This window comes from Mastigoproctus giganteus, chromosome 6 (genome assembly GCF_048544385.1).
Source record: "Mastigoproctus giganteus isolate SK-2022 chromosome 6, ASM4854438v1, whole genome shotgun sequence".
Classification (NCBI taxonomy): Eukaryota; Metazoa; Arthropoda; class Arachnida; order Uropygi; family Thelyphonidae; genus Mastigoproctus; species Mastigoproctus giganteus.
This window is the reverse complement of record NC_143580.1, coordinates 47322184-47610541: the sequence shown is the minus strand read 5'-3', so window position 1 is coordinate 47610541 and position 288358 is coordinate 47322184. Positions and strand designations below refer to the sequence as shown.

General features: G+C 39.7%; 1 protein-coding gene and 1 long non-coding RNA gene across 3 annotated transcripts; one reads left to right on the top strand and one right to left on the bottom strand.

The window, feature by feature from the left end:
• Nucleotides 1–86630: 86630 nt before the first annotated feature.
• LOC150084224 (uncharacterized) lies at nt 86631–211916 on the bottom strand. Its single transcript, XR_016547098.1, has 3 exons — nt 211803–211916; nt 151838–151892; nt 86631–86713 (listed from the first exon to the last, which is right to left on the bottom strand). It is a non-coding gene; the product is annotated as an uncharacterized LOC150084224 (long non-coding RNA).
• LOC150084223 (transcription factor Sox-2-like) lies at nt 151628–246418 on the top strand. 2 transcript variants are annotated; one of them, XR_016547097.1, is made up of 2 exons: nt 151628–151697; nt 246289–246418. XR_016547097.1 is itself a non-coding variant. In XM_090375947.1 (2 exons), exon 1 carries the CDS (start codon nt 214945–214947, stop codon nt 216058–216060), a length of 1116 nt encoding a protein of 371 aa, XP_090232073.1. In that variant the 5' UTR covers nt 214418–214944; the 3' UTR covers nt 216061–216325; nt 246289–246418. The 2 variants fall into 2 exon arrangements, 1 of the variants encoding a protein (XP_090232073.1); XM_090375947.1 differs by lacking the exon at nt 151628–151697 and adding an exon at nt 214418–216325.
• Nucleotides 246419–288358: the final 41940 nt, after the last annotated feature.

Genomic DNA, 288358 nt, shown 5'->3' with positions numbered 1-288358 from the left:
AAATTACATTTTTGATAAAGAACTCCCTCTAAATAGTTTTCTCTATTAAAAAAAGATCATAATATCGGATGCCGGCCGTGGTCTTGTGGCAATGTTAGTCAACTCACAGATCCCGACCAAAAATAATAAGACGGTAAGCTACCTTACCCTCTCTGCGTGTTTTTGGATTTGTGTCTACTGTCCTATCCCCTAAATTAGATAGAAATGGCCGACTGATTAAAACCTTATTATACTTAAAACTGGTATACATACATGTACAATTGCCAACTGGACAAATCTGTCTCTCAATTTGTTCCCCGATTCAGTTTCTGATCTTAGAATAGATCGTTATGGAAGATCAAATGAGTAGTGACCATTTTCAAACTCTGTGAAATCTGCTAATGACACGCCCTCCATTAGCCCAACCTTGCGGTAAATGGAAATTGTCTCGAGCCAATTAGGTTAAATTTCGGTCAGTTTATCTCCTTGGATGAGAAACTCTACTCTTGTAGACCATCAACGAAGTCACCGTCTCTATAACGCAAAGAATTTCGCAGACAAATGCTTAACTGAATCTATTGAATCTTCCCCCTCGAAGACATTTTAATTATTGTTGGAATAAAGAATGCACAAAAGCGAAGAAGTAAAAAATCAAAGCTTGAAATTTATTTCGTCGAATCCCAACCACAGTTAATCTTATTAACTACAAGAAGCTAAGGGAAAAGGTGCATCTCATTCGAAAACAAGCCAAGTAGGAATCTTGGACTCGGTTTGTTTCTTGCATTAATAAAAACGCCCACTCCATGCGAGAAAATTAGGCAAGTTTCCAATCATCCCTTCCTAGTTCTCTCCTGGAATGGACAAGAACTTTCATTTCATCTGGAGAAAATGCCTTGGGTAACATTTTTGCTCAAGTCTCAGTAACATCAGCCTATTTTCAGACATTTTAGAAAATTAAGACCACCACTGAACAAACCAAAAAAATCCAGACCTTTCTACTCTTTCCATATAACTAATCCAGCATCCTGAACTTCTAAAAATCATTAGAACAACACGCACGTCTGGTTTCTAGATGCTGCCAGATGAACTATTACATCATGCTACAACATCTATATGACAAAACTTTACACCTGCTGCTGATATTTTATAACTGAATCTTCCTGAAAAACCTTTATACCACTTCTTGCCCAGTCATTTCACAGTCCTGGCCTCTTTGAAAAGATTCCATCAGTCTTCATAGCAAAAGACCGACTTCCTCTCCAAGTGCCTAAAAATCCTTGAAAACATTACCCATAGTCTCCTTGTCTGGATCACTGCGATTCAATGATCCAGCCAAGTCGACATGTTGAACACGTTGTTATGGTTTCCATAAATATAGGGATGACATTTGTTACTTCTTGGCGGCATAGTATTCTTAGTGACCTTCATGTTACGAAGTGGACCTCCCTATATTCATCAAGAATTTCTTCCGCAGTCGTTCTTTTCAAGTTCAATACCAGATCTACCTTTCTACAACATTCTTGTGGGAAAGTGCTGCAAGGATTTGTTCTGAGCGCCAACCTTGTCGTCCTTGTAATAGATTCCATTACAAAAGAACTCTCAAATATTTGTGAGGCTTACCTTTACGTCGAGGAGCTCTCTATTTGTTGCTATTCATCGAACAAGAGTCTGTTCAATGGTAACTGCAGATATCCCTGAATAAAGTACAGGAGTGAGCATTGCTCAACAGAAAACAATTGCAATTCACTTTTACAGGTAAAATGAATCGAATAAAAACCCTGAACTTCTGTTGTTTAACCTATCATCCAATCGCCAACAGCACGAGATTGTTGGGATTCCTTCGAGCACATTAAATTTATACTTACTAGTTGTCTCAAAAAGTTGAAAATATTTAGAGTTTTGCTCGCCCAGGCTTTAGGAGTAGACTGCTACTCCTTTAGGAGTAGACCTCCCTACTCAAAATGCCCAACTTCACTCTGTTTCTCCACAGAAAAACAGTTACTCGAGTAGCTGCCAAAATACAAAGTTTACATCCTATTGAGCCCTGACTCTTTAACCCACTCTTACAAAATCTTTCTAGAAATGAACCCAATAAAATGAGACCAGCAGGATTTCGCTTTCTTGAGATAACAAAGAGTTGGAATATTTTTTGTTTTCAATAGGTAACGACTTATTCTCTCTCTCCCACCATGGATTCCGCCTACTGAGCTGACTTATGACACTGATTTTTGTCAATGGAGAAAGAACTCACTGGTGACACTTAACGTGAAACAATCCCATGCGTATCATATTCAGAACTATGTCGATTTATTGCCAATGTATTCTGACGACTCAAAATGCCATTCAGTTGTTGGAGCAGCGCCAGTGTGTCCCTCTGCTATCTTATTGGTTCCCTTCCATCCGAATATAACAAGTTTTCCGTGGAAATAAATGCAATCAAATTAGCTTTAGAAATTCTGAATCCTTACCACCTCTTCAGTTTACTCTGGTTCACCCTGTTTTTAACCTAATCGGAAGTCTGCTACTGAAAATTGAAGACCACCATCAAGTGGGCAATTTTTTATATATTTTTGCACAGTCTAGATGTCTCGGGTGGAGAAATTTATTGTTTTATCTCTCAGGTGGGATTGTAATATCCGATGAATCGAATTAATCAGGCTGGGAATGAGCCTCCAGAGAGGGTGAAGTCGGTGGTTTTAAAGGAGTATTAGAAGGGTGGCAGATTGAGCAGCAGTCGAGGAACGCTAAAGGAGTTGCGTGGAGAACTGATTTAGTTGCCATGGAAACAGCTTTACTCTGGTTTGGTAGGAGTTTAGTACCCTCACGTTTTTGCTTGTCCTTTTTTGCAATTTATAAGTTGGATAACCTTCTCGGCGCAGATCGGATTGGTTATCGATGGGTGATCCTAGTTCCACAGCGTTGAAACGGTCTCTTACAATAATTTTGAAGTTCTTGATCTGGGAACGAAGAATATTGACACTAACTGGGATCTCATACTACACTGATGATGTTTAAAATTCCTTTCGGAATTCGTTATCATGTCTAAGAAAAGAAAGAAAGTGTTACTGAAACGTGTACCTTTTGGGAAAAAACCATAGTGCACTAGTAAAAGTTGTTTAATTCTAAATAAGAAAAAGATAGTAGAAACCTTGGATTCTACGATAAGTTTGTGTGAGAACTGATCATGGAATGCCTTGATCAGTTTGCTTGTTGAGTTGGGAAAAGGGTGTCATTATCCGTTTGTATAAGACAATGGCAAGACCGCATAAGAATATTGTGTTGAAGAGATACAGAACGTCTAGGAAAGGTATCGGAGAACGAAAACTAGGTTGGTGGGGGTTGTTTATGCCCATGTTAAGAACGGCTTAGAGAGTGTGCTTACTTTCGGGCAGCGTATTGTATATCTTGGAATGAATTGCCTGCTTCGAGGTTGAGAGTTCGGTAAAGTTCAAAGGGTTTTTGTTCTTGCGGATGTAGTAAAAGCCTGCTTCTTTGCATTATTTAGCAATTATAATACTAAATACAAACAACATAGAGACAAATACAGGGGGCACTCAATTGGTATGTGTGGAGGGGAGGTTCTCTGCTCCCCTGAGATGAGATCATTCTCGTAGTTTACCGTTCTTCTTGTCCTGGCTTGTAGCACAGTGGATATAATCACTGTCCACCTCACTGCATTAAAAAGGTCTCAGTTGGAATCTCGCCAAAAACAACAGGAATTTCTGTGACCTTTTTTTTTCACAACGTGGTTGAGTTAGTCAGTCTCAAAGAAAGGTTGCATGGTTTTCCTTCCCGGAAACTGGTTTTTCATCCAGTAAACAGAAACCGACCGAAGACTACACACAATTATTGACTATATATACTGATGCCTCATAGTCTTAGTTGTTTTAGCAGCGCGCACACACACACACACACACACACACACACACACACACACACACACACACATCATTGCTTCTTCTATACGAAACTCAAAGGTTCAGCAGATATACAATCCACCCATTTTTGTCGATTTGTATTTTCGGAATTTAGATGTTTATCCAGTGATTGTAATCATCATGCAAATCAGCAAGACTAAATTTTCATATGATGATCTCTAATGTCATGGTATATTAATGAAGGTTCCTTACAGTTTTGTTGCAGGGTTTGAACAATATTCAGAAGACAAAATAATTCTTTTTGGAAGAAAGATAACCCTTAGCTTTTAGAAGACTAGTATATGTGATCAATATCAAAGAACCTTGCTAAAAGTTGGGGAGCGTGGGAAAGTCAGCCAAGTTCTTGCACCTTTGGTTCAGTAGTGCAAACTTTATTAGAAATGTGACAGGGAATTTTGATCCTTTGGTCAAAATGATTCTTTGGTCCAAAGACCAAAGAATCATTTTGACTTCGTCAAAAGAATTTTGATTCTTTGATTAACTTTGAATAGTTTAACTGAATGAATTTAGCGCTTGAAACATTTTTAATATTTAACTTATTTTGACCATAAATTGTCTCATAAGATTAAAATCACTTTCTTGGACGTTTACAGGAGAAATCGTTAGGTTAAGATTCTCATGAAACAGTATTACCATTTGTTTTTTTTACCCATCACAGCAAAGATGATTATGGACGAATAACAACATATCTGTGGAACTAAACTCGGTCTTCATCCCCTCCGAACTCAATGAACATAAATCATCTGTTGGTGAGAATATCCAACTGCCAGTGCAATTAATATTGTCTTTTTACGCTTAATCCAGTCATACACCAATTTAAATATTCTAATTTTGGTATTTTCAACCAGCAAAGACTGTTTCTGGTTTCAGTTTAATAGATGGCAAAAGAGGGTGGTCTGACTGACACAATAACAAGATGTCCGATGAATCGTGATTTATACTGTTTCAAAGAGGGAAAGAAACATTGTGTAGAATGTCAGGCAATTGTGAGGGAAGACAGCCATGTAATTGATTGGGGATTTTTCATGTGTCATTCACTCGGTGACATTGCTTGAGCTAGAGGGGAATAAAGCGATTTTTCATATCATTTCATCTAGTGATTTACAATTCCTGCTGGCATCCAGTCTGTAGATTTAAACGTGGGGAAACGATTGGAATCATCAGCTGTAAAAAAAGTGTTTATCAGAACCCTTAGCGATACCAACGCAAGTACACAAAAGTTCTTTTTAAGAATAACGGGACAGTGTTCTGAGGGAATTAATGTTATGTATTTTTCGAAAGAAAGAATTTATAAAGAAATGTACGCAAATCTCGACACCATCGAAGCAATTGGTGGTAAAAAAAAAGGTGAAAATCTCTTCCGATGTCAACGTTGAATGCATCATTTCCATCTAGAAATTCTGAGTCCTTTCTCTCTGTTTTCCATACATTTTCAACAAGGCCAAAAGACAAAAGGCCCTCTAGCGACGAATTTTGCATTAAAATGGGAGTCCGTAATTAAATTAGCGGCAAGGAGACAAAGGGTAAAGAAAAGATAGTGGTTGAGGACAAAGACGTAAAGAAAATATAAAGAAGCCGAGGAAAAAACCGTTTGATGTTAAAGAAAGCGAATGAATAGGAATAAGGCTGGTATATACACCGCTGAGGACTTGCTAGGCAAAGTAAAGAAAAGAAGGATTTGCTGAATAGAAATTTAGGAGGTTTAAAGGATTTATAGCGAAAGTTTTTAAAAGGAAGGAAGTTCATAGAAGAATCGCTGGCATAATTTCTGTTTTTGTTATTGAAAAAACAAAACCCAAAAAAAAAGAAAACTATACTTCGTATGGGGGGAAAGGTAATTCGTTAATCCCCTAGGGATAATGCTGGATTGATTCTGGTGTTCTTTCTGGATAACGCAGATTTCCATTGGGGTTGGCATAGTTTGATCTGATCATTATTTGTATGACAGCTACGTACCTGTGGGGGGTTAAGGTGATAGATGGCGCTGCAGGTAGCGCTGTTCAGTGATTTGTATGGCAGGTATTGTTTAGATTTCAGAAAAGCAAAAAAAGAAACATTATTCAATACACACTGCCTTCCAGAAGTATCTGAACATTTTTGTTTTCGTGGTCCATTGGACCGTCTCGGATAAGCAAGCGCTTATTGGTAAGGTGTCGTCAAGGAAAGACCTTAGCGATTTCGAAAGGGGGATGGTTGTTGGAGCTCTTTTGGCAGAAGCTTCGGTCACTAAGACAGTGGAACCCGCTAACGTTCCACGAGGAACAGGTTCCAAAGTTATGGGAAGGACCTTGGGAGTCGAAAGGGAAGACATTATTTCAGGATGACAGTGATCCAATCCACAGAGCACAGGCTGTCACCCAGTGATTTGAGGAGCATGAAACTGAACTTTTTTTCACATACCATGACCATCACAATCACTAGATCTAAACCCGATAGAAGCCAAAGTCGACTGTTGATGATGTTAGCATGAAATGGAAGCTGACGATACCAGAAACTCAAAGGAAGACCACCGAAGGTCACCACGCAGTAAAACAACCTCGTCAGACAGCTCTGCGAAACATCATTCAAGAGTTTAAGGCGTCAACACGGAACGACTGAAGTCTGTACGAACATATTAATATGGAGCTCCATAGTCTTGGTTTTCATGGCGCATTACCCCCAAAACATCTGTTCTGTTTGCTGGAGGAAAAATCCGAGCTTCCGGGAGAAAAAACCATGCCATCCTTGCCTGAGACCGACTAACTCAGCCACGCCGTGAAAAGGCCCATAAGAATTCCTTGCTTCATCGACGGCACTCGAACTAAGGTCTTTTCCGCCCGATGTGAAGGGGGATAGCGATTCTAGCAACTGTGCTACCCACGAGGACAGCAGATGAGGGAAGGAGTTCTGGGGCCATCATTCAGTTGTGTGTATGTAAGCGTTTCTAGTAAATTTATTTACGTAAGTTGCGTTTGAAAAAAAATTAAAAACCCGACCGACTAACTTGGCCACAGTGTGGAAAATAGTTGACAAACATTTCTTCCATCTATACAGAAAGTACTCCTAAAATGGCAGCGAACTCGTCCTTTATTTATTATCAGTTTACTATATGAGGGCTGTTCAAAGAAGTCATCATAAATTTAAAAACAATAATAATATAAATTGGAAAAAATATTACTAAATGAGTGGGGGTATATAACTATCGTTTTACACAGGGGTGAACAAATGCACTGTATTTTTTTTTTTTTTTTTTTTTTTTTTGTGCACGCATGCTCAGAACGGTACGTTACTCTTAAATTTTGCTACCTTTTTTAAAAAAAAATTGTACAGAAATTTGCTCCATGATCGAGATGTATGTGAACCCTCGTGGGTTCACAGTTGGTAGAATCGCTGTCCTCCCTAAACAAAAGTAGTAAAGACCCGAGTTCGAGACCCATCGATGACGCGAGGCATTTTTATGGGCTTTTTCACAACGTGGCTGAGTTAGTCGGCAGGCGACAGTAGTCTGGTTTTTCCTCCCAGAAATTCTGGTTCTCTAGATGGTGTTTGCTGTATGATTGAGGTCGTGAGGTTATGCTAGCCATGCTATGAGGATAATGGTGAACACATCCGGATAAAGCAATTGTCATTCTAGCGTATTTTAATTGGGTATCATTGTCACGTTAGGTGAAATTCCTCCCTGTAGTGTCAACATAAGATCTTCCATAAAGGTAGAATTTCTCTAAACATCTGTGCAATCATTTGTCCTCGAAACTCCATGGAAGTCGGACATTCAACTATCCTAACTAGTATACTGTAGCCCCTACAGGTGTCTCTTTCGAATAATGGCATTGGGGAATGCCATGTCTCTGCTGCGAAGAAAGTTTTCTCTTGGACCTCTAGGAATGCATTCACCGCGGCCATGACGTCCCTGTCGGCGAGAAAAATTAATGCCCACCAGGTATTTTTCCAAATTAGGAAATAGATGAAAATCCGATGGTGCTAAATTTAATGAATATGGAGGATGATCCAAGTTTTCGAAGCCGCATTCAAGCAGTGCAGCTATGGCAATGATAGACTTATGAGCATGCGCTGTCCTGGTGGGACAAGACTCCTTTTCTAAGTTTTCCCCGGAATTTGTCGTTGCTTTCACGCAAATGCCTCACAAGGTCTGCGTAATATGCCCCTGTGACTCTTTGATCATTCTGAAGGTCATCCACCAGTAATACTTTATCAGCATTCCAAAAACTGATGCTGCCACCTCGCCAGCAGAAGGAATCAACTTGACTTTCTGTGGAAAGGGGGGGGGGGTGAAAGAGCTGCGTTTCCACTTTTAGGACTGCTCCTTTGTTTCTGGTTGAAAATGATGACCAACGTCTCATACATCACAAACCTTAGAAGGAAATTTGCTGTATCTACTTGAAAAATGATGCTAATGTTCACTCGACTTGATCAGTCTAGTACGTTTTTGATCTGCCCTCAAAAACTTTGAGTCCCATCTTGCTGGCACCCTTCTTTATATTGAAAACCTGTTGTGTGGTACACACGTTCAAATGAGATTCCCAAGACTCTAATGTACCGAACTGTCACTCACCATATCATGCACACAAGTTCTGGAGTGAGGGACGTTGCAGGTCTTCCACAGCCTGGGTTATCTTCCAGGCTCTTCCTCCTTGGTTTAAATTCTGCTGCCCACTTCTTAACCATGGATTAGGAAGGGACATCCTCTCCCAGTGTTGTGACCTCATGAATTGCCTCTAGCGCTAGTCTCTTTTGATTCAAATATTAATGACTGCACGGTGATTGATTTTATCCGTTTTTTCTTATTCACAAAACTTTGTTTGTAATATGGGAGGTATGGCAATGCAGTTCTCAGACTGGTGCAGTAAATAAAACAAAATTAATAGCTCAAAAATGGATTTATTTTTATTCCTGGTAATCACCATTTGATGGAATGCACTTATTACACGGTTCTAAAAGTTTCTTGAGAGAGTTGGCGAAGGCCTCCAAACAGATGCTGTTCAGTTCTTTGTTTTCAACATCCTGAAGTCTCTTTTCTTTGAGAGCAATTTTTACCTTGGGAAAAATGGAAGAAGTCCGTTAATGAAACATCAGTAGAGTAGGGTGGATAGTTGATCTGTACAGTGCTATATTTCACCAGAAATGTCTTCACAACAAGTGCGGAACGGGCAGGGTACTGTTATGCAACAAGAAACAGCTGCCTTTCTGTCGAAAATGCAGCCTCACTCTGGAAATGCGCTTCAATAGCCATTGAAGCACCTCTACGTAGAACGCAGTATTGAGTCCCTCCCCTCTAGGTACAAATGCTTTATGAATCATACCCAGCTTGTTGAAAACAGCATCGCTTTGATCCTGGACTTCAGTAAACTAAATTTTGGGCCTTGGTAATGATTTTTGAAGTCCACTGCAAGATCTGACGTTTCTTCTGTGGGTCGTACTGAGACATCCAAATGGCAGTATAGTGCAAGAAATTAGGATTGCCTTGGCAAGACAAGACGGGATTAAATCTGGCATGATGACTCTTCGTTGATTTTGCTCATCCATGCAGCTGTGTGGCACAAATTTTACACAGACTTTCATTTTCGCCTAAATCTTCATGCAGAATTTGACGAATCGTCTACATATTCATATCCAACTTAGCCATCATTCTGAGAATCAAACGACGATCTTTTGCCAAGGTTGACGGACGTTACTTCTTGGGTGGGTTTTTGCGTGTGTTAGTTGTTGACGCATCGGCTTCTGTGGCCATAATGTACTTCCCAAAGATTTTGCGTTATACTGTGATCCAAGCCCGAGGCGGGATTCGAACCCGCGATCTTTGGGTTGCCAGGCAGGCACTTTACCCACCTGGCTAGCCCGGTCGGCCCACTTCTTGGATCATCGCGAACATCCTCACTTCTGTCTTTGAACCGCTTATCCCATTCAAACACACTAGTGCCACTTAACGTTTCGGTTGGAGATTTTCCCAGTTGAAGCAAAATTTGATATTCTTTCGTTGCCCCATTGCAGAATCGCCACACAGAAAGTTAACGCTACTAACAAAACTGGTTATTACTTGTAACCTGACAGCCGGTGGACAATCTCTGTATCATCACCACCACTTAGAGGAAGTTTGAGCTACAGTACACAACTTTCGTGTATTTTCAAACTCATCCAACATGACTGCAACAGCACCAATCGGTGAACTTTATTGCTACACCTCGTATACGGCGCAATATAGCCTAAGTTGCTGATGCGCCTCAAATCCTACAAACAAACTACCCTTTTATACTCGGGCCACAAATATTTCAACTCCCCCCTTACTTTTTGGAACCTTCCCCAAAGTCTAGACAATCACATATGAACACGAGTCCTTTTGCTATATCCGTTTGAGCCTATCGAGCCTCAAGCGTTTCTCGAGCACTTAAGAAAGCGGTTTGTCAGCAATTTCCCAACGTTTGATTAAATCGGTGGTAATTTTAATGTATCAGCGCTTGCATCATCAGATTGAGTTCTCCCCCTATATTTGTCTTGTGAGATACTCTTCATAATCTTGATTCGCCACCTGATGAATCATGAGCGTTTCAAGAATTTAGCTAACGATTTTTCGTATTGCCCAACAGATTCTGGCATTCCATTGGGATGTTTATGGAATTCATTAACAATTTTCTGACACTATTGTCTAAATGTGAGGAGAGGGCTGAGTTCGAACTCCATCGGCAAATAAAGAATTCTCAAAAGCCTCTTCATTTGAGGGTATGATGGACAGCTTGTGCAATGTAGGCCTGTTCTTCCTAATTGTTTTAATGCAGTGAGTGCGGGTGCAGGAAACCCTGGCTTTGATAGAGATATAAAACTACTTCAGGTTTGGTAAGAGGAGCGAGTTGTTCAGACATACGTGATTTGTTCTCTTCTGGAGCTTATTCATTCAATTATAAGGTGATCGGTCCACGATTTCTATTGACTGCCAAAGAGGGAATGTATTTTAGGATAAATGATATTTAATATTCTCCACGGTCCGGTGAATTGATCAACGCTTTCAAGAATCGGATAACCAAGAGGGTTTCGCAAACCCATGAAGACGATCAGTTGAGGATACAAAGGTGATAATCAAAACAGGGAATCCTCAGGGTAAGTTTTAAATTGCCTTTGTGAAATAGTTGCTAAGTCTAAGTTTGAAGTTTAACAAATCGTTGGATGGACCGAATTGCTTCTAATACCGCTCACTCGACCAAAGTTGAATATAAACACCGGCAGGGATGGGTGATGTTCTTGGAGTGTTCAACGTACCTGGTTTATTATCTTAAGCATCTCTGCAAACCGCATACGGCCAGTTTCTTTACTTGATTCCATAAAAGCATGCGTGTCTTCTTCGTTTCCTTCCCCCCTCCTGATATTTCTCGTTAGACTTCCACTTCAAAAGTGCCTGTGGCTGTCTCCAAGAATTTTATATACTTTTGTGTAGTCTGGTCTTGTAAAGATCATTTCATCTACTTGTGTGCGTTAGCTGTCCATTGTACGCATCAGAACCGGACAATTTACAGCGTGTGTGGCCCGCCTTTGCACGTTTATGGATGCGCAACACGTTCTCTCAGTGCTAGAAGAACACGACAGCTTTCCGCTTCCGTGTAGCAGGAAAATGATTGGCGATGGGGAAGGGACGGACAAGAGAACTTGACTTTGACGAAACTTCCAACGATTGCTGCTTCAGAATCAGAAATATTGAAAGTTGTTGGTTGCATGATGTTGAGGACAGTATCTTAAGAATTAGGCTAGTTGCTGATGTCGTCCATTGTGTGTATTTCTTGTTATCATTATCACTCCTGAGAATCGAAAAATTCCGGTCTTTTTGAGCATGGTTCCATGTTAAACGACATCTCGCCCATTCTCTCTTTACGTTCCACTTGTCCAGTTTTTCCTTTTATTACCTTGTTTGTGTCAGAGGGAGAAAGTGAGGGGGGGGGGATTGCTTCATCCCTTCCTCTAGACACGTATTGGGAGAATAAAACTGACCGGACAAATATTCACAAGCTGCCCATTAAGTTACGTTCAAATGCAATTTTATACACAATCCAGCCCAGTGGGGTAATGTGGTGGCGGTCCAATCCGCCCCTGCCTCCCTCACAACTGAGATTATCTCTCAATACCTCATTTGTGGGAGATGTGGGAACTAACAAGCGTTTCAAACAGGAACTCTCTCGATTTCTTCGTATCAGGGAGATGTAACATCATTCAACCAATTTCATTTGCAATTGAGGGAAGACCATCCTATTAATGAAAGAATGGGAATGGAATGACATTTTTTTTTCTTCTTCTCATAAGTCTTTTTAGGCGCGATTAAAAAACAAATGCATCTGTTTCCTGCTGTTTGTCTTTTCGTCCACTTAAAGGGCTTTCCAATCGGTGGCCCACTTATTCGGTTTCGGGAACAGGCGTTGTGGATTTTTTTACATCAGTTCACATATAGGCAAGTTGTGAACGAGATTGGCCTGTGCGGACTTGCTTTTTGCCGCTCCTGGAACAGAGAAGTTTTTTCTGATTTATTTTCTGTTTTATTAGCTTAAATTGGCATAGTAACTTATTTTCTAGAGTAGCTTTATATTCCTATTTACGATACTTAGTTTAAAGTAACTGATTTTGCAGGTATTACTTAGTATCGGTGAGGGTATCAAATCCACGTGTTTACCGTTCGTAAATTGCCGCCATTGTTACGCGATACAAAATATCTCGAACTAGATAGCATAAGCTTAGCCCAGCGGTCAGGCGCGCGGGTGAATAAGTACACGTGCCTTGAGTGACCGGGGTTCAAGCCCGTGACTGCTAAATACGGTGCTGTTTCTTGTATTCTATCTTGTGAACTCCTCTGACCGTTTGGTCGTCCCGGAGTATAAACAGAAAAATTATTATTATTATTATAGTATAGTACGTAATATTGTCAATTAATCAGCAAAATCCTTGTCAATTAAATTGTACTTTTAATACATATAACAACTTAGGTTACGTAACCAATAATTAGTGAAAATAAATAATTAATACGGAAGTTATATAAAGGGATTTCGTAGATAACACTCGGCACTGAAACATAAATATAGCGTTATAACTGTGTTGGGATAAAAGTCTAGGGTTTTTAATTTTGTACTGAAATTGGAATTTTATTGAAATTAAATCGAAATCATGACTCAAACCAGAGCAGCAAAGCAAAGGACTCAGGCTAATTGGAGTGCTGTGGCTCAAGGGAGAACTGAGGGGGGCAGTTGCCCTTTGAATCACAGCCTCTTAAAATGCACTACTTGCTTGATGTTTGTGGAGCAGTCAGGTACGGGACATAATACTGCCATGGGGGATGTCTTTGTGTGCACGCGATGCAAGGAGTGTAAGGAAATCAGGCGAGAACTCAGCGTTGTTATGGGCCTATATCAGAGCTTGAAGGAGAGGGTGGATGCCCTCGAAGGATTAAAAGTGAGGGCCCATCAAGCTCTCAGCTGCCCACACCAATGCCAGAGCTTGCACTTGGCCATCGTGCAACAGAGCGGCAGCCCCCAAGGAAGAATGCGCTGGTCCCAAAGGAACTAGTAGTTGTTGGTGACTCTATTGTCAGGGAAACGGGGAACATGCTTTGTAAAAAGGATAGGTGGAACAGGACCAGGGTATGTCTGCCAGGGGCAAAGGTTGATGACGTTGTAGAGCGAATATCATCTTTTAAGGGCACAAAAGGTGATATAGTTATACACGTTGGCACTAATGATATTAAGAGTAGGAGACCGGCAGAATTGCTTAACAAGTACAGGTCACTGTTGAAAAAAAGCCGTGAATTAGGGTTGAATTTGTAAGTGTCTGCAATTCTGCTCAGACACGATAGGAGGGAGTATATGATGAGAGCCTTGTCGATCAATTCGGCCCTGGAAAGATCGTGCAAGGCTCAAGGGGTAGAATTTTTTTCAGCCTGGACTGTACTTGTTAACAGGAGAGACTGCTTCTACAGGGACGGGATACACTTAAATAGAAAGGGTGCAAGAATATTTGCTGATGCTATCGAGGCAGTGTTAGGTGGGTCGGAAAACTGCTAGCTTGTTGGGAGACAAAGATTAATGGATTAACAGTAGCCACTGGCAGAGGTGAAAGAGATTCTTGCACTGCTTCTATTGGAATGAGCAGCAGCCTGGGAAATAAGATGCAGGGTATTTCAGAGACTGCTGGGAGCCATTGTGGTACAAATAAACACATGGGTTGTGTTAGGGAAGTTAAGAAAAATAACAGGTGCATGTATATTCGCGTGTACACCAATGCTAGGAGTTTAGTAAATAAATTTGATGAATTTGAGGTATTGCTCAAAGCATCAAAGGCAGATATTGTGGGGATTTCAGAGACGTGGTGTCACACAGATATAAGGAATGCAGAACTGGAATTTGGGGAGTACAACGTCTACAGAAAGGATAGACAGGACAGGACAGGACAGGACAGGATAGGATAGGAAGGGAGGAGGGATTATGCTATTAGTTAAGAAACACATAAAATCCAAGGAAGTGAAGCCAGTCGACATCACTGGACAGTGCAGTGTCGAGTCAGTTTGGTGTGACATAAGCATTGGGAGATCAAAATTGAGAGTAGGAGTGTGCTATAGGCCTAATGACTCTGATGAGTATAATAAGGAACTGTACAGGGAAATAGAGTGGGCCAGTAAAACAGAGAGTCTTATAATGGGAGATTTTAATTTCCCAGATATTGATTGGAATTTGGGGGCTGGTTACTCACACACTAGCAGGGCTTTTGTGGATTTATTGGATGATTGTTTTTTACATCAGCATGTTCGGGAGGCAACAAGAGGGAGTAATACTCTTGATTTGATTATCAGCAGTGATTCTTCATGCATTAAGAATCTGCAGGTAAATGAACCACTAGGTGGCAGTGATCACAGTGTGCTGAAGTGGGATTTACTCAAAGAGTTAACTACCATTAGGTAGTTAACTCTTTGAGTTTAGGGAAGGGTTATTGCTTCCGTAAAGGCGACTACGATGGACTGAGACAGTATTTAAATTCTATACAGTGGGACCAACTGATGATGTTACCAACAGCAAATTCAAAATGGGAAGCATTCAAAGAACTTATCTTGGAAGCTACTAGGCTTTACATACCAACTAAGAAATATTGTTCAAGGTTTAGGCCAAAATGGATGTCAGATGAACTAATGAGGCATATGGCAGAGAAGAAAAATGCATGGGATACATACAAATTAACACATGACACAGAAGCCTATGATAGATACAAGTTGATCTGTAACCAAGTTACAAAGGAAGTTAGGCAGGCGAAGGTAGATTACGAGAAATCTTTGGCAAAAGATGCAAAGAAAAACAGCAAAGAGTTCTTTACTTATGTAAACTCTAGAAGCAAAGGGATGAATCAGATTGGTCCACTGGACATTGATGGGTCAATTGTTGATGATCCTGCTCAGGTAGCTAACAAACTAAATCAATATTTTGCATCGACATTCAAACATGAGGAGTTATTCAGCGAGGGGAATTCCAGAGGTGTATTGAACTCTGGCAGTAACCTAGAGAATCTTGTCATAACTGAGAGTAAAGTGGAGGAGAAACTATTGAAGATAAACACAAGAAAGGCACCCGGGGTGGATGGGATCTATCCAGTTATATTAAAGGAGGCAGCAAAGGAAGTAAGCAAACCCTTAATCGTAATTATGAGAGCTTCCTTGGACTCAGGGGAGGTAACCATGGACTGGAGATGTGCCAATGTGACCCCAATTCAAGGGAGGATCAAAGGCTGACACAAGTAATTATAGACCTGTGAGCTTAACTTCTGTTCCAGGAAAATTAATGGAAGCACTGCAGGATCATTTAGACAAGACTTCTGTTATAGCTCGGACACAGCATGGTTTTGTTAAGGGGAAGTCTTGCCTGAACAATTTGATGGGATACTATGATGCAGTCACAAAAGAACTGGATGCAGGGAATAACTTTGATATTATATATTTGGATCTTAGAAAGGCCTTTGATACTGTTGCACATGGAATACTGCTGCACAAATTGGAGCAGTGTGGCATTGGAGGCAAATTGCTGCTATGGATACAGGAGTGGTTGGGGGGGAGAAGACAGAGAGTGGTAATCAATGGACACTGCTCATCGTGGACTAATGTTATTAGTGGAGTCCCTCAGGGGTCAGTATTGGGTCCATTATTGTTTTCTGTATTTATAAATGATAGTGATGATGGTATATCAAGCTTAATGTCCAAGTTTGCTGACGATACGAAGTTGGCAGGTTTGTCAAGGACACTACTGACACTATGCTGCTGCAACAGTATCTGGAAAGGTTGAGCAGATGGGCTGAGAGGTGGCAAATGAAGTTTAACATTGACAAATGTAAAGTACTACACATGGGGAAACAGCAACCCCAGAGCAACGTATCAACTCTGTGGTACTACACTGACAGTGGTAGAGAATGAAAAGGACCTGGGGGTGGTTGTGCAGGCAGATATGAAGTTCTCTGAGCAGTGCAGACGGGCTGCAAGAGTAGCTCATGGTGTATTGTCAATGATATATAGGAATTTTTCTAGCAGGGATATGGAGGTGATTATTCCCTTGTATAAGGCAATGGTCAGGCCACACCTTGAGTACTGTATACAGGCCTGGAGGCCTGAATTCAGGAAGATTGTAGAGCTGTTGGAGCGAGTACAGAGAAGGGAAACAACATTAGTAAATGGAACAAAGGGGTGCTCTTACGAAGAAAGGCTTAAGTTTTGCAAATTACAGTGTCTGGAGACTAGGCACCAGCGAGGTGATCTGATTGAGGTGTATAAAGCCTTGAATGGTTTCAGCATGCTCAGTGCTGATGGGATTCTTCCTCTCGCTCAGAATAATCACCTGAGAGGGCATAAATTCAAATTGAGGAAAGACAGATGTAGGATAGACGTGCGGAAATTTGCCTTTAGCCAGCGGGTGGTTGGTTGGTGGAACAGACTTCCATCCCTTGTGGTGGAGGTTGATAGCCTAAATAAGTTTAAGGCTCAGCTGGACAGGTATTTCGAGCGAACGGAGGGGTGAAATGGGAGTGGTGTTTTTTTTTTTTTTTTGGCTGATGCTGCATAAGCTTGCTTTCTTGCATCAAATGCCTCTACTAATGCTAATGCAGGCAGTGACATGCTGTAACTGCCTCGGTGTTTATCTAAGATATCAGAATACAAATAAACAACATTATTACTCTTTATTGAAGTACTGGTTATTTTATAATGTTAGCATTGATACAAAATTCGTGGCTGCAACTTCAGTTTTAAAAAATCATCTGTCTTTTCTCGCAAAAGTAAATTTCTGTATAAAATATATTTATACATATCCCTCTTTAAACTTGAGTTCTTTCTTATATCCCCAGACAGGTGGAAAATATCTAAGTTCGAGTCCCCTCTATCACTTGACTAATTTTTTTCTCTTCATTAAATATCAGTGTCTTGATATCGAACTTGTGGTTCACTCTGGCCTTGTATATTTTCCTCCTAAGCACCGACTCCACCTTACCAGTTTGTCAACCACCTCATTAAATGATCGTCCTTCAAGGGCCAATTCATTTTTCTCCCTAAATCATGAAGTTCTTAGTGCGTTTCTAGGCACATAAATGAATAACATCAAAGTCACTGTTCAATCTTCTTGAGGAATCGATTTTCCTCTAACGAAACCAGTTTAATGTACTCGCTGCCGATAATGTTCTGAATTCTGTGTCTAAGTGATTTACTGTACCCATCTGTATCCTGGATTTCTCTTCTTCTGCAAAGTAGGTCTTTAGTATGAACCACCTGATCTGAAAAACTCTTCCAATTTTACGTTATTTCACCATCACAGAAAGAAACTAAACAGGTAAATGAACTCTGTTACCCCTTTCCTTTTATTTAGTACAGTCCTTCGTTATTCTTTCGATGTTTTTTTTCTCTTAAGGAACTCTAGCTTTTCGTTACAGAAAACAGATAAATTGATTAGAACATACACTTAGTTTGCAGACACCGCATATGGATACCTCATAGCCTTAGCTTCTTCGGTATCTCCGGTATGTTCCTGGTTTCTTCAGTGATTGAAGTAGTATGAGGATGACTAAATGATTCAAGGAGGTGGACTTTTCTTGCATTTGTCATAAGAGATTCCAATCTTTCGTTGTTTTTCAGCCCAGCTTGTACGTGACTACAAGATTTCTGTTTCCAGAATGCGCATGACTTTACATTTTTTGGATCATATGTCCAAGTCTTTTTGAAGCAACATAACCTCGGTCGAATTGTTAACCATCCATCCCACCTTGAAATCATCCGCAGAGTTATAGTTTCCCTGGATAACCTCTTCACTATCATTTATGAAAATTAGAAATAGGAGGGCATCCAACAGCGTCCAGAGGGAAACCCCTAGTTACGTTGATCCACATTTGAAGACTGACCATTTATGATAGTCCTCTTTCTCCTATCTTTCAACCAGCCTGCGACCTAGCGTAGGATTCCTTATCTATCAATGACTCAAACTTCTTCCAATTTATATTGCAGCCTTCCATAGGGGGTCTGGTAAAAATAGTTTTACTAAAGACTGGATAAATAATGTAAAGGTTACTTGCATACAGCTGTTAATGATTACATAATAGTTATTAAAAGATTAATCTTGCATGATCCTCCCCTTAAAGAAACAATGCTGGCGTTATTCAAGATGCCAATCTTCTCCAGAATCGCATCCTTGTCCACAGACTCAAGATCTTCCCTATTAAAGAAGTCGGACTCACTGGCCTATAGTTACTCAGCTTCCCTTTTGCATCACCTTTTTGGGTTGGGGAGAGATTAACACTTCTCCAGTCCAGAGGATTTTCCCTTGGATTGGAAAAGGAGTGTATTGACTCTCTCATTAACATTCATCCCCAACTCATGCCATTCCCTCCTCGATCCTTGTTCTCCTTTAGCTTTAGTATCTTTTCTAGAAAACACTTCTCTGAGATCGTTATACCATTTACTTTAGGGCTATCTGACCTCTTAACGTTTCCCAGAGAGTAGAGTTTGCTTTCGACTTTACATATCGTTGAGAAAAAAATTTTAAACTTTACTAATGCGTCCCAAATTTATTTTACAAACTTTGACAACTTTTCCAATAATCTCTTGTTAAAATAAGATTAGGAACAGGATGGAATTAATTCTTATGGATTCGTACTGCATTGGTCGTCCTTGAAGAATATCTGTTTATGACTGTCCTCTGTTTCCTTGTCTTTCAGCTAACCCTATGATCAACGAAGGATCTTACCAGTAATCCCAATTTGCTCCAGTTTATATAAGAACTTTTCTTGCGTAACTGTACCGAAATTTTTACTGAAGTCAATGTAAATAATCTCCGAATTGTTTCTGCATCCAGCTGTTTTGACTTCATTATAAGGATTAACCAGATTGGTTAGATAAGACCTCTCCTTCGTCAACCCTTGTTGTGATACATTAAGAATACCATTCTTGTTGATGTTCCTTACCACAGATTTCATCATTTTAGCTGCCACTGAAGTTACACTCTTCCGTCTTTTGTGGTTTCCTCAATCGGGACTCTAGGACCTCATGACTTACCACCAGTCCTCTGCGTCCATCCATTGCATTCTTGGCACCAACGCAAGTGTGTTTTATTTTCCGGCTGGTGTCCAAGTTCAGTGGCTTCTGTGAAGCTCTACACCTCCCGTAGTGCATTCTTTATAGAATTCTTTGCAAAATGCGGGTATTGCTGGCGTGAGATGTTTCCATTAAATGCAATGGTTAATTGTTTCGTTGAGATATCTTGACACGCTGTGCCATGGTCGTCTCAAGCACAAGTTCTAAACAACTCGCAGTCCAATCCGAAATCGGTTCGAAATTGGTCTGTAGCTTGAGGAACCTCTACAAGTTCTCGACAGTTGAAGCCTTATTTAGTTCCATAATATTGCAATTTTATCGGGAACCATTAAAACTTGAAGCCCTTAAAGAAACTCATGGTAGTATTGTAAGGTTTTAAGATCCATGTGCTCTCTGATTTACTCCTCACCGTCCAGATAAAGTTAAAACCATGGGAATGATAAACAAATATTTCAAGATTTGTTTAATATGAGTCGCAGCAACTGAACCCAATCTTTGACCCAGCGTACTAAGGAGAATCGGTGCAACAAATATCGATGTTTGTTTGGACTGGGATAATTAACCTTGTTAGCATGTGTGTGTGCGTTTTGGAATCTTTAAGAAGTATATGGCACGAGGTCACTGCTAAAGGTATGAAGTTTGATCAAAAAAGTTCAGACCGTTCAGTTATTCTTAAAGTTTAAATGATGGCAGTGTCTGTCGAAGATGATTCTCGCTCGAAGATGATTGGTATGTCTTGTGATACACAAGACATACCAATCTTCATTTTTCCTCCGTGTGTGTATTCTAAGATGTAAAACAGAAGTGGAAAGATGAAATATGAAAATGACTAGAAAAATCAATCAGAGACAGAAAGTGAAAGTGCGTTTAGGGTCCAACGGCACCAGGGGTTTCCCCTATCTCCGCGTAGTTTACATTGTGGGTGAACCAGTTGACTGGAAAAGCCAGAGATTTAAAAGTGTGTGGGTTTTGTATTTGTGTGGTGTCGTGTACCGTTGTTCATCTGGTCATTTAGCCGCTGGACCCCTGCTGAGGCCCAATGTTGCCCCACTTTCGCCCCGTGGAGGCAGACCAGGAACTCACTTGACTTAAGTTACTCTGGCAGGTCCTGCAGCTTAATTTGTTTTATTGCTGTTGGTCCCGGGTTGATTGTTGTACGATGAGGGTACGTCTCTTCTTGTAGAGGTCTTCTGCGAATTTGGAGAATGCCAGCTACTGCTCTTTACTGTCGAGTAGGTGCTTTTCCCTGTCTCTGGGCAAGAAGGTGATCTTGGAGATCAGCTGGCAGCGAAGGCCATCGTAGAGCCGGCAATCGTACATGAGGTGCTGCCAGCTCTCGGACTCTCCACACCAGCAGGCAGGGTCCTCTGTGATGCCCAGGGCTGTGAGTTTTGCCTTGAATTCTCCGTATCCGGTAAGTAAAAAGGTTGTATAGAGGCCCGGTGAGAACCACAGCGAGGCCTTCGGATGTAATTTCTCCACGTTGGGGAGAAATTTCCTAGTGATCTCTCCCTTGGAAGAGTTGTCCCATCTAGATTGCCATATTCTTTTCGGTCGCTCGGTTAGCAGTGGGATCTGCATTGAAGCCCATGAAGGTGTAGGCGTTCCCCTTAGAAAATTCATAGAGGATTCCGATTCTGGCCACTTCCAGGTCGAGTGGAAGGGTTCCAGCCAGCACCTGCAGCGCATGTGTGCTTACTGTGCTGCAGGCCCGTGTGATGGCTAATAGCATGGCTCTGTGGATGGAGTCGAGCAGCCTGTGGTTAACTGCCATGGTGACTTTAGAGTACCATGCTCCCGATGCACAGGTTGCTATCGGTATAAAAGCTGCTTTGTATATGAGCTTGAGGGTTTTGCTGTTTAGCCCCCAGTCCCTTTTTGCGACCCTGGTGATGAGGGCCGTGTAGCCCCTAATTTTCTTCCTGGTGTAGTTGAGATGCGCTTTAAAGGAGAGGGTGGCGTCAAGTATTACACCCAGGTACTTGTGCTCTTTTGATAGTCTGTGTGGTGGTACCAATCTTGATCTGAGGGGAGGGTCTCCTCGGATCAAGGGAATCCCTTAGGAGGATAGAATTAGTTTATTCTTTGGTAGTTCCGGCGGCTTGTTAGCATTTTTGATAATTAGTTTTACGTTGGCCCTCTTCCACTCTTGGAGAAAGTTCCAGTCCTGAGGCATAGATTATAGAGGTTTAGGAGAATGTCTGGGGCTATCTCAACAACCTTCAGCACGATCTCCGGCTCCAGGAGATCCGGACCAGGGCATTTTTTCCCTTTGACGGTATGCGGCTGCTTGGAGTTCTTTCAGAGCAGAAGCCCGTTCCTTTTCATCCATTTGGTATTGGTCGTTCTCCTGGCACATCCGGAATTGTTCTGGCGTTTGCGGGTCAGCATTTGGGTGAAAGGTTACGCCTAAGATGTTGTTAACTGACGCCTCCCATGAGTTTGTGACTCTGCCTTGTGGAGTCCTGGTAGCTGCCAACACCTCCCCTCTGGGGAATTTGTTTGTAGTCACCTTGTAGACCACTCCCCAGGGGTCAGAGTTCCCTGTAGTTGTGACTAGATTCTCCCAAGATTGCTGTTTACTACGGCAGATAAGTGAGGTGTATAGGTTCCTTGCCTCTTTGTAAATTTCGCGTAGCGCATTTACCTCTGGGGCAGGCCATGAGCGTCTGCCCCTCTGGAAGGCCTTCCTTTTATTTTGGACATCCTTTCGAAGGCTCTGGAGCTGAGAATTCCACCATGGCACTGTAGCTGGGGTGGGATTTTTCCTTTTGATTGCTTTGGTATTAACTGCAGTGACGGTTTTTTGCAGAAGGTCCGGGTCTAGTTGCGAGTCCATTTCAGATTGTTTGGCATTTTTTTCCATAGCTAGAGTGTCTCTGAATACATTCCAATCAGCAGTGTGGAGTGCATATCTGTGGAGCATTCTTGTTGCTAGGTCGGGTCTCCGGTGGTCTCTGTTTAGTTGGAAGGTCAGGGCCCTGTGATCGGAGGTTGTCCAGGCGCAGAGAGAGGGAGGGGGGGAATAAAAATAGAGAAAAGCTAAATATGCAGGATGCATGGGCGGGCCATCCCAAGAGTGGAAGGGTGCACTGCGCCCGATCACCGACGTTCAAGGGACGCCTGAAAACCTGAAACTTTCATTCACATATGAAGAAAATTTTAAAGGGAGCTCCAAATTTCAATTGGCACCCGGGCTCCACATACCCTATGAACACCCCCCAAAGGATGATCAAAAGTCAGAGCACGCTTTTAAATTCTCTGGAGAAGAATATAAACATTAATAATAGAAATTAAACTTTTATTATTTAACAAATCAAATTGAGAGAAACAGAGGAGGTGGATCGAAATCCTCCACATCGTGACCTGCGTCTTGGGAGACTGAACAAAGGAAAGAGAAATATTAATCGAGGAGAAAAAAATAGAGTGAAATATACCTGAGAAAATAGTCTACAGATTGAGGGACATGCATGGGGAGAAAAAAAATTAGAACACTTTTATTAGTTCTTTAATTGAATTTTCTAGTTTCATTGTAGTGTTCTGGTTTTGAAGTCTGCTTTGGTGCTGAGCTCAGTAACAACTGTAGTAGTCTTTTGTAGATAAACACGCCGGTGACCAATTCACTTCTATTACTAGACTTAATATAATGAGCAATACACAAAGTTTAAAGCGCACGAGCTGTGATTTCTATTGTGGTAGTCAGGAAACACTAGATAAATTTAGCATCTCTGTAATGATACAGAGCTATGTGGGGATGCTGCTATTACAGGCGCAATGCAAACGGAGCTTGCTGCTGACGTAATGACTATTGCATAATTAAATTTAAATGACAGAATAACCGCTGTTCATAGCACTATATTAGTTTGCTTTCTCTGCCAGAAGTACAATTATGCTTTCCACGCAACTCTTATTGATTCAGAAACTTCCAGAATAATTTTCACTCTAATTACTCCGAAGTATTAAACTGGAGAATACAGTATTACGACTTGAGTTGCAGTAAAATGGATGTCCTTAGAAATTATTATTTGTATCAGATGATTCGGGTTTTATTCTTGACATATAAATCCACTTATAAAAGACCACTTCGGTCTTATTCCCATTTTGGTCTTATTGATTATATATTATCGTTCTTGATAGGTACGAAGGGGTGTCAAAGAGTTCGTACCCTGACCTAGCAGTAGGAATATGCCATTTTTAATATAAGTTGTCTTACATATTCAATAAGCAACGTGTGAAATTTTATTCCCTTAGGTGATCGTACACTAGAGGTGGAGTCTGGAAGGATGCTGTGGTTGACAAAGTGGAGTATCGAGCAGTGATCAAGTTCCTGTATTTGCAGAGCAAGAAAGCTCAGGAAATTGACGAAGAAATGAAAGCTGTGTTGGGCACAATTGTCCATCCTATGGCATTGTAAAAAAGTGGAAACGGGAGGAGTTACAGTGAGGTCCTACAAGTAGTAATAGTAGTTTGTCTAATTCTGCCTTGAATTTATTTAAGCTATCAACTTCCGACAGGTGGAAGTTTGTTCCAGCAATTAACCACCCCCTGGCTAAAGGCAAATTTCCTCACATCTATTCTACAACTGTCTTTACTCAATTTGAATTTATGCCACCTCGGGTTCGTAATCTGAGCAAGCGGAAGAATCCCATCAGAATTCAGCGTGCTCAACCCATTCAAGGCTTTATACACCTCGCAGGTACCTACTCTCTAGGCGCTGCAATTTGCTAAACTTAAGCCTTTTATGGTAAGAGGACCACCTTCGTTCCCCGCACCAATTTTGTAGACCTTCTCTGTACTCGTGCAAGCAACTCTACATCCTTCCTAAAATGAGGCCTCCAGACCTGAACACATTACTGAAGGCGTGGCCTGACAATTGCCTTTTCAAAAGGATAATTCCAGTATATCATTGACAAAAGCCCATTACCTGCTCTGGCAGCCTGTCTGTATTGCTCTTCATATCTGATTGCATAATCACTCCCAGGTCTTTTTCATTCTCCACCTCCCTGAGTGTAGTACCACACAGTTGGTACATTTCTCTGGGGTTACTTCTACCCATATGCAGTACTTTGCATTTGTCAATGTTAGAGTTCAGTTGCCACTTCTTAGCCCATCTGCCCAAATTATCTAGATCCTGTTGCAGTAGGACACTGCCATTACTGTCATTAACAACCCTGCCAACCTTTGTGTCATCTGCAAACTTCGACATTAAGCCTGATATACCTTCATCAATATCATTGATAAATACACAAAACAACAGTGGACCCAACACCGAACCCTGTGGGACTCCACTAATAACATTAGTCCACGAAGAGCAGCACCCATTGATTACCACCCTCTGTCTTCTCCCACTTAACCATCCTTTTATCCATTGTAGCAACTTACCCTTAATACCATTCTGCTCCAATTTGTACATTAGTCTTCCATGCGCAACAGTGTCAAAAGCTTTCCTGAAATCCAAATATATGATATCAAAATTATTTTTTGCATCCAGTTCCTTTGTAACCACATCATAGTATCTTTGATGAGCCAAGTGAAGGAAGGTCATCCACAGACAGTGAGACGGTTGTAAAGCATGAGCAGCTGGTGCTGACTGACAGATATGCCACAATTTATTTAATCGCAAATGCAGTGGGAATTAGTTATGGGTCTGCCCACAGCTTTTTACATGACCATGTCTAAAAAAGGTCTCCTTACGATGGTTTCCAAGATTTTCTGACGCCTTTGCAGAAGCAATGTCGAATGCAGTGTTCTCGCCAAATGCTGCTGGATTTGTGTAATGCAGATGTTGAGAGCTTTTTTGTGACGAATGCTGGGTATATGAATATGATCCGGAGACTAAAGACATGTCAAAGCGGTGGAACCGCGCCTCCTTCCCACTTTCCAAAAAGGCAAAGACCACTCCATCTGCGAAGAAAGTGATGATGTACGTGTTTTGGGACAGAAAAGGGGTTATCCTGACAGATTTCCTACCTTGTGGTTCCACACTTACCGGAGAATACTACAGAAATCTTTCGAAAAAGTTACGCGATGCTTTAAAGGTGAAAAGGTGTGGAATGTTAACCAAAGGTGTCTGTCTTCTCTCAGACAATGCACCTGCTTAAACGGCCGTTGTCACCACCAACTTTGTTGCCCAGTGCGGTTTCGAACTACTGCAGCACCCACCCTATTTGATTCGTCTCAGGAATTCATCAATGAAGTGGAATCGTGGTTTAATGCAGAAAGTGTGGATTCTATGATCAAAACAACTGACGGGAGAAATGTGTTACTACACATGGAGAGTACACAGAAAAGGATTGAAGTTCCTGTGAAGCTTCACCTTTCTGGGGCTATTATTCCTAGGTAAGGGTACGAACTTTTGATACCCCCCTCATTTGTCAATTGTGGGCCGTGTGTAGATTTTCAATAGCAATATTTTAAATGGGCATAAAATATATCAACCGAACCGCTGTTTATTGTGAAGAATTTGATGGAAGATGAAGACGCCAGCACCAGCTGTTAAATTAAGACGTATTTTTCCTTCGGCCATCAGTAGGAATTGCATTAAATGTTTTCTACAATTTTGCCCTCACTTGTTCTCTGCATTATATAGAAATCACAACTGCTTATTTGAGAAAGCTCGTATTTTAAAGAAGAATTCCAAATATGCTGGAAAACTCCACTCTCATTTGAACTTGAGGTTGTACTCAATTCTGGTTCAGATGTACCTTCTGACTTCCACGCTTCCCAACATTGGCCTGGTAGCTTCTCACAATTTTAATCAATAGCTGCGTTAATATTTTATTGAACAAAAACGTAAAACACAAGCACTTTTATCCACGAACTTTGAAAAATGTAGATTTTAAAAAGAGAACCTTCCATTTGAAGGTGCATCTTTCTGCCGATAGATGGCGCCACTAGATCGCCTTGCATTGAGCGAATTGTTTCGGCTTAACCTACACATAATGGTTTGGATTAAAATCAAATTTTGCAAATAAATACCTGTTTTAATATTTGCCTTAATAATTAGAGATTCATATTTAAATTTAATTTAAGGATATTATTTTAAAATATTTACTGGAAATAATCGATTATTTAAAGGTTCTTTGGATATCTTAATTTATAATATGCTTGGTCCAAACTGTTCACTGGAAGTGGTAAAAAAGTTGTTCTGAAGAATTATTTCTTAATATTGCATGTTGTTTCGTTTTAAGTAAAATCCAGAGAACTAGATAAAGTTAAATAATGATATAATAATTAAATTTGTATTAAGCAACGCTCTCTTTTTCTTCATTATATTCGATTCCATGGTTTTTATTTTTTATTACATTATTTTCTGTTATTATTATTTATAATATTTATTTATTTTATTTATTTATTTTATTTATAATATTTATTATTTTTTATTTATATTTATTTATTTATAAGTTGCATTACAAATAATTCATAAATTGTTAAAAATATAATTTATACATTTATAAATACAGTTTATAAATTGTAATTTATAATTAAAATTAAAATACATAATTATTTATAATATTTTATGTATTTATAATATATATTTATTTATTATTATTTTATTTCTATGACATCGGTGCAGAATATTTAGATACTAAGGTGGTCAGGGGAGGGGAGGGGAGATCTTACTGGCTGCTAACTTAAGGTGTCAGTATATTGTTTCTGTAATTGTGTGTATTCTTCAGTCTGTTTGCATGTTCATTGAACAAAAAATCCAAATTTCTAAAAAATAAAAACAATGTACAGTTTGCCCGAGACCGACTAACTCGGAATTATTACATACCATATAATTCCAAAAAAGATTCCCTATCAATAAAAAGCCTAGAGTTAATCTATACTGTACTTGTATTAATTTTGAAAATAAAAGTATAATGGAAAGTTAATAACTCTAATAACTTATCCGCACAGTTCATGACAACATTGCGAACGTTTATGGATAGTTTAATTTCTTTCTCTCTTTCCTAAGATGCCTACATGAAGGTATTTACTAAATGAAGAATAAAATATGTTTTTGTATTTCTTTTGTGCGTTTAGCAAATAACCATCCAAAAAAGTAAACGGATCGATACGTCATCATGAAATTTTTATACTTCTCACTGCTGCCGATAGATGGCAGCACATGCTGGATGCATGACGCTCGTCGTTCATTGGATGTTCTGAGAGGATGGAAATCTTGAAATTTTAAAAATACTTTATCACTTTAAATTTTTAGGCCACTTTTTAGTTTCACACCATACGCTGCAGTAGAACGCAAAAACGCTGCCCAAATGGACTTTAAATTCTGTACAGTGGGATCAACTGACGATGTTACAAACTAAAATTCTAAGTGGGAAGCATTCAAGGAATTAATCGTGGAAGCGACTAAAAGTTTCATACCGATGAAGAAATATTGTTCAAGTTTTAGGCCTAAATGGTTATCAAATGAACTAATGAGACTCGTGACAGAGAAGAAAAATACATGGGATGCATATAAATTATCAAGCGACTCAGAAGCCTATGGCAGATATAAGCTAGTCTGTAATCAGGTCACAAAGGAGGTTCGGCAGGCGAAGGCAGATTACGAGAAATCCTTGGCAAAAGATGCTAAGAAAAACAGCAAGGATTTCTTTACTCATATAAACTCTAAAAGGAAGGGGATGAATCTGATTGGTCCACTTGACATCGATGGTTCGACTGTTGATGATCCTGCTCAGATAGCAAACAAACTGAATGAGTATTTTGCATCTACATTCACACATGAGGAATTATTACAATTTGAAAATGGAAGAAGGTTATCAAATTGTAGCAGGGTGCTTAATGATTTTGTAATAACTGAGAGCAAAGTGGAGGAGAAATTGTTGAAGTTAAACGTAAGAAAGGCACCTGGGGTGGATGGGATCTATCCAGTTATATTAAAGGAGGCGGCAAAGCAACTAAGCAAACCCTTAGCCATAATTATGAGAGCATCCTCGGACTCAGGGGAGGTCCCCACGGACTGGAGATGTGCAAATGTATCCCCAATTCACAAAGGGGGATCGAAGGGTGACACGAGTAATTACAGACCAGTTAGTTTAACTTCTGTTCCGGGTAAAATAATGGAGTCACTGGTTAAAGATGCATTGCAGGATCATCAAGACAAGACTGTGGCAATAATTCAGACACAGCATGGGTTTGTTAAAGGAAAGTCTTGTCTTACAAATTTGATAGGATATTTTGATGTGGTTATAAACGAACTGGATGCAAAAAATAATTCTGATATCATATATTTGGATTTCAGGAAAGCTTTTGACACTGTTGCGCATGGAAGACTATTGTACAAATTGGAGCAGAATGGTATTAAGGGTAAGTTGCTACAATGGATAAAAGGATGGTTAAGTGGGAGAAGACAGAGGGTGGTAATCAATGGGTGCTGCTCTTCTTGGACTAATGTTATTAGTGGAGTCCCACAGGGTGCGGTGTTGGGTCCACTGTTGTTTTGTATATTTATCAATGATATTGACAAAGGTATATCAGGCTTAATGTCGAAGTTTGTAGATGATACAAAGGTTGGCAGGGTTGTTAATGACAGTAATGGCAGTGTGCTACTGCAACAGGATCTAGATAATTTGGGCAGATGGGCTATGAAGTGGCAACTGAAGTTTAACCTTGACAAATGCAAAGTACTGCATATGGGTAGAAGTAACCCCAGAGAAACGTACCAACTGTGTGGTACTACACTTAAGGTGGTAGAAAATGAAAAAGACCAGGGAGTAATTGTGCAGTCAGATATGAAGTTTTCTGAGCAATGCAGACAGGCTGCCAGGGCAGGTCATGGGGTTTTGTCATGGATATATAGGAATTTTTCTAGCAGGGAAAAGGAGGTGATTGTCCCTCTGTTAAGGCTCAGGCTACGCCTTGAGTACTGCGTATAGGTCTGGAGGTCTCATTTTAGGAAGGATGTAGATTTACTTGAGCGTGTACAGAGAAGGGCAACAAGATTGGTGAGGGGAATGAAGGGATCCTCTTACCAAGAGAGGCTTAAGTTCTGCAAATTGCAGTGGCTGGAGACTAGGCACCTGCGCGGTGATCTGATTGAGGTGTATAAGGCCTTGAATGGGTTCAGCAAGCTGAATTCTGATGGGATCCTTCCACTTGTTCAGATTACGAACCTAAGGGAGCATAAATTCAAATTAAGAAAAGACAGATGTAGAATAGATGTGCGGAAATTTTCCTTTAGCCAACGGGTGGTTAATTGCTGGAACAAACTTCCATCTGTCGTTGTGGAAGTTGATAGGTTGAACAAATTTAAGGAGGAACTGGACAGGCATTTGGAGGGAATGGTGTGTTTTTTTTTTTTTTTTGGCTGATGCTGCATAGGCTCATACACTTGCTTTCTTGCGTCACATGCCACTACTACTACCTCAAACCACCGCAGAGCTCGTCAAAACTGATGCCATGAAAATGTAATTTGACGCCCTGACAAATGGAATACAGTTCAATTCTTTAATGAATCCCGTTTTAGCCTACAAAAAGATTATAGACTTCATTTCATCTGGGACAGTGAGGAATGCTGTACCATCCCTCCAACATCAGAGAAAGGGAAACTTACGGTGGAGGTGGTGTGGGACGGAATAATGATCAACGAGAGCACCCCATTGTTTTTGATAGGGGCTACCGTAGCTGCGCAGAAATACCGAGAACAAATCCTTGAACCCTATGTGCGACTTTTTTAGGAGTGCGGTTGGACCAGATTTTTTCATGCACGACAACGCCATATACAGTTCAAGTGGTAGAGGAATATCTTGAAACTGAAGATATCCAACGACTGCCTTGGCCAGCGCGATCAGCAAAGTGAAATCCGATCGAACATGTGTGGGCATCGCATTGCACGCCGACGGTCAACTCCTTGGTCACTTCGTGAGCTAAGGTCTGCTCTGGTGGAAGAATGGGATTTGTTGCCACACAATCATATAGATACCCTTATATCGAGCACGGTTTACCACTGTCAGGCCTTTTTAGTCGTTGGGGGGGAACATACCCGTACTGATGTCACGTGACCATATTTTAAAAATCATCTACTTTGCAAAATAGTAGTAGTAGTGGTGGCATTTGATGCAAGAAAGCAAGTGTATGAGCTTATGCAGCATCAGCCAAAAAAAAAAAAAAAAAAAAAAAAATCACACCATTCCCTCCAAATGCCTGTCCAGTTCCTCCTTAAATTTATTTAACCTATCAACTTCCACAACGACAGGTGGAAGTTTGTTCCAGCAATTAACTACCTGCTGGCTAAAGGCAAATTTCCGCACTTCTGTTCTACATCTGTCTTTTCTTAATTTGAATTTATGCTCCCTTAGGTTCGTAATCTGAACAAGTGGAAGGATCCCATCAGAATTCAGCTTGCTGAACCCATTCAAGGCCTTATACACCTCAATCAGATCACCGCGCAGGTGCCTAGTCTCCAGCCACTGCAATTTGCAGAACTTAAGCCTCTCTTGGTAAGAGGATCCCTTCATTCCCCTCACCAATCTTGTTGCCCTTCTCTGTACACGCTCAAGTAAATCGACATCCTTCCTAAAATGAGGCCTCCAGACCTGTACGCAGTACTCAAGGCGTGGCCTGACCATTGCCTTATACAGAGGGACAATCACCTCCTTTTCCCTGCTAGCAGAATTCCTATATATCCATGACAAAACCCCATGACCTGCCCTGGCAGCCTGTCTGCATTGCTCAGAAAACTTCATATCTGCCTACACAATTACTCCCAAGCCTTTTTCATTTTCTACCACCTTAAGTGTAGTACCACACAGTTGGTACGTTTCTCTGGGGTTACTTCTACCCATATGCAGTACTTTGCATTTGTAAAGGTTAAACTTCAGTTGCCACTTCTTAGCCCATCTGCCCAAATTATCTAGATGCTGTTGCAGTAGCACACTGCCATTAATGTCATTAACAACCCTGCCAACCTTTGTATCATCTGCAAACTTCGACATTAAGCTGATATATCTTCATCAATAACATTGATAAATACACAAAACAACAGTGGACCCAACGCCAAACCCTGTGGGACTCCACTAATAACATTAGTCCACGAAGAGCAGCACCCATTGATTACCACCCTCTGTCTTCTCGCACTTAACCATCCTTTTATCCATTGTAGCAACTTATCATTAATACCATTCTGCTCCAATTTGTACAATAGTCTTCCATGCGCAACAGTGTCAAAAGCTTTCCTGAAATCCAAATATATGATATCAAAATTATTTTTTGCATCCAGTTCCTTTGTAACCACATCATAATATCCTATCAAATTTGTCAGACAAGACTTTCCCTTAACAAACCCATGCTGTGTCTGAATTATTGCTGCAGTCTTGTCTAGATGAACCTGCAATGCATCTTTAACCAGTGACTCCATTATTTTACCCGGAACTGAAATTAAACTAACTGGTCTGTAATTACTCGTGTCATCCTTTGATCCCCCTTTGTGAATTGGGGATACATTTGCACATCTGCAGTCCGTGGGGACCTCCCCTGAGTCCAAGGATGCTCTCATAATTATGGCTGAGGGCTAAGTGGTTAGTGGGATACAAACCACTAACTTCGTTGCGTAGAGTCCACTTGAATTGAGCCTTCTTAACACAGTCAGGTTGGAATTCTGGCCGCAGCAACTTCAAGGGAAAGTTGATGACAGGACATCGTAGGGTTCCGTCTTGCTGTTAGAGCCCGATAGCGGTCTGTTCTGTTGATGTAGCCCTCAGGCGACCTTGGCCAGATCCTCTTGTAATGGTTCCTGTCTTCCTGAAACTTTTTCCATGTGTCACGACACTGCGCGATTTTTTTTCTCTATATAACATGCCAGTTGTTTGGACGTCCCTTGTAGAAGAAGAACTCTCCATGATCGATGTTCAAGTTTGGAAGGGCAGGTGTTAACAAGCTCCGAAATCCATAATACGTTAACTCCTATTCTATGGTGATACCTGTCAATGCTGAAATTCGCGGGGCCCCCTTTCCTTATGGAATATCGAATTTGAAAATGGCACCTTTGCAGCTTCATTTATACCTCTATATTACGTCACTGCTCCCTGCAGTATTTATATAACGAGCGATTTGTATGAGCTTATTTGTTAGTATCCCAATACTTTTGGTAGGCTAGTGTACAAAAAGATGTGTTCGATAATCTTGTTTTGCACGTGATCAATTTATTAATATTAATAAATAATATTAATATTATTAATAATAATAGTAATTTAAATAATATTAATATTATTAATAATAATAGTAATTTAAATAATATTATTTTAATAATAATAATAATAATTTAAATAATAAATTTAATGATAATAATATTAATAAATTAATATTTGTTGGGTACAATATATATTTTTATTATTTTTTATGAAGTATTTTTTCTATTATTTTTTGTTCTAAAGGATATAATAGTCTTCAGATCGTTTAGTGTTTATTAATTGTATTAAAATTATTCCTCTGCCATAAAATATAAATCAGGGTTTCTGAACCTATGGGGTGTAAAATAAGTTTTGGTGTGTCCCCAAAAGTTTTCTGTTTAAAATATGTTTAATATACCTTTTTAATAATTAAGGTACATAAGTAATTTTACTGTATATGAGGCTGGAGTAATTTCTTCATTTCATTGCACAGATTCCTGAAATTATGACAATTCAGCTTGGAATTTTGTTGGATTAAGTCGTAGGTTGTTAGCCTTGGCTTCTGCTGCCATTGACTGTTGCTGCCATCTACCGTGTGACATCGAAACTAAGTAATCGTAACGCTGTGGTATAAATCATTTGAGTTTAAGCTTAGGTGTGCATACAGGAATGGTTTGAGGGATAAAGCTCCACAAGAAGGTTCTGTTTTATTATATAATTATACTGTTACGTGTTTATGCCTCTAAATTCCACTAGTATGGATCATTTGAGTTCTCCCTTCCAAACAAAATTTCTGGGCGTTGCTCCACTAAACCAGTGGAGGAAAAGTGGTTCAAACTTCGTGAAATTAATAATTGAGTTGCTTTTTTGTTATTGTTTTTGGAATCGTAATTGATATTTTGTATTATTTTATGATATTTTGTATTTTTGTAGCTTTTTTACCACGTTTTTAAACCTCAATTGCCATGGTCTTCAGCCTTTCCGGATAAAGGCCGAAGACCATGATATTGAGTCCATAAGTCTTGAAGACCATGATATGAAATTTGTCTGTATATAAATAACCTTATTTTACCACAATCATATTAAAAAATTTAGATCTACGGTAGAAACAAACTCTGCTGACGAGGTACTAGTGACGGTCGTGTTCCAAGCCGCTGAGTGGATTTTTCTTATTTATTGATTTGAAATTATTGTTTTTCTAAAACTTTTGATTTAAATTTAGTAGTATAACATTATTTTGTGATTTTTTGATTAATTTGGTGTATTTATTCTTTACTCGGCCTTGTAAAAGTATCGGTAAGGGTTTCCACGTGTTCGTAACTACCGCTACCGTTTAGTAACTTTCCCGCCATTGTGATACCGTACTAGATAGCGTTAGTTGAACTTCGTTAGCAGTTAAATTGTACGTTTAAATAAATACATATAACGACTTAGATTACAAACGTAATATAATTAATAACATAACATAATTAATTAATAAATTAATAGAATCATGACTCAGACCAGAGCAGCAAAGCAAAAGGCTCAAACTAATGGAAGTGCTGTGGCTCAGAGCAGAACTGAGGGGGGCAGTTGTCCTCTGACTCACAGCCTTATAAAATGCACTGTTTGCTTGATGTTTGCAGAGCAATCGGGTACGGGACATGATACTGCCAAGGGGGATGTCTTTGTGTGCGCGATGCAAGGAGTGTATCGATATCAGGCAACAACTCGGCGTTCTTTTGGGCCTATATGAGAGCTTGAAGGACAGGGTGGATGCCGTCGAAGAAACTAAATTGAGGGGCCCATCAAGCTCTCAGCTGCCCACATCAACGCCAGAGCTTCCACTTGGGCATCGCGTGACACAGAGACAACCCCAAGGCAGAATACGCTGGTCCCGAAGGAACTAGTAGTTGTTGGTGACTCTATTGTCAGGGAAACGAGGAACATGCTTTGTAAAAAAGAAAGGTGGAACAGGACCAGGGTATGTCTGCCAGGGGCAAAGGTTGATGAGGTTGTAGAGCGAATATCATCTTTTAAGGGCACAAAAGGTGATATAGTTGTACACGTTGGCACTAATAATATTAAGAGTAGGAGACCGGCAGAATTACTTAACAAGTACAGGTCACTGTTGAACAAAAGCCGAAAATTAGGGTTGAATTTGAAAGTGTCTGCAATTCTGCCCAGACACGATAGGAGGGAGTATATGATGAGAGCCTTGTCGATCAATTCGGCCCTGGAAAGATTGTGCAAGGCTCAAGGGGTAGAATTTTTTTCAGCCTGGACTGTACTTGTTAACAGGAGAGACTGCTTCTACAGGGATGGGATACACTTAAATAGAAAGGGTGCAAGAATATTTGCTGATGCTATCGAGGCAGTGTTAGGTGGGTCGAAAAACTGCTAGCTTGGGGGGAGACAAAGACCAATAGATTGACAGTAGCCACTGGCAGAGGTGAAAGAGATTCTTGCACTGCTTCTATTAGAATGAGCAGAAGCCTGAAAAACAAGATGCATGGTATTTCAGAGACTGCTGGGAGCCATTGTGGTACAAGTAAACACATGGGTTGTGTTAGGGTAGCTAAGAATAGAAACAGGTGCAGGTATACTTGCGTGTACACCAATGCTACGAGTTTGGTAAATAAATTTGATGAAGTTGAGGTATTGCTCAAAACATCAAAGGCAGATATTGTTGGGATATCAGAGACGTGGTGTCACACAGATATAAGGGATGCAGAAGTGGAATTTGGGGAGTACAACGTCTACAAAAAGGATATACAGGATAGGAAGGGGGGAGGGGTTATGCTATTAGTTAAGAAACACATAAAAACCAAGAAAGTGAAGCCAGTCGACATCGCTGGACAGTGCAGTGTCGAGTCAGTTTGGTGTGACATAAACATTGGGAGATCAAAATTGAGAGTAGAAGTGTGCTATTGGCCTAATGACTCTGATGAGTATAATAAGAAACTGTACAGGGAAATAGAGTGGGCCAGTAAATCAGAGTGTCTTATAATGGGAGATTTTAATTTCCCAGATATTGATTGGAATTTGGGGGCTGGTTACTCACACACTAGCAGGGCTTTTGTGGATTTATTGGATGATTGTTTTCTACATCAGCATGTTCGGGAGGCAACTAGAGGGAGTAATACTCTTGATTTGATTATTAGCAGTGATTCTTCATGCATTAAGAATCTGCAGATAAATGAACCACTAGGTGGCAGTGATCACAGTGTGCTGAAGTGGGATTTACTCAAAGAGGTAACTACCATTAGGGGTAAAGGGAAGGGTTATTGCTTCCGTAAAGGCGACTACGATGGACTGAGACAGTATTTAAATTCTATACAGTGGGACCAACTGATAATGTTACCAACAGCAAATTCAAAATGGGAAGCATTCAAGGAACTTATCTTGGAAGCTACTAGGCTTTACATACCAACTAAGAAATATTGTTCAAGGTTTAGGCCTAAATGGTTGTCAGATGGACTAATGAGACATGTGGCAGAGAAGAAAAATGCATGGGATACTTACAAATTAACACGTGATACAGAAGCCTATGATAGATACAAGTTGATATGCAACCAAGTTACAAAGGAGGTTAGGCAGGCGAAGGCAGATTACGAGAAATCCTTGGCAAGGGATGCAAAGAAAAACAGCAAAGAGTTCTTTACTTATGTAAACTCTAGAAGGAAAGGGATGAATCAGATTGGTCCACTTGATATTGATGGGTCAACTGTTGATGATCCTGCTCAGGTGGCTAACAAACTAAATGAATATTTTGCATCGACATTCACACATGAGGAGTTATTCAGCGAGGGGAATGCCAGAGGTGTATTCAACTCTAGCAGTAAGCTACAGAATCTTGAAATAACTGGGAGTAAAGTGGAGGAGAAACTGTTGAAGATAAACACAAGAAAGGCACCCGGGGTGGATGGGATCTATCCAGTTATATTAAAGGAGGCAGCAAAGGAAGTAAGCAAACCCTTAGCCATAATTATGAGAGCTTCCTTGGACTCAGGGGAGGTACCCATAGACTAGAAATGTGCAAATGTGACCCCAATTCACAAAGGAGGATCAAAGGCTGACACAAGTAATTATAGACCTGTGAGCTTGACTTCTGTTCCAGGAAAATTAATGGAGGCACTGGTTAAAGACGCACTGCAGGATCATTTAGACAAGACTTCAGTTATAGCTCAGACACAGCATGGTTTTGTTAAGGGGAAGTCTTGCCTGACCAACTTGATTGGATACTATGATGCAGTCACAAAAGAACTGGATGCAGGGAATAACTTTGATATTATATTCTTGGATCTTAGAAAGGCTTTTGATACTGTTGCACATGGAAGACTGCTACACAAATTGGAGCAGTGTGACATTGGAGGCAAATTGCTGCTATGGATAAAGGGGTGGTTGAGGGGGAGAAGACAGAGTGTGGTAATCAATGGACACTGCTCATCGTGGACTGATGTTATTAGTGGAGTCCCTCAGGGCTCAGTGTTGTGTCCATTATTGTTTTCTGTATTTATAAATGATATTGATGATGGTATATCGGGATTAATGTCCAAGTTTGCAGACGATACAAAGGTTGGCAGGGTTGTCAAGGACACTACTGACACTATGCTTCTGCAACAGGATCTGGAAAGGTTGAGCAGATGGGCTGAGAGGTGGCAAATGAAGTTTAACATTGACAAATGTAAAGTACTACACATGGGAAACAGCAACCCCAGAGCAACGTATCAACTCTATGGTACAACACTAACAGTGGTAGAGAATGAAAGGGACTTGGGGGTGGTTGTGCAGGCAGATATGAAGTTCTCTGAGCAGTGCAGACGGGCTGCAAGAGTAGCTCATGGAGTATTGTCAATGATATACAGGAATTTTTCCAGCAGGGATAAGGAGGTGATTATTCCATTGTATAAGGCGATGGTCAGGCCACACCTAGAGTACTGTATACAGGTCTGGAGGCCTCATTTCAAGAAGGATGTAGAGCTGCTGGAACGAGTACAGAGAAGGGCAACAAGATTAGTGAATGGAACAAAGGGGTGCTCTTACGAAGAAAGGCTTAAGTTTTGCAAATTACAGTGTCTGGAGACTAGGCACCAGCGAGGTGATCTGATAGAGGTGTATAAAGCCTTGAATGGTTTAAGCATGCTCAATGCTGATGGGATTCTTCCTCTAGCTCAGAATAATCACCTAAGAGGGCATAAATTCAAATTGAGGAAAGACAGATGTAGGATAGACGTGCGGAAATTTGCCTTTAGCCAGCGGGTGGTTGGTTGGTGGAACAGACTTCCATCCCTTGTGGTGGAGGTTGATAGCCTAAATAAGTTTAAGGCTCAGCTGGACAGGTATTTTGAACGAACAGAGGGGTGAAGTGGAAGTGGTTTTTTTTTTTTTTTGGCTGATGCTGCATAAGCTTGCTTTCTTGCATCAAATGTCTCTACTAATGCTAATGCTAACTCTACCAATCTGCAATGCCTTAGAACTGAGTCTTCAAAGTACAGCCCGTGGGCCGGATTCGGTTGTCAACAAGGTTTTACCTGGCCCTCGGTAGAATTTTTATCATTATTGCTAATCAGAATAGACATCCTAGAGGGGGAAATACGCAACTATAGTTCTGCACGACATCAGTAAACTTCAGGACTATTTATTGAGTCATAAGGATGACCCCATCATTTTGACACCCATGACACATTGCAAGTTCTTCGAGATTAATAAATATAACTTTAAATTTATACTAAAAATAGTTTATACATACCAGTTATTTTTGTTTTATTGGTACCTTTCCTTGGCCCGCCCACGGAGTCTCAGAAAATCTTCTAGGACACTCTTCAACATAAAAGGGTTGAGCAACTCCTTTAGAATACCAGAAATCAAAAATGAAATTCTCAAAAATCCAATACAAATGATACTTTCTCTTCTGCTTTTGGACTTTCATTACGAATTCTTCTCATCCACTGGTCTAAGAATTTCTCTCAAAGTGAATCGTACGTTATGTAAGTGTAATGGTTTTAACAAAATCTTGGTGACATTTTTAAAAGAAACTGTAGACACATCCTTGATTTATTATGGCTGTGACAGCAGTAATCTTTAATATTCTGTCGAAAGACTGTTGCATTTCATTTGCTGCTCATATAAGGCTTTCTTAGTTGGAATGCTGGACATAAATTTTTGCACACGTAAAGTATCTATTTCCTTCTTCGGGTCATCACTCATACAGATGGGTACAGCCGACAAGGACGTCAAAAGAAGCTATTCTCAAATAAGTTTTTACATTACACCAGTGGTTCTAAAGATTCTCGCTTAACATCTATTTGCTTTCATAAAGTCTTCACGAATGCTCAGCCAGTTTGGCACAGATGACAAAGACAAATTCAGAATAGAATACAGTAGCTTCGTAAGTGAAGGTCTTCTAGTAAGGAATGCATCAAAGTGGTTCCAAATTCTCAGAAAACTGAGAAATTGTCGGCAAAGTGGGAGTCATGAGGAAAAAAATTGAGACCCATAAAAGGTTAAAAAATAAAAGGTAAAGTGCAACTATTATCAATCCACTGCAGGATGGAAGCTTCCTCAACAATTCATAATGAGGGAAATGGACATTAATCTGCGAAGCTGGTCCAGTACGGGTTGGCAGATGGACCATTTAACCGTTTAACTGATCATCTATTGAGAATATTATTAGTTCAAGATATCTTCCACCATGGCCGGCACTCTCTAGAATATTGTTTGTTCTTATTGCATCCTATACGGTGGCCCTTGAGACCCATAAATTGTGCCTTATTTAGTACCACCTACCTTAATTATTTATATTATGGAAGTATTATTATTAACACGGATTTGGATAGATTTGCCAAGAAGATAAAATAAAATTGGGCTTTTATGGTTTAAATAAAATGAGTAATCAATTTACTGATAATCAGTGTATGGATTACAAATTAAGAAATACTGTACTCCATTGGAGACCTCAGACTACAGTCTAACACTGAAGGAGGGTCCCCACTAGTGTTAATCCGAACCCCCACTCCAGAAAGGTTTCTAGTCTCCACTGTGGAGTCTCGATTATCTGAATTTCTGTTTAACTGACCATTTATTGACAGTATTATTGGTTCAAGGTATCTTCCACCACGGCACTCTCTGGCATATTGTTTGTTTTAGCCCGTGTTGATCAAAGTGTCCAATAATTTATGGAAATATAGAAGTAATTAGCTCGATGAAAGAAGTTTCTAATTACAAATTTGGACATACTCCACTGTAAAATCTTATCACTGGTGTAGTACTCTAACTGGTGTTACCAGTCGGATTTTCGTCTTTTCTTTAGAACCATAACAAAATTCCACATTTCATAAATCAAAATCTAATCGAAGATGCAAAATAAATAAATTAGTAATAATAAAAAAAGAAGCAAATATAATAATTTTGTAAAATCTGCTGCTTTAAAATCGGGAATATTCGACAAAAATATTAAATTTTACAATTTTTAGATTTTAAGAAATCAATCTGGCACTCGTATAAAGGATTGCATTTAAAAATCCACGTAAAAAAATGGCATTTGTCTTTAAGAATCCCTGCAAAAAGAATGAAATTTATTTTTTTATAAGATGCTTGCAGGATCATCTCGTCCTTTAGTATTATCTTCTTGGAACCAGCTGGATTTAAATGCAATCTATACAGATTGCATTATCTGCTTAGATAATAGCATTTTGTTGTCAAGACTTTCATAAATCTTGGGAGGTGGGGGTGGACATCTTGCTACATCTCGGGATCCTTCGGGGATCTTGAGATTGATTTAAATGGACGTGTTTGATCCATGTCCACTTTTTTTTTTTGTCTTCATCTCTTGTGTTGAGTCATTTGTCCAAGTGATCTCCATTAAGGGAGGACGAGCGGTGTATAGAACAGCCACCATCGCTGAGTGAAGCTGTTCTATTGATTTCTCCCCTTTTGAATAATAAAAATTGAGAATTAATTGGGTTAGAGAGAGGGAAAGGATGAATGGGGGGATTCATTAGGAAATGGCCGCTCACATTGAATACCTAAATTGACAAACAACCTCAAACGGAGCAATTAAAATAGACCTCATTTATGAAGGAAATACCGCCTGCCTTCTTGACCTTATTCTGAAGGAAACGTGCATAGAGAAAATCCTTGTACTCCGAGCAGTTGTCAACCTCTTGCATCTCCTAAAAGTTGGCTGTTGGTTGGTTACTGTGGGTTTTATTGGCACAGCGGCAACTAAAACCATAATGCGCCCTCCTTGAAGTGCTCGAATACATTCCTCTCCCCCTCCCCCCTCCAATGTAGCCTCTCCTTTCTGACAAGTAGGACGACGACCTGTGGCCAAAACCTCGCAGGTGCCGCCAGTTAGTACATTTCTTCTGCGTTCTAATGCCCTCTCTTTTTGCCCTCCCGTGTCGTTCTAACGACCTCTTGCGGAGAAGATCCGCGTGCTTCGCGTAGTTCGCATCAGCGTCTCCTGCTCGTAATTACAGGTGCTTCGCTCGCTTTCGACTTATTTTTACGGCGTCGGGCTCGGCACAGGGCCCACCATAGCTGCAGGCCGTTGGGCCCCGCCTGCGTTGTAAACGGGTGACACATCGCCGACGGACTGACCCCTGCTTGGGGGCTCTGTACGCACGTGCGAAACTCTCGGAGACAGGGTCATGGTGTAGATGGTGAGCCAGATAGAACAAACGGGTGGCTGAAAGTGCTACCACGCTTTTCCGTGAAGATGCAACCCCCAGATGATTGTCCTTCCCCCACTCCGTGGTCAATAAGATAGATAGTATAAGTTTACTGCGTTGCCTTTAGGTGGTTCGAAGTGGTGACACCTTGAGGCAGTTTGATTACTATCGCCAGAGATGGTGAAGTTTAAAAGATAAGAAAGTTTGCTCATAGATTCTTATTGACAAAGTTTTCGTTTTTAGAATGTGAACAAACTGGTATAAGAATCAACTGGAGGCTCTGTAATGTTCATTATGAACGTAGTCAGCCATCAGGCAATTAATAAGTAACAGCACGATTCGTATTTGCCTTTCTGTCATCCGTATTGCAGTACAAGGTGGATGGATTCATCTGCAATAAATTCTAGAACCTTAGCCATAATCTGCTTGTTGCGAAGAATCGTAATTCAAATGTTTTATTTTTAAAGTACGAATCTATTATATCATCAGAGTATGAAATCACTTATGGTATATCAGAAATCGATTTGGAATTCGTTTTCCTCCTTTTTGATTTCAATAAATCACAATTCATATTAAAAGCCACCTGGAAATCGATGTCCTCATCATTTAATCTTTAAATCACACGAAGTGAAATCTCATTGGTAAAAATTGATCTTCGTTCTAAATAATTTCGTGTTCAGATTAGTCCAGGAGTCCATCTGGCCGACTAACATTTCCCGGATGGAACTCATGATGAAAGAATGCTCCTGTGTGTCCTCATTTGTCGAACTTTTAACCTTTGACACTGGAGGTAGACTATATTTTCTTTTTCTCACATGTTACTCTACAATGAAGGGGGGGGGGGTGGAGAGGGAGATCGTGTATATGTATGTAATATGAACTACGAGACACATGAGATAGTTGGGGGAATGTTACCTGCACACACCGGAAGTTGATCATGAACGTCTGTTTCCACCTAGGGGCCAACACAGACAGAGAGGAAAGTGATAGAAATTCTGAGGGAGGTTGTTGAAGTACTTGGTTGCCTGGAACACCCCGCCATACGAGACATGGTGTAATTGCGTGGGTGGGGAATGGCAGCAAAGGAAATTACTTGACGTACTAGTGCGTTTCGGGAGGGGGAATCGTTGTCAACAGTTTCCTGTAAAATTAAGCGGTGTCTGTTCCCAACTACAGCTGTTTTCTGTTTCTCAGCTGCTTCCCCCTCTTCCGGTAGGGAGGGGAAACTCGTAGATAGAGGGGGTGAAAGAGAGCGTGGTTATTGTAGGTGGTCTAGCATGACATAAAAAAAAGTCAAACAACCTGCACGCCATACAGGTGTGTTCAAGAGGAGTAAGGGACAACGACCGGCTTCTAAGGGACATTCAGTCTCCCATGGGGGGGAGACATTGATTATGGGGTGCACACCAACTAACTATTTGGTTAATGACAGCAATTCTGACAACTAATACGAAACGAGGGTAAACCCTGGTGTACTAATGGAAAACGAACTATTCCTTTGAGTTGTCAGCATAATGGGAAGGCACACAATCGAGTTCGATCTTGTGTACAGCAGTAATGTCTTGATTCCTGGCCACATATGTGGTAAATACATTTCATTTAGTGTCTTAGTGCGTGACCTTGATGGTGTTGTTTAACCTCTGTCTAGCCACGCGGGGAGGGAGTATCTGGAAAGGGGAGGACGAGAATCTGTGACGGTTGAAAGAAGAGAACCGTGAATTTAAATAAAATTCTTGTTTAGACTCCCAGATGGCCACTTAGTCAGAGATACTTAATACTTCAACACTTGGCTACAGTCGCATAGTTTCCAAAGTGGTTTCCAGTTAAATATTATGAAACTGGCGAGAGAGATAGAGAGAGGACAAAAATTATGATGGTCCCCCTTTGTCTTGAAGGTTTTACAGTCCTTGAAGTATTAAAAGTAATTGAAAACCAGCCTCAATAAATCCATTAACATCCTGCCTGTCAAACTATCATTTCCTTATATTGTGTTTCCGTTTTGGGCAAATTTTTCTCCCGACTCTGGAAACTTCTGCATGGATCATTAGTTAATCATTCTAAAGGATCAAAAACGCGCGGTTCACACCAATATCCATGAATCCTACGAGAATTATTCCAACTCCAATCATCAGTTCAAGAAACTCAGAGAAGTAATAGTCCAGATATCTGTTAAATACGAATTATTACAAAAGTCCATTGTCTAACACATTGGGAATCTTCCCAGTTGCATATGGATGGTTCCTTTATCTTCGATCTCTCAAGAAAACAGCAAAGGAATTCTCCGATTCCTTTCTATTTTGTATTTATTTACTTATTTGTGATCACCAAGTGTTCAAAGTAAAAATAATTCGAAATCACTCTGCGCCTAACTCTGGTTAGTTAGCTTTATCTCTTTTAAAAGGTCCCAAAGGACCTTTTGCAAGAATAAATGTATTTTATTTCCGAATACAAGAATCAGGTTTTTCAACAGTCATTTGGCTGTGGTTTTGATCTTCTAAATGCTATCAAAGTCGATAAAGAGGAAGTCATTGATCTGCATCTTCAATCGGGGAGAAAAATGGTACCGTATTTTCACTCAATGACTCATCCAAATCTGTCTCATGTCTTGCATATATAGAATAGTTCCACAAACATACTTTGTATAATTCATTGAGTGAAAATACGGTAATATTTTCATTTTTCTCACTGGATGTAGATGAAGATCAAAGTTCCTCCCTCTCTATCGGTCTTCATTGCATTTAAAAGTATACTGAGTGGCCACTTTATTAGGTGATCTAACTTAATAGCGAGTAGGTCCCCTTTAGCCTTCAGAACACACTGCATTTTTCGTGCCATGAATTCAAGGAGATATTGAAAGCGTTCCGCAAAGATGCTGGTTCATGTTGACTCTTACTTGCAACAGTTGTTACAAATTGGGTAGTTGCAGATCATTACTTATGAAGAGCTCGTTCCACCTCATCCTACAAGTGCTTAATTGAATTGAGATCTGGTGACTGAAAAGGCCAACGTAGTTAGCTGAATTCACCCTTGTGTTCCTGGAACCAGTGATATTTTGTTGTAAAGAACTATTCTCAGATCGATACACTGCGCTGGATCTGAAACAATATCCAGATAACCTGTGGAATCCAAGTGTTGCTCCACTAGTATCATGGAGCCGATTATGCACCGCGGAAACACTCTGCTCGCCATTACACCAGCCTGCATTGTTGACACCTGGCAGATTGTGTACATGGACTCGTGCTGTTTTCTACATATTCTTCTTGACCCTTTCATCAACATGGAACAGCAGGAACCGGGATGCTTCAGATGAAACACTGTGTTTGCAATCCTCCACTGTCCGGCGCTGGTATTTCAGAGCCACTGTAACTGTACCATCTTGTTTTTTACTGACAAGAGTGGAACATTTTCGGCTGATCCCTGCGATAAGCCATCCTGAGACTAGATGTCTCTAAAATGCCCCTTTGGTTTCAACTGTTTGTACTGGTATTGATTGTGAGCCCTCTCTCTCTAGTAGGAGATTACTAGGTTTCATGGTTCCAGGCATATCATCTAATATACTGAATGATGAGTATTCGGTATGATTGCTCTCTTCAGTATCGGATCCTTAGTTGTATCCTCACTCCTGAAACACCAACTGGAATTAGAATACTAATACGACTGAACGAATAATCTCCAGAACGGAACCTGAGCCAGTGTCAGTTAGACCTCAACGATATCAGCGGAATATCAAGAATATTAGACCTCAAGAATATCCCAATCTTGCTTTCACCTCATGCATGTTCCCCACTTAGCTCATCTCCCTTCAGACCATCTCCATATGCTATGTATGGACTCAAGGTATAAGATCCAATTCTTATCCGAAACGTTTGCGTAAGTCAGATTTAACCATAGAAATCCTAAACTAGAGATTCATACTACATCAATCCTTTCTTGATGTATGGCTTTCTTCTCAATTGGTCGTACCTGACCAGCCATTAGACCACCCCTATTTTCTTCACCTGTACGCTACGGTCTGTAAGTCTTACATCCTTCTTATTTGTTGGGTGCATTTTTAATTAACTGTTTAACCTCACCAGTCCCTTGCTCTCCAGAGATGACACCACAATCTCCATCCAAATAAATAAATAAATACTCTAGAAACAGAACAAACAAGATTTCTTCTCCATTACTTCGCCAAATTCGTCCAAGCTCATCTTTTCCCTTAGATTTTATTCGTGCACTTGGAAAGATTAATCACAGCTTGTATTTTAATTCGCAAACTAAATTAAGATGGCTTCTCTTCTCCTTTGCTGACTTGGAGTAGTAAAACAAGGTTTCCGTAGGTGAACCTGCGGATGGGTTCATCCCAGTTCCAACACAATAATGCTCCATCCCCTACAAGCAGAAGTGCAAAAATCTGGTTTGATTGGCCTGCTCTGAATGGAGATTCAATCTAATCGAACACCTCCGAGATGAAATTGAACGTTGAACTAGGGCACGGCCAATACACCTTCCTTCTCCAGCTGAACTGGTGACTGCACTGAAGGAAGAAAGAACATAAATCCTCGGTGGAAGTCATTTTTGAGTCTTTCACACCAAGGCTGTTCAAGTGGGACGAGAGTCTCCACACTCCTCTGGAAAACTCGGGTTTTTCCATTCCCTTAAACAGGAAAATCAACCGTAGAATACAGGCAACCCTCAACAAAAGTACACTGATGCCTCATGCCCTTTTGTTTCTTTGGTGCAAAAACAGAAGTCACGAACCACCTGTGGCATGAAGTGATGGCTCACTTTTATGACGCAACCGCTTTGCGCATTTCCACATCCATCTAATAAAAACATTAGCCTTTTTTATAGCCTCTAGTTCCCGTGCAGCACTCTCAATGAGTTTATTAATTTATTTATTTGTTTTTTGTAAATGTCCTCCGGTATTTTCCCGCCATGTGTCCTTCAAAACCAATACTATACTGGTGCCTACACCTGTTCCAATTGTCTCACGGAGAGCCTATGTGTGTGTGCTGCGACAGCGTTGACTTGTCTTCTAAACGGACAAGTCTGCACCAGCCAGCTTGGTTTTGCAGATCAAATCGCCATCTGTTTATGCGCACCCTATTATCATTCTACGCTCAAAGTCTAACTCCATCTTGCATTCACAATCGAACTACTGTTTCCTGAATACCTACGAGCATAGTTATATATGTATTAATGGTAGGGCTGTACGTGCCTCGCGCATGCGTGCAGAGATATCTGCTGATCCTATAGAGCCAAAGAAGCCAAATTATATAGTTTTTTTCCCCCCGCATAATATTAAGTAGGGCAGCCGTAGCCTAGTGGTCAAGCGCGTGTGCATAAGTACACGTGCCTTGAGTGACCGGGGTTCAAGCCCGTGACTGCTGAATACGGTGCTGTTTCTTGTATTCTGTCTATCTTGTGAACTCCTCTGACTCTTTGGTCGTCCCGGAGTATAAATAGAAAATTTATTTATTTATTTTAATTTTTAACTGTTTTTCTTCAGGACTAGATGGGTCCTTTTCAATGGGGGCCCCTTCTCTGCCTAATACCACGATAATTTAAAAATATGCGATTGGATAATACCGAGGACCGAACTCAATCTAAAAAAAAATAATCCTTGTTTTCTATTTAAAATAAAATTATTTAATAGATTTTTTCCTGATGTCATGATTTATATTTAAATTTCATTCGGTGTTTCTATTTGTTATGACGTCATTCAATTGAAACGTGATTGGTCAAAAAACTCTTGATTCCGGCCAATGAAAATAAATACATCATTTTTAATGTATTTTCGATTAAAATTGAAAAAAGAACATGAAAATTTAATATTTTAAAACATTTTTGAACTGTAAAGTTTGTCGAAGATTATTTTTGTTTTCCATGCTGTTTATTAAGCTTTAAAACCGATTCAGAAACCGTTCTAACAATTGGTCGATATTCTCAGCGAATAGTTCCTTTGTGTGCGGATAGATGGCGCCACGTGGGCCATTTGGAGGCTCGCGAGAGAAAGCGGTCGTAGAAAAGTTAAATTTTTTTAATCGTTCGTTCAGACATCCACGAATCTGTTATCGTACACTCTTCTGTCACTGAAACGACTTTTATGTTAATATTAACTGCCTCGTGCATCTTTAACGCGCATCCTGTTTATCAGATGCAGTTCAAGGTGCGCTTCGCAACATCCTTTCAAGGGTGGGATTTCCGGATTACCGAACGACGTCAAACGCAATAAATCAATCACAAAAGGAGGCAAATGGCGACACGAACATTGATACGCATATACGAGTGACCTCGAACCATCACGCGAAACCTGCCCATCTTACTTGACAAGCGCACCATGTGAGCGATAAACTCAAATTACCCCAAGAAGGTCAAAATAAAGTAGGACGCAGCACTTATCGCCCACTTGGATGTCCTAAACGTCACCCTGACCAACCCTCCTTGGAAGATTTCTCTTTTTTGTACGATGGTATTGAGTTCTATAGGGAGGAACACGAGTAGAAGCAACCCACCCACCCACAGGATCCATTTATTCATTTTAAAATTTTACTTTTGATGGTAGATATTCGCAGATGGATCCACTCTTTCTTTGGAAAGCAAGAAGTGAATTTTCTCTCTCTCTCTATCCATCCTTTTTTTCTTGTTCCAATGTATCTGTCATCTTACCGCTTCAGCGGTTGTTCCTGGCTGTATTTTAGGTTGTCCAGTCCAGTGTGACAGACATGAGATGTTGCTATGACGACCGAGACTCCGCCTTTACGCCTGATTGGTCAGTGTGAAAAGGCTTAGAGCATCCCTCTCATAGTACGCGGTTCTACTGAGGAAACCAGTGTCTTGGTTTGGACGAAACAGAAATCTTTAATCTTATAGAGTTTCCCGCGTCACTGCTCTCTGTCGCCATTCGCTTACTGGACCCCACTGTCTCTTCCGTCCGCTCGGCAGGGCTCGCTTAAAGGTCATTTTAGGTCAGCGTTGCCAAACAAACTTCCAAAGGGAAAAAAAAGAAAAAGAAAAATTGTTTTCATTGAACTGCTAAGCCAAGCTTTGACTGGACTTTGGTTTATTTTTGCTGAGGCTGAATTACTATCGAATTAAACGAATGAGAGAGAGAGAGAGAGAGAGAGATATGGGGGCAGGGGCACCCCATGGGAGTTAAAGAAATAAAATTATTTCTTTTTAAAGAGTTACCAAAAACTGTTTTTGGTAATTCTTACTACAGTGGTGCTTGTAAAATAAGTTAATTAACCTTATATTAATTTTCGTGTAACAATTAAAAAGAAGAAAAGAAAATAAAACCTTTTTTTATTATAAGTGAATATTAATATCCATTTTTAACTCAATATTCAGGTTTAGAATTTTGAGGATAGATGGCGCCTCTGTGCACTTCAAGTTGAATGGTTAGTGCAATTTCAAATAGAAGCGACTGTTTTTTGGGACGTGGACAATCTGAACTTAATCGTGTTCCAGATAATTAATTAATTTTAAATATTAGTGTAATTGAACAGCAAGATTAAGGGAAAAATTGGACTGATGGAAAAATAGTAAAACTTTAGAGTCAAAAAGATTAGTTGTTTACCATCCATAATTTGAATCTTCCTCATCTTGAATCATTTGCTGTCCCATCTAGATATCAAAATATAGTTCTCTTATTTTATATCCCTACACAAATGTAATTAAAGCGTTTTAATATTAAAAAAAAATAGTTATATCTAAATAATACATTCTTTGACTCAATCTGTTCAATGTTTAAACATGTTATAACACGTTTAATCATGCTTAATTCTTGTTTAATCATGTTATAACACGATTACTGGTCTTTCACACCTACTGATTATTCTCTTAGCTTTCTGAGGGCACTTTAAACATCAGTCAACAACTTTGGACTGCCAATGTGACTTTTAATTAATTTTCAATAAAAAAAAACAAATATTTTTCGAAATATTAAAATTAATTCCAATAATTTATTGTTGATCAGGGTTCTCTGTTCTATATTTGATTGACCCTTTTCTTATTTATGCAATTCCAAGAATTACCAGTATTTGTTCTTTCATTCTGACATCTGTCCCCCTTTTCTTTAAAACAAAAATTGGCCCACTGGGTTTTAAATTTTACGTTATTCTTTAAACTGACGAGTGCTGTTTATTTTTAATGAAAGAAAATGCAACGCCGATGGTGACATTCTAAGGATAAATATTAAGACATCGATGCGTAGTGTTGGGATGGAATACAAATAAACACAGATAAGATCCTTTAAAAAAGAAAAGTTTTTTCGTTTTGGAAAATAGACTGTGTATTTTACTCCCTTTCTTTCTATCTGTCTATCTTTCAAAGCTCGTGCCAATCCAATCGACGGGAGGCCAGTGTCCACAACAAGCCGTCTCATTTCATCCTATGCTAGTCCTGTAGCTTCACTTCCACTCCAACGATCCTGCCAGAAGGGGACAGCTTAATATGGCCCGCTGACTGAGATTCTCCAGGAACGTATCGCAAAGCGGCACAGGCCTGGCGACCCGGAAAGCATATTGCACTCATGACTAGTGCAGCGTCGCCAAGGGATTATTAAGACGTCAGCGAAAAATAAGAGCTCGTGCGCCTCTAGCTTCTTTCCCTCCTCCTATTTCATCCCCCATCCTTGCATCTCCACACAGGCACAAAGATACAGCAACAGACAGAGAGAGAGGCGCTCGCAGATGCTACTTTTTTTTGTCTCCCCCACCCCCTACCCCCGTGTATCCTAAGTTTTGCCTCTTCACTCTAAAAACAGCGGCGTTTATACCATGTTGTCATGGTTACCGGATATAAATTCTACGTTGTTCGATGAGTGAAAACCTTAAGCACTGTTCACCCAACAAGAGAAAGTTTTCAGAGAAATTCTATAAGGGGTCAGAAGATAGCTGACTTTGGAGAAAGAACGGTTGGGGGGGGGTGGGAGCGTTTTTACTGGAAAGTTGAGTAGGGAAGACTTTCCTTTATGTTTCTATTCTTTGTAAGTAGGCTTCAATGGAGCTTCGTCGTCCTCTGGGTTCTTCTACAACAGACATTTGGATGTTGATCGTGGTATAATCGCAATTTTTCTACGCTCGTGTACAGATGTATTTGCCAGCTTTCGTGGCTTCCTAATTTCTCATCTCAAATGTTTTAAGATTTATTACACCCACCCACATAAACCTTGAGCAATTTTAGAGTATTCGATTAACGTGTTAATTGGGCACAACTCCCAGTTGTTTTCTTTTGGTACATCCGTGTCAGATTATGCAAAGAAAATAAAGATTCAAGAGTAGTGCTTCACATGGTCACTAGATGGAGTCAGGCGTCAAATACTTCCTTGATGTGTAATGGCAAATGGAGTTGAGCCCTTGTTGCTATAAGCTAACCCCAAACCGAAGTTTGGGAAGATTTTTCTAATTCATCGCACATGTGGTCCCTTGGCCTTGAATATGTATATGTACAGCGTACCCTTCACTGAATCAAAGAGTGGAGAAAGATGGTAAACGTTAGCGACAAAGCTCTTGGAGATTATGGGCAGTCTGTTGGACTAAGTACGTATAAACCTTAAAAGAACAGTTCAAATGACCTTCACACAAAGTGACGATATACATACATGGAACCACCCTTGTTAAAGTTGACTCCCATACCGATCTAGGTCTCTCGTGGGACGAGGTACTCGCATTCAAACAACATTTCCCAAAGACCAAAACGTCATTCTGATTTATGTGGTTTTTATTATTTGCACTAGCAAAGAGAAGTCACCTAGGCCATGAATTGATTGAATTGAACAGATACTTCTCAACAACAGTCGAAAGCAAGCTCGAGATTCTGGAGGGGCCATTAAGGCGTCAGACTGCTGTAAAATGATTGATATAATAATCTCACAGAAGAGTTTATTAGAAAAGCTACTAAGGTGAAAGGAGGAGGAGGAGGACAAGGCTCCAACTCAGGTTGGTATATATTCAATTATAATTAAGAAGGCTGCATATGAGTGTATGGGTTTGGTGGGAATGTTACTGAGGGCATTTTTAAACACCGAAAAGATCCCCTTGGACTGGAGAAGTGCTAATGTGTCTCCAGTACACAGAGGTTGTGCTAAAGAGGAGTTGGATAACTATAGGCCAGTGAGTTTAGCGTCTGTGGTTAAGGATGCGATTCATCTTAACGAAAATGGTAACTTGAATTGATTCCAGCATGGGTTCGTTAAGGGGCAGTCATATCTAACTGGTCTGGTAAATTACTATGATTTTAATCATTAAGCCGTTGGATGCTGGTCTGTGTTTCAGTAGGATAATGCCCCAATGAATATGTCCAGTGATGTTTGAGAACGGTACATGGACGCGAATGTACATAACTTGGGATGACCGACTCAGAGTTAATTTGGCCTCTATGGGGTGAGCACGAAGATGACATGATTCTAATGTCATCTTCTTGCCATAAGAAGCACAATTAGAAGCTGATCCGTCTCGACTTCCAGTATGGTTCATTTTCTGACGAGTTTGCTCTGCGTGGGAATTTTCTCAGTGCAGTAGCATTTAGAGTGGATGCTGTGATATCAAAGTAAATGGTAGTTATTCTGTTTGCGCATATGAAGGGTAATTACTTCTGCAGTTTACTGATTCCCCATTCATCTACAAGAAGTTGGACTTAACTAATTTGCATATTAAATTGAACTAAGGCTCCCTCTCCGAATTAGATGTATGTCTCTTGTTAGCAACATTCAATGTTTGTAATAGTAATAATAACAAAGGTCTGTGATGATGTTATTGAGTTAAATATTTGATCTTTATATACCAATTCCTGAATTCTAATTCCATAAATAGTATCCAATTTTTCGCTATAATTTCTTCTGCAACAATTACGATGTCTGGATCATCCCTGGCTTAGTCATTTCCCACCAGGACTGTAGTGGAGGGTATATGGTGGTCTGCGCTGAGTTAAACAGCATGTCCAATGAATTTATTGGCATGCTGTTGACCCAAAAAGATCCAGTTATCTCCACCACACGCAACTGGGCTTGATGAGGTAGTTCAAATATATGCGTGGTACATTCCTTGCTCTTTCAAATCTTAAGAAAAATTTATGGGTTTCCGATAGTATGAAGACTGTTGAAAAAGAAGCATGTATGCCTATAAGGACGCTTATAGGCATACCTAGTTTCCTATAAGGTCACTTTGGAAAGGCGTTACCTGGGCAGATTGACCAGCAGCAGTGTGATGACTAATTCCTGTCGGATGGTACAACAGGATGCTCCAGAAGTTATACAGAAAAGAACGCACTGCTACATTAACTAACTTGTTTGTATTTGCTTTTTTTTTTTTTTTTGGCCAGTGCAGCAAAACCTGTGGCTTCTTTGCACTATATGGCTATACTAATACTCATGATGTTCAGGTAGCTGTGCTCAACATCCTGAAATCTCTTTCCGTTGAGGGAAGATATTTGAGGATATAAAGGATTTCAGGATGTTGAGGACTCTCTCCTATTCAGGTACAAATTCCTTGTGAATCACCTCCTGTTTGTCGGAAACTATGAAGGGTATCATCTTGACATCCTGAACTTTTGTAAACTAAACTTTTTTGTTCCCTGATGATGATTTTGAAGTCCACTACATGCTCTGACGCTTCGTCTCTGTGTCCTACTGAAACACCCACCACTCATATCCAGTGACAATACAGTCGAGGAAATTAGGACTGTCTTGACAAGTCTGGATGAAGTCTTCCTCTGATGACATTCTTCGTTGCTTATTTCAGGCTGTGCGGGCAAACTTTCCAGACCTTGCTTTTTATCTAAATCTTCATGCAGAATTTGAAATCGCATCCATATTCATATCCAACAAATCAACCATCATTCTGAGAATCAAACAAAGATCTCTTGCGACAATTTCCCGAACTTTTACAACTCTGTCCTCATTTGGAGACATTGGCGGATTCCTCCACTTCCCTTTATTTTCAAACTCATCGAACATGACCCTGACAGCACCAGTCCATGAGCTGGACTGGTCCAGCTGAAACAGCTCCATTCCCGGAATTTACATAAAATTTTATACATGGATGTTTTAGAAATATTTGTTGAGATATCTTCAATTTCATTAAAATTTAACCAATAGAAATTCGGCAACTTTTTTTTTTTTCTTCTTATATTTCCCAAGTATATCTATAAAATTGAAAGTATATTTCATGCGTTCAGGTATTACTCGATTAAAGAAAAGTCACATCGGGCTCAACTTTTCCGTGTTTGATTTATTAATCCTTTGCGAAGGTTTTAGGTACAGTTTCTGATTCATTAGTCCACCAGCTCCTGCCTACAGAGCATCGGGTGGAAACGGACTGAATTCGAATCCGTTAATGATGCGCAGAATATTTATGGACTTTTTCAGCAATATAGTTAATCGGTCTCAAACATTGAGAAATGTAAAAATCTGGTTTCAGGAAAACCAAGCCCAACAACTCAATTGGCTGACCTAAAGTCCAGACCTGAATCTAATTAAACATTTTTGGGACCAAGTAGAACACCCGATCAGGGTGCAGTTCTTCTCTTCTACAGCCGAACTGGCGATACTGAGTTTATTTTTGCAATTTGAAGAGAAAGGAAAACGACCTCACGCGGCCAGTGTTAGTTCTGTAGAAGATGTTGAAGCTGCCCGACTTTCAATGCAACATAGTCCAAGAAAGTCAACAAGTCCTCATGAACTTCGAATATCTCGGCATCCTGTTCATTGAATGCTTCAATTGGATTTGAAAATGTTCCCGATACAAAATTTCAGTGCTGCATAAACTTTTCGAAAATGATGAGTAGAGAAGACTTCAAGAACCACACCTATGGTTCAGGGGCCATGATTATTCGGTTGGATGTGTTGCGAGATTGATTAAAATTCTAGTCGGTTTTTGTTGTTGTAGGGTTTTAGGAGCATCAGCGACTAAGGCCCTATTGCTCCGTCTGTAAATTGCATGTGATCTGTGGTCGGTTTTCTGTTTGAGGAAGGAAAAACCCATGCTGGCCTTGCTTGAGACCGACTAATTCAACCACGTTGTGAAAAAGGTCAATCAAAATTCCTCACTTCATCGATGGCACTCGAACTCAGGTCTTTTCCAATCGGTGTGGGGAGGACGGCGATTCTACAAACTCTGATAGGCACATGTGTCATTACAAACTTTGGTGTATACGTTGGGAAACGCGTTCCTCAAAATGGAGGTCACGTTGAACATGTGGTAAAATAACATTTCCCAAAAATCAGAGTTTAAATTTTTAACATCTGTAACCATTAATGAATAAATGAATAAATAAGTATATTAAGAAACATTTAAAACATGTCAGAATTTCATGTACCATCCTTGGCTGAGACATAGCAGTATGAATCTCGTCATCCTGCATGCGTATCAGAAATACATTTGTGCTTGTGTGTACATTACTTGTCATCGAATTGCCTCAGAAAGAGTGGTCGCATTTACCTGAACATTTGTGTGCATAACTGTGACATATATGAACTCAAAGAACTAACATTTCAACCTGATTGGAGCAGTAGAACGTAGTAGTAGTAGTGGCAAGTGTATTAGCTTATGCAGCATCAGCCAAAAAAAAAAAAAAAATCACACCATTCCCTCCAAATGCCTGTCCAATTCCTCTTTAAATTTATTTAACCTATCAACTTCCACAACGACAGATGGAAGTTTGTTCCAGCAATTAACCACCCGCTGGCTAAAGGCAAATTTCCGCACATCTATTCTACATCTGTCTTTTCTTAATTTAAACTTATGTCCCCTTAGGTCCGTAATCTGAACAAGCGGAAGAACCCCATCAGAATTCAGCGTGCTCAACCCATTCAAGGCCTTATAGACCTCAATCAGATCACCGCGCAGGTGCCTAGTCTCCAGCCACTGCAATTTGCAGAACTTAAGCCTCTCTTGATAAGAGGATCCCTTCATTCCCCTCACCAATCTTGTTGCCCTTCTCTGTACACGCTCAAGTAAATCTACATCCTTCCTAAAATGAGGCCTCCAGACCTGTACGCAGTACTCAAGGTGGGGCCTGACCATTGCCTTATACAGAGGGATAATCACTTCCTTTTCCCTGTTAGCAAAATTCCTATATATCATTGACAAAACCCCATGACCTGCCCTGGCAGCCTGTCTGCATTGCTCAGAAAACTTCATATCTGACTGCACAATTACTCCCAGGTCTTTTTCATTTTCTACCACCTTAAGTGTAGTAGCACAAAGTTGGTACGTTTCTCTGGGGTTACTTCTACCCATATGCAGTACTTTGCATTTGTCAAGGTTAAACTTCAGTTGCCACTTCTTAGCCCATCTGTTCAACCTTTCCAGATCCTGTTGCAGCAGCATAGCGTCAGTAGTGTCCTTAACAACCCTGCCAACCTTTGTATCATCTGCAAACTTCGACATTAAGCCTGATATACCTTCATCAATATCATTGATAAATATACAAAACAACAGAGGACCCAACACCAAACCCTGTGGGACTCCACTAATAACATTAGTCCACGAAGAGCAGCACCCATTGATTACCACTCTCTGTCTTCTCCCACTTAACCATCCTTTTATCCATTGTAGCAACTTACCCTTAATACCATTCTGCTGCAATTTGTACAATAGTCTTCCATGCGCAACAGTGTCAAAAGCTTTCCTGAAATCCAAATATATGATATCAAAATTATTTTTTGCATCCAGTTCCTCCTTTGTAACCACATCATAATAACAATCAAATTGGCCAGTCAAGACTTCCCCTTAGCAAACCCAGGCTCTGTCTGAATTATTGCTGCAGTCTTGTCTAGATGATCCTGCAATGCATCTTTAACCAGTGACTCCATTATTTTACCCGGAACAGAAGTTAAACTCACAGGTCTATAATTACTTGTGTCACCGTTAGATCTCCCTTTGTGAATTGGGGATACATTTGCACATCTCCAGTCCATGGGAACCTCCCCTGAGTCCAAGGATTCTCTCATAATTATGGCTAAGGGTTTGCTTATTGCTTTGCCGCCTCCTTTAATATAACTGGATAGATCCCATCCACCCCAGATGCTTTTCTTATGTTTAACTTCAACAATTTCTCCTCCAGTTTGCTCTCAGTTATTACAAATTCATTAAGCACCCTGTTACAATTTGATAACCTTGTGGCATTTTCAAACCTTAATAATTCCTCACGTGTGACTGTAGATGCAAAATACTCATTCAGTTTGTTTGCTATCTGAGAAGGATCATCAACAGTCGAACCATCGATGTCAAGTGGACCAATCAGATTCATCCCCTTCCTTTTAGAGTTTATATAAGTAAAGAAATCCTTGCTGTTTTTCTTAGCATCTTTTGCCAAAGATTTCTCGTAATCTGCCTTCGCCTGCCTAACCTCCTTTGTGACCTGATTACAGACTATCTTATATCTGCAGCTCTTATATCTTACGTCCAATAATTTGTGTCTGTTACCGCCCTGTCTTAAAAATCTGAAGGTACTATGAACAGTTGTGTAACCATTACCACGCAAACAAAACGCTGTGTGAATATCCGTCTAAGAGTGTCCAATACTTTAAGCACACATAAAGCGACGTTATATACAGCTGACAGACTTTGAAAGGGATCATTGGACTATTAGACACAAGACGATCAACACGGCAACTTTGTTTCGTGTGGGTCCTGATGCCCGAATCGTTGGAAGCTGTTGGAAGAAATGAACCTATAAGGTACTCGGACACATTTCCAGGATTCTGGTTCATGAGAACAACCTCAGATCTGCAGAATTGACTGAGCCACCGAAAGAAAAATACAGAGGTATTTGATTGAAAATAAAGTCACATATCAAATCAAGTCAGCTGTGCAAAAACGCACTTATGCTTCCTCTGCCCAAAACTATCATGTAGCACATCCATCGCAGAATGGGCACGATCTGTACTCTCGACACTCAACCTACTTCCAAACCTGCTTTAGTTGACGAAGCAAATAATACCCCTATAACATCCACCCCTAAAATTACCAAGTGATCAAATGCCAAAGAGATCACTTAGGCAAAATGCCATTGAATTGTCATAATGAAATTCAAGGAGCATGGACACTGAAGATACAACTACACAAGACGAAACAGGACTTCTTCTTCATGCAGAAGATGATCAGATGTTCACCTATTCGAACCGATGATGTAGAAGAGAGTACGGATTCTGGACGTCCTATTTTTCCCAAAAAGGATAAAACCAAATATGATGGTTAACAATAAACCACTGACAAGAGGCAGACAGACTCATCTTTCATCTTCAAAACCAAATAATGGCGCATATTGTGCAATGGAATTGCAGAAGTATACGCAGCAATTACGATGACATCTACGATTTAATCTTCTGATATAATCCTGTAGCCTTTTGTTCGCAAGAGACTAATCAAATTCCTCAAGTAACTTCATCAATTAAAATTTTCACAATGTACAGAAAAAGATAAATTCTTCAAATTCCACACAGAGGCGTTGCGATTTCAGTTGGCTGTAAAATACCTTCTAGAATCATTCAGATTCACCCCACTTAGAAGCTGTTGCAGTACGTGTAGTAGTTGGATCAACGCTCTAGTCTCGTTGTACCTTCCACCTAATACAGCGTGTATCAAAGTGTGGTACGCGTACTGCCGAGGTACACGAAAGGATTTTTATTTTATTTTACCATAGCTTCCTTTAGCTGCAGAAAACAATTCAGTAAAATGTAGTAGAGTGGGTTCAACTTATAGGCATCATTGGTTAATTGCATCAGCAGCTTTATGGAATCAAAACTTAACTTGAACCCTTTTGGTACCTTAATTTAAGACTGGTCTGGTTCGAATCCACTATATATATTAAATGAATACCATATTCATTACCTTCGCTCGAGAAGGGGTACGCTGGAAGGACTGAACTCCATAAGGGGTACGCGATTATGTAAGTTTGAGAAACAATGACCTAATAATATCTATCCTTGGAGATTCAACGGACATCAGCCACTATGGATCATAGAGAACATTTGATAGAGAAGCTACTAGACCAGATGAATCTAACAATACTAAACACTGGTCATAACATTTATACTCGCCTTTCCATGGAATATATGTCAGCAACTGACTTATCTATTCCTCCATATTGTTTCCCAGGATAGATTGGAGAGTTTAAACGATCTGTACAGTAGTGATCATTTCCCAATTATATGCGAAATTGAAACACTACAAACCCCGTCCCCTGATCATCGGGGCACGGGGTTTGTATGGAAATTCCCAAAGCAGATTGGGAAACGTATTCAGCCTACATTCTTTTGATGGCCAATTATTAGACTACAGCCCATTGATGACGTTACTGAGTACATTAGCGAGAAAATACTGACCGCAGCTTCTGAAGCTGTGGCTTCTGCCTCCAAAAAGCTTTAAAACCCAAAAACAAAGACACAACCTTGAACGCTGGTGGAAAGAAGTTCGTACCAAGCCAAAACGAGAAAAAATAGAGCCTGGAACCTGTTCTATAAGTTTCCAACCGCCAACAGTATAATTCTATACAAAAGTCTTAAAGCAAACGCACGAAAAATTATAAGAAAGCCAAAAAATAAAGATCAATGGATACTGTTCGCCTCCACTATCATAAAGGATACTAGTAGTAGAATTATCTGGAAAAAATTCGACAACTAAATAATAAACATCTACAGATTTCTGCTCAAATCTTAACCAAAGATGGAGAGTAAATAGCTAACTAACTTCTTTGCAGAGATTTTCTCTCAAACGTCTGCCACTTCTACAAATCAAAGTTTTATCAGAAAGATACAAGATAAACTTCCATACTACCCAATCGTTTGCCTACAATCAACCATTTAATCTATCTGAATTCTAAACAGCATTAAATAGATCACCCACCAGCGCAGTTTGACCTGATGGAATCTTTTATGTAATACTGAAACATCTAAACAGTGCAGCTTTGAATTTACCATTAACATTCTATGACCAGATTTTTCTTGAAGGTACCCATCCTTCTTCCTGGCATCACTCCGATCCCAGGAAGAAAGATGGGATGGAAGAAGGAAGGAAGGCAGGCTCACAAAATTACCGGCCTCATCAGCCGCCTAAGTAATACTCTAGAAAGAATGATACACAGTGGTCTTCTTGAAACTAAAACAATGATGAACAATAATCAGTTTTGATTCTGCAGAGACTAAAATCAGTAATGGCTACAACAAAAATGAACATCTTGCAATGGTAAGTCTTGATATTGAAAGGCTTTTGACGCTACATGGAGGTATGGAATATTGAAAGAATTTTACCCTCTAGGATTGCGAGGACACTTACCAAAATTCATTCAAAATTTTCTTCAACATAGAACGTTTCAAGTCCGTTATCAAACTACTTTCTTGGCTTAATGCTCGGGAACACTTCTGGAGACAGTGGTATTCCAGGCTGCATCAGGGACAGGCATGCTGGGCCATTAATTGGAATCATGGAATGGGGGCGTCAGTTGCAATAGCCGTTCACTTCTGGTCGGCAGGTCCTCTCAGTCCTCTACCACTGTCATTCAGTTCAGTACAAATGCAAGATGCATGGTTCAGTGTTCGTCAAGATTGCATTTGCCATCTTCTCGATTCCCTACTGTGCCCTCTGCCGCTGCCACTTATACCAGTGTTGATGGAGACTGTACTTCATATTGATGCGCATTGAGTTGTGTCAAGTGAATACTGATGAAATGATACACAAACTGAATAATTTCTTGTTCTCATTTGTTTTCTATCACTCCACTTATTTTGAGTTCAGACATGCATACCTTTTAGTTGGGGAAGCTTCAGTGACAAGTATTGTATATGAAAATTGTTTCGTTTGTGCGGTCATTGCTACACATAAGAAATTCGGATGGATCCCGAATTTTCAACATATTCGTCTTAATCCCTGGAATGTTCGACCAAATTAATTTGGTATTCGCTTTTGATTGAAACTTAACACTCTTTTGAACCTCGCAATTTATCCAAAAGTAATGAATGGGTTTTAAATTGAGCCATTAATATAGGATCAGTGTGATTCGAAGAATTAGCTTGTGTATTTTGTTGTGGTCTGTAAGTTCTCAATCTTTTGTCACTTGAGTTACTCATAGGATTCAACTTTATTTATTATTTTTTTTTATGGCGAGAACATTATAGAGACTAATTACATTGAATGGGAACATCTTGGACCATACTTTGTTGACAGTAGTCTGGATTGGAAATCTCGTTCGACTTTGTTGTCGGCCCCTGAAGTTTGAGATTCTAATGATATTTGAAATCGTTGGGGCGTCTATGTTTCCTATGATAGGTTTGTTGGCAAGTGGATATTTGCAGTGTAATCTGTATTTTCCATGGGGTTCGACCGAGGTTACAATGAAGAACCAGTCTTGAGATAGTAAAGGGTCATCCAGTTAGTCGGTTTACCCACCTCGGGACCCAACATTCGCGCCCATAGTATCTGCTGAGCTGTGTTTGTGGAGCTGAGGACCAAATAACAGAGCATAGAGTGAGATCTGAAAGCGATATCTTTGGAGGTACTGTATCATTAATGTTCGTCTTCGTGCTAACAAAGTTCCATCCAAAAGGCAGGCCTTCGTCTCACATAAGGTCTGCGTGGGAGGAAACTTTCGAATAGGGATGTCTCCTATTCGGATATTGGTGTTATTATTATTTCTCTCTCTCTCTCTCTCTTTTAGTTACTACCGATTGGGATGGTATGATTGAGTTAAGCTCAAGACTAGTTGAGATTAAATAAATAAGTAACTTTAGAAAAATCTGTATTCAGCGATTTACTCTATTCTGTAAGTAGGGAATCTGTTAAGTATCATTTAGAAATTATAAAGAATTTAATGTTGTCTGCTTAAGAAACAAAGTCTGAAGATGGTCCAAGAAAGCTTTCAACAGTGCCGCAAATAAGGTCGCTGATTCCCACCCTGGAGTACCCATCTATTAACTTTACGATGCCTAAAGATTTTTGAGGGTAAACAAGAGGTGCTTGGGCTTGATGATCGCCAGTGACTCCAGTAGGTTCCAGTCTGTGTTCAAATATCTTCTGAAAATATGTAGTAGCGCAAGTAATGTTAACCTATCAAAAGCTGCTTTATGTCCAAGAAGAGGATGTCGAGCTGTATTGTTCCATTGAGTACATGCTGAATTCCTAGTAAGGTGTCGGAATTCCTATCAAGCTGCTGGTCATGATCTACTTTTGACTACTGTGTGCAATTGGTGGGGGCCTATTCTGGAAGTAGTGATGAGTATAATCGGATTCTTTTACCATTTCAAATATTTTTTAAGAGGGTGTAGAATTTGGTTATTGGTCTGAAGTCCTTGGACTATATTTGGCTCTTCGGTTTGGGAACTGGTCTCACGTGTAGTTACATATTCTTAACATGGTTGCCTCGTCCGGTAGAGGGTTAAACAGATGCAAGAGAGGGTGAAGGATGAACTTGCAGCATACCTTTTATCAAAAATTGTGAAAAACCTTCTGGCCTTATTCCCTTCAAGACCAAACAGAAAACCCCCTTTACTTTCCGCATTTACAATCAAAGAAGGGTGACCTGTTGAACCAGATTCTCCTCAGGCTGAATAACGTACATTAAGCTCTCGGCCAATTGAGAAACGCCGATGGACCCTGACAGTATCCAACGCATATCTTTTGGAAGAAAAATACTCATCTTGTTACTGAGTAAAGGAGTTTTCCCCAATCTTTAAGGATCCAAGAATCAAATCAGTAATTACAGATCTGTGTCTCCCACGAAAACAGCGTTAGAAAGATTTTCTGAAATCATCATTCATCGACGATTCCCCAACTATTTCAAGCATTTCATTGCTGAATTAGTTTCACCACCATCGCCACTATTTTCAGTTGTCGATCAGTTTCGATGCGGCTTCACTGAAATCAGATGATGTATCGTCCTGTGGTACAAGAGATGCAGCTACATCATGATCCTCAGCTCGGGGATAAGTGTCAATAAAGAAGCGCTGCACCAGGAGTCAAGCTCGTAATGATGCGCCAATTCCGACATCACAAACTCTTTTGATCATGTTCCCTTGGTATCCCAATACAAAAGTTGCAAATCCAGTCAAGCGGGTTCGGACGCAAAGGTTATGCTACTGCACTCCGTACCAACACCACATCTCCTTCTTTAGCCGAAATTCCAAAACAAACTGGGGGTGTCATGTACTACATGGCATATATTGAATGGGTTGACCAGATGAAGGATTTCAGTATAATTTTCTTCCAAACTGCTGAATTGAGAGTAACTTATTTTACATCATTGGTCAGATCCGTTAGTTTCATCAAGGAACACAAGGGGAACTCTTACTAATTTAAGGATTATAGATATCCAATTCAGTTGCTTAAAGCTCTTGTCCTGCCTTGTGTTGACTTTGGGTCTACTGTATGGAACCCCAAGAATAAAATGATCTTTCACAGGATCAGAACCATCCAACACGATCATACAATATTGCTTCTGGAAGCCCTGTAATTTATCGTTCGTACTATTACGAATCTTTCTCTGTGTGTATCACGGCTTAAAACATCTAGTTTCCTGGAGAGTTCAAGCAGACTTCAGGATAAGGTACTGTGTGAAGGAAACACGTGGTTGGTTTGTTGCTAACACAATTTTGAAACAAGGCTTAGAAATGTATGGTACTAGTAGAAGAATAATTGCATGTCCCATCTACTAGGAGAATAACCCTCATGTAGGGTAAATGTTTCTGGCATAACTTTGCAATGATCAGTCCAAAAAAAAAGGACCACGCGACTTCTTTTTAGCTTCACAGGCAGTAACTACGTCATTGAGCAGTCACTTTTATTTGCCACTCCTCAATAGACACATTCAACTGGCGAATTGTTGTGGCCCATCTTTCTTTTTTCTGTTAATTTTTGTTTTTATATTCCCTCTATTCATTTAACCGACTCCCCCAATCCGAGTTCATTATTATTATTCTTTCCCATTGACTCGCAATTCCAGTTGTGTTCCAAAATAATAAATGACATCTCAATGATATACCTGGACGACGTCACATCCAGAGATATCATTGAGATAATCGAAATTACCTAAAAGCACGATGTTGGGGATATTTGGTGAAATAAGAACACTCCCCTAAGTGAAAGGGGGAGATTCATTATCAAGGTCTGGTGTTTCAATTAGACGCTGATTATTAGTTCTGAGAAGATTCACGGTAAATTTAACATAAACACTTAAGGTACCTTGATGTACTGCTTCCAGTGGAATCGATACATCCATCCTCCACGTACAACTTCTTCAGCCAATGTGTATCGCGATACGGACTTTGTACAACCGGAAGAATGAAGAGAGGACCTCATCCCTGCCAAAGCCATTACGGATAAACAAGAGCAGTGACGAGTTAAAAATTAGAAATTGTGGGTGGCCTGGCAATTTCCTCGCTCATTAATGGGAGACCCCATGAATACTGGAGTATCTAGAAGTATGCAAGGGGTGACTACAGGAACGTGAATGCGGCTTCTCTAGCGTACTAACAAGGGAGTTCACAGTTCAACCAACGATGGAGCCTGAATTGCTTTTCCCCTATAATAACTAAGCGGTCATTTTTCATCTTCTCCTCTTTCCCCTCTGCTGCTCCCCCTCCCAGTCTTCCCACCTCAGTACGTCTCTCTCTTTCCGCGCCAGCATCCGTTTGTGGAGGCTCTCTCTCTCTCTCTCTGAGCGCGCGCGCTCCAACATACCCGCGATCCGAATATGAGAGCCATTTATTATTCATGCTACGCAGATTCGGGAAGGCCTGTTGTCAGCTCCAACCTTGATATATGATTTGCATGCTCACGACCTAAGCCTATGTGCTGATGAGCTATAACGGAGACTACGGACCGTACAGTCCTAATCCACCCCCCCTTTTGCCGCTCCTCCTTCCCCCCTCTCTCTGCTTTCCGCCCCAAGCTCGTCATCCCCCCCAACCTTTTCTGTCCCTCCCCCCCGTCGGTCGTCACCGTCTCCGACCGACGGTGTCGTCGTTCTGCTGTGTTCGGCGGAAATTCCTCTCCCTGCTAGCCGGGATACTGTCAGGAGCGATGTGGTGTATCGATCCCCTCATCCCTCATGGAGACATGGCTAAATGAGCTTTTACAAGGGATTCGCCGTAATTCTGCGGTGGAACTAAATATTGCACTTATATTTGTCAAAGTTCCTCATCAGCAAACCTCCCCACCCCCCTCTCTCGCTCTCTCTCTCTCTCTCTGATGTTTGGTATTTCTTTCCCTCTCCTCCTCTTTCTCCATTTTGGCATGCGAAGTCGGTGATTTTCTTCTGTCGATGGAAGTAGACGTAGTTCCTAATCGGTCTTTTTTTGATTTCTTCTTTCTGTGCGAATAAACTGATGAAGAATGGTCTGTTTGTCCTTCTGTCAATCCATAGGATGGTTTAGTGAACATAGCTGTCACATTGCATTCGCGAGTAAAATGGTTTAAAAGATGCAAGCGTTGCTGTATTGTGCTTGAATGCCAGTTCAGGAGACATCCATCTATATTTTGAATCTTAACGTATTCTGATGAATATTACTGAACGTGTTTTTAAAGTAGTTTTTTGTTATTGGGTATAAACTAATGACGATTTTTAATTAATTGGAGTCCATCCATCAGTAATCTAAACTGGTCTTCAAGGTCTGCTCAGCTGGAACCTGCTAAAATGCATACTCGATGGTTTTGATCTTCTTAAACCTCTTATGAGTTAAGAAATGCAAAGGGAGTTTGATTAGCGTTCTGTCAAATCTGTTTTTAAACTTCATGAACTCTAGGTCCAGTCTAGTCTGATCGAGTTGGAATTATCATAAGAATCTTTCCTTTTACTTTCTCGCTACTGGAATTTGGAAATATATACAAGTTGTAACGTGTTTAGGAATTATGGGTTATTGGCAGGCGTGGTCCATGTTCCTTCAAAATCTTATTTTGTTATGCTCTTCAAAGCCTCCCTCTAAAACGTATCCCTTGGACTCCACGAAACGTGGTTAAGTATGCGAGGGCATAATCAGAAGTTGTTGTAAAGAACCCTTTAAAGATGGCCTTCTTGATTCGAGATGGTCTTCTTGATTATTTCCAACAATTTTACAATCTCTGGCCTAAATGGATTGCTGCTTTGGCTGCCTGCGTGGTATTCTCCAATTTAATTTTAATCTAATGTTTTATTTGTAATTCTTGATTAAATATGTTGTCTTTCGTGAGAGTACAGCCATTTGTTTCTCGTTTGAAGAGGATTGGGTTCGAATCCAAGATTGGAGATATTCTTCATGGTCTGCTCAATCAGGACTGTAGTTAGTTGATGTCAGGCTTAGGATTAGGGTCTCCGTGAGCTAATCAGCCTTTTTTTTTTTCTTTAAGCTCAGATTCTATATTTTCAGATGCGTCCACATAAAGAATATTAATGAAAGAAAGAAAAGAAAATAGAGTGAAAATAAAGAGGGAAAAAAATAATGTATAAATTGAAAGAGAAATCGAAAAGAAATTGGAAATTTGAAAAGAGATCAGCCGGATATAGCCATGGCCTTGCATTTCTTAACTCAAAAGAGGTTTAAGATGATCTTACCCATCGAGTATGCATTTTAGCAGGTTCCAGCAGACCTTGAAGACCAGTTTAGATTACTGGTGGATGGACCCTAATTAATTTATACCCAATAAAAAAACTACTTTAAGCCATGGCTTAGGGCCTCACTATCAGAAGGGACCTCACCATTTCTTTTTGTGAATAAAAATCTATAATTACATATTTTGGAAGCCCTTCACATGCCATTCTTTTGAGGTCCTTATAGCGTCTAAATCCGGTCCTGAGACCAGTATCTGTTATATACACTAACAAAATGAAAAAGCGAGAGTGTAAATTCTGAATAAATGCTACTTATAGATGTATAGACAGAAGAATGAATTTGTTTTACGATTTTTAAACACAAGAGATAAAGAGGGGGGAAAAGAAAGCAAATGTATGTGGATTTTCATCCCAGAAACAACAGCACGTTTTGTATCGAGATATTCTCAAACCATAGCATAAACTTCGATCTTCTATATAGAAGAATAAATGATAGAAATAACATCAAAAGAAACGATAGAAATAATATCAAAATAAATATATATCTGGAGTAAAAATTGTTTGTATCAAAATTATTTTCATTCAGTTTTAATGTCAAAAGCGTAACCTTTTGATAAGCAAAGTTTAATAACATTTTGAGTTGACAGTAGTCGTTGGACCCTCACCATTCTTGGTGGAAGAAACAGAAAGTGTCGTTCTCCGTATAATGGGGATAGCACTTGAGCAAGATCCGGTTTGATACTCCCAGAGAGAGAGATAAATAAATAAATTGATAGTTGAGACTAGATCTGAACGAATCCTTTGAACATAGAGGTGCAAATAACGCGGAAGTCTGTTTTCTCATTCGAAATGAAGGTAGGGGGGGGAGAGGTAGAGGATGTGTACGAAGTATTACAACATTTCGTCCCTACTATAAAGCTGTCAGGAGATCCGTCTTTGCCAGATTTATTTTCTCTATAAAATCCACACTAGCATAACCAAATGCCGGCAGGCGGCGAAGCATGTCACGACACAGTTTTGGAATGCACACCGACTACCCCATGAGTCACTAAAAATAGGTTTCGTACCTAGTGCTAAAGAACAGGGGGGGAAGAAGAGTAGACGTGTTCACATCTAGTAAGAAAGCCACAGCGGCCTCTAGTGACTACCGTTTCTGTTGATTTTTTTCCCCCTATCCTTGTGCCATGTTTGGTGACTCTTTTTCTCGGTATTGCAAACCACGTGATTCATTGCTTTGTAGCATGTGACGGAAGGATTTTGAACACGTGTTGGTGAGGCAACATCAAACTGCGTAATGTCATCAAGGGCACACATCAATAGATAATGAAAAGATACTATGGAACTGTTTCTTTCTTTTGTGTGTGTTTTATGTTTTGCTAAATTTGCTAAATGTTATATATATAAGGGCTCCTCCTTGCTTAAACTGAGCATGCGCCACAGTCTAATAAAAAAAAAAAAAAAAAACTGTGCTATATTTTTCTAAAGATAAGCATGGTAATACTCGTCAGCTCAGGATCGCTTTATAAAACACACACACACACACACGATCTGCTGAATTTATACACATCGAGTCTTAGTGATGAAAAGAAACCCGAAATATTTCTATGATGTTTGTAAAGCTCTCTCTCTCTCCTTCTCTCTCTCGCTCGCTATAGAAGTCGGTTCCCGTTGCTAGGGAGAATAGCTCGTGAGAGAGAAGTCAATTAGAGCGAAGAGTGGCAGCAGCTATTCCTTTCAGAAACGCTCGAGGGAGTGGAAATGAGGGGAATGTGTGGGGGGGGCGACGACATAGGTCTGATAATGGCAGACGGATTTGGTTGCTATTGTCTTCGTGTAGGGTGCATTTTTATCCCTCCCGACTGGGTGCATGACTACTGTGTGTGTGTGTGTGTGTGCGTGTGCGCGCGTGCTTGTTACCATTTTGGACGAATCACCACTTTTGACCACCATTCCCTTCACAATGTAGCGGACAACAATATTGCTGAGAGAGATTGGAGATGAAAAGAAAAAGGGGGAGGTCAAAGAGATGCTGGAAGAGCATTTCATGGAAAGGACTATTGTCCTCCATTTATGGAAGGATGCGGATGTTGAGGATGAACAGCTTTCATTTGCACCGGGCATCAAAAGAAGGGTAGCTCATTGTTCGCACCTCTTATATATAAAAGCTCGCATCGCAACTGCGCCATTCCCTTGTGCCGGTCCTAAAAGGTAGCGACGCGGACTCGAGTCATTGGAAAGGGGGCGTTCGTTTTGCGGAGCAATGCAAGGGATCGCAGTGGCGAGGATTTTTCGTATCTGGATGTGCTTTCGTATTCGTGTTGTCCGGCATGTTTTATCGTTTTTATCGTTCGAAGGGCCGGGCGGCCCTTCGACTCTCGCCGCCACCGCCCGCCATGTTTGTCGATTTGCGAAGTCGATTCCAAGTGCGTTCGCCTTAACGTGTTGCGGCTGCTGAGAGGAGGGTGCCGTGTGCAACGACCCAGTAGACGCCAGGCTTCTAGTTTGCGGAGGGTGTTGTTATGCCACATTTATGTGTTGCCGTGTCCAATGAGAAGACGGGATTGTTTCGGAGATATTAGGATTATGCGCGGACTATACTCGCCGTCAACGGCACTTTTAGGGTCGTTGATGGTGACTTCCACGAAGAGGAATATGCAAGATTTCCTTTATTGTTGACTTGTGTTGCTTTTTGACCCCTGTCTCGAAAATTATGGCCTCAAATATCTTTAATTCGTTCTGCGAAATAATTCATTAAATTTATAATGTGCTCAATGGATCTCCTTCTTGGTAACTCTTTAGATTGTGCTTAGAACTCCTTAAGATGTTCATAATTGGGCTTTCAGTCGATTTAGATAAGAAATATTTAATAAGACACCTTATAGTGACTGTTAAAGATAAACGATTAAAATTTAAATACGTTCTGTGACACGCATACTTTTTTGTTACTGTTATTAATGAAATATTGGTGGTTTCCTATTCATGTCTAGGTGAGAATAGAAATAAATGAAGATGTGTGATGGGTTTGGCTAGAACCAAGTAATTTGAGTTGGAGGAATGCATCGGTTATTGTTTGTAATCGTCATTAATAACATCGATAATGTTAAATTACATAAATCAAATTAAGGATTGGAAACCCTGATTTGCCTTATAATAATATTGTCCGATTCACTTCTATAATATTCATTATTAGTATATATATATATATCCTAAAGTTTGTTTAATAAAATCATCACATCAAATACAGTACCTGTACTTGAGTTTTATATTTCCCAGCAGAAGATATACTGTAGCTGTGAGGTCCCACTCCAAAGGGGGCGGTCTCCTTTGGAAGATTCAGTGTTGTTTTTATTGCTTTTAACTCCATGTTATTTTTAATTTTATCTATTTATCATTTTTTATCGTTTTTCATTCCATAGTTTTGTCAGTGTGTTCTGTTTTTATATTAAATATTATTGAGACAAATTCCTCAAGTTCTGCAATCAGTCATTGGAGAAAATGTCATTCTTTAAGTAATTAATCCAAGCTCTTTTTATTGGAAGAAGCGCAGCAACTTACTACGCACGCGCGCACACTAGGCCTATAAATAACTACAGTACAGACACGATAAAAACCCCTTTATAAAACTTGAGTGAGTGAAGGAAATTCTGATGTTATTCGATCAATCATTTGAAAGCGTTATAATTGCGCGGGCTTCGAGGTTATTTCAAAGAGAGAACACGCAGTGTCAGTATTCTTCATTTCATGGTCAGTTGGATCTTATGGACCTATCGAAGTTTGTTGAATCGTCTCGGCCATTGTCTTTGTCCACGTTAAATCTTTTTGACTTTTCAAAGAAAGTCCTTTCGCTAATCTGTGCGCTGGACGTGTTTTGTTTGGTTTCTTTTGGCCTCGTTTAAAATTATGAAATCTGTGCCCACAACTTTCCTTTCTAATCCAGCATGCAACAGTAGGCATTTGGTTTGGGTCTTCTTTTTATTAGAATGGTAACATAAGTGTTTGAAGATTTGGCTCGATTGATTGTTTGTGTCGTTAAACTCTCATCAAACAAAAAGGATGTTATTGGCTGAAGCTGCAAAGTGAGGTGGCAGAACCTTAGGCATTTCAAGAATAGTAGTTTCAAAATTATCTCAACAACATCAAAACTCAAGAGAGGCGTCTAGAAGGCAAGATAAAGATTTTCAACAACCCCAACGATCGCTATCTGTCCCTAACAGAGAGACATCATACGAATGTGACAGCTAGGCGTCGTGATCAAACTCTCTCTCCCTTTACTGATGAGTCCAGATTCAGTGTTCAAACTGATACGCGACTTTTATTCCCATCTCTCCAGATGAGAACACGCTCCTATCTCTCTACCATCAGGGGAAATGATGGGAGAGAGATAGGAGCAAAGACAAAGGACAAGATACTTGTGTTTTTGGAGGTGCCATATAGTTTCAGTTCATTTTCATGGACGATTTTTCAAAAACCATATAACAACACTGAGGTCTAGATGCAGGCATCCAAGTTGCACCTTTATGTCCAAGCCCTCTGTGTTATATCTTGAAAATGGAGTCCAATGAGGTTCCGAATCATTGATTGCTATGTGCTTGAGTTACTTAGTTTGAGGAATTAATTTTAAGTATAATTTACCTCATTTTGTGTGTTCATTTACACATTAAGATATTATTGGAACTCTTCCTCAGCCCTCTCTGATTGTCTTGTACTCTCTGAAGAGTGTCTGAAGAATCCTGTCGTTTTACTTCATGATGTGATTCATGATAGAGGGTAATTTTGCAAGAACACCAATAACACCTGCAAATCCGATTTTATTTAATAATTATTTGTGTTTCAACTGCAACAGTAAAGTCTTCGTGCCTGGAATATTTTCAAAAGACATCTTTTCAATATAAAGACGTGACCTATAATATTTTCTTGTGATTGGGAATTGGTCTGGAGAGAACTTATTGATATTGAGCATCTGTGGGATGATGGCATGTTCTTCAGCACAGTTCTCTCTGCCCAAGTCACTCCAGGAATTGAGAACAGTTTTGTTACTCGATTGGTCCAATATTCTCGTGCCCAATTGGTCCAAAGCTCAGCACTGTTCACAAACTTCCGTACACAGCGTCAGGGCAGTGCTTCTGGCTAACGTGCTGTCCAAGATATTAACACATAAGTCCTAATAACGTGTCCAATCAATGCATCGGACGGGTAGGAAGCCGATTGAGTTGGCACGAGAGGTGCTGGGATTATTAATTAATCTAATTTCTCTTTAGAATTGAGTCGAGCAATTTCGAGATTTTGGACCCACCACTCCAGATGTAGAAGCAAAATCTTCTATTGGGCCTATCTCGGATTTGTACACAATTGTTTTAAAGTGATGTTGAAAAATATTCCAGAGATCAGGGACTAGTGGGTACAACGCACCCAGGACTCCGATTGAAAATGGCCGAAATCCAGTTAAAAGGGTTTCTCAATTCCAACTAAGAAAACTGGGTGTCCTTAACATTAATTCCAGCATCCGGGTTCACTGAGATGAAGGCCCAGTCCCGCTGGAGCTCGTAACTAATGGTTTGTATTCTACAAGTTCAATTATCTTTTAGCCTAAAGTTCGTTAAATGAAAAAGGTAGTGCTGCATGTCATCATTGTTGTACAGAACCCAGGACTTTGTGGTATCCAGCATTAATCTCGAATAATAATTCATCCCCATCTCACTTAATGAGCCAGACATAAAATTAGCCATCTCAATAATATGAACAAATGGGGATAAAAAACAGGTTTTTATTTAAATATAATTTATTACTGGTATTTATCATAAAAAAGTAAAACTAATTACATTGCTTAAATGGTTAATAATTGCTTCTTGTTATGGACCTTCAGACCTTGCTCAGATAAATTGGAAACGTCTTTTGAAATCGAGATATTATTCAGTGATCCAGGAAATGGAACTTCTTTAAATAATGCTGGAATATTACCACTATTTCAACAGTTTGGTCTCATCAGCAATGACTACTGCCAGTATTGGTGTGATAACACATGTTTGGGATATACACTACCCTACCATTAATATCCGGACACTCCTCCATTGATAGTTGATCACTCCTACCAAAGCATCACTTGTCAGACACAATCATAAAAATGCTTGTAGGCCTGCGAGGAGATAATAGGGAGCTACATAAGCAGTCAGCCTGTATGTGATATTTCAAGGGTACTGAAGATCTCTAGCTGGATTGAAAATGTGATCTGCAAAGGAAGAGGACTGGTGCTAAAAACCGCCACGAAACAACCCAAGAAAACTCTGAAGGGGACAGAACGTGACAGGTGAGCCCCGCAAAGAATCGCCCTCTAAGAACTCAATTCCACGAATCTGTATCGCAGCACCCACACAGGCCCTCAACAAGAGGATTAGGACACATATTAGCACCAGTACAGTGTACAGGACGCTGCACGATTTTCGTTATCGCGGTTGTGCAGCAGTCCACAGGCCACTGATCATCTCGTGTACTACCAGACGCCGTCTAGCTTGGTGTAAGGCTCATCTTTCTTGGGTCACAGACCAATGAAAAGCTGCGCTTTGGAGTGAAGCGTCATGGTACAAGGTCTACCAGTCTGACGATCGTGCCTGGGTGGGGCGGATACTCGGAGAGAGTTACCTGCCGAACTGTATTGTCCCAACAATAAAGAATAGGGTAGGCAGCTTAATGGTTTGAGACCGTCTTTCATGTTTTGGCCTGGAACCACTGGTTGTTTTGGATAAAACCGTGAGTGCTGAGATGTCCTGGATTTCTACAGAAGTGCGTTATCTACGTTGTGCAGCACGTCGGGGAAGGCGTTGGTTTCAGGATTCGGGCATCAAAAACTTGGACTGGTCAGTCCAAACTCTGATCATAATCCTATAGAGAACTTCTGGGCAATGTCTTTTTTTCAGATGAGGTCTCTATACTTGAATACAGTATTCCAAATGTGGTCTCCCAATTGCCTTATACAGTGGCATTATAACTTCCCTAAATCATCGACAGGACACCATGGGCTATCCTGGCTACCTGTTTACACTGTTCAGAAAACTCCCAGATGCCTTTCTTCCTCTACTGTTTTTAATTCAATTCCACCAAGAGTGTCTTCGTGGGTAGCACAGTTGATAGAATCGCTGTCCTCCCCACACCTGGTGGAAAAGACTTTAATTCGAGTGCCATCGATGGCGTGAGGAATTTTTATGGGCCTTTTTCAAAATGTGGCTGAGTTAGTCGATCTTAGGCAAGAGTTTTTTTCTCCGGGACCTTCGGGTTTTTCGTCCAGCAAACAGAAAATCGACCACAGAACACGTGCAATTTACAGAAAATATGCACGGAGCAATACGGCCTTAGTCGCTGACAGTGGCGCGTTATACCTTTATGGGGACCAAGACAAAATGGAATTTGTGGGCCCCCATCTAAAAAAAAACTAATAAAGAACGTTTTCAATTTCATTTTATTGTGACAATGAAACAAACAATTTATATGACATAAAAACTAAATATAAAATTTCATCAAAATCGGTAAAACAATTTTCGAAAAAAAAAACGCAATTTTCAAATTAATCTTCAAGTGAAGTTCATTGACCTTGGAAGGTACAAAGTTCAGTTTCGTATAAAAATCACTTAACAGCGATTTTGGGGCCCTAAGCAGATGTTTTTTTTTTTTTTTTTTTTTTTTTGCCTATAGAATAACGTGCCACTGGTCGCTGATGCTCCTAAAACCCTACAACAACAACAACAAAAATGTATAATTTATTTTGGGGTTGTTCTTCTCCAAATGTAAGACCTTAAATTTTGCTGTATTAAAACTTAGCTGCCACTTTTATGGTCATTCCTGAAGCCTGTTCAAGTCATCCTGAAAGAGCGCTGCTTGGCCCTGATTATTAACTACTCTACCAATCTTTACGTCATCTGCAAATTTTGACATCACGGAATCTATCCCTTCGTCGATATAATTTATGAAAATGAGAAACAACAGTAGTCCAAGATCCAATTCTTGAGGGAACCCAATGCTGACGTTACACCAATCTGAAGAATATCCATTAATCACAACCTTCTGCCCTGCAGCCACCCAGCAATCAATCTTAGACGCTTACCAGCAATCCCAACTTGTTCAAGCTTATGTAGTAACCTCTCATGAGGGACAGATTCAAATGCCTCGCTAAAATCCAAATAAACAATGTCGAAATTGTTCCCTATCCAGCTCAAGGGTAACCGGGTCAAAATAGGTTGTTAAACATGCTTTTCCCTTAATAAAACCATGTTGTTGTGCCCTTCGGAATGCCATATCTATCTAAATATCTCTGGACTGCTTTCTTAATCATTGCTTCTTAGATTTTTCCTACCACTGAAGTCCGACTAAGTGGTCTGTAGTTACTAACTTCACTCTTCATGTACTGGCGATACATTGGCACTTCTCCAATCCAAAGGAATTTCCCCCGAGTTCCAAGATGCCCTCCTAATTAACCTCAGTGGTTCAATACACTCCTTGGCGGTCTCCCTCAACACTACCGGATATATTCCATGAACTCCTTACTTGAGTATAACCTCAAAAGTTTTTGTAATAAACAATCGTGTCTAATTATGACATCACTAATTTCATATGGCTCAGCCTCAATTGCACAGCCTCTTCTCAGTATAAGTGTCTTTCGACAGTAAAGACGGATGCAAATTACTCAATTCATCAACAACATTAGCTGGGTTATCTAAGAATATCGCACATCCAGTGCGCAAGGGTCCGATCTGAATAGCTTTCATCTTCATTGTATTCACATACTGTACATGAAAAATTCTTTGTTCTCTTAACCAATGTTTTCTCATATGCAGCCTTGGCCTCCCTAACCTTATTGTAGTTCTATTACGGATCAAATTTTACTGGTTGTAGGCTTCATAGTCTGCTAGTTAATGAAAGCGTTCCACAGGTATTTCCATCCATGCTTGGTGCACTGCTGTCCATAATTCCGTCGCATTCCTGGGTGGAAGATCCAAAGCTCGAAAGGACCTTTCCACAGCATCCTAAAGATACTCCACAGGGTTCGTGTCTGGTGAACGGGGATGCCACTCCATGGTTGTGAAATCTGAGGAATGTTCTTCGAACCATGTTCTAGTCATCATGGCTTTGTGGGAGGCGCATTGTCCTGCTGGAAGAGTCCATAGCCCTGTGGGTGCACGATGACCATGAAGGGATGCAGATGGTCTGCAAGGATGGACACGTAACCTGGACCTTTCAGAGATGCGTGTAGACGTACCAGAAAATTTAAAATCGAAAATCTTTTATAAACAAACTTGTGAAAGAAAAGAAATAAACAAAGAAACAATTTATAAAAGTAGAATAGAAAAAATAGTTCTTTGTGGTTGGGATTCGTAATGAAGCTCCATCCGAACATTTATTTCATGGAGAGTAAAGAATACAGTAAAATAATTTAATCAATTCATCGAGTACAAAAGAACATACTAAGGTAGTCTTTATATTTTGTCAAGTTTAAATTACTTGAACTTCAGAGAAGTTGTTGTTGTGTCCTGCAAAATGTCCAATTGTCTTTTATTAAGGGTCTAGAAGACCACTTCCATTTGAGTATGGAGCAAGTTTTTCACTTATGGTGGACTTGTTGAGGGCTTTAGCGAGGGCAAAAAAACAGAAGCTGGAGATTTTTGTATGAGCTAGTTGAGATGATAGTTGATGGAATAATAATTTACCACAGCTTATTAATCAAATTATGGAAAAATAATTATAATAACATTCGATTGATCTAAAGGTTATTAAACTAGACCTTTGGGAGGTCCACCTGATTCAGAGAAATATTCATCTTTCTCAGGACATACAAATCGACGAAAGTTAAGGCGAATTTGTGTAGGGGCAAGATTACTGTTCAATGATTGATTTACTCCAACCCTCATGAAATCTGACCTCATTATCTCAGTCGATTTACGTATTTATAATTAATTATCGCTCATTAGTAAATATAAATGATGATTTCAATGTTTTAAGAATTGAAAGATCGTCCTTAAGTCCAGCAGTTTTCTACGATGGTTTCTTCTTGTACCTGGAGTTGCTTACCACACTATTATTTTCTAAGATCACTCAAACAAGTGTCTGTGCTTTAAATAACTGTATCGTCTACTCTCTGTGTTTCTCTATACTTTCCAACTATTCCGCTCTCTTCTTCTTCCACTGTGTGAGTGTTGTGTCGAGTCTTACTCCTTAGCAGGGGGTTGATTACGGGTGCTCGGAGTTGAGAAGAACGGCCAAAGATATCTTTAAAGAGCGAAGCTGTTGGTTGCGACTTGAAAATATACAGTTGTTCCTTGTTGGAGGGAGATGTGTTGGTGACAGTCGTTTGCAACATGATGGATGGACGGTCGTCTTGGTAACGATCCTTGGGCATCTTTAGCATTGCCTTTTCTGGCAAGGCGATGCACACCAACTCTGCGCGAGGAAAGTTGGTAAGCGCTGTATAAAAAAATTGATTTTTTTTTCCATCTTCTCCTTAAGGGAGAGTTAACAGGGGATGAGAGTTAGGCTGTGAAACTTGTCACTGAAGGATTCGTTGGACTGTCCTTTTAGCCTTACATGTTCCGGCTTTCACCTTACATTTTGTTTAGGTAACGAGATCTCCACATTCAGCTTCTCGTTGCTGTGGTAACGAATAAATAGCTTTGCTGTTGTTGGACTCGCGTTGGCAGCAGGGAGAAGTATTTTAGAGTCTTTCTGGAGATAAAGTGAGCGAGTAAGGCTTCGCGTGAAAAAGGAAATTATTATTTTTGGATCATTTGAAATTGCGAAAGAATTATCTTTCTTTAAAATGAGCTTTCTTTTCTTAAATAGCTGCTTTGAAAACAATTCAAAAATGTCTAGAAAACGTTAAACTTGTTTTTTTTAATACTCTATCCTTAAATAATTCCAAGATGGATAGTTAAGATCAATCTGGAGACTCGAGAACAGACTTGGAGCCTCTACATTTGAGGAAAGGTAACAAATCAAGATTGAAAGTTTACAAAAAGAGCAATTCGTATTTTTACTTGAACATATTTTGCATAAATGGATACGTTTGTATTCCTTTTTTTGTTGATTGGTCTGCATCGAGATTAAGGTTATTATAAATGAATATTCGAGCAAATAAGAAGTTTGTCCAGTTCTTCCTTGAATTTATTTAAGCTATCAACTTCCAAAACTACAGTTTTTTCACATCTATTCTGCAACTGCATTGAGCAAGCTCATTGCTGATGGAATCCACCGAGATCAGAACATCGAGGACCTAAATCAGATTACCCTCGGTAATCTGATTTCAACCAGCTCCATCTGCTGCTGCTGCCATTTTGATCAATGAAGTGGGTTGCATTAATTGTGGATAAAAGTAATTTTCATGTTATGTGATCTCACTGTATATGGTACATTTAAGTAGACCTTTCATTTAATCTTTCGAGAGTCTCTCTCTCTTTGGTCCCCATCTATGATTCCATATTCCATTATAAAATATGAATAGCAGGATTTAATAAATAACTCACCCCTTGACGATACAGTGAGTTCTCCACTTGTCACTCATTGGAATTCCCTCCCTGACTTGGAAGTATTCGTAAAGATTTCTTCAATCAAAGCTAGTTAAGATCTGAAGAGGAAGGAATAGGGTTCATCCATGAGTTAATTCCACGTGTTTCAGCCTGCCCAACATACAAACCTCTGAACAACTTGCTCTTGTATAACTTGCACATCTTCTTTCTAAATTTTATTCTTCATCGAGTTCAATACAGTTACAGATGAAAAAGATTTAGTGGAACGATAGAATCTCATATGGTGTTCTTCCAGGAGTATAGACAAGTTGATAGGACAGTACAAAAAGCCCTCTCAGGAGCATACAATTTAACAGTAGAAATAGAGAGATGACCATTCCATTGCACAAGTATAAAGCGGTGATTAGGAGGAAGAATACAGAGAAGGGCAAGAATGTTATTCATGGATTAGAAACCTCTAAATTGTTTCTGACCAAACGAATCCCTTCATGGCTGAAGTGAGTTCTTCCAGCAGGGTAATGCGCTACGTCACAACGACAGAATTGTATAGATGTTTAAATTATAATATGTCTAATTACCACTCTTATACCACGTGGAGTTTTTAATATACACTGAGTGATCGCTGAATTATGATCACCCCTATTAAAACTGAATGCGACCACACGAAATACGAGAGTGCGCAGTTAGTCGACCTACGTAGCATAGATAAGGTTTCAGTGGGTAGTAAAATTCCGAGCGTGATGGGTAAAAGAAAGGATTTTTCGGACTTTGATAAAGGACAGATTGTGTGTGCTCGACGAGCTGGTGCCTCGATTTCGCAAACGGCTGAACTGGTGTGGTGTTCGAGAACCGCCATAGTAAAGTGCACCAGGACTGGCGTCAAAATGGTCAAACAACGACCCAACGGCGACACTGCAAAGGTCAGCGAAAGGTTGATGTTAGAGGTGAGCATCGGGTCCGACGACTCGTACAGGCAAACATGCGCAGCACTGTTGAAGAGTTGACTACCCAATACAACATGGGCCAACCTGGAACAATATCTGGAATGACCATGCGGCGTACGCTCGCACGTATGGGCTATACCAGCAGACGACCCCTACTGCATCCTCTCCTAACCAAGGTTCATCGGCGTTCAAGACTCGCCTGGTGCAAAGAGTATGCAGTTGGACGTTAGAAGACTGGAAGAAGGTGTGCTGGTCGGATGAGTCATGTTATTTATTACACACCCACCGTGGGTGGTCGTGTACGGATTTGGTGTCAACAACGTGAGGCTCTTGATCCATCATGCATGGTATCAAAAGTGCTGGCCGGTGGAGGCGGTTGTGAGGTGTGGGGCAAGTTTCACTGGCAGGAACTTGGATCCCTGGTGCATGTGGAACAACGTATCAGTGGTCTCCACTATCGTCAACTGCTTGCTGACTGTGTACACCCCGCTATGTTACACTTTTTCCCGAATGGCGATGGTGTCTTCCAAGATGCCCCGAGCCATCGGGCACTTTTTGTGCAGGAATGGTTAGAGGAACACAGTTCTGACTTCCAGCATATCGATTGGCCTCCGAACCGCGCTGATATCAATTCCATAGAACACTTGTGGGACACTATGGAAAGGCATATCAGGCGTCTGGATACACCAATCACCTCCATTACTGATCGCATTACACACAGTTGGATTGGCCATACCTCCCGAAGTCTTGTTGAATCAATGCCACATCAAATAGCTTTTTTGAGGGATCGGCTGGGACCTACTCTCTATTAGGAGGGCGTACCTAATAAAGTGGCCACTCAGTGTATATACAGTATACTGGTTAAATTTAAAAAAGGCAATTACAATTAACAAAATTCAGTAGATTAATTCTTATATGACAAAGATGCATGAAGAAAGAATTAAAATGCATGGATTATAGGATACTCAGTGTGTTCATTTAGTATTTTATTTTATTACGTCACTGTTTTTTTTAGTTTTGATGCTATTTAAACTTTGCTGTCTTGCATCATACTAGAAAGGGTTGTTTAAGGCGATATTATCTGTTCTTAATGGCCACCAATTTTTTTGTTCTTTTATTTTGTTATCGTGAAATACGATATAAGTAGTAGAAGAAGCATTTCTTTCCACTACTACTAATACCCTTCTTCCCCAAACGATAATTTAAAAAAACAAAAAAACAACAACAACAAAAGATCGTTTTTTAATTTTCACCTTTCTGTATTAGCCGCCATCTTGGATTTTAAATATGATCAATCGTTTGGTTCCACATTTATGTAACCAAACGAGTCATTGATATATTTTTAAGCGTTATACGGGCAACACGTTTGTCTTAACATCCCCAACAGTGTGTATAGGGGGGAAGAAAAAAAACTATACGTTTATTTTTCGAGCGTTCTGCGGGTATCTCTTATGGCTGCTCATGGCGAACGGACATTTGCTATCGGCTGTATACAGAATGTCGCTAGCGCCGTGCCTTTTGTATGTGTGTGCGTGTGTATGTGCTAGCGTTTCTCTCTTCGCGCCGTGTCAGTCGTAAACATGGTGGTAGACACGGAACACGGTGAATACGACGGTCCCGTGCGAGATATCGCACTTTGCCGCCGGCACACTGACAGGGTCCCTATCTCCAACACCTAGTTAACGGGCCTACCGTCCGTGGCTGTCTGTGGCATACCGCGTTCCTGGCGTCCACTGAGAAGTTGTCAGCAAATGTCAGTGGGTTCGCGAGGCGCGGGTCCTTATCTCTTGTCCAGACCCCCGTCACTGGCTATGCGAGTGATGTGTTTATCGTTAGAGTTGGGATAACAAGATGAAGTTTGCGGAAATGTATTTCCTGGTCGTAGTTTCGGAGGGGGTGGAAAGTGAGAACAGAGGGTAGGTTGGGGGGGAGGGGGAGGGAGATGTGTGCTGAACCCTCGGACGGCGTGGGTTTCTTGCTCTGACCCTGCGGGCCTTTACCACTGAGCGAGCTCCATTAAGTCGAGATAGATATCGCGTGGTAGGTTGGGAGTGTGTTGCCAGGCCTAATGGGGGGAAAGAGAGAAAGATGCGCTGTTTTATGCACTAATAAACGCTGAATGGCTATAAAAATACGTTTGATGTCCGCGGATTCTTTAAATTTGTAGCATATGTCCGCGCACTTACTGCTGTTTTGTCCACTTAGATGTGGCGCAAGTTGATCTGATGGTTTATGGTTTTGGGATTTTTATCCCGGCAATTGCCTGTAAATTTTTTTTTTTTTACCATAATCATTTGTGGTTTCAAAAAATTGCTTAGATAATTTAACTGTGCCATTAAAGATTATTGTAGATGTGGTGACTGTTCAGAACAATGGGGGTGAGGGGGATAAGTTCCTCTAAATTAGTAGGGGTAAGGTGGATTGAGTCTGTACGAATTAAAGATTTCAGGCGTTGAAATCGTTCTTGTTTTAATCCGATGCAGAATGTTCACCGATGAAAAATAAGTTAGATTAAAGAAAGTGGTTCCACCAGGATGGTGAACGATTGTCATTCGCAAAGTATCTTTTGAAAATGATGTAATGAATTTAATGATGGCCATTGTACGTAAGGTCACCAGTCGTCTTCTAAATGCTCTCTGGTGATCAACTATCTTAATCGCCCGGTTAATATGAAACTGTTTATACTTTAGATCATATCTGTTCAGTAAGAGCAAATAGAATTCGGAGTTTAGGAGTGCCAAGTTGAATTGATAATGTTTTTATTTATTTCTTTTGATGGGCAAAACATACAGACTAGCTTTATTCAATAATAGAAGTATTTTGCTACTGCCCTGGAAAATGAAGTCCGGACCATTCCCCCTCTTGGCAAAATGGTCACTTACCTTGCTTTCACGTATTTTTCCACATTATCTCTTCCCAGTTTCTTCCCCCAACCTGTTCACTCTCTTGATTAGGACTTCTATCTTACAATTGGTTGTAAATTTTCTGTCTTAGTGATTTATCCTTTAAGTCCAACTATCAATCGGTTGGACACTAAAATATTTAGTCCAGAGTTCTTATTGGAGTCAATATTATATAGTATTTAATAATTTCTTTGATACAGAAAGGGGGAACCCATGTCAAAAGAGTGGGGGAGATGAGGATATCCGCTATCATCTAGATGGTCTCATTCTCGAGGGCAACATTGTTTGGTATTGAGTTTGGTGGTTGTCATCCTGATCTTTACGCTTCTAGTATCACAAAATGGCAGGTTATTTGTCCAATTATCATTTATGATATTGGGCGAGAGTGTTTATATTAATTGAATTAAATAAGCCAACTTTAATCCAGTTGGAAAACCTTCGGAAGGTCCATCAAAAGCAGAGAAAATGCAAAACTCTTTAGATTAAACAACGCATTCCAAGAGATTGGACAAACAATAAAGTAAGTTTTTGGAAACACATAACACTAGCTAAGAGGTAGAGCTCAAAGAAATATTCGTTTATTGGTATCATCCCGAGACGGTTCCTTCAGCTGCTCTGTCGTGCGGCACAGTTCGTATAAGAACCGTCCTCCCCACACCGGGTGGAAAGGGTTCGAATCCCGTCAATGATGCGAGGAATTTTTATGAGCGGCCATTTTACACAACGTGACTGAGTTTGTTGGTCTCAGGAGGCAGTTGCATGGTTTTTTCTCCAGAAAAAGGTTGAAAGCATCTAAATTGCAGACGCCATACCATATTAACTTGTAACAAGAGCTAACGTGTACTGACAAGCCTACATTGCCCCGATTATTTCTGTGGCAGATTTGTATCAACTCAACCGGTGTCGGTTCCTTCCTGCATATCTTATAATTTCTGCCATTGGCTCTTGACCGGCAACATCTTGTTCAAGTTATGATGGGAGGGGTGGAGGAATCAAATTGTGATCTTACTGCTAATCTTCCTGGAAGGCAGTTACGATACTCTCTAGGAAGAGGTGATTCATCCTTGTGTAAAGATCGGTTGGAGTGTTTATATTCTTTGGGATTGTTTGTTGCCTTGGGAGTGGTATTAAGGTTTAAGTGGAGGTTGGTTCTGAATATGATGAGAGAATTACCCGCTGTTCCTTTGATCCAAGGTAGCAGCCAGGATTTTTTTTCTTCGATTCTTTGCGAATAAAATGGCCGATGCCCATAACGAAAGCGATATTTTGATATGCATGGGATGGTCGAATTTGGGAATCATAATCCCACGAGTCTCCTTCTCCATGTCATTGTCTCTTTGTTAGAGTACGTGATCTGAGAAAATTTCTCTAATTTTTATTTTAATTCTCAATTAAGACATTAAGTTACTTTTCTAATCTACTCATCTGGATCTTGATCTCTTAGTTAATGGTAAACGAGTCATCCAGCTCTCTTAACGTGAAGAAATAGTTGAGGTCATCAAATAAAAACGTACCCTTTACTCGCTTTCGATCATGGGGATAATTCTACGCCCATTGAAGCCCGACGACTGTCCCCTCCCCCACTCAAAGTCTTGGGCTTACGTTCATGGGGAGGAAAAACCAAAATATCGCAATAAAAACCAGAAAGAAACAAAGAAACCAGATATCAAGTAAATTACGCGAAAATTAATAAAATTTCACCATTAACGAAAGTCATTAGTCCCAGCATGCATTCTAAGTGGGAGGAGAAAAACTTTAAAAAAAAAAAAAACAACTCAAAAGAAACAAAATATTTAAAAAAAAAAAAATTTTACTCATCACTTCCGCCGCCACGTCCTCTGTCACGGGGGTCAGTGGACAAGCGGACTGAGGCAGCTAGAAGCGCCCCTCTGTCGCGGCACAGTGCGGCGCCAGGCGTGCAACGGGTCAAGCGTGTATACGGAACCCCAGCACGGGACAGAGGCAGAGCTCTCCCCTCCCTCCCCGCAAACTTCTCCCACCCCCCTCCTCTCGCATCCTCCTCCTCGGTCGCTCATCCGTCATGCGGGAGTGTGCACGGCTACAGGGAGCAGGCTGGAGGCACCCACATGGAACGCTGCCCACTGGAGCGAAGATGATCCGCCGTGTCTCCTCCTACACATCACAGTTCTGGATGGCGGATGCGACGTCGTCTCCCGTGCGTGATCCGCCGACGGTCTCTGGATGGAGTGTCGCTCTGGCATCGTTCTTCCGTCGGAGTCTTTCCGTGGAAAACATGATAGACAGATAGAATGATAGATAGATAGATTTCTGAGCGCTTGAGAGAGAGAGAGATATTTTGGTAGGTAGATGTATAATGATGGTGGAAAGATAGATGGAAGGTGATGGATAAATATAGTGAAGAGACAGAAAGATGGATAATGGGAGAGAGAGAGAGATTTACACTAATAAACTAAGATAATCCAATTCAGAAGAACAGTGCTCATGGAACTATCCATAGACGCATGGGACAGAGTGGAGAGACTTTGAAAAAGATTGGTCATTGAGGAACCTAAGTACCCTATTTTGAATGGAGTCTAGAAGCCTGAGAGTGGTTAAGGGGGCATAGTATGTTTAGGGGTGAGCGCACCGGTGGTTTTCCTCAAATGGAGGCACCGCCCCAATTGTGAATCCAATATTCCATGGTAGATAGCCAGTCAGCATCCTTTTACTCTCCAGCTTCAGACTCACAGAACCAACTTTTCTTCTTCATTTATTCCTTCAACTTCCGTTTTCTTCTGGCGCATCCTCCCTTCATTATTTCCTGAAAATTCCATCTACAGAAATTCAAGTATCTTCTCAATCCTCTTTGTTGATATTACAGAAAATCAAAATTATATAATGAAAGCGAATGGGGTAGGAGGGGTTGGATGAGATTGGTAAAAGTTTTTTTTTTCTTTCTTATAAAGATAAAAATAATATTAAGATGTTTCTATGGTTTGCTACTAGCAGAAATTAAAGTTTAAGCAAAGTGAAAGCCATTTAAATCCAGCTTTTTAACATTTTTAAAGATGGCCGCTCTCTTTATACAATATTCATGTTTTCCGTCGTCTGATTGCGTAGATAATTGCCCGATATTGTTATTTATGCTAATAAACAAACAAACAAACGAACGAACTTTCGTGTCAGACGCCAGTAATGTCGTTTTGCTCTGTTACCATAGTAAAGGAAAAGAAGTGGCATGGACGTCACACCACGTGGCTCGGTGGCAACAATGAATTCAGAATGTGTTAATTTCAGTCACTGACAGGAACCAAACGAAGCGGGTAGCCAACAATGAGGCTAACGCCAAGAGATGAAATGATGTTTTAAGGCGCCATACTGTTAACACAGCGACACCCGGTGAGCCCACATGAAAAATGTTATTTATGAAGAAAATAAAGGAAATGAGCGTAATTACAAGAGGAAATACAGTAAGTGCAACAACAGCCCCATACTTAGATTAAATAAACATTACCTTAAGCGTAGTTGTTTAGAAAATCGTTTGGGAAAAGCAAACTGCCCAATTTTTATTAAGCCATTCTTTCTCTCCCCCCCCGGCCCCTTATCTATACAGGTTAATTGGATGTGTGTACAGTCATGGCCAAAGCGTGAATATAACGAGAACGCCGGGTAATTAAATAAAACAAATAGAGTTTTTCCATTGAGCCTTCCTCATCCCATCTAGCACTCCAATGAGTAGTTGTTATCGGGGATTAAGCCTGGAAGGTCATCGAACTCAATTTTAACCGGGCAACTTCGATTCATACTCCTCAACACCTTTAAGTACAGCGAAGGGCAAGCACCACTCAGTCAATTGTAGATGACCCCACCCTCTCGCTGTCAATCTCCTTTTCTTTTTCTCCTTATTGTTTATGAACTCTCCTAAAGAATGGCCGAGCCAGTTTCTTAGAATGGCCGGGACTAATTGTCACAGAAGCTCGTCAATGGGTAAGATAACGATTATATAGCGAAGTTAATGTATAGGGAGGAGAGGCGAGCACTTGGACAGAGCGATTTAATTAAAATTTTACACCCCCTACCTTCGTTTGTCACTCTAAATATTCTCCTTTATGTGGCTCCTAATTTGCCGGACTTGCTGACACCCAGCCGCAGTTCCGTAGTTGGGTCACGTTTGGCGAACGCGGACGTGCGGTTGCCGTCATCGGTGAGCCCACCACGGCAACAGTAGCCATGGGGGTTGAGCATGGGAAACGAGGCGATTTAATAGGTAATAAAAATCCACAGTGGAAAGCGTTGAGTCAATATGATGTAATGTTAATGGCGTGTTCCCCAGCCTGGAATAATGGGGCGGAATCTATTGGCTTTGTAAGTCCTAATTCTGTTACACAGGGCCCTGCCCATCGCCGATTGGCACTTGCACTGCGTCAACGGCGGAACGGAACCAAAATTTGAACTTTAAAGGTCGCCGTCTACTGTGGTGCATATTTAATTCTAATCGCCGGATTGTTTTGTACAAAATTATTTGTAAACATCAAAACACATTTGCATTGCAAATAAAATTGATCAACAGTTATATAATTAAAACAGTTCCGAATTAAAAAAAAAAAAAGAAAAGAAAACACGAAAGATGTTTTATTTTATGTGAAAACAACTTTGACAGCATCTACTAAATTTTTCGGACTCAGCGTCATTTAGGAAGTGACGTCCATTATTAAGTGACGTCATTTGCGTCATTTCCGTCTCGCATTTTCGTTACTAATCGGTTTTACTTCACTCCGAAAACTTTAGCGTGAACGATGTAACGTTTTATGCTCACGCCCGCTACTTACTGTTCCGAATCAACATTAGTGACTCAGTTTATTATTGTATATGTCTAAGGTGGCCCCTGGACTGATGTCAATCTCCACCTGTATCTTCTGTATTCAAGTAGAACCTCTACAAATGGACCTGCAGCGTAATATGTGTGTAATGTGTTGTTTAAAAACAAAACAAAAAAAAAAAGACTTCTTTTCCACCAGAGAGCAGGCGCCACCTGGGTATCTGCCTCCTGGTGCTCGTCCCAAGGTACGTGGATGGAGCTGGGGCTGTCTCTTTTTCACTGTCAGTGTAACTTGTACAAATCTCCAGCACTCACTGGATGTAGTACAATACTGGGTGCCAGTGACTGGCTTTAGGATGTGACGTCATTTCCGTTTCGCATTTTCGTTACCACTCGATTTTACTTCAGTCCGAAAAAAAATTACTACGTGCGCCAAAGATGTTTTCGCATCAAAAAGAAAGACTGTTCTAGACAGTGTTTGCACTGAAAACAGAAACAGTTGATAATATAAACAAAAATATTTTGAATAAACATAAGTGTTCTAAACACAACGCGAACAATAAGTCAAAAACAATCAATTGTCTAAATAAATTGCATTAACCAAACATTTCCACCGGAAATCATTCAATGAGCAAACAAAAAAATTGTTTAAAATTCTGCTGAACGAAAAATTTCAATAAATTTTCAATAACAATTTATTTTCACTAATTTTGTTTAATTTTGTATCCATTTCTACATATTCTCCTCTTCTGTGTCTTTTATCTATCCTACGAATGTACATTTGTCCTTTACGGATGATTCTGTCCAATCATAAACGAAAACTGCTGAAAGATAAAAGAAAGACATTCAACACGATCATATATACATTTTTAATTAAAACTAACATCCATAAACTGAAACTAAACCATTACATTTAATTTCTTTCATAAACACAGAAAAAAGAAAAGAAAAGAGATAAAGAAGGAATTAAAACACACGGTAAAGTGAACATAATTCGCAAACACGTCTTAATAAAAATCGACTAAGTTTACGAGGCATAAACATCAACAAAACAGTGAGCAATCTCCAAACGTGTGTGAAAAGAAGTAAATGCAAACTGACGAGCTCTATGCGATGCGAAACAAACATTTCAAAACGTGTGCCTTATTCCCAACATCCTACACTTTGCTCCGTCAATTTTTACAGACATCTTTAAGCCATCAAAATGGGCTTTTGAAGTCATAAACTCCCATTCACCCTCTAGAAACTGCTGCTGCTGCACGAGAGGGTTGTTCATCCTTTAACAATCGATGTGAATATCTGTAAAATCAATTACGCCGGTATATCTTGCTAGGCCGGGCACACTGTAGGAGGAAAAACGTTTGTTGACCGTTGCCATGGTACCAGCTGACAGAGTGTGATGCCTTGTTTGTTCTCTTGTTTGTTGGAGTTGCGTGCAAACCATATGAGCTGCAGTTTCTTCGTTTTTTTCTTCTTCTTCTTCTTCTTTTTTCCTTTTCGAAAAATGTTGGACTTTTGTATTTATTGAACATCATGGATTCTTAGTGATAATCTTTTCACAGATGCTGGTTAACGAGAAAGTTAAAAGCGATAAAAGATGCTGTACGTTGCCGGTATTTCCCCCTCACACAACCAAAAACACGTGACCAATGCAGTTGTATATTAGTTGCTTAAGCTAACGCCGGAACGCCTTATGATGATGGTTGATGCATTCCTAGCTTCATTGTTAAAAGGTGCGTAGGTTGTAGTCTTAATGAATATGAATTATGGGTGGTAAATCAATTTCCACGTTGGAAGCGTATACTTAGAGGCATGGACAATGACAGAATTTTAGAGATATTACAATTCTCCAGTTGTAGTTGGATTTTAGGCTCATGGCAGCTTAGGCCATACTGTTCCTCGTTTATTGTCTGTAAATTGGGTGTGTTCTGCGCTCGATTTTCTGTTTTCTGGATGAAAAACCCAATTTCTGGGAGATAAATCCATGCTACCATCTCCTGAGACCGACTAATTCGGCCACGTTGTGTAATAAGCTCATAAATTCCTCCCACCATCGATGAGACTCGAACTCGGGTCTTTTCCACCCTTTGTAGGCAGACGGCGATTCTACCAACTGTTCTCAGCCGAGGGTACCATGGATTTTTCTCCCGGAAACTGAAGTTTTTCGACTATGAAACAGAAAATCGACCTCAGAACACACGTTAATCGTATTTAGCATTCATGCAGCCTTGAGTCACAATCCGCTCAAACATTTTGTGCTACTTCACTCTTGGTTCCTCTTAAAAATTAAATAATTTAAAAGAATTCAGCAACAGAACGCAGTAATGTTATCATTTAGGGTTAGCAGATGATGGCGTTGCGCTTTAAAATGATTTGGGGCGATTAATTTGTAATTCAGTGTGGTATACACCAGTTTTTGTAGTTATAGCGCGTGCCATTTGGACGTTAAAGAAAATAGTGTACATCGAGTGCACCAGTGCGCGTCAATTTATGTAACAGCGTATGGCAATTAGTATAACGGCACAATACTAGTTTGGTGTAGCAGACGAAGTAATTCGGTACAAGGGCCGTTGAAGAAGGGGATCGTTAATGCATGTAACGCGATTTGCAGATCTCCTTTGAAGGAATGTAAGGCATTAAATGTCATCGGAGGTCGTGCGTGGTTTTGCCAAATCGGCAAAAACGCCGGTTTAAAGAAAAACAAGAAAGGTGGGTTTTGTACGCTCACAATGCACCCCCGTTTCCCCCCTTATTTTACCTTCTTCCTTCCTTAATGCACACCGTTTGAAATAACCAAGTCTAATGGCCCTAGTCATGCCTCAACCTTTACAGCGCTTCTCAGTTTATTGTCTTCCTAAAATGGCTCTCTTATAGCCTGTTCCTTTTCTGCTCACCAGGGGGCTAAAGCCAGCGAGACGCGGTGTAGGCAAATACCATAATAAAGAACCATCATAAACTGCTAATATTTTCAGACACCCTACAGCCCCACCTACCTGGCTGTCTTATTTGGCCGTCACCATGTAAGGCAACGTCTGTGTTCGCGCAATACGCGCCGGTGTCAGCGTCCGTAATTTATCGTTGCCAGCGTCACAGTTGACTAGCGTCTGCTTTTGACAGCTAACCAATCGGGTCACGGCAGACGGCGTGGCTTCGGCTATCCCGCACCTCCTTGGTGGCGGGATCTCACATCAGTCGACAGTGCAGACAAGATGGTGGGAGCTTTTGCAGCGATGCTTGGGTGGATAGGTGGAGCAAGGGTCGCAGTCCTAGAAAGACAGGCTGGATGGGAAGACATTTGCGAGTCGATGCAACTGAGAGAGAAAGAGAGAGAGAGAGCTCAGCTAAACAGAAAAGAATCTTGGGATATGAATGGAAAGAAAGATTCAAACGAGTTGAAGTTAGACATGGTAGACCCTTGCACTTCCGTGTTTGCACACATTTACAAGAAAAAGAGCATAATAATGGTCATTGATTGGTACTACATATTACACCAGTTGAGGTCCTTATCCTCTTTTTTATCTCTTAATTAAGGTGGTAGATCCGTTAAATCGTGTCCTTTTTATCCAGATGTTTATGAATATCGAGGATTATTGAAGAAAGGTCTTCTCTGTAATGCAAATTTCGCTTGGTAAGGCAAGATGTTTGGAACCGGAAGTTGTATTCCAATAATGAACGCTTTACGATTGCAATTGAGTAGCAATTCCAGAATCAAATAAGAAAAGAAAATGCAGGTATCTGGAGGCCATGATTATGTCACTAAACAACCATTATTTAGGAATAAAGAATGCCATTCGAATAGGATGTATCGATGGCATAAGAAGCCTCCAGATGTTCGGTCCTGCATCTTTGAACTGAGTTGGTCTGTTTCAGTGATGGCGAGTCTTTTCTAGTTAACTTGCCAAAAATAAGCTCGAATAGAAACAGAAGAAAACAAAAACTGAATTTAAGTTGATAAATAAATTTTATTGATCCTCTAAAATAGTAACAGTAGTTGATAGCTTATAATGAAGACTTCGATACATTTACCAGGATTTTCACCACCAGATGTACCTAATAGATCAGAAAACTAATTTGTATCCAAATAAAACACATTTTTATAAAATATTTATGAATGGCTGCGTGTTGGTATATTTTACGATGTGTTGCCATCGCGGTATGACTGCCATTGGTTTAGTTTTCTACTATTGTTCTAGTTCTCCCATCTTGATGGGATTTGATGAGTCAAATCACATCAAGATGGGAAGAAACACGCCTACCAGTGGCGTGTTGCGATATTGAATCCATAACAAAATTTGTAAGGACCATCGTTAAACTATGGCGCTAATTTTGAAATAATTGCGAAGAAGATGCAAACTCTTTGGCCAGTTGATAGCTGAATCTTAATAGACTTCTTCAAAGTGCTCAAGGGTTTTGATTTCTAATAGGAATAGCCAAATTGTTTGTTTCAAAATAATACTTTGTATTAACAAAAAAAAAACAAGGGTGCCTAATATTTCATACCTAGTTAACTTCTTTTAAGGGATTCTCGCACATCTGTCTTTCAAGCATAGAAAGATAAGTATCCCGCAATCAAAAAAGTATCCGGACATGACCCGCTTTGAAACACTCCACCCAGTGGGTGCTTATAAGCTACTATACGTGTCTTCATATCCATCCTCCTGGGTATTCCACCAATGAACGGTGGACTGGAGCGGGTATAGTCCTCTATGTCTTCTGCAGGACGTCATCGTGGGTAGCGCAGTTAGTATAATCACTGTCCTCCCACACCGGATGATAAAGAGCTGAGTTCGAATCGTGTCAATGAGGTGAGGAATTTTTATGGGCCTTTTGCACAACGTGACTGAGTTTGTCTCAGGCGAGGGTTGTGCAGTTTTTCATCCGGAAAACAGCAAACACAGAACACGTGCAATTTTATATTATAATACGGCGCAATATTGCCTACGTTGCTGGTGCTCCTAAAACCCTACAACCAACCAACCAACATAGTGCAGAACAATGACCAGTTGAACTACCTATGTGTAATGTGTTGATCTGGCCTCGCCCGACTTTGCACTTCATCCCATAAGTGTTCCTCAGGGTTCAAAATGGGACTCCACCCCGGCCTTTCCAACTTTTGTGCATTCGTGTTCCATGAACTGTTATTGAGCATCGTCGTACAGCATGGAGCATTATCCTGTTGAAACAAACAAGGGTCTGTACGAAGGAACCTGGAGCATGGAATTGTCCAAACTATTGTAGTATTCCTGTGTGCGTGGCTGCACAATTGTAATACTGTCACGCTACCCATTCATGATAAAGTTGGTACAGTAAATCCTGTGTAAAATCGTCCTTTGGACATGCGCCGCGCCTAGGTTTGTCCACCCGATACCTGAACCGTTGCTCAGAATTTTCCCCAGTAGCTAACAGGCTCGATGAAACAGGGCATCTGACAGTGTCCATGAAGCGGGAGACCATTAATATCCATCCACTGCAGTTATTACTGGAGTAAATGTTGATGAACATTCCACTTCATCAACCAATGGAACAGTCAGTACTCGTGCACTTTCACTTCAGTCAGATGTGACAGTGTGGAGAGTGATGAAGAATAAATACGTTATATCAGCATCCTTGTAAAATCCAGCATGTGCAGCAACTGTTACTACAGTATATGATTTAAGCAAGCGATGGGTATTCACTAGGGGAGCTCTACGAATGTCGAGTCCTAAATACTACGGTATCTGAGCAGATCTCCCCAAATGCAACATATTTACTGCAGAGCTGCACGCAATTGAGGTAGCCTTGGTTCATCTACAAACTATTCACCATAAAAATGTATTAAATACATCGATTCTCTCAGTTAATTGCAGGCCTTATCATCGACGAGGTTTAATCCTCATCCAGTCCTGTTCCGGGTACAGCAGAAGCTATACATCCTTTCAATCTGAATTTGATGTTCGTTTCTACCTGATCCCCAGCCGCATTGCGATCCATAAGAAACGAACCACCAGGTTCTCCACCAGAACTGCCAAATGGGATATGTTTGAGAACACTATCTGAGATTCTCTTCGCGACCATTCAAGAGAGCGCGTTCAAACCCTGAATAGCCAGCCACCAGAAAACGAATTTCCACTGTCCAATCACGACGTTCTCGGCACCACTGCAAGCGGATTTGTCTGTTTTTCTCAGATGTTTGGTGGCTTCCAAATAGGCAGGCAACTGCCAATTCCCAATTTCTTCAATTCCCTACTCATTGTACGGGTTAAAATAGAGCAGTTCTGGGCTTGGTTGAAATCAGATGTTTCTAGTTGCACACTGGATGTCCTATTTTTCTTTACAGTCCTCCTTAGAGTACGACGGCTTCGCCCTTGAAGTATTGTTTTTCTGTCACATTTACGATTTTGAGATGTAGAAGAACCGCTTGCTTTACAATCATTAAAAGCCTTTGAGATGGATGCATTTGAGAAACCAGTTGTCTTTCGTTTCTTGAATCGTGGTTCCTGCTAAACTTGCACTCACGATAAGACCTTTTTCAAAGTCTGATAAATCACGCCGTTTTCCCCATTCTGGCTTTAGATTAGTCGAACAGTTTATGCAGTCTTTATACTCAATAAGGCAACACTCATCAACCCCAAATCAGAGTTTTCTTTGCATCTATTTGCGTTTAATCTGTCTTTGACTCTTAGTACAAAGATTCGTAATTTTTTGGCCAGTGTGTATATTGATAGTATAGATTTTGTTAAAGTTGTGAATGGTGAAAATTAAGAACTGGAGGAACGGAGTATTCATTCTTGGTTCAAATGTTTACTCCTTTGGTGGAACCATGCGGGCCATCAACCACCGAAGTTCATAAACGCCAAACTTAAGATTTTCATGAAAATATGAATGGTTGTTTGATAATAATGTAAATATTTCTGAAGAGATGGAATAATAATCCTTAAGCAATACTTCCTCTTAAAACGAATAACAGACAACACTGCACGATATTGAACAAAAAATAATGGAATACTGGAATCCCTGCGTGATATTTCAAGAGGCTTCTCCTTGCCCTAGCTGGTTTCTTATCCAATGGAAATGTTGCCTTGGAAACCAATCTTTATTTCAGCATCGAGTGACTTAAGCTTTTCAAACGTTACCGGGCACTGTGTTGATATTGAGTTGGTTGGTATGACTATTTTATCAGCGTGCGATTGCCTGTGTTGCCAATCTTGGTAATATTTAGAGATACAGTGGCCCCCCTTGAAAAAATACGAATTGAAAGAAATGTAAGATGAAAACTTCTTTATTTTGATCGTTTAGAATATAATAATCAGGAAATATCATCAATAAATGCCAATGTGGACATCAAAGTAGGTCAGAGCACGTGGTAATATACTTTGAACTTGGATTTAGTGGTTTCAAATATTTATTTTACCATTCGGATGAATTTTCACTGTTTGATATTTTTTGTCCAGAGCAGATAAAATCTCCGTTTTAACACCAGCTCTGGTCCGTCATCATTGTCTCATTCCATCTGTCCTGGATTGCTTTTCCACGTTCTTGATGTCTTTTCTGAAGCCTTTCACCCCTTTCCTCTCTAACGGTTCCTCAAATAATTAATCAAGATGGCTACATAGAAAATGAAGCTTTAAATTCTTATAAAAGGGTTACAGAACTATTTATGATGCTCTCGAGAGTTTTCTTGTATTTCTTTGTCCCATTATTACCCAAAACGTTTCCCACAACGTCTTTGAATTATATCTAAGCTGCTAGTTCTCTCTAAGATATGTATGTTCGGAAATCTTCCATCTGCAACAATTGGCCGATCAAAAACTCCAGCTCTTAATGGACCGAGGTCTCAAAAGTTCATCATTAGCTTTTTTTTTCCCTATACAAAATGAACAGTATCCTAAACATTTCTGATACAATAATTCCATAACCACAGGATTGCACTGTTCAAGTCACGTAGGTGGAATTCATGACCAAGTTTTACATTGCATTAGTACAGAAAGATATGAAAAGGACCATTTTTCCGAACATAATCCATTGAGGGTGATCTTCGCGCAATTCCAGTCTTTCTCTTCTGTTCATGGTTCCAATGAGAACTTGCAGATTGTCCGAAAAGTTCTTGTCCCGACATCTTATTCGAACACGGGTATGGTTCAGCTGTTCTCAATTCATGATGTTCTGCAGCTGCATTCTGAAAAATGTGTCCGTTCGCTTACATGGCATCGACCAAAAAAATCCCATTTCACTGTCTGTCCCTCCAGTAGTCTGTCTAGTAATTTCTTGAACTTATTTAAGTTATCCACTTCCACAACAACAGGTGGAAGTAGTTTGTTCCAGAAATCAACCACCCGCTGGCTGAAGGCAATCTTCCGAACATCTATTCTGCAACCATCCTTCCTAGTTTGAGTTAATTCCCCTCATTGTGTGCAGTCTGAGCAAGAGAAAGAATACCACCAGCATTAAGCTTGCTCAATCCATTCAAAGCCTTAACTACTCCAATCAGATCACCTCGAAGGTGCCTATTCTCCAGACGCTGCGATTTGTGTAACTGAAGCCTGTCTTGGAAAGAGAACCCCTTTGTTTCCCTCACCAATCTCTTTGCCCCTCTCTATACCTGTTCCAAGAACGCTACATCCTTCCTGGATTGAGACCTCCAGAATGTTTATGTGTTACGCACCAAAGCAACCGAGGCGTGCGTTTAATCCTGTGTGTAAATCGTGTGAATTCTGTGGTCGGTTTACTTGTTTGGGCTACAAAATACCTATTTCTGGGAGATAATACCATGCACAACTCGCCGAGAACTAACTTGGCCACGTTGTGAAATGCGCTCGGGCTGTAATAATTGGAGATATAACTATGTGCTGCAGGATACAAATACATTGTGGGAAGAATTGAATGGATTTATCCTAAAACGTTTGCGAGTAATTGAGATAAATAAAAAAAGTATGGTACGGTTAGACTATTGCGAGATATCGTTTCGTATTCCAGTTATAAACATATTTGTAACAACACAATTGTTTGGATAAGACAAGAGAATGAGGTGTTCAAGAAGTTCTACTTGTATGTGGATAAGAAAAGAAAGAAGAAGAGAAGGAGAGTAAATCAGATAGACCCTCTTAAGATATGGTGGCGGTGGAGTCATGGACAACCCACACATTGAGGAAGATGAGTTGAACAGGCATTTTGTAACAATCTTTACAATTGAAAATTCATTTGAACCAAGAGAAGATAGTTAAGAGGAACCAGCCTGCTGTAAAATTAGTGATAATAATTATCTCTGGATTTCTGATAAAGGTACTGAGATTGAAGTAGGTCAAGGTACCAAGAGTAGATGGGCCACTAAAATATACTTCAATTGCATTAAAGAAACCACATATATATGTATCAATCTGCTGCTGACAATGTCAGCAAAATCATCATTAGAAATCTGGATAATTCTTGAACTCGAGACGCATCAGTGTTTCTTCAGTCCTTTTCTCTTTGGTCCTCACTGAGAACCAAAGAGAAAACCTAATCTCCAGACGCCGCAATTTGCAGAATTAAAGCCTCGGTAAGAGCACCATTTGTTCCCTTTACCAACCTGATTACCCTTCTCTGCCCTCGTTCCAGTAGATCTATAGCCTTCCTAAAATGAGTCCTCCAGACCTGTATACAATACTCAAGATGCGGCCTAACCATGGCCTTTTACAAAGGGATAATCACCTCCTTATCTTTGCTTGCAAAGTTTCTGTATATCACTGGGAAAACCCCATGAGCCGTCCTGGCAGTATGCCTGCATTGCTCAGAGAATTTCATGTCTGATTGCACAATTACACCCAGGTCTTTTTCATTTTCCCAGTAATGAAAAACTGTGTGGTACTACTGAGCGTAGTACCACCAGTTTATAAATTACTTTGGGATTACTGCTACCCTGTGCAGTACCTTGCATTTGTCAATGCTACACTTCAACTGCCATTTCTCATCCCATCGACCCAAATTTTCCTAGATCTTGTTGCAGTAGCTCATCCTGATTATTGTCGTTAACTACCTTGCCAGCCTTTGTATCATCCACAAACTTGGACATTAAGCCTGATATACCTTCATCAATATCATTAATAAATATTGAAAACAACAGTGGGCCCAGGACTGAACCCTGGGGGACTCCACTAATAATATTAGTCCAAGAAGAGCAGTGTCCATTGATAACCACTCTCCGTTTTCTTCCACTTAACCATCCCTTTATCCATTTGTCAATTTTTAAACTTCAGAATTTTTTATCCAAAACAGTGGATGCTTTTGGTATCATCCACAGATTCATTTGGAAGATCAGTTGCGAGTTGCTTGTGCCAATATTGCATTTGAGTATTAAAAACATTGAGCCACCCACAGAAAATAAATTTATTAAAATAAATTTGCCCTTGAGAGAAAAAATCGTTTTTTTTTTCTCTCAAGGTCCTTGAAAATATTTATTTTTCTCAATGGAAACAGAAGAACAAAGAGATTTAACTTCATATCTAATTTAAATAAATATATATATCTACATTTAAAAAGAAAGAAAGAAAAAAAAGTGGTTTCTGTTTTTACGCCCACTTGAAGAAACTTCGCGACACAAACTTTCTTGTTTAGAGAGGAGACGAGAGAGAGAGATGGAGGGGGTTGTTGATTTGGAGAAATTGTCTATGGTGAACCCACCGACTGTTATACAGACATTGTTGGCCATCATGAACATGTGCAGTAAACAAATTTCAAATTTTCTACTCGAGAAGAAACTAAAGTACCCCCCCATATACATTTTTTTATCTTTATCTTCCCGCATACCATCTGCCAGAGAATCTCAGAGATGTATAGATGGTATCATCCATAAGAGAAGTACCTGAAAACAAACTGAAAGAATAATAATAAAAAAAAAAAATTCTCTGACACCCAATTCACCTTAACGCTGCATCCGAGAAGAGCGATGCGATGGATGTGCGGGGAAAAAAGGTAAACACTGAAGACCCCGTAACAATCCATGCATACATGCGAAAAGTGCCACAGAAAGCGGGTTGACAAGAACTTCGGTATCCTTTGTTGTCGGCTAACACAGTGAGTCTCCATATTTGCCGTGTTCTACAGAAGCCCTCGTAACCAAATCAATAATGATTCCCATAACGTAAAATCATAACCCGGAGAGACGGTGTGCACAAGTTCCACGTGTGCTCATTGGGAGCCCAAGGCAGCCCCGCAAATCTTCAGCGTCGTGCGTTCTATCCACTTCAACATCTCCTCGTTAGTTGCAGCGTGGCCTGCCGCCTCTACTGGCTGCAGTGTCTGCTACACCCCACTATCAATGACCCTTGAGTGCAACCGTTGATGATGCTTCAACGGTTGTCGGGAAACCGACGGCCGACTTCATTATGGACGGTTTTCTGCTGCCGAAACTCTTGTCGAAGATGCTGTAACGGCATATCTGGCCTGGCTACTTTCTCCCTCATTACTGGTGTGTTTGGGGGATTGGTGGGGGGGAGGGGGTGAGAGGGGAGAACCACAAAGATGGCACGAGAAGCGCACTATGTGTCGACTACAATCACAGCATGGTTGATCGGCTATTTGTCATCTGTCCCCGGTGTTGTGCGTTTGTTTTCCATAATTTCATATTGGAGTGAAAAGGGAGTGGAACACAGCGAATGGGTATTCATGACAGAAGTACACGGAGGGGAGAAGGGTTCATTTAAGAGAAGCATTTCGTGGTATATTATCGTGTACGTTAATTTTCGTCTTTCGTCAAGTATGATTCGAGTGACAAAAGTTTGGGAACCACTGGGGTAGAGCGAAAACCAATGCTCTCCTACACTACCCATTAGACTAGTCCCCGTAATCTTCTGGAGGAAGGATCAATAATATTTTGGTAAACAAATATAAAACTGTGTTATCTCAAATCTTCGATTGTCAAACCCCCGGTTTGAGAGAGGGAGGGTTGAGAAGTCATTAATTGATATGAAATGTCAATCCAAAAGACCACAGATGTGTATTATAACCAAATTACCATGGAGAGGTGTTAGAATTTAATAAAGCGGGCATTGGTAAGGCCTTCTGGTATTGTGCAGGACCAAAGTTTGACCTGCTCCATTCAGGTCTGTGAACTTAATGAAGGTGGGAGACAATGAGAGTAAAAAAATTACCTTTTCTTTGATACTCGGTGACTGCTTTCCTTCTTGTAATCTTCAAAATTAAGTACAGCAAAATCCGAATATTTTGAATTTGTCACCTGACTATTTAGGCCATTGTGAACGCGAGGCGAAGTTCAAACAAGATCTTCGAATTCCAAAAAGCACAACGCACGATTTTCAGTTTTTCAACTGTCTAATTACCATACCTTTCGAACTTTCTTCAGATCACTCTCCTATTCAAGTTACTCAAGTTAGAAATTATAATCCAGATACCACTCTCAACTGATATTTTCTACAAAATTCTTGAAACCAGAAAGAGTCATCAACCACTTCTTCACCATTAATTGGAATCATTTATTTTCGTTATCTACTGAAGAGGCAATCCAATCCTTAGCTGAGCAGATGAGACATATGGCCATGATTGGTGCATCTAAACATCTGGACATGAAAACTGCCTTTAGACATAAGCAGAGGGCATATAGAAAATGGATAAGATCCAGAAACAGTACAGACCACGAAATCTTTAAAAGGGGGAGAGCTCACTTCCTGCGCCTCAAGAGAGGAGCACAGCTATTTGAGGAGTAGGCGCGCATATCTTTTGATCATCCAGATGCGACCACAGAAACCGCAATCCTGCCTAGTCTAACTGAGAAAACATAAATGCTGTGGATGATATAATAGTTACTTAGCAACAGCTTATTGACGTGATAAATGGCCTTCCCAACAAGGCTACAACAGGACCTGACGGTTTTCCACTGTTTATGGTCAAGGTGTGCTGTGTACATTGTTGGATCTCCTCCTTAACATCTTCCGGAAGATTCTAAAGACATGCGCCATTCCTGAACTCTGGAAATCTTATTATGTCAAACCAGTCCCTAAAATTGGAAACCCCAAGACTGCTAAAGTTATTTCAAAAGACCCAAAACAGATTCAAGAAATTAATAATCAAACCTCCAATCAAATTCAACAATTAATAGATTATTTACAGCTAGCTGGACTCCAACTAAACAATGCGAAGTCAGCCCACATGACAATTACGAAGAGGAAGTTCAGGAATGACATCCGAGTTGTAGTTAATGGCGAGACGATTCCAAAAGTATCATCGCATACTGACCTAGGGTTAATGTGGGATGAAGATTTAAATTTCAAAGATCAATTCCTGAAGACAAAGAAGAAGACCTATGCTGCATTCTGGGCTATCCGCCAGGAGCTCGTAGGCTGCCACAACATCAATCTGCTTTGCCAATACATTGATCGGTGTCCCACTTCTATACCTTTATATGCATCTGAAATCTGGTCCTCAGCACCTGCCTCTCTGCGTAACAGATTCTTGGCGACGGAACACTAGATTCTGCGGTGGTTGAACCGTCTGAGAGGGAACCCGTTTACCATCTCCAAATCTATTCTTCTAGTCAATCTAGGAGTGAACCCTGGAAGCTCACTGTTCTTTAAGAAAATCTGTCCACATTCTCTAAGCTGCTAACCCGTCAGATTGACGCCCCATCGATCTTTGGACTCACTATCCTGGACTCCCTAAAAGTCATGTTACACGGGAACATTCCCGTGTAACATGACTCAACACTTCAGCACCTTCTCCATAGATCCAAATAAGTTTGGAGAAAATAGAAGATACAGAAGCCAAATGATCGAAGAAATCTAGACCAAATCACCAGAACTATCAGGACCAAATCACCAAAAATTTGTTTAAAATTGTACGCTGTATTAAAAAATATATATTTGTACACCCTCCTAACCCATTGGCTGTTCAGGGAGTGAATCTATGGTTAATAAACAGATGATGATAATAATAATAATAAAATAATAATAATAATAATAATACCTAACGACGTAGACCAAAAAGCTAATGTCCAAGAGGCAATCGGTTTATCAGTGCCAAGTATTTTACATCTAAGAAAGTGACTAGGCTTTTAGCGCATTGGGTTTTTAGCTTATGGTGGAAGTCACCAACCTCTCCTAATAATAAGAGAAGGCTATTTGGGTTTGTACTGCAAAGTAAAGCAAAGCATTTGGCCCAGCTCGTATTTTCGTTTTTTACGTATCTGCAAAGAAAGGACAGAAAATTGAACTAGATTAAATGTATAGTGAAGATGTGTAGTTTTGATTATTCAATAGACTCTTCTTTATTGCTGAAATCTAAGTCCGATAGCAAAAGGAATCCAAAGCGAGTTGGGGACCATTCAAAAGAACCTTGTTACAGCAAGCCTGCACCAGCACACACAATTATTCCCTTCATATAGAAGACAAGCAGAAGTCAAAGAAAAGAAGAAGAAAATAGCATAAGGGGGGAAAGGTGGAGTACGATAAAGGATGCTGCTCGACCATGTCTTTATCCAGTGCTGCCCAATGTAGTTCATATGGAATAGGAGTCTTCAGTTTAGCAGCTGTAAAGTTATCCAAAAACAGTTCTAGATGGAAATCTCTTAATCTGGAGTGATATCAGAAGTCACTAGTTGATGATGGTTTTATTGTGCAGACGAGGGATTGAGTTGCGGAGAATCTTAATAAAGGATGAGCCAGAAAAGTGCAACATCTGTTGAAACCTTGCGGTGTTCTTGAAAATTCTACAATTATTTTTTCATCTGGACGACAGAATACGCAACAGGTTGTATTTTCATTTATGATGTGTTTTCAGTTTGATTGCTTGCATTAACACTGAAGTTGAAAGTCTTCCTACGGTTAAAAGCAGCATTGCAGAAGGTTTGAAGGACCCGGAAATTATTGATAGATACGAGTAGCAACTCACATCCAGGAGACAGGCTTGGAACTGTTCTCTTTACCGTATTAAAAATTCTAAATTGGTAAAGTTTTGGGTTAAGAGAACCATGTCCAATTAGCATGTAGGAGGTAAACAGTGAGGGTGAAAACCATTTTCTGGTGGATGATGGAAGTAGTATAATTGCATTAGGAACGCATTTTTTGGTAATGGCTCCTTTTTCTGTAGAATTCCATCTATTCTGTGAATTGTTAAGTAATAAATTTTGGCCTGCAGTTCGTTCAGGTTTAGGATCAGCCTGAGGATTAGCAATTAGCAACCCTACTCTTCTAAATTCGGATTGGGTTGCTTTCCCGACAAAGCAACTAAGGTGTCAGTATATTGCGTCTATGAATTGTTTGCCTTTACTGGATGAAAAACATAGTTTCAAGAGGACTGCAACCATGAAATCCTTTCCAGAGACCATTAAAAGTGGACCAAGGTGGAAAAAAGCCCATAGAAATTCCTCTTTGATGGATTGAAATCTTGGTCGTTTCCATGTACATTCCGGAAGGACATCGATCACTGGGAAGGATAGAAAAATTTCCAGGAAGGAAATTTTTCAACCAACGAATGTAATCTTTATTATCTTGGGCAAGTAAGAATTATAAATAATTTTAATGTTAACCCTTAGCTTTGCATCCTGTTGTAAAGAACTACTCAAAATTGCTTTTCTTTTTTTTGCGGACTCAAGTGATTATTTTGCTACGGTTTCGGTATTAGCATTCGATCCTTTAAATTTACTGATGGATGGGGCGAGACAGTGGGCAGGGAAACTGGCGAATTCAATTTTACAGTTCTTAACGGGTGCCTTGCGTGACGCTCGGCTTAAACAAAGGCCAGCCCAAAGTCGGGCCAGACCCCTAGAGACGCCCAAACGGCTAGATTAATTTGCGAACTCTCACAAGTTATTCGATATCAGTGGTCAGGGAGAGACTTTGGTAATCTAGTCAAATCAATCTTCGCAAATATCCGCTAATGCGACAACCTAATCGTGTTAATGGCCTATCACACCACCATCATAGCCCGCGGGACCGAGGGAACGCTCACTGTAACAGCCACGCAGTTGTGGCAGCCACCAACACTAGCCGATCGTATATTAGACACTAGCCTCTCTCTCTCTCTCTCTCTCTCTCTCTCTCTCTCTCTCTCTCTCTCTCTCTCTGTCCTTTCGCAAGGCATTACCTTTAATAAGAACGACTGACTAAAGGTGACAAAGATTTAGTTATAATGATTTAATCCCCCGCGCCATGTTCTTAGGATGATGGGATTATCTTAACTTGTTGGTTAAAAATCAGCAAGCAGGGAATGCTGGCAGTTGGTATTCTTACCATAAACAAATAATAAAGCAGTAGATGCGATGGTACACGATGAATTCAAAACCCTTTCTCATGCATTGTTGATAATGGAAAAGTTTTAAATCTTTATAAAGACCAATCATTGAAAATCTAGTGGACTGATTAATTGCAAAATATTAATAAAGGAAATATAAAATGAAATAATGATCGCTCTTAAATGTGGTCTTCCTTGGGTTCTTGTTTTCTTGGCCTCCAGATCGTGGCAGGTATGCGTTGTATATGCCTTCATCTTTGCCAGTCTTTAAAACACCTCTTCTCGCCGATTCATTTTCAGCTCCTCACACCACCAACAATCTCTCTTTGTGATTAGTTGACAAGGAGACTTGGGTGGCTAAGAACCCTGAAGTGATTCCAGGGATGAGCTTAACAACGCAGCATAGACTGCTGGTAATGGATCCTTACTTATGGGCAAGCAGATCCAGAAAAAAATGATGTCGTGTCCAAAGATTAAATGGTACAAACTGATTGGGGAAAGGAAGATGTCGTTCAGGGATAAGATATTGGAAGAAGAAAATTGGGACCGTAATTTGGGTGTTAATGATATATGGATCACAACTAGAGTCTTCTTTTTAATGTGGATAATTGAAATGCGGATACAATTAGCTGAATGCATAAAATCGATAGCCAAAGTAGTGGAGGAGTCCAAATGACAAAGACATTCATAAAGAGAGACTTGATGGTGGTGTGAGGAGATGCAAAAATGGATCAACGAGAAGGAAGTGTTTTTTAAAGATTTGTAAAAATAAAGGGAAGCAGAGGGTTTGTAGAGGTATAGGAGGACTAAGAAGAAAACAAAGACAGTAGTGAGTGACAAGAAATATAAAAAATATGACAAGCTGTATAATAAGTCGGAGATACTGGAGGTGGCGAAGCAGGTATATAAACTTTCTTGCAGAGACAAGAGAAAGAAAAAATAGAAATCTGGAACCCATTATACTGGTGAAAAGTGTGGGAATTCGACAAGACAAGATTCTTTAATGAATCTTGTCTTGGCAATTTTTATGCTGAGGCAATTGAGGGAGAAGATTAGAGAAAAGAGGATTGATATTCATATGATCTTTATTGATTTAGACAAGTCCTCTGATAAAGTTCCAAGGGAAGTAATATGTTGGGCAGTGGAAAGAAAGACTAGATCTATCCAGGATATGCATGGGAAACCGTTACGCGTGTAAGAAGTGTTTGCGGGGAAAAGAAACGTTTCCAGTAAGCGTAGTCTGCACCAAAGTGGCATTAAGCCCATACCTGTTTATTATGATTTTGGATAAGTTAAAAGGGAAGATATAGGAGGGAAGTCCTGTGGTGTTTGATATTTGCTGGTGATATTGTACTAATGAATAATAGCAGAGAGGGAGTAAATATGAAGTTGGAGAACTGGAAGAAGGATCCCGGAGTTCTATTGGTTTGAAGATTAGCAGAACAAAATCAGAGTAAACGGAGAGTAGTTCTAGTGGAAATAGGAGTATGAAGGAGATTGGGATGAAAATAGATCCGCTCACATAGAATAATAAACTTCTGTATCTAGGGTCAGTGGCACAGCGAAGTGGAGAGATTGATGAGGATGTAACGAGTAGAATAGATTTAGGTGGATCAAGTGGAGGCAGGCAAGTGAAGTGCTCCGAGATTGGCAAGCACCAGTGAGGCCAGCGCTGATGTATGGAGAGGAATGTTGGCAAGAAAAAAGCGAACGGAAATAGAGGCTACGTGTTGCAAAGATGAAAACTCTGAGCTTTATGTGTGGCGTTACAAGGAAGAACAATGTGAGGAATGAGGATATGAGGGGAAGTCTAGATGTGAGGTCGATTGTAGAAAAAAATAATGGTAAGTTGGCTGTAATAGTTTGACCACATAAAGCCACGACCACAGGCAGTCATTGATGAAGCAATTTAAGACCTTTCTTTTTTTAGAAGTCGATTTTGAATATAATCGAGCTGAGCCTTCAATTACCAATGAAATTGCCCCTATTTCCTCCCGAATTTGTTTATTTATTTCATTAGTATACACGCATTGGAGAAGCCCAATAACAACGCATGTATTAATTAACCCGCGTAATAATTAATAACCAATCTTCTTTGTAGCGGTACACTCGGTAGTAATGAATAATTATAGAAGCAAATACTGGTTTATTCTTATGGTAATTCCATACAGAAACGGTTGGAGAAATCTGTAGTGCCCTTGTACATCGATGGGTTGAATGCAGACAGAGGAAGCGTGTTGACAGTGATCTTGAATTTCTGTAGTTGGTAATTATCTTCCGAGACTGCACATGCGGGAAGATTGTTCCAGTGACTGCAAAAGAGAGAATGAAGAAAGGAAATTTGGAGTTGAACCTCAACCGGTTGCTGCGTGTTTTTTTTTTTAAAGTAAATGGAGGAATTATCATTCCTCCATTTTCTTAATATCTATAATACCACTTCTTGTTTTGGTTATTTCCTCAAGGTGAACTTGATATTGAATGGCTCGTTCATTTAACTCTTAATATAGTCCCACCTGGTTCCTTTTTTTTCATAATCGTTGAGTTAATTTTAAAAATAAAGAGAAATTATTGTACAGTAAAACATGATCCACCTTTCTTCATCTGCTTCTTTCTACAATATTCATAAACTATGGACATTGCCCATACTTTCTTCTTGTGATGCCAATAGTTGTGGATCTTATGCCTTTTCACCATTCAGTTTGAAGAGTTCAGGATGAACATTGCTGATTTCTAAGACCTCCAGGGATAATGGGTTTCATGCGTGGATTACATGGCTTTGTCCTGCCCCTCGGAAACTCTGGTTTTTCATCTAGCAAAATAAAAACAAACCGGTCACAGAAAGCACCCAACTTACTCCTCATAGACTTTGTTGCTTTGGGGGCAACAACGAAACCCTAAACGAAAGTCATATTGCATTTCTGTACATTTATTATGAAATTGCTGATTTTAGCCCATTCAGGAAGTTTTTTTAAAAAAAAAGACTGAAGATTACTGAAAATTATTGATAATTTTAACGGACATAAAGAATTTGGTTGAATAATTTAAGCTCCTCACGCTTGAGTACGGGAATTTAAAGTCAAATCATGGATATATAATTTGAAAAAGAACCTTGAGGAATGCCTCTGAGATAAGTAAATCGTCTAGATTCAGACCTAGAGTGAAACCATTGTGTAGTCTGCTTGCATCAGTCAATGAGGGAGCCTAAAAGCCATATAATAATAATTGATCAACAGTTATCCAGTGGTCCATGGAATCAAAACAACTACATGGACCACATATACCCGTATAAATGACACGTATATCACTCAATTCTCCTGCACGTGAGGAGTAATTCATTTCTGAGAATTTATAATCCGCATTTCCATATTTGACCATTCTTAGAATTGACTCAGGGGGAGGGGAGGGGGAATAGAGTCAATTCCCCGACATCTAGTAACACAAACTTTAACACCCAGTTAATGCAGTGACCTTATTGGCTTTGCATATTAACCTTTTGGTGATGCAATTACATTTCCAAATGATTATTCTCCAAGTTGAGTTTCTGCGTAGTGATAATGATGAATCTCTTTTGATATTGCGCGACAATGGAGTCTAATATCCAGTAGTCTGTAAGGCCCTTACAGGTTGTTTGGTATTGTGTCCCGGATTTTCTTCTAACTTTCATCAAAGCCTCGAACCTGTAGCTCTCGAGACCCGCATGACCGACGAAGGACCTTACGTATCTGTGCGCCCTATTCTTGTTGTTCCGCTGTCCCAGCGCTGGGCATTCTTTTCTTCTGTTTACGATCCAGCGACCGCATAAATTGTGCCTCTTTTCCTCACGTGCCAAAAAACCGCTCCCCTAGCCCTGCTTAGCGTTAGAATGCAGTCCTTTGCAGTACGGCGGAACTGGTCCATAATAGCCTCCCAGGGTTGCTTGTTGTGCAGAGGATGAATGGGTGGGATTGGTAGAGTCGGAAGCCATAATCGGCTGCTTGTTGTTGGAATAAGGGGCACGCATTTGGATCTTTTAAAAATATTTATTGGACGTTCAATGTCGACCTTATCGCCCTACTGTTGAGCGAGGGTGCGCAGCTTCGTCTCCACCCCTCCTTCCCCCTCAAAGCACTTTTGGTAGTGAACTTTAGATATGTGACTGAAAAGGATTATCTTTCACCTTTCACAAGGGGGTATCGCCTACTTTCGAAAGGTATCAATAGTCGGATTGAGAGGAGGATTGTGGAAAACGACTTCTCGCTCTCTTTCTGTGTGTAAGCTAGTCAAACATAATAAGTATGGTAATGTCGAGTTCCCCTAGTTCGTTGTACTATTCAAATATCTGTCCCTCGTTGATCAACGGTGTCGGTGTGACGTACTCCCACAGGCGTTGTTGTCATGGCGATATCAGATACATACCTGAGGACATACTTCGGTATAAGGACGCGTACTAAAAAGTACAGTAGCATATTAAAGTGTCAGATTAAATGCTTTTTTTTTTAACTTACAGTTAAAAAAAATTTTGTAAGGAGACAGGAATTCTCTTTGATTGCAGAATCAAGAATCCACCTTGAACTTGATGCCCCTCACCGAGACCAGTAAATGCCTTGAGATAACTTCATTTCAAAAATCCCTCAGCCTCTTTGAACTGTTTTATCTTATTATACTGTACAAGGGGCTTGGCATCTATTCCAATATTTTCTAACTCCTCTTGGCGTGAAACCATGGATTACTGTTGTGGTAGCGTGTATCTTTGAGCCCAGTTTGGTGCCAACCCTACTCTTCTAGCTTGCTTCAGCTAGCTCCCTTGTATGGTCGTGCCGAACGCCCACCCCTAACGATTTCTGTATTTTACTAAGATGATTAATCTGAAGAAAGAACAGATTTGAACGTATTTCACGAGTTAGTCAGCTAATTGAGTTAAACAGACGTCTGGAAGTTCAGCTATGTAGGAATAAAGATTATTTAAGGTAACTCATTGAAGAAGTAGAACAAAGTGTGCAAGGCTCCCATTCATTTTGGACTTTAACATTGAGAACAATGTACCAACTGTTGAGAACGGTCTTTCTGATTGGAGGAACAGACATTAAATTTCTAAAGCCGGTGACATTAGAAACAGCCACTTCTCGTTGGAGTTTGAGTTTTGCAGAATTCCAGTTGGAAGGATATTGGACTAGAGATTTCATCTGTACTCAAGTTTGAATGGTAATGTCTGGTTCTTCGAAGAGTATAAATGTGGTTAGTAATCGTTCCATTAGTAAAATCATAGCTCAATAATTTTGGCAACCAGATAACTCAATTTTTCAAAAAGAAAGCCAAATATTGTACTAGCGTAGTAAATTTTTTAATAGTGTCATGCAAATTTAAAATCCAGCGGGATTCCAAATCCCCGGGATTGTAATCCCTACCCACAGCCCACTAGTTGTGAAATACTGCTCTAGACCAAACTATTTAATGTCCTTACAAGATATTGAACTAACTGTTGCTGGAAGTGGCCAAACTCCATCTTGTAAACCTGTTTTGTTTTCAGTTGGACGTCCATAAAGAAATAACTTAGACTGATAAATTACAATGATTAAAATGAAAAATATCCAAAGTCAATTAGGATGCAGCTTTCTGTGTATCTTGGTTCTTTGATTAAAAAGATGAATTCCCCGATAGGCACAATTAAAAATACTTATCCTTTTAATCAACAAACCAAAGTACACAAAGCTCCATCTTGGTTTCCTTGGAGATCTAAGATTTCTGAGATGATGGAGGGAGTGGAGCATTAAAGGAACGCTTAATGGTATAATAATAATGCGTGTTTATATGCTAGCATCTGTATATATGATGATGAACAAATTGAAGAACTATATGAAACTATAGAAGTGTTGAAGATGGTTAATGAGTATTGTAGTGAAACATGGTTTAGAAATCAAACAAAAGCAGTCCAAAAGCTATCCTGGAGAGATATTGATTGTTACCATACTATGGTTATAAAGGAAAGTAATCTTAAATATGAAAAGATGGCCAAAAAAAATACAACCACCAACCATAATCATATAGCCAAGCTGGAACCTTGAAAAATTGAAGAATCCAACAGAAAAACCAAATTATGCCCAAGTAGCAGATGAGAGTATAAAAGATATCAGAACTATATTAAAGATGGATGGTATTATATGGAATTATATAATTCCATGGTATTATATAATTATATGGAACTTTTTCTAAAAGAAAAAAAAGTAGCTTCATGAAAATCCATCCATTAGGAGTCGAGTTATTACATGCTAACAGACGGACGGACATATATTCTAAGGCGCCTAAAAAAAAAAAAAAGATGAAATTATGGAAGAATCAATAGGAAAAGATGTAAAGCAAGGATATGTCCTTTCTCCAATGCCTTTTGACATGTACACTGAAAGGCGATCAAGGAATTGAGGAAAAAGATGGACGGTGGCATAAAAAATTAAAATTAAAATCCGGTCCGATACTAAACAAGAATAAAGGTGATGAGGGTGTAGCAGGAACTCTGACAGAGCAGTAAATATTGTGATAGAGGATAGGAAGGCAGAACAAGTGAAATCCTATAAGTGCATAGGAAGCAAGATAAAAAGATGGAAAAAGCAGGGGAGAAATTATCAACAGAATAAACCAAGAAAGACATCGATTTTAATATTTTTTGTTTTGATAAACTGTGGGTGTGGCAATTCCGCTGCAATAAAAAATGATAAATCATCCTTTATGTACTCTTTCCGCTCTTCTCTACCACCAGGAATAATATTCTATGGGGGCCCCGAATGAACCTTTCTAGGAGTAACAGCGATCACCAAATTTTTATGCTGTTTTAAATTGCTTCCATCGCAATTTGAAATCGCACAGGGTAGGATAGCGGTTGTCATATGTCAACCATTTCGAAAGGTTACGAATATGGTTATAAGGAACTTAGTGGGGCATTTTAACAGGGGCTGAGGTAGCTGGTCCTATGCAGAAGTGTACAATTTCTTGCTTTTTTAAAGTAAAAACATCTATAGCGGCACCCAACAATTGAATGTAACGAAAATGCGTGACGAAAAAAGTAATTGTTGACAAATATTTGCATTGTTGCAGTCATATGACAAATATTTGCATTGTTGCAGTCATATGACAAATATTTGCCATATGACTGCAACACTGCGTTGTGAATTGCGTTTAATAATGCTCCATGCTTTTTATTACATAAATGATGCTAAAAAGTTTCTCTTTTGGCCCGCGATGAAGCTATTAGCTTACATAAAAGGAATATTTTGGTTTTCTACTCATTCTGCAACTTCCCTCTTTGTAGAAACTTCTGCATTTAGCAGAAATCGAATATTTCTATCGATACACTCTTGGAAGGGGGGGGAATAAAATAAAATCACCCTCACTGACTCGCGCATGATTTAAATGAAAACAAGTTCTCGCGGCATTGAAAGAATTGAAAATTTCACATTCTTACTCGCACCTGCGTTTTGCAGATCGAAAAATGAAAACATAGCGCGTGACAAGCTTCTCGTGCTAACTCGAATTCCAATAATAAAATTGCCCTTCATATCGTGAACTACCTGAAAATGTGGGCGGGCAGCTATCTCTCTAAACGTTGAATGTGCAGTCTGATAAATATGCACGTTTTCATTATTAAAGGTTTTGTTCGTGTGTTATTTTTCTCGGGGGGGGGAGGAGAAGGGGTAGACTAAAAATAAGAAATATAGGATGGAAGAGGGATAAACACACGTGAAAAATCGATTTGAACATTTTTTTCCATCAGAACATCCTCGTTCGAACTTGATCACATGTACCCCTTGCGTGTGTGTGTGTGTGTGTGAGTTTCTTGTAGAATAACAAGTCTGCTTTCTTCATCTCGTAATTTATTCATGCATACCATTAAAAAGAAAATCAGCGTGTGTACCCTGTACGCACAAAAAGTTGCTTTATTTTATGTGAAAACATCCTTAGGAAATTTAACAGTTTCCAAAATTCGAAAGTAGACGAAGAAAGAAAATCAAAATCGTTTAAATTTTTAAAATCGAACAGCTAGAATAGAAGTTATGAACGATGTAACGTTTTATGCTCAAACCCGCTACTTACTCTACCGAATCAACGTTAGTGACTGAGTTAGCGTTATTGAGGAAGTGACGTCATTTCCGTCTCGCATTTTCGTTACCAATCGGTTTTACTTTCAGTCTGAAAAATTTAGTAGGTGCCCTTGATGATGTTTTCACATCAAAAATATTATAACTACTAAAAAAAAAAGGAGCTAAACATACTAAAACAAAAAAAAAAGCTAAACATACTTGAAATTCTGAAAATATGCTTGGCTAATTTAGCAATATTCAAAAATAGTTTTTCAAATTTTAATTCATGAAATGTCTTCATTTTAGTCCCAAGAAATGGGGAACTTTAACAGTTGGGGTACATCCCCCCCCTTACATTTTCAAACCCTCAAGTTGTAAACACTTCATGACAAAAGTATGTCCGATATGCTTGTGTGGTTCCAAACAAACAAGCAAACAAAAAACATCTCGAAACTTTTCAATTGGACATCTTGACTTGTTCTGCATTGTATCTGGATGTTTCCTTAATCTCTATAAGAAGTCAAACGGTTTCTGAAAGAAACTGCACACTGAACTCGGGTAGACCGCAAACAGCAAATGAAGAGAAACCTTTGGTGCTTCTCCTCCATCAGTTATTTAAACTCGCGAGGGCTAATCGACAAGAATCATTTCCTGTTCATTACTCTGACACCTTTACGAGTTCGAACACCTGGCCGTAAAGCAGGCTCGCGACGGTTTATGCGCACGTGTTAGTTGGCGAAAGTGAACGTTTCACAATAACCTACTCCTCCCCCTTTGAGGTCCTGTCGGAGAAGGAAGGGATGGACACAAGAGGAGGTTACGATGGGGAGTTCGGTAAGTGTTGGTCATCTACCTGCACCGCCCTCATCCCGGTTTCGAACGAAACCCAACTCAGCGGGATTCTGTAGCGTGCACGTGCGACAAACCGACCCACCGTAGCTACGACTGCCGTTGTACGCATTGTTGAATGGGACGGTGTAGATTTTTGGAAAGGTTTAGGGGGAGGAAACAGGGTAGGGGTGATTGATGCAGGTCTATCCATCAATGATACAGTCAAGTTGTCAGTTTAGGGATCGCAAAGACTTTCCCCTTGTTCCGAAGGTGCGGGCCGGCCACCTCTTCCCCTTCTCCTCCTTTCTTACTATTTCCTAACTCTCAAATCCAAAAGGTCTCTTGTACGGAAGAAACAACAAAGATGGGGATCTCAGTTATACAAGAACTAGAGGGGTGGGAAGGGAGAAGGGATAGGGCTTCCATTCAGATGTCATACCTGGGCTTCGAGATGTGGAGCGCTCATACAAACTCGACATGGTTTCTTCAGTCGACCGTGAGCTGCAGTGGAGATTGAAAAGAAAGAGAAACCAAGGAAGGAAACCTTATACAGAAGCATAGAAGAGCTCTATGAAAAGGACCGCCATAAATAATGAATTGGGGGAACGTAGTGAAAGCAGCCTTTGAAGTGAAGGCCTGTCTGTATCTACAGCACACCCTTATTTCTCCAACCCCCAGTACGCTACTGGAAACTACCGTTGCTGTTGGAGAGAGAGAGACGATGGTAGGATGGGGGAAGAGGATAACTGAAGCAAAGGGAGGGCAAAAGAACCTCCACCATTCTTTGTTGAAAGATTTCAGTGGCTGTCAAAGAAGAAATCATAGGCAGCCATCTTTATTCATCACATTATAGTGGTCGGAAAGAATCCTACACTAGATTAAAAAAAGAAAGAAAGAAATGACTCGAAGAATTCAGAAGTAGAAAAATATTATCTAATCCAGTACATAAATGGACTTAAATTATCTAAAAACTAGGCCACGATAAAATATTTCTCAGGTGGCCTCGATATATATTGATAAATCTTCTTATTTATTATTTTTAGTAAACAAAACAGACATTTGATTTTCTAATTGGCACCAAAAGATTTAGATATTGACTTCTGATTAGTCTGATGCGGCTCATTTTCTAATACTGCGACTTTTATTCACCTAATAGACTTGTTTTATATGTTTGATTACTCGATGTTATCTCCTCATCTTTTACACTGGCTTTAAACGCTTATTTTGCGTCCACAGACCAAGACATAAATCAGTGTTGTGAAGTAAAATTTTAATGATCCTAATTAACGCTACTGAATTCCCTCTTTTCATGGCTTATCCTTTAGTGAATTAGATATGAAAGGACTTTCAACTCCATAGTCTTTTCTCCACGAACAATGTACCGCATGATTAGGCAAAGGTTTAAGGGAAAGAATAGTCAAGTTTGCAACTCGATCGTCGTCTGCTCTTGTAATGTGATTTTTAGCCATAGTAACACGCAACAATAGTTAACACAAGAACGCGCAAGAGCGTGCATCAACCATTAGGCAACAATTGACATACTCGGGCAACAATTGACACCCTCACGCGGCTTTTGGCTAAAGAACATAATGGAACGCATTTGTTTCTATTTATAGATTATGAAATCTGTTGGTTTTGTTTTTTTTTAACGTCTTATTGGAATAAGACTGATAGGAATTTATCTATAAGAAAAAATAAATAAACAAAAATCAGATGCGCATCCATACACACACTGAGTGGGTAATTGAATCCATCACGGTTAGGAATCTTAATAAGTTAAGAATAGTTAGAATAGAAAGACCACAGGAGGACAGAATTAAAGAATAGCACAGGAGCATATAAATTACTGGGAATGATAGGAGGTGGTTTATCAAGATCATCAATACACGAGTTAGAAGAAAAGCAGGATGCTAGCAGGTTAGCTTTATCTTTGGCTGAAGTGGCAAAAGAACCATCCAGTTTTGAGAGAGGTGGGAGTGCAGATGAGCAAAATTTGCGCCCAAAAGCGTTGTCAAGAGACCAGAATGCTCGACTACGATTTGGACAAGAAGCAAGCTTTCTACTCTTGGAATGTTTGAAGTCTAGTTGGGACTGATTAATAACTGCTTTGCATAAACCATAGCAGTGTTTATAGATTACAATTGTGATAATGGAAGACTAATATAGACCAATCTACTCTAGTTGAGTTGCCCAGTTTCAGCTTGCATAATTTTGGACTACTGGGTACACAGATCCCAGAAAATTGGGAACCAAATTACAGTAGTTAGAAATGTACTAGCAGGTGTGCCCATTACGTTTCTTAGTGGTAGGATTCGAACCCAGGCCTTTTCTACACTTGTTTAGGTCGGTGATCGTGACTACTTGCTGCTACCCATGAGGTGCCGTCTTTGTGGTCCGTATTGGTGGAGTATTGTGAAGGATCCATTTCAGTGGCCAGTACTCTTTGGGATACTTTCGCTTCTTTGTTTTGGGTCATTTGCATACAGAAGCTTTTGTTTAATGGGCCATCTAAGCGTACACCCAATTTTATATTTGGAATCTCAGCTTTGGGTTGAAAATTACCCCCAGATTTTGTGTGAATATTCACTGTTGTGATATGGACTCAATAGAAAGTGGGTAGAATTTTAGAGATTAGCTTAAAGAAGATTATAACCTCTGGTTTATTAGAATTTAGGCGTAACTCAAATTAGGCGAAGGAAAGAGCTGACTTAGTAACCCTGTTGTATATAGATGCAGTACGGGCGACCTAGTTGGTACTCGTTAGGATGGAGATCTATATCTTGATGGCACTGCGTACTTAAATCAAAATATCTTCTCCATTGATGAAAGGTATTAATGCAACTGTGAAAAGCAATCCACACAAAAGTCCTCCCTGCTCCTGCCCAGCAGTCATTTTTCTAGTGTGGACTGATTTGTTGTATCTGAAGCAAACAGGTCTGCAGGAGAGTAAGGGACTTCTATTGCTTTGAGTGCAATGCTGGATATTGCCAACAGAATTGTCAGCGTGAACTGTTTTTTCCATGATTTGGAGCGAGGTCGATCGCGATGACATTGACCTTTAGTTCTTAGGTTTATTTAATGATTACTTTTAAGAATAAACGGGATGCTCGTATAAACTATAAAAGAAACTTTTCTGTTGAGTCTCCAACGAATTTTGTGGAAAAGAGAAATTATACCAGACAGCCTGCTTTAGACGTTTATATAAACCGTAACTCTCTGAACAAATCAAAAAGATTTACTTTAGATCTCTCTGCTCGGGTTGGTCACATTTAAAGATTGTCTAATTTAAATAATGATCCCACTTGCTAACCCATTTGGGTGGACCATAGAACAATATCTTCTCGTTAAATAAGGAAAGTTTAATTATATTATGCTTTAAGTATTTCTTCATATTTTTTATTTACTCTTAAGTTTGTCTAATTCTCTTGGTGTAGATCTTTTTCCACATATTCGAGCAAAATTTCAACTTTCTGTTATATTGCTAGGTTGAGTTACTGAACAGGATGTGTATTGAAAACTGGTTTTGCCCCCACTCCCCATAATGCTCTCTTGCGGGTGGCATAGTGACTACGATCACTTTTTCACATCACAAAAAAGGCCCTGGTTCGAACCCTTGTGTGGATACAAAGGAATTTATTTTTATATCTTTATTTTTACACTATGGCCCATTTAATCGGTGTCTGGAAACAAGTACGTGGTCTTTTCTTTCGGAAAATCGAAAAAATTCTTAGAGTTTCATGGTCTTAGTTGCTTATTCTAAAATAAAGCAAAGCGATCCCCCACCCCCAGCAGTAGATTGCACATAAAGTTGTACCTATGTCGAAAAATAAGCTTCCATCGACTACCTTTGAATATAGACTGATATTAGTTTCGTTTCTCAAGCTGCAAACTCTTAGAAAAATCTTTAACAAAATACTTTTCAGCTCAAATATGCATACATATACATTATGTATGCATCCTGCGCATACATATTAGTTCGAAGAGGCTCTCTATCGTTACTTGTTTACATTCCTTCAACTTTATTCGAGAATTGGAAAACCAACGTAAAAATCATCTAATTTCCATAGATGTATCTGCTGCCTTTGACTCACTTTGTGTCGATGCCCTCCCGATGATGACTTACCACTTTTATTGCAGCACATTTATTTAAATAATCGCATTTGTTTTTCAGAATTAATTTCAAGCAATACCTACTTAATTTCTATTGATCTCCATTAGAAAAATAATAATTTTATTTCATACGTAGATGAAGATACCAGTTCCCAAACCTTTTCTGTCCCCCTTGGTTCCATAAACTCATCTAAATGAGTCTATGGAAGAACAATGGAAGTGACAATGGAAGAACAAAGCGCTTAAAATGGAAATGGGTATGCCACATATCAAGAAGAACTGACAATATGTCATTGTCCAAATTTTGGAATGGATACCGCTTGACCCCAAACGCCCGAGGAAAAAACCAAAGACGAGAGGTGGATTGGTGAAATTTGCTGGTATACAATGGCAACAGAAAGCACAAGACCGCAGTTCATCCTACAGTGGATCGACAATGGCTGAAGATGATGATGATGACCACTTACTATTAATCAATAGCTATTACCAATAATTGGCTATCTTGCGACAACTCTGAATCATAAATAAAAACAACGTTCTTTTCTTCAAGGTCTTCGATACCCTTTACTGGATCTGCTTGATTCACTGCTCAGTAATCGTTCAACAATTATCTGTAATAATAGTTAAATGAAATTGATAAACATCGTTGACTGTTCCACAGGGTGTTCCTCAAAGCTCACCCTTAGGCCCACTTTTCTTTATTGTTTATATTAATGATCTGTAAACTGTATTTCTCTCTGCTAATAATGAGCGGCAACTCTATGCAGATGACCTTGAACTTTACAAGTGATCTATTTTCCGATTGACAGTGATGAACTCCAGTCCTGTGTCAGTTCCATCCCATTCTATCTCAACAACAACATGTTTCTAAATCCTTTGAAATGTAAATTCTGTTATTCTCAGCATTCTTACCCGAGTTTAGGAGTCTTCACTTCTGTTATATAAATAACCAGATAAATAAATAAAAGAGATCTAACTGAGAAGTTTAAATAACCATCTTTATTTTGTTTTTATGTTGATACTTTTAAAGAAGTATAATTAAGACAAAATTAATCCTAAATCCTAATTAAGCATTGCAGTTGGCAAAGTAGAAGTAAATCGAAGCACCTTTCACTTTTGACACGCCATATTGGTGTGCCCTGTTATGAAAACCTAGAAGATCTATATCAGCATTTCTTTTCACAACTACTTCCTTCTTTTGTGATCCAGAAGACAGCTCATTTTTAGAACCAGAATGCTCCTGACCTTCTGACAGTACAATTTTGCCCTTTGACCCGCAAATATTTTGAAGGAAAAGGGGATAAAAAAAAAAGTGCTGGAGAGCTTAAAATCTAGGGAAAAAACTCAGCTAATGTGAGTCTGTGTACAGATATTCCAGGGGAAGTTGAAGGAGTTAAATTTTTATAGCCTCTTGCCATTCCATTGCCCAGTACCTGGTGGGTTCTCCTTTCAAATCCGATAAAGGTGGGCATATATTAACATATATTAATAGCCATAAAATATAATTTATTATCCGTTCTTTCTATTAAAAATTTCACCCTTTGTAATGTTGAAGTTTAGTTCTATTATGATGGTTAGCAAACCTACAGGTAGAGATCGTTGTAAATAAGGTGCCATTGTTCAATGTAGTCATGTTTGAGGGACCGTTTCACCAGCATAACGATTTATATGCTTTAGCTTGCCCCATGGGTGCCCCCTGCTGGTGCTATCATTCATAACCCCCAACTGTTTTCAGTTGCCTCCGACAAGCATTAAGTTGGCCGTGATTGGAGAAGTATTTTATCTTTGAAGTCTTCAGAGATATGTGAAGGGAAGAGTGTCCTCACTCGGTATTTTTGGTTATAAAACTATTTTATCGATATAATTTACAGAAGAGGGCGCCACGTGTCGAACTATTGTTTTAAGCGATAGTTGTTGGGCAGAACGATAATTAAAATACGAATTTAAACAAGAATAACGCATTCAAAAGCAGAAATTAAACGAACAATTGCGAAAACCATTAACAAAATCCAATAAATGTTCAAAAATGATACATTTAAAGAGAGTTATGGAAAGAAAAGTACAATCGGTGGTAAAAAATAATAGCGAGAGTGGAAAGAAGAGTAAAGAATCGAACGAAGTGGTTTCAGTGCGAAGTTACAGTTAAATGCTATTATATAACTTTTAATGGTAAACAACCAATAAGACGGTGAACATCTTGTAGATATTTTTATAGAAATTCAAGTTACATAACTACTTATTGTTCCGTTTTCAAAACGCGTGGAAAATCCACATTTCTCTCAAAATACTTTTGATAACAAAGTCCTTCATGGTTAGATTTCCTTAGATAGACATTAAAGGGTCGAAAAAAATGTTTGATAAATTCACTCCTGAGATTTCTGAGTGCGTTGGCAGTCGTAATGTATTTTTGCAACAGCAGCAACACTCCGCCATCTTTTGTTCTAAAAACAAAAGATGGTATTTACTTTCGAAGCCACTGTTTAATGACAATGGGAACAGGCAATGGGTGAAAATTTTCTCTTCTGTCAGGACAAACAGTCCCGCAATCTTTAATGTTGACACAGGAACGAAGTCTCATTTTCTTGGAGTGGTCTGCGGTGGTCTTTGAAGTGTGAAAATCCACCTTGAAGCATTCTTCGTGGCAGCCTGACCACATACAACGCTGACAGTTGTCAGGTACTCGGCAACTGTTATTAGATCTTTGTATGGAGACTTGATTTTTCTTGTTAATTCTGTCTCTATAACGAATGCAATGTTGCTAAGCTGTAAAAATAAGTGGGTACATTGGCGACTTAACACACATGCGCAAAAATTAAATAGACAATAGAAGAACTGCTCCACGAATGAAAAAAAAAGGCCAAAAATGAAAGGGACTGAAATGGATTTTCTCCACTTAATTATTGATCTAATTCTTTTTGAATAGGATGGTAATCATATATACAGAGAATCTATAAACTGAAAATTGCTGGAACTGTATATGTAATATAGTAAAATATTTCGAATTTTCTTCTTGGGCGAGGGTATTTAGAGAATTGGGAGCTCCCGAGGTCTCCTGAATGAAATCCCATTGAGCTCGTATGAGATTCAACATGGAAACAACTTTCAATTCATCGATTAAACATATATACACCTTTGGTAACTTAGACGAGCTTCCAGGCTACCAAGAATCTTTAATATTCTCATTAATAGCATAAGAGCCACGAGAGAAGAGTTGTTTGCCTTCCAGTGGTAATAATTCCTCCTCTTCTGGATACGCAGTTTTAGATGTAGAGGAGCTAATTTTTATATTCCAGAAATGGCATGTTTTTGGTAGGGGGGTTAAGGGGCATCAGCGACTGAGGCCATGTTGCTCCGTGTATGTTGTCTGTATACTCTTGCCTTATACCGATTAACTCAGCCACGTTGTCAAAAAAAAACCCATCATCGATGGGATTCGAGCTCAGGTCTTTACCACCAGGTGTGGGGAGGATGGCGATCCTACCAACTGTGTTGCCCACTAGGACAGAAATGTTATGCTCTGCTCAATTTCAAATATGGTTCTGCTGAAACCTAATGATGGCTGAATCTTTGTGCAGTGCATGATTGAGGTACTAAAGAAGGTCTTATAATGGATCCCCATAAACCTGCTTATACTGTTAACGAGTCCATTATGCAGCTGCTGAAATCTGTTTTTATGTATAAAATCAATCTCCAGAAGAAAAAATAATGAACTCTTGCCCGAGACCGACTAACTCGGACATAAATATCCTGTAAGTTCCTCCGTCTTGACGAAAAGAGCATAAGACTGGTTGTCAAGACAGAAGGAAGGAAAAGCCCAAAAGGAACTCCAGAATTGGTCGAGGATTTGGATGACAGAAAACTGTCTTCTGTTCCAAATAGGGCAGGAAACTGGTTGCTTAGCAGGAAATACAGAAGATGGAGCTCAGAATTCAAGTTTGCTTAGGAAAAAAACACGACTGTAATTACTACACTGCTGGAATCCATATTAGCGATCATTAATAAAATGGAAAGTGTCAAGATAGTATGATGGTTGGCAGCTGATGGCAAATTTTATTGAATTATAAAGGGTTGTGGTAAATAAAGGTAATTGGATGGCAGTGATTTGTATTCTTTCATAGAAATCGGCTTTGGTAAATTTCCATGCGTTTTTCTAAACGTGCCAGTGGCATGAGGGTTACAAAAAGGCGGCCCAAAACAGGAGTTAACTCTGGCCTCCAGATTTTTAAGAACAAATATGAGGAAATCCCATTAGATGCTAAATATTGAATACTTTCTCGGAAGAAAGTTTGAAATTCTTCTGCATCCTTTCTTGAGGAAAATCAAAGAAGTCATTGAATACATGCATCAATAAAGGAAGGTGAGGGCAAGTAGGACAGTAGTAAATCAGATTTATCTTCGGTCTCTTTCAGTTTCTGTAGCACTCATACCACGTCGAATACAAATGGCCACTTCACAACTACCAGGAATCTCAGAACATGCATTTGTGTCAATATTCTTGGGTTTGCTCTCGTGCAGGTACTCCGCCGAAATTTATATCTAACTTAATTTAAATAGGACCCAATACAATGTGAAAAGGGTTGAATATCATATATCTATAGGATTATCTGGGAAAAATGTGGCTCTATTGAGCAAGTGACTCCATAAAACTGAAGTGAATCAAAAATCGGAGGTTAAATGAAGTCCGCAGACCTGGGAGCTGTTTTTAAAGCTATTTCAACTTGCCTGTTATTAAGAATACATTCGTAAAAACTTAATCATTAAAGCAGTTTCCGAACCACTTGTGCATTGTCCTACTGGTCCTTGAGCGGGCCCTCAAGTCAAAGATTTGGAAAAAATCTGGAACTCTGTTCTCATGCATTTAAAGCTAGCACAATCTCTAAATGCTGTTAATAATTACATTCCTGTTAAAATAAATAGTTGTAAACCTCTTTGAGCTCGTGATCATGCCGGACTATAAACAATCGTTTTGTTTTTTATTATTATTTTTTTTTTTTTATCTAAAATCGTTGGGTCTGATGCGATGTCTTTATCCAGGTAAACCAAGCTAGCTGCCTTTTCTAAGATCAAAACTATCCAGCCGTTATAACTAAATAAGGAGGCTGCCTTTCCAAAGTATAAAGGCAGCGCTAAATAAATAACAATTAAAAACAAAACGATTGTTTATACTGGCTATGAACAATCGTTTTGTTTTTAATTATTATTTATCTAAAATCGTTGGGTCTAATGCGCTGCCTTTATTCCGTGGAAAGGCAGCAGCCTTTAGCTATAACGTCTGGACATTTTCGAACTTAGAAAAGGCAGCCAGCTCGATTTACCTCCAGTAAAATCACCAAATAACCTTCAACGCCCGGACAATTATGGTTTTCACTTCTTCACCACACAATTCTTCACCGATAGAGCGTAGGGCAAAATTTCATTTCCTCTACGATCTCTCTTTCTTTGAAGTTGGCGTCATATTTTATGATAAAATATCACAAAGCCTCGCGGTTGTCGGAGTCTATCTAACCAAGCGTTTATACGAGTTGTCGAGACGTTTTTGTCCAAGACAAACCATAATTTATGTTGGTATTAAGCAGTTTGCAAAATATTGCTTCTTCTTCTTCTTCAATCGTCATGTACACCTCTGGTGCAAAGAATGGGTGGAGATAGGTGGGGAGGATGCGTTCATAAATAACATGAATATTTGATAAGTCTCTATAGAGGTGTCCCGATTCAGGTACAACACGTGTATGAGTGACAATGAATTTTAAAATGCACTGTTCCGTGACCATTTATGGGGGCTGTCGCTCAGCTCAAGTTGACAAGTCATATATATTCATACGGTGGCGCTGCTTTGCCGAGAACAACTTTATCTAGTGCATCCCAGGTAAACAATGCAAAGGTGTGTGTGCGGCTGATCGAAGAGAGAGAGAGAGAGAGAGAGAGAGAGAGATGCGGCGCTTTTTTCTTTCATCATATTCAGGTTGTTGCCTATCAATTTCTGTGTAAAACTGTGAAGCTGTTATCCATTCCTCCACCCCCCTTTCCATCCCACCCCCCAGACATTTCCTCTCCCCGTCTCCTTTCCCTCGCTTTGCCGCACTATCAGGTAGCGTCCTCCCAGGCCTCGGCGTGGGGAAATCTATTTCCGCCGAGCTCGGTGCGATGTGCTATCACGGAGGAAGTTCGCTCGCTGTCAATCTGCTCGAGCTCGGCTTTCCCCGCGGGATTAGCTGTACAAACGCGAGCGAAAATTGAAAATTCCACCGAAATGAGATGCCATTCTTCTCAGCTCGTGCGTCGACGGCGCCCGTATTGCCGGTCGCTGTAATCCCCGCGAACGCCAGGGAACGCCGGCTACTGACCACATGAATAGGAATGTTTATTCTCGACCGGTACATCCCCCTGGTGGAAGCCGCCGGGGCTCGCTAGCTAGCTCGTGACTTTGAAGAGTTTTCATCTAACACTGCCTACTGTGCCTTGTAGAGCCCGGGTGAGAAGCAGAATAAAACAAGTCTCCTCCAATCTCTACATATATCAGCGTTTTGTTTGACGGCGTGGATGTTGTGGAGGGAGGAGTGTTTCCGTCTCACCCCTCCCCCCAGTAGTGGAATCATTTTCCCCCCGAATGTTGCCGTTGATTTGCAAATATTTATTTTCAATTCTAAGCATTAAGAGGAGGGGGAGGAAACTGGAAAACGTCTCGCCCACCTCTCATTCAAGATCCCTTCCCTACTCATATTTATCGTGCAAAATGTGCCAACACAGGGACAAGCTGTGTTATCGGAAAGAGGAAGGGAGGGAGTGTAAAGTAAATGTTTTGGCAGGGGAAGTGTACCCTCGAAGAATTTCAGTACAGAAATCTGTAGCTTTCGTCCGAGATTCCACTTAGACAAGAATCCAACGGCCCTTGAATGGAAAGGAAAGGACCCGGTTTGAAGGGAAGAAATGGTAGAACAAGCACTTCGTTTTTTATACGTTTTCAGCAACCTTCTGGTTGCTGGAACCTTCAGCAATCTTCTGTCAGTCATTCTGTTTATGTCTCCTTTTGAGACAGAAAAGCAGAGAAGAGATAAAGGTTGAACCTTGTTTGCATCCTAAACCTCTACCACAAGAGAATAAAATAAATACAAGAGTCTGCAATTTAAGAAAAGTTCTCTGAGATAACCTGGACTGCATTTTTAATGGATATTTTGGAAATTATTCTATCACTTCAGGTTTTTTTTACAAATAGAAAGAAAAATGAAAATATTGGTGGAGGTACTGCTGGTTTGTTTTGTAATTTTACAGATTTCACAAATGTTTGTCCACGCAAATGTTCACTTCTTTCTCGATTGTTCCACTCTTACAGAAAGGGCCATAAGTGTGCTTCATTTTTGGGCTGCATTTTGTTTCTATTACGAATGAGAACTCCTTTGAGGCCTTGCTTCCATGAGTCAGTAGGCAACCTCTACTCTGTTGGTTGGTAGAAAATTCCATAAAAGTTCATAACTCCAGGAATGTTGTTGCAATGTATCATTAAGCTTTATTCTGCAAAATAGGAATCCAATTAATTTTTTGTCAATGTCTGTACTGTTAAAAGGCTATTCATGGACTGGCAGATACTTGGATTTCAGTTTTGACCCTAAAATCTCTGCGTTCTGCTTGGGAAAATTTAAATCTCTCACGAGATCGTTGAGTTCACTTTTTTTAAACAGCTATGGTCCAGAGTTTTGGATTTCTCTGTCACAATCTTTTATATCATCCTCTAGATCACAAATGTTCAAGAGCAACTGATGGAGGTGGTTCGAAGCCATGGAATACTGAATTTTTAGAATTAGTACTAAAAGATCATCCCAATACACCATATATTTTTGGAAACATCGAAATCTATTCAAATCAGTATAATATAAATAACTATATAAGTCAGAGGATACAACTAATGGCTAGGGATACAACCATTACTCCATTTAGCAACTACATGAGACTCGAGCCACGGTCAACTAAAAAGCATGTACTATTGCACTCCCCCGATCCATCATTTGGCAACATCAGGAAGTATAAATAAAGAATAAAGATGACCCTCTTCAATCTACCTTGGTTTTTTGACAGGCATTTGCTAGTCTACAAAAATAAGTCAGAAAGAAAGATCTCATTGACATAAATTATCTTGACAAACTCGCATCGCTGAATTCAAATTTGGTAAATCCAGTTTGAATTATTCGTTCAGATTTCGAATCTTTGCAGCCATACTTACACCTGTATATCTGAAACACGAACACTTGCGAGAATATGACAACGAACAAGATCGACAAAAAGTCATCCTCCATAGAGAACCTTTCCATTCCAGGATGTAGAAGTAAAGCAGAATAATGGGATTGAGTTTCACCATACAAGACAAATGTCTTCAGAATGACCAGTTGCACTAGAATTTAATGCACAATATCCAAAGAAGTCTTAGGAAGTCTCCAGCATCCAGGAGACTAGATCCAGAGAAGTCTCCAGCATCCTGATTATTCAGGATGCTGGAGAATAATATGGACCGCTGAGGTCCACTCAAGAGTTTTTAAAATAATTCCAACAGCAACTCAACCCTTGGATCATATGTACCGATAAGTTGATATATCCACCTCATTTCGATAAGGGAACAGACATAATTGACTGACGATAACCCGTACTGGAAGGAGGACACTCACGTTCAAAATGATTCATGCGTTTTTATATAATTATGGAGAGAAAACGTATCTGGAAATTTTGTAGGCAACTGTATTGCCAATTTTGGATGACATTCCATTGGTACAAACGCATCCCGTCATAAGTATATCACAAATATCGAAAAATAAAATCCAGGCTTTCTTTTTCGCTCTCGGCGTTACCTTTCCTCTGAACTCGCTGTGTACAAATCTAAAATCCGCTCTACTGTACAATATTTTTCCACATCTTGGGTAGTGCCACCTCAAAGACCCTCCAGCTTCTAGACTTCATTCAAAAGAGGGTAGTTAGGTTAATTAAGGACCCGACTCAAAGGTCTCACAATTCTCTGTCCCATAGATGTTCAGTTTCTGATGTATGCCTTTTTTTTTTTTGGTAGACACTGTACTTGCATGGGTACAGTTCTTCCTGTACCCATGGAAGACAAGGTATGTTGTCTGTAAGTGCATTAAATACCAGTATCTCATGGTACCTGGGATCTTAAGTTGTTATCCGGTATGGTGTACTTTTGTGAGTTTGTTAAACTAACCACACTTTTGTTTTACTGTTTGATCTTTTGAAGGCCGCGTACTATGCCCTCGTTGGTAGCACAGTTGATGGAATCGCAGTCCTCCCCACTCCTAGTTCGAGTCCCGTCGATGACGCGAAGAAGTTTTATGGGCCTTTTTCACAACGTGGCTGAGTTAGTCGATCTCAGACGACGGTTGCGTGGTTTTTTCTCCCGGAAACTCGGGTTTTTCATCCAGAAAACAGAAAATCGACCATAGAACACGCAATTTACAGACAGTACACACTGAGCAATATGGCCATAATTGCTGATGCTCCTAAAACCCTACAACAAAAACAACAATAACAACAATAGCCTACTATTTTAATGACTTTTTTTTTTAATCCAAAGAGTTCATCAGTTGATACCAATTGAATATTTACAGCTTTGAAAACAAAAGCAAACAAAAAAATTGCCAAAAATTGGACAGCTTGAACTTATGTTCAATATTAAACCGTTCGTGTTTAGAAATTACGAAATTTGATCTAACTTTAGCGCAAAAAGCATTGGGACAGTCGACAAGACTTCACGCCTTAAACAAAAATACTGTGGCCAACTTTGAAAGGTCATAACGAGCCACATTTTTGCAACGCACTCAGAATTCAGATTATTAACAACTGGAATTAACCTGCTAGCGTACATCTCCATGGCAACGCATTAATGAGGAATCTGGTTAATAATAAACATTTCATTGCAGTGTTCTGCAACTCTTTTTTCCATTGGCACTCCATCTCCTCTTCACTATCAGTCATAGGGTTTACAAATGGATTTGTTCTCTCAATCGAGTCGTGCAGGTTGAATTTTGATTTATTGTTCTGCTATAGATATTGGAACATGGCCACATTTTTACTCAACATTGTCCCTGAGACTGTTCATGCACACAGTTGGAAAGACTATGCTTTTTAATGTAAGTTTGAATCCTTTGATCCTGTTTAGATCGGTCTGTGTAGAATGTCCAGATTCTGAATTGAGTTTATGTGATTAATATATGAATCAAAGTTAAAATTAAAAAAATAGGAGTATTGCGATGAATTTTACTTTAGAAATCAGGGCCCTTGACACACTCATTTCAAAAAGGGTGTAATTAACATCTGATCTTGATGCAGTTTGTCCCATGAAATTTGGATCTAAAGATCGATGGCTTTCATGATGTCTTAATCTAGTCACATAAAGACTTCAAGTACAGATAATTTCTTAACATTTCATTTAAATTAAATTGAACTAAGTAATTTGTCTGCCTTTAGATATCATTTTTAAATACATAAAATATTTATATCAACAAATAAGAAAATGTGCTCATCAATCTTAACAAAAAATCTTAATCTCAAAGCTCTCGTGATTAAAAATTGTAAAATAAATAGATGGACAGTCGGAATTGGCACATCCGGCAAGCAGGAGACTGACAGCAGCCTATGTATGGTCTGAGGATGGGTTCTAGCAAGGTTCCCAAAACGTTACCTTAATGTTTATGTTGGTTGGTTTGTCGATTTGGTGTTTAATGTTCGGGTATTTATCTTAATATTCACGTGTTATAAGAATGGTAATTATATAACTAGATTTCTTGGAAAAGCACCACATAACGTCCTTCTCCAACTATATTAAAATAGTACGCTATTTGAACAATTTATTTCAATCTATTTTTAATAAATAAACCACGGGTCATAAAACCAGTTACTGCAGCTAAATCGGAATCTTCAGCAAAGTATTTTGTACAGAATGTTTATTCATTGTGTCTTTAACATTGCATTGACGAAGAACTTATGCTAACAGTCTCGTGCAATCTCATAATGTGCCTTAAATTTCCGTTCCTAACTTTGTGCACAGCGTCGTTCTTATTGTCCAGTATTTCTCGGTTAGCTTCGATCTAATTAAATTAATGCATTCCACACGTCCATCCTGCAAATCTAGCCATCCTAAATTAATTAATAACACTGCTCGCTGTTATATCTTCTAAGCACCACCAGAGAAAGGGTGAAGGTGCTCGAATTGCGCTCAATAATTGTTAGAGTTAGGAGAATAAACTTGCATTTCATCCAACGTTCAGAATTGACTTAAATCCAAACTTTTTTGTATAAAAAGTGGCAAATGGGATGAAGTACGAATATGGTATGTCATGATTAGCACAGCTGCTGGTTTTTAGGATTGCCAAAAATTTGAATCGACAAGTTCCAGCTGTATTTATGTTTTCTAACCATTCTTTTGTTTATGATTCGTGTAATTTTGTTTGCTGAGACTTTATTTAATGTTACCATTAGACATGAGCACATTTTTTACCTTATTTTACCTCTGCGAACATATTTACGATTTATATCCTTGATTTTTCTTGTCCCTCTTGAGTGAACTCAACGTTTCTTTTCTTTTTTCTTCGGTTATCCATTCTGTTTTCCTCAATCTTCGTTCTCTTCTTCCTTTTCTAACCGTGTACCTTTTACAAGCCGCGCATGTTGCTCTCCGTTTGACTTCCTTGCAGCGTCTCTCCCATCTGCCAACTCCTCTACCTGTTGTTGATTGTGGATGCTTCCCTTCTTCCGACACATTCTGTTTATTCTTTTTATCCTCGCCTACTTCTTCTCTTCATCCGCCTCCCCTTACCGCTCAACGGTATAATGCATTTTTGCCATGGTAATATGTATGGAGATGGAAAAGGCTTCTCGATGCGGTATGGATCACTAAAACATATGTCGTCTACCTCATTGTGAGTACCTTCATAAAAGGGATCTAATGCAGCAGCTACTGAATATACCACTCGCAATAGGCTGCAAAGCCAGGCGAGCCAACCCTTAATGTAGGCTTCGGCATCCATGTAATGAATGCCTCTTCAGTCCGACGGTCGGCAGTGCACTTGAAAGGCCATTAACATCCTAATGCAACGCCAGACGGTCACCGTAGTCGGGCAAGCCGTGTAGAGGAGTGAGTGCATCTAATGCTCCGTCGCTTTTGGCTGAAGGTGCTGCAAACCATTCAAGAGCTATGGCCTCTCTCTCGCTACCGGCATTGCCTATAAAGTCTAGGGGATAGCGGAAGACAATTAACACTACATCTTCGTTCATGTTCCGCTCCTCAGCTTCCCTGATATGTGATGTCTACCATTAAAGGCATCTGAAGCCACAGTCATCCCACGAATCACGGCAATAGCCATCGTATTGACCGTACTCGCCCCCACACGTTATGTCGAAGCATAGTGGCGGACTTGTCACAGGATGATGGGTGTATGAGGTTAGGGATTATGTGATTTCTCGTTGCTAGTGGCCTGGACAAACCAGAAATAGAACTCTGATGCGAAGTGTAGCCGAGTCCAAAAACACACGCCATTATTGAAATCTGCGATGCGATTTCAATAATGCGAACCATGAACTAGTTTGGATTGCAGATTGGAGTTGAAGATTTTATTTGAGTAAAACCCTCGCTCTCTTTAAAATATATCCTTTATGGTAATGCTGAAATCTCTGTTAATTTTATTGTTGAATTCGTTGAGCGTTTTTATATTTGATTTAATTGCAGTGTTTTCAATACGTGCATCAATACTTTTGGGTGATAAGAGCAAGAAAATTCACAAATAAGCATCGTGGCCCTAATAAAAATTTAAGCGCCAATAAATCCCAAAAACAACAACAACAGAACCTAAGGATTCTTGCGTTCACTCCAATAGAACTTCAATAAGAAATATAATGCAGAATTATTTAAAATAATCAATAAAAAGAAATAATTAACAACACTTCAGTTTCTTTCTATTTTCTGTTTAATTTAGATGAGTTAATAAGAGCTTCTACTTGGCTCAAGCTCAAACTAGATTTATAAATACAAGCCGAGTAAAACGTCTTGCCGTGAAAGTTGGTCTCAATCTGGATTGTCCTTTAGAGGATTTAAAAAGTAAAACAAGGAGATAAAATCCCTTTTGAGGGAGTTAATCAGTTGAGCACTAAAACTACGAAAATTGTGTTCTGTGTGGACTGCAGAGTTTACCATGATAATTCATTTTTGGTTCTTCGTAGTTCTAGGACCTTGATTGCAACAAGAAAGTGGAGTAATTTGTTCTCTTTTTCACTATACCTCCAGAATCTCAAATTTGATAGAAAAAGGGAAGAGAGAAGAAGAAATTGTGATTCATGTTGATCAGTGATTCATAAATCACTGATCTTCCAGATTTTTTGTAGAATGTATGCTTGTGCTTTGTCTAAGATATAATAAATTTCAAGATATAGTACGTAAAAGAAGCCTTTTATTCCACTGTATATAATATGCTAAAAGGAATCTCCTGAAGCTGCTCTTTTCAATCTCTTTAAGCCGCGGAATCCTTTTCTAAATCTAAATCTTCCATGGAACCCTTATATCTTTAAAACAGAAAATAATAACCAATAAATTGAAAAAGTAATGCACGTTTAGAAATTAAATAAATACCAATTATAAAAGAAATTAATGGAACATTTGCAGATCCTTGATGTTCCTTTGTAGAAGCTCAGGGTTCCATGGACCACACTTTGTGGACAGTTCTGACTGTTGGATATTTCTTCAGTGTTCCATGGAACACACTTTGAAACCCTTCTGTAGGCTGGACAGTTCTGGCTCTTGGATATTTCTTAACTGATCATAAAATATTGTTTATATATCTCAAAAACCTCATCCTCATCAACGTTCTTGCTCTTTCATCACAATAAAAAAGATCAAAATCATCTCTCATAAAAAAAAAATACAAATCTCACGGAATTCCAGTTTGGAAATCTGTCCTAAAGTACACCACCAAACAGCAACACATTTCAACAATTCCCAGTACAAATGAATCCAATACAGAATGCATTTTAATCTACAAAATACCAATTCCTTCGCCTTCTAAGAAATAACATTGAAATTAGTGTATTTTACCACGCTCTTATTTAAATTTAGCTTTATTTAAATGTTGCAGCCACCTCTCAGAATTTAAAATATCAATCAGACGAAGTTCAAAGTAGAAAAGGGAAAAAAAATAATAAAAAAACCCCACGCATTCCGGATGTTTATGAGAACATAACAGGGACAAATTTGAAACTAAATTGCAACTACGAAGCTCATAACACTTTGGCAAATGACATAAAAATCTCCTTAATGCTTTCTAAGTTTCTTGCTTCTTAAGTCCTCAGGGAGAAACGCTTCAAATAGACGAAATGAAAAACCTTTGGCCCCAGGGAGGCCATCCTTCAGATGTGCCAGATATTAGATAATGATAGAGCCAGTTCAAGAATTGTACATTTCCGTTGCAATGGAGTAAAGTTTTATTGGCTGTTAACGAAAATTCTCTGGCGAGCCGGCGAGCGCGTGTCGTCAGTGACTAGTGGGACAAAACGCCAGAATGATAACGGGGAAGAAATTTTCTTTCCAATGTGCCACTATTCTAGGTGAAAAGACAGAAGTCTTGGAAGCTGCCTTAGGCTTAAGATGGTTCCTATCGCCATGATTGATTGTTTAAGGTCAAGTATGCTCACGCACGCTATATTTATAGGAGGTTTCGTCGAATATAGGAGAAGATAAAACGCCAATTTCCCCTTTATATCCACTCGATGATTTAGAAGAAGGATTAGAAAAATGAATGCGCCAAATATCCACTGAAAGGAAAAACTAGTCGTTGAATTATGCGATGGAAAAGCTTTTGAATCTCTAGATTTGGCCGGGATTTTCATCCCTCGAATTAAATTCAATGTTTTATGTTTCTACAGTCATTGTGTCCCATAATACTGTCAATTCTACATCCACCGGGATGTCAGAAATATGATTCTGTATCCACTTTTCGAGCAAATCTTTCTGAGGACAAAATAATGCAACTACAACGCCGGATCCAATGCGTGTGTACACCCATGATGCTTCGCGAGAAAGGCGAACTATTTCCTCTATTAAATTTTCCAACGGTTACGCTTGAGACAGTGTGAATTTCTCTAGTCAATTAAGACATCTCCCGCTTTAATCCTCACACAAGCACGTGGGGGTAACGCGATGCTCGGATGGGCAGAGACGCTGAACTCGTCAGATAGGCTAGCCTGGTGGCTGTAGATACCATAGAGCCGATCGCCTTGTGCTGACAGGCGCACGCTGATAAAACTAATCCCCTTGCCGCAGTTGGAGAGACTTAGTTGAGTAACAATAGCAGAGAAGTCATAGCCGTTTGGGATTATCTGACTACAGGTGACAAGTACTGTTTTAATTAAGCCACCATCAAAGTATGGAGAGGAGTGAGAGAGAGAGAGAGGTATTGCAGTCACTCTGCAGTGGATATTTACATTAACTTTAGGAAAATTGTGTTCGCTTCTCTCTATCTTCATCCCTCCCCCCAATTTCCGTGTCAAAAAATAGCACGAAATCTCTCGAAGGTTCCTAAAATCAAAGAAAAATACATTCCATCAATTTCCATCTCAAAGAAATTACCTGAGACATTGAAGAATTTTTATATTTAATTAAAAATCATCCATTCGTATACTTATTATCTTGTTTGAGCACATTATTCACGGATGAGTGTGGTAAAAACGGAAAATTCGTATTTATAGGCCATGGATACGTATCCAGTATCCTCTCATAGTACCAGTGGCGAATTCGTACTCTGAAACTTGAATTATTGAAGGCTGGTTGCTAATTAAATCTGCAGCTTGCAGATATTGCGCATGGACTCAAAAACCCGAGATAGTTCAAAAGGAAATTCAAGTCCTTCTGCTCGAGGATGGTTAACTTCGATTAGAGAGGACTTTATGAATTCCTTCAGCTTTTGACGGATTTGATTCCATCAAAGGCTGAAGATCTCTTCAGCCTTTGACGGATCTCTTCAAACAGATGACAAGTGGCGATTCATTTTGGGATTTTCTCGATCAAGTGAATGGAATATACCACTAGACAGCAACGTTATACAACCTTTTTGAATACATGCGTATAGTGCATGTTGCTTGCATCATGTCTGTCCGTCCGTCTGTATGTAATAACCCAATTCTCAGTGAACGCATTTTCATGACGTTTTATATTTGGCTCTTTCAGAACGATTTGTCCAGCCATCCTAAATTTCATTAATATTGGACCAATAAAAATTCGTCAATTATTATTTCTTTTTTATAGCACGCAGGCTATCCATATACTGTAGGTAAAGCACTGGTTATTCTGTTTGCTGTCGTGCACTGATTGGACGAGTGATATGGCTGTGCGCAGAAATGAAATGTTCTCGGTTCGCGCATTATAGTAATTTGGTCGTTTTTGTTATCAATTTATTAAATACATAAATTATTATTTGCTTATATTATAACAGCAGAAACGTTAAATACGTGTTATTATTCCAATTGTTGTTAAAATCCAGAAAGAAATAAGTGAACTGCATTACGAAAGCGTTAACAGTATACGATTGTTTAATTTATTAAATGCGCGTTGCATTTCACGCGCTGTTGATTATCAAGTATTATAAAACATGGAATGAATGAAAAACAGTTACAGTCTTACTTTCAGTTCTAGTAATCATTGATATCTCTGTAATCGTCCATATCTCTGATGATATCAATACTCGTGGATCATGTTGAACGTGCTTTGCTTCAGTCCAATCTCTGGTTGTCTGTTGGCTTCAACATAACACGATGCATTCGCTAAACAATAATGAACGACTGTGTTGCAGAAATCATTCACAGAATTGTATCTGTGGTCCATGTCATCACCATGAAGCTTTTGTATGAGGTGAGTCTTACACTGATACAATTTATTGCTTGCTAGGATGCGATGGACACTCCTGGGATGGTGGTACATTAAGCTACCTTGCGAATTTCTGTGGACTCTCTTTACAATTTATTCTGTTGCATTTTCTTCGTTAGTAGCACATTTTGGTCTACAGATATTGGGCCAGTCGTGGACAGTTCCATTTCTCTTGGAATGGTCAACTAATCGACGTCCGTGTGAAGGATGGTTTAGAAGGTGCGATCTTCAAAGCTTGACAACTAGACCTCACTTTTTTTTGTTTGGGGAGCCAGTTAAGATCTATAAAGCTCTGAAGGGGATCGGTAAAATGGATGAGGGTGGTATATTCTCGCTGGTGGGAGAGACCAGAGCCAAGAGAGAACAAATATAAAATCTTTGGCAATAAAAGAATCGTGGAGTTTAACTTTGGGTAGTGGCATGTGAAAATCATTGATATATAGCGTTTTGTAGATCATTGAAGAAATTGCCTGTCAAAGTAGCCGAGATTGAGAGTTTGGTAAAATTCAAAACAGAGTTGGGGAAAAACGAATTAAGGGAAAGAAAGCAGCTCAAACTTTTATGGATGAGACAGCGCGCATTCAAACCCTTCTATTGTGACTAAAGAAATATATTTCAAAATGCATGGACTGGATTTAGTGAAAGTTTCCAACTATTGCAAATAATTAGCCTTTAGAAACAGAGTTTTTAGGAAATTAACGGCGAATAAATCTTAATAAGAAGAAATTGGCCAACAAAAACTTTCTGCAGTGGAATGTCATTAATGATTTGGCTTTCCATTTTTCAAAAGAATGGAGTTTCAACAAATTCACAAACACTGGGATTCTGGGATCTCTAATCAATTTAAGTCGCTATAGTGGTGACTAGAACTTATTAACGAACGACTTGCAACTACGTCAGGACTTGAAGCGGTTCGGGTCACAGAACGGTACGGACTTTGTGAAGTCTCCTTGCAGCCGAGCGTGTCCTGATGCCGAATAACCAGGTCTGCGGCGGAATAATTAATCTAACGATAGTGAGGTATAGTTGAAGTGAAAAAGACTATCTCCAAGTACTTTAAAAGATTAAGGACTTGCCACCGTTTGTCTTGAAGGAGGTCTAGGGGAAAGAGAGTAGGGGTGTCACTGATGCGGGGTTAACACCGGCGTTCCATAAGCACGGGTTGCAGTCAACGTCAATAATTGCTGCGCTTTCATTGCGGGATTGAAGTAAAACCTACACTCTCGTGGCCATTGTCTTAAGTCGGCCATGTGGAAACAAGAACGTTTAGTAATGAGCGACCCGGTGGCTTGCCGGGGGTTGATACAAAAGGGCGAAGCCCAGGGGTGTCTTTGTCTTGGCCAGCCAGAGCTGGTGGTTTCCCGCGAGTACCATACCTAACTCGTCTGGGCTGATGGACATTGGGTTCCACTTGGCTGACCACCCTAGCGACCCCTACTGGTAGAGCAGCGAAGCGTGAAGGTGTTTATTGTGACTGAGGTTTCCTTTTGATGGCGCGTTCTCAATTAGCGGGCCACCGAGCTTCAAGTTAGAGAGGAAGGAGAGTGGGGGGATGTAATATAGAAACAAGGGGAAGGGGGTGTTCTTATTAGAGAAGCCACAAGTGCAAACAGTGTACACATTCTTAACCAATCTGCCATGGTAACTGGCTAATAGCGCTCGTTATTAATGAGGGAGGAAAAATACCTGACTACAGCGCCACTCGCGTTATTTAAGACTCGCCATATTTCTATAGAAACCAGGACAACACGGGGAGGAGAGTTCTCTGGTGTCATTTAAGTTAACGAGAAGGGCACGCTTAGTGAGGCTTTGTGCTTCTGCTACTTTAATAATTAGCGAATACTTCGGTTGCGTATCAGAAACCAAGACCTGACCCAGTTAGGAAGGAAATTCCTAGGTTACGTTGTCTATTTGAGTGGTTAGTCCATTGCCCACTAAAATTATTGCGAAATTCCATCTCTTTTGTACTTTCTTCTTCTTCTTCTTCCTCACAAACAATGGGACATTCTCTTTCGAAGAAAACTCGTCTTTTCTTGATCCATTTTGATATTAAATCAGTTCTTAGCTAAACATGGTAGGTAATATCTATCTGAGCCGATGGAAGTGAATTTAGAATATTTAAAAGACTGTTTTCCTGCAATGATCTGTGGCAGTGCTCAACAGCTCATATGAAGGAGCATATTGAAGTGGAAATCTTATTCCTTGATGGTCATGCTAATCGCATGATTTAAATATTGATCAGTGTCTGGCAATAATCTGCCACCATACTATACTTCCACCTTCCTTGGTAACGTTGCTCTGTTTTTGCGCAATTTCTTTTTCACAAGCTTTCGTGTTAAGTTTCCAAGCTTACAGTTCCAAAGGATTTAACACTCTGTCAAAATATTCATCTTTCAGTAATGAGTGGACTCTTTAGTTTTAAGTGTTGAAAGCCATCTGCATTCCTGTCCATAGCTTTTGGGAAATTCTTCATTGGACCCTGTTCTTGAAGCTTTCTTCTATAAGCTAATATATTGGCTTATAGATGAAATTTTTCTTCTCGGTTATGGAAGATTCCCCCGAGGAGACCAAATCTTCATTTTGTAATGATCGTTTTTGGCTCCACCGTGTCACTTGAGGAAGCCTTCCTGAGTAGAACGGTGGTATTACCACAGTTTACTGATATAAAGCGCAATATGGACTAAGTTGCTGATGCGCCTAGAAATATTACAACAACAGCTTTTAAACATAATTCTGGAAAGGCATTGAAAAACTTTTTCTTTAGTGTTTGTTGGGTTTTAGGCGCATCAGCAACTCAGGTCGTATTGTCCCATATATATTATGTCTAAATTGAGTGTGTTCTGTGGTCAATTTTTCGTTTGCTGGACGAAAAAACTCCAGTTTCTGCAAGTGAAAACTATGCTACTCTTGCTTGATACCAACTAACTCAGCCGCTTTGTAAAAAGGCGCATAAAAATTCCTCAACATCATCTACAGGACTCGAACTCGGGTCTTTTCCGTCGGGTGTTGGTTGGACGGTTATCATATCAACATGCTACCCACGAGGACATTCTCTAGTCATTTTGGTGTTCATATGAAGAACAACCGATTTTTCTAAAAGCAAAATCATCTCTACTCAGACCGATTAATTGGGAAACGCGTTTGACAAAACTTTTTAGAAGGTCTTGTCAGTGACAGGAATAGAACACTCCACTTTGGCGTGCGATGGGAATTGAATCTAAATCTTTCTGAACGGGCAACAAGTCTCGGTGCCATTATACCCCTATTGAGGAATTCATATACCCCTCCTTCTCGTTGCTGATTGGCAGCGAGATTATTCTCTTAATGCCCCAGAAGCCTCTTAAACTATTAGGGTTTCTCTTGGTTTGAGATCCAGCAGTTTTTCTTTACGTAAGAGTCAAGAATGGTGAACTGGTGGACCATTATCATTCGAATAGCAGAAGAGATCGGGGAAAACTCTGACCTTGGGTCCAAACATGTACTTCAAACTTTGTAAACAGCAAGAGGATGGTATACGATAGCAAGAGGTATTGAGAATGATCTTTCACTCGTACCACAGCGTCTTGGCCATTTCTCTGCAGACCATCGCAACGCCTATGTTGCTTCACTCCACCAGACTTCGTCAGACCCCCCAATCACTTAAAAGACCCTCCAATGTGAAGTTGAATCAATATTTTTCTTGATCGATGGATTTTTAGAAGTTGTCTAACAAAAGATTATTATTAATCAACAACCAAATGATTGTTGAACATTAAGGTGAAATATTGACAGAGTCAGTCCAGGAGAACTAAATTCTTTCATACTTTGTTCGGATAGTTTCTGAGCACCATTCTGTTCTTTTACAAGTCATGTTGTTTTAATATCCTTAAGCCCAAATCAACCACCCATTTTTTTTCTTTCTTCTTCTCTCTCTCTCTTTTTTTTGACCATGCTTATAAGAGTAAAGGTAGAGGATATCCCTAACAGCCACTGCATGGCTTGTTTCGCGCTTGAAACCAATCGAGTGACGTCATTAGGAGGTGAGGCGTAGGTTGGGCCTTGTGTCAGAGATTAAACTAGTTGCTCAATACAGCGAGGAACACGGTCAGGACGCTAATACTTACCCAATCTCCATGGCCTTATCGGCTTAGAGCCCAACAGTCAGTCATGCTGCTGTGTTTATTAAGTGAACGCGCAGCGTTTTCAGGGTGGGGAGGGAGAAGGGGAGGAGACAGGGAGGAAAACGTAGCTTAGCCCCGTGTCGGCACGTTTTCATTATGTCGAATATCTTTAAATTTCCATGATTTTCTTGTTAAGGGATTTTCTCGCATGTAGCGTTCGGGGATCTGACTGCTTCGAATCTCCATGCGCTCGGTGCTGGTTTTTACAGTTTTTCATTATCGCTGGCAAACATGCCTGTCAGATTGACGGAGGGTAGTATTACAGGAATCTCGCGCCAATTTACTCGTTTTTCTCCGGTGTCAGATCATATCAGATAGAAGCAAATTTCAGTCTTTTTTTTTTATTTTCTTCTCTTGTGGCTACCTATTAGTGTTCAAGTTTAACTTTAGTTTTTTTTTTTTCTCGACTAGTTTATCCTGGAATTTATTTATTACTGTTCTCCCTTTGATTGTCGACATAGAAATACGCGAATCTGTTACTGTGTACACATACCTCGAATTTCTCTTTCAGTTTTCTTTGTTTCACGCTATTTGCACTCCCACTTTTTCCTCATTTGTTTTTTCAATTTCTTATTCTCTCTTTCTCTCTCTCGGTATTAATGTATGTTTTGTATTCTGATTGTCCCCCTTTTTCCTACATATTTACTTTTATCACTTTCATTTTACTTTCTCGATTACTGCTTTCAATTCCTCTACTATTGTTCGTCTATTTCGCCATTTTCTTTTTCACTCTATCAGCTTTTTATTCACTAATGTCTTTAAGCGTTAATTATGTTTTTCTTTTGTAATTCTTTTTGTAAGATGCGTTGAAATGTGATCTTAGTCTCTCCATCTATCTTTTCCATCTTTAAAAACTGTTTATTGCCTTCTATTTTTCTACTAATATATTTTTTTCTCTTTTTCTTCTTAATTTTCCCAAACCTAAATACGTCTAATGAACCACGTGGGATTCGTTACTTATTTTTTGTTTTAATATTTCTTTCTATGTTTATTTATTTCATATTTTTATCCCTCTCTCTTTCTCTGTATTTTTTTTCTGCTTTGTAGGTTACTGATGGTGACAGATGCAAATGACACGTAGATGAACTGTTGGAAAATATATTTCTTTACTCCCTCTTTTCTCTTTTTTTTTTAAGGCCTACCAATGAGGGTTGTTAATTATACCTCATAAATTAATTCGCGTTCTTACAAACCGCCAAGTGCTATACGCCTGGGGACAGAGAGAGAGAGAGAGAGAGAGAGAGAGGAAGGAAGGAAGGATAAAAACCAGACGCCTTACGGTTGAAATCAATTTTCCACCAGGCGTACCGAAGACAATAGGTGGGCGAGATGTAAGGCTGCTTAAGACGTTTCAGACGCATGATTAAAGTCTTCAGCCACGTTTCACCGACGATGGACCAGTGGAGTGGAAGTGCCATGTTTTGTCTCAATGTCACCCAGGCCGTTCGCCCGAAACGACAGATGGTGTTAACGAGAGTATATTTTCTCTGGAACTCGTCCGAATTAATCATGTCATTAGAGAAGGCAGTTTTTAATTAATGACTGTTCTTCTCCAATTTGCGACCGCCAGTCTATTGTTGATCAATTACTTCAGCCATCAGAATTGTCCTGGAACAATATCATTACCCTCATTATTCTTAGTGGGCTTTTTTTTCAGCCATTTTGGTGGTTTTTTTTTTTCCTTCTTCTTCTTCTCTCTTCATTGGTTGTCACAGTTTCTCTCTTTGTTTCTTACTCAACCCTTGGCCGAGCTGACTTTGACTGAAACTGGAAGGCTAATGAAGGCAAGAAATTATGGAAGTCGCATTACCATTCGTAATTGTTTCTGACTCTTGACAGTTGTTGGGAGCCCTCTTTCAGGCCCCATTCTCTTATGCCATCAAAGCATATGACCTCGAATGTGATAAAGAGAAGAGGGCGATCTCTTTTTGTTGTTAATTTTCCTCCCTCCTGGTTCTCTTTAATTTGTACCTAGTGGAAATATTATGGTTTCATTAAACAAATTACTTCTTCGATGGTATTAAAAGCTCTTTCCAGGATTTAATTTACAAATGAATGTCCATGGTGCTTGCTTCAATATGTGTGTTCCCAACGTGGAGGAGGACCGCGAAATAGTCCTCTAAAACATTACCAAATATCCTTACAATTTTCAGGCTAACTCAAATCGACAGAGGTTGCTAAAAATAGTCTTCAAGTCTTACCCTGATTTTAACCCCATAAATCTCGTGCTCTAAATGGACGCTGTACCGTTAGCTCAAGCAACCCTTGCTATGAAACTGTCAGGTGATCTCCATTATTACCCTGAATTTCCCTTTCATTGCATCGATGGATACCACAAAGGAATGAAGGTTCAAGCTGTCCCTTGTACGTCTTCTCTTTATTCTGGTGAGCTACAAATTCAATTTAAGTTTTATTACGTTCCGCGGATTTATACATAAAGCAATCAAAGTACTTTGCAGAAAATATTCCCCCCCTCCTGAAAATTATAAGAAAAATAGTAATCATTTAAAAATAGATCTTATTTATTCAAATTGTAAAGTCGTCTTACAAAATTATTGTTTTTAACTGGTGTGAAGAACGTTTTTAAGGACGCTGTGCCTTCTACTCCCATATACACTGTGCTGCCACTTTATCAGGTACACCCCTGCTGTGCACACAAATGGTTTGTCCCACAACGTTGCAAGTCACATGACCACAGTTGTAGATATAAATGCACCAGAAGAACCTTTCTAGTATCAGCTAAACAGCAAAAATGGGGAGAAGGAGTGATCTAATGGACTTCGAACGTGGCATGGTAGTAGGTGCAAGACGTGCTGGACAAAGCATCCCTGAAACGGCAGTTCTCCTGAACTTTTCACGCACCACAGTTTCAAGGGTGCAACGAACAGAAAACATCCTCTCAACGGCACTCCTGTGGAAGAAAATCGCTTGTTGATGAGAGAGGTCAGAGGAGGAGGAGGATGGCTAGAATTCTGCAAGCAAACAGACAAGCCACAATGTCGCACATCACGTCAGAATATAACCATGGTGCACAGAACAAAATATCGCAACGGACGACAAGCCGGACTTTGTCGCAAATGTGCTACAACAGCCGACGGCCACATCGAGTACCTTTGTCATCAATGAAGAACAAGAGAGCACGCCTCCTGTGGGCACAGCAATACTAGCACTGGACTATCAAAGGTTGGAAAACAGTTGCTTGGTCTGACGAGTCGAAGTTACTGGCGCATTGATGGAAGGCTCAGAATTTGGCGAAACCAACATGAATCCATGGACCCGTCATGTCTGACGACTACTGTGCAATGTGGTGGGGGCAGTGTTATGGTGTGGGGAATGTTTTCTTGGCACACGTTGGGTCCATTGATACCCATAGATTCGCATCTGAATATCATATCGTTGCTGACTAAGTGCATCCGTTCATGTTGACAGTTTATCCTCAGTCAGAATGTTACTTCCAGCAGGATAATGCGCCCGTGCAAAAAGTCTGAATCACTATGGAATGGTTCCTGGAACATAACAATGACTTTTGTTTGCTACAGTAGCCCGCTCAGTCCCCTGGATCCCAATCCTATTGAACATCTTTGGGATGCGCTGGAAAGGACTGTTCGCTGCAGGCCTATACCTCTGTCGAATCTCAAGGAATTGCGTGACACACTCATGTCTGCATGGTACTCCATTCCTGTACAACATTTTCAGCATCTTGTTCAATCCATGCCTAGACGAATTCAGGCTGTTTTGAAGGCTAAAGGTGGCTCAACACGCTACTAGGTAGGTATACCTAATAAAGTGGCAGCACAGTGTAGTTGGAGTATTTTAAAGATTGAACAGAAATAAACAAATAGAAAGAAATCAAACAAAGAAAGTAAAATGTATTTTTCCAAATGGGCAGAGCCTTAAAACAAAACAAAGTGCAATTTTAAGAAGTGATTGGAAGGCAAACTCAAGATCTTAGAATGATCTCTAACTAGAGAGACACCACAAAGAAACGACAATCAGACAGTCCCTCTTCTTTCCGTTGTTTGTATTTTCCTCAACCAGTTTTATAAGACAGTCCTGTTTGACTTGGTACAGACACCATTTCTGCATTTAAGACCAAGATCAGGCTTTCTTCACAGTTGAGTCAAATTTTCTTGAAAATTATTCTGGACTTGTTCACAACTGTAGAGAAGGCGGAACACGCTCCCATCCATCTAACATCAGAGTTGGAATCCCTGATATTAGAGATCAGTATTGCGATGATAGACTCATACCTTGAATTCAATTTCATGGACGATAATGCTCTTCCATAAAAAGTCAGTTAATTCGACATATTCCTTCAAAGTGAGGATATTCTTTGGGTAGAGAAGCCAGCTAGATCTCGGAACTGAATCTGATTAACATGTCTAGGATGCTTTATGGACGTCTTCCTAAAGCCCGTCGATCACTTTCCAGGATCCTTCATGCTCCACGATCTGTTCTAAGATTCTAGAAGAGTGGTATTTATTATCACAAGGTTCCACGATCTCTATCCTCAACTCCTGTTGCTACTCTCTCACACCATGTGGGAAAAGCTTCAGTTAGTGAGTCTCGGATGAGCGTTGCGTGATTTTTATTTCTGGAAACTCAGATATTACAACTAATAATGATGGAGGCCTCTTCTCCCTTGTTAGTGGGTCAACAACCAAAGAGCAAAACTATAAAATCTCAGGGAATGAAAGAAGATTGGATCTCATGAAGTTCACCCACGGACACCGATTTATCGAACAGTGGAATAAATTGCTTTCCCAACTTGGCATAAGCAATGAGCCACATTAAATTCGAGTGCAGTTGGACGATTACCTTGTGGGAATAGGAATGGTTTAAAAATTCTGTTTTGTTTTATTATTATTTTATTTTTTTTGACCCATGCAAAAGGAGTCCGCTCCTTGCATCATGTGACGTTGGACAGCAAGAGTAAATTGCATCTAATAAGTTCATCTAGTAAATTGCATAAATGATTTCCTAAAAGACTGGAAGAGGACTCGATTAATCTTCCAGACAAAACGAGAGGACCGATTAAGCAGTCGGCATTGATTTCTGCCTATACATTAATAATAAATCGTTGCTGGTGTCTTGACTAGACGATGATGATATGCGGATTCTCTTTGCCCAGTCATAAGTGTTGTGAAAACTGATCATACCATTTCTTTTGAGGCCATCATCATCCCATCGATCCGTCTTAAAAAAAAAAATTTCCACCAGTTTGGTGCAACAAGCACCAAGAAATATTTGTCCATTTCTCCTTCAGTGCAACCATCAGTTCAACTATAGAAGAAGGTCATACTGGTCACACCTTGATCCGGCATTTTAATTCATCTGAAAGGTGTTCGATGGGATTTCAGTCTGGTCGACGAATTCTTGGGCTTCCTTTTCCTTAAAACCAGGAAAACTCGTTGGGGACGGAACATTATCGTGCTGGAACATGAAGGGGTCCATTTCCAAAGAACTGCCAGAGAGTGGACCACTGTATTATTCAATATGTCAATATATAGCTTGATATTCATGGTTTTTGGCACTTTAACAACTCTCTTCAGGGAACGGCGAATCCTTGTTGTCAATTTGTTTTATCCACTCGACCGTCGACCTATGTGGTCCTCGTTCATTTATCTTTTCACTGCATCGGCTAGGGTTGACTTTGCGGAGTTCAAACGCGTCTGTCACAAGTAGTGACATTAGTCATGTGGTAACTAACGTAACATTAACCTTCTTTTAAAGCTTCCCATGCACTTTTTTATGGATTCATTCTGATTGGTGTGATATCTGAAGTCATTTATACACTTTAAAACCTATTTTGCTTTGTATGAATCTCGTTTGCACCATTCACCACATTTGGAAGGGCGTCCAAATACTTTGGGAGGGTATATTAATGTGTAAAGTGCAGTAAATATTGCATATAGGTACCATTCCAAAGATCTTCTGATCAAATTTCGTGGTAGTAGTTAATCGGGGATCAGCTTTATGTAACATTCTCCAACTGAGACAAGGAATGCACTTGAAAGAGACCCGAGGAAACTGTGTAGTGTAAAATATTATCTCCCATATTGACCCGGTAATATGGTATTCAGTCGTGATGGTAAAAGAGACTCAGTGATAATGGTAACATGGGACTCAGTCGTGATGGTAACAGAGATTCGCTGATGATGGTAACGTGGGACTCAATTTCCGTGATGGTAATCAAAAATAATCGAACAGTCCTATGGGTGAGCAAACGAATTCCAGTTTACGAACTGATGAACAGAAGAGGTTCCACAAACCTCTTCTCTTCATCAGTTCCTAATGATTTAAGTGCAAAATGCCAAAGAACTTATTTTATTTATCTCTTACATCAATGGAATCATTAGCTTTTTGCACTAAAATCTTGTTAGAAGCTCTCGTGTAGCGCAGTGTTTATAATAACCGCCCTCCCGCACCAAATGGAAAAGGCCCGAGTCAAGGATACACGCAATAAGAGTCAATATACTGACTCCTCGTGGCCTTAGTCGCGTTAGCGCTCGATGCTCGTACACGCAACTTCTCACAGAAGATTTCCAACGCCAAAAGCTGTTCTGTTTATTCTCTGATGTCTGCAATTTCTAGATTGAAGTTGAACAACTGGCTTTTGTTGAGTTCTGCAAACAGTTTCACTACAAATAGCGGCTTCCATAACAGGTTGGTGCCGAGTACAAACAGTTCGATGACCGGTGTTTCCATTGGTGACCACCTAATGATTTAAGTATCGTTTCAGATTACGAAATGTGACACTCCATTGCGAAATGTGAATTCTGCTTCAATTTGCACAATCTTAGAGACGTAGGTGGCGCTACGCGAAGCATTCCACATTTCTATTCACGCAATCATGTGTGACATACAGAACGAAACGTCTGTCTGTCTGTCTGTGTGTGTGTGTGCGTGCGTGCTTGAGCGAAAGAGGAGGGGGAGAAAGGATGTCCATCCTGAGTAACTCGGTGCCAGCTTCCGATGGTCAGTAAGGCCTGTCCATCCTTTTCGTGTCATGCAACCATTCCCGCTGACATCATTTCCGACTTCTTCCGGCTGCAGGAAGTCCACTACTGTTCCGTCATAGCGGCTGGCTTTCGTGTCAGCAGGTCGGGGAGATCTGAAGCGGATATGATGTACGGATTAGTGATGATCTGCGTCGGATTCGAGGTGGCCTAGGGTAACCATTTCGCCAGAAAGGGGAATAAAATGAGGTGTATCTGTTGAACGTGTACACTTCTTCCCTTAGTGGTTATCTACTCCAATTATTTGCGCATACCAAGGCCACAGTAGTTGGAGAAGAATGGTTATTCTAGAGGTGCAAAGTAGCCAAGAATTATTTGGATAGTTCAATACTTAGATGAGGATAATTTGAAATGGCGAATACTTCAAATTCAGTGATGGAAATGTATAAAAGTGTACTGAATCTTATATATAATCTTTATTGTGGAAAGAGAAACCACATAAATCCCTTCACATCACCAGGAATGCTAGGGGTACTCAACAGTAGCAGTTCTAATGTTTCTAAGCCATTCTTGACGAAGTCTCTTATACATTAATTCACCCAGGAGTAGTTGTGACAAGGTTAAAACAAACAACATGGATTACAGTCTTTTATAGGACTTCAGGGCTGGAGAGAAGAAGAAATCTAAAGATGCAAGGTCGGGCAATATTTAAAACCCACATTTGTGGGCACACTTCACTACAGCATGCGAGGAATGCGCAGGGGCATTATCGTGGAGCAGGTGCACACCTTTTGAGAGCTTTCCCCGTCTTGCTTTTATTGCAACACGAAGATTTATGGGGAGGTTGCTTTGTTCAACGTTTCAATTGTTTATACCAATGTGCAACAACACTGTAACCAGGGTTGTCTTCTCCATAAACAGCGACCGTTTCTTTGTGGATTGTTTTGGGCGTTTTCAATGGAGATGATGTGAGAAAAAATCTCAGAAAGATCCTTGAGTATAAGCTTGGGCTTATGTTTAACTTAGAAACAAACCATTTTGATAATGAAGGCGATCGTTAACCTTGGTAGTCACAACCTATTTGGCAGTGGACTTCAACTACAGTTAATTCAAACGAGAGTACTACTGAATTCTTGTGGGTGGCCACTCAACTGCACCGAGCCTTATATTTAACTTGAACACTTTGATGGATCTAACCCACAAGAAGACAGTTGTTTCCAGAACTGGATAATAAAAGCTGAATCCAAAATATGGCAGCATTTTGTGTTGCTGTTCACCCCCTTCCCCCACTCTAAAAGCAAGTTTAACAATTATAATTTAAATATTACAAATTATCATAAAGTTTTATTGCATTTCTGGAAATATTCCACGTTCAAAATACTTCCTCATTCACAAGCAGCAGACGTCTAGTTTGAGGTGATAAATCAGAGGATGCTTCATGGAATTGGTGAACGTTACTGCAATTGCCTCCGACCTTGAAAAGTCATCACTGAAATGAAGAACTTCCCTTTCAGCATTATATACATCAGACTGCCAAATATGCCAATTTTATCGAAGCTCGCTTCGGGTACAGCGTAGTATCACTATTCCGACAGCCCGGCCCTCACCAAAATGCCTCTTAATTTTTAGTTTATACAAAACAACATTGAAATAATTAAGAAAATAAAAAAATTATTGTTCTTTATGTAATCTTCATCATCAAAATGGCGTTTTTCATCCCAAAATGCAGTTAATAATTGTGGTTTGATAGCTTCATTATGCTCAAAGTATGCTCAGGTTATTAATATGTATTCTTCATGATATATGTTCCCCTATACACTTACCAACTTTTTCCTCACTTTCTTGTTAATCTTCTACCCACGGTAATTTGTACAACGAAACACTGTCGAAGGCTGGAAGCGAATTAAACTTCTTTTTTTGGTAAAAAACTTCCCTATCTTACCGAACCTTGGGGCATGAGATGCAGGTGTCATCGATATTTTTTAACAGATAATTTTTCCCCTCTTGGCACTTCTTGGAGAGACCAACCAATAAAAAAAGGGAGCCTGGACTGTGGTTGATCCCTCTCCGTCTTTGCGCACAATAGCCCCTAACCTATTAACTGATCTTTTTAGCTGAGCCTAACTATGGGAAACAAGACGGCAGATAATCACAGGGTATCACTATCTTTTGTTCACATCTCAGTCCGGTAAAGAATGTCTCTGAATGGGTAGGTCCCCCCGGCGTTCGCTTCTACTCTCGCCGACTCTTAATTAATATTCACAGCGAACCGAGCCATTGTGAGCTCGTTTCTTTCACCAAAAGAACGGGGGGGGGGCGGCGGCTTTTTGTTTCCAGGCTTTCAGTTCCACAAATTGCTCGAGCAGGCGATACAGATAGTACTGATTAAGAGCAACGCAGAGCATCAGAGAGTGAGAGAGAGAGAGAGAAATTGTTGTTGGGTACTTTGGATGTATTCGTTTAAAGAAAAAAATGTGGATTATGGCAGCGGATTTAAATATAAGATAATATTAAACACGAAGAAAATGGAAGAAGCTTTCAGAAAGATATTTATAAAGAGAAAATAACGAAAAGAAGTTTGGTATTTTTGAAACAAATTATTTAATTGAAATTCAGATGGATGGACTTTGAGGAATTATAAGATTCGCTTGTAAAAGATAGTGGGAGTAATTTAAAATTAATGTATGGGTGGGGGAAGGAGTTGGATGCTACTGAATTATTTGGAGTATGGCATTCAGGAGGGCGCTACCGTTGGAAGTTGATCTTTGGACAACGAACGCATTGGATGTTCATCACAGAAATTAGACCAGTTCCCAATATCGTTGAAATTATTGGAGCAACGAGAAAGAAGATGGCTTCCAAGATGGCCAAATTCAGTGTGGTACTTTTACTGCCTCAATCAGTAATTACTAGCCCTAAAACGCATTGCAAAATATATTTGCAAACCACGCAAAGTTTTATGAATTCGTTAACCATCTGAATGATTAAATCCATTTAGAGCAAACGTATTTATTTATCTGTTGTGATGATTTTATTTCTGGCAACTGAGAGTGAATTTCGAATTCTTTGATGAATCTTAGCTGGCCATTAAATTTTTAATACGGGTCCATCTTTAAATTTTAAACTTGGACTAATTTAAAATTATGGACGTCTTTTTGTCCATTGTGCGCTCCTTAAAATACTGCTTTTGTATGCGTATTGAGAAGAGATGCATAATCATTTACTCTTTGAAGATTTCCATCATGTGTGAAAACCATATCCGAACTCTTAAACAGCGAGGGCTACGAAACATTCTACACTTTGAAGTGTGATAACATTTTTTTAAATTTATGTTCTAGTCGTTCCCTGGAATATTTAGTACTTAGTCCAGTTCAGTATTCCAGTGAGTCTCAAAGACGCTCAGCAACTACACCCCATTGGATAGGAAGCTCGCTAAAACGCTATCAGTCCATCAATTATAAAAGTGTGCACAATTGATAAAGTCCACACTTAATTAAGATGCCACCAGAAAGAAGAATCCACGTTAGTTTAATTAACTCAATGGAGTCCAAACAAAGTGAGGACTTCACCAAAGATCCACTATCATTTGTCATTTCTGATGAAACTCGTTTCTATTTGAATGATCAAGTCAATAAACAGCAACAAGAATTTCTTAAGGTCAGATCTTGGATGAAGATTGACTTTGTCCAGGAGAAATCAGTGTTTTACAGGAAGAATTTGGATATAATTCGCGCAATTGTTCTGGTCCAGGAGGTAAAGTCGTTTGGACACGGACCAGAATGTGCAGGAAGAGCCAGGTCTTGGATGTCCACCCTTTGCTGGACAAAATGGTGGACATCCAAGTGACAAATTTGTTAATAACTTATTAACCAATAATCATATGATCACGAGCAGAAACTTGTGATCTGCGAATCCTTTTTGATTCAAGGTCCAGATTTTCAAAATTTTATTCACAAATTTTGATTTGTGATTTTGTGAATTGCCCATATTAGTATCCTTGTAATTTAATATTAAAATCAAATCAAATAAGTTAAAATACTGGGGAGTGTACTTTGCCAAAAAATATTGCGCTCAAATGTACACCACTAAGATATCTTAAACAACTTAATTTTCTCAAGACATTCAAACTTCAACCTCCAACTATCTCAGCGGGTGTTGTGCACACCTATCTTGGCACATCGAGATCTTTATGTTTAACGATGCAATTGTCATCATTTGCTTGGGAAATGATGAACATTTGTGAAGAAAAATGTATCTGCCGACTTCTTTACTCCGATCAACTAATTAGCTCTTAGTCCTCCCTTTTCGTGTAGAATTTCGGAGAAAAAATGTAATTGTTGGAGATGACTCCATGCTGGGAATTTGACACGAAGTTACTGCTCCAATAGCCTATTAAGCTGGCAAGTGGTGTCATAATTAGTTTTTGTTACGCTGTCTCGATGAGGAAAGATTTTCGAAGATAAACCTTTAAGAATAAATGATCGTCCTAAAAATAGCTGTTCGCAATAATTCATTAATATTCGTGGAAGAATCAGTCTGGAACAGGAAAATGGTCCTTTGGTTTTTATCCCGGATAACATTTGACATGGACAACATTAATGAAATTAGGAAGAAACGCAAACTGCGTACTCATCGTGTTATTCCTCCAGAATGTTTCTATAATTTAAAAGTGGTGAAGAAGAAGAAGAAAAGAATCTTGATCAAAGAATCGATTACCACTATTCTTTTTGACCTCTTATGTACAAATTGAAGTGATTTTGTATTAAACAATCATTTAACTATAGGTTATTTTAGCTTTTGGGGATTAACTGCGTGATTTAAGGGGCCACCCTGCTGAGCTAAACTTGCTATAAAACCGCAGCTGAATTTTTAATTAAGTTCGACACCTACGTTTTCTTTAAGCCCTACTTAGTTTGAGAGAAAAGGAGAAGTGGAATCAAAAGAAGGCAGTAACATACCTGACAATATAAAAGGTCAGAAAGAACTAAATTAATACCTGGTTTTTCGTGTTGGATGTTTTTCTCAACGGCTGGTTGATGCATGAGAGCCAAATTGCTGAATCTGCAAGATCCTTCCTTTCATCAGGGATGGTGCAACCATAAAGTAACGTGACTGATATCAAAGAAAAACTGTAGAAAGAAGACGTACTGATAAACCACGTGAATTACTTTTAAGTATAATTTATTGCGCTTAATTTTTGTTGCAAAAACTAAAATAGAGTGCATTCAAGTATCTTGAACTCCAACATGAAATCCCTGATTAACTAATTTGGGAACGTTACTGGATTCCCTGTAGATCAGATGGAACTGGATTCTGGATGTTATTGGATTCCCTGTCATCAGACCTAAACAAATGAATGAATCCGACCGGCAAAAACCTTTTTGGAACCAGGAGAACCTTTTTTGAGAAATTTTATTTATTTTGAGAATGGGATGAAATTTTTTTGAGAGGAGAGGAAAAAAAAAGTTCTTTCGTGTTGGATTCATTCAATTGTCCTTCTTTCGGGTTTATGAATCCAGAAACCCATTTTAAAGTTTCTGAAAAGAGTCATCGAAGGCGTCCAAAGAGATGTTCATTTCGGTGGTAGTTTTTGCAATCAACATCCTGAAATCTCTTTCCTTTGAGTCAGTTTTCACTTTGGGAAAGAGCAACAAGTCTCGTGGTAGAACGGGAGGGTGGATGGTTGCTCTGTACAATGCCACCATGTTTCGTCAGAAATGTGCGGGAGGCATTGTCGTGCAACAAGAACCAGCTGCCTTTCGGTCGAAATTGCGGTCTCACCCGGAAAATAAGATTCAGTAGTTTTTGAAGCTCTTGTACGTAGAATTCAGTATTCACTCTTTCCCCCTTCACGTACAAATTCCTTATGAATCACATCCTGTTTGTTGAAAAATATGATCAGCATCGCCTTGATCTTCTACTTCTGTAAGCGAAACTTTTTGGACCTTGGTGATGATTTTGAAGTCCACTGCATGCTCTGACGCTTCATCTCTGGTTCCTACTGAAACTCCCAACACTCATCTCCAGCGACAATACAACAAGGAAATGAGCAGATGACACTCTTCGATACTTCTGCTCATTCTTCAGGCTGTGTGGCAAATTTTGCACGGACCTTCCTTTTCTTTCCCTAAATCTTAGTGCAGAATTTGACGAATCGTCTCCTTATTCATATCCAAACTTATCAGCCATCATTCTGAGGATCAAACGACGATCTCTTGCCACAGTTTTTGCAACTGTGCTTTCATTTCAAGAGGCTGACGGATGTCCACTTCTTTGGTCAACCCAAACTTCCTCACTCGCATATCTTGGACACTTTCAAAGTCTGCAACGAATTCAGCCGATTTATTGGTTAGGACAGCCTCTATGGTATTCCTCGTGTTGAAATGGGCAGTACAGAGAAGGGGCATTCTGGAGAGAAGTATCAACTGAAAAACCCTCCTATTTCGATCGCTCTTTGCTTGATATATTATTGGAGGAATGGTCTCGAATCCCCTGACAGCGTTCAACCTCTTATTTGTTCAATGCTGCACTGAATGGCAGTTATCAAAGCTCAGTCGAGTCCAATGCGTCATTAGCTGCTATTCTTCAATTTTAGGGGCGTTCGCATAGAAATATGTATGCGCCTATTGTCTTCATCGTGTTCGTCTGTCCGTCCGCATGTAACAGAGGTCTCCCAGTGGACGGATTTTAATGAAATTTTATATTTGGACTTTTTAAAGATAATTGTCGAGCGATTTTAAATTTTATTAATCACAGAAAAAGAAAAAAAAAATCGAAGGTGCCTGAAATAAAACGCACATGCGTGTATTCACTAACCTGTTTTTGTCTGGGCACTACATAGAAATTAAAATTGGTTACTAATTAAAATAATTAGTGGTTTATCGGTGTTTCTTCTCTTTAGAATTTTTCTTTAAAAAAATAACTCAAAACATTGTGAGAATAACCAGGTCTCGTTATTCTCACAATGTTTTGTTTTGTATTGTTATAATGTTTTGTTTGTACGAATATTGCTAGCTTGTAGAGACTGGTTCGAACATGTTCGAACCAGTCTCTACAAGCTAGCAATATTCGTACAAACAAAACATTATCACTGAGCTATAAAGAGCAGCCGTGATGATGAAACTGTACATATTTTGTGACATTGTGTTTTACGAATTCCAACCAGTTCTTGTCGAGCAAACCAAAGGACATCAAGAGATTTTTTTTGCTTCTCTAAAATGATGTTGGAAAGAAAAGATTGTGTTCAATACCAAGCCGAGGTAATCTCTGTAATAATGGACTTTCTGAATTAAGTTGCCTCCAATATAGATGAACAGGAATCTTCCTCCCCCTTTAGTCATCTGCTCCCATTTGGATGGATTTATTTGAATTAATATCCGATATTTATTTAATTGCATTCTGGAGGACTGTGGGTGCTTATTCAGGTTTGTCATAGAAGGGGTTCCAATGCTGCAGAAAAAAGGGCAGCAGACAACACTTCCCCTTTAGGAACTCTTCTGAAGCTGGTGTGGCAGCACTGGGACTGTTGATGAATGACAAGGAGATTGTGAATCTTTGGATGTCCATTAGCATTGACATCCAGCAATTCACAAGATCGATGAAACAGCAAAGGGTAGAAGATGTGATTCATAATTTAGCACTTAAGTTATCTTTGGTATGAAAGGAGTTACTTATTCAGAATTTATCCCTGATGGTCAAGAAGTAAATTACGCTTGTTATTTCTGAAACTGGTAAGAAGTCCTTAGCCAACCGAATGGATTCCTCACCATGACAATGAACCGGGTGATATTGTGCTTTCTGGCCGTTTTAATCAAAAAAGATAATTGCGCATCTTAATGGTCAGCCTTATTCATCAGAAGTGGTTGTCTTCGACTGCTTTCTCAACTTGAAAAAACTTTACAAAAAAAAAATTCCACGAATTGAAAATATTAATAAGAAATTGAAATAATTTTCAGTTGTTGCGAAGGGCATTTCAATTTCGAAAAATGGTGTCAACAGTGAGTGGAAGATTTCATTGATATTTTTATCAATGGAGGTATTAAATAGTTGTTTGGTGAAAAATATGTGAAAGATACCAACAGCCGAAGGGTCTTGGTGTCCGGCACATTGGGAACCAAAGGGTCAAGTATTCAGCTTTATTTGGGAATGCGAGGCCATAAGAAAAGCTACCAACAGGCGCCGATGTTACAAGGAACCACGATGACTGGATTGTACTCTTAGCCAATCAACACGAAGCAATTCACTAACCCATAAAGCGGGTTGTGGATTCTGTGGCTTTGCTCTCCAACTAGCTTTTTGGAACAACTCTAGTTCCACCCTCATTGTACTGTCCCCCCCTCTCTCGCTTTGTGATGAAAAATAAAATCTTTTTGTACGAAGCAAATCATTGCAATGGCATGTTAAAGTTGTAGAACATTCTTTATTATATGAAAAACAAATTCAAATAAATTAAAATTTTCAATTTCAAACATAAAAGTAATAATTTATTTTCCTTCTATTCATTCTCAAGGAAAGTGATGGACTACGAGCTTGGAAAATAGATGTTCACAATGTCTTTGGCATCTGCATCTTCCTCAAATACGAATTGGACAGATACGAGAAATGTAAGTGGAGTGGTTTATTCCATATTGAAAGATTCTTATTTTTTCTATACAATTTATTATAGTAGGAGAATTTTAAATTGTTTTAAAACAAAATTTAATTCTCTACTGCAACTGAAATACATAAAATTTAACGGGATTACTTTTGTGGCCATTTTTGTATTCTTCTGGAAATTTGAGTTCATCCAAGAAAGGAACCTGAAAGATAAAAACATATCGGATATAAATACCACCGAGGACAAGTGTCCATTGTATTTCATACAGATTTTATACGTAGTATCTTTTTACATACACTGCTACAAATAAAAATATTCCCCTTCGTGTAATGTTCGTCTCTTTGATGTCCTTTGCCAACATCAGGGGACCATGACCATAGATCCTAAAACTAAGTGCAAATCTGCTGATTGAAATCCGAGCACCTCGTTACAAGCGAATAGATTTAGCCGTTGGAGATGAATTTCCTGTTTGTGAATAAAACTTGTTTTATATTTGATGTGTTTGTTAGCTGTAGGAAATGCGCAGCACATGCATTTCCAATAGACAGATGACGACCCACTTCCGCACAAAAACTTGCGCATTTTCCCCAACTCCCCCGCCGATTCTACAGTTCTTCTTCGTAAAACACATATTACTCTGAGGTTCTTAAAGACGATTGTGGAGCGGGGGTCATGCCCCGCCGACGCGTTATGAGCGACAGCCACGGCACATAATGTCCAGCCTGCAATATCTGGACACCCATCCTTGTCACCGCGAATCGCCCAGAACAGAAGGCGCGCGCGGGGTGACAGCGCTGATGTATTGCAGACTAGGGATGTCTTTATTTCCGTGTAGCGCGCGCAGCATGGCGACATCCTCTGCCAGAATACGTCTCACTCGTTGTCTATCTCTTTTTATAGGTCCAGATTGATGTTGTCCTAGCCCTCCTCCTGCGATTCTCGCACACATAGCTCAGGGAAAAAAAAAAAAGAAGCATCTACGACCTCCACGAGCGTCCTTCTCTCTCTCTCTCGCTCGCTGTATCCATATGTATCAACCCTCTTCTGTTCTTTTCCCTCCTTCTGTCTTTCCCCCATATTCTCATCCTGTACCCATCCCTGTCTTTGCTGTCCATGTCCTCTCCATCATAATGGTGCACAATTTCCGGCCAAACTCTGGCTCTTTTGAAACAGATTGAATTCCCACTGCGTGCTGGACTAACCACGTGGTAATGGTGGTTAGTGTGTAATTGATCACGTGATATTTTTCCCAGTTCAACCGCGTGATGCGATTTTCTTCGCAAAGTTCCTGAATGCAAATATCGTAGCTCGTTATTAGGCTTTCAATATTTATTTTTGTTCTGTTTCTGCCCACTTCAATTTGAATCTCCAGTATGAATAATTGTTGAATTATCTTTATGCAATAAAATACTTCTCGGCTTGAATATTTTGGACACAATTATTTGCAATACTTTCCAATTGATAAACTGCACAAAAATAGCGTTTCTAATTCTCATTGAATTAGTAAGATGGTGTTTCCCTAAGATGTAGGACTATAACAGATTAAGCAGTTCTCAGTATGGATTGCCCTCAATTCATTCTTATGTTGTTTGCTTTGTGGCTGGCTAAATTGGCAAGTCATGGACCACAATTCTCTTACAGAATCTTTAAAGTGCTGTATTCTATGGTTTGTTTGTTGGATGAAAAACCCGATATTCCGGGTGGAGAGAGTGGGACTCGTTTGATCCTGGCCCTAGAACAACTAACTCAGCCATGGATGAAAAAAAAAGTCCATAAACGTCTTCTTGCTTTGACAATATTCGAACCCAGGCCTTTTTCAACAGTTTTAAACACTATAATCTAACTAATGTGGTTTCAAATTCCATTTTACGTAAAAATGGATTAAGGAAATGAGACAAAATTTGTGGAAAATTTATTTGAATTGTATGCGATTACTCATACCGTGATTTTAATTTAGGGATGAAAAAAATCGAAATCTCAGAGAAGGCTTCTGATAGAAAGAAGAATATAACATTGATGAGATTAATAAGAAATCACGAGAATTACTTCTGATTTCAATTACAGACTGGGTCACGCCCAATTCCAGATTAGCGAAACTCTGGGTGGAGAAGCTCTCCACCCGAAACCTCGGGTTTTTCATCCATCGAATTTTAAATCTAAATTATTAGCAGTCCTAGGTATAGACCATGAGTAATTCTGAATATATATACCAGAATCAATCGTAACCTAGTCCCATGAGGAATCCTAAGGATTATTATTATCATCATAATCTTCTTGCCACCAAAATGGCACTTCAACTCCAACCCCTAATTCGAACCTAGACTTTTTGCACACGGTTATGAAGACGTTAATCATAACCAATGTGTACCTCGCTAAGTCATTTGTGGTGCGCTCTTCTGGAGAATAAAACTTTGAAATAGATTTATATTCAAGTAGTTTATGGACTTGAGTTCGTAAGCCTGTACCAATCTTAATTATTAACTACAATTAATCATAATTTTAGAACTAGTTATTGATCCAAATAGTACGATATAAATTTAATTCTCTTATTGTCTCTTAAATCTGAAATACATTTTTATTAGATGATTCTTTCCTCAATTTATGGCGCACTTTGTAGATCAACAGCAGAAATATCGTTCTCACAAGAGGGACGGAAGCCAGGAACGATATAGTTGAGATATCGGATATGTTATGGATATTTTTTGTCTGCTAAGAATGTAAACAATCACGCTAAGGAAGCAACCCCACCCCCAATCAAAGTAATAATCCTCCAGCAGAAGAATTTGCAGGAGCTCGATGAAAGGGCCGACATTCGAATCTTTGGATCTCGCATCAAATCAAGGGCCTCCATCAATATATTGACTTTATGTGCAGGTCTTGGAGGAAGCCAAAGTGAAGCTTTTTCTTCAGTCGGAGGTAATAAACGAAATGGTGTCTCTTCCCGTTTCCATAGCAACAGATGAAAGAGATGATGAGGTCATTAACAGTAATGGAAAGTTGTGATGAAGTACAAAAAAAAGAAGGGGAACGGGAGAGAGAGAGAGAGACGAGGATAGTAAAGTAAGAAATTTGGCAGCAAAGAAAAGAGAAGACTGAAACAGTATAGCCTCCCTCCTGTAGCTGAGACACAAAAGACAAAAAAACCCACCGGATTTGTGGTATTTAAAGGAATGGATACGTTTCAGAATTATTAGCCAAATATGATGGTTGGAGGACAACGAAATTTGACATCTTCCGATCATAACTCACTGGTCACCACTCGCTGGTAAAATTGCCACGATAATAAGATGGTACTTCGAGAGGGGCAGGATTCTTTCAAAGACCCAATCCGAAAGATGATTAGCAGCGCTCAAAATCTAACCGGGAAGAAAATACTCAGATTGACCTCTATTTTAGTTCACCTCCGCCATCAGTTTGCTGGAAGACACCCCCTCCATAATTAACGTGTCTGCAAACAAGTGCGTTTAAAGCTCCCCGACATCCCACTGCAGCAAATTATCCATTTGCCGGACACATCAGTTTTCTGAAAATAATAGAGCGCCAACGCAAAACGGCCATCTTCATTGTCACGATGCGGAAAATTACTGGTGTCAAGAGTACTATCGCTTGTTTCGAGACTCAGTTGTGAAAACAGACAGCAAATTTAGGAGGTAGAGAGGATGGGAGTGGGGGGGGCAGGGTTTATTTCGTTTGGTCGGTTAATCTTAATATTGGTGGAAACGCTTCGTTTCCAGAGTTAATGTTTCCGCAGCCATTTCCTTTGCTAGACTGTCATTTGTCTGCCGTGGTAGAACACCCACTATTACCTCCCCCTAACCCCTCATATATACACCTCCCTTCGTCTTCCGTTTCCGGCCCGTAGGTAATTTTGCGGTGGATAATTTTCCGCTGTCTCTCGTAAGGCGAGGGTTGTCGACATCTGGGATATTTAAAATTACGTATAAATGGTATCGCGATTGTGTACACGTGTGAAAAGTGTAAAATGGGGGGGAGGGGACACAGGGGTAACGAACAAAATATGAATGCAAAGAAATGGTGGATTTTAGTATCTGGAAGAAGGACACGATATAAGTTTAGCAATTGTCTTTCAAGAACTGGTTTTTGCCTTTCGCGGGCACTGGATGGATGTCCTGTACATTATTTCTCTTTATTTCTAACTCCCTTTCGCACATATTTTTGTGCATTATTTATTCGCTGTCTGTTTTGCCCTCTTCCATCTCCATGACTAGTAGTAGTAGTAGTAGTAGTAGTGGCACTTGATGCAAGAAAGCAGTGTAGGAGCTTATGCAGCATCAGCCAAAAAAAAAAAAAAAAAAAAAAAAATCACACCATACCCTCCAATTGCCTGTCCAGTTCCTCCTTAAATTTATTTAACCTATCAACTTCCACAACGACAGATGGAAGTTTGTTCCAGCAATTAACCACCCGCTGGCTAAAGGCAAATTTCCGCACATCTATTCTACATCTATCCTTTCTTAATTTGAACTTATGTCCCCGTAGGTTCGTATTCTGAACAAGTGGGAGGATCCCATCAGAATTCAGCGTGCTCAACCCATTCAAGGCCTTATAGACCTCAATCAGATCACCACGCAGGTGCCTAGTCTCCAGCCACTCCAATTTGCAGAACTTAAGCCTCTCTTGGTAAGAGGATCCCTTCATTCCCCTCACCAATCGTGTTGCTCTTCTCTGTACACGCTCAAGCAAATCTACATCCTTCCTAAAATGAGGCCTCCAGACCTGTACGCAGTACTCAAGGCGTGGCCTGACCATTGCCTTATACAGAGGGACAATCACCTCCTTTTCCCTGCTAGCAAAATTCCTATATATCATTGACAAAACCCCATGACCTGCCCTAGCAGCCTGTCTACATTGCTCAGAAAACTTCATATCTGACTGCACAATTACTCCCAGGTCTTTTTCATTTTCTACCACCTTAAGTGTAGTACCACACAGTTGGTACGTTTCTCTGGGGTTACTTCTACCCATATGCAGTACTTTGCATTTGTCAAGGTTAAACTTCAGTTGCCACTTCTTAGCCCATCTGCCCAAATTATCTAGATCCTGTTGCAGTAGCACACTGCCATTACTGTCATTAACAACCCTGCCAACCTTCGTGTCATCTGCAAACTTCGACATTAAGCCTGATATACCTTCATCAATATCATTGATAAATATACAAAACAACAGTGGCCCCAACACCGAACCCTGTGGGACTCCACTAATAACATTAGTCCACGAAGAGCAGCACCCATTGATTACCACCCTCTGTCTTCTCCCACTTAACCATCCTTTTATCCATTGTAGCAACTTACCCTTAATACCATTCTGCTCCAATTTGTACAGTAGTCTTCCATGCGCAACAGTGTCAAAAGCTTTCCTGAAATCCAAGTATATGATATCAAAATTATTTTTTGCATCCAGTTCCTTTGTGACCACATCATAATAACCAATCAAATTTGTCAGACAAGACTTTCCCTTAACAAACCCATGCTGTGTTTGAATTATTGCTGCAGTCTTGTCTAGATGATCCTGCAATGCATCTTTAACCAGTGACTCCATTATTTTACCCGGAACAGAAGTTAAACTAACTGGTCTGTAATTATTCGTGTCACCCTTCGAACCTCCTTTGTGAATCGGGGATACATCACCACATCTCCAGTCCGTGGGAACCTCCCCTGAATCCAAGGATGCTCTCATAATTATGGCCAAGGGTTTGCTTAGTTGCTTTGCCGCCTCCTTTAATATAACTGGATAGATCCCATCCACCCCAGGTGCCTTTCTTATGTTTAACTTCAACAATTTCTCCTCCACTTTGCTCTCAGTTATTACAAAATCATTAAGCACACTGCTACAATTTGATAACCTTCTTCTATTTTCAAACTGTAATGATTCCTCACGTGTGAATGTAGATGCAAAATACTCATTCAGTTTGTTTGCTATCTGAGCAGGATCATCAACAGTCGAACCATCGATGTCAAGTGGACCAATCATATTCATCCCCTTCCTTTTAGAGTTTATATAAGTAAAGAAATCCTTGCTGTTTTTCTTAGCATCTTTTGCCAAAGATTTCTCGTAATCCGCCTTTGCCTGCCGAACCTCCTTTGTGACCTGATTACAGACTAGCTTATATCTACCATAGGCTTCTGTGTCACCTGATAATTTATATGAAACCCATGTATTTTTCTTCTCTGCCACGAGTCTCATTAGTTCATTTGATAACCATTTAGGCCTAAACCTTGAACAATATTTCTTCATCGGTATGAAAAGTCTAGTCGCTTCCACGATTAATTCCTTGAATGCTTCCCACTTAGAATTTACTGTTTGTAACATCGTCAGTCGATCCCACTGTACAGAATTTAAAAACTGTCTGAGACCACTGTACTCCCCTTTACGGAAGCAAAAACCCTTCCCTTTACCCCTGACGGTAGTTACCTCTTTGAGTAAATCCCACTTCAGCACACTGTGATCACTGCCACCTAGTGGTTCCTTTATCTGCAAATTCTTAATACACGAATGATCACTGCTGATAACCAGATCAAGAGTGTTACTTTCTCTGGTTGCCTCTCGAACATGCTGCTGCAGAAAACAATCATCCAATAAATCCACAAAAGTCTGACTAGTGTGTGAGTGACCAACCCACAAGTTCCAGTCAATATCTGGGAAGTTAAAATCCCCCATTATAAGACATTCTGATTTACTGGCCCACTCTATTTCTCTGTACAATTGTTCATTGTACTCATTCGAGTCCTACATTTAGTCCTACTCATTCTACATTTAGTAAGCAACAATAAAGTCCCCTCTAGTCACAAATTCGTGGTCACTATGCCCCTCATCGTCGAAAAAAAAAACAATCAGCGTGACTTTTACGTTGAATTTTGTTGTACGAGATATCTTGGACCTTGTGGACATTTTTGTATGCCATTCGGTTGATTCCACTTTGGTCTCGGATCACCAGTGACCACGGATCCTGCGTACATTTTTCAAACAAATCACCCGCGATAGCTTTCCTATGTTCAGTCTATTTGATCGTCCGATAGCAAGCGTCTAACAAACTTTGCACCCACGAGATGCATCCCTAAATCTCTACAGATAATCCAGCTTCATGAGCAATCTTAAAGTGGTGAGATAGACTAATGAACAATAGGTAATAAAAATATAATCCTTGCCCTTATGTTCCAAACTATCCAAAAACCCAATTGAATAATCATGTACGCATGCTTCTATGAGTCCCACATGATTGCTGGCGATAATTATGCAAAATATGATCAAAAATATTACCAAACAATTTTAATTTACTAAACTATTCACACATCCAATATTTATCTGCATTAATACCATATTAACTTGAACTACAATTTGTATTCAGTTCACCATTCCATGATTGGTTATTTGGAATGATTCTAAAATCCTTTTCGCCATGATTAACTCTGAATTCTTAATAACTTGCAGTATTTAAGTATCTGAAGTCTACTCGGGAGAGTACACATTACTGTACATCGTGGAAATGCTTGCCTCTCTAATCCCCCCCTTTCCTTCCTCTCTAAATCTCAGCCACTTAGCGATAATAATTTTTTCCCATCAATCTCTTATCCACATGTCAACCGAAGTGGAAAATGGTCCGAGGCAAGGGACCAATTGTCTTTTAAAGGGAACAGACGGCCGGAATTCCGACAAATTCGCCTACTTAATTTGAAGGCTGTCTGAGGAATATAAGCTGCAAGAGAGAGAGAGAGAAAGGGGGAAAGAAGAAGAGAAAAAAAAATCGCCGCTACGAATCAAGAGTCCTCTGGCGTACTTACATAATTGACCTCATTAAAAACCACGGTCCTTTGCTTTTAGAATAATTGGCCGAGCAACTATTGGAGACTGAGGATCAGAGGTTGAACGGGCAGTAATTGGTCCCTAGTTAGGCCATGGAGAGAAGCGACTTGATGTTGTCACAAGGGGGGAAGGAGAGGGAATAGGATGCAGGGTGGGATGGGGTGGGGACTGTTGGCTTTACCGAGGTCGTCATGTCTGGGTTCTCACGATGATTATAGGAATTCAAGGACGGAACCCACAGAATAGCCGAATTGCGGTACTCGAACAAATGATGCCAGACATTCGATAATTATTTGTGATTGGAATATCGATATTTGGAATGTCCAGTTGAAGCAGTCAGAAAGATTCTTGCATTGGGAAAGAATTGCTGACACTGAAATTAGTCCGGACAGAAATTATCGGTTTCATTTTGTTGAATCATTGCTAGTATTTCGTTCTCCACCACAGTGGTAGGATGTACTGCTCTTTTCTGAAAGACATTGTCACATTCCCGAGATCCTGTCAAGATGTAGTTGAAGGTAATAATTGTTATCTCCTCCTGTGTACATTTTAACTTGATCTTATTGATTCCTCTTTGGAAGACTTTCTTCTTCTTTTCCTCCACTGCAATAATAGCAGATCTTGAACAATGACGATCTCCTTCATCTACAGAGTTCCCTCCTATTTCCCATTTTAATTCCCCAAACAAGAACAGTCAATGGATTGTAATGTTCCATCCGATGAAATAAGTACCTAACTACTACAAGAAATACTCGATTAAAATTCCTCGAACCTCATACGATGATAATAAACGTTAGGATTTATTGAGCATCTTGGTCATTGTTCAGTTCCATCTATTGGGAATGAATTTACTGGTAATGAGCCCTTTAAGGCCACAAGTAATTAATAGAAATCATTAATATGGATATATCTATTATGAGGACAGGTGAATCTGCGTTGACGGGGACTCCTGTTATTTTTCAACTTGTTCTTATCTCGGTTTCCCAACAATAAGTAACAGGTAGTTTACAAACTGCTCATTTTTCCTTCCCAGTGAGCATGACGCCCTCAACTAGATTCGCTCGCCCCCCCTCCTCCTCCTCCTTCCGGATATAAGGAACAATAAAGGGGACACTGCCAGTTACTTTTCTATATGCGATGACCTAGGGCAAGACCTATTAAGTGATCTTCCCACCAAGCCCATCTCCGCTAAAGACTTAACAGTGTACTCACGGCTGCGCTGCGCAATTAACGCTACGGAATAAACAACAGTGCGGCCGCAACGCCTCGTGTGTTTTTGCAAACGAAACAAAAACTCGACGCCTAATTAACAAAACAGCGCTGCGGATGGGTAAACTGTAGAAGGTGGGTCGTCGTTTCACCCGGACGTAGCTAGCGGACCGTAGCCGGCAACACATTTCTGTTACTCAAGACATCAAGGAAGGAAGGAGGTTCGCCAAGTATTAAATCATAGGCAGGGTAGCAACAGCACTTCGCTCGCTATCGTATGAGTTTGATCACGTGCTGTTTGGGAGTAAAAATTGTTGACAACACCCACATACGACACTTCCATCCTACGTCTAAGATTCCTAAGATTTTCGTAAGAAATGCGTTAGCTTCTTAGAAAATGAAACATTCAGAGGAGAGTAGATGGACGTTAGAAGCTCAAGACTCATGAATTTAAAACAGAAGATTTATATATTCGCATACAGTAGAGGAAAAAGTAAATAATAAAAAGAGAACTGGCATGACAGAATCCCATCAGGGATTCTTTATGTCTTTCAGATTTTAAAAAGTTAAAATCTGAACTCATCAAGCTGATTATGGAATCGCAGCTCCCATAATTCAACCATTCTCTTCTCCTAAAGTGTTGGGCAATCCCTGAGGGCGCGCTTGGCTTTTTTTGGGAGGGATGTTTTTGTGAAGCAACGGACAAACTGTCCCATTAATCCAGATATGAAACGCATTTTATTTCCATCTTTGAGGTTAAATGGATTGAATTATAAGCAAGGGGTTCATAAAGTCCTTGTGCACTTTAAAACTGCAATAACTTAGGTTCTTTCTGGAAAGGAAATTTATTCAGCTTTTATGGAGTGTAATCATAAGGTTTTAAGATTCAACAACTTCCATCATTATTGATACAAAGTGTACTATTTTGAAGTTCCATAAATGCATTGTCCAGTTGAATTTCAATTACGCCAATTGATTGCATTTATGGTCCTCTCAAGAAGATTGCGTACAGAGTGAGGTTTGGGGGTGTAAATCACTCTTCTAACATGCCCCATAGAGAAAAGTCCAATGTGGACAGATCGAGTGAGCGAGCTAGCCAAGGCCACATCTGCGGATCCATCTGTTTGGAGAGAATTCGTTTAAAAATTGTCGAGCATTCCCAACGAAGTGGCAAAGTGCCCCATCTTGATGTAGGAGTATAATGGCTTCAATTCCTAATTCGGGAATTATAAAAGGATCCTTTAGCATTGCAAGATGACTATCACCATTAACCACTCTTTCTTCAAAAGAGAAAGGATCAATTATGCGTGTTTTTCCCAAGGTACACCAAACATGGACTTAGGGTAATCCGTTTCATATTCCTGGACTGCTTTGTAGTTTCTTTATCCCTAAAAATGTCTTAAATTTTAAATAAAATCATAAAATATTAAAAGAAAATCATTGTGGATAACTGTGCGGTATTTAAAACCGATTTTATTGAAAGCATTTCAAAGATCCCATTCAATTTCGTAACTCCATGATTTGCTGAGAGCTACACGTGGCCATACTCAATCCAACTAGAGCGTGTTTGAACTGTTGCAGCATTAAATAAAAATAATTCATAAAGGCATTTGCAGAGGTTGTTGTTGTATGTGTTGAAACTATCCGCCCACGCTTCAACCTTCGTTCTTGTTTTAGTAGAAGTAGAAGGAAATTGCGAATACTTCATCCCACAATCGGATTGTTTCTCCAAAATGGCTTATGTCCCAGTACATCTTGAGCGCAAAGTTCGAACACATCTATTGGTCATTTACCATAACCTTATAAGTAAAATATCCATGTCTGAAAAAAATAAATAAATAAAAATAAAGTGTACACCTGATTTATGCAATAATCTGAAATACAAAAGAAATAGTTCAATGGTATTAATAGCATTTAATATTCATTTTTATTTGTACATTTTGGAGGAAAAACTGACCCAATAAACATCGGACATTTTCTGTTATTCATTTTCTATCCATCCATATATAAAAGTGACATCAATTCCATCATCTTTCTCTTTTGACCTTGGAACAGAATAATGTTCTTAAATATGGATGACAACTTGACATGGTCCAGCGTCAACATCGTGCAAGTCTGCTACATACTTGTGGCTCCTCGAGGAGATTTGATTTCAAGGGAACGAGAATAAATCGGGATGAAAAGCTGGAGAATTGAGGTCTGGCTTGTGCAGTGGAAATCAATTCCCTTTTTTTTTCGAAATTGGCTTTCCTCAATGAATTCTTTTTAGCCAAACGATCAAAAACTTGTGCACACTACTCCTTATTCACCGTCTTACCAAAAGGAATAATTTCCTTATTCCACCAGGCGTGTTCTTAATTTAATATTGAGTCAATTGCTGTCCTCCCCAAACCGGGCAGAAAAAATCTGAGTTCGAGTCCCGTAAATGACGTGAGGATTTTTATGGGCCTTTTTCATAATGTGGTTGGGTTAGACGGGCGCTGGTACCATGGTTTTTTCTCCCAAAAACTCGGGTTTTTTATGCTGAAGGAGGAATTGCTCAAAATACCAGCTTTCTATCATCAAAAACTGGTTTTGAGTCTACTGACAAAGACACGTTTTCTAATTAACAGAATTCATGTGTAAATAACCTTAACTGGATGTTGTATCCTCCTAAAGATGGCAGCGAAGAAGATGGCTGATGAAGAACTAAACTACTTTGGGGGAACCCTACCTTGAGTGTCTATTAAATAGTTCATCCTAAAATTCGAATTGAAGATCGAATAAACTTGATGAAGAATAAGACAAAACTTTAGATATGAAAAAATTGTTCAAATATAGAGAAAAAAGAGCCTTCGCGGATCACACCGGGTGGAAAAGACTTGAGTTCGAAGGCTATCGATGACGTGATGAATTTTAATGGGCCTTTTTCACAATTTTGGGCTGATAAGTAGCGAGGCATCCGATATTAAAATAATTTAAGCCAGATGGAGATACTGAAATGGGTCAAAAATCGGACAGAGTGGTGGCCGACCTCTTTTATGCATGAAAGACTTTGTATTGAAGCCGAGAGGGAGGAATTCAGCTTTCTGAGACATTCCGTTGGTCAAGGACTCCAAGGAAATCATTGCAATAGTAACTAGTAATTTTCAGCGCATAACTTGGAAATTTATCTGGGTCAAGGCTGAAACGGTTACAGTAAGTAACTGATTTGTAATTATAATCAGTTCTTGCTTGGAGATAATGATCACGCTAAAGCTTAGCAAATTAGACGAATCATCACCCCATAGTGGATCCACTAATGCTCTGAATGCAGTCCACCTTTCTGTTAAGACACTGGATTTGGTGTGAGGAATTAAAAAGGTTGCTTTTGACTTTCTTAGTTAATTGTTTGTACAGGAACAGAGTGCATTCTTCAGCTGCCGAAAGTGTCTCCTTATATCAGTGAATTCATTGAATGTATGGATCATTAGGTTCCGTTTGCAATTTCAGTGAAGATTTCTTTTCCACCTCAACCCTATTTCTTCCTTCTGAGATCGGCTTTAGAAATTCTTAACTATAGTTAAGAATTTCTAAAGTCCTCGATTGAGGACTTGAGAAATTCTTTAGACTCCAACCCATACTCTCCAATATCTTGGAAAGTATGAGTTGGAGTTTTAAGTATTTTCTTTTTCAAATTGTTAATTGGGTCCTTTGGTAGGAATCGGCTTACTGCAGTCTTCATTGAAGAGGACTTTAGAAATTTCTTTTACATGCTTTGCTTTTATATGAAAGCATCATACTTCAGAGTGACCAGCCTTTAAGAGCTTGGAAGCAAAAGTTTCTTTTTAACTTGTTGGGCAATCGATCTTCCTCCTTAATGATAGTTAACTGAGACAAAAATGTCCTCGCGTGTACTACAGTGTCGTCAGTGACACGAGGAAGGAATTTTTATAGTCCTTTTTCACAACGTGGCTGAGTTAGTTGGTCTGAAGAGAAACTAGCAAGGTTTTTCACCAGAAACTCGGATTTTTCATCCAGCAAACAAACAAATCGACCACAGAAAATATTTCCATTATTTTAATTCTTGAAGCAATACGTATAGAGCGCTACCCCTGTATGGTGTCAAAAAGCACAAAACTATAGCTTTTATTCCTAAGAAATCATTTTCAATATAGGAACTTCCAGCATCCACTACCAATCCTCTTCAGTTGAGCAACAAAGCTGTCCACAGGTGCAGCCTAAGCGAAATGCTTCGAAAAGCAATCCAATACTACATTTCCTCTATCGGGGCCATGGTCTGTCTTCATGGAAAAATATTTCCTTCTGATTTATTCTTAATGCTCAATGGTTGGGAGCAAAATCGTCATCAGATTGCCATGGACACCGCTTACTAGTCATCAAATAAGATTGTTCCGATAATCCCATCGTTATAAAATGCACACCACCTTGTATTTCAAAGGATGCAGAAGTGGTCCCTTAATTTTAGGGAATGTATAATGAATCATGTATGGCAGATGCTGCAGTATATGTTCATTCAAGATTATCATTTATTTGATCTTTAAAATGTTTTTACACATAATACCATTACGATTAGATATTCAAACAAACAAATGAATAAGTCAATACATGGAGAAATAGATCCCCTTGATGTTGAAACACATTTCTAAATAATTCTACCGCGGATTGCCTCTGGAAAACAGCAAAATAAATGGTCATGGCTCGTTTATGACCTCCATGGGGAACTCTGATTTCTTTTTTGTGCATTTTCTCTTTTTGCTTAGCCTCTTCACGCTGAACAAAGAATTCAACCGTGGGTGAGCAGGCCAACATCAGTGTTTTCTGGCAGCGAATTAAACTCAAAGAAAAGAAATGGGACCACATGCTGGTTACTAATCTAACTTGTGTTAAATAAACCAAGAATAGTCTCTGTTTCTCTCGCTCTCTCTCTCTCACACACGCACAGCCAAGACTGCCAACTCACAAATTTTTACAAAATAATTCTACAAGAATAATAGTGTATTTTGTGGTATCACCTGGATTCCAACACGTGGTTGAGTTAGTCTGCATTTTTATCCGGACCACCAAGCTTTGATCGAGCCTACGAAGTGGCCCATAGATGATGGGAGGCAGGAGTTTTCTTGCCCATTCCCTGAGAAGGCTTCATATAGAATAGAAACTTATTGGGGTGGTGGAATAATTTTAATTAAGGAAAATGCTATCCTTTTTTGACCAAGTGGGTGAGCTGACCTACTGAATTTTGAAAGTGTGATGGTGGAAGTTATCTTCGATCCCTTCAAGGAGATTTAGATTATATCAAGGTTCTGCTCTTGGCATAAACATATTATAAATATCGCTTTCTAGAAAATTAGTTTCAGTCTTTCACACCAAGCGTTCCTTTAGTGACAAATGGGCCTGGAGTACTGGGGTCCATAGTTTAACAGATATTTATTTAAAGTATACCCAGTAAAATAAAATAAAATAAAATAAAATAAAATATAAAATATAATATAATATAAAATAAAATAAAATAAAATAAAATAAAATATAAAATATTTCCAGTATTTTATTTTATTTTATTTTATTTTACTGGGTATACTTTAAATAAATATCTGTTAAGCGTTCCTTTATTTTATTTTCTTCTGAGAAGCTGTTAACTCTAATCCACCTTGCCACTGAATATTGTTGCCACACCCATTTAATATGCAATGCGATATATTACCAGTAGCAGTAGAACTCATTAAAACCACCAAGACTTCAATATAACAGGTCTCATATTTTACAACACCTTCCAAATTGTACCAGGACACATGTCGGTATCGCACTGACGTCACTGCCAGCCGGATACATCAACAGCCTGTCGCAGAAGCCAAAGAGGAACCCTTTGGCTGCTACAACATGTTTAACCCTCCATGGTAGGCTTTCCACCAACAAACTATAGACAGTAGCAGGCACAGTCCTCCATTCCTCCTACAGAACAGTGGCCAGTTGAGTCAATCTATGTACCATGACGAGAACAGCTAACTGGCATGGCTCATATGCTTTCTTGAGTTGCTTATATATCCAGGAAAAGTCCAGCGGATTATGAAATTTAGATGTTTATCCTCTAGCAGTGTGGCTAGAGGATAAACATCTCAAAGTATAAATAAAGTTTTATATGGTAACATACATAATAGAAACTGTTGTTATCTCCATTCACCCAAATCCCTCCCACTCTATAGATCCTTAATCCCCAATCTGGCCTGTAGCTATCCCTTCCCTCAAATTTTCATCATTTGACCCACCAACCAGGTACTCATCCACAGGATTTTATCGATATGTAAACTCACATGAAGATCAGCTTGACTGCTTGAAACATCTGGAAAAAACCAGCACAGGGACTTATGCAAATGCTCACACACCTTTAATCAGTATATATACGCATCAGATTCTTCTTCTGGAATCCACAATGAGCAATGTAAACACTTTGCGAAGATTCTATAAAATTAAAGTGGAACTGTCTGTTTATGTTCTCTTCTAAAGTTCAAAGGTAAACCCAGTTTCTTCCATAAAATGTATGGGCCCTAAGAGATACTTGCTTTATTGAGTTCAATTACACAAAACTGCGCAATGGTGATACTTCAGATGGCAGCAATATACCATGGTAATGAACACGCTGTTATTTAGAAGTACTATTAACACTTCGACTTAAAGATCAATAAAGCGATACGTTATTTATTTTAGTGACAACTATGCTGACGAACGAAACATCGGATCATTGAAAGCCTCTCAAAATCTTGAGGATCGAGGGGAGGGAGGAGGGGGTTGAAGACGGTAGCCCAACAAAGAAACAGTCTTCGTTCTATTTTTGTCCACTAAATTTGCTTTACGGCCTCTGGAATGTCACTGGAGCTGCGTTGTTTGAGGTATTGCCCCAAGTACTTTGTATACTAAGGGGGTGGGATGGTTGTCGAGAGAAACTGAAGATGAACTGGACTTACTAGAACAGCGCACACATTCTTAAATCGCGGACCGAGTTCACATCGCGATTCATACACCTACATATTTATCGGCATCTTGACCTTTCGCTCTCGATCGGACGTTTCGCTCAGGATATTAACGCTGCCAACCGGAAGGCTCAAACTTCCTCTATCGTCATAATCCGAAGGCTTGTTAAGAGGCTTAAGTTATGTCCTCAGTCCGAACGTCGGTGGTCCGAAACTACGGAAAGCGAGGGTGGAGCGTGATGGGGGGGGGAGTTCGAAGGCAGGAAGGAAGGGGAGGAAATAGAGGGGAGGTACGGATCGTTTGCCTGGTTTTGCCCACCTGCACAACGAGGAGATGGGGGACTTCCAGCGCTGGACAGGACGTATATTATCCCCCACACCTGTGTGCCTAGCTACCTGCAGCGTTTCGAGCCGTCAAGGTGTGAAGGTGATGGCGGAACTCTGACAGGAGGCCACAAATCACTGACCATGGGGACCTCGCGAAACGGCCACACCTGTAGATATCCCTCACCGTCCTCCGTTTTTGGACTAAACTTAGCCCACACCTCAGTTGGAATACCGACGTGCTTGGACTAATTGTTCACAACTGAGCGCTGACTTTAAAATATGCCAAGTTAGAATTATTATTGGCAAACCAATGAAAGGAATCCAGGCTATTTGGCATCAACAGTGAGAGAGAGAGAGAGAGAGAGAGAGAGAAAGAAAGAAAAAAAACTTACTGGTTTCATCAAGTATCTCTCCAACTCTTTCTTACACTGATATCCATTATAATCAAAGCCATTCTTGATATACGTTTGTCCACAATCTGGCCCTCGCTATCTATATCCCATTCCAAAAGTCTTGAAGAGGAATTGAATGCATTATGTTAACCAGAATTAATTATTTAAATTTTTAAATAATTTAATTTACAAGCTGAACGTTGAGGATTCTTTTAAATTCTTTTCGGCCATTTTTAAAATTATTATGCAGTGATGAAAATCCTCCATTTGACTGAGAAACGAATCCCATCCAATGGCAGAAATGGCTGAAGTTATATCCACGTATGTCTAATTAGATAGCGACATCAAATCCACTTAACTGATATCGAATATGCGCCGAGTAATTCCAGGGGTTGAGGGATAATTTCCCAGGCCTTCAACTTCCAAAGGTTCATTGTGGTAACGCCAAAGCAACTTTTCTCTCCATCCTAAATGTCTTAATCTTCCGCTAAATATGGAGCAATTTAGTTCCCCATCTACTTCATTAGAAAACATTAAGGCAGCAAATGAAGAAAAAATGTGGAGGGAAGGGGATGGAAATATTAAAGAAACCTCCCGTCACAGATGGTATGGCTAAGCCATCTCTTTGGTTTTCCTAATTACAAATCTTTACTTGTTCGTGATGGTGGATCGAAGTGTCTGATGGCTCTACAATTAGTCATGGCGAGAAATTTTTCCTGTCATATTAAAAGACTTATCGATTGAATAAGTCGCTGAGCGGACCGTTTTAATTATCCGCCCTTCGTTCTTTTCTCTATTCTCTGATCCCCCCCCCCCGTGCTTTCTCCAGGTGTTGGTCATGATTGTTAGTCTAATAATGGGCATAAATGAAAACCTCTCTAATGGAAATCTAAATGGCTTCTTAAGTAGAATAATGATCCTTTCGTTCCAGACGAATTCGACCAAATGAAAAAGATTTTTGAACACCCTAAACATCGTCACGGAGCGTTTTAATGTTAGCGGGAAAGGTCGAGAAGCGGCATTACTGTTTGAATGTAAAAACAGTTTTCAAACGTCCCTTTTTTTTTTCTCTCTCTCTCTCCTTTTTTTGAATAAATCTAAGCAAGCCCGTCTGGGAGTTGATCCGGAATGTGTTTCATTTAAAGTTCTTTTATTTGTTTTAAAATATTGATTTTAACTAGAACGTATGTGTTGTCGTTGTTGTTGTTATTGGGGTTTAGGAGCATTAGGGACTGAGGCCATATTGCTCGTTATATCCGTCTGTGGTTGATTTTTCTGTTTGCTGGATGAAAAACCCGAGTTTCCTTCAGCCACGTTGTGAAAAAGGCCCATAAAAATTCATCGATGGGACTCGAAACCAGGTCTTTTCCATCCAGTGGGGGGGAGGGCGACGATTTACCAACTCCGGTACCCACGAGGGCCCCATGTGTTGTCTAACAGATAATATTGCTCAATGAATTCATCCTACAGTTCTGAATTTAACTCTTTATTGACACCATACCGATGATTTTAGACTAATTCTAAGAGGGAATAATCTAAAAGATTATTCTCCCCTCCCTCTCTTTCTCTCTCTCTCTCATTGTACTTCTGCGTTAAGTAAGAAATAAATGAATGTCTTACTCCCCGCTGTGTCCTTTATTAGTTCCTTCTTTTCTCAAGAATACTCGGTAGTTTACTTGAGATTATCTGTCGGCTATTCAGATGCATGGACTGTTGGAGCAACCCATTATTGTAGCCGGGGGTCGTGTGAATTAGAAGAGAAAACATTGTATAAAGACGTGAGGACAGCGCTTGAGAGAGCTGAAAATAGAGTCTCCACCTTCTCTAGGCAACTCATTACGCCGTTTTGTGCTTAAATAGACTGCCGACCGACCATGGCCTTCACGTAAACTCACAGCCAGGGAGGCCAGGAGCAGTTGAATACCAACTAATGAATCTATCTGTGGAAGGCTAATGGGAAGGAATTAAGGTTATGCGACACGAACAACATATACTTGACAAGGCTCACTTTATCTCTGTTAGTCTTACACTAAACTAATAGTACCTTGGACACATGTAATAACCGTCCCCTAATGGATCGAGGGAAGGTTTACATAGTGGACCGCTGTATATATTGATCAACATCGGGGGAGGAGGAGGAGGGGGAAAAAAGAAAAGAAAAAGTCGCCTTTGGTTGATATGTGCAAGGATTCGTATGATTGGAAACAGGAGGCAAAAGGTGGAATATGTGTCGTTCTAGTAAATTTGGAAACGGTTTCCAATCCATTAATATTTATTTCAATGATTAATGGTCACATGATCTTGTTAGCGCTTATGGACGAGGTCATATGATCTTTAAAGCCAAGCTTGCGCAGCTTTAAACGCTAATTTTGCATAATTTGTTGACCAATTTTCATCCAGCAGTCGGACTGATTGACCAACTTTTCTTCAGCTAGAGATGTCTGCAAATAAACGCATAGGATTTTTAAGGTTCTTAATTTGTGGAAATAAAATCGGATGATGCTGTATTTTTTAGAACACAAATTCCAGTCTAATAGGGGTTTAGTTTTATTAATTTTCTAATTGGTCTACCCCGTCTAAGATTAGATAGGGTAGACCAATAGAAATTGTGAACGTGGTTGCAGGTAGAAAGATAATTTTTATATTTATTTATTTGATTATGTGCAATCTTACCTTCAGAATTGAGATTAAAAGGCATCAAATCACAATCCGTATACTAAAGTGACGATTGTATGGTGTGGTGAGAAAAATAAAACAAATTTTGATATGTGTCGTTTAATTGGGGAAGGGTGGGTGGAGGCGAATTAGTATTTTACTTTAACTCTTTCCCTCTGAATCCATAGATCAACGTTTCTTAAAATTTGGTCCACGAATCTCTGGAAATCCTCAGTCCTGGTGGAGATTCCAGCAGGTCCGCAAATAACATCAGAAATTTTTGAAAACTCAAAAGTATTTTTAAAGAACACTGAATGTATACACTGCATTAGTGTATACATTCTTTTCTTTCTCTCTCTCTCTCTCTCTCTAGGAGAAAAAAAAAATCGAAATCTGTTTTTCATTTAGACGAAATGAGCGAAAAGGAAGATTTCATTAAAAGTACGCGTCATAGTAAGTTTCATAGTCCTTTTTCCTCTTTCTCCTTCTGCAAGACGGACTTTAGTGTAGAGACGCGGTTCACAATGGAGCCAACAAACTCCCTTTCTCAACACCTCATTGTCCTTTTTTTTCCTCCTTCGCCAGCTAGCTGATGAGTCGAGAGAGAGAGTGCACCATTCGCTTGCGAAATGCACCTCCTCTCTTGCCACAAACCCCTCCCCACTTCATGTGTCGGTCAAACGAACGCGTACTTGGCACCCGCACGTGGTTTGACGAAGGCGAACATGCACGTGCTAAACCCTGTGTTACGTTCACATCGATTCAATATTCATGGACTTTGATGCGATGTTGTCGCAAGGGCTAGGGCGACAGACAGGTCTTCGCTCTTCCGTTTCCCATCCCTCCTCCCTATCCACATGACAAAAAAGAAAAAAAAAACCTCCCCTTTATCGCTTTCTCTTTCTCTCTCTCTCTCTAATGTAGCCGTGGCAGAAGCCATAGTAACTAATAGATTTTGAAGCTTGATATTTGTCCGTAATGGAGTCCCCCACCCCCACCCTTCCAGCAGAAAAGAACTGTTGGGGATTATGAAGAAAGCACTCACGCCATCAGTATCCAGTGTGTGTAAATGGTCATCGCATAGCCGTGAATGCCAGGTTCCATTCTTCTCTTGACAGTTCCGGAAGAAAGTGTACTGGACAAGAAGCATATTTGGGGTGCTGTCGATTTCCTGTAATGGAGTCTCAACAGAACGGCTTTTAACAGTGGGCTCCAAGCCAAGCTACACCTCTATAGGCAAAAACGATGCTTTGGCAGGCGAGCGCAAACTTCCAGCGACTAATTGCAGCCTCCTTTTCTATTATGTTTATGTTGTTGTGCCTTCGGCTGTAATTTCAGGCAGTTTCTTTCCCCCTCTACCATCCCCTCCTTTCTTTCTCTTCTCCGGTCTCCTCCTCCTTCTTCCCCTGCAGCCTCTTTAGTTTGGTCCATAAAAGATTGAAAGTGTTAAGAGCAATGTTTACTGCCTTTCGAGAGGTGGGAACAAAATGCGGATTTTTTTGTTTGTGAGGTTGATTCAGGAGTCACAGAAGGTGGTAAAAAAACTGTTCGCAAATAAATGGATATTTATTGCCTTCTTTCGATTTATAACATTTAGATTACACATATCGCGGATAAACGATGGAATTCTTGCCGTGTGGTTTTAAGGCGACTTTTATTTCTTCTTCTAATCCTAAACGAAGTTCTATGGTGCTCTGTTGTATTGATTTTAGAATTATATTATTCCACAACTGTAGGACCGCGTATCATTGAGAATTTCACGAGTTCCTTTATCTTAATATCAAAAATTCTAAGGTTTTAATTCTGTTTACCACTAATAATCCCCCCCCCCAAAAAAACATTGGACAACAAAAACAGCCCAAACCACGCAATAATATGCTTTCGCCCAATCTTTGTTAATAAAAAAATAGCCATCTTAAATATTAACAAACACATGCAAGGGTTGATCAATAAAACTCTTCGAATGTTTCAAAAAATAGTTTCCAATGATAAACTTTAAGTTGTTTAATATTCTTCAATATAATCTGCTTTTGCAACCGCACGCATGTTCCATCGTGTCTGCCACTGACCAAAACATTTTTGGAAGTCTTCTTTTGTAAATGCTTCCAGAAGATCCATCGTGATTGATTGGTTTCTTGATTAGACTCAATCGTTTTCCTTTCATACCCTGTTTTCAATTTTGGGGATAGCCATTGGTTTGTTGGTGCTAATTCGACTGAATAACATGGGTGTGGCACTGCAGAATTTGGTCATTTTGGGAACTCAACGAATCTTTCCACTAGAATGGAACATAATAAGTTAAACCTTGGTGTGCGCATGTATAAAGGATGTCGTTGTAAACCCCACAAGAATTATAAGATTATTAACCAAGCTTTGTAAAACAGCTGATGTAGAAAAATAATCGAAACTGAAAGCCAGTCCAGTTCATCCGCTAACTGGTGTTTTATTTGTCCCTTGAACAGGCAAACGAGCCTTAAAACACACATTCCAAGGGAAATAAACTACCGCTTCAAGGCCTTTGTTGCCTTGATACCGTTCAAATAACTCTCCCAACACCACAAGTCCATCTATCATTTTATTTTCTATATTTTATCCTGTTCCACCAACTCATCGATTTCCTCTCTCTCTCATCAAGTAAAGCCTTCGACGATTGCTTTGAAAAACTCATTGGATTTTAAGCTCACTTTGCTTTCTAGGTGGCGCCTTGTTCTGTTCGTGTGCAGGAATCAGGTTAAGAGTGATGATAAGATTAATGACGACATGAAGAGGTCAACTGAGGCTTCTGTGGACTCTCTGAAGTATCTCTTTGGTCCGGGAATTGTGTGACATCCACAAAGGCACTCGGCACATCATTGTAATCATCCGGTTGGCTCCTGCGAAATTAGAAAATTCTCCCAGGGGGATGGCGACTAGGTAGCGAGGCAACGAACTGTGCCAAGTCTCCTTGAAACTTGCTAAAAGTTTAATTTGAGCTAAGCCGCCCTTTATCGTGTGAGTACAGTTTTGTGCTACATTTCAAGTTGAAAAGGGGCCCTTCTTTTGGCTCAATATTTCCTCTTCTGTCTCTTACACTACATTAACAATCGCTTAATACGTTCCCACATTTATAATTCTTTCTGATCGTCTGCTTATTTTTATATTGGTCTTCTTCTTCTTCTTCATCCTCCATCCACGTGGCCATCTCTCGTTTTAATAAATCGTTTATTTTTTATTATTTAAACGCTTCTGTGTATACGACCGACTTTCATAAGCTATGAACAGCATCGGCTGCAGAGTGCTGCCACCTGGCGGACGCTATATCTTCCTCATTAGCCGACCAAGGAGCCGACTGTAGGCCTAGTCTACCGTGGAGATAAACGACCAAATTTTACGCCACACTAGAGACACGCAAGCCACGCATCCTTGCATTTTATCTCTCGCTTTTGCCTCGCGCATCAGATCTGTCTTTGAGCCTCTCTGCTAGAGATGAGATGCAGTAGATAAGGCAGGTTTTCCAACGGTGGGGTTCCTTGCGTTTCCAATGCTTCACTGGGTTCCATGTTTCCTTCCCTCCTTGTTAAAACAGAATCTGAAATAAAATACAGCGAAGAAGGGAAGCAGAGAGAGAGAGAGAGAGAGAGAGAGTTAGACGTTGTGTATGCAGACTGTAGTAAAAACATCACGAAGGACTGCAAAAGGAAAGCAAACACCCTACACTCGTAATTCCAAACAACAAAGAGTTATGAATAATTCAAGAGTGCATGATTGAAAGGGGAAAAACATCGACAACAATCATTGATTTTTTTAAGTTCGGATTCATGTAAGAAACATTTTTAAAAATGCTAAAGTTTCTCTCCCTTCTTCCCTCTATTTCCCTATTCTTTCCTTCCTCATCTTTCTTTCTCTCTTTCCTTGATTCTTTTCTTTCTCTTACATTGAGATTTTTCTCCTTGCTCGCTCTTTCTCTTTCATGCACGATAGTATCCATCCATCCATCCATCCATCCATCCATCCAATGATGGTACTCTCATTTCCAGTCATCATCTGTCCAGAAAAGGTCTGGAGTTCTCATCCTCATCGCAAAATATACATAGCTCACAGATCGGATATTTTGATGCCTCACAGCCTTATTTCCTCATCGCCTAGATGTTCGCCTTACTCAACACAACCCGACCAGCTTCCAGTCTACTGCTCTTATCCCTCCCCCACCGTATTTGTGGTCTCGTGGTATTTTTAAGCGTGATCCTACTAGACTATCGTAAGTCTAGTAGACTTAAAATTAAATTATCATCCAGGATTTAAATTGTCCTCATCCTCAGTACATGTTGGGACTTCGCAATTTTGTCAGCCCCCACCCAAAGGCCCATGCCCTTTAGTTACCCACTTTATCCCTCCCACACGGTAATGAAAGGTTTCGCATCAAAAATTCAGTTGACCAACCCTGTTAAATGAATTCGCATCTTGGCTTCGAGTTTGGTGAGATCTAAGAGCTAAAAATAATATTTCATCTGACCATACAAATTCTCATTTTAAGTGAATTGTCTTATTTCATACTTTGAAAATTCGAATTAAGAATCTTCCAGCGAGGATTCTTAACTCAAAATCCCTGAAAGTCCACAATTCGTTGAGGTACAGGTATAAAAGAGGCGGTATTAGAGAGCTGTGAAAAATAAACGTATAAAAATGTATCAGGACTGACAAGCTCTATTCAGTTTTAAATTTCTTCAAACATATGAAAGAAAACATCCTCTAATTATTCTCCAAGTCTTCTTCCTTTTTTTTTAGTTCACCATTTCCTGTATACTTAAATCATTTCTCTTAACATTCTATTTTATTTTAATGTCCATTACTCTTGAATTGTATGCTCGATAATTAAAAATCCTTTTACATATTTCGAGAGGTAAAAAAAAATAATAATAATAAAAAAAAAAACCACATAAAAAAAAATTAAAATTTTAGTTATGGTGACGAGAATATTGTGTTATCGTTTGGCAAACACATTGGATTGGAAAGAACGATTTTTTCTTTTTCCTATTAACTGTTGATTTCGGGTAATTGTTGGGAATGAATATCTTAATTGTTGCGCGCGACAAGAGGCTGATTGTTGGGAAACAATGGTTTATTGTTAGACGTAAATGAGACTAAATTGATCACGTGTTCATTATTAGTAATTAGAAAATGGGTAAAAAAACTTACCGAAGGCGTTATACAAAAGGAAAGATGATTGTAGTTAATAAAACGAATTACAATGAGAATTTCAATAGCAAATTAAGAGTTGGCTACAATGAATTCAGATGGTTGTGGGCTATTGAGTCAAAATACTTGAATCCTGAAGTGTACCAATTTATTTATTACAATCCCGCGTTCCGGTATTCGGCGTCTGTATTCGCGTTTTAAATAACTTGACTAATTTTCAAATTGCAGAAGTTAAAAAGTGAAAATGGAACTGTGTGTGTGTGAGAAAGATTTCACGCATGGAATTCCCAGAGTTCGTCTGCTTCAAGACAAAACTGTTGAACCCTTTAAACCGGTTGGCATGGAGAGTCGCTCTCTCTTATTGCTATTCTTCTGGGTCGAACAGAAGATATATGGGTGCTGCCTCTCGATTGATTTTCCTGTCTTCATTCTTTAAGGGTGATATAGAGCAAGCAAAGCGTCACGAAATATATTGCCATCCCCCTCCCCTTTCTACTGGATGCTGTGATTCGGCTTAAGAAAACGTATTTTGCTATTCTGATTTCTTTTTTCCTTCAATAATGACACAAGAAACGTCTGGCAATGCTGGAATACATCTAAAAGGAGATATTTCTCAACTAATTTACAATCCAGGGTGATTATCTTGGCAGACAGTAGCTGGAACATTGTAAAGTGTAGAATTTTACTGCTGCTGTGTTTATTTTTATGTGTATTTTGAATCTATTGACAAAAATTGTTAAATATGGAGCTTAATCAATATAGTAAGGCATGGTCCTGGGTACGATTTTTTTCCATTATAGATGATCTGCCCTTATGGGTAGTATAGTTGATAGGATCGTTGTCCACTCCACACCGGGTGGGAAAGGTTTCGAGTCCCATCGATGGCAGGAAAAGTTTTTATGGGCTTTTTTACACCGTGGCCAAGTTATTCGGTCTCATGCATAGGTAGCATCATTTATACTCCAAAAAGTTGGATTTTTATCCAGAAAACAGAAAATCAACCTTAGAAGACGCAAGTTACAACCAATATACGTAGAGAAATATGGCTTTAGTTGGTGATGCTCCTAAAAAACCCAACAACAACACAGATGATCTGAAACGTTTAAAGATTTTTTTATCCATTTTTTTTTATATAGTTTCCATGATATATTTCTCCATCTCTCTCTTTGTGCCTCGAAGGTGTTCTTCCATCCACCTTCCCACGACTTGTTCGCACTCCAGCCTAATAAAATATCAATTTCGAGAGCTACCTTGGCAGTCATTATAATTTTGTGATCAATAATTCATTCTGTTTCTCCATCCTGTTGCGTTAAACAGTCCAAGTTGTGAATGTTTGGAACACAACACAATTTTAAAAGAATAAAAAAACGCGTGTACTATAAATGCATATTTTAGAACTGTTGGGATGTAAACTCAAGACATCGTAAAGCTTAAGCTACAAATGTAAGATGTACGGATCACTCCAGCTAGGGGATTTCGTAGCTGCAAATTACTTGCCTGAGGGAAGCGGGAGGCCCGAAGAAGAGAGAGAGCGAGCGAGCGAGCGAGACAGAGAGAAGAGGGAAGTTCTTTGGGCAACATAAAAAGAGAAGAAGATCGAAACTTCATCAGAAAGAGAGGAATGTGTAAGACGGAGCAGTGAATAAGTAACTGAGTAAGGCCCAGGGTATCGGATTTTTGTGGAAGAAATGCACCTCAATCAGGACTGATAAAAGAGACTCCGGCCCAAGGGCGCCGGAGAGAAGGAGCCTTATTGAAGACGGCTATAGAACGTCGACGGCGCGTCATTGGCAGCGTTGGAGAAGACCCACTTCCTGGTCTATTTGGCGGTGCCGTGAATACACTGTCGTTGTGTTGTGAATCAGCCTACGGACAGATGCGAGCCTTGGGAGATATGAACTGCATTGCTCTTGATTCCAATCGTTATGAACGTACGTGGAGAAGGGGGCACAAAAGAGAAAAGGGCAGAGGGGGGGAAGAAGGCGAAAAGGAGGGAGCTGGATGGGTGGGTGGGTGGATGGGAGGGGAAAGGAATCGAGCAAAGTGGAATTCGCTTACTCAGACGCGCATCTTTCGCCATTTTCATAGCGAACCGTGGGCTTTATCTACGCCATCTCTGTGCTCCTAGTGTAATTGACGAAATGAACACTTTTCAAAGGGAGGCTTATGGAAGTCACGGAATCAGTGAGAGTGGCAGAAAAGCTCTGGCGAAGCCTAGCTGGAGCGAAGCACAGGATGGCGCGAGAGAGCGAAATAGGGCCGCGCGCTATAGTGCTGCCTCTCTCTATTGTGACCGCTCCTGTTGAAGATCTATACTGGGTAGTGAATGCACGCGCAATGAAAGGAATTTTGGAGCCATTATTTGCCCTTTTGAAAAATATTGTGCAGATTTTCAAAAGACGACATTCCTTATCAGGTTGCATATTGTATTGTCTCAAAGACCTGATATCTACCGCACAATTCGGACCAAAATAAAAGCCCCCGACTTCCACGTACCACACTATTTGACGAAAGGAGTCCGTTATTTGCTCTCTCTCTCACTCGCGAACCGCGTGCTGCCGGATAACACCGTCGCGCGAGCGAGCGCGTCCTTTCTGCCAGGCGCTCATCGTAGCAGCCCGACGATGGGCGAAGGTAGCGTCCGTCCGTCTTTCCGTGTGTGTGCGAGCGATGATGGTATTACCGCCGCTGCACCACTCCGATAACTCTTTCGGACGGTTTTGTCGGGATTTCTTGTGGATTGTGTTTTTGTTTTTTTTTGTTTTTTTTTTTTGAAGTGTACAAGTTTTTTTGTTTGTTTGTTTTATTTTATTTATTTATTTTATTTTTTTTTTTTGTTGAGGATGTCCTTCATGGATTTCAGGTGCCATCGGATGGTTGGTAAGTTTTAACGTCATTTTGCACGCTTTCAAAGTCCTCTGCCCTTGGGTTAAAAAAAAAATAATAAGAGTGGGAATGATGACCCAATAGGCAAGCTAAAAGGGAGAGCGGTGGGGGATTATGGGGGGAATTTGGAGGCGGGCGGTGATGGTGCATGTATTGTTTGGGTGACCTTCAAGTTAGCTGATTCTTTAGTTGTGGATACGCGAGATCTTTGAACTGTTCCGTTGTTGATGGTGGATGGAAAGGATTTTAAGGATGGAAAGCAGTTAAAAAATTCTTATCTTCATTAAATCATACCGGAGGGGAGGGAGGGAAGAGAGACTCTGGTTTCAATCAACACTTTCTGTGCTAAACAATGCTTGATTGTCACCGGATGTGATGGAACAAGCTGATCAGGACGATATGACAAATTTCCGCTTTGTATTTATTTAGTGATGCGCTGCTGAAAAAGGTCTTTGAACAAACTGTTACATTAGTCTTCAGCTTTCCGATTTGGTGATTCTTTTAAAGATTGTATGAAGCGTGGGAGGATGAGGGGGGGCTTCTACAAGATGCGCCTAAATGAACTGAATCCCTTCTTTATTTTTAAATGTTTAGGTCTGCTTCAATGATGCTAGATTTCTTATTATGGACCTTGAATAACGAACTTTAAAAATATATGGCATCTGTTGAAAACGGGTATAGTTATTTATGTTTAATTACTGATAGTATAATTATTTAAAAGAAAATCATTCTTGCATCATGATGGATATTTTCTCCAATAACGATTCTATCCATATATAATTTGTTGCTTGGCTATATGGGTCTTGGTTGTACGTCAGTTAACCTGGACAGCAGCTTCTGGCCCCCAGCTTGGGGTCGGAGGGGGAAGTCTAATTCTTGATTCTGTAAATTGTGGAACTTACCATCCAACGTGTCAATTTACAAGCCTTTTAGTTCGCTGTGAGGAGAAATTGAATGATGCCTGCAATTGACAAATGGTATTTCTTTACTTTAATTATCCAAATATCTGCTCTCAAAGATATTGTATAATTTGATCTTGGTTAATGGAACTTGCTGGTATTACAGTTAATATTGAACGGTGGTCATTTATCCACCAGAAAATGGAAAAGTAGTTGGTGTTAAAACAATTCTGACATCTTTAAAATGATTATTCTGTCGCCTTAGCTTTAGATTAATGTCTAAGAACACATAAATTACTTTCCTAAGTGTATTGATCTGCATTTATAATTATTATCATCAGTGGTTTATCATAAAAGTTATTGGTTATTGAATTTAACGATAAATAGAAACGTTCCGAATAACAATTTAATTTTTTAATTATACATTTTCGCGTATGATCGAGCCCGCACCTTGGGGTGGGTGGGGGGTGCCTAATTCTTGGTTCTATAAATTGAAGGGGCACTTATCTTTGAGCTTTTATTCCCTATTTGTAAATATGCCTAGTTACGTCAATATAATGTTGTTGTTTTTTTACAGAAATGAAAGAAAAATTACTCCATCTAGGAAAATGTTTAAGTATTTGCTTCAAGGAACTTGAGGGTGAAAGTAAAAGTTAAATGAATATGCCCACATGATGCGAAACTTGGTAATAATGTCAGCTATTGGTTCCTCATGCCAATTTATTGTCCAAACAGAAACGTGGCCGAGTTAATCGGTCTCAGGCGAGGAGAGCATAGTTTTCTCTCTAAGAAACTTGGGTTTTTCATCCAGCAGATAGAAAATCGACTTCAGAACCCATGCAGTTTATAAACACACGGACAATATGGCCTTAGTCGCCGATGCTCCTAAAACCCAACAACAATAATCCAAACAGGACAAATTTCAATTGACCTTCTAAATACTCTTAACAGCCATCATCACTTATATTCCAGTTAGTTCAAAATTTTGACTTTCAAAGTAGTCTTTTGAAAGGTCATGGTGTCGTGCGTGAATTTGGTCTCACTACAAATACCTTTCTAGACTTCCATTGCTCGTCCATTATTGGTGAGGCAGTAGAGGTTGCTCAGGTTATTCTTTGAAGGTGCTGTTGACGACAAGAGAGGATGTACCCAATGCACTCTAACGTTGACATGTTAATAGAAGCTTCCTTTCGCTAACTCTGTCGCTTCACCTTAAGATAAAAACTCAACGGGATATTACTTCTGCTGGTTTTTTTTCATCCTTTCAGCTTCAAATATTATTGGAGTCGTTAACCTCTTATGATTACAAACAACCTTTCTTTGGGAGCTGAGCGAAAAAAAATTAAATTAGTATCTCTCTTTTTTTTTTATCATTATCCGAAACTAGCTCAGGCTCATTCTCCTGGTAGTGTCCAAAGGGGTGTTTGCCCTCATGCAAGAGCCTGTTTATTGAGTGGTTGTCACAAAGGACAATAAAATCATCATTTCTGTTGTAATAGAATCACACCGCTGATTATAACATACTCGAAATATTTGTGGACTGCGCAGTCTCACAGGACGTATGGAGATTTCGGCTCACTGAACCCGAAGACAATTTTTATTTCACACAATTATAGACACGTTGATAGGTCGCTTCTATTAAAAGGAGTTTTTAAATCCATGCACGGGTGGGGATGTCCAACTCATGGGCTGCGTACTCTTTCAAATTCTGAGGCCCGCGGCCATGTAGGAACCCCAGTTTTGCTTTCTTGTGATGTGTTATATCTCTTCCTCAGTATCTAGCAGCATTATTACAATCATTTAATTAGACTGTTCTACAATAATTGTGGTGGTTCTTGTATTTAGAAAAATAATGGTAAGGAACTGTTCTTGTGGCTTCCGTGCTTCATAACTTCATCTGGTTTTGTCCCTAGCCAAAAGAGGTTGGACACACCATGTATGCAAAGGGATAGACAGGAATTATAATGCGTATAATTAAATTATTTCATTTAAAACTATTAATTGAAGTCTGTTGGTGCTAAGGTGAGCATGAACAGATCTCAAAGGATCCAAGTATTAAAACAAAACAATACTTTCATAAGTCTCTCTCTCTCATACACCCACACATGTATCCAAGATAAATACTCTTTATTGTATAAGCCCTTAACAGCCAGAAGGTCAAGGGTTTGTTTAAAATGCGACATACCTAGCCAACCAAAGTAGGAACTGGGTGTGTTGTATTGTCCAAGCTTTCTTCAGTGCGTAGATTTTCCTAATGGAACCTTCAATTTATAAAGCCCTTCAGCTGGAACACTATCCTGGTCTTCGGTAGACTAACATTTAGAATCTGTACCCTTTTTTTTTTCATGTATTCATAACAGGTGGCCATTCTGTTAAATACCTTTCCATGCTGTGTCCACTTGACCACCAAATGAGATCGAATCGTGATAAGAATGACAATGTCATATAATGCAAACATAAAAGGGTAGCAGGACCATCAGCTGGCAGTAACAGGTGCTCTGACGTTCATGGATGCACCAGATGGGTACTATAGATGCATGGTTACATAATTGAACGCTGCTGGAAGTGCTGTGGAAACAGCCCCACTTTCTGATAAAGCTAGGAAATGGGAAAATAAAAGGGGCATTTTATTAAGATATTCGAAAATTATATCGGGTACTCTCTGACATCTAATCTTGCCTAACTTAACTGAGCGTACGTTTGGTTTGTGTCTTAAATATTATTCGTATAAATTAAATAAAATTAGCCAATTGAAATTGTGATAAATGCTCATAAAATGGCGCTACCATCTCCATTTATGCGCATTTATTAGATTGGCCTGGTCAGGTGGAGGGAACAGAGTCTGTTTTCTTTTTTAGCTCGCCCAACATTAAAACAAGTACTTATAAACGGTTATGAACAAGCTCCAATGCCAACGAGTATATTTGTTATCCAGCTGCTTGTTTGAATCCACGTAATACCACAAAATATCTATTGACTAAGTCTTTTAGTTGATAGCATTCGTATGCTTAACAAGGACTTAAAGTCCCTATTAACTCTGCAGCCCCTTTGCTTGTCTTCATCTTTCTCAGCAAAGATAGTCGCTGGAGCTTCTAAATGGGTAAGGACTTCTGATACGTCCTTGCTTGTATTAATTGCGATTGCAGGGTTAGCACTTCTTCAATCTTATCGTGCATTCCCTCCACATTCAGGAGCTCTTCGTTAGTCATATATTCATCGTGTGATTGTGGTAAATCCCACCACATCAATCTCCTCAAGTCCAAATCTGCGTTTTTTTTTGCAGTCTCCATTATATTTCTTTGAATATCCAAGAGGCTCTCCTAATCAAAGCTAATTTCAGATGCAACCAAAGCCGTTTTCTCCAATCTGCAGTGGTATTTGATGTCTTAACTTCCTTCCATGAATGTTTTGGGCCCATTTAATAACGGACCATTGAGATTTTTGGATCTTCTCATCGAATAACAACAGACACGAGATTATTTTTGAAAATTATTTTTAAATTGCGTTTGTATTGAAGCACTTTTAGTCATTATGACTTTATTAAGGACTCCCGCTTGGGGCTTCGCGCTGCGTATAGTAATAATAATAATAATTATCTCTTCATTTCACTTTCAAGGCGCCCTTTAACATTCTTTGACTAGAGGGCGTGTTTACATACTTATGCTTCAGTAATTATTTCAAAATTTACAAGCTCCTTTCTTAGATAATTTATAAAATCATAACGGTTCATAAAACAAGATTAAATTAAGCTAACCAGTTTCTAACATTGAGTTAAACTCGAGCGATTTAAAATTTAAATTAAACGATTTAAAATTAAACAGTATAAATGTCAATGATGCATAAATGCTTCGAAATCTAAAGAGGCCTTCTCGGTAATTGCTCAATTGGCGAACATTGCTGAGAAAAATCGTCTTGGGGTGTAGATGATGAAGAAAATACTATTCAAGAAAACATTTTTCGATAGTCCCAGAAGTTCCAATATTGATAGCTACTGTGGATTTGGTCGAATGACACTTTTAAGCAAAAATATGTTGGAATCAGTCTACGTTTAGCGCCATTTCAACGTAATTATTCTTATTTCTCTCCCCTGAAAGCTGCCAAAAGGGGAAGTAGGTGGAGAGAGAACTGGTTCTGGCTTTCCTGGCCGCTCTCCTATTCCCATCACCAATCCCTTCCACAGCGGTTGCGATGAATACTTTTCCATAATCTGCGTGAAGTCTTTAGCTCCCAACCCTGACCCTCAGTAGCTCTCGTCCGTCATTCGGCTCCACCCCCACCACGCCGCGACATGCACATATGCATACTGATATACCGATTCTCGCGCACCCCCAGCTGCACTCGGTAGTGCGCACGAGGCGAGGCAATCGTGGGTTCCTTGATCACGTTGAACGTACAGATGGTTTGGACACTGGGACTCGTCACGTGACTGGAACAGCATTTCGTGGTAACAGATAGGCTGACCAAGGGCATAGGTTAAGCCCCCTACTGCGATCAGTCATGCCCTTCATTTGTCTGCCTTTGGCACATACAGTCGGAACACTGGACATACATTGTGTCCGGACGGAGAGGTTACCGTTCCTGGATTTCAGAAGACTGTTAAGGGAAAAACAAGAAAATTAATGAGGCTCCTTATGGCACAGATTTCAATTCACAGCTGGGACATAACAGAAATGTTTTTGTGACTTTAATTTCCAGTATTCCCACATAATTCGCTTAAAAGGACACAGAAATCGTGTCAGTTATCTCTTCCAGCCATTTTGTTTCAGTGTTTTCCAAAGCGCTGATGAAGATACCAATATTTCTCTAGTTTTTATCGTCCATAACTGTATGCTTTCTTATCTTACAAAATTCAAGAAGAATCATTGTCTTCAAAATTGCAAATTTCTTGAATGTAATTTCTTTCTAGTGTGGACAATTTCTCAACGATAGAAAAATTGCAAATTTAATGGAACCATAAGCAGTAATTCTTATATGAATAGAAAAGGTGCGAGCCATTCATCGACATATTTAATGTCAAACGTCGTTCATCCTTATAAGAAACCGCGAATGGACCCTGACTTGATAGGCATATACAGAATAGATACTAAAAGCAAGTTTCGATGAGAGAGAGAGCTTGCTGGGACTTGACTTGGCTACTTTGGACCCAGCACCAAAGGCTGTAGTGGTGAGACAACTGTATAGAATAATTTTGCGTATCAAATCGCTTAAGTTTCTGGATGCATCACGGTTAAGAATTTCAGGACTTCTTTGATACCATCTGTACAGGTTTGGTTACGCTAGCTTTTCATTGCAAATCAAAAGAGGAATGGAAAGGGGCAGAAATATCTATTCTCTAGAATCCAGAGAAAAGTATTCTATGCCATTAAGCAAAGACTATAAATTTGATTTCGAAGTAAAAGAGCTTTAAATTTTTATCCAAATGTGCAATAGTCTTATAATGCAGTACAGTGATTACAAATGGATGCTAGTGGTCTATAAGAGGTTGTGTCCATGTTCTGTACATGTACTACCTCTTTCATCTGGACAGCATCGATGAGTGCGTACAGTTTATGAATTTGCCAGTGCTTGTCGCGAAGGTATTTCCTGTGGGGGCCCCCTTTACGTGCTCCAGTTACACTTTCGATACATTCTCTTCGATCTAGTTTATATTTTGAGGGAAGGCGCTAAATATCATTGCCCTTCAACAATGGGTCGCGTACTTCTTCAAAGTCTGCTACAACCGACAGGTGGCACTGCCGAAGTACTCGAACCGTATCCTATCCTTGACACCCTGCCTCTTATTAGCGGGCTTGGCACAATCGCAAGGTTGAAGAGATTCGTGTGAGTTCCATATATGCATATTATTTATTTTTTTTTTAACGAGCTGTTCTCCCTTGAATTTTTGGCCGTGGTCCATCATTCTTTCAACAGTGGGCGGGATGGGGAGATAAGCGTTGTTCCTGCCTCGTGTTTTTCCTTTCCCTCCGCCACCATCACCAAAACTGGTCCATTGAATGAGTCATCATTTCCTGTTATATGTGAAAGTCACATTGGACGTGTGTGTGTATGCGTGTGTGCGTGCTTGCATACCGGAAGAGGAAGTACGAAACACTGCCCGATGGCCTTGCATCGCTTGTTGTACGGGAATTGTGGGAAGATGTGATTTTTATATCGTTTGTCGTCCCCCCTCCCACTCTCCAGTTGCCCCTCCGCTTCTCCCCAACTGAGAAAGAAATTACGTACGAGTGAATAATATTTAAAACGAATCAAAGATTAATGTTATTGACCCGCAGTTGATTTCTCGATGCTGATAGGTGGCGCTACTGTGTATTTCGAAATTTCAGGGACACCAAGTAGGAGTAATTCGAGAGATAGCGGGTGTAATAATGTACTGTTTTATGTGTCATTAATCCCTAGACAAAAATACCAAGCATATGCCGATTACAAAGATCCTGATTCCTCCTTCTACAGGAGGATTCAAGATCTTTAAATCTCCCAGCTGTAAAAACAAGTTCTAGTAGGACGTTTTTGTCTTTGTGAGTCTCGTGGATATCTGGGATGCATTGCATACGTTGGATGATGGACTCGCGACAATATCAACAAGCATTTTCCCCTTCAATTCGTTGGTCTTTCTCACTACGGCGACCTTGAGTGCTGGAACTGTACGAGATCACCACACTGTGCATGGATTTTCAAGGGATGCATTGCGTGTCCACCTTAAATTATCCCTACAGGTCAGCTGACTTCATTGAGATATCATTACACATAATCGTGATTATTTTCTCTTCAGAGAAGAATTTTTGACTTAATTGCTGTACCAAAATTATCCAAAGGCACTCTTCTTCACTTTGTGGCTTGAAAAGAGGGAAGTTTATGTCAAATTGGTATTCGTGGTCGATTTGCGTGTTTGTGGACATGCGCCATCACTTTGCATTACATATGAAAGATTACAGCGTGAAAAAAAAACTTTAAATGTTTAAAAATGTTTTTCCTCGTTAAAACTTCGATCTGATCAACGATCAGAAATATGGATTCCATCAGTGCCATTCCGCTGTTAATCTTTTGGGATATGTTATTCATCCTTTTATATAGCCAATGGAAAAGTTTGGTGAAACTTGACCAATTTCTTTTGAGATTTTTAAGGCTTTTGATCGTGTTTGGCATAAAGGTCTTTTTCTAAACAAGCTCCCATCTTAAGTATAATGGACTGTTTTTTCCAAATGGGTGGCAGTTTTCCAATCGCTCATTGCGGGTGATGATAGGTAGCCCTTTCTCTTCTAACTTCGCACTAATGCTCCTCAGGGTTCTCTTCTTTGTCCCGCTATTTTCCATCTGTGTATTAACAACCTTTTATCACTGACTGGAAATCCTGTCTATAGTTTTTTAGTTTTGCCAATGATAGCGCACTGCATTTTACCTTCCAGTTTAAGAAACTCTACTCTGCACAGTTTGAACTCCTCCCCGATTCCCAATTAATTCATCCCTCGTCAGTGCACAGTTGTTAGGATCGCCGTCCTCCTCGCACCGGGTGGAAAAGACTTGAGTTCGAGTCCTGTCGATGACGGGAGGAATTTTTATGGACCTTTTTCATAACTTAGCTGAGTTAGTTGGACTCAGGCGAGGGTAGCATAGTTTTTTTCTCCCGGAAATTCGGGTTTTTCGTCCAACAGAAACAGAAAATCGACCTTAGAACACACTCAGTTTACAACCTTAGTCAACGATGCTCCTAAAACCAGACTACTACTAGTACCAGTTAATTCTCCAATGAGGTTAACAAAACTAAGTTAACTTCAGAGTTTCTAAAACTTAATCCTGTCTTATTTTCCGCTTCTGTGTTCATATTCGATGACATCAGATTTCTAGACAAGATCGCTTAGCTCTCTTAGGGATTACCCTGACTTCTAATCCTCCTGGACATTAAGCACATCACAAATATCACTCCTTCGATATCCAAAAAGCTGGATTTTCATTTTCGCTTTCAAAATTACTTTTCTGTTAAACTTCTACTGACTTTGTACAAATCTCATTTCCACCCTATCATGGAACACTGTTCCCACATCTGGGATGGTGCCCCTAAAACCTCTCTTAAGCTCAGACTATCAAAAAGACGGCAGCCAAATTAATTAATGACCTGTCTCTTATAAGCTCTCTCTCTCTCTCTCTATCATACATTTCCATGGACACTATTCTTCTGAAGTGGCATCTGTAATTCCACCTCTCTTTCTCTTTAAAACCTCTCCAAACACCGAGCCTCAACCCAGTCAGCATCGTTCTCTGTCCTAACTCCAAACTCGCAGAACTAACTTCTTCTCTTCCTCATTTATCCTTTGCTATTTTTGGAACAATCTTCCTTGAAATTTCCCACAAATCTACAGATATTAATTGTCAACAAGTATCTTCTCTTCTCTCAAACTTCAACCCTTCTGAAACTTCTATAGACAGACGTCTGTCGTGTTTGAGTAAACCAGAAAGTTGTTTGTAATATTTCTCGGTGTTTCTTATTCTTCTATGCTATTAAAATGGAGACTTATCGTGTGTGAGAGCACCAGGAAGCTGATAAAGACTTTCAATAAGATCAGATCAGTGATGCCAAAGCAATTATTTTAACAATAGGTTGTGCGTGGATTGGAACATCTATTTCAGATAGTGTCGATTTTGGTTGATCCTTGGCCCTGATATAAATGCCAAGGATTTTTATATTTGTGGAGTAGATCCATTCCTTATATTGAACGCATCTCTGGATTATCCTCACGATGAATTCTGTTTATTAAACAGGAAGCGTCTTCATGTTAAGGGAGGGTTTCCTACAGTTGCCCTTCCCTAATGAACTATTTAAAAACCATTTTCTAAAACAATGAGACAACATTTGCAGCCAGTGCGAATCATCATAATTTCATAGATGGCATTAGTTTATGACGCAGAACAATCCGGTAGATCCACTGAAAGGCCAGGGAAGGGCAATAAAGGGGGGAGTTACGGGAAAAATAAGCGATGATTGCTTCCTATACGATTCATCCAGTGGAATTTGAGGAAGTAGAGACTAGTTTTCCCCACACAAAGACCTGGCGATCTTATCGCCACCCATCATGCTACCTGACATGCAACGCGTGTGGTTCCACTCACATGCGCGAATACAGAGGACGCCGAAGAGCCAGGTCACTGTGAACAAGCACAACATGCCAACAGCATATACCACCTGTTCGAGAGAAAGAACTGTCTGTGTGTGTGTGTGGGTGCATTTTTTAGAACATATTGGTATGCTGACTGCGGTCGGATGTGATAGCCACTAGAGCGGGTCATCTCGCCAGGCGGCAGAGGAAGGGCGCCCTCTTCCCGCAAGAACCGTCGGAAGGGTGGAGGCCCATCTACCTGAGCATGGCACATAGATCCTGTCCGTAGCCAAGGTCCGTCAGTTGGTTCCGGCGGAAGTTGGCTTGCAAATGTGACCGCATCTAAGGAAGAAGTGGTACTATGCTGGGAAAGAGAGAAGGACAAATGGAAAAGGGGTGAGGTAGAAGTGCGCCTATTTTAAAAGCAAGATGATCAGTCATACCTTTCTATTGGCGTTTTCAATCCACAATTAAGAAGGTTTGAAGCTAACTACCATCTTTTTAATTTGCTGCATTGCGATCGAGAGCAATGGAGTGACCCAAAAAGTAAATCAGGTGGATTGCCTTGAAGAACAAATTCCCCAGTCCACTCTACAAACTTTGTATTTCTGTTGAAATCTTCAATGACTTTATCCACATATCTGTTGCTCCACCGATTCATATCTTCCTTCACCAACTTTCGATATGCGATGACTACTTAATCACAAGGTTCCTCTCTCTCTCTCTCTCTTATTATAATTAACTTTGCAATAATAACGGTTTTTCTGAATTTCTGAAGCTGAATAAACTACGATTATTACCCACAATCATCTCATCAGGGACAGCTTCGCGTCTTAAAAAAAAAAAAACCCTCTCTTCTTTTTCTTTATAGGGAATTTAGGCAAATATCCTTAAAGGTTTTTTCTGTTTATTTTTAAAAACTTGTAAGTTAAGTGGTAGCTAAGTTATAAAGCTGTAACCGTGACAAAAAAAAAAAGCTCTCATTAGGTTTTTTTGTCTTGTTCTATTGTATGTTGTTCTACCAATCTAAATATTCCCGTAATAGCTTTGTTGGACACACAAAATATGTTATTTAAAACCAAAAAAAGAGAGAAGTAAGGTCCATCCATATCAGCCATCAGTCTTTCTTGTTTACTGATTTTTTTTTTTGGCTAATGGTTCACAAAAAAGCGTATGAGAAAAACAAGCTCTCGTTTATAAACAAAGTGTTACGGACCAGTTATTTGCTGAACAAACACCTGGTTCCGAAGGATAAAATCACTTCCATGGTGCAGGTGAAGGTAAAAAATCTGATGGCAGAGTTGTAACTTTATATTTTATTTTTCCTACTCTTTTTTCCTGCAAATAGGTTAAGAAAAAAAGGACGTGGGAGGGGGGGAGGAGATTTTAACATTCTAAACGTGACGTATACCACAATTTTATAGCTTGTTTGCTGAGAGAAACTGTTAATTAGCCGAGTGCCACCATAAATATTAAAATTGATGATGTTTTATATCAAAGGTTAGTGGTGGAGAAAGCGAATACAGAACAAGATTTGGCTTATTGGGCTGCGTGTTGTAAAATGTTAATTTTAGAACAATATTTTAATGATCTTGAATCATGTGCGTATAGAAGGCTTTGTTGGACACCCGAAATATGTTGTTTAAAAGCCAATAAAGAGATGGAAGTAAGGTCCATCCATATCAGCCATCAGTCTTTCTTGTTTACTCATTTTTTTTTTTAAAGAATATCAGTTGTAATATTTGAAATAGAATGCTTGAGATATGTTGGGGAATCTCTTTATCAAGTTTGATATATATAAAGTGGATAAATACAGCGATATTGGAGAATGAGGGTGGAAATTGAAGAAGAATTGGTGATTATCGATAAAAGGAGGAAGGTGAATGTGCATTTGATTCTGTGCAAAGGCCGCTAAGGTCATTTAAGCGTCAATGTACTTCATGGTCCTTTGCTTGTTTAGTGGATGAAAAACTTGAATTTTCGTAGTGTGATCTAGACATGAAAATTAACCTAAAAGTGGAAGGAACAAGACAAAGAGAGAAGCTACATTTCTTTTCATGGTATTCATACTTCAATAAATTTAACTTTTTAAACCAGTGAACTCCAAAATAGTATCTCAAAAAGGTGTTACAACCATCGTCCCTGTTTAACCCGTTGAAAGCGTTATGAAAGTTAATAGAATTCAAATGATGAACGGAAACTGTGAAACCATCCTGCTTACTCTTCCGATGGAAATATGAATCAACAATAATGGTGTGCATGCGTTATCTCCAAAACACAATGTACTTTCAAATTACGTTGTCACGCTTCTCATCAACAATCTATCATGGTAATCATTCTAATTATTATTTAATAACAACATCAACTTTGTATTTCTCTAGTACTTTTGTGTATTTATTTAAATAATAGCATCATTTCCATAGTGGTAGGGAAGTTAACTCGGACCTCGTTTGAGCCAATTTGACCCGATTTAAGACCACGAAATTAATTCTTAATTTAATCCCGCTACCATATTCTTTTTAATATAGTTCTTGGTGCATTATCCAACTTGCAACAATACCAAGTCAAATCGCTGGCTATAATCCTTACCACGTCTTGACGATAAAACTATCAGAAAAATGTGCTTTCAGAGAAACTTTGGCTCCTTCCCAATATGCCATCATGGAAGTGGATGCGCCATAATTTCTCAATTAGCTCTTTTTATTTTTACAACGACGCAGCCCCCTTTTTTTTTTTCTCTTTTCGTTGTTCTTTGTTTCCGAAGGAATTCCATTGCTGCATTGACTAGGAATATGACTGCTTAACGGCTCCTTTTTCTTGGACTACTTTAACAGCTTAATTAGAAACGCTGTTCGTCTAGCTCGAGCGAATTCACGACTGACGAGAAAACAGAAAGACGATACAGAAGCGATCGTTTCTTTATTTCTCCATGAAAGTTTAAAAAATTCTATTTTAAATATTAGTGGAAGTTTAGGAGTGCTCCTTCCTCCCCCATTAGGCCTATGCATGAATTCTTATGTCATTTTATAATCCTCTTGTATTTTTTTCTCCCTCTGTTATTTTCTAATAACATTCTTTTCGATCTTTTTTTTTTTTTCCTTCCGTTTTCTCTTTTCTACTTCCTATTTTTTTTTCATCTTAGCTTCCTCTTTTCCTTCCTTTTTCTCACTGTTTTTTTCTCTCGTAATCTCTTATTTTTGTGTGTTATTAAAAACAACTCACTCAAAGTTTACAGAAAATGCTAAAATTTCTGAAATTCAATGAAGTTCAATTGAAGATCTACTTTAATGAATTTCAAAGGAAGAGCTGTTTTAATTGAAGTTTATTTCAATGAAATTTAAAAGAAGTCTACTTCAACCGAAGTTTACCTCACTGAACTTCAAAGGAAGAGCTACTTCAATTTAAGTCGAACTTAAATTGGACTACTTCAATGAAGTTCGTCTTAAATTTAAGAACTACTTCAATGAAGTACAAAGGAAGAACTACCTCAATTGAAGTTTACATCTATGAAGTTTAAATGAAGAGCTATTTCAATTGAAGTTTTACTTCAATGAAGGAAGTTTAATCCAATGAAGTAAATCTACTTCAATGAAGTTCAGAGGAGGAGCTTTTCAATAAAGTTCAATTGAAGATCTAATTCAATGAAGTTCAGAGGAGTCGCTTTTAAATGAAGTTCAAATGAAGATCTAATTCAATGAAGTTCGAAGGAAGTCTAGTTCAATCTAGATCAATAAAGTTCAAAGGAAGTCTAGTTCAATCTAGATCAATGAAGTTCAAAGGAAGTCTAGTTCAATCTAGATCAATGAAGTTAATTTTTCAAAGTTCTTACACGATCTTTACACACACGACTGTTCTTTAACAAATCGACTAACCTAAGTTCATTTAAGACACGTTCCAGTTACATCTTAGAAAAATGTGTGTATTAGATTTGTATACACAAATGTTCGTTAAATAAGAAATAAAATTTTCTTAGTGACAAATGGGCCTGGAGTACTGGGGTCCATAGTTTAATAAAATTTTCTTTTTGGATATAAGTACTACTAAGTTTTACTTGAGGACATTGATTATAACATATATTTTATATTAAATGGATCTAAAATTATTGTAATTTAAGGTTCTGATAGCATTGACTGCCTACGGCGAAAGACAACGATTCCCTCCTTTTGGGATGAAAAATGAGAAATTTTTCAGTGATTTACAACTTTGTTTTCTAAAATCAGACTTGCTGTTTATGTTTTCTGTTGTTGTCCAACCACGGAAAAATTCTTAAAATGAACATACCAATTGTCCTGAAACCAGTTTTATGTTCTAATACTGATTTAGCCAATTCATGTTCCATAAACATGCCTGTTGGGTTATTGCCTTTTGAAAGTCATTAGGTATCAAAGAACTTGCATTTTGTACAAAGTGCATCCACAAATATTATCACTGGCTTCAACCTCCTTGGCCGTATAGAATGGACAGAAATCTCCTGAATTACTTGCCTAATTTTATGCATCTATCTAATGTGTTTTTCTAATAAAAAGTTAATTCTACAACCAGCGTATTCTATTTAAAATAAGAGCTATACTTGTAAAAAGTTATGATGATCAATCTAGAGACGCTGTTTAATTTTAAAGTAGCCCAAATGAGGAGAAGGGTTGCCGGCTCCTGTAATAGATTTTCGCTTTATACTCTGGGACTCCCACATAAGGGTGAGAGGAGTTAAGATAGACGACAAAAATAGACTACATTTTGTAGGTTCAAAGAGACCGGAAGAATTTCTAAAAGCCGATATCTGGTGGAGCAAGTAGGATCTCCCCCGTGAATTTTCAGTGTGCACACCATGCCAATTGTGCAGATGTATATACAATACACCATATCAACTAGCGTACCATGGAAAATGAAAAAATCTGGAATAGGGCACCAAAAAATGCCAACCAACTAACTGCTGTACCATGAATTATGCATTATCCACAGATGTATCATTGTGTTTCTCGCATTGGACAAATACATTTCGAAGTCTACTGAGTGCAGACCTACCATGTTGCTGAGAGAAATTTAAACCTACTTCCCTTCAAAGCCCACAAAAATTAGACTAAGTTCCGGGTGATACTTTTTGATTTGATTACCGCAAGATGCGGTAATCAAATCAAAAAGTCTTTCTCGTTCGCTCACTCTTCGGTATGTGTCGGTGTTTTAAAGCATAACACCAATGACTTGGTGTGCATCGAGACTTATTCATCCACAAAACAGCGGAAAGTGCCACCATTTATAATCTTTGGTTCTACTTCGATCGACAGAAATGAAAAGAATTCTGTCCCCACTGTCTGATACACTCATTGCCAGTATCCGTGAATCATCAATAAGAAAATGTGTTAAACGCCGCAAAGAACCCCCCTCTTCATATCCACCCCTACTACTCCGCTTTCTCCCTTCAGATTAACCCAAACAATGTTCGTTCTTTCATGAAACTGTCCGTCTTCTCCACATCATTGGCTCGCAATGGATTCCCTTCCAGTTCTATTGGTTTCTATGACGACCTAAACAAACCAATGTTCCATGTCTTGCCTGTAACGGTTCATTCCGACAGCGAGCCATTTTAAATAATTCCACGCTTTTCCTTATTGCGGCTATTATTCTTTCCTCCTTTTTTTTTATTGTAGCTTCTCAGCTGGGTCTTCTTCGCTTCAATGCCAGCGAACGCCCCTAGTGGAAACGAAAAGAATTACAGATACATTTAAAGGCCATATATACTGCAGACAACACTCCATTACTCTCATGGCAATAAAGCTTCCTTCGAACTGCGCAAAAATGAAACGTGTGCCACACTAACCTTTGACCTGCTGTAAACAACGTGTGCCATAGCGACTTCACACGTGTATGAAGAGTCCCACAATGACTTCAATTTTGACGTGGGCTCTATTGACTGATATCGCTTCCACGTTTCGCATTCTTTCTCTCCGATGTCTCTTCGTTGTTGTAGGGTTATAGGAGCATTAGCGACTAAAGCCACATTGTTCTGTGGTTGGTTTTCTGTTTTCTGGATGAAAAACCCGAATTTCAAGGAGAAAAGACCATGCTACCTTCGCCTGAGACCGACTAACTCGGCCACGTAGTGAAAAAGTCCCATAAAAATTCCTCCCATCATGGACGGGAGTCGAACTTGGGTCTTTTCCACCTGATGATCCTACCAACTATGTTTCAAAGGTTTATTTACAGCATATTGTATTTGCAATCACGCAATATTTGTGTTTGTTTATTTATTATGTTTTTCTCTATTTATTTATTACAATAAACAAAGAATAACATTCAATTAGAGTCGCCTCTTTAACTTGTTTCAGTTGTTCACTTTTTTTAAACGATCATTTGGATTGCCATCATAGTAATGAACCAGCAGACCAATAATCCCAGATGATAAAGGATTTTAATAAGCAACTATTAACTATAGGTTTACGTCATCATATTATGTTTTGCTTTTTAATGTAAGAGGAATATAATGGCAATGGAATTGTTATGTATGATGGAATTGTGTAGGATGGAAAGATCCTTATTTGTGATCGATGGGTAACCTGATGAGTTGTTGAAGTTTTTAACAAGGAGTGAATTTAACGTGATTGCCACTCGTATCTTTTGCCTTCGGGATTTATGTAGCCACCTTCTAATGTTACGCAGATCAAAAGATAATTATTAATCTTTTGAGTCGTATATCCTTCCAGGGAACTTCCATATCTTTTATACGATTTGAATTATAAGTAATCGAAAGCTTTCAAATGATCTTTCACTCGTTCAAAAGCTTGTGAACAATAATATTGAACTTTAAAAAAATTCTTTTGACATCGAGATTTTGCAGTAATAATTGTTTAAACAGGTATCAACATTATGGATAAAGAGTACACGTTTAATTCAGTCCAGTTCTTTGCCATTTGGAACTGTTCCGCAGGACAGGGCAATCAGTTCTCTTACTAACCTGTTCAGCTGCCGCAATAATTGCGATGGATATAAGGTTGTTCTAGTGCCTTTTATGACAGACCACGAAGGGGACATGCAACAGCCTCTGCCTTTCAAATTAATCACTGAATCCTCCATCACATATTTCTTTGTTTGAATTGGAGACATGACTAAAAGTTGCCCACAACAGTTGTGGCAGATGAACCATTAGAATCGGTATGTATTAGACACCAAAGCAACTAAGACATCAGTATATTTGTGTCTGTAAATACGTGTATTCTCAGTCGGTTTGTTGTTTTCTGGAGGGGGGAAAAACAAGCATCCTTCGCTGGATGAAAAATGCCTTGGCATTTTCCATCCGGTGTGGCAAGAACGGTGATTATATCCACGATATTACCCTCGAGGCCTTTTTTGGTATAAATCAACAAGCGAATATATAGAGAATACGAGTACTCCTTTGGATTTTGTTTCTGTTGAAGCAACAGTGAACCTTTTGAAAGGAAGCGGCCTGTCATTTTCAGGACATAATCGTTAAATGCATCCTTCAGTTAGCGGATACAACCAAGCAACTCATATTCAGGATGAGAATTGAAAAATGACCAGCTGGATGAAAAACCCGAGTTTCCAGACAAAAGACCACGCTACCATCGGCTGAAGCCAACTAACTCAGCCACATTGTGAAAAAAGTCCTATAAAAATTCCTCCCATTATGGACGGGAGTCGAACTCGAGTCTTTTCCATCCGGTGATCCTACCAACTGATAAATAAGAGGAAATAAAGTATTTCCTCTTATTTATCAGCTTTCGGGTGGATATGAATATAGACACTGATGGAATTATCCAATTACCACAAGTATATTGAGAAAAAATGGGCGTTTATTATACATAGGAACGTAATCAATTATATTATGGATTTTGTTAATACCTGGTTGTCCCTGCCTTCACCTCAACACTCGAATTGAATAAAATGCATTTGATCTTCTGTGAGTCTTAAATTAAGAAAATGCTTTCGAATTGAAGCTATAACGAAAGAGGGTGCCAGCAAAGAACAGGGATCCGTGCGTTTCGAATAAAAACTAAAAAATATCGATTGTGGACAATCCAAGTTGGAAAGTGACCAATCTTTGATTCGAGTGATTTTTGTTTAACTGTATAATAATACAAAAAGAAAGGAACCACATTCTGGACCCCCCCCCCTCCTCCTCCTCCTCTTATCCACCAATATAAATATCTCGATAACCGTCTCGTTGTGGCTGTTTCAAAAGAACACTGTCCAGCGCATACCACAGAGAGTCGTTGAAGATCTATAATTATTTATTGGTCATTTACATAATTTCTTTTCGGCCGAACAGTATTAACATTTTCCGCGCTAACAAATGCTTCTTGATGTAGACAGCCATCCACCCTCTCACTAAAGGTGAGAGAACACAGCGACCGTTCTGGACTTGGCACCACTTGAAATACCGCAGTTGACAAGTGATAGGGCACTGATAAATGGGGAATGAAGACAGCTTGAATTCACTCGTTACCACGTTAGGCCTAGTATCCTAGGCAATGGAAGCGTTACTAAACCGAGCCGCGAGGCATGATCAAGCGTTCGAAATACATGAATTCCTGCACGAGACAGGAGGACACATGTGGAGTTTGCTTATTGAGGCTTGTGGCTCGTGCTGATGACGTATCATTGTTGACCTAGTTGCTAATAGCTAAGGTAAATTACTCTTGCCCTTAATTAGCGTGTTGTTTTGTAGAACTTTATGCACGTTGGATGTTGCCGGGTTTGGATATTAAACGCGGTGTGCGCGCGCGCGTCTGCTACAGAAAGATAGAGAGAGAGAGAGAGAGAGAGAGAGAGAGAGGCATGTTTTAATTAGACCCTCATAACTGGATAAATTGCATAAAGAGACACGGAGCGTAACTTGCGTTTTGCACACAGAGACTACGCTCAAAGGGGACAAAGATAAGATGGGTTGGGGGTGGGGAGAAAGACTACTCGTGCTACGAGCATGGATGTTGTCTACAGTAGTTCCTGTAAGTTGTGTAATTGTCAAAATATATTGTATTCTTGTGTTACAAGTTCCCACACCAAAGCATCTTCTACGCTGTTGATTACTGGAGTTGGAATTTCCTTTTTTTTTTTCACCCTCTACCATTTTTATTTTATCCAGTAATGCACCGCATTTGCTGTTCCCAATTTGATGGCTTTTTCCCTTATATATTTATAAAACTTTTCGTAAATATCCCAAACAATCTTTAAAATGAAATAATTTGAAAAATATTCGAGTGGAGTTTCAATCGTTTAGAAATTTTTGCGTTAATGTGGTTTTATAGGAGTGTTTTATAGTTGGGGTACTTCATTCGTGAGTAATTTTCCCTCCAGGTGAGTAAATGGGGAAATGATCGATAGAGGGCACCACTGTGTGTCGATTTACAGTTGTCGTTTCTTTTAAAATATCTGCATTGGCTAAAAATTAAATAAGCGTAAACTTTATTTATAGAACTAAAGTTATAATGGCGCAGCTATTCAACCACAATCCCCCACCCCCGGCATTCTGGAACAATACTACTCAGAGACCTTTTAGATTCTTGAGGGGGCTGGAGGACCAAGGGAACTAATTAAATATCTTCTGCAAGGTCTGTCTAAAGCGAGACAGATTATTTGATGGTTCTATCGAATAAAACTCTGTTCAACCCAATCTTTGTTTTCTTCATAGGTTATTAATCTTCACCTAACTTGTTCAATAACTTGTTGAGCTACCTAATTTTCTTTTAAAACTTAACTGGATTATTAAACGTTCCCTCGCTACCACGCATGTATCGCAGTTTTTTCGATTCTTTCCAACCTCCGAAATCTATCGATACATCCACATCAACCCACTCAATTTCTCTTCTGTCACTTCTCGGGTTTCAAGTTCTTCAGTGGCACATCTGAAGCAGGATAGTGTCAACAAATACTTCCGTTCACGACGAGAGAATGGGCTCCTCGAAATCTTCATTGACTAGTTACCCTTGTATGATTAGGGTTTGGTTGCGAGTTTGGGGGAAGGCAAGGCTGTATATTCAAGTGAAGTATTCAGACCCATGAGCTATAGTGGCAACTGGTTAATGGAAGTAGGGAGACCTGATCATACAGCCGAACAAGAAGATAAACAGGAAGGTTCCCGCTTGAAACGAAGTGCTATTCAAACAGCAACAAGTGTAGTTTGCACACAGAACTCCATTGGCACTCGAAAAGGAACCAACAGGTCGCTTTCGTCGTATTTTCTTTCATTCTTTATTTTTCTTTTCCTTCTTTTCTTTTTGTAGTATTCATTACAGTTATTTTGAGCAAAAAGTTTCAACATTACAGAAAAAAGTCTGTTGATGGTTAATAGCTAGTTCATGTCAATCATATGCGTTCAGTGTGGTACTCTCCAAGCCGTTGCATTGCTGCAATGTTTGCCTTGTTGATAAGCATCAGAATTCTCTTTTTCTCTTCAGAATTACTTTATTTCTATATTCTAGATATTCAAGCATCCCCAAATCGTGCTGATGGAAGCTGGTTACTGCAAATTCCTGCGTTAAGCTGTTGTAATGATTTTGATTTAGTTAATCTAGTTGTGCATTACTCAAATGAACTCTTCATTACACCATCCTTCCACTTTATTGATCAATGGAGCATCCGAAAGAGTAGCAACAGTATATTAACTGTTCTAAGTCCAGACAAAGACACTAATGAATTATATGGTAAGTACCATGTAATTCTTTGCAAATAATCCACGAAGAAAGTACTTAAAAGCACTGGATATTAACTGACTATGGAAGGGTTTGGGGAATGATCAGTGAAATGAAGATATAACGACAGGCAATATGGCTCATTTAGATTTTTTTTGAAGGATTCGCATTTATGAAACCGTGTTGCTCAATATATTCCAGGATCAATTGGATTATTTCAATAAGACCTCCTTTGACTCAAATTCAGTTTTCTTCCTTCCTGTAAGTAACCATGACACACTCCTTTTGATCCATTTTCTACCAAAGAAACAAATAGGAATCATCTGAAGGCTGGGACAGTCGCCTCTTTCAAAGCCATCTTGTGAATGGCAAGCTTATTGTTACCACCATTCCTTTCGTTATTGGAGTAAACAAATCAGCATACTAGTGTTCCTTGTTGCAGAAAATCAACACGTTGTTTTGGTAGTCTAGAACTGTGTCGATGGTTCTTGTAGTCTAGGGTTGATCCACTAATTCTCAGTGGATTGATTTTCATGAAATTTTAGATTTGGGCCTTTTTAAAAGATTTAAAATTGGAACAATAGAAATCTGCCATTTATTATTTTTATTATTATTAACCCTAAAAAGATCTGAATGATTTCATTCAGGGGCGCACGCGGAGGGAGGAAGGGGCAAACATTTAAAACAGGCATACTTTTTTTTTATAAACATAAAACTTCTTATAATCTTTGAAAACATTAAAATTAAGAACCCCTCTTAACTGTCAACTACAATATCTACTTTTAGGACTCTCCTGCAACTGGGGGCCCCCAGTACAAGCCCCCCAATTGTAGGCAACCCGTTTCGAATGCAGCTTTGGCAAGAATGTTTCTGCAAAGTCTCTTTTTTTATACGTCCCACCCTAAAAACTTAAAATTAAACTCTTCTGTTTTGATGACGAATCCCAAGCCCGCGGGCCACCAGTTTAAGACCTCCCGCAATGGTTAGCCAGCTATAAAAATACTGCTGGATACCGACTGATGCTTAAAATGTAAAGTTATGCGTTATATTAAAGAATATATTAAGAAATTCACTTTTAAAAAGGAAGTATTCACTGGAGCCATGAATATTTACGATTGAGTTTGTGAAGATTAAAAATGCAACCATACTTTGGTAATCTTCTTAATGAAAAAGAAAATCAAAATCTTTCTGGATTAGGTAAAATAAACTGTATATTGAGTGTGGGGGTTTACGATGCAATTCCAATGATATCCTCTACTGGAAGTAGAGGTAGCTGACGTGTAGCTGACGCCTGTTTTATTGGCGTTTCTTTGTACACGTACACAAATAAATAATAAACAAAAAAGGGAAAAAAGTCAACGGATAATGAAATGTAGATTTAGAAGAAACAGATTGGTAATTTGTATAATGAAACTCCTGTAGATTTAGAAGAAATGTAGTTGCTTAAGAATCAATGGATTTCGCTGAGAAGATTCAAACCATAGTTGGTATATTTGATGAATTATTACAAGGTATTTACAATGTCCACAATGTATTTTTAATGATTACTTCTTTCACAACATCTTCTCCTTTCCATCCCCAGAACTATTCTGAAAAATGCAAAGTATATTATTTATCAAATTTGCATAAACTAATTACATATTCTCTCTCCGTTATTTTCAGTCCAGGACAACGTTCAGAACCAAATAACTGCTCTTAAATCTTCTTTAATCGTATGACCCAATAAATTCAAGACTCAAACAAGTGTTATCCAAATAATAATAAAATATCTGAAGATTATATTAACCACACGCCATCGCATTCTGGAATTTTGTTGTCTTTTCTTTCTCAAAAGAAAACATACAATGCTAGTCAGCATTGTATAAGTTCAAGTCTTTTCTTGAAGCGTCTAAAGGTCCCTGTGAAACGGAATTCACCTCCCAGGTCGTAAACTTAACAATGGCAACTCCTTTCACCACTATTAGTGAGAAGCATTGTTTTCTATCTTTAATCTCTAGTGAAAATAACTGTTGTATGCGTATAGGTGAGAAAATTAATGCAAAAGTGGAAAAGGACATTGTAATGAATTGAGTCCTAACTTCCATAAATGCATACGCATAGTAAAATTAGTCTGTGCGCAGCATAATGAGTCAGAATATGAATAGCCTCCTTCATCTTTTAATATCTGATTCATTTGTTTGGCTAATCAAAGACTTGAGTCTCAAGAGTGTATAATAAGGGGTATTATGTGTGGTAGCAGTGGTTGGTAGCAGAAAGAATGGCACTGCTTTGAACACAGCGAGGAAAATTTCGTAAATATGAAATCGTGTTGCAGTTAATTGTTTTAGGGCTACTGAATAGTTTTCCCTCCCATCGAAGAAAGTTATTAGACCATATAACAACGTTGAAGTAGTCCAATGAGATCTCGTCTGACAACCGGAACTTACCTTTACTTTCTCAACACAGTGTATTTTGACAGACGAAACTTTTCATTTGCTCAAACCAGCTGAATAACCATCGAGAGAACCTTGCACTGATCTTGATAAATCAATAACAAATACACGATTATATCTAAATATTTATTTTTAAAATAAATAAATAAAAGTATATTAAATTATCGTCTGATTTATGTGGAGTGACAACCGAATTTTCCAGAAAAAACATTTAGAGAATAATGAAGTCCTTTGTTTAAGAGTTATAAATTTTCCAGCGTTTATAGGTCCACTTCTTGTAAAATAGCATTGAATAATGGCGTTTTCCAAGAACTTGTCTTCGTATACGTACTAACAAATGATCTTGTGGTCCGACTCCCTTGAGGACCAAGTTCTTGGTAGTCGACCCGCTAACTCGATTATGACTGAGAAAAATGACCCCGCATGGGTACCCTTGAAGTCATCTGACACCTGTCAGTTTATCGGAGGTTTAAAATGTCTGAGAACAGCGAGGGTTTCGTGTATATGTGACGTCTAAAATGGAAACAGATAATCAGTGGTAGAATAAAATCTTTGTACTGATATGGGTGTAGAAGAAAACACTGTCAGAGAACTCAATCGGGAGAAAAAACTACTTTTGAATTGTTTTAAAAATCATGGAATGAAACCCAAAATAAATCTTATAAGAATCGCTGTGCGTTTAAAATTATTGGGATTTCTACCACGAACTGAGTTGAACTCCCAGAAATGTATCATCCATTGCAACTCAATATCTGGATTTATTTTCCTCATTTCAATATTTGGAATATTAAATTTTCCAATGCGAATGATGGAGAGAGGATGGATGTAGAATAAATAGGGGGGACGGGGGGAGTGGAGGATGTAGAAAAACAGCTTAGGAAAAAGAAAAGAAAGAAGTGTGAAGAGATCCATTTCCTTCTGAGCCTATATCATCGACCAGCAGCTCATATCAAGGAAAATTTCCCATCAACTGTGTTACTCCTTTTGGATCCTTAAGAGGACAAAAGGCTTGGGAAATGCGCGCGGGCAGACATCCGAACTGAATGGAAGAGCACTAGAAGGGACCAAAAAAGAGTTAATTAGATTAAGCAAGGCAAGCATAAAATTGCAAAACCCTTTAAAAATTCCGGTAAATAATGTTTCTCTCGTGCGCTTCCAGGAGAAAAAAAAAAAAAATGGTGGCTGGTAGGTGAGAGGGACGTTACCGCAGATGGAAGAGGATATAGTTGCCGTATAACATTCTGTTCGTTAACTGAGGCAAATAACCCTTTAATCCGCGTCTGACCTACTTTAACTTGTTTTCACGTGGTTGATCGACCAGTTTTGCCAGGAGAGGTGTCACTCCGTATGGTCCTAACAGGAGTAACGACACTATGGAAATTTTTGCTCTTGGTCTCCGGCATTACGACAGTGAGTGGTGGGGGGAAGGAGGGGATAAGAGATTTGCGCGCGAGCTTTAACGAAAGTGATGGGAAAAAAGCGAACTGGTATGCCGGTTAAATGGGCCATCAAGATGAACAACTGCTTGACCACCAGGTTAATCTGTATAAGTGATAAATGCAGTGATGTGATTCTCCTGTAATGTGGAATTGAACAATAGATGATACCTCAAAACAGTAATAGCGTAATCTGCGAAGATCTTGATATATATACACAGTCCATGGTTTTCAAATCAAATTCCAGAACATAAAATCCAATATGGAAGGAAGAAATAAACATTTAAATAAATTAATTAATAAAAATATAATGTATCTTCACGTTATCCAATGTTTTGTCCATCTTTTGTCGGATTAATTTCTCAAGAGATACTTATATATCGTTGTTGTTATTTGAGGATTTTTGGTACAAGGGCCCCTTGATCATATTGTGCCTGTTCGTGGTAGAAATGTTTATCTTTTCAGACATCTAAGCTCTTCATCCATTTACGCAGTATTTCACCTCAAATTATATTGTATTATCCATCTCCAGAACTAAATTCTCGTACTTTTTTTAAACACGAATTTATTGATGTTTAAAACTTAATGTTTTCAAATCTGTTTGGTGTAGTGTCAGATTGCAATTGTATTGAACATTAAATTACCATAGCACTTCTAATATAGAAGCCTCACTTTGAGAGCACTATCATTAGGCCTAAATTACATTAAAATGAAGCTTTTAGCATCTTTATTTCTCAGTCCTGGACAGCAATAGACTCCATTTTTTTTCAACTTAAATATTTTTACTCGTTGATAATATTCCAGAGACATAAACTGTTTTTTTTCTTCTGCATAAGTGGTTCTCAATTCTCTGTAGACCCTTCGTCACTCAAGAGGAAAAAAATATATACATTCCCTCAATTTTCACGGTGAACGAATCATTCAGTAAATGGTATAAAGTGTCCCATGCATTTATTGATACACACACGCGCGCACACACACACACACATACTCGTGGATCTTGTTCCACATTGCGAATCTAGTTAATCAGTATGCTTTGCCGTCTCCGTGCTGCGTGGATGTACAACAGATGCGAAATGTTCCTGGCGTTGTAATCCTCTAACTCAGTTGCTGTCATCAATCATACGAGGACTGATACAAATTCAAGCAATCCTTCATCAGGCAACAGAGGGTGGAGGGAATTGGTTGGGGAGAAAGACGTGGAAATAAGGTTCGGTAACACTGTTTGCAGCTATTTGAGGGTATTTACCTTGCACATGGAGCAGATATGTCGCGTTCTGCAAGCCTCCCCCTCCCTCCATCGAAAAAAAAAGAGTGGTTATTGTCTTGTTTTTTTTATTTAATGATGTTTCAAGATGCTAAATAAAGAGATCAGTAAGGAGGGGAAAGAAAGGATTTCAAGAGGTTCTTAAGAGATATTTTATCTTTTAAGTAATTTTAAAGTTATAAATTCTGAACGTGTTTTATAAAACTAAAATATCGAGGGGAGGGGGGGGGAAGATAATTAAGTTAAAAAATTAGTTTTTTTTGTTTGTTTGTATCTTGGACGACTACATAAGTCCTGATGAATTCATAATATAGAGGAAATACCGGAACAACACCGTAGTTAGCAGCCACCCGTGTTTGAACTATGATCAAATGAAACTCATGTACTAACAGCACCTTTAACTTGACCACTCGGCTACGTTGTACAGTCAATAAACAAAATGTTGCATTTAAAAAGTGGAATTAAAGTATTTTAAGTCTTTCTTTCACTCAAGATATTGCTGTTTGTTCTTCCATCTCACGACAGTTCATTTTGGGGAAATTTTGGAGATAAAACGATCGTTGAGAAAGAGTCCCTCGGTGAATTTTGTTAACGTGGCTCGCGTGCATTTATTGGGTGGGCATGAATTACACATTTTAAGGTATTGTTCTCTTAATAATGCCTATTAAGAGTGGGAAGGTGTTAGTGAAGAATATGATTAGCACTTCCTACAGTTTTTTCAGTTTGAAGCAAACGGTGTTTCTTGATGTATGTGACATTAGCTGCATTGTATCTTCTGATCTCTGTGTCATATGATTTAGGAAAAGGGAGGGGTGATCAGCAGGATATCGCCATAGTAACAACTGGCCATTTGTTTATTTCAGGTCTCCTGTCGTCAGGGAGGGCAGCGGACATCTGCACAGGACTACCAGAGCTGCGATCCGCAAGTTTGGAACAGCTTACGAAGACCTCGGTAACACAGCGGAGAGTTACCCAGAGGGGAGAGGTGGGGGGGAGGGAGGGACACTGAGATTGTGGACGGGAGAAGAATGGACAGGACGCCCGAACTGCGTTCTCATGGAACGACATCCGAGCCCAGGTGTGCAAAGCTGTCGAAGAATTCGTCATTGTACCCTCTTCCCTCCCAGTTGCCCCCCCATCCCTTTAGAGGGAGTAATCGTTAGGCTTAAGCTAGACAGCGTGGTGAGGTTTGAGAACGCCGGTGTATATCCCTCGTGCATAGGGGGGGGATGGCGCGAAAGAAAAAGAAGGGGAAGTCAGGGAGGGCGAATAGGAGGGATTGGTCTTTCAAACAAGCTGCTTGTCACAGCAACTCGACTGTCGTTTGGAGTTTGAAATGAATGCAGCCTGTGGGCCCATTGTCACCTCCGTTCTCCACAGGAGGGGAGATGAACGAGTAACCCCTGGGGGGCCCTGCCAAGGAACGCCGAACCTGGACGCAGTGTGACATTGCTTGTTGTCGTAGACTGCGAGGTGGGCACGAGATGCATGTCGACCCAAACTAGAGCGTCCTACCACCATATATCCCTTCTTTCCCTCCCTTCAAAACTCCCGCTTCATTTCAGCAGCACCAAGAAACACCTGGACAGGATGGTGCTCCGATTCTCTTCCTTCGGGAGCGACAGTTCATGACCTACGTTGTTATGTCCTGACAGCACTTGGCCGCGGGAAAGAAAGAAAAGAAAGTTTTGAGGAGGGAAGTAATGCCAAAGAAAGACTCGATGAGGGGAGTATGGGGGGGAATGCAGCGCTATAATCAAAAGTGTCACTAGATCAGCATGCACCGACTGCTTCGCGTTAAGGCAGTCACTGAACAGAATCCAACCGTTCTTTTATTCTATTTCTCCTAATTGGCAGCCAGTCTAAAATACTCTGATGCGTCTCCTCCCCCACCCCTCTTCCCAATCCGAATTCCAGAATGCAGCAGAGAATTTTTGAAGTCCATCCACCCGTAGGTAAACCACTTAGAAGACATCTTGTCCAATATTAGGCTTATATCTCGTCTTATACAGCTCTGTATATGATTAAGACGCCGGGGCCTTTTACCCTTATTGTGCAGTGGGCTAAGCAAACCCCCTTTACAAACAGCTAAAAGGAACTGGCCACGTGTTGCTCCTAAGAGCGAAAGGTTCTTATATTGTCCGTTATTCGTAATTAGGTGTCAACACTCGCATAGCTGTTTCATCGATGTTGCTGTCTCCTCAGAGGGTGGAATAATTAAATCAGCAGTATGTGAGGTACCAAATTATTCGCTAAATTCAAATTGAATAATTTTAAGACGCTTACAATTGAGCGATCAGAGCTTTTCGAGAGATTAGGCCAATGTGGAGTGTTCTCCTCTGGTTTTGCCTCAAACAGACGAGCCCACTTTCTACAAATAAGTTACAGTCATCATACACTAGTGCCTCAAAGCCTAAGTTTCTTTGGCTGTAATCTAAAACAACCCTAACTTTGCAGTCCTGTTTATTTAATTAGTATTAAGGTCAGGGTTGGATCTTATGTCGCTGCGCATCCGGGCTCTCGAGTAAAAAGGGGTTTCCCATAGTGCCGGCGAGGAAGGCCAGATAGATAAAACTGTAATTCTCTTACTGGTCTTCCCTGAACTCTGGGACCGGCCCTGCTGCCATTATAACTAGTAATTGACAAGCTCTATGCGTAGCTATAATGGTCATAGAAACTTCGGTTGAGTAGAATTAAATATATTTTTTGTGCGTCCATCGCTTCTCTACTGTTTATGGAAGAGATCTGTCTCTCTAGATTCCCACACTGGCCATTTTTTGAATATCTTAGCTCTCGTTTGTCACCGGCTCACGCCAGCACTGTGTGACCATCCACCTGGCAGTAATTTGCGAGAGTAGTTTTCGTTAAGATATACACTGAATAAGCAATATCACCAAAGGAAAGAAATTTCACCCTTTTCTTCGAGGATTCTTAAAGACAAATGCGATCGTTGGATACGAATGCCCTGTTACTTTCTTAATATTCCTCCATTGTAAAATGTTCCGATTTTACAAAGATTTTGCTGAATTTCCTGCGCTAAACCATGAAGAACATGGCTGATTCGCGTTGAATTTTTAAAATAAATTAATAAAAAAGAGACATTAAATCATTTTTGATGTCAAAACATCTATAGCGGCACCTAACAATGAAATGTAACGAAAATGCGAGACGAAAAAATTAATTGTTGACAAATATTTGTATTGTTGCAATCATACTATTCAACAGATGGCTAATGTGGCTTGGATTTCGCTAACCTCTTCCAAGCAAAGGATGTTTTCACATAAAACAAACCATCTTTAGTGCGTACAGGGTACAAACGCCTTCATTTTATTATATTGTTGCAAAAACGAACATAAACACCAATTTTGTTTTCAATAACCAACAGTGGCGTTGTGATTGCATTTCAACACGCCTTAAATTTAAAACTGTAGTCATACTACAATCTGTATATTCCACCTATCACCATCTGAAGTGGACCAGTTGAAAAGTAGGGCCACCATAATCTTTGTCCCGAAAACACGCGTCTGCAGACGTACTCAGATAGGAGTAGTAAGTAAACATGCTAATACGATGCAACCCAAATCCCATATACTGTATTCATTGAGGTTACCAGCGAAATTTGGTCCCTTTTGTGCAATGAAAAAGCCCCCACTATTCAACCACAAGTATTTCACAGTCTGAGTACGTAAGATAAACTTGTAACAATTATTAGTAGCTCACTTGCAACAATCGGCGCGCGCCTGCAGAGTAGATGGGGTGCAAAGATAGTGTGCAAAGCAGGGAACACATTCATAGAAGGCAACAATGACTGGAAGGTCCTGTTACTAGTAACAATGATGCCAGGGAAAGGCCTTCGAAGTGAATGGAACATCCCTTCTCTATTAGTTGACGCCAGCCGCTTTCAAATCCAATACTGTTGTGTAGCTTTTAAGGTTCAAGCAGTCGGGTTCTTTACAGAATGGCAAAATTACTTTCTACGCGTACATAAATAAGGCCACTTTGGTATTATGCTTTTTTTATTTCTCTCTGCTGTTTGATGCTTATCCATCTTTTATATGTATATTATATTACCATTGCTTTTATCCTTTTAGAAGTGTCGAGTCTTTTATTCGTGTCATCATCATTGGGAGTGTGTTTTTACATTGTTAACTGGCAGTGTAACAATTGTGTGTTCTTAGTTAATATTAACGACTACCCAGGGATGATGGTTTAATTCTTTAATATCCATTCTGGAGACTTTTAAAACTTTTTGCTGTTGCAGTTATTTATTCGAAAGAACCGATTTTTAAAGACAAATTTTGCAACGCTTATTTTTTGATTAGAAGACCGATGCCCTTTGGAAAGCATCAGCATCCTTTTGTGAAATTTGGCTGCATGGACTCATCGATCTTTGTAATGTATATGTCCATCGATTGATTGCTTGTTTGCAGGATGAATAACGGCGCAAAAAATTTTTCACTTTCAACCTGGAACTGTCTAACTCAGTTCTAAGCGAAAAAGACATTGCTAATTGCTTTGCGTAAATACGGGAATCGAACTCTGATCTTTCCAGAGTGGTTTGTTGGTGGGGACTTCTTGGCAGGTCGATTATTCCAGCCATAGAGCGCCAATTTGTGTGGTTTCATCTTGTATTATATCTGTAAGACTGAAAATTTCGAAATAACTTACAGAGGGAACCATGAACACTCAACTGGAGCCTTAGCGGCCCCAGTTGGGAAGATCGTTAAGAATTCTTCCAGTCTTCGATCAGATTTCAATCCAGACATCTACAAACGATTGACAAAGATTGGCGGTAGCTCAGTTAGCAGAGTGGTGGATTATAAAAAGTAGCGAATTCACTCTATTGACATGGACTTTCCTAGCCAACTAACTTAGTTGGTCTCAGGCGAGGATAGTATGGTTTTTTTCTCCCGGTAGCTCGGGTTTTTTGTCCAGCCAGCAGAAATTCGACCTCAATCGCCGATGCTCCTAAAATCCAACAACAACAATCAACAACCATCTACATTTCTCTCCTCGTAAAATCATCTTTCATCCATTTTAAGTCCCATTTTTATGAAATCGTTACATCAAGTTATAAAATGACTGGTATTAACCAAGTTCTGTTGTACAGCCCATCATTAGTTCTGAACGGAAATTAACTGTCGCGCCACCATTGTAACGAACAGAAAGCTGATCTGTTTCCGGTTTCACTGTGATGAACAGGAAAATAAAGTTACTATTTTTACCCAACCATAAAACACACGTTGCTGCTTCGCAGTTATAATAATGGGGATCCGCCCTGGTTCCACTGTAAAACCATATCGGATGTAACATTGGCATATGCAACGCAATACTCAAATATTCAAAGTACTGCGCATGGGCCCTATTAATAATCTTAGACTTTGCGCACGAATATTAATCCCAGGATTAAGTCCTCCATCCCCATCTAGGCAAGAAGAATTTTAATGCTTCTTCGCACCATGGCAGTAAAAGCTACGTGGGTTTTTCATCCAACAACAGAATATAAAACACCAAATTATAACCATAATATACTAAATGCATAACCTTGACGCTTCCTCTCAAAGAACTGTCCATGAAAAGTCTCTTTCCAAACTTCAATGGCTTTACTAATTTTCAAATCATACGTTCCACGCTTCGTCTTTCATTCAATCGTCTTCCTCTGATCAGCTCAGTTTATGTGTAATTTCTGCAGTCCACAGCTGTATCTTTTCGCTAAGGGTTAATGAGGCGTGTTGTTGTTGGCTAGAATAATTCATCATTGGCCATATTCATTAACCCCGTCCTCAATCCATTTATTATGTCTTGCCCACCTAATCTCATCCACCTCCGTTGGCTGTAATCATTAGAGGTAAACTCAATTTGCGAAAGGCTTCGTTTCTGAAATGCCAGTTAAGTGTGAAGTTTAAGCAACTCTTAATCATCTATTTGGTGCAATCAGACATGATTTTCGAGTTTAAAGTTGATCAAAAATCCATCCAAAACCAGGGCTGATAATCTGCTGAAACTCGAAGTCTATGAAATGATTTAAATATCATTTACAAATGATATTTAAATGATTTAAATATCATTTACAATGGATTTGCAAGTTTCATGGTGCATCTATGTTTGCCCTCGTGGGTACACAGCCGTCCTCGCCCACACCAGGTGGAAAAGACCTGGATTCGATTCTCGTCGATGACGAGAGAACTTTTTTTATGGACTTTTTTCACAACGTGGCTGAGTTAGCTGATCTCAGTCGAGGATAGCATGGTTTCCCTCCCGGAAACCTTCATCCAATATGGCCTTAGTCGCTAATGCTTCTAAAACCCGATAAAAACAGCATCTACGATTCTAAGACCTACCCACACGTGGATCTGGCTTAATATCATTCATTCTATTATGCCTTTTAGAACTCTCTAGCTGTTTGGAGTTAAAATCGTGATGTTTTTGCTCTTCTTGGAGTCTGTCTTTAGATATGTTGTTTAACCTTAGCAGAGTTCTGATATTTCCAATTCTTTTTGGATTTCTGCTTCTTCTAAGGTGAAAAATCACATTAATTCAACAATAGTCTCCAAAAAACAAGAGTTATCGTAACTCCCAGAAGTTATTAAACCCCCAGATGTATGTGATTTCCAATTTCCTTCAGCATTCATTTTACAAGCACTTATGCATATCCAGAAATCAGAGTACCAATACGTTTGGATCGCCCAATCAAAATGATTTGATACCATGGAGTTAATTTCGATCTCAATTGCTCAAAAGCTATCACTTATGAATAATAATGGTAGTTTTAACTTTAGTATAGCTTCTCGTGGTCCAACTAAGACGACAAGAGATGGACAAACACCTAACCATCTTTAAAAGTAAGAAAAAGCGATGGTCAATGGTTGATCAAAAACAGACCAAATAAAAGATTCTAAAAAAAAAAAACAAGAAATAGGAAGAAATCAACACCAACCTTTTTGGGGGTTTTCTCCCTCGACTGAAAGGAGGGCCTGTTCGCAATGCCGCAACCGCCGTCCGTCGCCTCCGCTACGGGCAGGACGGTAGCTCGCCGTCAGCCGGCTTCTTCAATGCAGAGCGATTCTCTTTAATGGTAATTACCAGCCGAGTCGTTCCCATTTGTGCCCTCTAGATGGCGGCGCTGTCGCCATTTCTCAACATAAAGAGCTACCATCCCCTGGCAAAGAGAGAGAGAGAGAGAGAGAGAGAGTGAGGGCGCTTGGCAAGCAGTACTTTTTTTGAATGGCCATAGTTGGAAGCTGTGAACAGTGGAGAGTTTGAATCGAGATGGTGCAGGTTAGTGGGGCCATTGTATAGTTGGCTGTTGGGAAAATTGACACTAGACTAGGCCTAGCTTGCTTACAAAGCCTATACATTTCCAGTAGTGTGCCTAATAAACACTGCTTTTGGTGGTGTACAATGGTACTTGTGCCTGGTATCCTTCCCTTGTCTGTGACGACAGCAAAGATTGGCTGCAATGAAAGAACTCAAGTCACCGACTAGAAAATCGGGAGGCTTTTTGATTGTATTTTAAAAGAAAGCGTACAAAGAGAAGACAGCGAAACATTCAACTACCAGAGTGTAACATTAATAAACTTCCTTTTCTGGAAAATGAAAAGGCTTCGAAAGCCAACAGAGCTTAAAATATGAAAACCTCTATTTAGTGGTGCGATAACCAAATAAGAGCACTGCCTATTTCTTTAAGCAGAAGTTTCCGAAATGTATATTGAATAAACGATGGAGCTTAATCAAAATAAAATTTTTCTGTTTAGACTCTGGAACCTTCAAGATAGACACAATACAAGAACAACGCCGTATTTAGAAGTTGGCTTGAAGCAGTACAATATCGTTTTGATTATGCTAAAACGATGGTATGCATTTCTCTGTCATTTGGAGAAATTTGGAACAATATTATCTAGTGTTCTTGTCTTATCGGCCAGGGATTCAATATTGGGCCCCCCAATAAGTTTTTAAAAAAAATTATATTTACTATATTTTTCTCTTTTTTTTTTAATTTTTAAAGTGAAGAACACTAATAAAAAATCGCTTAGTTACATGGCGTTTTGCATCAAATATTTTTATACACTACTTTTCATTCGAATAGTTTCGATTTTATTTTATTCTGGCCAAAAGATCACGAATTAAAGATCTTTTCGAAGCCAAACGAAACGTAAAATTTTTAACAATGTAAGAAGCAGCCGAAAAAGCAACAATTATAATGGACATTGTTGTGTGCCGCTCGATTAGAACTGCCATGATCTGCGCAGCCAATTTCAAACAATTGAACAGGAAAATGACAGCCATAATATGAAGGAACAATGAAAGGCGCGCGCCAAATAATTCGAATTAAAATTCATTCTAGATTTAATGGCGCTCTTCAGAGAAACTATTAATCTAATTTAGAATCTCGAAACGTATAAATATTCTAACAATAAATTAACTTTCTATTTAATGGAGGAATACATTAAAAAATTTCATACAAAAAGTGGCTAAATTATTAAAAAAAGTGGCTAAGTTGTTAAAAAAAATTGGTGGCTGTCATTAAAAGTGGCTAAGTTGTTAAAATGTGGCTAAGTTGTTAAAAAAGTGGTGGCTGTCATTAAAAAGTGGCTAATTGATTAAAAATGTGGCTAAGTCATTAAAATAGTACACTTTTTTTGGAGAGTATTATTCCCATTTATTTGTAATTATGATGCCAAACTAATAATTTACTTAAATACTATTTTTATTTTAAATTAAAGTAAAATTTTGGCTTTTTGACTGGTATAGCATAAAGGTTTCGAGTCTTGTTTTATGTTTTTCAACGGTTTGGATTCAGACTTAATTCCCCCCCCCCCTTTAAATTTAGGAGTGATATTTTTGGCGTTATAAGTACTGATAAGTTTCAGAAAAAATGGCTACAACGAATGAAATTTGTCCATAGATTAAAAGGATTATTTTAAAATAGATCTACAGTGATCTAATAAAGCAGAAGACAGTTGGGAAGGGCCAAATTTTTTTTAAAAATGAATGTAATTTGGCTTGGTGATTTGGCTTAGCTTATTAATATCTTTTGGAGGATTTTAAAAGCATTAAAGATACGATAGCGATCATTTATTTGCAGAAAAAGCACAATTTCAAAGCTGATCTGTATTACTGGAAGTGGTTTATTAACATCTGAATCCCGGAAGAATTTCTTATGGCCAAGGAGAAAATTGTGTACTTTTTTTTTTTCTTGTTAACTCCTTACAATACACAACAACAAACCAACGATTCAACAGTGGAATATGCAGTCTAGACTTGCCAAAGTACTGTAATGCTTCTGTTCCATAACGCTGGAAAGATAGGCCGCTCGAGGCCAGTGGGTGAGGCCATCCAGCACGAGATAAGGCAAGCACTGACTCCTCCCCCTCTGCAACGTCACGCTCCAACGTTTACGTCAGCTCCTGGTAAAGCTCCGGCGTAGCGAATGGGCATTCATACGAACTCGTGCAATGGACGACGCTGATTGGCCAATGCTGACGCGCGCCCAAACCATTGTGATGTTCTATCGCATGGTCTCCGAGGGAAGTTGGCCATAGAAAGAGAAGTGCGTCGGCGCGATAGACACTCAGTATACACAGCTCTTGTTGGCCGAACCTTGTTCGCCTAGTGAGGAAGTGGGAAGTTGTGTGCCGTACAGTTGAACCTCGATAGGTACTCCAGTAAGTTTAGTTGGTGAGAGAGAGAGAGAAAAACAGTGCAGAAGAGGGCGACTCGCTCCCACGGGCCACTAAAAGCGAAACACGGACCTCGAAAGGGAAAACAAAGCTGAGCAGTACGACCAGGTGGCAAGGACTTGGAGCCTCAGGCGAGCCGTTAAGTTGAGTGACCTTGTGGCGACCGATATTCGGCAGGGAGGGCGTTCGAGCTGCGGGCCGGCCAGCTGACACGAGACGCCAAGCAGCACTTGGTGGTGGTCGGAGCAGCGTTTCCAGTCCGTTCTCGAGTCAACCGAAGCCACGGACACCACCATCATTCGGCCGAGTAGCGCCTGTCCCTGCCAGTTGTGCAGCGGTAGCAGCCATTCGCTGGACCCATCGAACCAGCCCGCTGCTAGCCCTGCCGCTCTGGCCGTCATGGACCGCGACTACGGCCCGTACCACTTCAGCGTGCACTCGTCGAGTGCTGCGGCAGGAACCGGGCTCGACCCGGATATCAAAGTGCCCGGAGGACTTCCCCCGCATCACCACCATCACAGTCAGACGTCGCTGGTTGCCAGTCAGGCCCCCACGCCCACCCCCACTTCTCAGAGCCAAAATGGCGGGGGTGGAGGCGGGGGAGGCGGATCTTCATCTTCCTCCAGTAATTCCAGTAGCGGCAATAACAAGAAGGACCAAGAAAGGGTCAAGCGTCCGATGAACGCCTTCATGGTGTGGTCGAGGGGGCAGCGACGTAAGATGGCTCAGGAGAACCCGAAGATGCACAACTCCGAGATCAGCAAGAGGCTCGGAGCCGAGTGGAAACTTCTGTCCGAGGCGGAGAAGCGGCCTTTCATCGACGAGGCGAAGAGGTTACGTGCAGTTCACATGAAGGAGCATCCCGACTACAAATATCGGCCAAGGCGGAAGACCAAAACGCTCATGAAGAAGGACAAATATCCTCTGGCGGGCGGTTTGCTTCCAACGGACGCCCGAACGCCCGCCGCAGCGGTGCAACAGGTCAGTCGAGATATGTACCAGATGAACGGCTACATGCCGAACGGCTACCCCGCGATGATGCACGAGGCGGCTCACGCTTACCAACAACACGCAGCAGCAGCGGCCGGTTACGGGACCCAGATGGCGGCCAACACGGCCCTCTACCCTCGCTACGACATGACCACGGCCCAAATGCACACCCCGATGACCACGGGGTCCTCGATGACCATGCCTTACATGAACGGTAGCTCCAACTACAGCGTTCCCATGTCCTCCGCGTACTCGTCCATGCAGTCGGCGGCGTCGCAGATGTCCGGATCCATGAAAGCGGAACCCAGCCCCACAGGTCAAAGTTCGCCGAGCGCCATGGCTGCCGCTGCCGTTGCTGCAGCTGCGAGTCGACGAGCGGGCTGCACCACCGATCTTCGCGACATGATCAGCATGTACCTGCCCGGAGACAGCGGCGACCCCAGCGTCCAGAGCCGGCTACAGATGCAGAACCACTACCCCCAGACGGACGTGAACCCAGGTACTATGCCTCTGACTCATATGTAGTGTGTGTGTGTGTGTCTGTGTGTACGCGTGCACACGAAGGACCCTGTTTGTTTCGCTCTCCTAAAGGACCTGACTGACCTCCGTGATTCCTATATCTGCCGTGACTGTTTCCTGGCATTCCTACGAACTCCTGCCTCGTGCTGGACTCACAAACAAACAAACGGACAAACAGACTCGAACAGTGGACTTTTGTGGTGCATGACACCGAATCCCGTGCAAGAGCGGACGTGTGCTCATACTCCGCGATTTACTAGAGACGACGAACGTAAGTAATAAAACCCCCAAACGATGTCTCTCATTTTTAAAAAAAAAAGAAAAAACAGACAGACAGACAAAAGCACCCCTTTTATCCCAAAAAAAAAACCAATCCCCAAAGAGTTTAGCTGTAGATCTGTAGCTCACATAACCTCCCCATAACCTTTAAAAACTCTCCCTATCAAAGGGGAAAAAAAAAGCAAAAAAAAAAAAAAAAACTATGTTGTGGAACTGTTGTTAAAATTGCATTTCACTGTAGAAAGAGGGTTAAACCACCCCCCTTAAAAAAAAAAACAACCCTCCCTCCCCCAAAGTCCTGACTTCCGAAAACCTGAATTTTTAGGAGGGGGATCGTTATGTTTTTTCTTGTTTTTCACCAATGAGCACACTCTTGTATGTTTTTTGGACTTATGGACTGTTTATTTTTCCTTTTATCACCTTAGCTTTAATTTATGTTTGCGCAAAAAAAGAAAAAGAAAAAAAAAGGATTTTTTAACCTCGATACCGTGTAATATGCATGTATGCATTTAGCTATCCCTTAAATATATTGGTTTTGCACAATGTTGGGAGCGTTGTATAGAGTTTTCTCCTGTTCCTGAGACACTTGTACCTAATATGAACTATTGTATCCCGACCCGGGAGCAGAGAGACCGAACCCGGGTGCTAGATAAAGAGACAAACCACTAAAAAAAAAAAAAAAGCCTTCATGTTTGCTAACACAAATGGTGCGTAAGTTATCTTCGTTTATCTCTTCTTTCTCTCATCCTTTCAGTCTCTCTGACTCTCGGAAGTACTCAATCTACAACCTGTGTGTTGTCTGTGTATATTATATACTTTTAAAAGGACACTTCCTTCAGTCTAGTTACAAAAGAATGAAGGGGCATTTTTTGTGTAAAATGTTTTTTTTTTTTTTTTTTTCCCTCTGCGTTAAGGGAAAGAACCTTCCTTACCATCTCCCCACTCCTTCCCCTTCCCCCCTCATATTTCTGCACTGTAGACGTTTGTCCCTCATTTGTATATAGCACACCCATTATTCCAACTTTATTTTCCGTGTCTGTCCTTTTTTGTCACACAAAACAACCGCTCATCCTTTTTTCGTAGTCAATAACTAATAAATTGACCGAGAAGAATGAAAAAAAACTATTGTTTGCATGTCTTTAATTTATTTAGAATTATTGTCAGAACCCACAATAGAAATTTTCAATTGTTTGAATTTTATATATATATATATTTTTTTTGTGTACATAATCTTTATTAAATCATGAAATTTATCATTTTAAACAATAGACGAACATTCGTCTGCTCATAAGGTCGAATCTTCGTCTGCTGTTTCAATATGGAAACTGACAATTATAATTTTAAACAATAGACGAATATTCGTCTGCTCATAGGATGAAATCTTCGTCTGTTGTTTAACTAACAATTCATACAATCTTCATCTGTTGGAAATTTCTAATTTTAAACAATAGACGAACATTCGTCTGCTCAAAGGATCGGATCTTCGCCTGCTGTTTCATTATGGAATTAGTAATTGATGCATTTTATTGCTATATGATATATTTATCATTTTTAATGGAAAATAAGAATCACAGACGTTAGTAGAACGTACTCAACCCCCAAACATTCGTCTGCTGATTCACTATAGAAACTAGCAATTGATACATTTTATTGCTTTATCATATATTTATCATTTTTTAATGGAAAGTAAGAATCGCAGACGTTAGTGGAACATGCTTAACCCCCAAACTTTCGTCTGCTATTTCACTATGGAAACTAGCAATTGATACATTTTATTGCTAATATAATATATTTATCCTTTTTAATGGACAAGAATCACAGACGTTATGGGAACATACTTAACCCCCAAACATTCGTCTGCTGTTTCATTATGCAAATTAACAACGGATACATTTATTGCTGTGATATATTTATCCTTTTTAATGGAAAGCAAGAATCGCAGACGTTAGTGGAACATGGTTAAACCTCAAATATTCGTCTGCTCATAGTATCGAATCTTCGTTTGCTGTTTCACCATGAAAACTAGCAATTGATATATTTATTTTCCATTAAAAAGGATATATTTATCCTTTTTAATGGAAAAATAATAATCGCAGACGTTAGTGAAACTTAACCCTCAAACGTTCGTCTGCTCATAGGATCCAATCTTCGTCTGCTGTTTCACTATGGAAACTAGCAACTGATATATTTATCCTTTTTAATGAACAATAAGAATCGCAGACGTTAATGGAACATACTTAACCCCGAATTCGAAAAAATGTCTTTATTTAACTACTACAACATGAGCAAAAATAGTAGTTGCACAATACCCACTTAGAAACACTGGATTCGCAGCTTTTTACTTGTGCTTGCCATCAGGTACAAGGTACCCTGCTCTTGCACGAATAGCGTGCACTTAACTATTGGTTGTTTCTATAATTCTCGTCAACAGATTGTTTGACTAGCTCGTGTGATTTAGAAAGTAACTATATGTAATATCACAAACCGAGGGCGGTTAGATTTTATCTCAGGGCCAACATATGCATTAGATGCAATTGTATCTGGCAATAATAGTTGTAAATGTCCAATAGGCAGGAGTAATACGAGCTATGGACATCAGGGCTTTGAATCGTCTGACTCTATTCATAAGCTGTTCGTTTGGTTGCAATAATGGTGCGTAAAAAGTATCGTCGTCTGCTAATAAAGCTTGTAATCTGTTAATCCAATGCAATGGGCAGGAGTAGTACGAGCTGTGGATATCCGGGCTTTGAATCGTCTGATTCAATAATATTCATAAGCTGTTCGTTTGGTTGCAATAATGATGCGCAAAAAGTATTGTCGTCTGCTAATAAATTCTTGTAATTTGTTGAACAATACTTGTCGTTTGGATTAGTTTTTGAGCTTGACGTGAGAACTGTTGGCACATTGCTAGAGCAATATAAAACATTCGTCTGCTATCAGAAACCAGATACAGCAACTCGAAAGCCATGGACAATAATGTCTAACAAGTTGCGTACTACGTAGAATTAGCCAACACTTTCCTGTTTTATTGATGTAACAGAAATACAGGAAAGAGAGGGCCGGCCACACCCTTTCATGACAGTCGAATGGTGTACGTGTAAACGCACCTGCAGAGACGATGAAATTGTGATAATACGAATCTCTAATACTCCAAATGGAACCCAGTCGCCAAGTTCAAACTCGATTGAATAAAACGCGGCGAATTGGAAGAACTTAGCCGAGACGCGTAAAGCGATCTATCAAATGCAGACATCCCCCCGTGAAATCTATCGGCATCAGGTCGAATGTATAACGCGGTAAACTACCCGTAATTCCTTCGCCAAGAAATTGAAAATGATATCGGTATGTGGATGCTGATATTTTGTCTACCACCGGTACAATGAAGTTAATCTAGTGAGAATTAACTGCCCTCCATCGACGCATTTCCCAACAAAAGACGTTATTGAATCTTTATAAATAAGAACGCGTATTTATAATTCTGAACCGCAGCAGATTTTAAGCTGCACGGGAAGTTTAAGTGTGGTTGTGCTAGAATATTACCACCACCTGTTGGAAGCAGCAGACGTTTGGTTAAATTGAGTTAACTTCTGAAATCCTGGTGGGAGAGTGGTATACTGCCCCCGAATAAGAATGAAACATTGTATTTAAAACTTGGATGAAAGCTTTAGTAAGACCAAACGAATACTCCGAACCAAACTTCGTTTGGTTCGGAGTATTCGTTTGGTCTTACTATTTTTCAATCACTTACATCCTGTGTTTAGCAAAAGGACAAAGTTTGATTGTCCATCTTCTTAGAGGTTTGGATAATCAGAGAATAAAACAATTTTACGCCTTTGACTTAATTATTTTTAATATCCAACGTTGACTTCCGGTTGATACTATTAAGGGCAGGAGATTCAATTATGTGAGTAACTCAGTGTGACAACTGTGTGCCATTTATGCGGGTTAACTAAACTCCCATCAAAGACTACTCTGGGAAGTGTGCAGTATGCCTGCCTTAATATGTGTTTCACGTGTTCCTTCCCCTGCCCCCTTTTCCCCTTCCCGAACGAAACCGCGTGCAACAATCCATTAAGGTTAGATAACGCTGTGCTGCAGCTGTGAAGGGATTAACATCATGCCGTACTGTGGTTACAACAGACATCACAGGATTGTCCAAATTACTCTCGTACACTAAAGCCAACCTAAATGATTCTAATGAGTTCCTTGGAATGTGAAACGCATCAGATGTATGGTTTGATACCTTTTAGTACAAAGGACTAAAAACGGGACTTTGGGAAAGGAATTTTGGGTGATGGATTTGCTTTTCCAAAAGTTAGTAAGAAGATTTGACGTTTTGAAAGATTGTCTTCTTAAGAAAGTGGATAATTTTACACGATGCAAGCTAACTCAGTGTGGGATTTTATAAATAACAATATATGCTCTAAAGGGATTTTCTTAATGTTGGTAGTAGCTAACGATTCAAATAATGTTTCTGTTCGAATAATGCTTCTTAAGCTTCAACTAAAATTACCGAAAGATGTTTGAAGTTTCTGAAAGGAAATGCGACTGAGATGCAGCAAGTTTTGGTTGCACTAATAGTTCATTGCACTGTTTATGTTCCAGGCATTTTCAACAGGTTGAAAATGCCTGGAACGCTCATCCCATCGTGACAATTCACATTGGAAAACCCCTTTACAGCATATTCGCAAAACTACTGAACATAATCCAACTATGGATGGTGACCTTACCAAGGGTTGCTTACGATGAGGGGAAATATATTTGGACAGTTCATATAAACATAGGATATCGCCATCCAATTATCCTGAGTCCTCGCAGAACCCTCATTTATTTTGTGTAGATGTTTTCAAGATATTGAGGATAGATTGAATCTACCTTCATCCGGTAATATGATTTATATCCGGGCCATCTCTGAACACGAATCTTTTACCTTGCCTGCAGATAATACCGCGTTCTTCAGATCATAAGTTTCTACTTAATGCTGGACGAAAAACTATCCAGCAAATTTCATTCATCTTTCAGTGGCGGCTTCTTTGTTTTGTTTGTTCTCTGTTGTTCCAAAACGATACTCTTCTTCTCTGAATTCAACTGTTCTTAAAGATAAAGTTACAGCTGAAGGAAGAAGCACAGTTAGCAATACTATTGGTCAGTTGTCTCCCATAATCCATGATAACGTTGGTTGTCTTCCCCCCACCCTGGAGATCACTAGGGTTTGTTTTCTCTGCACTGAGAGCCACTTTCAATCGAATAGAGCATCAATGTCAATAATTGGGCGAAATATATTGGTATGTGTAGAGTCGAAAAGATTTAAGAATCATATACAAAGGACATCAATCCACAGAACATCTTACATAGTCCCAATGCGCACTATTTTTTGCACGAGACATTTATGGATAATTTTAAGAGTGTCGCGAATATATTTCCTGTTTCCAAGATGAAGGATGCAATCATCAAGAATACCAACTACAAAGAATAAGATTATTTTAATTTTATGAACTATCCGAAGATTGTGGTTAGCGCAGATATTGCACCTTGATGAGGGTTCTAATGTTCTCTTCATTTTATTGCTAATTATGCATTAGATGGTTGCGTTGCCATAGTTGGTATCTCATTTGAATAGTCCAACAAACTATCGGGGAATTTTATAAAAACAAAATGGAGAGCGTGAGAGGAATATAAGATACCTTCACGTACTCTTCGCTCTGATATATTTGGCTCTGGGCCATATTTACTTTAGTCGGTGTAACTCTTTCAAGTAATGATTATTTCGAGCTCCCAGATTGGCATCAACCAGCTGTGCAAACAGGTATCTTCCAGTTCCCATTAAGGTCTACTGCATCAGATAATTTTCGTTCCTTCTGTGTTAAGAATTCGGGGAAGAATATTCTCCTTACGCTCGCTGGTAGGAAAAATACGTTTCCTCCTCAAAGAGTTTTTCTGAAACTCAATTGGAGATGGTTAGAAGGATAATTATTTCAAAATCATTCTGGTGTTATAACAACGACAACACCTACTCTACTTTTAAACTAATAAATTAAGAAGAAAATACAAGCAGAGACTTTTCGGGCTTCTTTACTTCTGTCCTTCTTTCAAGGGCTACAGAAGATTCATAGTACAAGGGCCGGAAAATCTTTCTGCTTGTATTTAGCTTTGTCCTTTTAAAGTTAACGTTAATAACAATGTCTTCAGATCTTATGAGGACATTCAGGTATCTGTGAATTTCATTCCAGTGACTTCGAAACTCAACTTCACAACGAGGAATGTTGTTCGAATCTGGACTGGACTTCTTTTCGATTGAGGGAGAAGAACAACAAAGCTATATTTCGCCTATTAGACAATTGGGCACTGATTGCGTTTTCATATAATTCTTTACCAAAGTTTGTGTGGGGAGGGTTTCATTATTGCCACGATGATTGTGCCCTTAGCACATGCAGTGCAACAGCCCTGTGTGTGGCATCCAAACATGGATGGGTAGAATAAGTGGGAACTTCGATCCCCCGTCTTCAAATGCCACATATTAAAAGTAGAGTGTACAGAAGGTTTTTGTGGTGTTTTCGGTCTTCTGAGAAATAGTAATCGTTGGGGAACACTCTTAGAATCTTAAACGCTTGTGGGGAAGTATGAGTGAACTTCCTTGCCAATGCGGCGGATATTAGAATATCCTCTGAGATCGGGAACACTCCTGGCAGGATATTGTTGGAACCACAATTATTCTGTAGTTGTTTCTAGTACCGAAAGCACTAGATATAATCCCCTCCTCCCCTAAGAAAGCTGCAAAAGGGAAGGTGGAGTAGAGTGGACAATAATAATATTTTTAAACTTAGTTTCGTACTTTTGCAATCTTTTTCTCATAAAATGGTTGTTGAACGTCTTCATCTGCGAATAAGGTCTTGGTACTATATCTGTTCAGAATTTTCGCATTTGTATTAAGGAGTTGAGGTACTGTCTTCACGTTTTTCTTGCACTTATATAAATCCTAGGATTCTGCAACCCCTTTTTTGGTATTTTCTAATGTTTTCTTTCTTTTACACAGTGTGAGGGATGTCAACCGAGGACCAAACAAGCCCACCCACATATCTGCAGTGGCACTGGCTGTTAGAAATGCGTTATTTTGCCAGATTGAGCATCCATCCTGTTTTTTTTTAGATCTTGCCCCTAAACCTTGAAGGGGAAAACCTTAAAGGGGAAATTTTCTGATGACCAGGATGTGATATTTGTCCGGTCCTCTGTTGAAATTCTTCGCACAAATGTCCATGGCACATTGGGGTATTTAAAAAAGATGGTATGTAGTCTTTAAGATCTGTATTGCGTATAAGTCAATGTGATAATTCCTTAATAGTCAAAAGATGAAGATTCAAGCGATCTTTGGAGTATTCTACAGTAACCAAAGAATCCCTAAAACTCATATTAGAGCCACCCAAGAATTAGCTCATCTCTCCTAGCGTGTTAGGTCTATAAATTGCGTGTATTCTCTGGTCGATCTGGGTATTTTTCTGGATGAAAAACATTTTTCCGAGTGGGGAAACCTTGCCATCCACGCTTGAGACCTACTAACTCAGTTGAAGTTATCCCGATGTGGGAAGGATTAAAGATTATTCTCAGACGTTTCGTAGTACATGAAGTACTGCGAAACATTTGAGAATAATCTGCAATTCTTTAAGAAATTAAAAGGCGGCTGGTTACACTCCAAGAAGGTTTAAGGACTCATTATTTCGCCAATTTCCAACCACTGTGTTACCCGCGCAGATTACTGGTTAGTTGAATGCGATATATGATTTTGGGAGACATTGCAGTGTTCTTCTTGGAGAAAGAAAATTTAAGACTCAATGATTTCTTTTTCCATCGCTGCAACCTATCTGTTTCCTAATTAACTAATGGATAGACCACTGTCCTGGCCTAAAATCCGATAAATTTATACAAAACAATGTACGTTTTTCAAATATTTTTCCTTTATGACTATTCAACGATTAGTTATTGCTTCTTGCCACCAAATCGGTTTTCTGTAAGCCATTTATGAGGAAGTTACAATCGCCAAATCATTACTCTTCGATTTCCAATAAATTCCACGACTGGTCAATCCGTGTGTCGTTGCTCACCCGTTGCAATATCACCTTTGTTCTTGTCATTTACGAAGCCATTTCGAGCAGTATATTGCCACCGTCACGCACATCCAACTTCAGATAACTCCCATTTGGGGCGAGTGTTTCGCCGGTATAAGGAGACTTTTCTGTAGTGGACCCACTGGACTTGATACTCCTTAACTTTTTACATATTCTTTAAATTAGATGGAAAGAGGAGAAGCCTCAATTTGAAAGTTGGAGTGATGCTTTAGACCTTTTATGGCAGCACATGCAAGCGAACTTAATGTTGGAATCTTCTAAGTCCTACACGAAGCTTGATTTCTACAATGTTCGGTTTTGTGGTCCTAATTTTGAAACAACAGACTTGGTAATAATTACGATTAATAGTTATTCTGTTTAAATTAAGGTGTTTAATATTTTTCAACAGATTGCTTGTTCACTCAACTTTCTTGCTCACTGGAATCCGGTTTTTATTCACTATTATTGAATTCCTCGCTTGGAAAGATTACTTTGGGTTTGTCCATCTACAATTTTCTATTTACTGTTGTTTTTATGAGCCTTGAGAAGCAGGGGTAGGCAAGGAAGCTGTTCCAAAACGATGTACTAGCAGGAGCTTGCTGTTTGCTTCGGCAAATAAGTGCCAGTGATGATTGATAACTTCGTGGACTACCCATGATCTTTCGGCATTATTATTCCTTGTTTGGAAGTCCTTAGTTTGGAGAGCTCAACAGCGCTACTGACAGACATCGCGATTGCTTTCAAATTTCATTCCTTTTAGGAAATATTATTGCATTAAAGAAGCCCATGGTTGCTAAATATGGAGAATAATGAGGATTCTAAACAACTCAACGCAACAGTCAGGGATTTTTATCTAGTGTACTAAGTAGCGTGTATTCTATAGTCGGTTTGCTGGATGGAAAACTCGACTGCGCAGCATATGAAAAAAGTTCATGTAATTTCCGACAATTTTGGAGATTCGAACCCCGGCTTTTTGCACAATGTTTGGTAGGAACCATCATAACCACAGTGCAACCCGCGCTGTTCCTCATGCCTGTAGTATTGCATAAAACATCCGAACTCTTCCAGCGTTCAGTTTATCCAGTTGCCCATTCAGAAGACAGAATACAAAAACATTGCCGTGTTTTAGTAGTCACGTGACTCGACGCCTCATAGCCTTAGTTTTGTGCGGTAATAAACAACCGCAAAAAAATTAGCTTCACACCATTGATAAACATTTTATCAACTGGTTAATTAAAACATTAACCTTTGTTCAAAGCAGCCGTTTTTAAAGTGAAAGGGAATGTTTTTTTAACCGCTACTGTACATCCATTCCATTCATTACTAATAGGAACAATGAAGATATTTGCATACAGCGTTTTGAAGCCATTCAGAAGTCTTTCTTTTAGAAAAAAAAAAAAAAAAAATCTATATACGTTATTTAACTTTTTAGTGGGATCACGGATTAGCATATAAACAAACCGCGCAAAAATCAGGGGCGACAATAGGCTGTGACATCTGATTTTAATTTAAGATCGCATAATTGTTCAAAGGCCTGTCTAACGTACCCCAATTTGTTTAGTGTTTTTCGCTTTGTTGATTTTACCTTCTTCCTCGATAAATAACTTTCTCTCCTTTGCTGGGGTTTCAAGGTTAAGTAGGGCCGGGACTGCTGGATCGTTTCTTTGAATTCCAATATCTCCTCGCTGCATTCTTCGACTTGTGTCGAGTATTTTCATTAACTATCGATACGTTAGTGGGACAACGGGTTGGGAAAACTTGACCACACTGTCGACGGCGGTCTTAGTATCGTCTGCCGTCATCCGCGGAACAAATTTCTGGACTTTAACCGAAATTATCCGCCAATATTTGTACTCAAACATGAATTTGAAACGCCGATAATCAACTACGGTCTTGTAGGCGGGATTTGTGGGCACGAGACAATAACGTAAACTATTCCGAAAAGTACGACACTCCAGACGCTTCTACGAATCGGGGAGAAAGCCGTTTGACAGAAGACGCTAAAACCGATCGGCTCGGGCGACGCCTAAGGCCTTAAAGCTACACGACAACGCGAGCGTGAGCGGGTCACCTCTCTCTCTCTGAAGTCGATGTCGCTAATGACGAGCAAAAATTTGTAAACTCGTCCCCCATATTGCCCTCACCACCTGTAGTGCTATCAGAAATCGTGGATATAAGATCCTTGTACGAACCCTAAGCTGTCGGGATTCTTCTAAGGCCATTTGGCGATTTTTAGAGTGGTGGGTACAGATTCCCCCCTCGGTGTCTTGACGCGGGAAGGTTAATTAACCTTAGAAAGGGGAGTGGTCCATATAAGAGTGTTTAGTAGATCAAGGGCGTTGAAGGAAGTCCCTTCTGGGAATCGTATGTCGAAATTACAGGTAGAGGGGCCAAGTTGGATTCTACCAGGGCCTCCAAATAATCTCCACCGAGGGAAGGTTTAGCTATTGGATGCCGTTATTTTTTAATCATAACAAAGATGTCCAGGCCTTTACCACACTTTGTTTGGTATTTCCGTTAGAGTTAATCTTGAATGTTAATATGAATTTAACACCTCTGGTGTACAATGTATTTGGCAACCCAAACAAAAAGATTGCAAATAATTAATGCATAAACAATATGGCGTTTGCTGCACTCCATTTTAATCGAAATGGTTGGAACAGAAATATGCGGAAGAAACCCACCAACAGCGATTGACAAAGTGCCCGTGTACTGCGCACCAAACAAGCAATAAAATTCTGCAGGGGTTACTGCGTATTGTCCATGTCTTCTGGATTGAATCCGCGATTACGATAATGAACATTCGAATAGATGACGAAGAAACGAGTTTCCGGTTAATTATTAATTGCGAATTCTGATACGCGTCAGTGGCAAAGCAACAGTTTTATTATCCTCCACAGGACTGTGTTGCAATTCAATAATAAACACAAAAAGATCCTGTTAATTTTTGTGGTATGGGTATTCGATCGTAACGAATATATCTGCTGTGAACTATTGGATATTTCCGGACTCTTTATAGAAGAAAATGTAATGTCCTGCCCTTGTCCCAACACTGTTAGGAAGATTATATGATTTAATTTTGTCTGGTTTTTCATCCTGCAAGCAGAAAAACCAACCAAAGACAACGCCTTAGTGTTTTCTTTGGTCGGTTTCGAACCATACACTGCAATATACGTGTCGGGTAGCTTGTCTTGTTGTTATCCTCAAGAAAAACTGCCTCTTCTGAGTTTCCACATCCCGATATTTGAAATCTTTGAATTAACTAAGATTAAGAGATGTATTTATAGACTTAAACTTTATAAATTCGATCCTAGATTCCATTCATTGTTCAATTATTAAATATTTAATTAAAGTTCGGGGGATTTCTCTCCCTTTTAAATTATTTCGTTAATCTAAAAGTTCTATTAGCATTGATCAAAGGCCAGAGGACATGGCCTTGGCCTTATCTTAACTGAATTATTGCAAAGGTTGGTGTTACTGCAAGAAATTAAAGATTTTTGTACAAGTTAAGATTCGAACAAAGCTAGAGCACATCCTCTGTCTTTTAATTAAAATGTATTAACAAATCATATTCGCTAAATAAGTCACATGGCTCAGCTAATGGATTTATTTAAGATTACTCAATAAATTTCTGTATTTTTGGCCAATTCTATTCATAGTTTGACTTTCCAACTTTCAGGTTTCTTTGTATATAACTCCAAAACTAGAATCTCTGATATGTAAATCCTTTTTAGTGTCTTTATGGTGACTTAAGCTCGAGTTCTCCAACTGTGGGTGTCGATCCCCTCGGGGGTTACAATTTTTTGGCCTTGGACTTCTGAGAATTTACTAAGCTTAAGGTTTACTCTTCTTAGTAGAAGCACCAAAGGTTCAATGAACAGCCAACTGTAACGTATTAGTTCATTGACAGAAATCTTTGGTGTTCATCTTGGATTTTAAGTTCGTGTTTCTTGGATGAAAAAGAAATCAATTTTTTCCATTTCATTGTAGTAATGCAAAGACACCTGATTGGTTGCCTTAATGCCTCTATTTTAAAACTCAAGACATTACCATTTTGTGAGATAGGTGGGGCCGAGTTGCAATTAGGAAAGAGAGAGCAGGACGAGAGGATAGGTACTACAACCATTATCTTTATAGCACACTTCACACCTGAACTACTTTGAGACCGGACTAGGGGATTAGTAATTTCAAGAATTCCTGAAGGGATGAAAAAGCTTTCGGACATTTTCTCCTAGGGGTGCAGTAGGTTGTAAATTACCGGCCATCGGAGTGGGTCGGGGATCAAGGCTGATCTCAGGTGCCTAAAGGGGGAAGGTGACGTCGAAAAACAAGCCACACAGAAATAGAACAAAGATAAAGAAATTCGAGCGAACAGTTGAGAACACTTCGATGGTAATTTCAAAAAACAAAACCATTTGACAATAATTGTCAAACCATTTGTCAATAATGGATCTTTTAAGTTGTAAAAATACAAAATAGTTTATTGTAAACAGAAATAAAAAGGGTGTTTTGTGGAACATCGGAGTATGAAGTATTGTGAGGTACTCACAGGTAATTGTGATCCTCCCCTTGGAGCGTGTTATGTAGCTCGAAGATCCAATTACCAAACATTTATATATTTCCTATAAAAGGCCTGTATGCACTTCTATAAACTGTTATCCACCCTATATACAATATGTTATCAAACTCACTAACTCAACTCATTTTTAGATGGGCCAAATAGTCTTAAGACCGAATGGTTCCATAAGTAGATGTAAGACAGAATTATATAAAATTGAGTTGCTTGAATGGTTTCTCTTTTCGCTGACGTATTCCTGTAAAACCATATTGGCTTTGCAGTAATGGCGCACAACAGCAAGTTTATGTGACTGTGAAGAGCATTGTAGAAACAAGATGCATGATTTTGCTATTACAAATAAACTAAACAAAAATTCGATTTTAAGGGACACTTCAAGCTGCTAATAGAAGTACTCGGAATTGGGAAAAATCTACCATAACCGCCATCCTTATGTCAAGAATAGGTTTAAATGCAACTGCGCTCAAGCCACACCTAACCTGATCGAAACAGTAACTAGTAGATATTACTGAATCTGAAATGATTCACTGAATCCTTGACATTTCTTAACCCGTGTTGAAATGTTGATATACCTCAAACCTTTATTATCTGTCCTTTCGTTAAAAAGAGAACAAAGATCGTAAAATCAGCTTCTCTTATTAAAAATCTCAGGGAACCCCAGGGGTCCGAAGAAGGCCTACGCCTTAGATCGGTGGTATTCAACCGGTGGTGCGTCTACTATGAAAAATCTCTAATATCCAGATGGAAAATTCATTTGTATTAATCACGTGTTCGGGCAAATTCTTCGGGGATTATAAATTGCGCAGATTTTGCAGATTTAACGCGAACAGATGGCGTTGGATAATCAAATGTCTTCCCCCCACATGTAAATTGAGCAGATCTACCTTCGCTGGTGTACTCTCCCTTCTTATTAGTTAAATATCTAGAATTTAGCATCGAGGGGAGGTTGTGTTGACCCTTGCAAGGAGAATTTTATAAGGGGTAGACAACAGGAATGGTACTTATAGAATTCTTGGAGCATTTTTTCATTTAGAAAGATAATGATAGTAATAGTATTCGCCATATAGTGCAAGGAAGCCACAGACTTTTTCTGCACTGGTAAACAAAAAAAAGGTAGATAAGAAAATGTAAATTATATGCTTCCATCCTCAAGCAGGTAACTTCCAGCTGACCTTTGAATTTATTCAACCTGTCGGCCTCTCAACTAGCTGCGAGGGCAACTTGTTCCAGTAATCAACGACTCGCTGTCTAAAAGAAACTTCCTAAAACCCTGTAATTTGAATTTAAGACCACTAGTTCTGGACTTCTTTCTGACAGTGAGAATTCCACCTTCGTTCATTTTACCAATCCCTCTCACCATAGCCTTGTAAACCTCAATCAGGTCACCTCTGAGGTGCCTGGTTGCAGCTCTGTAGCCTACATAATCAGTGTTTTCTCATACGGTCGTACTTCTGCCGATCTCACCATTCCAGTTGCCCGTCTTTGGACCCCTTCAAGAAGCTCGATGTCTTTTTTCAGATGAGGTCTCCATAACTGAACACAGTATTCCAAACGTGGTCTTACAATTGCCTTAAACAGTGGGATTATGACCTCCCTTAGGATAAGTTCGATAAATCATCGATAGGACACCATGACCTTTCCACGCTATCTGTTTACACTGTTAAGAAAACTTCATATCTGCACGGATCGTAACTCTAAGATCCCTTTCCTCCTCCACTATTTTAATTCAACCTTGCCAAGCGTATAATTTATTTTAGGGTTGCTATTCCCCAAGTGTAAGACCTTGCATTAAGACATAGCTGCGACTTCTGACCATCTGTGAAGTCTCTTCGTGCAAGGCACTGATCATTAACGACTCTGCCAATCTTTACGTCATCTGCAAAGTACTTGAGTACAAAACTGATATGTGAGACAGAGAAAAAATAATTGTATCTTACACATTTTGCTTTCCTTATCTTTGAAAGCATTCCCAGATCTCGCCCCTGCAACTGATACTTATTAAACTCCTCGTCTTCTCTGAGGATCACACCTCCTCTCTAATGGACACATTCAAAAACTAGAAAATTAAGAAATAATTATATCATGCTGCGTTTGTACGTAGTTATATATTATTATTCTGGCCCTGTCTCATGTATCAATTTTGAACTCGCATAAGTAGATTCAATCCTCATATTTTGTATGAAATGTTCAATTAATTTACTGTTCCTCTGTTTCAATTTCTGTGTCCATCTGGTGGCTGATATAACCACTAGATGGAAACAGAAATTAATGGAAAGAAACCTGAGAGTGCTTGGACGAGTGGTATTTAGATTCCATCAGTAGTCCTCATCAAATACTACAAACCAGGTCTTCAGGCGCCATCGGAAATGATATTCGTAAAGGACGATACTTAGGGAACTGGGCTTAGGACATTTATATTGTGGGCAATGGCCCCTTTCCCACGATGTGGCTGCGCTATAGGGATGACACTTTTCTGTTTGGGCATGACAACGAAAAGTGGCATACTGCACAGCTCTGTAGTGACTTGGTTTTAAGATGTGGTTGTGCAAATGCTTCATTGGCCTGCCCTGATTCCGACCTTAATCTCATTGAACCCTTTTGGGATAAACTGGGGGTGTTGGCTTCGGGACAGGCCAATACAATCGCAGTTGCTGAATTGCTCGCTGTCTTGGAGGAGGAATGGATCAAAATGCTGCCTTCCTCTTATCAAATTTTAGGATCTGCGTATGCCAAAGGTTATTTTTGGCAATACAGTGTATATACAGACGAGCCTGTTTATAATGAACTTATGGATATAACAAATAATAAGCTTCAGCTTTTCTTAATTTAGAGTTTAAAGCGTGTGGCCCTGGAACAAATTACTTCGCCGGTCCTGTCATTAGCCTCCATTTCTTCTTTCCCTCTATATGATGTTTGAGACTTGGGAAGCTGATCTGTACACCCCCCACCTCACGATGGCCCTGTCTTTCTGACACCCCTGTAGTTCTGTGTGGAGATAAAATTTATGCGGTACTGTATGCTGATATCGGGACGCGAGAAAGGTTTAATTAAAAAGAAATAAATAAAAAGAAAATAAAACCACAACTGATAGTCTGTTGAATTGCATAAACAAGATCCAAAAACATTAAATGTTTTTTTCATTGATGTTTTGTGCAGTGCAATTCTGGCAAATGTTTTAAACATGGCACTAACAGAAAGAGCGCCCTCCTTGACAACACAGTGGTTTCATCCCTCGTTTTGAGGGTCTCCTTCGTTCGATTTCAGTCTTTTACTGTAGAAATTCTTAAAGTTCTCTTTAATCGACGCTGTAGTTGGCCAATCTCAAGTGGAGGGAGACGGGTTTCAGTCCATACAACGTACAAATCAGCCAGTGAACACACGCCTGTACGACCATAACAATGCAGTGGCGCAATATGGTCTAAGTTGCTGATGTGTGAAAAAGAATATGGAATTCCTAGTCTTTATCAACAATAATTAAAAAGCGAGCTCAGCTTTTCGCTTGACTAGTCGAATGCTGTACACAGAAAGTGGATTCGCCCTGCCTGCTTTGTATCCTGATGCTCTTTCGCAGTGATTTCACCATCTAGAAGACAGAACCTAGCAGTGAGTGGACTAACTTTAAATGCAGAATTTCGTGATTTTGGTTTAACTGTAGGACTTAAACTTTGAACCAGGAACCAGATGGTACAGCGGTTCGAAGATCAACACTAAGTTGAATGCTGTATCGATTTGCTAATGAATTGATTTCAGGTTCATTTAGAGTTTATAAATGTTTATGGAACATTTATAAAGCTTCCCAATCAAATCTACTACTCCATAGTAGATTTGATTGGACTTCCCATTCCATATCGCGGTAACAAACAAACATCAATAATGCAAGACATTCAGGGAATGATTTGAATATAATTTGATCACAAAATGGTTAAGAAAGGGTTAGTTGATGATTGAGAACTGCGAAGCACAGTATTCTCTGCTTTAACTGCAATGGATTTAGAGTTCTTTACTCTTCTCCGAGCACTACTGTACAGAGATTCAGCCACTAGACAAAGCCATAATCGAAGTTTTAAATTTCTATTAATTGAAGGTGGACAATAAAAGCGTCTACTTCTGAAGTTGATCATTGAGTTCGTGCGCAATTGTGTTCACGTATGTACAGTGCAAAAGCGTTTTCGGAAAGTTGGTTTAATAGCGACTGGAGATGGAGCAAACTTTGATGATGATGATACAGAAGAACTATGGTATGAAGACGTCACTGGTGGTCTAATTTTTAAGATTTTGACAAAGAATTATAAATTATAAAAAGCTGGTGTTTCTCCGCGAAATACCGGATGTTGAGGGGGGCCCCCCACCTTCTTTTTTTTGTTTTTGATGTCTTTAGATACGTACACTCCCGCCTAAAAGTTTGGAATCACAGCGTATGACAAAGTCTTGAAATTAGTTTCACTATTTATTGTTTAATACAAAAACAACACGCTACAAAGTACTTTAAGACTCGGCAGACTTCATGGACTTGAGGGTCCAGATGATCCCATAAGAGCTCTATTGGTTTCAAGTCAGGCGATTGGTGTGGCCACCCCATAATTTGCAATACCCACCTCCTGTTGTTTAGTTGCTAGAAAGTCCCTGAGCACCTTAGAGCTGTGTGCTTCGTATAAAATTTCTTCCACAGTGTCAAAGTCCAGAGGATGTTGCATTATGTTCAAGAATGTTTTATAGTCTTCTTTTCTTAAAATTCTTTTAATTCTGACGATGTCATTCAGTCCAAAAAGTCAGAAGCAACCCCAGATCTTGTCTGTAGACACTAAACAATGTGGCAACACTTTTACTTCAGTTGATCATCTCACATGAATTCTACACTCGAATCTAAAACTTTTAAATTTGGGTTCATCCGTCCACACTACGTTTTATCCCTCGTCAATTGTTCAATGTTGACGACTCTCAACTCAAGCCAACCGTTTCTTTCGATTTTTCAGTTTTAATAAGGGGTTTTCGGACGGCTACACGACGAAGTTTTATAGTGGATGAAGACAAGGGAGTTTCTTTGTTCCTATTGAATTTAGCTAAGATTCCAGGTGCAGCAAGTCGTTGATTGAGTTTAGAAATTAACGTTATGGTCTTTTCTTGTGCTTCTGTTAAGCTCAGTCGCCCTGATCGTGGTTTGTCCTTTAAAACTGCCGGTCTTCGTGAATCATCAAATGGTAGTTTGTACTCCTTTAAATAAAACACTTAATTTCCTTTGCCAATACTGTCATGGAATATCTTTCTTTAAACAGAAGTATCATAGCTCTTCTTTTTTTCTTGCCATGTTTATCAAGAAACACTTTCTTAACGAAGGGTGTTCGGTTTTATAAGTTACACCTCTTACTCTTCAATTTATATTATTGTAAAACTCTTTGGAATCATCTGCATCGGAAAAAATTGGTCAATGAGTTGGTCTAATTGCAATAAAAACAAATCTTTTCACCTATTCTTTATGTCATCCATGTTGAAATTATTTCTATAAGTAATCCGCGAAGACTACTTATAATATTACTTATCTAGTATTTATAAATCTCCTTCGAGTTTTTTAAACGGGTTCGATCCTGTGCGCGTGTGTATATCGTGAAGTATAAAGGATATTTGCAGATTCGATCAGCTTTGGAGATATTTGAATACACGCATCGAGTTCTTTGCTATGCACACTCCACTGGGAACGTTGTCAAATATCCCACAAAACGGACATTTCCCAGATTTTTCGATATCTACTGATATTTGTACGTTACAGAGGGAGCACTTGGTAGAGTTTACTGATCCAAACCGAGTGATCCGTGGTGTGGTATTTAACAATAATATTGCTCTGACGTCTCGCTTGTAACACGCGTTATTGGTAGATACTCCACTGCAAGATATGCGAATCCCTGAACTGCGTTAAAAAGATGGGAAATTCTCTCTCTCTTCCACTAGAGGACTTATACGGTCCTCTAGCTTCTAAAATTCGCTAGCGAGAGACCTTTAAGCCAATTTCCAACCTTGATCCAACTCTCGAACATAAGACATCGTTTCTTCGAATGAAACTTCGAAAATTATTCCATAGATCTCTCGGTTTTTCATTCCCTTTCACTCCTACCATCTATTGCCAATCTCGACAGTGATCTAATGTCCTTCGTATTACAAGAAATTTGTACACTTAATGGGAAAACAAATCGGTACAAGATCAACTCTATATAAAGAGCAATGTGCCCTGAATAGCGCTCAATTTCAGGACATTGCCGTTGTAATTTGATAAGGGAGACCTATAATCAGATTACAGAGCAGACTCTGTTGAATTGCTTGCTGTTTACTTCCAGGTAGTTCTTCTGGAGTTTTTCTTCGATCAACTGTATTGAAAAATGTTATATATACAGCGTATTCTTTTATTTATTTTTTTAATATTGTCCCCCGTTCTTCACTTTAAACCGGATGGCCTCTAGAGTTGTCTTGAAAGTGAACAAATAAATTAATTCTTCTTCCCTTTCAATAGATATATCTAATTTGGGGCATCCGGTAAGGCCGAAAAGACTTTGCGACATAAAGAGGAGTTGCGCCCTCCATTTATACTGGAATTTACGATCTTCAAAGAGCTCGGAATTGTAATTCCAATTTGGAAAGTCAGAATATGGAAGCATAAACAGCGCTTTTAAGATTTACATCGAATTCAAGTTTGTGGAAATAAGCGATTATTATTTATCTTAGTGACCTGTTTGATACATCTCTTTTTCACGCTCAAAAATAGACAACCAGACAACAGTAACCACAGAGACTCCCCAAAGAGGGATGTCCTTTCTAACATTAAACATAAATTAATTGTAGAATATAATTAATCCTTTTTTACCGGAATCCGTTTACAACGTACATTCCAAGTTCACTTTCTGTGCACTTTGATTAAGAAAAGATTTGAAAAGAGACTCATGTTAGCGTCAGAAAGGACATCTTTAATTAATCTAGTATTGTTTATAGAACTCGGGTCCGAACCTGATTTATTTGTGTTGTTTATCATTCAGGAGAACCACCGATATGTGATAAATTTGCATAATCGGCAGCCGTTTCGCTTTCTGGCTGATTGAGACTGGAGTTCTCCTGCTGTACTTTTACAATGGTTCTCCTCCCCCCTCAGTGAACGAGTGTTGGGATCAGTACAATAGCAGCTGTCTACTCCCCACCAGTAGATGGAACGAAGTTTTGTATATTGATATCAGCTGGCCAAGAATAGGTTGCTTGTTGGGTTCTGTTTCTGTATGGTATAAGGACAAATGGTGAAAGGATCACTAAAATATTCATAACGTCATCCCCTGACAGTTCTGGCCCAACGCATAAATCTAATCGCGTGGAACAAAGTTTAAGTTTTAAGAGGAAAACAAGGCAATAGAGTAGTTATAGTTGGGATAATCTATATTGCAGTCTTTAGTATTAAATGTAGGTGGAGAATGTTGTTCAGGAAAAGCTGGATTCTCATGAATCAGCTACATCACCACCTCCATCAAAAATGTACATCTGAGGCAGCTATCGAATCAAAACTTCAATTTTCTTTTGTTGGTTGAAGGCTTTCTGTTGAAATTCATATTGTTTAATGAACTCCAGATTAAACTGGATTTCACAGGTATGTTCAACTATTGCTCTAATTATTAGTCTTTGTTAACAACTAGATGATTAAAAGGACTCGGAATTGAATGGAGTCCACAGTTGGAATGCAGCCTAACTGTTTCCATTTTTAAGCAAACATCCCTTTGTTAACCAACAGAATGGCAAGTGTGGTAGATCTGAGTTTGAGTTACGCCCTCCACAGACAGTCAAACTCTTAATCAGTTTTTTTCTTTTTCTGCCACAGTTTTTAAAACTCCTTCTGTTTCTCTTTTCTATCGAGAGTTCCTTAACTTTTTTCTTCTTCTTCTGCAGTTGTCAACGAGGAAATTCTTCTTCACATCCCAAGTTACGCAACTTTTAAAATATCGACTAAATATGACTGCAGTTAGAGCGTGTTTCTTACCTACCTACTGTTTGTATTGCCCAATTCTTATCGTGTTTCGTCACAGCAAGGATGCCCTCTTACAAATTTTTCCTTTTACCTCAAACTGCGACCAAAAATGTGATTTGAAAGCGTGAAGAAGAAACATTCACATATTTGTCTGGTGATGAATCATCCAACTACCTTCCATGTGACACCAACTCGTATTTATCAACACTGCACTGACTTCGATAGAAGCACTAAAATAAATGTCTCTCCATCTCTCTCTCTTTCTGGCTCGTGAAATAACAATAGATTCACAAGCACCAACTAAACACACCAACCGGCCATGACTCCAACTAGCCGATATTACCTTTAAACAACAATTCCACGCAAGATCTAAATTCGCTAATTGGAAACAATTCTAAATTGGATTTATGACAAATATTTCAACTCCTGGAAAGATGAAAATTTCTGCGCATCTCATTGGCGCGCATTCGGATCGTTTTTTTATCCACTGGTGACAAATTTACGCTCACCGATGTACCTTTTACAGATGATTCTCCATCGGACAATATTCTGTGGTTAAAAGATGATTCATTAGAGTGTATTTTTAACTCTCTGCAATTTTACAACCGATATCACATGATCTCCCCGATGTACACGAATCGGCATATGGAGCGTAGGTAAGAGAATGGTGGAAAGGTACTTTGCCGTGAGCCAATCACACCCAACGCAGCGCGGCAAACAGCAGTCTCGGCAATTAAGTCCCTGCCGGGGTTACCCGCAGCTAAGCCATGGAAGCGTTAGCCGTAACGGCTGTCGAATGTAACAGATTTTGACCTTTAACCTGTTCACCAATAGACAGCAGGGGGTTGTGGGTTTTAACGAGAATTATGACTTCGAAAACAGACTTATTTAAATAAATAAAATTTCCGTTTAAACTCCAGAAAAGGACGCGAATGGTCAAAGGACTTGTCCACCAACTTTAACAAGAATATGAACTGATAATGTTGTAATTAAACCCGATTTCCAATTAGGGAAGGGCAAATACAACTTATCGTTATTGGCGCAAATATATTTTTTCCTCTTTCGTTTCCTCCAATGGGTTTTTTTGTTCACGTGGTCGTTAGCTTCGCAAATACCAGCTTTTCATCTTAATAAAGTGGCACCCAGATAGTCACGCCATCTATTTATACTCGTTATATCCTTCAATTATGAAGACCCTAGGGAGGGGGAAATGAGTTTGTAATTACTCCGCCTATCGTGGCTATTAAGACATTCACTCGGTATTAGAGGGGTTAATGAGTTATAGGGTCTCGGCCCCGGGATAGCGAAGAAGAATAGATGACTTCAGTCCCAATATGTTTTCACGTATAGCGATTACACCGAGTGGATAATATTTAGGGTTCAAAGTGAAATTTCAATACATCTTCATTTTGTTTAGGGCGCTGAAGAAACAAAATGGCCGACATTATGATAAAAAAAAAGGATAATGTATCAATTTGCGTGCATTTTAGAAACATGGTTCACGAATCTTCAACAGATAAGTTTTACAACCGCAATTTACCATCGAAGGGTTCGAATCCTATCATCGGTGGGATGTGAATATTTCTCATTCTTAGGGGGACTAGGGAGGATTGTCTCTTTGGATTTTCTTACTCCATAAAACAAACAAACCGACCATGAGGCCCAACCGCTACGCACTGCTAATTGAAAACAATTCCAATCTTTGTCTTTCCAGTTGACTTCTTAATCTGTTATTCAATTTCAAACTGATGTGATCTGAACTAGGTTGGTGGGGGAAGTTAATAGTTAACTCCTACAAAACGTAATATAACGATCTTTATTTTTAAATCGAGATGAACTCAGTGGTTAAATAAACCTTGATCTGGACTTCAATCGCGACCTTTCCTAATTATTGGAAAGTGAAATCCATTTGGACACCGAAGCTTGCTTAGGGTAGTGTTTTTCTCAACCTTTTGAACTGTCTCTTCTCAACTAAGGGGGAGGAGGTTACAACCTGTTGCTTGCGGGCACCATTGTATCCTTGGAAATCTTGATGGGCTGATGTTGTATGAACGCTTAAAATTATTTGTTCAGTTTTAACTCCTGTACAGTCTTGGGCCTAGACGAGTTACAGATTTTACACCTATTTTGATTATATTTGCTAGCTGGGTTACATTTCTATATACCATAGAAATGTTTCTTTCTTTTTGAAGATCTGTCAGGACTCTGGAGATATCGGTGGTGTCAATCTCTTCTGTCATGAGCTCTAGACAAGGTTGTGAGGTTCCTTACAGCAACAAGTTGTTTTTATGAGATGACTTGAAGGTTAGCAAGCATCACTGACGAAGAGATGGTTGTTGGGTTCGAAGTAATTTTATTTAGCCCTCGGAGGATCTAGTATTCAATGTTGAGGAAGTTTGATAGATTAATAGATAATTATGTGGGATAGAAGACCAAATTATACATTATATATTCACTTGACATTCTAAATTGATGCGCACTGAGAACGTTGGGGGATCCCTTCCCTAAATGCTTCTTCCCACAAACCTCTAACTTGTGAAACTTTGTATTCCTTCCAATCCTATTGGAAGTTTTCCCCCTTGCACACTTTTCATCTGATACCATTGATAGAGAACTGCTAGCACGCATATCAGTTCTTAAAGTAATTGTCATTAGCAATTAAAGGACGTTGTAATTTATTTGGTTTCAACGATTCATTGGAAAGAACTTCGATGCATTCGAAGTTAAACCATACTTTTTCTACTGAAGTCTTTCTCAAATAAAGGGCCAAAAACTCTACTCTCTCTGCCTGAGATCGGCTTAATTCAGTGTCATTCAAGAGGACTCTAGAAATTCCTCAAGTTTTGACTGGAATCGAGCCAAATCAGTGAAAAGTGGGCAAACCACTCGTCAATAAGATTGAGGCGAAACAGAAAACATCAGATCGCTGTTTTACTAAAGAAAAACGTATGTACACCTTACTATTGTGCGACCCCAAAAATTGGTTATAATTTAGCTCAATGATTCCCAACCTCTGTGCTCGGCACGTTAGTATGCCACATGATTAGAAAAAAATTACATTAAGTTCAGTGGCCACGCTTTAGATGTGATTGCCACACCTAAAGAGTGACAAAGTTATTCGGTATAAGACAAACAAAAGAAATATAAGTTCGGGATGCATAGGTTGGGAATAACTAATTAAAGAGACAGAACTTTGAATATACATGCAGTGATCACTGAATTATGACCACCCTAAAACCGTGTTGAGCCAACGTTCGCACGGATAACACGCGCTATTCGCCTAGACATTGATTTCATTTGATGTCTGAAGAAGTCTGCAGCCATGCTGCTTCCAAGAATCAGTTGGATTGCGGTAAGGCCAATCAAGATGGGTGATATTTTCACTGTGTTCTTGAACCACCCCTGCACAGTGCCGGCCCAATGGCAGGGCACATTATCGTCTTGGAAGATCCCGTTTCTATCCAGCAAAAAATGCAACGTGGCAGAGTGTACATGGTTTCCTAAGAGCAGGCCGGTAGATCTCACCAATGAAGCGTTGATCCATACGCATCAGGGGATCCTAGTTATTGCCAGCAAAACATGCCCCATATTAAGCAACCACCGCCAGCTGCCTGGACAGTGGACATGCACGATGGAGACATCAACTCGGGTTGTTTGAGCCACACACAAGCGTCCGTCGATGTGTTGCACTAGGCATTTGGACTCATCCGACCAGCACACTCGTTTCCAGTGTCCAACTAGCTCGTTGTTGACACTACAGAATTTGCCATCGACGATGATCTGCAGTGAGGAGATGTCTCTTAGGCTTCATCATTTGGGATATTGTTCTTGCATTTCCCATATTGTATTTCAATGTCAACTGTTGCACAGTGACCTGGCGTTGAGCCCGTACAATGCGCCGCACCCTTTTCTCACCACGAACATCCACTTTGCATAATTCTTTACAGTTCGGTCGGCAAGAGGTAGTTTGACCCATTCGACACCATTCTTTGTACACCAGAGGCCATGAGCAACCGATAAGACGTGACTGTTCAGATATGGAAGCATCCGACGCACGAGCTCCCACAATCGTGCCCGATTAAAACTCCATGATATTTTTACTAAGTACCACATCTGCTACTTGATCACTTTGACTTGCACAACGAGATGCAAATTATCACTGCTCTAGCGTACTATTCGGCTTTTTTTTTACTGCGAGTTATGTGGCATAGTCCATTACGGATGGGGTGGTCATAATTCAGTGATCACTGAGTGTAGTAGTAGTTTGACTCTCACTCCTTAGTCTACAGCTTCATTCATTCTTCTCTCTCTTTGCACTAACTTGAATTTTTTAACCAAAGATGAACAAATTGGCCCCTCAAGTTCAAACCTTTCACTGATTTTAATAGGCTTTCCTGCTACTCAGCGTGAATGTAAGTTTGAGAAATTGTGGAACTTCTAAATCATTTAAGATTGGATAAGCAAAGACCTGGATAAACAAACGCTTGTTCTGAAAACGATTATCTTCGTTTTAGTTTCAAATTAGTTTCGAAACTAATAATAATGATAGTATTGGAAAGCTTACTGAATCTTCAGTGATGGGTTATGTAAAAAAAGATTACCACATTCTTTACTTAGAAATGTTCGCTGTTTGGCTACAAACATTAAACTACGTTAAATCAGCTTTTTGGGTTAAAACCAGGACGTAACCAGCGCCCAGAATACAGGATGGCTGCCCAATCTTCTGAGTAAGCGGTTTCTACCTTCAGGTTCTGGAAGTTTACAGCAAAAAGAAGTTGGATTGAAGTTTACTCTTATTGCTGATCTGCTGTCAGTCAACATACGTGTGCCAGTAAGCTCTTCATTGAATATTGAAGTAGACTTTCCAATGACACGCTGACTGAAGACTCGTTGTCAGATTCTTTGCTTTTATGTAACTGTTGGGAATAAAATCATGTACTTTTATTTAATTAGTGTGTTTTTATTTCTTATTGCATTCAGAATAACTTAGAAGTCATGGCAAAAGTTTAAATATAACATTTTAAAAAGTACTCATTGAAAAACAGCTTCCTTCATTCACTATTTAATTCTTAACACAGTGGTTCCCAACCTTTTCACCATCAAGAATCCTTTTTATTGTTAAAACTTCCCCACAGACACCCCTACGTTTTTTGTAAGATTCTTTCTGCCCACCAGACTGTTTTTATTAATTGAAAAATCACGTACTGGTAATCTACACAGCATATAGTTTACTGAACTCCACTACTGCCTTCACAGCCCCCTCTGACCAGAGGTTGGGAACCACTGTCTATAATTTTAATCCTAACTTATCAACACAAATTCAGATCTATATTTTGTGGTGTTAATAACAATTGATTGATCGCTTATTAAATATTCTTAAAATTATCCACGCAATTTAAAGTAATCAGTAATCTTCCACTCTAAAGTTTTGTTGATTATTTTTATTAATGAATGAGTTTTTCTCACTTCTAAGAAATTTAAATTTTTTTCTCTTTATTGGTTTCTTTTGCTATATGACTCTAATAGTGTGCAACTATTTGTAGAAGGTTTTGGCAATCACAAAACTATCTTCAAGAGCGTTGCCTATTTTCTAAGGAGCCCATGTTTCTGTGAAGAAACGTGCGCTCTTTAGAATGTGAAGAAACTTAATTCTCTGAATAGAGAATACTATCAAAGCTCTAAAATACTTAACTGAACTTTATCCATGTACACTAGAACGCAAAATATTAGTGGCGCGACTTTCAATAGTCCAAAAAGAAATATTTTAATGTCTCATTGGACTATTTAACGAACTATATCACGCCTTAAAGCATTTAATATGAAAATCAGAGCATTAAGGGCAGACATTTTTGTTGGAAAGTGTATGCTAATAAGAGAACTGGCTTTATTCATTCACAGGCGTCGATTCGCTTTGAATGCGAAACAACGATTTATCCAAAGAAGGAAACACTAAAAAAAAAACACAATAAAGAGGTTAATTACACTCTTTACTTTGAAAACAAAAACATCAGGAACGAGAATGTTATATAATTTTTCTATTTTTCCATTTGCAAATCATTAAATGTGTAATACATATTAATGATATACATTTCCGCAATGTCAGCCACATATTAAGTAGCGAAAATCATTATCTACCAATTCAAACGCCATTGTAGCTCGCGCCAGAGCATTTCGGGCCGGCGATGTCATAAAAACACAACACCACTGTTAGAAGCAGTCGCGTGCTAACAGCCGAGGATTCAGTGGCTGGCGTGAAATCTACGACGGGCCAAGCGACAAGAAAGAGCTTGACGCTATTTAGAGAAACAGTGATAGGAGGTGGGGTAGTTGGGGAAGAGCCCGGACGAATGAGACGCCCGTTTTGTTATGCTAAACACTTAATAAATACATTCGCACAAGCCAGGGAGGGAAAAGGTTCATGTTTCGAACCATCACAGGGAGGAGCTGGGAATGTTGCTGTCTTGTTAGCAATACCAGGTGGGTGGAAGTGTCTGAGAGAGAGCGAACGAACTACAGAAAGAGAAAGAACCTTCGAGGGGGGGGATTGGTTAGCCTTTAGCGTTTTGTTTTTCGTTCAGCCATCGGAATCCTTTTGTAGGGACGTGGCCTTTCAGCAGAAAAATCTCAATCCAAGATGATGGTAGTGGACTTCTTCATAAAGCAATTTTTTTGGACATTGAGTCACGGTTTTTCCTGTCCATCGTAGACACTCAATTTTATGGACTACCAGCAAATTTTCTATACAAGAGCATCCCCCTCTTAGAAGGACGGGCAGGAAACCAGCGTCGGATAAGTGACTGAAGATGGGGCTCGCAGAAATGGACAGCCCGCAAAGAAATCCATTATCATCTGTAGATCTTTCTTCCGAAGATGGAGTGTTCTTTGTTCGATGAAGGACGGGCACCCACAGCGAATCCTTTCTCCAAAAGCAATCCAAGGTGAGTATTATTATTATTAGACATTGGTGGCAGGTGATCTCCTAAGATCCCTGCACATATTTTAGAAAGAATCTGTTAATTCGTTGGGTTGTGATTGGATTACATGCTTAAAGATTGATCTTTATTTTGAGTTATTTAAGTGGTTTTTCTCTTAGAGACAGAAAACGGATTTAGATTCATTACCGATAAGCAATTAGTTGTTTGTAATCTTGTAAGATTAACTATTTCACAGATAACCTAGATTATTTGTACAGTACAAGAGTAAGAACTGTTCAATGTGAGGGTTTTGGTGGCCTACAAATATTTGAATCTGTCTCTCTCTAACTTTCTGGGTCAGTTTCCTTCCCCCTCCCCCATACTGGCATCGTCATGACTGATTTCTAACCAAGGTGGTGCCTTTGATAGATAAAATAAAAGCGCTTGTAGACCTTTGACCCACTTATTGTGTGACAATGATACTAAAGTATAAATCCACAAGGGTATGGTCTGTGCAATCGCTCTGCCCAACATCTACACTCTTTCGTAACATTGTATATTACACTAACATCACTCACGGAGTGATGTCGATATGTCAAACACCACATAAATGTCGTCAATGAAATCCGAGTTCCGAATAAACAAAAAAGGATTTTGATATTCTGGATGTGATTCGGATGGCAAGTTGGTGAGCATCTATCAGATGAAAATGAAAAAAAAAGGTATTGGCCTATAAACCAACTCTTAGAAGCACTTCAGATATATTGGGCAAGCTTGAGGAAGATAAATCGAAAGTTTTGTATGCGCTTATTCTTTAGGGAAAATGACAGGGGCTGTCAGTAATCCAGAGTGGTCATGGACACTTTGTGATACCTACAGAACTTCATAGTTTTTGTGAACAGTCCAACCATACCCATGTTTACAACCGATCGTTCCATTTCCTTAAAAGTATTTTTAATCTACTGCTTGTTAATACAGCCTTGATCAGTTGAGGGTTTTTCCTTGATACCACAACGCATCTGATCAATGGAATTCATTAAAACAATCTTACATTTTCCTTAAGACAAGTAGTGTTGAATGTTTACTTGAATAGATAGGTACCTCAGCTGCCCGTTCCCCTTATTGGACAGAGGATCAAACCAACTTCATATGCTAGATGGACAGAGCAAATCCTAATCCCACCACCCAACCGTTATACAAACTGTCCCCAGTCACTGGGTGTACTTTCAGACCTTGGTCCGGCTAATCTTATTTAAATCCAGCTGTATTTTCTAATTTTAGTTTGTTACTCGATACCAAAGAGCAGGGTAGTGTCACAAAGCCAGTGGTTGAGGTGAATACAAAAGCCCGACTATGGTTTTCCTGATCAACTGACTATAAAAAGGGGTACTGGCTCTGCAGCTGAAGGTTTCACGCGCTGGTTCTAAAAGCTTGTCATGTTTGTTTGCATACAGAGTACTCAGTACAAAAAAAAGGAGGAGTTTTAAAGTGTTAAAACAGTTTAAAAAAATGAATTATAATTGAATGTTGTTGTCAAGCATGAAAAGTTCTGTGTAAGAATGTCTGAAGATTTCTAAGAGTTGAATGAATTGCTGGAAGTCCTTTGTATTCATACGAGGAAGTGGCTGGAGCGATTGTATGGAAGTTGCGACAAAAGCATTGGGGTTGTTACACTTCGTGTGACATACACGCAAAGATTCGGCCATTTTAACTTGTGATCAGCTCGTGACCAAGACCATGACAGCCAAAGACGACTTTTCTTTCCAGAGAAAAACAGCTATTGAAGTAGATGGCAGCACTAATCCAAGAACAGTTTGAATTTGAGAGTTATTTGAAAATGGGAGCTGTTGTTGTTGTTGCAGTGGGGTTTTAGGAGCATCAGCGACTAAGGCCAGATTGCTCCATGTATACTGCTTCTAAATTCTGTGGTCGATTTTCTGCTTTCTGGATGAAAACCATGCTACCCTCGCCTGAGACCGACTAACTCGGCCATGTTGTGAAAAAGGTCCATTAAAATTTCTCGCGTCATCGAGGGGATTTGAACTCAGATCTTTTCCACCGTGTGGAGGGAGGATGGCGATTCTACCAGCTGTGCTACTCATGAGGGCAGCTTGGAAACGTTTTCCTTTGAAAGTATGCTAAACAGAAATACAGTAACTCAAATTTCAGCTTATATTGTTTTATTCCTTTCTTTAATTTTTATTTTATTAAGACAGCATCTCTCTCCTTTTTGAACCAGAATTCCAAGAATTTTTCTATCCAGGACCCTTAACAAAATACTTGAAATTTTGGTTGAGAGCTGTTTAATTAAAATAATAATTTCACTGAAGTTGTATACTTTTTTTAATTGACGTCAGAGATCAAATTTCTTTACAGTCATTGCTGTTTCTGGTTGGCTCGACATCGAGTTGTATTATTTTGGTATTGATGACCGTGTCCCTTAATGGAAGTGAACCTTAGATGAGAAGTTCTCTCTTTCTCAACTCGCCGTTCCATCAGGATATTCTTAGCGGTATGTATCAAACATTTTTGTTGTATCGCATTGCATAAAGTGATTTTAATTATGGCTTAACTGGTTTATAATGTTATAAATTTGCTTAAGGTTTGAAAAGATTCATTGGCGTTGAATTCATTGGCCTCTACACTCAAAGGAACCATCGAAATATGGTTCCTTTGAGTGTAGAGGAGGTTTGAAAACTTCAGTATTAAAATTGGTCCCTGTTGTTAATTGTGAGCATAACCATCCTTCTGATCTTGAAATGGTTCTAATATGGAGGCTTTAAGGCAGTGGATGTAATCCTCAGTTGAAATTTTTACAGAGGATGTATTTACACACTGTTGGGTCAGACGGCCGCGTGCAAGTTTATAAAATGCCCGAAAGATCTTTACCAGGGTTCTTCATTCCAGCAATGAAGTTTTGAGAGGATGTCATTGTGCGGGCCTCTGGTGGTTTGAGCTCCAGACATTGTTCATTGTGTCCCGCTCTATCACGGTCATCCTCTACATTGACATTTTGGACAGCTTTATGCTAATGGTTCTGCCTGTTAGTAGTTTAAGGAAAACGACCTTGAAGAATCAATCTGGCTGGAAACTCTTGAAAGATCTTTTTATGAAATGGAATGCTGGGTCAGGACTCTTTTCGGCGTACAGCTGACAACTGCTTAGGGTTTTGTGAAGTAAAATATCCCTGCTACTTGTCCACTGTCATAAACTGGTTGAAGATATTCCCAAAAGGATCATGGTTGGTTATTAATTTACCCAATAAATATGCCAATCGCACTCTAAAAAAAGTAATTCATGTAGCATTTTGGTATATATGATGTGGCAACAATATCTTGTACATAGTTTCTTCTTAACCTCTGCTTACCATCCCTCAATAAGTTATCTTCCTCTTTAGTTTGTGGATTTTTGGAGAACCTTAAGCGTATTGTCCTTAAATTTACGCATTTGCAGTGAAAAATATTGCGCAAAGCTCTTTATTCACCATTCGTGTCAATGTTTCTGCCACCCCACCGACTGGCGTTGCGTTCACGAGTTCATCTGTGAGTTTAAACTCGCTCGTCTCCAGAAATGTCAGCCGCGTGTGATAAAGCCGATCTTGTCCAACACTGCCACCAGGCTAGAGGTCATTAACTGACCAGTCAAGCAAGAAGGCGACATCGCTGTCACTGGGTTCGTTCCAAGCGGGTGTAAGCAGCGCTGATAACGCATGTTCGGAATCTTACAGTGATAAATTGAGGTAAGACGTTTCACCTCTGTCTCAACGTCAAATGTTTGGAGCGTTTTTCGGCCTTGAGAAACACTCTTCGCCCACATCCTGTTTCGGAGTTTGTGGCACGTGATTAGCATTCGTTCTTCCTTTACGGAGGTTTAACTTTCTGTTTTTCCTGGTTGTTCTGCTTCGATCTCTCTCTCTCTCTATTTCTTTTTGTTTCTCCTACTGAGAAAAAGTGTGTCAGACAGTAATCAGGCACAATTTGCAATTGTGCGACTTCAGGTTTTCTACCAAAACACTCTCCAGTGGGGAAAAATGCGTCCCTCCTCCCCCACCGTGTTTACTTTAAATAGATAACTGTCTCCTACATTGAGCTGTTGAAGCAAGTACACCCTTCTTATCTGCACGAGCAATATCCCCACTCGCAGATACCTTCTCTATCGTGTTGAGAGAACGACGTTTAATTCGAAGTCTGTATTCATCTGTTTGGAAGGAGAATGAGGGGGAGAGTGGGGGTAAGGAACTGCTGGCGCGTGGGTGCACACATTGGCGTGTCCACCTACGCAACAGTTTGTGTTACCTTAAGTATGTTAGATCTGTTTTTCTTTTTTTGAATATTTGTAAATAAACCGATACTTTGTGGGGAAAGACCTTCTCAGAAAGCGAACGATTAAGAGGTATCTTTTGAGAGGGGGTGGGGGGGGACAAGCTGGTATATATAACCACGAAAGAAGTTACTTCTTTTCCTGGTTTGCTATATCGGACAAAAAACAGCAGTGTCATACACAGGACAGAACCAAGACAAGCGCTAGTTTACCTTTCTTCAATGCGATCTACCGTATCTAGGTTGCAGGGGCACTACCCCTGTTCTAGAGAATTAAGCAGGAATGCAATTTTTTTTATGGTGGGGGCTATTTGGTGTAAACTACCCAATTACATTTTATACACCAAAATACAGAACATAACGATCTTCTATGAGGCCAGTCATCACCAATTATATTGTTCATTTCAGAATCTTTGGAGATTCTAATCGTAAACCTTCCTCCTAATTGTACCCTATCAAGATTTTGCATTCAGAAAGTTGCGCATCCTTTATTTGCACTTCTGTGGTAATTTCGAAATGAATATCTTATTGGTCCGTGAGAAAATTGTACTGCAACTAAGAATAGAATTCATTGTCAGTGAAATCCACCTTGTCCTGTTTCTACTCCAGGCTCCCATTGATGGAAAACTGCGGTTTCATACGCTTCAACCCTCATCATATCTCTTAGGTTAATAATATTTTTATTTACAGTTATTTGCCCTGATCGAATTTCAACGAATTTAATTGACTCCAATCTCTTGAACTAACTGTCAAACACCATTCTTTCCACTTAACTCAATCCATGTTTTGTCTATAATCCTTTGTTTTCGTCATACCTGCTTCAACTTTCAGTTAGAAAAACAAAGAGAGGATCATTTTCTCTTTGTGATGCAGCACAAGATGCCACCCATCTTGCGCTTTTCTCCTCACCAATCTCATTTCAGATGATGGTACTCTTCCATCAATTCGGTGAAGCCTTTTTTTCTTATCCAAATCTTGTTTATAATTATATCCGTTTCACATTGCATCCAACTGGACTCAAGCTTAATTGCAATTCATCGGATTAGAATGCAAAGGAATAATCGGCTCAAAAGTGGAGGGATCTGATTTTTCTTTTCTTTTTTTCCTTTTTTTTTCGTCAGTGATTGGTTAGTGATTAGCGCAGTAGCATCGGGGTCAAATACAGAAGCAATCACTTTACTGGCTTGCAACCTTGACTACTATACCTGACTCTAATGATTGGCTTTTTTCTTTTTTTCTTCTTTTTTTTCCCTCTCATATAGCGGAGTTCATTTAATAGACCAACTTCATGACATAGGTGGGAAGATTGCACGCTCTCACATCTTCGCCAGTTCTACGGATCCTCGGTTCGTGACCCAGCAGTCAACCATTGATCTTTTTCACCCCCCAACTCCCTGTATGGCGGAAATGACAGAAGGTTGCAAGGAACGCTAATATCAATACAGCATTCATGATTATTTATGAAGCAGCTTTCAGGACTTTGTGTATGCATACATTCTGGAGATTGGTACATACGAGTTTATGAATGTTTTTGATTTGTTTCAGTGTCTGACAACACTTCTCTTGAGGGCAACGTTGCCAACAGGTCGAAAGATCCTCTTATTTTCTTTTTTTTTTTTAAATATCGATCTACATAGGATACTTGTTAATATACAGCCATCGAACTGGTTTTGAATTTTTTTTATATTCGATAAATAGACAAATTATTTATCATTGTTTTTCCCCCCCAAGAATTAACTTGAAAATATATGGATCAAAATTTAAGGATCAAAAATTTATGGATGAAAATTTACTGTCTTAATTACTATTAAAGAGAATGAGAGCGTTAATTCAAATTTCGCTACTCTCAAGAATGAAATTTGAAAGAACTTGGTTCCAATCGAATTTTGAACAATCAAATCAAAATAGAAATAAAATGTCCATTTTTATTGAAGTTAGAAATAGAATTTCGATTTTGATTGAAATTTATAGATCCATAAATTAAAAAGAATAAAAGTATTAATTCAAGTTTCGCTGCTCTTATGAATAGATTTTGAAATAACTTGGTTACAATCGAAATTTAAACACCTCAATCAAAATAGAAATAAGATTTCGATTGAAGTTAGAAATAGAAGCAAATAATGAAATAAATTTCAATATTAATTCAATTTCGCTGCTCTCGAGAATGGAATTTGAAAGAACTTGATTCCAATCGAAATTTGAACACTCCAATCAAAATAGAAATAAAAATGTCTGTTTTGGTTGAAGTTCGAAATAGAATTTCGATTTTGATTGAAATTTATGGATCTGTTATGGTTCAAAATTTGTCTTAATTATTATTAAAAAGAATAAAAGTATTAATTCCAATTTCGCTGCTCTCAAAATAGATTTTGAAATGACTTGGCTACAATCGAAATTTAAACACTTCAATCAAAATAGAAATAAAATTTCGATTTTGACCGAAGTTAGAAATAGAAACAAATTTTGATTTTCATTGTTAGCTTCTATTTCTAATATCAATCAAATCTATTTTGATTGATATTAGAAATAGCAGCAAACAATGAAATGTTTTGCAATATTAATTCAAATTTTGCTGCTCTCAAGAATGGAATTTGAAAGAACTTGGTTCCAATCGAAATTTAAACACTTCAATCAAAATAGAAATCAAACTAGAAATAAAATTTTTATTTTGATTAAAGTTAAAAATAGAAGTAGATTTTGATTTTCATTGTTTGCATTATTTCTATTTTGTTTCTAATCTGACTTCCATTGTTGAAATTTTGAACAATGGAAGCTCGATCAACAATTAAATTCTTTACAATGAATTAAAGTTGAACATTCCATTGAATCCATTCGCCGAAAAAAGATTACCTAGTGGTAAAACAGACTTGGGAACTTAGAAAGCCTGTATGTGGTGTGAGTGAGTGAGTGATTGGATCCAGAAACATTCAAATTTCCACCTATAATTATCCAATGACGTCATTACACAACGCTTTTACCAAAGTTGATACAAATTTTCCAGAAACATAAACACAGCAGCCCTGCCTATTATTTAGTTCCCGTACATTGAGGTCATGTGTTACCGGTCATTAGAAGCAGACTACGGCAGTCAAGGTCATGGTGACCCCCCCCCCGTTCCAACTTGTCCAGGTGATGCTAGGGAAAGGGCCGTGGACCGTGAATCCTGCAGAAACAGCATATGGAAGGAAAGGAAGTGGATGGTGGGACGGATTGGGAGCATTTTTCCCATTCCGTAACCGAGGTGGTGCAGTCTGTCCCAGGACGTCCGGCTGGCGTTCGTTTAGCAGTTTTTCGTAGCTTGGTTTCCTGTCATGTCGTTGTCACCAGATATCGAGGATGTGTTGACAACTGTGCATACACACACACGTGTCACGTGGACATCGAGACAAGGGCGCACACTGATTATATTGAGAGATAAAAACATACGTTTCACCATTTTATTGCAAAAGATGCTTTTCCGGATGGTACGCACTTGAGGAAAAGAATCTTTTGGGATTAGCTTTTAATCATCAGGGATGGGGAGGATACCGCTTTTGTAATATATATATATATATATATATGCCATTCTGCAAAGCATCCTCTGTATTTATGCTATGTCTAATTCGAGATTTTCTTCTATGACAGGTGTAGTCAAATGGAAGTGAACAGCACTGCCAAAGATCTGATGTCGGCCATTGCTGGGAAGACAGATTTACTGATGGACATTGAATTCAAGAGGCTTCCAAAAGGTTGGTTAAATTTCTGCTTCTTGGGGGAATGGGTATTGTTTAATGGGTTAGAGTACCGCGGAATGATAAGAAACAATATCGAAGAATCTGAACATTGCCTGGAGATTGGAGGGGATTTCTTCCACAAACTTTTCAACTTTCTTCGATCCACACTGACTTTTTGCCCTCAATTTTCTCTGTCTCTTCGTCTGCTCGCTTGTCCCTCAACACTAATTCGCGCAGACATTTACTCTTACTGCACCCAGCTCTTGCTTACGTGAATTCAAACAGCAACAACGGACAGAAGCACGCACACACGCACGCACACACACACACGTCAACGTTGAACGAGATCGGCTCTGCCGACCGCTGGCTCTCTCGCTGCCTCATGAAGTGCGTGCAAGCCAGGCGTCGCTCGTGCGTGTCTGTAGCGTGACAGTCTCGGGCTTTGTAGGCCCGCCCTTCGCCCGCGCGCGCCAGCTTGCAGCTGTCGGGGCAGTTCCATTCCTTGACCCCCGCAAGGTCCGGTCAGTTGGTAAATTTCTCTGCATCGGGAACATCATTCTTCGTTCCGAGATGATTACTTTCCATCCCCCCTCCATCTCCCCACCTTACGTTCCCAACCCGGTTTCCTCCCCTTATTCTACATCTCGGCAACAAAGCTGTTTAGCGCTATTAAGGGGCTGGGTTGATGGTGGGGAAGTTAACCCCGCAACTGTTACCTCCATTTCGCCAATTTTGGGTTAATTTTTCTTCATTGGGATAACTAGTTTTGGCTCTTCATCTTATTCGGCGATCTCCACCGTCTGCGTCTCGTTGACGCGTTTCTCTAGAAACAGTCCTTGGCTGCCAACAGGTGTCAACCCTTGAAACACACTCAATGGGCAAAATGCGTTTGTTTTCTTTCTTCTTCCCCCTTTTTCGCCATTTTGCACCTTCTGTTTCTGATCTGAATAAATAAATTCTGTTTATACTCGGGGAAGACAGCATAAGGCCAGAGTAGTTCACAAGATCGAGAGAGAATACAAGAACATCGTCGTGTTTAGTAGTCACATGAGCCTGAACCACAGTCCTATACTTCTCTCTCTTAAAGGTCTTTGCTTCTGTACCCTCGCGTGAAGCAACTTAGGCCATTAACGCGTCAATATATTGTATTTGTAAATCATTAGCATACTGTGGTCGCTTAGTCTGTTTGTGGAATATAAACAAATCTGAATTTCCTGGAGGAAGAAATGCAGCTCTGCCACAGCGTGAAAATCCTCCACAAATATTCTTCCATTCCCAGGAATCGAACCTAAATTATACAGTAGAAGACCCGATAATCCGGGAACGGATTAAACCATGTCTCTACGATTAATTCAGCTTTGTCTCGAAAATTTGGCAACCCAATAAGGACACTATGGGTTACGAAGTGTTTTTATACGTTGTGTTATTAGAACGACAAGGATCAGTAAAGTTAGGTGTGCGTGTTAAGCGACAAAGCAGCTGAAGCCATGAGGTGTTAAACGTTTATTCGTTTGCTTGTGAATTAAGGTTGTATCAGAATGAAAGTATTGTACATTGTCTTCCTCTTGTATGTCTCATCTTCGAACAGGATCTATTCTTAGGACGTTGTAGATTTCTAAGGTGTTGGCAGAAAAAAATCTTATGTCAAAGGTTGTAGAAATCTGGGATCTTTAAGATACTTACTCTTTGCACAATCTACCAAGGTTTAGATCTTTATACAGTTGGGGCACTCCTCACATATTCGGAATTCGAACCCGAGTCTTTTCCACCAGGTGTGGAAAGAATGGTGATTATCACCACTGTGCTCCCCACGCAGACTGATGCATGGACCAGAGAGCGTGATACAGATTCACAGCTTCGTGAAAAGCCCCTTACCACTATGCATCCATCGGTGGTAAATATTTTGGCACGAGATTCGCCAACAATGAAAACAGATATCCGTTCTAGAAACATCCACGCGCTGACCAAGCTCATGACTGGTCAACTGGATACACCTAAGTTGGATCCAAACCTTGGTAGATTGTGCAAAGAGAAAGTATCTTGAAGGTCCCAGATATTTAAAACCTTCCTACAACGCGCTCTACAACCGTTGGCGTAAGATTTTTTTCTGCCAACACCTTAGAAATAATCTCTGAAGAATTCTTCGAAGATGAGACATACGAGAGGAAAACAATGTACAATACTTTAATCCTGGTATCGATGACGCATTTTGGTGCTCTTCTTTCTTCACTGAAATTCTGTTCAATGAACACTTGTGGATTTGTTGCAGATAGATAACAATAAAATTCCCCCCCCCCCACATTTGCCTTCTAGTACATGGTGCGTCGTATTGTCCGAAAAATACGGTATATATGATGTATGCGTTTTAATATATCGCGTAATAGTTCATATCTGGATTGAAATTCAGTGGAACTGGAGGGAATTTCCTCATATAATTCCTCCCACCATGTTGTGAATTCCCAGAACAATAAAGCTGAAACTAATATCAAACATATACTTCCTCCATCAGCAAAACCACCTTGATAATCGAGCTGTAGTCCCCTTTCTTTGCCTCCTTCCCCAGCAAAGAACACATTTGGTTCTCATACGGACCAAGTACCATTCTGTCTGTCTGTCTAGGGGGCATAGAAGAGATTACGCCTTCCACACCAAGCAACACCACCAACGGTTTTAACCTTTCGCACTATCTAAAATATCTCCAACACGACCTGCTTTCCCAAACCTCAAAGGGCAACCCGCTTTTCATTTGACTATGATGGATTAAGGAAGTTCCTTTCTCAGTTGATACAGATAGAGAAGATCCATTTAACAGGTTTCTGTGCGCGAAGGTGTCATAGAAGACGGGGTTATCGAGATGAGACCCCCTTATGGGTCTTAATAGCAAAATATGGTCCATCAGTAGTTCCTTCAAGTAACTGTATATGGTAATCAACAAAGAAGAGATCCCTTTTAGGCAGAAAATTTTGGAAGGGGTCGGCGCCCTCTAAACACTCCATTTTTTTCTCCCCACAAGTTAATTAGTCCTCTTGAACACTACACTGATTAAAGAGTCTAGAATATTGTATTATATCCGCTTTGTATTAAGTGCATTTTAAGCAACAAAGTAACTAAGGCTATGAGGCTTGCCATCCGTGGGACATCACTGAGCTGTGGGGATGAGCACTGTCGTAGATCAATAGCATATCTTTTCAGCATTTTTCCTTGGACTTTCACTTGAAAATGAAACAATGTTGGAATAATATGACCCATTGATGGCAGTTCTCCTCAGGAGTTAACTGACTCGGGTCACACTACACCAATCCCAGAAAACTGACAGCTTCATCATTCCAACAGATGTCTGCACCCTTTAATTTTTCGGGAGTGGTGATTGAGAATGCATCCACTGTTGTCGATCGTTCCTTGGGCTCAAAATGGTTAACGCGGGTCTCATCCATAGTCATCAATCGGGAATCAAGTCATTCTGGTTACTGTTGCAAAAGTTGCTCCGCATAATTTTGCATTTACATCTTAGGGGAGAGTTGGAGAGACCCAATTAAGAATCCTTGAGTATCTGCAATTGGATTTGCATGACGTTTACCACTTCGCGAGTTGTTGCATGCCCATCTACAGTGACGGCTCTTCCACTTTCTTCACGGTCTCCTCCATGACAGCAGTAGTTGTTGGAGGGCCCCTAATTTTTGCATTATCAACACTAACGCGTGTCTACTTGAACTACCAATACCACTCTCTGCGAGCATTGTGGGATAAGCAATCATCTGTATACGACTCACCTCGTTGTGAATTGTTTTGGGATTTTTGGCTGTGATTCTGGAGAAGTGTACAGAAACATGGGTATCTACCACGCACGATCGAACTAGTGTTGGCATTGAGACATCGCCCCATAATGTCAGGTGGGAGATTCCCATGTAGAAGCCTTGGCTACCACTGAAACCAATGTGCATGCACTGAAGCCTGGATCTCAACAGCTGTGTTGTTGTGGAGCAATAGTGTGCCATATGTTAACTTTAGCCGCTTTGCCATGTAGCTCATTCTATCTGCTCCAATGTTTTGCTGTAGAAACGAGCAGCAACTTGACCATCACCAGGGGTCCACTTTAATAAAAAGCATATTAACATCACATTACGCTAAGGACGTTTGGACCTATCCATTTTGTTCACAGCACGCAAACTACAGCCAATGTTCTCGTCTCGCATTGAGTATCCGATCCCTGTATCTATATACCATTCGTAGATGGAGTTATCTAATCTGAGATTGCGATCATTCTTTTCTTGAATATCCCAACTGTTTAGTTTAAAAGTCTGTATTTCATTTGAATAACTCATAGGTTATGCGCATTGTCACAAAAAAGGAAGAAAGGTGGAATATGTCCAGTCCAGGACTGGCTGAAGAGAAAAGACACTTCGAGGTATTTTTGCAAAGAACTCTGGTATGTGTACCAAAGATGTTAGTGAGGTCCAGAGGAAAGTATCGGTCCACCGAGATTTTTCCCAGTAATTTCTAATAAAATTCCACCCTGATCTTCTGGAGAAAATCTCCTACCACTCGCACAACTAACTGAAATAGGAAACAGCGTTAAGAGACCTTTTGTCAAGTTGTTCTGGTTGGATTTCCAATTAGGTCTTTCCGTCCTGAGCTCATTCTACATTTGTTAGATTTCAATAAGCTGAACGCCACTTCAATTCCGCTTCTGCGCAGTCAAAATAAGGCTGCTCCATAACTCAATAATAAGTTACGTAGCAACTTCAATGGAATCCTAGAAAAGTCTCCGTGGATTTCAAATAAATGGAGACTTTGGCTTTTAAGTGCTTTTGCTTCTGTTTGGAATGGAAGCTGCAACTTTCATTCCAATCAATGCTTGTAGCAGAAGATCCGAGAGTTGCAAATGGTATCGAGAACAACTGAGACATCGGACTGCGTATTAGCTTCTCTTGATGATGAAGTTTTAGATGATGGCTGGCTCTTCATTTAGAAGACGTAGATGAATTAATATACCTTCGTTATTGGTGAGATTCGAACCTAGATACAACGACTATATCCATAATGGTTATAACAGACAAGCATTGCATATGGAAAAAGAATCTTAGAAAGTTGAGGAATAGGACTCTAGTTGGAGTGAATTAACTTGTTCCCTTCTTGTCGTGATAGAAGCGACATACTGAAATACTCTTCCTCTTTGAAATCCTTATTTCTTTACATCTAGTCCCATTTAAATGCGTCATTACCAGTGTTCGTCCCAGTCATTGCAGTTGGAGACAGAGTCCTTGGGCCTTCCCCATACGTTAATCCTCATACTTGAATAGCTCTTTCGGTACTTTACATGAACATGATGATGTCCATCTACGGTATTCAGAATTACTTTGAATAGATTTAGAAGAAAGTGGTGGAATTGGAGATGCCAGTTCCAAGGATCAAACTTAATCAGTAACTCCACAAGGCCAGTTGTATTCATAACAGAATACAACTTGTTCAAGAGAGAAGTAATGCTGGAAGCCAGAGAAAATCCAACACGATTTTCGTGTCCCCAGGAAGGCTGAAAGTCAATGTGAGTTCAGTGGCTGATTACTGTTTTGCTGCACTGAAGTTAATCTCACACTATTCTCTCCCACAGAAAATGGACTGGAGATCATTGGACTAACGTCATCTTCGAACTGAATTATGTTTTAAATCACACAGCATCTAGACTAAATAACAAGCCCTCGTGGGGAGCACAGGAAAAGTCCCGAGTTTGAGTCCCGTCGGTGACGTAAGGAATTTATGGGCTTTTATCATAACGCGGCCGAGTTAATCGGTCTCAGACGAGGGTTGCATCGTTTTCCATCCGGGAAATTTGGGTTTCTCGTCCATCGAACAGAAAATCGACCACAGAAGGCGCGCAATTTACAGACAGTATACACGGAGCAATATGATCTTGGTCTCTGATGCTCCTAGAACCTTACTACACCTAAATAATAATTAAATTGCACCAATCTATTTATTTTCTTGCATTTTTCTGTCCATGATCTCACCATTTTGTACATAACGGATTCAATCAGTCTCCATATTTTTTTTTTTAAACAAAAAGCTTATTGGGCAAACCGACCCGTGGTAGTAAGTTAAATTTTTTGGATATTTACCAGAAGATGGAGCTGGTGAGAAAGCACATTGATCTAAAAGAGTTTTTCTTTTTGTACCATGGTTCTGATTAAGCGAAGTATCAGATAACAGTTGTAGCGCGAACAGTTACAACAGAGTTTCATTAGCGCTGCATGCTGTCCTGACTCTCTTTTACTCCAATTGCAGACAAAGAATGTCTGTCAACTCGTGTTATCCTAAGAGTTAATCCCGTGTGTTAGGAGCTGCGCAATCACATGGGATTGTACATGAACGCTGTCTATTTTTAGTGGGTCTCCTATCGTATAACGCCTTCTAACGTTACGTTATATTGGAGAACGAAGACAAGCCCGGTTTAATAGATTACAGTCGTTTCAGAAATACATTTGGGACCGACACTAATCTTTCTCATCCTATTTAATACGGTGTATGAGCTTCCTCGTAAAATATCCATTTGCATGATTTGCCTGCTCCACACCACCTCCCTGTCACGCAACACAGGAGATTTATCACTTTAGAAACATTTGCGAATTTCCTTTCACTAATGGGCTATTTCGAGCCCACGTGATTTGAAATTCCACACACGTCACCGAACTTTTAATCCTCCTCAATGAATCTAGAATCAACACCAACTCGCTCCAACATTCTGAGTCTCTCTTAATTTCAGCTACGTACGTACTCTTTGGGTACCCCTCTCTCTTCATTGGTCTGTATTTATCCATCTACCATTCCATCTCTGCTCTGACTCCTTATGGTTTCAATTGGTGTGTTTAGTAGAGTTTATTAAGATGTCTTCTATTGTTGGCATGGTAAATATCGGCCTACTGTTCTCTTTGTACTCTTTGTTACGCTAATTAATATTCTACAGAAAAACAGTGGGATAAAAAACCCAAATCTACATACATCAACAAATTCACACTCGCACTGTCCATCACCAAAAGATAAAAATAGCCAGAAGAGTAGAAAATGGAAGAAAAATCCTTGAAGGAGCGCATTTTTTACCGCGCACTAACAATAAAGGTGAGTGAATATCTTTCCCCCTCTCATTCCCTTCTAGCTTCCATAAAGGTTAAACCCACTCTGCCGAGTCGACTTTTTAAGTGCACCATATTTTTTCACGCGAACTTGGCTAGCAGCAGACGAAAATTTGATTTCCTCTATCCGTGTAGAACATTATTTCTTCTTCAGCATATTCACCCCAGGTGCCAATTCCCAGGCTAAGGTGGGCACGAGCTCTTCCTGTAGACCATCGGGTGTTTGCGCTAGGGAGAGAGAAAAGAGAGGTGGCTACTGAAGCAAAGCAGATGATGGCCGTTAGCGAAAGGCAAACCAGCTGTGCTCTCTCTCTCTCTGCCCCCCTCAACCCCCCATTCTATCTATCTTACATAGTCCTAGTTAGATGCATCATCACTGAAAATGAAGTGATTACAACCTCCTCCCCGGATTATTCAAGTGCACTTCAGATAAACATCTCACAGACCTGTGGTTGTTTCCGACTTGTAGAAGTTGGTTCTCAAGTCATCCTCATCATAGTGTTTCTTCGTCTGCTTATTTATCTCTCTGTGTTTCTTCGTCTGCTTATTTATCTCTCTGTGTTTCTTCGTCTGCTTATCTCTGTGTTTCTTCGTCTGCTTATCTCTGTGTTTCTTCGTCTGCTTATCTCTGTGTTTCTTCGTCTGCTTATTTATCTCTCTGTGTTTCTTCGTCTGCTTATTTATCTCTCTGTGTTTTTTCGTCTGCTTATCTCTGTGTTTCTTCGTCTGCTTATTTATCTCTCTGTGTTTTTTCGTCTGCTTATCTCTGTGTTTCTTCGTCTGCTTATTAATCTCTCAAAAGACATATTGGTTTTTCTAATTGAAATATCAACTGCTGTACTTATGTTGTGAAACGGATATAAAGAACTGTTGCTGAAACAACCCTTTGCAAATGGCGCGTTAGAAAATATTCCCACCATTCCCTAGCTTTCAACCAACTTTAATTCGTACAAAATTCTTCCCTGACAACAAAGTACACGCGTTGATCTCACTATACCCATCAACCTATATTTAAACTCTGTATTTATCTAATAATTCCCATCCATCAGCCATATGTTAGTCTGTCTCGTGCACGGCTACTCAGGAAGGATCCTCAGATGGGGGCACAGCAACGCCAGCTTTCCTCCAACACCTCGAAATCATTAATTTTCCCCAATCTTAACTACCCCCTGTGCAAAGCTTTACCAGCTTAGAACTCTTTCCACAGTAGCTTCTGGTATAATTAACTTACCTAATATCTGGTCCGTTATGCGCAAGACCAACCCACTTCCTTCAACTTGCAGGAGGGGAGGGGGGAGGGGGAGAAGGGGTCTACTTCTACCCCAAATTTTAAAAGACGCTCTTTGATTTAAACTCATTTCATTTTTAAGTGATAGAACTAACGAAAATAAATTGAAAACATAATAAAAGTATTATTAATAATGTAGGAGAACCGTGTTCTCCTATAACCAATAACAGGGATGTCTTACACAGAGTTATAGGAGAGCAGGGTTCTCCTACAGCTATGTGTAGAACCCCTTGGGACGATTTTTTAATTTTATTATAATTTTTTTTCTCTTTGTTCAAATATGGTCCAGCTGAATTTTGTTCAGGGTGGCCAAATTAGTATAGCCGGCCCTACAACTATGTATATAAATCAATTTTTTTTTAATTTAATAAATTTTACGCTTCACGAGTAGCATGACTGTGATTTACTGTAATTTTTTCCTCGCTGTACTTAATAACCTTCCTCATTCATTAAAAAAAATACAAAAACAAACACTTAAAGATCTTTCTTCATACGAATTCTGTCTCTTGTTGTTCATTTTAGAATAGTTGTTTCCTTTTTCCTTATTACATCCATTTATTCTAGTAGAAGTTCAATTCGGCATTAGAGCTAAAGTACTCTTTAATGAGGAAGGAGCAGTTATGACCTTATTGCATAATGTACAGTAATTGACACAAAAAAATGCCTACGTAAACCTGAAATTATATAAATAAGTCTCTTCAATAACCAGAGTTTTATTTATTATATAAAATCCAGACGTGATCTAACGATATCACAGAGAAGTGTGGTTTGATTTCATTCTCCACTCTTTTATGCCCTCGTGGGTTGCACATTTGGAAGGATTCCCTTCCACCCCACACTGGATGGAAAAGACCCGAGTCTTGTCGATGATGGGAAGAATTTTTATGGTTTTTTTTCATAATGTGTCTGAGTTAGTCAGTCTCAGGAGAGGGTAGATGGTTTTTTCCTTCTGGAAACTCGAGTCCAGTAAACGAACTAAGAGAAATTGAACAAGCGTCTGGATACCATAGGACTTAGCATAACAGTCACACATTTCGAAGCCTCCCCACATTCCAGAAGACCTTCGTCTGGAACACATTACGCAATGGAAGGCAGTTGACCATGTTTATATAACCAGGTATATAAACAAATGGGCCTATATGAGGAAGGAGATTCCCCCCCCCTAAGTATTTTTGCATATAGAATAAACAAACCATTAGTACCAAAGATAGAAATCCATTGGCGTGAAATCTGCAGCTCATGGAGGTCGATGAACGGGACTCGAACGACCAATCCATCTTCCTTGCAAATGCTGATCCAGGCATGCTGTCACTTCTCGATGATAATGAGGTGGAGCGTCATCTTATTGGAAGAACAATCGTCCATTGAGCTCATCAGCGCTCATTATCATCGAGAAGTGACAGAATGCCTGGATCAGCATTTCCAAGGAAGATGGATTGGTTGTTCGGGTCCTATTCGTTGGCCTGCATGATTCCAAGACTTAACGCCAGTGAATTTATATCTTCGGAGATAACTCAAAGATAACTTCTATCGACCAAGGAATGTGTGGTTGAACTAAAGAGCATTTTCGGTGGGTGGGTGGGATATTTGTCGAAAATTTGTAGGTTTTAATTTGATGTATTTGTGGTCTAAACTATGGTATTTGTCTTCTCTCAGTTTCTAAAATTATGGTGCCTATAGATGTTCAAAGTTGTTTACTTTCTAATAATCCTGTAGTTGGGTTAAAACAGGGGGAATCGTTTTAAGGGTTGTTAAGACCAAATGATGCATAGAAAGCAGACTTTTTTTTTAAAGCTTCATGGCCTGGCTCGAATTGTTAACGACCCTTCCTACCTTCAGATCATTAGCAGTCCTTGACTGCTTCCCTCTCCAATGAATTGATGAAAATTAGATTTTGTCCAGTGCACACAAGCTGGTCATTTTAATTCGCAGATTGGTGCAACCACACAAGTTTCACCAAATGGTGGTGAATGGCAAAAGAGTGTCTGAAGGTTTGACTGAGGACTTCCACTAACTCCAGAGCAAATTGCATACTCTTAGAAAAGTCACACTACATCAGCTGCTCAGACAACATGTCAGAACTTGCAACTGTGCCGGCGTATTCTTAGAAATGCGCTCATCTGCCATCTACTGGCAGTTTGCCGAAACTCGAGTGGTTGTACGATGGCGCTACCATTATCGACTGAAACAATCAGCCTGTGTATTTTAACAAACTGTTTGACATCCAAATATATCAAGATAATATTATTGCAATTGCTGAAAATTTTGATTTAAGATTTAAATAATCATTTTCAGTTTTGTTGGGTGTTACCAGTTTGTGTCCCCTTCTGTAGATTCATAATGGTAGCGTAGAAGAGGAGGAGAAGGCTTATTGCAGCAACTATGGAGAGAGAGAGAGAGAGAGAGAACAAAGTAGAACAATTGCTGAGCACATGACCTAATGCTGAAACAACAAACCATGGTCGTAGTTGGACAAGCACCTTCCAGGAAGAGTAACAAAAGTGTTGCGTTTACTAAGAACAGCTGAAAAATCAGAGTTTCCGGATGTTGTGAGGTTTCGAGGTTCGTTTGGGTTGTTCTCGTTGTAGGTGTGCGTGACGATCTTCGTGCTGCCAACTGAATGCACCTCGATGGATCCAGTGGTGACTGCACGAGCGGTTCTAATAATTTTTCTCTTTGAAATTATCATTTGCCGAATTATTAGGAATGTGGACTCGTTATAGACTTAGTTGTGTGTGTTCAAGTAAATCGTACAGCAAATAAAAGCGAAAGATGGAAAGAAAAGGTGGAGGAGAGAAATAAATGAGAAAGGGAGACTAAAGAAGATAGAAAATGGGCACTGAGAAGATACGAAAAAAGGGATGAAACAGGAGATGATGGAATTATAATGAGAGTGATAGAAGAGTGAAAGAAGCAAAGAAACAATTGAGCAATCGAAAAAAAGAAAAGGGAGAAAGGCGATATGGAATTTCAGAGCAGCAAACTTCGTCATATCATTGGAAAGTGTTCTTACAAAGAGAAAGAAGGCAACTTGATCATCTTGGCATGAATCCCAAGACATTGAGAATATTTTTCTTAATTTTAAAGGCGTCCTGAGAATCAAAAGCTACACGTGGGTGATAGCGATATAGATAAAGGCGAATGGATATAAAGAAAGAAATCGAAGATCGGCAGTGCCTTAAATTGTATATGAAGAAATGGCACTGATCACTAATCACCAAACGACTCGCTGGATTATTTTTTTTGCCTCTGTTCTCAGTTTCTGTCGGTTCAGCCAACCAGTTGTTGATTTTTGCCCCGAGTTCACTTAGTGAGGCTGTCGCAAGGATCATTGAACTATGGCTGATCAATCACATCCGTTGTCACAAGCGAAAAAACGCGAAGATTACCGAAGTTAGCCGACATCCACTGAATGCACTGGTGGATATCTACAAGAGGTAATGAAGAGTGGAGGACTATTGAGGTAAGAGAAACACCAAATGTCTTCGTCTAACTTTTCACGTCAGGTGATTTATTTTTCGCTCCGAAAGTTATTGGTTTTTATTTCTTTTCTTCAACTCGCCACTTCGTATATTTGTGAACGAAGAACCCTGGGTCCCATTTGTCTTTGGCGAAGTCTTAAGGAGATAAAAATATCTTTAAGATAACTTTAAAACTTTACTCTCGGAAACATTTTCACTTTTCAGGGGTGACTACAAGTTGGATGGTAATTACCAATCTAAACGGGCAAAAACGGGCGAAAATATAAGAGTCTGGTGGTATGGAAAGAGAATGGAAGATGGAATGAATACGAGGGAAAGAGGGAGAACGAGGGAAAAACCCAAAGAGAAAGAATGCAAGGTTTAATATATGGAAAAACTTCGATTATCTAACTTTGCCGGTTGCTCAATTCTGACATGGATTTCTTGGTTGGCTTTCTGGAAATGATGACCACCTGTAGATCAGAAGACTGTTGAATTCTAGCTAAAGGAGTGGTGATTTGCTTGTAGATTTATGGTAATTCGTCAAAAAAAAGAAAGAAATCAAAGCGTAATGGTCTATTATAAACGATTTATACAGTAATTAAGTGCAGCGTATGTCTGTTGACATGGGTGGCACTTTAATCTCCTATTTCGCTCTATGCCTGAACTAATTACTCGCTATGTTTTATTCATATATTTATTTATGTGATTTCGGGAGGTTTTCGTTGCAGTCTAAGTACAGACAATATGGTGTCAGGCGTCAGTTAGTTGATAGTATGGAAATCACGCACTGGCTTATAGCTAGCAACAAATGTACAGGCAACAGACACTGACTGTATTGTGTCAACAAACCGGCACGCTAAGTCTCTATACACCATCCAACCGGAAAATCACCCCTCCTCCTCCCCCCCCCACCACCACTTCTCCTACAACCAATATGTCGTATTTCCACGAAATGGTTGGCTAATTTGTGAAGATTCACAGAACCAAAAAAAAACGAAATAAAGATCAAAAGTCAAAAGATTTTTCTGTTTTTCTCCCCACTTTTATAAGGGTAGGTTAGGGTTGTTTGTAATTTTGTAGACGTGAATAACTAGGGTTTTTTTGATAGAGAGAAAAAGCCGGGTGAGTCTCTCTCTCTTTCTAACACAATCCTAACAGATCCGGCGCAAACCATCTAAAATTCAACAGTGGTGTGAGTTGATCGAGGCCATTGCAGCATATTCTGCAAGAAGCACAGAAGAGGGTTTAAAAACTGTTCTGAATAATTTATTTCTCCCTCCCTCCCTCCTCAACGCAACTGACTTCTTTCTTTTTTTATCACTTTCTATCTCTCTCTCTTTTATTTCCTTTTCCTTTTACCACCTTCATAGTTTCCAAACTCTCGGTGTTCAGTGCAGGTGTGTGTTTCTGTTGCCAACTTGGGCGCTCGGTCTTCTAATGACCAAAAGGTGGGAGCCGACACCTGCCCGCTTGCGGGAACATCTACACCACTGCCCACAAGCGAACATCGGTTAGCCGGCGAGAAACGCCCGACACTTCGATTACAACCACAAATCTGATGAAATATTGCTGCGTTCCAGGACAAGATGATATTCATACTCTTTTTCTTCTCTCGAAGCACACACGAAGCCCAAGAAACGGACAGTCATTAAGAAACGGCGCGCCGCCTATCGTCGAAAAGAAACAGTGTTTAAAATTTTTGCACTCGCGGATCACGAACCATAATGCAATAATAATGCAAAAAATTATACATAGAGGGCAGTGAAGACTTATCTTTGAAGCGCTCTCAGTTGGTGTTGGAATTCCAACTCCTCGATGTGACTTAAGTGACTTATTCCAAATATAAAAACAGAATTTCAAAACACGCGCACACCAGAGAGTTATTTCTTTCTTGTGGGCCTCCATTTCTCTTAGATGCCAAGATCTTAACTAGTCTCGTGTGTATTAGGAACTGCACACTGCCTTACAAGCGTTTATTGATTGGTAAATACACAAATGTCAGATTTGGGTATGCCATGGTATGATAAGTGTTCAAAGCTTCGTTTCCATGGCTGTACAGCGCGCCATTTATATCGTACGCACGGTGGATATTGATATTTCATCTAGTCCAGAGAGTTAAAAGAAAGCGAGCGAGTGATGGAGGTGTGTTCTCAATCCAAATTACGCTTCTCGATACGTGGATTTTGGCAGTAGCTTTGAACAGATGCGGCGCTTTTATTGATGGCAACGTAAGCAACATATCAATGGAGACATTCGGTTTATCGCTAAGCCTGTGGATCTTTTATATGCAAATCAAAGTCGCTCCTCACAGATGCGCAGTCTCTTCAAGGTCGTTAAAGACTGGGTGGACCTCTACGTCGGGTTAGATGGTGGTTGTATCGAAGCGAGTGAAGTTTCCTTCCACTCTGATAGTTCCATCCTGAGCTGGTTATCTTCCTCGAAAAGGTATACTTATTGTCTTTCTATGTCAATTCAATAAAAAGTGGTTTGTTTAAGGATGGGTAGTTTCTGATGATTGTTATAATCATCAGAAACTGTCCATTGTTAAACTTATTGCTATGAGGTTTATGATTTCGTTTCACGATGTCTTGTTTAGTGTTGTAGAAGTAACAAAAAATACTAGTGGTCAAGAAAGGGCCAGTCTAGTGGAGTATTTCATCTACCACTGGGCAAGTTGGTTGGTTGGTGTTGGGTTTTAGAAGCATCAGGGACTAAGGCCGTGTTGCTCCGTGTATATTGTTTATAAATTGCGCGTGTTCTGAGGTCAATTTTCTGTTTGATGGATGAAAAACCACGGTACCTTCGCCTGAGACAGACTAACTGAGCCACGTTGTGAAAAAGACGCGAAAAATTCATGCGGTCATCAACGGACTTCCAACTCGGATGTTTTCTAGATGGTAGATGAGGAAATATAGACCGAGGTCCTTACATACCAACCTTTCCGAAGACATCGCCTTGGAAATGTATTATCTCATCTTTGGTTTGGTAAATAAATCATCCAGCTTCTAAATTTCTAATTAGTCTTTGATTCAGCAGAAGATGACCACAGAGCCCGAGAAGAGATTTTCCAATACAGTTGATCGCCGTTAAGAAACCCCATGGTATGAAAGACGAGGCGCACCATATATCCCCACTGATCACCTTCGTGGTTTATTGCTGTAGGTGAGCGTATCATAAGAAATCGAATGAAAGGACCTCGCCGTATCAAATCCCTTAATTTTCTCTTCCCCTTGAACAATCTCGGGAAACCCACGAAGGGTGCTTATTGTAACAATCCGTTTACGGTGGGATTCATTAAAATACCGCAAATCTCCACGGTGGAAGAAGGGAGGTGGGAGTTATAATTGCCGTATGCTGACGGCGAACAACCGCACAAGTAAATGAACGAGGTTCAACAGGGGTCACTTGCTAAGGCGGCAACAGTGCGGCCAAATTGTTCGGAACGAACGAACGAACGACGGGGGAGCCGGCCGTACGCCTTGCACGTACGGCGACGATGCGTGTCGGCCAAATAGCAAGAAAAGACGGCGGCTGTTGGAACTGCGTCGGACCGTCCTGCTCTAGTGGGTCTCTCGCTCGCCTCCGCTTGCTTCCCGCTGAAGTGTGCCGTGTCTGGTTAATGGCGCACGGGCGATCCAGCCGCACCCGTGCAAGCGCTCAGACATACCTACTGGTTTGTCGTCAGGGTTTGCACGCACCCAAGTGTGTTGAAACGCGAATATCGCCGAAGAAGCCGTTTTCTTATGTCCAAAGGCACGTGTTGGACAGACTCCCTGCACCTGAACTCCAACGAAGCATGGCTCAGGCACTTCGATAAAAAAAGGTTTATTTTTAATGCTGAAAACGAGGAGGATTTTGTTTTGTTTTCTTCAGATACGGTTGTTTACATTTACATTAAGTGGCTGTCGAAATGGAAATGCTTATCAATATGTTGTCGTTGTTGTTTTTGGGGCAAGAGCATCAATATATCCCAAGAAAGGTAATTGCCCACCATCTCTATGGTCTTTTTCCATGGATCCCTTTGATCCGTTATTACGAATAATAAGTTTCGACATCCATCTGGAGGATTCTGGAATGAAGTAGATTAAAATTAAAGCTGGATAAAAGTCCTGAACTTTGTTTTATCTGATAGAAAAAGCTGGAAAACCCGCTACCACCGTTTGAGATACGCTAACTACAGCACTCATTGAAGAGGCCTCAAAGAATAATTCTTCAGTTTTCGGGATTCGAATTCAGACCTCTTCAAATTGAATGAAAATGGCTAACCCACTATCAGACTGAGGAAAACCAAGTTGCTCATTCAGACGCGAATCGAACTCGGACCATTTTAATATAGTATATATCAAATATTGCATATGGACATCTGAAAGCGAAAGTCTTTTATCTAATTTTAATAATGTCCATATTGAGTCAGCTTACCATCCCTAATCATTTTATTATCTTTAAGATTATGAACAGTTAAGAGTGGTAACTGACCTTGAGCATTCATATCCTCCAGACGAATGGGAAACTATTTGATGGACTATTTGATATAATCCTTTGGCAAATTGGCCCGGTATTCTTGGTTCCTTCCCCAACTGAGTTTCGAAAAGAAGAAATCTTGGTTGTAGCTTATATCCTTTGGAAATATTATACATTTAAACTAAGCAAAAATTGAGACCGGAAACAGAGCAATCGTATATAAACAAAGACAAACAGGAAATCTGGGAGTTAAAAGTGTGGGGGGAGAGTTAAAACAGCACGTGAGACAACACAGCGAGCAGGGTAGCTGTTGTGGAGTTTACGCTGTACAGGTGTAGGTAGGCCTTCGACTCTGCACTTATTTGAACAGCCGAAAATTGTGTGGAAGGTTTGTGGAAAGTTCACTTTGCTGCTTCTTGGACCACCCTTAAAACGAATTACCTGCGCATTGAACGCTCCCCCATTCCCCCCCCCCATCAACCCTCTCTTAAATTTGTGAACTAAATTGGGCCATTTTTGACGTCTGCTTTTTGGCGAAGACTGCTGCATTTGAAAACCGTATCGAACCCGCTTTCAAAGAGAAAAATGCGTATTAGTGGTCACGCACAAAAAGCAGACTAAATCCATGACAGCCAACTTTACGATTGTGGCACGCATTACATCGATAAGGATGGGCAATGCGAGGCATGCGTAGTCCCACTCCCATCTGGTGATTGCCCACCGAAAATATGGGTAGTGTCAGGAACGCAAATCGACTGCATTGTTGAGGGGGGGAGGGACAAGATTCCGTAGCTATGAGGTGGTTGTCTTTGCGGATTGATTGAGCTCTCCCGTGACGACTTGTCTAGAGAAAGCCGTTCAGGTCAAGCGTTGCTGCTAGCATGCCGATGACAAGGAAGGTGACGACTTGCGCAAGCGATCAAGTCCACCGCCAGAGCAAGCGCGCGGTGATACGATCCGTGAAACAACCATCTAATAGTGGACTTCCTTAGTGGCAGCTATTTCCTCGTGTAACAGCCAGATACATTCGGACAGGATCGTGTGACCTCAGTGCGGGGGGGCCCGAGTAAGAATTCCTATTATCACAGTGACTTCGAGTCTCCCTCGAAAATGTACGGATACTTTAGAAGAGGAACTGTACATCCTTACTTCGGAAGACGAATTCCTTTTTAATCATTCCATCGATGTGTTGTTGGTTGGAATGATTTTAGAGAATGATTGTATTCGCACGATTTAACCACTTAAGTTATCAGTTGATAAATCTAATTATTAGTCTGATAAGTTCTTCGGGATCCATAACTCTGCAATCTGTGGACGTACATTCACAATGGAGGAACTTATTTTCTTGAGTTTTTTTGATAGCCTCAGCGAAATCAAAATGGATTTAAGAATCATTTTCCAAGTGGACTTACGTTGGTTTTTTTTAATCAATAATTTCTGCGAATATAGCAATCGTGGAATCTCTTGAGAATGGTTTTCAATTCCAAGTTCATCTATGTCGATTAATGTTCAATTATTCGAACTCTGTAAAGTAATTCTTATAAATGGCGTCCAGATTTAGATACCACATTTGGAATACGGTGTCCAAGTATGAAGACTTCATCTGAAAAGAGACATTGAGCTTCTTGGAAGGATCCAAAGAAAGGTAACTCGCACGGTGAGATCGGAAAAAGGGAGATGAAGGATCTTCGAGTATGTGGGCTACAGAGCTTGGCAACCGGGCACTTTAGAGAGGATCTAATTGGGGTTTATAATTCTCCGAGAAGGGTTAGTAAAATGAATGAAGATGGAATTTTCATTGTTATGAAGAATTCCTGAACTAGAAGCACAGAGGAATAGGTTTAGGCTAGATTGTAGGAAGTTTTCTTTTAGCCAGCGAGTTGTTGATTACTGGAACAAGTTTCCTTCTCAAGTAGTTGAGACTGACACTTTGAAGAAATTCAAAATGTCAACTGGACAGTTACCCACCTGAGGATGAAGCTTATAATTTATATTTTATTATCACTAGTACCAAATATGGTAATTTTTTTCTTGTATTCTCTATCTTGGAAACTCCTTTGAACTTAACTGGCCGGAGTATAAGCAGAACTCCTCAAATGGTGATGAGAAATTAAGAAAATTCTTGCAGACAGTCTAATTCAGCAAGAAGTTGAATAACGTTAGCCCTGACTGTACGCAGTAATGAACACCCCGTTGTGTTGCAACCGACTGCCCTTTTCAGCCGCGTAGGGAGAATCCCGTATCCAGACAACCCATGCATGGGGTTAGGGTAAGTGGTTGGCACCCCATGGCAAACGTCTCATCGAAACCATTAGAATGGTACCAAGATCACCAACAATGGACACCTGGAAATGGGTGCTGTGGGCCAAAAAATCCCACTTGGCACGTCTCAGTGCAGATAGTAGGAGGCCCTTTTGTGCCACCAACCTAGCAGGTGACCATCTCAGCATGAGCCTTCGCTGTACTCGAACTGTAATATTTCACGCGCTTTTATTGTTCCCTTCGCGTACTGTGCATTTGTGAGGGGATCTACCTACACCGATGCGCAAAAGTTAGAGAACAATTTACAACAAGACTGTGCAGGCTCACAAGAATTTCGATGCTCAGTCGGATTGAAACCTGGACATCCAGCAAACCAATTAAGTTGGTGAATTCTCTCTGATGCGCCTCGAATCATTCCAGAATGATCTGCGTTTTGCGACATTGCGCATTATCCTCTTAGAGGTAACTGTTACCAGATGGATGAACTGTGCGCATGGAGCAGGGCTTACTAACAAGGCGCTCGCTCAACAAGAATTTCTGTTGAGCGTCATCCTCGGTTAAAACAGTCTTAAATTTTATCAAACTAATGTTCGGATAATGTCAAAAATTGAACAAGGGCCTCGCGTAAGATCCCATCCCGAACTGTTCCACCACCTCCTCGTCGGCAACAATGTGCAGTTAAGTCTGTGGCATTCAGACTTTGATCCACCTACCTGTGTCAGGGGACTTAATTGCACCACGACAACACCCACCCACACAATCACACTTTCCACCACCGGCCTAACTGTCCAAACTTGGCACGATAGATCGATCCACTCTAGAGTGGGGATTCTTGTGACCGGACCATCTTTTTTCACTCAACTGTTCACTGTCGATGTTCTTGTAACTGCTCGTTTCATATCCCTGTTGAACTCCACTACCATTTAACGGATCGTGTCCTGTCTCTTAAACTACACGATTCTGTTAGCCTCTGCTGGCCTCTTCCATCAAGAAGCTGTCCCGGACACAAGAAAATCGTTGGTCGGATGTTTTCTGATTGTTGGACCCTTCTCGGTACCCGCAGACGTTTTTGTGTGCGAATATTCCAACAAAGCTGCAATGTCTGTTATTCTTGCAAAGGTACATTTAACACCAAATATCATACCTTGCTCAAAGTCATTCAGGACACGGGACATTGAGTACGGCCCATTAAGTTGCTCAATTTCACACACACACACACACAGTCGTTCAGTGTGGCAGGAACACGTGACACTGTCTCTGACGAAATGGTCAATTCCTTGGCTGATGGGGGTGAACCAAAACAACTGTCAACTCAGTGTATGTTCTAAAGTCGTAGATTTTTACATTTTCTTTCTTCTGACAAAATTAATTCTTTCTTCTGAATCAATTTTATTCCTGTAGTTTTTTGTTATGAAGGAACAAAGGCTACGTACTAGAACACTCTTTTGTTTTTTAATAAATTCTTTATTTTTGTTCTCCCCTTGCTTTTCAACTCCCGATTTGTAAAAGCATAAATAAATAAATAAACAAACATATATATATATATATATATATATGCACTTCAGTTGACCACAACAGAATTTTAACTGCGTTGCCAATGCATTTATCCCCCCCCCTCCTTTTAGGTATTTTAACAAGTTCTGGAGAACTGTTTTAAATCTTAATCTTAATACATTTTCTTTAAATTTATATATATGTATTGCCAAAAGTATCCGGACATTCCTGGGATTTGGGATGGCGAATGAATCATATTCGCCATTCATCGAATCGATCGAAATACCCCCTTGCCGTTATTAAAAATTGGTCCAAAGTCCCCCAGAAAAAAAAAAAAAAAAAAAAACAAGGGGAGAACAAAAATAAAGACTGAATTTTCACTCATCATTAAAAGGTTCTTTAAAACAAGCAAATGTACGGTTTCTTTTGGCAGATAGTGTACAACAGTGTTTTCGATCTCTTCAACTCCCACGCCCCTCAAGGAAAAAAAAAAAGAAAAAAGAAAACTGAATCCACAACTGCGGATGTGTTGGAGCTGAGAGCGCTATCAGCTTTGCAGCTAACTTAGATCAAATCACCACCCAACACGGCAAGCTAGCGTTTCCTGCTGCCGTTGGTACTCCATTCGCCCGGCCCCCGTCCGCTGCCTTCCCCTAGCCTGTGTATGTCCGTATAGCACGAGCTGCACACACACACACACACACAGAGTCGGCATAGGGCCATCAATTATTTCACACCTAGGGAAATTCCGGGAAATAAAATGAAAAGAGTGGTTTTGCTTCGCAGGAGGACGAACTGCGTCCTGACGCCACAGTAAACGGGGGTGGGACTCATTAAAGGAAATAGTGGTGCGGGTGACACGTCCGCGTGCCGTATTTAGGAAGGAATGATGGTGTTGGAGGGGTGGGGGGAAAAAGGCAACAATTAAGCCTAATTCACTTGATTAATCGTGATAATGGCCCAAGTTAGACTTGGAGGTTTTTGAGTATAGCTATACGCTCGCGGTCTTTGTAGCTGTCAGACCTCAGCATCGGCAACACCTCGTGGTGGTGGTGGTGGGGGGGGGGGCTGGTCCAAAGAGACAAAAAAAAAAAGTTTTAAAATAATTAACCTCCGATTATTAGTCATTAAATCTCTAATATATTGTTTATTTTTTTTCTCCCCTAGCTGAATAAGACAGAAGTAATTATCATATAAAATAATTATATCTCGTGCAAAACGAGTCACCTTTAGGGATAATTTCAAGCAATATTAGACAATATTATCATTAAGAATAATGACACTAGATCAGGGTGGAAAAATAAATTGTCAACCCGTATCCTTTATTTTCTTAAAGCTTGAGTAATGGCCAAATAAATTCTTATTCAATCCACTGCGTTCAAAGTAGCGTTCCGTTCAAATATTTCCAACATAGACAGAATTACGAGGTATGCGCTGAAGTTTTATTTGTAAATGGGGCCGGCTCTATGATTTGTGGAACCCCCAATGGAAAATATATCCGCAGGAGTCGGCGATTAATTTTTTTTATTAAATAAATTAAACAAAAATAAAATAATTGATATCATTAGTATAATTATGAAATTAAGTACCAGATTGTTGGAGACAAACGTCCAATCTTTAAATCTTCAAGAATTGCTGCCTATCATTAATAAAAAGACATTGAATTATCTTCAGATGCGGAATCAATGAGTTTTGTAAAAGATGGTCGTCTGTAACTGTAATATAAAGTAGAAAGAATGTTTATTTGGGGTTGGGAGAGAGTTTTAGAGGGTTTTGCAACTTCAGATTAACTTAGGAATGAAGAAACCCAAATACGCAGAATTAAACGCGATGTCCTTGGACCTGAGATCAGCGCGAAGGCCAAACCCCATGCAGAGACACCGGACACTTGCACTGCCTTCAGCCTTTTGGATTGTTTTCTGATGACCAGGTGCAGGAGAACCACAATTGACTGACAACGAGCTTGGGTGGACAGGATCATGCTGTCCACTGGAATTCCCTTACTATAAACGCTGTTTTCTTGAGAAATGAACCTAAAGAGCCACAATAGGAATTATCAAGAACTCGCTAACGCTTAGCAACAATACCAAACACGAAATAACCGCGAGTTATCTTGGGATTGCTAAATACGGCCATGTTCTGTTATTTATTCTTAATCTTTTGAACTCCTCTGGTCGTCCGGGAGTATAAACAAACTTTATCAATCTAGATAGGACCGGACAGATGCCCTGGTGTCCCAGCACCACGTATGCGCTAACGATAAAACTTTTACTCTAATAATAGACAGAGCGATTACTTTCTGCCATCTTAAGATGACATTCAGAAGCATCAACGCAAAACGGAACACGTGTAACCGCCCTGTCACAATGTTCATCTGGCACGGGACACACAGACACACGTGTGACGACTAATTATATATTAAATCGTGCACTTTTTTCGTTATTTACAACCCCGTATTGTGCCCTTTTGGCTCTAAATAATTCATCAGCTCAGTCTTAGCCACGTGATGCCCCCTCTGACTTGGTCTGGCGGTCGATTACCTGCTGGCGAATGCACGACGTCCTGTCCACGATCTCCTGACACGAGATCTCACTTATTAATTCTGTATTTAGTCGCCCCCTCCCCCCCCAGAAACGTTTTATAGCGTATAAAGTCTAGGGGAAGCGTTCTTTAAAGGGGAACCAGGCAGCTTTTAAGACAGTAAGGTACGCACGAACTCCTAAATGTAATTGCCTTCGATGTTTTGAAAATTACAGTGCAATGTGTAATTAACTTCTGTGCCTCTCCTTATTTATTAATGTCTTTCATTTTTTTCTTCTTCTTTTCTTTTTTTTTTCCCCTCGCCTTCATCCACCACATAACATAAACAAACAACTTCTCTAACCTTTCCTCCTTACATAATTCATTTTTTGTTGTTTGTTTGTTTTCTTTTTCAGACTCGTACACCTTGCTCCTTGTCAACCCCTTCGTTGCCCAGAGCGTCCGGCAGCCCCCGTCATGACGTCGCCAGTGCCAGCAACATCGATGATTCTGACAGCATATGGCTGTCGCCAGACATCGAGTTCACGCCCCTGATGGCACCGACAACAATTGTTGTGTATGTTAGATGGCTTTCATTCTGCTTCATTTTGTACCACGGCCTAGTTACTGCTTGTGTGTGTGTGCGTGTGCGCGCGAGGAACGATGCATGCCCACCTTTAGTAGTATAACTTTGCGATGATGTAGCCTCATCAGAGTTAGGCTTAAAAGCAATGGTTGCAAGTTAACCATTTACATCGTAATCTTTGGACTCCATCTACTGGAATTTATCTTCATCTACTGGACTGATCTCCTTAAGGAATCTTAGGCCAAAGATATTGTAAACCCTTAACCTTTTTTGCTTTAACAATTAAATTGAAATATTTTATTTTATGGTGGTGAGTGTAAAATTTCAAATTTTGTTATTTCTAAATCTTGATGACCACTTTAATTAAAAGCTCTTTGGACGCCATAAATTGCGTTCCAATTCGCCGATTATACACCGTATTATCTTTTTAAGATACGGACGTATATAATCGCCGATGTCCCTCGAATCGACGATCCCGATTGGACAAGTGAGTAAAATTTCAAATTTTATTTCTAAATCTTACTAACCACTTTAATAATAAAAAGAAAAAACTCTTTGGATGCCATAAAAAATCGTTCCAATCTGCCGATTATACACGGTATTATCTTCCTAAGATACGGCCGTATATAATCGTCGATGTCTAACGAACCACCGATTCCGATTTCCAGTATAGATTTTCAATCGGGATTTATGTTAACGTCAAGAGCAATCGTTCATCTCAGCTGACACAGACACACACACACAGCAGTTTAGAAGTGAGCCACTCCAATCTAGTAAACAAGATAGTTCTGTTTTATTATTTGATGTTGCCAGTTCAACCCTGGCTAAAGATGTAGGGGGTCCATTCTTCTTCTCCCCCCATAATTAACGATTTGAATAAAGAGTATCAAAAGTAACCTGTTTAGAATTTTTTCCTCCGGTTGTTTCCACACAAACAAGTATTTGTTACTCCACCAATTAATCGTTGCCAATGTCTTCTACCACCACCCCTTATTCTTTAACCCCCCCCCTCAACAACCCTTCCCCAGGAAACACAATCGTTACGAGCAGTTGGCTCTCCGACGCTCTACAAATGATAGTTTCAATATTTCAGGTACCTGTTAGTTACCCTAGACTAGCGGAGACATTAAAACCCGTCGGAGGTCATCCATCTTCTCTGACTAGCTGGGTAACACGCAGGTTCTCATTCCGAACCTGCTGTACGGCCATGAGCAAGGTGACAGCTCCGAGCTAACGGGATATTAAAGAGCCTTCCGCTTCTCACGAACATAAATGAAATATGGTAGAAGTGCAATGCACGCAAATCTGGAATCGGAACAGTTAGAAGGAGGGGTGGGGTGGAGCTTGGTGGGGGGGCGCAAAGAGAGAGAAAAATTATATTTATATGTTTGTCGCTAGAAGCGACATCTGACGGTGGCTGGAAACAAGTGGAAGAGTTGGATATGAATAATTTTGTATAGTGCATTCGGTGGTGGTGGTGGCAGACAGTCGTATACTGTTGCTATGGTTTCTGCAATCTCGCATGTTGTCACATAAAAGGTGTGACTCACTTTTAAAGATTAGGTGGTTTGGTATGGTAGGGTTAAAGCCATCTACCAAACGATTTGAACCTTTTCAAATAATAAAAGCGTTTATTGAAATGAATTTTTTGAATTTAAGATGACGAGCCATGAAGGAAATTTGACTCCACGTTTTGGGGGGAAGCTGTTGGATGTTAAATCCTTTTTCGCAATCGTTTTGATTAAGCGGATTAAAAATTAGACACGCGGTCTTTGAACGCCAACAGAGTGCGCCCTCTATCGGCGGACGTTGAAAACGCTTAAATGGATTTCTGAATGAGGAGGTTTCGTTTTTATATTTCTGCTGTGTTGAGTCACTTTAAGAAGTTGAATTACGATGGGCTGAAATGGCTTTTCGGTGATCGTATGCAACAAGAGGTTTCGTCACAAAACTCAAATGATTAGGAATAATTAATTTACTAACAGTTCATTATTGATTTTAAAATATTTTAAATTTAAAAAAACGTCCTGGTGAGGAGGACAGTTGGTAGAATTGCCATCCTTCACACAGGGTGGAAAAGGAATGAGTTTCAGTTCTGTCGATAGCTGGAGGAATTTTTATGGGCTTTTTCACATCGTGGCTGAGTTAGTCGGTCTCAGGCAAAGATAGCGTGCCCCCCCCCCCGGAAACTCGGTTTTTCATCCAGCAAACAGAAAATCGACTTCAGAACACACGCAATTTACAGACAATATACGCAGAACAATATAGCCTTATTTGCTGATGCTCCTAAAACCCTACTACTACTACTACCACCTAATTTATAACTTTTTCCAAAAAAGACAAGAGTGAATCCAGCCATCATTTGAGGAGAAGCATAAGAAAATAGAGGAAATTGAATTTTAGGGAAAAGTAAGTTTTTAAATAACCTGGGGAGGGGGGGGGTGATTACCACCATTATCTTCACAAACATCCCTGGATTCGCCCTTGGGGAGACGGTATCTTAAGAGATATTCTGCAGTTTGAAAACTGTCAGCATCCTTGAATTAATGACATTATACCACAAATCTAAAAACATTCTTGATCATCAGCAAAATGAAATCATGGATATTTCCGTTAGTCAGGTTAAATTCCTTCATGGTCTCCGGGCTGCATTTTGCTCAACCTTGGTTCATAAGTATCCAAGACACAAGAAAGAATGTCAGAGAGCTTAACGAAGAGTATGTTAATAAGATTCGGTCTATAACTCTTCATATAACAAATCTATTAAATATTGCTAATGTTCACATAAACACAAAAATCCTTTAATAATTGGGCTAATTTGGTAAAAATGGAGCATATCCGTTGGAGTATGATCATTCTGAGACACTACCTGTCCCACAGTGATCATACGGTGATCCACTTGGTCATTGCGGCGTACCATTATCATCCATTAAAACGAATTCTGAACAAGGATCTCATCCACGATACTTAACTTTAAATTCCTAATTAAGGATGCTCAGGATTCTGTGATATACACACTGGCCAAAAAAAATACGAACCTTTATTCAGTATTGAATTCTAGCCAATCTTCCATAAAAATATCGCGTAGATGCAACGAAGGCGAAGGAAGAGGACTTGGTTGCTGAATAGCTCTCTCCAGCATATCACACACATTCTCGATAGGATTGAGATCAGGTAAATGTGGAAGACAAGGAAGATGGTGGAAAATCCGTGCTCCGAACCATTCTTGCAGGATGCAGTAGATTGATACAAAATTCAAGAACTCCCTCACTCCACCCTCCAACGATATCAACGGACCCAGCACGTGACAACAAAGCATTCCTTATATCGTGATACCATTTCCAGATGCTTGGGTGGTTTTAACAAGCATAGGCTCATCGCTTCGTGAGGTTCTTGCCACACTGGTGGTGGAAAATTATCTATAAACGTATTTTCTTTTGATGTCCCAATACTTTTAGTAACAGTGTTATATACAGTTTAATGGTATCAGAAAGTTTCTTGATTGCAACGTACCACTTGAAGAAGGCCAGAATCATCTCTTTATATACTTGAAGTTCTATTGGTTAATATTCTTGTAATTCAACCTTCAGTAGACACGCGAAGACATACGGGACCTGTTGGTTTTTTTGGTTTTTTTAAATTTTCGTTAATGAAAAAGTGATATTTTATCTTTTTATCTTCTGTTGACAGATGGAACATGGAAAAGGTGTACCAACACAATTGTTATTTTGATGTCCCAGATATGATACAGATAAATAGCACGGTTTGGGTGCATGCTCCCCATATAAAACCCTTCACTCCACTTTTCCTGGAACAGACAACAGGAACTGCTTTTAAGGAAACCCTGCAACGCAACAGGACTTACTTCCTGGATGCCACACAATGGGCGACAATACGATCCTAGAATTTAAAGAGAATAAATGGTTGGGTAGATAATAAATAGAGAGAGAAAGATAGACTGATCGAGGGAGAGAAATCTGGTTGAAGTCTCACCTGCCAATTCTAATATAATTCTCGCGCTAATGTTGCGAATGGGGCGCCATCTAGCTATACCAATGGCTGTCATACCTGTAATATCCCGCTGGGAGGCTCTATGGAGTCAAAATTAATAAAAAATATCTCTTCATTCTATCTGACAGGTGTGTCGGAATGAATATTAGTTCTGATTCTGCTTGCGGTTGTAAGAAAGGGAAAAAATCGTAGTCACCTAACAACTTTCAACTCGCAATTAAATTATGGCATCTCAGCTAGAAGCAATGCCGGGATGAAAATCCATTCTTCTGTGGGCCACTTCAGGTGCGCTTTTATTGATCTCTATCAACGTACAAGTTTCCATTCAGTTAATTCCCTCATCTACACCTAATCATGGACGATACCAATCGTATACAGGGGTGTTTGTTTGGAGTGGGGGGTGGGGGGTGGGGTGAGGATGATGAAGTAAACGAAGATTTTTATAAGTCTTCTTTACTGTCAATTAAGAAATGATTTAGTTGTCCACCGACTTCCCATCTCTATTATAGGGATAACTGTATGCACGCGCAAGACAGACGCTGGCGAGTTCGAATTAAATCGAACACCCAACTCGATGGCCCCCCGCAACGAGCAAAATTATTCAATGTCTTACTACGCCCCTTCCCAAAGGGACCGCTTGACAACCTGATACGCTGCCAGCAATAAGGTTACTGCCAGCGTTCAGGTCGTCCTAATTCTGTCCTCCCCCCCCCTCTTTGCTTGTCACTATCACGCTGCGTTTTCCGAGGTCGACTGTCACACGGTCCTCGACCATCCTTAAGCCCGCAACGTTACCGAGCGAGCGTTGTGTATAGCACGGGAAAAAGCGGAGCAAGGGGAGTGGGGAGGCGACAAGGTGGGGTCCGGCTACGATGTCAAGAAATTAAATTTTCACACGAGCGACGGGGGTCGGTTGCCATCTGTTTTATCAAGTTTTTAAACAGATTCGGTGTTGTCGAGAGAGACGAACCTTCGCGGAGGCATATGTGGCCAATGAGAGGGAGAGGGAGAGATGCGATTACAGCTCCCCCTTCTTTGACATGGGCGGCACTCCATAGCCGTCAGCACCTGATGACAACCTGCTGGGAAACTTCGGCACTGAGGTGTTGCATTACCCTATATTGTGTGATTACATCTATCTATCTATCATTCATTCGCTTCGTGCTTTTCGTCCCATCGGTCCTGCTATCATATCACTCATTATCTCTCTCTCTCTCTCTCTCTCTCTCTCTCTCTCATTCTGTTTATTATCCATCTTATTATTATTTCAGGTGTTTCTGTCCCTACCATTCACTTTTTTTTGTTTTTTTTTTTTAGTCTTTCCATTATTTATCGTTCATTCATCCTTTTCTTCTTTCTGTCCATCGATTATTCTTTCGACAGACAAAAAAAGTTTTCTAAACAGATCATTTAATTTTATATATATATTTTTTTCATTATTGTTAATATGTTTCCATGGCAACAATTTAATTGGCAATAGAAATGTGATCCTGACCTTCGCAATCAATGGACGAATCCACTGTACCATCATAGAGGACAGATGGACGATTATTTTAGAGTTATGGCGCATGGGCAGATGAGGCCATAAGTCGACAGTGTCCAAGGATCCAACAGATATCTCTGTTGTTCTCCAGGAGTTCCGTTGTTATGTGTTTAGATACTGGCCACGATCATTGGATTCTGCTGGAAGTAAAAAGTCTGGGTAGTAATTATAATCACCGACTATAATTTACTAAAATCTCCTTAGAGTCTTATGAGGACGATTCGCCCTTGGACGAATATGATTTCTATTTTCCCACCGTGGATGAAATTGACCACGTTGGATGGTCCAGCATTGATCTTATAAGCATATTGTAACCGCTTGTCTGGAAAGATAATGCGCATGTCGGAAATGCTCCAATGGCCGTGCGAATTTCGCTGTGTGGAAGTCCAGCCATTGAAGAGTACTCCTTTGATGAATCATACACTTAGGACAGTAATCAAGCTTAGATCTCATTGAAGCTCAAGGTACAATCTGCTTCCCATGTCGTTGAACAAGACTTTAAGGATCTTAATTTTAGTTCTGGATTTGGATAGAGATTATACTTTCGACAGAAGGCTACACAGATAAATCCATTGTCCTTTGACCATTTGCTGACAATGTTGATAGAATTCTGTAGTTGCCTTTCTATAGCTCCCATATTCTGGGATTGGTTGAGTAAACCAGAGGAGTCTGCAATGGTATTTTTCTTAATTGCAAATAGGGTGACACTTAGGATTGATCCTTTGGTACTCCCTCCTATTTGTTGGGTGAAATGGCAAATAATAAATCAGTAAGGCGCCTAAGTGTGGTCTTCTTACAATCATCAGGATAAAAGTTCCTTCCGATTAGACGGGATTTGAACCCAGGTCTTTTCCACATATCAAAATGGCGAGTTGGGGGGAGGGGAAACATTAATTACTAATGAATTAAAATAAAGTTTCTCATGTCGTTGCGTTGATTGCATATTTGTCGAGGCAACTCCAACACCTGGGCTGTCTAATTTATTTATTTACAATTTTTCTTTAACATCTACGACACCAGGTAGCTCTGGCACTCATCCGGTGTCGCTCTCCATCCGATCCGAGGTCCATAATTATGCAAAAGATCGGCCCAACCGCCGACAGGCACACCACAAGAAAGAAATCTTAAATGAATAAAAGCAGGTCAAAGACTGGTGTAGCAGTAGATCAGTTCCGGTTAACTGAGTGTGGGAGTCGCTTCGAGATGTCAGCTACACCCCTGGTCGTTTCGGCAAGTCACGAATAATGATGAGAGAAAAGAGGACGCGGGTACCCACTGAAAGCGCCTAATAGATTAGCCCGAACTGTGACAAGAATTTACATACGTTCCACGGACACGCTGGGTGGGAGGATTGCGCGGACACCACAGCCGCCCGCCAGCTACTTCCACAATAAAGACTGTTCGTAGATGAAGGACCGAAGGGAGGGAGCATCAAATCGAGAAAATACAAAAGTAAATTAATTGAAATTACAAAAGAAGAAACCCGAGCTCCAATTAGGCAAAAACCCAATTTCATCGCCAACTTCCATCATCTCCAAAGGCAAAACAACACCATATTTCCCACCCTACCCTCGTCTTCTTGCCAAGTCCCACTTGTCATCCAGAAACACGGCGACAAATACATTGTTAGTCATTAAAATACCACGAGCGCCTACTGTCACCGCAGATGGGCGGAGGGGTGGATGTCAAACAACATCGCATTCCTTTTCGCACGCTAACAACTGTCGGCAATATTTTTCTTACAGAGCAGATGAGAGATGCGCGTTACCACCAAGGAGCCGAGCTTTTTATCCTTCCGCTCGCTTGCTCACCCCTAAGAAAGCCTGCGCAGTTGGGAGAATTCAGAATTCAAATGTCCAATAAACAACCCATTCAGATCATCCGAGAACCATCTGCTAATTTGATTAATTTATTATTATTCTCGCTCTTACTTAAAAGCTTATTCTGAGTCTGAATTCTCTACTGATGTTGGTCACGCTCGGCAGGGTGATGGAAGATGATGGTGAGCAAGTTCTTTCCCTCCATCGATGGTAAATACCATGAGACAGACACTGAATCCTGGATGGATGAGAAGGCATGTTCAGTGGACGCTGTGCGTTATTTTCCAAGTAGAATCCCTCCCAAAAGTTTGGAATCACAGCTGATGAATCACAAAATCATCTACAACATTCAGGAATATTCTGCAATGTTCTACCATATTCTCGAATCTTCTACTCCTTTCAGGAATATTCTAGAAATTTCTTAAATATTATGTCAGCTTTTTGATTTTAATAAAAATTGGTAAACAAGTTGGTTTCATTTTAATAAAACTTTGAAAATTAATTAAAATGAAACGTGATTCCAAACTTTTAGGTGGCAGTGTATGTTAAAGCGAGGAAATGCATATTCTGTGTTGCTTTGGAAGTAGTGTACGTGTATTTTTTTATTTATTTATTGTCATATAATAATATTCTTCAAGCAGCAATTTTTTAAGACATTAAACTGCCAACTGAATATCTTAAAACAATAATAAACATGCTTCTTAAAAGTCAGTGCCTCGTAGATGGATATACGAGGGCTGTTCAAAAAGTAGTGGACTCACGACCATTCAAAAAAAAAAAAATCTATTTAGAAGCATCTGAAGGTTAAATTCCCTAAGGTAACTGAAACCTGGTATATAACGCGATTCCAAACCTGCGGGAGGCGCCAGATACGATCAACAGCCTTGTTTGTTGACGTGGCCAGTGAATAATATTATGTCCACTTTCCAGAGGTTACTCCATCTTTCAAAGAATCCATTTTTCAATACTACTCTCTGCATTAATAAGCTGGGTGCTGTGTTGTCCAAAAGCGCCTCTCAAGCTAATTCCCTGACGCTTCTTCACCTGTCGATGTCCACTGCACCTTCTGCACACCAAAGAGCGGAACTTAAGCATGCGCTTCCCCTTGCACACATTCACCTACCTAGTCATACCTCAATTTTCTCCCTTTGCTCATATTTTCCGTGCAACTTCAGTCTTTATCCAAGAACCTTGATTTGCTTCGTCAACATAACTTAGAGCGCCTGCAGCACGCACTTACACTTCAATAAAAAAATACCTTCCCTGTTCATATATACACGCGAAACTGCTCCAGTTATACAATGTCCCGCTTCTTTTTATACACGGCTTGCATCACGGTTCCTGCACTGTTGCCACTACTTTTCGAACAACCCTCATAGATCCTACTCAACTACAACTCCGAAAGAAATTTCAGCCTTGTGCCATTTCCATAAAAATGGAAATAGTACAAGGCTATTTCCATCTTTCAATAGATAAAAAGGCAGAAATTCCAGAATCTAGTTTTCATAATTTTGGAACTGTTAATATTACAACGCAAAAAAAAAAAAAAAAAGTTAGCCTATTTTCCTGATATTTATGATATTTTTAATGACTACATCTTGAAGACTATAATAGCCTTAAGCCTTACATATACAATAAAGAGTGTTTCTGACTAATATTTTTACTGTTAAAACTTTAGTAGAAAATGGGTAAACCTCATGACCTTAGTTACCTAGGAAGAAGTTGAAACTTAAGCAAAGGACACAAATAAATTAAAAAAAAAAACAGTATGTGTGAGAAACAAAGTGCAGACGGACAAAATAGAAATAGCGAAGAGGGGAGGACATGAATATATGACAAGATGAGGGACTTGTTCCATTATTCTTGTTGTTGCTGTTGTAAAGCAACACCTGGCCATCCACAGCAAACACTGCCTCAGATATATTAAGGAGCCGTTCCTGGCGAGCAGAATGCATCCACCAACACTTCATATTTCTTTCAGAACATCCGCATTGGATTAAGGCAAAGAGAAGTAACGCTAGCACGTGCGTTCAGGTCGCACGCCAAAACAAGGGTTACCACAAGGTGATATATAGGGCAGAACCGTTCATGTAATCAGGTTGCCCGGGAAACAAATCCTTGTCTCCATGCAAAATGCCCACATGACAGGTCAGGGAGAAGAGGTGCATGCATATGAGAAACACCATTAATATTATCTTACATACAACGACGTTTTGGTGTTAAAAGAAGTGCTGCAGTAGGTGGCACTGTCATGTCGCGGTACACCCTCCCAAATCTCTAACAGAGGCGAAATTTCTAACCCCACTCTAATACTACTTCGAAAACATCTTTGTTGATTTTGTCTGAAAGAAATCCCCCTGGTCAAACAATAAAATAATAATAATAAAATTAAATATAAAAAAAATCCCATAAAATAGCCTAAAAAACATTAAAAAAAAATTTCCAGGTTTAATACTTACATCGTCAATTTCAATAACAGACGACAACGTTCATCATTGTTGGGAAAAACCAGACGAAACAAAAGCCCAAATGAAATGGATAATTGATTCCATTCTTTAAAATAATTTACAGGTTTAATTCTTTTCTCCTCAATTTCAATAACAGACGACAATGCGCATCATTGTTGGGGAAAAGCAGAGAAAACAAAAGCCCAAATGAAATTGACAACTGATTCCATTCACGCGCATATAAACAATGATAAAATGATCATTGTTGAATAGCCTAAAAAGATTAAAATAATTTACAGGTTTAATACTTTTCTCATCAATTTCAGTAACAGACGACAACGCGCGTCATTGTTGTGGAAAACAAACAAAACAAAAGCCCAAATGAAATGGACAATTGATTCCACTCAGCGCATATAAACAATGATAAAATGATCATTGTTGAAATAATGAAGTTTAATACTTTTCTGGTCAATTTCAGTAACAGACGATAACGTGTGTCATTGTTGGAGAAAACCAGACAAAAACAAAAGCCCAAATGAAATTGAAAATTGGTTTCATTCACGCGCATATAAACAATGATCATTGTTGAATAGCCTAAAAAGCCGACCGGGCTAGCCGGGTGGGTAAAGTACCTGCCTGGCAATCCAAAGGTCGCGGGTTAGAATCCTGCCTCGGGCTTGGATCAGAGTAGTGCAAAAACTTTGAGAGGGCCATTATGGCCACAGAAGCCCATGAGCTAACAAATAAAAAAAAAAGAGCCTAAAAAGATTAAAATAATTTACAGGTTTAATTCTTTTCTCATCAATTTCGGTAGCAGACGACAACGCGCGTCATTGTTGGGGAAAAGCAGACAAAACAAAATCCCAAATGAAATAGACAATTGTTTCCACTCAGCGCATATAAACAATGATCATTGCTGAATAGCTTAAAAAGATTAAATACTAAAGTTTAAAACTTTTCTCGTCAATTTCAATAACAGACAACGTGCATCATTGTTGGGGAAAACCAAACAAAACAAAAGCCTAAATGAAATAGACAATTGATTCCACTCAGCGCAAATAAACAATCATAAAATGATCATTGTTGAATAGCCTAAAAAGATTAAATACTCAAGTTTAATAACAGACGACAGCGTGTGTCACTGTTGGGGAAAACCAGACAAAACAAAAGCCCAAATGAAATGGACAATTGATTCCATTCACGCGCATATAAACAATGGTAAAATGATCACACACGTGACGAACGAAACCAACAGATTCATGCATCAACAATAAACAAGAATGACGTCACGAGCAGACTCCAGCCAGCAATATGAAATATACAAGTAAAACAAATCAAAAACTTTTAACAGATGTTTCTCACGTGATCAATCACAATCACGATGTGTATTTCACCCTCATAACAAGACGACCTTCCTTATAAACTCGACTGCGTCTGCAATCGCCCAAACGAAGCTATAATTAACTTTTGTATTTGATTAATTGGTACAGAATCCAAAGAATTTATCGATCAACATACCGAAATAAACGTAGAAACTTATTAAATTTATCTCCCCCCCCCCCACCACCACTACTTTTGAGAGCCATTTTAACCCACCCACGTACAAGTAGCCGCTGATAGGTAGTCGACCATGAAATCTCACCAGGTAGCGCTGTAATGACCTGTCCATTTTATTTTAATTTTACGCGCTTCATTAACATTCCTCCCATTTTAGTGCTGATTGTCACATTAATCCATGGAACGCAGTTAACTGTTCTTTGTTCGCCCGGCTGATAGCCTCCGCCAGGCATTTCGCACTAACACTGCGGACAGGCGATATTTTCCATCGTCTGCAACGCTCCCTTGCCAAAAGACGACACTTTGTATATGTTGGTAAAAGCTACGCTGCCGAAGAGATCGCAGTGGGCAATTTAAAGCATAAAAATCACCATCTGGACATCGTCTGCCACACACTCTTATTATCTGTTGGTTTATTAAGATCAAAAGATATTTCGCCTTATTAAAATTACCATTAATAGTTTAGAGTAAATACAAAATGGCTAGGGACGAACAATGTCGTCTGGCCTTATTTGATTACAGCAGTAACGGTATTGGAGGATTTCCTTCCTAAGATGAGGTTGTCAACATGATTCTCCACCCATCCAGCTACAGTTAAAAATTATTGTTCATCCGCAGTTTGACTGCGTGGACGCCATCAGCGAAGCAGTCAAATGGTCAAGGTAATCGCTGTATTGACTGAGTGATTGCAAGGGTGTAATCTCGCGCCTGACTTACTGATAGCAAACGCGCATGATATAAATGGGCGATGGCTTGAAGCACTTTAAATACTTTGGCCATAGTTAATTTAATTAATTAATCGCCATTATTATTCTCCAAGAATTCTGCCTGGATACTTGGGCAAAAAATTAATCATCAATAATCTGATCTGACTTTTTTATTCAAAGAGATAAGAATCGGTGCAAAAGCAATTGAGTTGAAACTGGTGGTAAAACGGGAAGTCATCACAGGATGCTTTATTAGCAATCAATGTATTTCTACCATTAGGCAAAACTACAAACAACCGAGATCAACGGTGGCAGACTATCCAATGAGGGTTCGCTTCCTGTCTGGAGGGTTTCTCTCAGAGTTACTATCCACTGCAATCCTGGTCCAAGCCCTCGTGGGTAGGACAGTTGGTAGGATTGCCATTCGCACTACACACGGTGGAAAAGACCCGAGTTCGAGTCCCGTCGATGACAGGAGGAATTTTCTGCTGGATGAAAAACGATGTTTTTCATCCAGCAAACAGAAAATCTACCTCAGAACACGCAATTTACAGACAATATGACCTTAGTCGCTGATGCTCCTAAAACCGTGCAACAATAACAACAAATCCTGGTCCCATTGAGTTCTAAACCTAGATTGAGTCAAAGGAAGACCAAGCTAATGTCACTGGAGGAAAAGATTAAGAGTGATGTAGTTTTCACTTAGAATAAATTCTCGAATAAATTCTCAAATAAATACTCGGACACTCCAGCCTAAAAGTTTGGAATGTTCCATTAATTTTCAATATTTTTATTAAAATAGGACCAACCTTTTACCAATTTTTATTAAAATGGTTTTCTATTATGTATTAAAATAAAAAAATCTAAGTAGTATTTAAGAAACATTTAATAAATTTCTAGAAGGTTCAGAAATATTCCAGAAAGGTGTAGAAGAGTCCTGAAGATGGAAGAACATTGCAAAAGATTCCTGAATGTGGTTGAACATTGCAGAAGATTCCTGAATGTGGTTGAACATCGCAGAAGATTCCTGAATGTGGTTGAACATTGCAGAAGTTCCTGAATGTGGTTGGACATGGTAGATAAGGAGTATTGTTTCAATATTATGGAAGATGGTAGTTGATTCCAGAGTG

Excerpts from the sequence above, each read along its gene's own strand:
- LOC150084223 (XM_090375947.1), top strand. The coding sequence starts at position 214,945 with ATGGACCGCGACTACGGCCCGTACCACTTCAGCGTGCACTCGTCGAGT.